Source organism: Leopardus geoffroyi, chromosome C1 (assembly GCF_018350155.1).
Source record: "Leopardus geoffroyi isolate Oge1 chromosome C1, O.geoffroyi_Oge1_pat1.0, whole genome shotgun sequence".
In the NCBI taxonomy this organism is placed as follows: domain Eukaryota; kingdom Metazoa; phylum Chordata; class Mammalia; order Carnivora; family Felidae; genus Leopardus; species Leopardus geoffroyi.
The window spans coordinates 81,008,025-81,296,382 of record NC_059328.1 but is presented as its reverse complement, the minus strand read 5'-3'; the positions used below and the strand labels follow the sequence as shown (position 1 = coordinate 81,296,382).

Below are 288,358 nucleotides of genomic sequence, written 5' to 3'. Positions count from 1 at the left end.
TGAGCCCTACATCCACAGTAATAACTCTTTCTTCACTTTTCTGTCTTGCCTCATAGCATGTCCTAGGATTACCTCCGAAATGAAATACTTGACTTAAACCATCGTCTCCATTATCTGCATTTAGGGGAACACCATCCAAGAGCCATGGCATTATAGCTATGCTCTACCCAAACCAGAGCTTCTTCTGACCCCAAAGAATCATCTCTGACCTCCCAGAGAAGCAAAAGATGCTCCTTTATTAATCACGTTGCTCCTTCCCCCAGGACAAACCAGTTGTTCCACCAGACCAGACACGGGGAGCTGCAGCCAGCAGGGGGGGGGAGTGAACACCTCCAAAGTCTCCTCCTAGAGAGCAGTGTCTTTGGACCCTTTTCCTCGGGCTGCCATTTCACTCCTGAGGGATATAATCCAAACTTCACTACACTCCGATGTGAGCCACAGATGCTACCGGCTGACTTACGGTGTGCTGCACTAGATTTCACTGCATTGTGAAATCTGGGAAAAGAGTCACTTTACACCTGAATATAGGATATGAATGATGGGCCTGCAGTTTACCATAACTCTGTGACTATGCTACAGCAACACTCAAAAAACAAATGGAACTCAGTACAGTCCAGTTTCCCATTCAGGTCCCTGTTTCTTTATTAGTAAAATCCAAATGGAAAGTTTCTCAGAATAAGCATGTTACAGGAGCTGAATTGAATGGATGGCCACGGGTCTTTGTCTGACGAAGGTATGTAGTGAAATGGAGATAGACTGGTGCTAGACTCAGGTGGGATGTTTCGGGGTCCTGACCGCCAGGCTAGACCACTGGCTGGAAGTTCTGCCTGCAGGAAATGTAAGAGTCTAAGAGGATGTGTGGCAGGAGCAGAGGCACCAGGGCGAGCAGCCAAAACAAGGAGCAGAGGTGTACAATGGGGTCGGGGGGGGGGGCGGTGCAATTCAGGAACTAGACCCAGGGCAGCCAATAGAACCTCTATTCTAGGGGTCTGGGAGAACTTAAGGGGGCCATACCGGGCTGCACCGCACATTAATCAGGTTGAGAGTGGAGGTACCCTCTTCCAAGCTTCATTTTCTGTCTTAGAAACAGGAAAGATCTTATCTTCCATCTCACTAAACCCCTGATGGGAGCAGGGACCAAACAGTAGACTTGGGAATTACTAGAATCATAACCATTCTGAGGCTGCCATTAACGAGGATCCCCTGTGAGTCTGGGAATTGGGTGAGTTTTGTCCTCAGCTTCCACAACTATTCTTGTCCAAGGCCCCTTCCTCAAGCCTTGGCTCACTCAGTGCCCCTGTACCTCAGCCCTATTCCCAAGCTCCTGGATTAGGATTATAAAACTTCAGTTATTTACTAGGAACCTATGAAGCTCCATTTCAACTAAAATATACAGTCCCTGACTCCATAAAACTTCTGTCTATTGGGAAAGATGACATCAATCAAAGGCTCACACTAATAAATGTTACATGGCACCTGTGGGACACGTTGTGAAAAGCACACTGTCATGAGGGATACAGTGGGATGTCATGAGGGATACATGAGGGATAACTGCTTAACAGGAAGGTCAGAAAATGAACTGGACAGGTGATGGGTGAACTGAATTCTAAAAGAAAAGTAGATATTAAGCAGTAAAGGGGTAGTGGCAGGATGGGGCATCAGGGTGAGAAGAGCATCCCAGGCAGGGGAAACTACATGTACCAAGGTCCTATGGCTAGAAAGATAGTGGTGGGAAGTCACCAAAGTTTTAAGAAGTAACCAGACATAGGAGAGAGTTGGATGGAGAAGGAACCTAATCAGATCTGTGTTTATAGGACCATGCTGGCTAAGTATGAAAAATGGCTCAAAAGAGCAAGGGTGGATGCAGACAAACAATGGGCAGGCTACTGCAGTGGCCTGGAAGAGATGTTAGTGGCAAGATATAGGAGTAACAATAGGAACAGAGCAAAAGGATCCCTTCTGATGTGGGAAACAAGAAAGAGGGAACTGTGGGAAACAGAACACCACAATGACCATAGGTGCATATTCATTCAGGCTCTAAGATCTCCGAGAAAATGAGATCGTAAGGTTAAAAATAACCTGAAAGGACTTGAGTGAATGGCCCTTGGAAAATGTGGTCTGTTCTTTAGTACGCAGATAGGGATGTTTTGCTTAAAGGAAGCCAGCTGTATATAGCACAGTGCATTCACTCCCTTCTTTGTCTTGTTTTCTATCGTAAAGATTCTTATCAGAACATATGTATCTGCAAGACTGCTCTCGTAAACAAGATACGTACATAGCTGAATCAGATGTACATTGTTGACATGCTTTGCTAAGCTTCTGTTGTTAATCATTGCTGACCCGTTTTTCCTGAAAATGTATATAAGAAGATGTACAATAAACCTCGGTGCCTCAGGCTGTTGGCTCGGGGTCCCCTGTGACTCACTTTACCATCCTCTTTTTCTCAGTTCCTTAGCCGTCCCAGGTCCACGGCCCTTTGAGGTCGACATTCTGAGATAGATTAACGAGGTAAATCAATGGGACTTGGTGATGGGTCAGAAATGAGGATTGGAGGAGAGACAATAGACAGGTTGCTGGCATACATAACTGAGTGGATAGTGGTGCCATGCATTAAGACAAAAACTAGAATGAAAAGATGCTCAACATCACTCATCATCAGGGAAATTCAAATCAAAACCACAATGAGATATCACCTCATGGCAGTCAGAATGGCTAAAATCAACAACACAGGAAATAACAGGTGTTGGCAAGGATGTGGAGAAAAAGGAACCCTCGTGCACTGTTGGTGGGAATGCAAACTGGTGCAGCCACTGCGGAAAACAGTACGGAGCTTCCTCAAAAAGTTGAAAATAGAATTACCACAGGATCCACTAATTTCATTGCTGAATATTTACCCAAAGAATATGAAAACACTAATTTCAAAAGATATATGCACTCCTATGTTTACTGCTGCATTATTTACAATAGTCATGATATGGAAACGGCCCAAGAGTCTATTGATAGATTAATGGATACAGAAGATGTGATATAGATAGATAGATATAGACACAGATATAGATCTATGTACCTTTGAGCATGGAATATTATTCAGCTGTAAAAAAGAATGAAATCTTGCATTTGCACCAGTCAGGGAAAAACAAATACCATAAGATATCACTCATATGTGGAATTTAGGAAACCAAACAAATGAACAAAGAAAAAAAGAGACAAAGCAATAAAAGACTCTTAACTATAGAAAACAAACTGATCATTGCCAGAGGGGAGGTGGTTAGGGGGCATGGGTGAAAGAGATGAAGGGGATTAAGAGTACCTTTATCGTGATGAGCACTGAATTATGTATACAATTGTTTAATCACTATATTGTACACCTGAAAATAATATAATAACACTGTATGTTAACTATACTGGAATTAATTACAATTCAAATTTTTAAAATTAAAAAAAAACAAAAACACAACAAAAATATCTTCATAAAATGAAAAAAGGAGAACTAGAGAAGGTCAGGTTTGAAGAGGAAATGCATGAGTTTGATGCAATATAATGAACTTAAGGTGACTTCTGGACATCCAGGTAGAGATGATGACTTGGCAGTGAACTAATGAATCTGGAAATCATCCAGTCCAAGTCTTCTGAATGCAAGAGTCCCTTCTAACACATTCCCTGAGGATAACTGCCCAGGCTGGTCGCGCACACTCACTCCCACAGGGCATCTCAGTTAAATGGTTCTACCAGGAGAGCTTTCTTATGCTAATGTCAAACCTACAAATCCCACTCTTGCCTGGATTCTGCCCCTCTTAGACCCCCAGAATAAAAACAGTCCAGCTTCTCTTCGGAAAGACATTTGAAGATGGCTATCACGTTTCCCCTCTCTCAGGCAAAGCTTTCTGGTCTCTAAATGTTCTCTGCTCTGTTGTGTTTATCCTGTTCTATAATTTCTAGACCCTCTACCACCCTAATTGTTATTCTCTGACTGGATTCCATTTTGCTGACCTTCCACATGAATTTTCTGTCTTCCTACCTAACTTTGCTCCCCTGAATGTCTGTCCCTTTAAGACTATGTTCGTGACAGTCATGATCTCAGCACCACTCTGAGTATGACTATACACAAAGGCCGTGATATTACCTATTTTCCAGATTAATCAAAATATCCACATGGAGTGTGTTACAATTATCCATAAGGAACCCTAGGAGCATTACTGCTGAGACTTGTCAAACCACTAGAATGTCTCCACTAAGCTGAGTCCCTTGAATTAGCAGTTCTAATTCTTTGGGGAGCATTCTCTTTGAGAATCTGATAAAAACCATGCATCCATCTAAAAAAAAATTATATGTGCACATCCACAAATAACTCTGCATAAGCTATAGATGGATTCAATGTTCACCTGAAGTCCATCTCCAGACCCAGCTGAGAGTCCACATTTCCATTTCAATGCCTAAAGCATCCTCCTCCCAACCCATAGTATATTTTCTCCATTACTCTCAAGCTAAAGATCCAGGCATAAAATTAAATTCATGACTATTATACAACTGGGACTTGGAAAGACAATTTCATTAGCTCTAAGAAAAGACTCTGCCTTGTTGAGCACTGTGTGACTGAATCCTAAATCTTCTTGGAAGAGGATACTAAGCAAAAATCACCACCTATTGCCTTTCTGTTTCTCACTGCGCAAAAAGAACCCACATACCTTAAACGACTTGCTATATAAGGTGACCTTCTCACAGCACCTCAAGGTGTTTGAATTTCTTTTGAGAACTTTCCAAAGTTCTGGTTGGAGTATAGGAGGTTTTAATTACTGAGAACTGGGTAAACATGCCTTCAAAAAAAGCTGTCTCTCTGGATAGGATCATTCAGCTGGAATGAAAGCTTATTAAGGCTGTGGCTACAGCTCAATTTCTTTTACAGCACTAAGAAATCAGCTGATTTCAATCTCTAATGCCTAGATCAGATATTCAAATAATCTAAGTGACAAAGGAGGTTGAAAAGCATTTTGGCTCTGTGAAGCAAGTGTGCTATGCACAATTACATAATGTTTTAGCAACCTACATTCACAGTTACTCATACACTCCAGGTGAAGGACATTGAAAAGCTATGATTAGGGCTAGCACCTTGTCTTTTGTGTTTGTTTTCTGCAGAACTTTACAAGTACATGCATGAGTGCATGTTCTTTGCTTTTTAAAATATTAATAAAGGCCTACTGTGTGCACTGTGAGGTATGTAAAGATGAAAGGGATCTGCCATTATCAATGATTTTTTATATTTCAGTAGGGGAGATAAGACTCACAGTATAATCGTTTCAAATCAAATGCTATAGGTATCTAGAAAAGGAGAAGGGCTCCTTCACATGAGATTTACCTTACATTTAAAAAGTAGTTATTGGGGCGCCTGGGTGGCGCAGTCGGTTAAGCGTCCGACTTCAGCCAGGTCACTATCTTGCGGTCCGTGAGTTCGAGCCCCGCGTCAGGCTCTGGGCTGATGGCTCAGAGCCTGGAGCCTGTTTCTGATTCTGTGTCTCCCTCTCTCTCTGCCCCTCCCCCGTTCATGCTCTGTCTCTCTCTGTCCCAAAAATAAATAAACGTTGAAAAAAAAAAGAAATAAAAAGTAGATATTAGGGGCGCCTGGGTGGCTCAGTCGGTTAAGCGTCCGACTTAGGCTCAGGTCATGATCTCGCGGTCCGTGAGTTTGAGCCCCGCGTCGGGCTCTGGGCTGACAGCTCAGAGCCTGGAGCCTGTTTCAGATTCCGTGTCTCCCTCTCTCTCTGACCCTCCCCTGTTCATGCTCTGTCTCTCCCTGTCTCAAAAATAAATAAACATTAAAAAAAAATAAAAAAATAAAAAGTAGATATTATTTCATCTGTGGTCATCAAATGAATTGACCTTAATTCCCTTTCTTACCAATCAAAGCTGGAGGGGGGTGTTTCAAACAGTTAATTCTGGGGACCAAACAAAAATTTGATAAAATACCAACTGCGTGTCCTAATGAAGGTAACATTCCTCAGCTAAAGAAATAACCAAAATATAAAAATAAGTAAAATCAACACATTTAATAATCATCCATAGGCAGGAGCTGAAAATATATGGGAACTAAAATCTAGAACTGCTCATGTAAGTGTAGGGTGCAGTTTTTGTTAAGTTCATTCCTGATGATACTCCATTGAGAATAACAAAATTGCAGCAAAACCCCACATGAACAGGCCCAGCAATAACAAAAATGTGGATAATTGACTCCTCTCTGCCTAATCCTATCCTCAGATCTAGTGGGCTATGTTTTTTTTTAAATGTTTTATTTATTCTTGAGAGAGAGAGAGAGAGAGAGAGAGACAGAGCATGAGTGGGGGAGGAGCAGAGCAAGAGAGAGACACAGAATCTGAAGCAGGGTCCAGGCTCTGAGCTGTCAGCACAGAGCCCGACACGGGGCTCGAACTCATGGACCACGAGATCATGACCTGAGGTTCAGTCAGACACTCAACCGACTGAGCCATCCAGGCACCCTGTGCTACAGGGAAAGATGGAGCAGGAATGTAAAGAGGAAGGGGAAGTTTGTCGACAGTGGCAGGCAGCCTCTTCTCGGGAGGTTGGGAAGACGAGGGTGGGTCCCTGGTCCCGGCTTCTCCTGGCTCAGCCTCCACAGATGAGGCCAATGATACGGGCACAACTTAACCATGAGATTCCTGGAATCGCCGCTGCTGTCCTAGTATTCCAGGATGCTGGATCAGTGCCAATGATACTTAAGTCAGAGGACAGCCATTGCTAGGTGGCATGACACTGCCACTGGGACGCAGACAGATTTGAATTCCGCGGCCCAAAGCCCCAAGAACTTCCTGGCAGCCAGCTGAACAGGCTCGCCCCCCTCATTTCATTAACCTCACAATATCTTGAACCTTCATTTTATAGGATTGGATTTTTTGAACCCCACTTATCAGGTTTTGGCAGGGTTTTCCTTGGTGAAATATCTCCTAAGTCATCATTTTTATCCAAAATCAAATTTATGAAAAGGTCAGCTATGTAGTTTGTAGGAATGATGAACAACTCAAACAGAAATTGAAATCTGAAAGACTTTTTGGAGGAGACTTGGAGGCAAGAAACAATATTGAATGAGAAGTGTACAAATATGAAAGTTTTCTCGGTTTATTTTTATTCAGTTTTTTAAACCGTATCTAAGCCCTTCAAAAGTCTGCCATTATAAGCTCAGAGGAATGCAGAGCAACCACTATCTAAAAACACAGCTTAAGAAAAAAACGACATTGGAATCATGGGGCAAATTTTAATCCAATAAAACCAGGATCCCAGATGTCCTCAAGAGATTGCACTGAGGGGACACACACACATGCAGGCACACACGCTTACACGCATGCACGCACACGCACACACACACACACACACACACGCAAGTCAAAATCCATGTGACCATGAAGTGTGATTTCCTGATCTTTGAAATTTCAAAGTGTGTATTTTGGTGATACAACTAGTTAATTCAATAAATATTTAGGGAGCATCGATCAAACCATTTAAACATAGTAACCTGGGATTTTTACATAAACATGAAAAAAACAGTACATGAAAATGAAAGATCATCACCAACGTTAATTCCACTTTGACTACTGGCTGCACTACATTTTATATACAAACTACCTTTCTCACCACCCCCATACACACAACATCACTTAGTGCTATAGGCAAAGAAATAAAGCAGTATCAGAGAATAGGTACGAAATGTGACTAGAATTCTTTATAAAGTTTTACCCCTGGTTTATTTAAAAAAAAAAAATCTGTCATCAAACAATAGGGTATCAGAAGTATAAAGAAAGGCCCTGCGAGGGTACCATGAAGGATTCTGTTAATGTACTTAGTTAACGAAGATGCCAACGTTTTAAGAAATAGAAACATTTCTTATCAGAGTTTAAAATGAGTGCTGTTAGCAACTGACAAACATGTCCCTCCCTACTAGTTTCCGTGGCTTTTGCGACTATGTCACTCAGTCAAACGCACTGCAAAAAGTCTGTGGCCACCCTTTTTGCACCATCTGGTATACTGCAGTTCTGAGGAAGGGGAGTTAATTGGCTATATCTGAGCAGCCACAAGATTTATAGGTTTGATTATCCAAAATAGATGCTTTTAGCCTGATATATAGAGAGTTTTCACCGTTGTATTAATAATAATAAAAGCATGCCAAATGAATGAAAAAGCATCATTATAAACGGGATTTGTGTGTGCAATGAAACAGTATGGGTGCTTCGTGGTTCCCACAATGAAGATGTAACTATTTTCATATACAAGTTATTAGCTCAAGTTGTTCTTTATTACACCATAACTTTGCTCCTATGGCAACATGGCTCCAGCAGAAAAATAATTGTGCCTGGGTGTTATATGCCAGATGTTTTTAAAGCAAAGGTGGCAGTTTAATTCTAAGCTAGTTTAAATGGTAGATACAAGCAGTCCCAGTGGGGAAAAAAGAGTGTCATGCTTAATTAGAAGCACATATTTCTAGATATCTTTCTTCTAGACCAGAACTGTCCAATAGAAATATATGCAAGCACATAGGTAATTTTAAATTTTCTGGGGGCCACATTTTTAAAAAAGTAAAAAGAAACAAGCAGGTTTAATTTTAATAATATATTTCAACCCAGTGTATCCAAAATATCATTTCAACATGAAATTAATATAAGAATTTATTAATGAAATATCTTACATTCACTTTCTATATCTGGTATTTCATACTTAGTGTACATCTCAATTCAGACTAGAAAAATTTCAAGTACTCAATAGCCACATATGGCTAGTGGTTACCATAATCAACAGCACAGTTCTAGACTTTTCCCTTGCTTACGTTTAGGACTCTAGTTAACCTCTGCTAGTAGCTTATAAAAATATTCAGAGAAGATGACCCTGGGAAGGCTCTCCATGATTCATTAATCACTTGGAAATATCTGCATGTGTCCTCTTCACAGAGGGCAGCTGAGTACTTTGATTCAATCAAGATGAACACAGTTCTAAATTCAACCCAGAAAACATATTTTTTAAAAAACTTCTTTAAAAATCCTGGGGTCCAATAACTAAACCTGAGTTACTATATCTGGCAGTAAGAAGGAAGAAAACCCAGAGACCATAGTGACAAAGCTAAAGTATTCCATGTTCTCACCCAGCTGTGGGAGGCAGGTGCTGCATGGAGTTGTAGTGAAAATTAAAGGAACTAATGTGTGAAAAGCATCAGGGCCGGCAAATATTGGCCTAACAAGGAACTACTAAAGAAAGAGAAGGCTCTGCCTCTGCCCCAAAGTTCTAGGTCTCACTGGGTCCAGAATAACAAGACAGAAGACATGATGCTGGAGGAACATAAATGGAATGCAAGGGAGTGATTGTGCATGGGTGAAATCAGAGGCTGTTTCTGAGTGTGGATATGTGTGGTGTAGTTCACAACCAACCCCTGCAAGAACTCCTAATCTGTCTGTCCTACCCCTCCCCCCAGAACATTGGCAAGTAGATAAATTTAAGTATATGTTTGTGTTTTGGTTTTACATGGATACCAGCCTTGAAAGAGCAAATCACAAAAGAGAAACTTGCAGTCTTAGATGGAAGGAGAAGTAGTATGGAAAAGGAAAGAATAGTCCCTTTTGGGGGCAGGGGGGCAGGAAATGGTACCTAAGTTCACCAATTGTGTGGGTGTGTTTTTTTTCTTTTTACTTTACCTTAAAGTCATCTCTTACTCCATGTCTAGCCAGAGCAATTAAACAAGAAAAAGAAATAAAAGGCATCCAAATTGGAAAGGAAGAAGTAAAACTGTCACTATTTGTAGATAACACGACATCATGTATAAAAAACCCTGAAAAAAATAAAATAAAATAAAAAACCCTGAAGACTCCATCAAAACACTGTTACAACTAATAAATGAATTCAGTAAAGTTACAGGACGCAAACTCAATACACAAAAATCTGTTTCATTTCTATACACAAATAGGAATCTACAGAAAGAGAAATGAAGAAACCAGTCCCATTTACAACCGCAAGAATAAAATACCTAAAAAAATTTAGTCCAGGAGGTGAAACACTATATTTTGGAAACCATAAGACATTAATGAAAGAAATCAAAGAAGGCATAATTAAATTAAAAGATATTCTGAACTCATGGATTTGAAGAAATAATATTGTTAAAATGTCTGTACTATTCAAAGCAATATACAGATTCAATGCAATCCCTATCAAAATTTCAATGGCATTTTTTTCTCACAGAAATAGAACAAACAATCCTAAAATTTGTATGGAGCCACAAAAGACCCTGAATAGCCAAAGTGATCTTGAGAAAGAAGAACAAAGCTGGAGGCATTACACTCCCTGATTTCAAACTATATTACAAAGCTATCGTAATCAAAACAGTATGGTATTGGTATAAAAACAGACACATAGATTAATGGAACACAATAGAGAGCCCAGAAATAAACCCAAACGCATGCAGTCAATTAATTTGTGACCAAGAAGCCAAGAATATACAATGATGAAAGGACAGTTTCATTAATAAACAGTGCTGGGAAAACTGGACAGCCACATGCAAAAGAACAAAACTGGACCACTATCTTACAACAGACACAAAAATTAACTCAAAAGGGATTAAAGACCTGGGCATAAGACCTGAAAACATAAAACTCCTAGAAGATAACATAGGCAGTGAACTCCTTGACACGGGTCTTGGTGATGATTTTTTTATTCTGACATCGAAACCAAAACCAGCAAAAGCAAACAAATGGGACTCTATCAAACTAAAAAGTTTCTGCACAGCAAAGGACACCAGGAACAAAATGAAAAGGGAACCTACTAAATGGGAGAAAATAACTGCAAATCACACATCTGGTAAGGGGCTTATATTCAAAATATACAAAGAACTCATACAACTTAATAGCAAAAAAAACCCAAATAATTCAATTAAAACCTAAGAGATCTGAACAGAAATTTTTCTGAAGAAGACATACAGATGGCCAACAAGTACATGAAAAGATGCTAAACATCTTTAATCTTCAAGGAAATATAAATCAAAACCACCTCACACCTGTTGGATTAGCTAGCATCAAAAAGACAAGAAATAACAAGTTCTGGCAAGAATGTGGAGAAAAGGGAATCCTATGCACTATAGTTGGTAATGTAAATTGGTGCAACCACTGTGGAAATAAAAAATAAAACTACTCTATGATCCAGAAATTTCACTTCTGGGTATTTACCTAGTAAAAACAAAAACACTAATTCGGAGAGATGTATGCATCCCCATGTTCATTGCAGCATTATTTATGATAGCCAAGATATGGAACCAGCCTAAGTGTCTATGGATGGATGAATGGATAAAGAAATTGTAGTATATATACATTGGAATATTATTCATCCATAAAAGGGATGAAATCTTACTATTTGCAGCAACATGGATGGACCTCAAGGGCATTATGCTAAGTGAAATAAGCCAGATAAAGAAAGACAAATACCATTTGATTTCTACTATATGTGAACTCTTAAAAAGAAAATTCGAGCTAATACATACAGAGAATAGATTGGTGGTTGCAATAGGTGGGGGGTGAGGGGAGATGCAAATGTGTAAACAGATTTGTTTTTGTTATTGTTGTTGTTTTGTTTAAATAAATTGAATTCTTAAAAAAAAGAAATAGAAAGAAAGGAAGTTTGGGCCAAGGCGCATATATCATTGTATCATAGTGGTGTTTCTCCCTGCCACCTGTCTTTGTAGGGTTTGCTCACAGCCAAGAGCTATTGTGCTCTCTCCATGTAAAAGAGATGGAGAAAAAAAATTCAACCACTTCCAGCTAGAAACATGGCAAGTGGAATATCATCAGTGTCTTAGCTGAGGCAGCTATAGCAAAAATCTCATGGCCTGGACACCTCAAAAAACATAGTTCTTACTATGCTGGAGGCTGGAAGTCCAAGATCAATGCACCAGTAGATTTGGTATTTGGTGAAAGCCTGCTTCCTGGATGAAGACTGCCAACTTCTCACTGTGTCCTCATATGGCAGGCATAAAGAGGGCTGGAGAACTGTCCGAGGTCTTTATTTTTTAATGTTCATTAATTTTTGAGAGAGAGAGCATGAGCAGGGGGAGTGGCAGAGAGAGAGGAAGACAGAAGATTTGAAGCAGGCTCTGGGCTGACAGCAATGAGCCTGACACAGAGCTCAAACTCACAAACCATGAGATCATGACCTGAGCTGAAATCGGACTACTCAACCAACTGAGCCACCCAGGCGCCCCAACCTGGAATCTTTTACATAAGGGCACTAATCCCATTCATGAGGGCTCTGTCCTTATGAGCTCATCCTAAAGGCCCCATGCCTTAATATCATCACTTTGGGGATTAGGATTTTAACATATGCACTTTGGGGAGACAAAAACATTCAGTCCATAATAACCAGTAATCCTCTAGGATACAAGCTCTCTCAAGACAGAGCCTCTTTCTTGTTACCTAGTGTCTGGACTTACAATAAATGCTTAATAAGTATTTATTGAAGGAAGGAAGAAAAGGACACCAGCAACTGTGGGTTTGGAAAATCAAGGCTGCCTGTCATTTGACATCCCCAAAGATATGACAAAGGACAACTGATAATTTGCCAAGGCCAAGCATGAGAGCAGATGGGAGAAAGGGCCAGGTAGGTACTAAAGAAAGAAATGGACACTAGAGGAAATGTGGGAGCTCTCGTTCCCAACTTTCAAATAAAAGTGAGATCAACTCATTTGCAGATCAATTTTTCTTCACATTTATCTCTATTGATTTATCATTTTTGTTAAGTGTCTACCCTAAAAGCTAATCACTTTGCTTCCATAAAGCTAATCCTAGATTCAGCCCAGGGGTCATTTTTAGTTACTCTTAACCATACTGTCTTCTAACAAGCTAAGTAATTTCTCTCCATCTTTGATGTTTATGCCATTCAAATATTTGTAGAGCATTATCACATCTCCCATTAGTTGTTGCTGAGCTAGGCTTTAAGGATTAGACACATTTAGACCCTTTAAACCTGGTAAATGCCTCAAATCAATCCTTCCAGTACTCTAACCATTTCTGATGTTCTTCTTGACTGTCTTCAGTATCTTTGTATATTTCTATACCACTGAGAATCTGATATTCAAAAAAAAAAAAAAAGCCTTACCAAAGTCATATAATGACATAGTTTTCTCGGATCACCTACATCAAAATGCCCTAATGAATCAGAACCTCTAGGAGGCCAGTGCAGAAATTTAAAATGTTAAATTAACAGCAAAGTCCGAGGTTTTTCTTAGGCACACTAAAGCTTGAGGACTACCCACAAAAAGTCATTTTGACAAATCCTCAACATAAAACTTAAATATCTTTACTTTTTCTTTAAAGATTTTATTTTTAAGTAATCTCTACACTCAACATGGAACTTGAACTCAAGACTCTGACAACAAGAGTCTCACGCTCTACCAACTGAGCCAGTGAGGCGTCCCCTTGAATATCTTTTCTCCGTACATACCTACACATAAAAATTTAAGAAAATATATTATCTTCTATTATTTGTGACTGTTTCACAAGTGAAGGTGGCAGAGAGAAAGCAGAAAGAGTCTCAGACATGCAGGAGAGGGAACAAGAGGCTTTAGGTATGTTACTTATAGTCTTCTTCCCCATTACTCTGCAAATAGCAGCTACCCTTCTGTTTATTTCAAGTTCATGGAATTAGATTCATCATACCCTTGATTCTTATGGCACACTTTCATCATTGGTCTATGCAGCTTTGCTTATTTATTTGTTCATTTTGCTTGCTTATTTAAAACACAATAAACACCAGTGATTCCCATTGCTTAACACAGAAATTGGAACATTCACAATGACTTACATTCTCCTGTGTGATCTTTTGTTTTCCTATCCCTTTGTCCCACCTCCTTTTACTATAACAACTGCAAGGGCTAATTCTGAAGCTGGCAGGGAATGTGCCGGGATATTTTATAAAGTTCTTCCTTTGCACTGCAAAGAACCATTACGAAAAAAAAGAAAAAGAAAAACTACTCAAGCTATCCAATTTGGGTGGAACAAAAGTGTTTTAAAGTAAGAGGAGATCTAAAAAATAATTTAAAGTCACATTATCAGGAATCCTGAATGCTATGCTGATGAATTTGGACTCTCATTTTAATACACAGTGTGGAACCACTGTGTATTTTTGTTGTTCTTCTTCTTCAGGAATATTCCCCAGGCAGTGGTATGGGGGCATGGAAATGGGGAGAGACGATAAGCAGGAACAATGGCTAATAAGTTGTTTATTCAACAAGTGTGCACTAAATGCCTACTGTGTACCAGGTGCAGTGCTAGGCTCCAAAGATACAAAGAGAGTTTCCACCCTCAAAAAAGTCACAGTCAGTGGAGAGACAGACAAAGAAATTTAGTGTCATAGATGAAATGAGAGAATTATATTCGAAGAAGAAGTGAGACCCATAGGAGAGTCAACTCCATTAGGGAAATGAAGAGTACCAGGAAACGCTTTCACAAAGAAGGTCATGTTTGAGCTAAGTCTTGAAAGATGGCTTTGAAACAACTGTAAATAAAACACAACTTTGAGTCTCAGAAATAGGAATCGAAAAGGACTAGTGCTTTTAATCCAAATTCCACCTAATGTCCACTTAGTTTCCAGAACGTCACTATCATTCATGTACGCCTATTGAAGACAGGAGCCATGTGATTCAGTCTCAACAGTGCACATTCAGCAAAACACTGTTGAGCAACAGAGTAATTCTGAAATCACTCAACCCCTTTGGATTACATTTGAAGAATTACATTTCACAGCTATATGTTTTTTGAAACTTTAACTTCTTCTCCCATATATTTTTTTCATACCCTGGAACACCTCTCATGCCACTCCCCTCAAGACTCTCTAAAAATACCTCCTCCTCCACATCTAGTCTGAACACTCTGATTGTTCTACCTTTTCCACCTATCTTTCTCATTTTGCATCACGAATCCTCCAAAATCTGGCCTGGCAATAGCAGAACACTCTTCAGGAGGTAAGAAAGGCAAAGAAACTGCAGGTAAAGCCAAAACACTTTTTTGCAGATGAGTGAAAGAGAAAGGCTCAGAATATTCTTAGGTTATCTCTGTATTCAAATACCTAGTTTTTTAAAAAACAGTGGATTTATCAAAAATATGTATAACCTGTGTCTTCTAGCCTGATAGTCTTCTCTATCATCTGAGAAGTTGGAAGACTAAAAAATACAGGGGTGGAAAGGCAGGTAAGAACCAGATTGTGGGAGGCCTTGAATCCAAGCCAGGAAGCTTGAATTTTACACTCCTGTCAATGGAAAGTCAGTCATCAAAAGGTTTTGAGAACATCTTAAGAAAATAATACATCAAATGATTAGAGGAGAGAAAGTTATGAGGCCACTAACAGTCCATTATTATCTTCCTCAGTGTCAAGCATAATTCCACATATTTAAGGGTAAGATTATTGTTTCTTTTCCCAAGAACCTGCATTTACCATTAGCTACAAGAAAGGGCTGGACTCTATTGTTTCCTTTGTTTCCCTAGCCTCCAAAGCCATTCTCTATTCAACACTTACTTTGCCTCCTCCCTGAACCTGGAATATTTTTTTTCCTCCCCACCAAGTCAACAAACCAGGCTCTCTTTCATCAAACACAACCTCAAAACCCATTCTCCCTACATTCTAAGTGAATAACTGGTATGCACAGATGCTGAATTCTTTCTTTCTTCTTAATGTTTCTATAAATGTCAAAATGCCAAATATTCCTTTTCACGAAATCTCCATTGACTCAGATGCAAATCCTAACCTTGTTGTTGCCATGTTTTAGAACTACTCGTTGGTAGTTAGTGGTAAAAAAAAAAAAAACCTCTTTTCCCTTTTCTTTTTATTTATCATTATTATTATTATTATTATTATTATTATTATTAAATAGAGAGAGTGTGAGAGAGCAAGCCAGAGAAGAGGCAGAGGGAGAGAGTATCCCAAGCAGGGCTCAATCCCATGACTCTGGGAACATGAACTAAGCTGAAATTAAGAGCCAGATTCTCAACCAACTGAGCCACGCAGGTTCTCACCTTTCTTTTGAAAAAACTCATTCCAAATTCAGTGCCCAAATATATGAGATAGCCATTTGTCAAAATACAAAGATAGAATTATTAATTTTTTTAAGTTTTAAATAAAGATGTAAGTGATAATCTTGAATAAATTACAATGTAATCATTGACACCAATATCTCCCTTCTGAATGGGCTGGAGATGCTCTAGAGATGGACCTTCTATACATGTTCTACATGTGCAGCTCACTTCTGAATGTGCTCTAGATGCACACCTCACTACTACCTTTTGTTGTAGGCAGAATATAGATGAACAACTTCTTAATCTATTTTGGTGGTCTGTTTTTTAATTGGTACATTTAAACCATTTACATTAACATAATTACTGAGAAGAAAGGAAGGCCTACTTCTGCCATTTTGCCATTTGTTTTCTTTATGTATTATATCTTTTTGTTCAATTCCTCTGACACTGCCTTCTCTTGTTTTCATTTTTTCTAGTGTACTATTTAGATTCCCTATTCATTTCCTTTCCTGTATATTTCTTCAGTTACTTTTGTTAGTGATTATCATGGAGATTACAATTAACATACTATGTCTCTAACAATCTAAATTGATACCAACTAAGCTTTAATAGCATACAAAATCTGTGCTCCTGTACTTCTCTCTCCCCGTATGCCCTTATCATCACAAATTAGATATGTATATACTGTGTGCCCATTAACCTAGAATTATAATTAATCTTATGCATGTCTTTTAAATCATACAAGAAAATCAAAAGTTACAAACCAAAAATACAATAATATGGCTTTTATATTTACCTATGTAAGTTACTTATACCAAAGTTGTTCATTTCTTCATATGGCTTCAAGTCACTATCTAGTTTCCTTTCATTTCAACTTGAAAGACTACCATTTCTTGCAAAGCATGTCTATTAGCAATGAGCTCTTTCAGCTTTTGTTTATTGAGAAATGTCTTAATTTCTCTTTCATTTTTGAAAAGTAGTTTTTCTAGATGTAGAATTTTGAGTTGGGTTTTTTGTGCTTTTTTTGTTTTTGTTTTTTGCTTTTTTTTTTTTTGCTATCAGCACTTTCAACATGTCACTCACTGCCTTCTGCCCTCCATGCTTTCTGCTGTGAAGTCAGTTGTTAACTTTATTAAGAATCACTTGTCAGTGATGAATTGCTTTTAACTGCTGTTCTCAATATTCTCTGTATTTAGCTTTTAGTAGTTTGATAATAAGATGTCTTCCTGTGGGTTTCTTTGGAGTTTACCCTATTTAAGGTTTGTTGCAATTCTTGGATGTGTAGATTCATGTCTTTCATCTATTTTGGGAAATTCTCAGCCATTATTTCTTCAGTATGACTTCTTTCCCTTTTCTCTCTTCACCTTCTGCAATTCTCATAATTATATGTTGGTATAGCTGATAGAGTCCCACAAATCCTTTAGTTTTTCTTTTTTCTCCATTCTTTTTTTCTCTTTCTGCTCCTAGACTCAATTTCAATATTCCTGTCCTTAAGTCTACTGTTTCTTTATTTTGCCTTCTCAAATTTACTGCTGAATCTCTCGAGCAAATTTTTCATTTCAGCTATTGTACTTTTCACCTTCAAAATGTCTATTTCATTTTTTTCTTATAATATCTATGGCTTCATTGATGTTCTTTATTTATTCATTCATTTGTTCTGCTGGTTTCCTTTAGTTCTTTATCCAACAGTTTCATTTAGATCTTTAGATTTAAAGTCTTTTTCTAGTAAACCTAATGTCTGAGCTGGCTCAGGACTCATTTCTGTCAATTTATTTTTTCCTGTGAATAGCCATACTATCCTGTGTCTTTGTATGCCTTATAATTTTTGTTGAAAATTTTGTTGACATTTGACATTAAAATGTGGTAACTCTGAAAATCAGAGTCTCTCTTCCTCCATGGTTTGCTGTTATTGTTTGTTGAGGGCTTCAGTCATCCATTTGTTAAGTGACTTTTTCCAACTATTTCTTGCAGACTGTATTCTTTGTTATGTGTGATCCCTAAGGTCTGCTTCAATCTCAGCACACACTCAATGACCTGAGAGAGATTTCCCTAAATGCTGAAATTTAGCAATCACTTTCTTCATTAATCTCTCTCTCCATTATCTTAAGATTTTTTCTTAATTAGATTCTAGAGTTCTGAAAAACATGAGTCTATCTGTTTTTACTGGTTTAATGGCTACCTCACTGGAAGAACCAGTTCTTAGAGCTTCCGACTTCATCGTTTCTGAGACATCAATCATGCATATCACTCTGAATGTGGTCTACATGCAGATCTCACTTCTGTAAATGTTCTAGATGCACTCCTTACTTCTGAATGTACTCTACATGTGCACCTCACTTCTTTCTGTATATGTTCTAGATGCACACATCACTTTTGAATGTGGATCTAGATACTTGCTTCCATGTGCCCAATTAGATTTGAGTTTATCTCCAATTAGAAGACAAAGGGTTATAAGGGGAATGACTTTTCTTAGCTTATTTATCATTTATTATGTGGCAAAGGGAAATTTCTTTCATATTTACATATATTTATTCCTTTCTATCTTTTTCTCAGAATGGGCTTTAATGGTTGCCCTTTACTAGTTTTGCTTTTGACCTATAGAGTAGGGTTTGTAATAAGGTATGCAAAAAATCAGTGTTGACAAAAAAGCACTATGATTCCTTTTTGTTTCAGCCTTCCAGTAGTCCCCTATGAGGAATAATGAGTTAATGCTCGCAAGCCCCTCTGAAGTATTAGGATATTACATATTACTGAGAAGAGGCAAGAGCCGTATGTTAAAAATTAATTGGAGGAAACCACTTGCAGATTGTAATAATGAAACATCCCAAGTTCCAAGGGCACTGGGGACTTCAAGTAAACAAGCCCTCATTAATTTGGCTAATTAGTCACTTGCTGTATTTGCTGGTTTATAAGAGGCACCCTTTTAAGCAGAAAATTGAGCTGTAAAGTGCTAAGAGCCATATGTGTGGTAAAGATGGCATTAGTACCCTATACCTAGGATTTCGAAACATATCTCCAACATTCAGAAATGCATTTAGGAGACTGGGACATTTCAGGTTCATCCATGTAACCTGAATGGACACAGAGAAGATGAGAAAATAGGCTCTGCTCTACTAGATGGAGGAAAGAGAAAAGGTTAGGGAGACACTGATGGAAATCACTGTTAATTTTTTTTTTCCAAAAGGGAAGCCAATAGGCTTTTTCAGACTAAACTTCACACACAAGGGTAGTGCCTCATTATTGTCAACATTGAGGCAAGAGAAAGGGAAGAGGCAAGTTTGATTCCTATGACTGGCAAATACAAAACCCCATATACTCCAGCTCTTGAGAGTCTCATAATGAAAGAAAATTAGATATCTCATGTAAACTGTGGCAAAGCCTGGTGAACTATTCTGCCACAGAGAGTCCCCATCCATTGAACTGAATGCTTGTGTCTACCAGATACAGTGCTGGACTTTCCTGGGCTAAAAGTTACTGGGAAAGTCTTACCTTCCATTTCCTTCTTACGTCAACATATGTCATATGTTCAATTACAGAAAAATTTTCTTGATCTTATTCTCAAACCCTCATGACCTATTAATCCAAATTCAATTAAAATTTTTTGTATGTATTATGTACAAAAGCCCTAACTTGTAGAGAGTACAAAGATGATTAAGATTTTCTCCTATCGTAAAGGACTTCAAATTTGCCTCTGCAAGCAATGATTGTCATCTACAGGATAAAGAGCATGTTACTTGTAGTGGAATACAATGGCTGGCTTCCTGTCATCTGAAACTGAAATAGTTTCCAAATTCAATTCACTTAGAAATCCATGATTCCAAACGCATTAATTTAAATGAATTCTCATGTAGCGCATGCACTTTTCACCACTGCGTTTGTCCCAGAATGGCTCTCTGCCTGCTTTCCAAATACAGTTCAAGTGGACCAAAACTGCAGAGAAACTGTGGGAATAACCAGGGCTTCTGTGGTTGGTGCAAAGAGGAAATGTAAATATCCTTTTAGCAGGCAAGAAGCTAGAATATATTTTTGAGTGTTGCTAATGAGTGGAAGAAGCAAGCTGCTTTTATCATGCAGTGGTGCAAATTAGATATTTATGGGTTTCCTGTGGTGTTCAAGGTGTTGCTCCTTTCCAGTATTTTAGGAAGGAAAGCTTTGTGTTCTAAGAATAGTTTCATTGATGATTCTCCCTTGGGCACAAAGATATTCTGATGAGACTAGTAAATTTTATCTGAAAAGCCTGAAAATCTTAGTGAGTGTGAGGCCTACCTTCAGGCTTTGGGGTGTGTTTGGGTTGTTTTTTTTTTAGTGGTTTTTAACAGCTTTATTGAGATGTAATTCATAAACCATACAATTCACCCATTTCAAGTGTACATAATTTGATGGTTTTTAGTATCTTCACAGATTAAGTGCAACCATCTCCACAGTCAGTTTTAGAACATTTTCATCACCTCAGAAAGAAACCCTATACCCTTTAGCTATCACTCCTCTATCTTCCCATGATCTCATCCTCTAAGCAACTGATACGTTTTCTGTCTCTACAGATTTCTCCATTCTGGAAATTTCATATGAATGGGACCATATACTATGTGGTCTTTTGTGACTGTCTTCTCTCACTTAGCATAATTTCAAGGTTCATCCATGTTGTGGCACGTATCAGTGCTTCATTCTTTTTTATGGCGAAATAAAATTCCATTGTAGGAATATGATGAGGGACCATAAGGCAAGCTGAGGGCAAAGCGCAAGCCAGCACAACTCCTTCCCCAAGTGGGATATGTGTGATATTCCTCAGGCTCTCCAGGCTGCCCAAGAACAAAGGAAAGGACAGAAAGCAGATGGTTAAACTGTTAAGAATCTCCATCAGTTTACAACTATCTTAGTACAATTACAAAGAAAAAGGCAATCTTATCAATAGCCTAATCTCCAGAAACCTATAGACTCAGTTTCCTGGAGCCCCAACATCACCCTTCCTTCCAGAGTGATGTGGGGAACAAAGAAAAGAAGGAAATGGCAGATAAAATTGACTTTCCTTATACCCTGCAGCCCAGTGACAAATACTTGAGGCAGGAAGAGTAGAACGTTTTTCCAGGAACTCCTTACTGTCTTAACGTTAATGCTTTGCCAGAGGGAAAAACAACTTTAGCTTGACAACACCTAGGCCTCCAGTAATCCAGTCTTTAGCATATGGAAAATCCCTTTAAGAAACCTCCTCTTGATTTTACCTCCCCCAGCCCCATAGCATATGAGTCACTCTTCACAACCCCAGTACAGCTCTTTTGCCCACAGGTCGTGTCCCCATGCTTTATAGTCTTCAAGACGTCTTCAAGAATTCTTTCTTGGCCATTGGCTCCGAACCCCACCATAACCCCAAAACCCCATCCAATATACCAGATATTGTTTACTCATTTTTCAGTTGGACAAACTGGACATTTGAATTGTTTCTACCTATTGGCTACTATGAATAATGCCACTATAAACATTTGGCTGTACACGTTTTCATGTGTCCAGAGGCTTTCATTTCTTTTGAACACATACCTAGGAATAAAATTGTTAGGATATGTGGTAACTCCATGTTTCATCATTAGAGGAACTGCCAGACTGTTTCCTAAAGTGGCTGTACCACTTAATGTTCCCATTTACATTCCCAGTTTATGAAGATTCTGATTTCTCCATATTTTTGCCAACACTTGTTATCATCTTTTTTATTATAGCCATCCTAATAGGTATGAAGGGCTATTTCATGATTCTGACTTACATTTCTCAGACAATTAATGATGCCAACCATCTTTTCATTTGCTTATTAGTCATTTGTATCTTTTCCTTGGAGAAATGCCTATTCAGATTCTTTGCCTATTTTTAATTGGATTATTTGTCTTTTTATTATTAAGTTATGAGAGTTCTTTATATATTCTGGACATAAGTCCCTTTTCGGATATCTGATTTGCCAATATTTTTTCCCATTGGCCTATCTCTTCACTTTCTTGATGGTGTCCTTTGGAGCACAAACATTTTTAATTTTGATGAAATTTTAAAGAAATTCTCTAGCATGGTGTTTTCAACACTCCAGCAGCATGGATCAGCTTTTGACGTCACCTCTCACCCCACTCTTTGACACGACCACCTCTAAACCCCTCCCATTCATCCTCACATCCCTTCTCTCTTCTTGTGCATTCAGCCTCGAGCCGCACTGCCTTCCTTCCATCTTTGATACACTCCAAGCTTTTTCCTACATTTGAATCTTCACATTCACATATCAGTTCAAATATTATTTCCTCAAAGAGGACCCCCCTGCCACCCATCTGAATCACGTCTAGTCATTATCACAATCCCTGTTTGATTTTCCTCATAACACATCTTGGTTGTTTATTTACTTGTATAAATACTAAATTATTCCACCAGAATATAAGCTCTATGGGTGTATCTTTTAGGTTATCCATTTTGTTCACTGCTGTATCCTAAGTTCCCAGAATAATGCCCACCACTTAGAAGGTGCTCAATAAATATTTGTTGAATGAATGAATGAATCCTCTAGCCCAGACATTATGCTAGGGACTAGTGGCAAAAGAGTAAATAAGACAGATCCCTGAACATGGGTAGTGTCCCATTAGAAACATGCCTTGTGATCAGTGTTCTTAGAGGAGAATGTTTGTTTGTTTACAGGAAATCCATTGGCAGGACGAATTCATTTTTTTATTAAGTTCTTAATTTTAATTCCAGTATAGGTAACATACAGTGTTATATTAGTTTCGGGTGTACAATGTAGTGATTCAACAATTCTCTACATTACTCAGTGCTCACCAGGATAAGTGTACAGTTATTTTTTAACTCTTTATTTGTAAATAAACTTAAAGATATGAATACTCAGCACTCCTTCAATCAACTTTATTCTCTTCACAAATACGTTTTTCATTGCATTTCACTCCTGCTAACTCACCCTGAAAAAATTTTTATATTTTCACTAGTAGCCAAGAGAAGTGAATGGACCTGATTATACTCTCTTCCTCCATATCTACTGACTGATAAATCGTAATCACAATCATAACAATGCTTTGTAGAAAAAGTTTGCTGCCCTATCCTAAGGAGGGAGGAAAAAGCTACCCTCCTCTTCTGATCTAGTTGGAAGATGCAGGCTGGCCACTGGGGGGCTGGGTTTCAGTCCCAGCTTACCTAGAATTAGCTGTGTAACCTTAAGTGTTGTGTACTTTTTTAGGCTCCAATTTCCTCCCCAGTGATTTTCACTTGATAAGATCTTTGCTACTTAATTTATGGAATTTGTGTGAAGATCAAATAGGGTAGATGTCAAAATACTTCTAGCTCCTCCGGGGCAGGGAATGTGCTATAATCAACTCAGTATCTCCAGGGACACCCAGATTTAATCAGGTGCAAAAACACTTCCTAAAAGACTCCATTCTCTTAATGCACCTCCACACCCTTACCTAACTCATTTCCTCTGCCTGGAATGACATTTGCTTTCCCTTTTCCCCCTAACTCCCTTCCATGCCTCAGTGTTTGTATAAACATCCTTTCCCAGTAAGGAATGCTGGTTTTGAATATTCTGGGCTTCAGAATCTTCAATGTAACAGTCATATGGGGATTAACAGCTTCAAGATTAAATAGGAATGATCGAAGATATACTCTATAACGGGAACCACACATACATACGCTATAACAAACTAGAAAGGACATTCAGTGTATTTCCAAGTTTCCAAGTCCTAAGAAACTGGTGATAATTCTTAACCAGCATGGCCAAGAAGTGTCTACTACGAGCTGGTCTACAACATTCTTTTTGCAGTCTCTGTGATGCTTCCGTCTGCCTATACTGCTCACCTTCTTTGCCACTGGCATTAATATATTCACTCCTTGCTTCAGAATTTGTTTCAGGAGTTATTAGCTTTAGCTTATGCATGTTTTCAAGCCATGTACAGTTGTGCAGATTGCACACTGCAAAGAAGCACCCACTTGGTGGGTGTGGGGGAGTGGTAGGAGTAGGGGCTGAAATCCAGCCTGTCCCGTGCTAGCCGTGCCAGGAGGAAGAGGTGTCTTTTCCAATCTGTCCACCAACAGGCATCAACATTTGGTGATTTATAGCATATATAAGCTTGCAGAAGCTCTCTTTCAAAATACCAAGCGAACAAGTCAGTCTTTATCAATTAATTTCTACAGAAGACTGCATCCCTCCAAAACTCTGGGTAAAGGGGACAGCTCCAGGATGCTGCCTCTCCCAAACCTTGATGGTTCTGGTCCAGGGTCTGTGGTCTCTCTCCTCTTGATCCATGTTCACCATCCTGAAAGAGGAGGAGGCATTTTGAAGCCTTTTGGTGAAATGTTCATTTCTTGATCGGGATCTGAACTGCGAACTAGTCTCTCTCTGGGATAACACTTCCCCTCTTTCAGAAGTCATTCATCCCAGTGGTAGCGATGGGGGTTGACGACAGTTAAATTATGTGATGCTCAATATCCTGGGGGCTACACATGCATTACAGCGAAAATGTACCTCTAATGAGGAGGGCCACTCAATCTGTGCATTCTACCCCTGTTGTCTTTGCTCTGAAATGTTTACAAGGCATTTCACAATATTGGGGTGAGGAGTAAAATAACTGTAGAGTGTCTGACCGAGTACCAAAGAGGAATGAAACCATTTGCAATATTTTTTCAATATTTCTCTAAGACCTTAATGAAATGTGAAGTTTAAAGGCGCTCCACGCAATTGAAATACACATGATGTTCTTTAAGGAAATTTTCATAGAAGCCAAAAACTCCATCATCATTAAAATTAAATATGTTGTCATTAAAAGAAGTGGGCTTCTTGTAAATGCACTGAAATGTAAAAATATTACTTCAAACTTAAGTCCAACGCACCACAAAAGGAGGAGGAGATAGCTGTTGAAAGGATTAATAATGAGAAATGACAGAACTGTTTTATATCTATTTCTTTGTGTTTCCCCCCTTCTCCTTAAAAGCAAAGATACTATAACAAAAAAATTTAATAAGTAAAAAATACATTTTAAATGAAAAACCATGATTAACTTATTAAGAACCATTAAGTATATAATTACAATGATTCTATTACATTAAGATACCAATTTCTTTAAAGCCAGAAATAATACCTACTGAAACTTTAATTATTTAAATGAGAAGAGAAAGAGGCATGTTATCTTCTCTGACAAAGATTAAAATCAATTTAATTGCTTCTCTGCTGCCTTGACATGATTCTTGCTGTGAGTCAAGCAACCAAAAAGGGAAATTAATACCGCAGCTGTTAATCAAGTGATATCCGTGCACTCCGTTTGATTACATCAGGGAGAAAACCATTGCTACTCGACTGACTCGGGCGTCCACACCACTCTGTGTTGTTGGTAGGAGCTGGGTGAGCTCTGAGAGGTGCTGAGTCTGGACTTCATTTTTAGAGCCTGTGAGAGCCCCGGCTGAGTTACGGCCTCAGGAAATTGCAGGTTGCTGTGTTTGAGCCTGAGTAAAGGCAGTTCTATCAAGACAGGGGGGTCTGTTCCAAATTAAATTCACCCTCTGGCTCCTGATTCTACTGTCCACAGTGTGAAGTACAAAGAAACACAAGGGCATAGCAGGGCTGGAAAACGAAAAAGAATATGAGAATGTGGCTAAGAGGGATGCTTTTTTGCCTGTAGAGCATAACAATATATTTTTCAAGGTAGACAGCAGCAGTTTCTAGAGGTCAGACAGCAACTCTCTCACCCGAATTAGAACATGCATTTGAAAGCAAGGTACAGTGGCAAGTGATGTGCACCTCAAGGCCCTAAATGTGCCGGTTTAAAAGCAGGGCTTTTGTGAAACACCAGCACCAAGCGAGCATCCAGCAGCATCCACACTTGGCAAACTAATGTATCTGATTGTAAGAAAATGGTATTGTGAAATATTTATGAGGCTGGAAATACAAACCAGTACCCTGCCTCATCATGTCTTATCAGCCCTTGTTAACTTTACAGATGATGAGAGGCACCGGAATAACTGAGGTTGTCGAAATGAATGGATCTCAGGCCCTCTGCACCCGTGGAGCTCAGTCTCATCAAGAGCCCTTTTTTCAGGAACTTTTAACCCTCCTCTTCCTGTTTGCCTTCTCTTGTCAGAGACAGAGGTGGATAATAACAAGCCTCAAGTAAATACATTCTGGGGGAGAAAATTCTCCTGAGGACCTCACCTTTTCTCCTGGATAGGAGAAAACCTCCAGTTAGGGAGCGAGAAATTCAGTTCACAGGAAAAAGTTTTCTATCTGGGCTGTTTAATATCCCTGCCAGTGACATGAAAGGATCCTGAGGAAAGTGGCCAGCTGGAGGAGAAGCCTGCCTCTAGCAGGATATGCAGAAAGGCAGAAACAACACAAAACAAAAATCCCATACTGCCCCCAAAAGATTACTCAACATTTTTTACATTACAGAAAACCCATCATCGGCTCAGGTCAGCCCATAAGATGAATTAAGATGCCCATCAGCTCTTATTGTAGCTGAGCCCAGTTCACCTGTCCCCAGGATCTGTAGATGACTCTGCCTGGCTCTTTTTCATCAAATACAACTCATCGTACTATATTGGATCACCTTGCTGTTAGCCTGGCACTGTCCCTCCCCATTTCAATTTGACCAAATTGAAACAGATGCCCAGAGGCCACAGAGATCAAGACTGGTATAACAAAATTTGGAGCCAGTTTCCAAGCTTAAATCAATATTTAACGGTAAGCCCGCTTTTATTTATTTATTTTTTGGCAGGCTTTTACTGGCAAATATCACTTTAAACCGAAAGCCAGAAGCCTTAATTATAACGGATGCCGTTCAGGCTATATTTTGAAAAACAATAACTCATTTGACAAGCCAACCTGGTAGTTTAAGGAATTGTGCTCCCCCAGAATCAGGCAAGGAGAGGAGTGTTATTGCTTTCTGTATCCTTCAAGGATGTATTTAATTACCTCATCTTCAAGCACACACAGACAATTCAAATAGGGGAGAGAGAAGGGGGGGGAGTGAGAGCTGTTCACTGTCTCAGTCAAACCCGGCGGAAGCCCCGGGCCCACCAGCGACATCAGAGGTACAGCATCCCCAAGCCGGCGCAGGAGAAGGATCCGTGGAGAAGCGCGCAGTGGCAATCACTTGCCAAGGCGGAGGAAGATCACCCACAGAACTTACACGCACGGACCTCTGGCTAGCATGAAGACCGGTATGTGTGCTATCCCAGGCGACCTTTGTCTCACCTCTCTGCTCCCCAACACGTGTGGCAAACCTTCTGATGGGTCCACATCTCGACAGCTGGGAAGGAAGTGGTATTAGGTCAGAAACATAAACCCCAATGGGCTTGTCAGTCTCAGCAAGCCCAGGCTAGGAATTTTATTTCTTCAGTACAATTTTCGGAATGAGTTGCAGATACCAAAATTCTGTTTTCATCTTACCTACTTTGAACAGCGATAGCAAAATAGAAACAGATGGTCCACATAAGTTATTATTAAAGATAAAAAAAAAAAAACTATGCACGTGCAGGTATACAAAACAAATCCACACCCAACTTAGCAACCAAAACACAGCTCACCAAGAAACAGAAGGGACTCAAAGCCATCATGAAAGGAGAAAAAAAAAAAAAAAAAAAACAGTCCCCACATGGGCACCAAGCCTGTTTCTCCCCCGTCTGCCAGAACAGAGTCAGGAGGGGCGCCTGGGTGGCGCAGTCGGTTAAGCGTCCGACTTCAGCCAGGTCACGATCTCGCGGTCCGTGAGTTCGAGCCCCGCGTCGGGCTCTGGGCTGATGGCTCAGAGCCTGGAGCCTGCTTCCGATTCTGTGTCTCTCTCTCTCTCTGCCCCTCCCCCGTTCATGCTGTGTCTCTCTCTGTCCCAAAAATAAATAAACGTTGAAAAAAAAAAAAAAAAAAAAAAAAAAAAAAAAAAAAAAAAAAGAACAGAGTCAGGAATGGTAGTCTTGCTATGTTGTTTTACAAATGCAGACCAGCCTCCAGCCACCGTTCTCTTCCCTCTAGAAAGTAAAAATTCCACGAAGCTTGTCCCCCTTGAAATGCCACCCCCAGCCCCCACCCCCCTCCGCTATCTCCCCACCAGGGCCTTCCAGAGACTTGATACTTGCCTTTTGCTTCTCCTCCAGCTCTGGGCAAAATGACTTCCGCAGGATCTCTTCCAGACACTCCTATAGGTTCTCACACCCACCTCTGCGAGCAAACCGAGGAGGGGGGACCCCCATCTACATTGACACAAACACAGTTGTAGGGCTTTAATTTCATTTCATCGACTTCCCTTTGCAGCTTGTCTGTCTCTCCCATGTCTGCCGCCACCGCAGGAGATTAAAAGAACAGAGGAGGTAGAGGCTCTTGCGAGAACCACAGGGATTTTGGCAGAACCTTTACAGGAACCATATGGCAGCAACTTTGCAATACAGGAAGCACTTCTAAGGGAGAAGATATTATTATTCCCAAGGAATTTTTCTCACCCGCACAAGGGAATGGAGCACTCCTGCCACAGGATGGGAGTAATATTTTCTGGAAAGACTGTGTGAATACAGATGATATCTAACTTCCATGTAGCTAGTCATAACAGGTCATCATTATAATGCACAATATATTTTACTAAGCCCCAAACAGAGAAGACAATACATGGTATTTCTGATATTCCTAGCTATTAAAGCCTGCTTAGAGCACGTTTTACTCATGTGTGTAATGAAGGGACTGAACAAGATAAATGGTTTTTAATTTTTTTCATCTTTGTCGTAGACTCCTTTTTCAATCAAAATCTGATTCAGAAGAACTTCAGTACAGGAAACGAGATAATGACAGAGCACGGGTGGCTGAAGCAAGGGTCAAAGGTCTGGGTCTGCTTTCTTAGGCTCCGCCTCACTTTTTTTCTTCTTTCCTTCCTAGTTCTTCTTTTTCTTTTTCTTTTTCTTTCTTTTTATTTTCAAGGGTCTTCCCTAGATTATTATTCTTTGTTAATTTTCAACAGGTAGAACAAAGAGAGAAACACGCTTTACTCTCCGGGTAAAGAAAGATGAGCTATGTGTTACATTGCCTCAGTGGGTCCATGACTTTGCAACCAGCCCTGCAGTCCACGTGGACCCCGGACTTCTCTCTTAACAATCCAGTGGGCAGAACTCAGCTAACAGCCAGGACCAGCACTCCTAGAGGACGTCCCCAGGACACTGCCTCCAGCCCCGGCAGCCATGGAGTCTGTTGTGAATGAGACACAGACACGGAGGAGAGATTAAAAAGTGGCTGAAGAAGGGCATCACCGACCCCAAACCACCTCCAGTCTAGAGCTCCCAGAATGCATCAGAACTCTCATACCACAGGGATGCCTGTATATGGTTTGAATTTTAAAAATATATTTAAATTTGAGTTCACTCTTGATGTAATGTGTAGCGTTTACTTCTTAGGTCATCTTGAGTTCCTTCCCCCTCAGTCATTTAGCCCTAAACAAAAGAACCCTTCAGACACTTTAATGGAAATGCTCCTCAACCAAGGGAACCCAACGTTACTCTTGGTCAGATGGAAGCAATTGAGAAAGAATATAAAAATGTCCTTTAAGTGTCATTACTATAGATACATATGTGCTTATTATTATTCATTGAGAACATATTCTAGAACAAGCAGTAATATAACTCACTTTCTCTCAGCATAAGTTAGGATGCTTTTAAGAAATAAGCATTCCAAGGGGTGCCTCGGTGGCTTAGTCGGTTAAGTGTCCAACTCTTGATCTCAGCTCAGGTCTGGATCTTAGGGTCATGTGTTCAAGCCTCACGCTGGGCTCCACATTGGGCATGGAGCCTACTTTAAAACAACGGGAAACAAAAGATAGAAAGAAGCATTCCAAACATACTAGGAAGAGATACAGAGGCAGTTCATTTCACAGGAAATATGGAAGACCAGTTCTAGTCTCCTATGACCACTGTTAGATTTTTGGAATAGTGTTAGTTTCCCTTTCAAGGTGTAGTTTTAGAAGCCATCACTTTTTCCTGGATGAAAAACCTTGAGTATTTTATAGGTAAGATACTTTCAGAATTCCTCATCTGAAAACGTGATGATGACGATGATGATGGTGATGTCTATAACTAGTCTAAATATGCTTCACAGGAGGAGGAACTGGTACTTGAGTACTAGCCAAGGAACCTAATTCTAACACCTAGATTCTGGAACTGTTGGAGTTAGCATTAGACCGAGATGTACTGGATGCCTGGCAAGCTAACAATTTGGTGGTCCTTAATCGGGTATTATTTTTTAAAAAAAATAGCTGTTTGACACTATCTATGGAAGATGTTGAGGGCTGAGATGAGAAAGAACAACTGCTGTCTATCAAATTCTATCTCCCCTTTTTTCTTAGCAGTTGGGCTCTTTCTAAACTACTCAAGAATTTACCTTCAGTGTCTCATCACCGCCCCTCCAAAGCAGCTTCTCTGTGGTTTCCTAACCCTGAGAGGAGTTCCAGAAATATCATTTCTCTCTATCTTTTCATATTTCCACGGATAGTTTAGAGCCCAGGAATATTCTAGTGCTCTGAATTACTGACACCCTAGGAAATGACCCAGCTGACCTCCCAATTTAAGCTGAGTCTGGGTAGGGCTTCCTCCCTGACAGCTTCCCAGCTGACCTGACCTTCCAATTTAATTTGATTCTGGGTGGGCTGTCCTACCAGATCAGTCAAATAATACCAGAGTGAGTGGCAACCAAAGTCTTTGGTGTTGGGGGTCCAGCAGAGACAAACAATAGCAGCTAATATATCAAAAAGACAAAAGCAGGGTTGAAAGTGAAAAGGGATATTCTTTGGAGAATATCCAAAGAATAGACTGGGGGGGGGGGGGGCTAGAACCAAACAGAAGCAGGGCAGGCATGAAGGAGGAGTATCCTGGAACCCGGGTCTTGGGCAATGGCAGTAGATGACTGTGCCGTGTCTTGGCACTTACTAAGGACTCCAAGGTGTATCACTGTGTTAGGGCAACTTAAAGGTCGAGGAAGACAGGCTCTATAGTTGGGAGAACTCAGTAAGATAATGCATGTAACGGTTCCTGCGTTTAGTGGGCCACTGCTCTGTAATTAATAAGCAAATGCTGTGATTAGTACCTCTGCTGCCCTAATTACCAATGTCTCTCAAGTATAATTTGCTTGACATTCTTAGTCCTCTCAGAGAATGCAATTCATGCTGGAGAAAGACATCAGTAAAGATCATGAGACTGGGATTCAGAGAGAGCCAAGTTCAAATTCCAACCCCATCACTCAGCAGCTACGTGAACTTAATCAATTCACGTAAACTGGAGCCTTGATTTTTCTATTTTTCAAAAATGGGGATGACAATAATGATTTGAAGGGATGTTGTGGGATTGAAGGCAGCATTCATAAAGGGTCTGGCCCAGAAGAGTGGTCAGTAAATGACATTCATTAGTGTTATTATTTTCATATATTAAGTTGAAACTGTCAGTCTGGGGGTCTTCTTTCTGGGTTTGAAAGAAACGAATGAAGTTTTCCCACTTATATAATAATTAAAAAAAAAAAAAAAAAAGGACAGTTCCTTGGGCACTCCTGCCAGGAGAGGAGGTTATCAATGCAAACCCATTAACATACGCATTTTTTAAGTATTCAGATGATAGCAAGAAAACGCCAGGGTCAGCACAAAGTAGCTTCAGTTTACTCTTGCAGTGTCCTTTCTTAAGGGGTGGAGGGAAGTGGGGAGGCCTAAATGTCCAGCGGGTTTGATTAATGGTTTGTTGTTGTTGTTTTTAGAAGAAAAACTTTTTTCTTGACTTGAGATTTTGGGATTTTCAAGCTCTAAATTGACTATCAGTGTCTTCAAAGATTAGAGAAGAATATTTGAACTTCCCAGATTGTGTGAAAAACTGTGGGAGTATTTCACATGTCTGTAGAATGATTAAAAAAAAAAAAAATCTCAGCAAACACTCACTCCTGAGAGACTGACAGAAACATGCTGAAAAGTCGGGTGGAAATCAACACACCCGACACCATCCAGAGACAAACACGGCTTCCAGGAGAAACGCTGGGACAGCAGCGGGTTCTGAGGGAGTCGCTTTTCTTGTGGGTGGAACCAGCGTGCTTTGTGGACAGGCTGCAGAGTACGTGAGCCAAAGCCTTGGAAAATTCACACACAAGCCAGCAATGCAACAGGTTTTGGCTGCGCACAGATCCAGCCTCCACGAGGAGTCAAGCACCAAGAGCTGGCACAGAGACACAGCACAGATGTTGGTTGGCGTGGTTTCCCGTTGTGCCCACCCACCCGATCCTTCAGCACCCTCCTCCGCCCCAGGTGATGCCAGCCGCCTTCCCATCCTCTCCCCGCTCACTCACCCTGTCTCCATGAGGTGTCTCTGTGAGCCCCACAGACGCCTCCCTACTCTCAGACTCCTCTTGCAGAAAGAATGTTTGAAAAAAAAAATTATGTATGATTTCCCTGCCCCATGCAGCCCTGTATGCTTCATGTACGATAATTTGAAAAACATGATTCTCAGAGACTTCACTTCTCTGGAAAAAGAGAGCGTAGTGTGCTAAGGAAGGTAACTGAGGTCCCACAGGGGCTCCTCATCATGCTCCCTTGCACATGGGAAACTTGAGTTCACCATTCGATTTTCCACTTGCAGCAGCGAACAGATGTCTCCCCAGCCCCCTCTGCTAAAAACCTAGAGCGCTGCATCCCAGGAACAGATTAAAGTAGTAGCTGGAAGCATACCCAAGCTGAGGATTTACAGATGTTCAATAAAACCTGCAAACAGCCCACCAAAATCCCCACGCAGAGCTGGAAAGGGCACACATCCAGCTCGGTTGGAAATGGGTCCACGGTGAGGGAAGGAAACAAGAATCATAGCTGTTCCAGATATGCATGTCACAAAGGATGCTGAGGAACTCAAGCGCATCCTTCAAGAATAGCAACTTTTCAATCCATCACAGTCTGTTTCTGAACTTCAGAATTCTCATTTCGCCATTAAAAATGTTCAGTTTAGTCAGAGGATATTCCAGATATCGTACTGCCAAGGAACAGTAAGATGCACAAGCCGAGGCAAGCTTGGCGTGAGGCAGAGAACGCAAATACCCTGAGAAGTCGCCGGGTAGCCGATCGGAGGGCTCGGCACTAAACAGGCAACCCCGTCTTATTATCCTTCTCTCGATTGCCCTATTTGGACACATTTGTAAAAGCATTGCTCACCCCCACGCCTTTATTCCCCAAATACAGCAGATGGCTTCAGTGCAGTGTTTCAAATCAGATGTTAGGCAGAGACGAAGCCAGAGCCCAGAGCATCTGGGTTTTCCAGAAGCAGAACACGGAGCATGTGAGAGGATTCAGAGATAACAGAGGGGAGAGATTGTTCAGGGTATTTACCAGGCCATTTTAGCCAGCGGGAGAATAACCCCCCAGACTTGTGTGATTATTCTTTCTTTAACCTCAGTGGGAAGAAAAGGTGTGGGTTCACAAATCACCGTGAGGGTGGAAATTTTAGGTAGATTTCTTTCTTCACTACACACAAATACACACACACACACACAGACAAGATGCCATCACCATTTTTCTATCTACATTATTTTAAATGGGGTATTAAAAAGAGATATACATGAGGATCAAGATAGGGGGAAAAAAAGAAATAATTCAGCTCAATGCAATGTTCATGTTTTTCAAAAACCTGAGTGTGTTGGGTTCAAAAGGACACACTACTGTCTCTGAAAATTATACTTTGTCTTTTTAAAGATTGTCAGGTACAGAGTTAGTTAAATTGTGAGAAGACACAAGGTGTAGAAATCACTTGATTTTATCAATATCTGAAAAAAGATTGAGGAATCGGAATGACGTCATAGTGTCCAGTTGGTTCCTCGTCAGCCTTGTTAGACTGCCAGCTTGTTAGTAACAATAACAGGCTGTGAGATCTTATGCATTCTATGAAATCTCCGTGACTCCACTTCGCTCATTTGTACAGTGAGGGGGTAAGCCCCATCTTGCACTGATATTCACTTACTTAGCATACTTAATACGATATCTTGCGCATGAGTGCTGAGGAAGTGATAGTTAATCATTATTCATAACAATACAAACTTCCCGTATCTGTCACTACTGTTCTATCAGTTATCTCTAAACACTGGCTGCTTTAACTTAGAAAAACAGAGACTAGGCAGCTCAGACCTAGATCATGACCCTGGCTGGGCCCATGGAGAAATGGGGAAATGGGGAGAAATGGGGAAAGCAGGTGCTGACGTCATACCTCACTTCTAGGAAGTAGAGCGAGCCCACCATTATCCTATCCTCATCTGGTGCATTTTCTCATTTCACCAATGGTTTCTCTTGGGGACTGTTTAGAATGGGAATATGGGCCTTAAACCTTTACTTCTTCCTATTTTTGAAATCTTTTTCGAACCTACCTAAAGATATGCGCTTCTTGGTCCTTAAAGTTATTTCAAAATAATATATACATTTGTGTGTTCCCCAATTTGAGAAGTAATGGCTAGTTGAAAAGGCCTAAGAATAAACCAATGGAAATTATAAATAAAGCTCGAGCACATAGGGTTCTACTCCCCGCTATTCTTTCTGTGTTTCCCTAGTGAACAGTATCCATTTCACTGAGTGTCTGTGCAAGCCAGAAAAATGAGAATTATCCTAGACATTTTTTCCCACTTTCACCTTCTCCTTCCCCCTTTTCTTCCTCATACCTTATCCGATAAGGTTATATAATGCCTTGCCCATTGTATATATTTGATGAATATTTGTTGATTCAATACCACTAATACCTAAAAGTTATATAGGGCTTACTACGTGCCAGACCCTCTTTTAAACATCTTGTATGTATTCGCTTATGTAATTCTCACAACTCCATCATCCCCATTTAACGGATGAGGAAAACTGAGTCACAGAGGGTTTAAGTGGCTTGCTCAGAGTTACATGGCTAGTAAATGGTAGAACTGCTTCTCAAATCCGGTCAGTTTAGTTTCAGAGTCCATGTGCTCAACCACTGTTCTTTACTGTCTATTTCAATCTTGAGACATTTATTTTAATCCTGCCACCAGAGTCACATATATTCATTCCAAGTTGAATAAAACAGTATATTGAGTATACTGCGTGTGTTTAGCTATTGTGTTTCTCTAGTCTGTCCTACAGATACTATTTTTTAAGTTTGTCTCACCTTCCCAATTAAGTAGGTGCAACCTGGGCCTCTAGAGTGGCATGGACACCAGTGTGGAGAAATACAGGGTAGACCCATCGCCCCTCCCTTGCAGGCTTATGGCAGCCCAGTTTCTCATACGCACACAAGTCAGCAGGATAGGGAGCAGCAGGAGAGAAGCATCAAAGGTAAACTGAGAGCAGCATATGAAGGGAAAGGAATACAGACTTGGTTCAGTAACCTATTATGATGAATTTGAAGTCCACAGCAGGGTGTGAGGTGACCCAAGCTGTGTTTTAGGAAGGTCAGTTTGATAGCGGTGCAAGGGACAGAGTGGCGTGGGGATAGGCTGGAAGCAGGGATACCAATTTGTCAACTCATCCCCCAGCCAACTCTGCTGAGCCATCATGAGAGCTCCAAGCTGCGCAGCGCAAATGGGAATGTACAGATCAAGTTGAGAGATAACTTGGAGGTAGAATTGGCCTCCGTGCCTCGTTAGATGAGAGGGTGAGGGAGAGGAGACAAACGCATTCTCAGAGACAAGGAGAAAGGTAGTATCAGTGGGTTGCAGTGGTGAACAAGATGCACATGGCCTTGCCTTCCTGCAGCTTATGGTCTAGTGCAGACACACACTACACAAGTAAGTTAATAAATGATGTCAAGTCCTACAAAAGGAACCAATAGAGTATGAGGTGGCAAGGAGGATAGGAGGTCCACATAGAGGCAGGGAAATAAGCAGCGAAGCCTTGCATCATAGAATCCAAGGAAGTAGCAAATCTCAGCAAGAAAGAGATGGTAACCAATATCAGACGTTAGGAGGTTATATGATTTAACGTTAGATGACCATAATGGCTTTGGAGAGCAGAACTGTAGAGTGGACAGGCTGAAACATCATGGTCAATCAGTTTGAGAGTGACAGAGGCATGAGAAAGCAGGGAAAATCAACCCATACCATGCTTTGTGGAAATTCGGCAGAGGAAGAGTAATAGGGGTAGCTGGAAAAGGCAGCAGGTTTGCAAGGACTTTCCTAAGATGAGGGCAAATGTCAGTGCTTTGTGGCCTAAGGGAGAGGTGAAAACTGCAGAAGAAGAAAGGGCACAGAGGAAAGAGAAGAGAGGATTAAGAACAGAGTTGCACACATGAGTCTTGAGATGAGTAAGAACGTTTCACCCAGAAGACAGCGTGTCATCGGGGGGCTAAGAAGGTAAAAGAGCCAGGTGCTCTTATCTGAATACTGAAGGAGATCAGGAAGCAGCCTAGGAAATGCTGGCCTCTCCAGGTGGCTGCGTCTGAGAGACAACACCACCATCTTACAGAGACAGCTGCATACTAGGAGAGAATCCTGAAGTAGTCTGTTATTACAAATTCAATACACAAACGACACTTGCAAAGTCACACCAGCATTTATCTCAAGAAATCAATAAAAAGTATTAAGTGGTTCTGATTTTCCTTTTACTATCAGAAACAGGAAAAATCTAGTAAGGTGTTTGGATAGACATTATTTAAATCAATTCCTTACAAATAATTAAATTTATTTTCAAGTACAACAAAATAGGAAAATCATTTCAATTGCCTGTTTTAGATGGATGTATTTCCACAGTGGGCAATGCATAAGCAGGAGGAAAAGAAAAGAGAAGGCGATAAAATTTACTGAGCACCTACTGGGTGCCAAGTGTCTTGTTCAGATATACGATGCTTGTCCTCACCTAATCCGAATACCCTGTGAGGTAGACACTCTTAGAGATGAAACTGAGGCTCACACATGTTAAAGAGCTGTTCTCCTGAATGATAATCTTTTGATGTAACCCTGCTGACATGTTTACGTCTAGAGAGTGGCTTGGTATCAACCTCTAGAACACCATGTTTGGCACCCCCACCAGCATGGTAACCCCGGAGCACTAAACATTCCCATCCTTAGGATTTATAACAGGAAGGACCTTCATTTCACTCATAACCGTTTGTAGTATACATGGCCTCAGACATCTTTCTTGCCCACAGTCCTCTCTCTGGCAATTGCCTGGACCTTAGCCCTCGCTGAGGGGACAGGCCCAGGTGGTTTTATTCAACACCTCTGCACTTTGATCATAGCTCATGGGATATCCCAGAATGGAACATTTTATCCAAAGCCAAGGGCTGGTCAGCTGTTCTCTAACAAGACTCTAACTGACACTGAGAATGTACCAAATTGTGATGGGCTCTGGAACTAAAAACTATGTAGGTCTGAGGGCAAAACCAAAAACATGAGTAGGTTCTAGCATGGGCCATGAGAGCAGCAAGCAAGAATAGAGAAGAAGCTGATCTGAGAAGAGAATGGAAAAGCAACCTAGAGAATGAGGGGTAAGAAACCACATAGCCTCGGGGAAAGAGAGATTATATCCATTCCTGACTCCTGTCTATTTGGGGTTTTCCTATACTTAATCCCTATACTTAACCTTTTGCCCATGACATCGTCTAATGTAGCTTTATAATAAACTCTACTTTTTAAATTTGTAAATAAAATTATTGACTAAAAAGTTGCTCATTTAACACAAAATATGGCATTAACAATATAGCAACACTAGCTAACATTTAGTGCTATACATTCAAAGTGCCGTCCATTCATTAATTCATTTGATCCACACAGCAAGGTGTTAATTCTATTCTCACTTTACAGGTAAAGAAACAGTGATGCAGAAAAGTGAACTCCACTGTAAATTCATTCCCTAGCACAAGTGGGACCCTACTTCCACCCCAAAATAAACTCTACTTTGCCTGTGTTTCTACTCAAAGTTAATTCAGGTCTTAAGTCCAAGAGGGTTTTCCAGCCAGTTTAATTGGTAGAGTGGGAGTAATTCATTTCTTTTTCAACTGTAGCAACAAGTTGAAAATAGCTACAGAAAACAAAATTTATTCCTGAACCAAAAATTAAAACTTAATAATGCACAAGCAAATTGCATTGAGCTTTTATCACATTTTGCCCTTGCTGAACATTTTTGGCTTCAGCAGCTGCTCCATGAAATGTAACTGTCACTACAGTGAATAAATAAGCAACTATTGCTGTGATACAGCTGCCCCTTCTAACAACATTAGGGTAAAGCATTTAGTGAAACCACAGGCCAGAAGAGAGCTGCATTTTTGCTGAATACGGATGGGATTTCATGGTCTGTAGCAATCCCCTGAGATTACAGTGTATCTAGAAGGACGAATGAGCTTCATAGTGGACATTTACTATGTGGCCTGCCTAGGAGACTTTCCTTCCGGGAATTTTTCCAAACTTAACTCCATTTTAACTGTGTGATTCCTATAGAAGAACTGCCATTTTTCTCCAAGACCTTGCCTACCTGGCCACAGCCAGTTGGCCCAAGCCAGGCCAACCAGAGCCTTCCCTTGGGATTCTGCACATTGGACCCAAGACAGAGAATCAGTGTCTAGGAATGAAAGACTTAAAATGTAAAACTTGGGAGCTATCAGTGGGCCATGTTTTCTACCACACAGAGGAAGGCAGCCTGCAGAGAGAATGAAGCTGACATTCAGAGACAAAAAAAAAAAAAAAAAAAAAATTATAAAAGCATTTGAATCTCTAGTTACAGTAGTTCCTGGTTCTAACTGTATCACTCTTCTCTCCACATTTCACTGATCAATCCTTTCTTGGATTACATAGGCCAGTAAACTCCCCTTTTATTTCATTGGCTTGATTTAAGTTTCTGTTATTCTGTCTAAGAGTCCTAATGCAATCTTATCACTTATTTTCAAATTTTTGGTCATTTGTAAGGGAAAACACACTTTCTTTTGCACAAAAACTTGAGTAGCCTCAATATGTTTCTTTTCTTCCCCATGTTGTTTCCTCTAACCAATATCCCCCTACTACACAGACTAGCCTCCCAATTTCATGATTTTTGCAAGTGTGTTAGTATTAGGGCCACCACGTTGCAGAACCTCAGGAGGGCCATTTGCAAATGTGAATCACATCCTCTGGAGTTTCACAACACATAGTCATATTCAGCAGCCCTACTGATACCCAGTATGGATTTTTTTTATTCTAAAGAGAGCATGACTGGCTTGTTTACTTACCAACGTTAGCATACAGTTTATGGAGAGCAAATGGCGGATGTGGCCTACAAACAAACCAATGTGCTGTATAAGAACAGAAACTTATATTCCACAACTATAGACTTACTAAGCCATATCAAATGTGGGGTGCCAGTAGGAAAACAGTGCTGGCAAGGCCTGTGGGAGAATGAAGGACGTTGTAGGCTGGAAGAGGCCATAGCAGAGAGTTTCATGGGTCATTCAGGTTCTCATTCTTGTGGTCAGAAGTGAAGGTGAAAAGGGAAACTTAGTCTTCATTCAGTAATTCTGCTTATTAGAAGTCATCTATACAATACTTTAGTCAAATCCCAATGGCAGGAGCTCTCTAACCACACTGTACTTACCATACCAGCTCAGTCTGTCCAGAAGAAAAGGACATGGGCACCAGAACTTCCACCATAGATATTCACAGATATCCTATGAAGAAGTCTTTTGTATTTTGCAAGCCTCAGATTACACATCAATAAAAGAGCTTTGGCGAAGTCCATCACACCAGGAGTCATGGCTGGGTCCCAGGAAGGGCTTGGAAGAGGCTATTCCTACAGCCCTTGCCCTTGTCAAAACTTGCTCAGGAATCAGGGTGAATTAAACCACAATGAATAGGTTTAAGTTGAATAGGTTAAAGTTGATGAAGCAGAAAAAAAGAGGAGCAGGGGCATGGTTCCACATTCAACACAGGGGAATGAACATTCTTAAGGCTTTTTTTCACAGAGAAAGCCTTCTTTCTATCTTTAGCACCCCACTCCAGGTAGTTCAGTGGTTCTCACATTTAGGGAGCAAAAAAGTATCTATAGCCTTGCTACTCAAGGTGTTGCCAGAACAGCTGCATCACTGCCAGTGGAGAGCTGGTTAGAAATGCAGAATCACAGCTCTCCCCCAACCCTGCTGACTCAGAATCTGCATTGTAACACAAGGTCCATGTGATTTACATGCACAGTACAGACAAAGAAGCACTGACTTGAGGTATTTATTGAAGATGCAGATTTCTAGGCATTGCATCTGAAAATTCTGATTCTGCAGGTGTGAGGATGGGCTCAGGGATCTATATTTTATTAAGTATCTCTGGTAATTTTTTTTCTGGATTTTCCTGGACCATACTTTGCAAAATACCATACCCCAAATTTCCCTTCATACTGGTTAAAATGATTTCTTATTCTTTCAACATATTTGAAGGAGCAAGGAAAGGAGTAAGGAAGGAGTAAGGAAAGGAAATACAGAAAGGAACATTTTCATTCTTTCATAAGTAGTCAATGGTCAAAGAAAAACAAACTATCAAAGTCTATTTCTGTCCGTTGCATATATCCTCCTGAGCTAAACAAGCAATAGAAAGAGCAGGTGGGAAGACCAAAAAACAGGGAGCCAGAAGTGTGGGGAAAGTGGAACACCAGAGAGGCAACCAAGTGGAGAACACAGGGGAGAGAAGGGAAACAAAATGGATCATTGCCACAAGATCCATTTCATGACTGTCATTGAGAATTAGAATTCACATGATATGAAATAAACAGGACCTATTTGAAGCAACTTAAAAGAGTCCTCAGAAACTTAAAAGAATATTTGAATAAATAGAAAGTATATATTATTCTTGGATAGGAAAAGGGTATTATAAACTAATCAGTACTCCTTAAATTAACCTAGAAATATTTTTTTCAAGTTGACAAAGTGACAGAAGTTCATGTGCAAAAATAAACATTGTAAGAACAGTCAGAGGAAAATGAGGAGTTATAGCTTTAACAAATATGAAAATACATTAGAAAGCTATGCTAATTAGAAAGTTTGCCATTGACACTAGTATAATCAGACCTAACAAATGTAGATATTCGGTATATTATAAGGTAAGTAATAATGTAATATAGTATATTTATTGAATAAATTTAATAAAAATTGTGGAATTATTTAATAATATTCAGCCAGTTGACTAGCCATTTGCAAAATTAAATTGCTGCTTATACAAAAATAAATTGCAGGGGCCTCTAGGTGGCTCAGTCAGCTGACTGTCTGGATTCGGCTCAGGTGATGATCTCATGGTTCTGTGAGTTCGAGCCTTACATCAGGCTCACTGATGTCACAGAGCCCACTTTGGATCCTCTGTCCCCCTCTCCCTCTGCCCCTCCCCCACTCACTCTCTCTTTCTCTCTCAAAAATAAACAAACATTAAAAAAATTTAATGGTCAACTAATCTTTGACAAAGCAGGAAAGAATACCCAAAGGAATAAAGACAGTCTCTTCAGCAAGTGGTGTTGGGAAAACTAGACAGCAACATGCAGAAAAATGAACCTGGACTACTTTCTTACACCAACCATACATAAAAATAAACTCAAAATGGATGAAACACCTAAACATGAGTCAGGAAGTCATCAAAACCCTAGAGGGAAAAGCAAGCAAAAACCTCTTTGGCCTCGGCCGCAGCAACTTCTTATTCAACTCCTCTCCAGAGGCAAGGGAAACAAAAGCAAAAATGAACTATTGGGACCTTATCAAAATAAAAAGCTTCTGCACAATGAAGGAAACAATCAGCAAAACTAAAAGGCAACCAACGGAATGGGGAAAGATATTTGCAAATGACATATCAGACAAAGGGTTAGTATCCAAAATCTATAAAGAACTGATCAAACGCAACACCCAAAAAACAAATAATCCAGTGAAGACATGGGCAAAAGACATGAATAGACACTTCTCCAAAGAAGATATGCAGATGACTAACAGACACATGAAAAAATGCTCAACATCACTCATCAACAGGGAAATACAAAACACAATGAGATACCACCTCACACTTGTCAGAATGGCTAACATGAACAACTCAGGCAACAACAGGTGTTAGCGAGGATGCAGAGAAAGAGCATCTCTTTTGCACTACTGGTAGGAATGCAAACTGGTGCAGCCACTCTGGAGAACACTATGGAGGTTCCTCAAAAAACTAAAAATAGAACTACCCCACGACTCAGCAATTGCACTACTAGGTATTTATCCAAAGGATACAGATGTGCTATCTCGAAGGGGCACATGCACCCCAATGTTTATAGCAGTGCTATTGACAATAGCCAAAGTATGGAAAGAGCCCAAATGATCATCAACAGATGAATGGATAAAGAAGGTGTGGTGTGTGTGTATATATACACACATATATACATATATATACACATACACACACACACACACACACACACACACACACACACACATATATGTAATGTGGTATTACCCAGCGAACAAAAAGAATGAAATCTTGCCACTTGCAACTATGTGGATAGAACTAGCAAGTATTATGCTATGCAAAATTAGACCATCAGAGAAAGATAAATATCATATGACTTTACTCCTATGAGGAATTTAAGAAACAAAACAGATGAACATAAGGGAAAGGAAGGAAACTCTTTAATATAGAGAGCAAACAGAGGGTTGCTCGAGGGATTGTGGGAGGGGGGTGGACTAAATGGGTAAGGAGTAGTAAGGAATCTACTCCTGAAATCATCGTTGGACTATATGTTAACTTACTTGGATGTAAATTATAAATAAATAAATAAATAAATAAATAAATAAATAGAATTTTAAAATAATAAATTGCAAATGGAACAAAAATTCAAATATATAAATAAGAAAGCACAAAAATACTAATATAACACCTAGATGAATAATCTTTATTATTACTCAAGAATGGGAAAAGCTGGGGTGCCTGGGTGGCGCAGTCGGTTAAGCGTCCGACTTCAGCCAGGTCACGATCTCGCGGTCCGTGAGTTCGAGCCCCGCGTCAGGCTCTGGGCTGATGGCTCAGAGCCTGGAGCCTGTTTCTGATTCTGTGTCTCCCTCTCTCTCTGCCCCTCCCCCGTTCATGCTCTGTCTCTCTCTGTCCCAAAAATAAATAAACGTTGAAAAAAAAAATTAAAAAAAAAAAAAAAAGAATGGGAAAAGCCATAAAAAAATTGCTAAATTTGAATGCATAAATCCTAAAAAGTTCTTTGTGACAAAAGTCAAAATAAAAACTGTAAACTTAGAAAAAAATTACAAAACATACAAGAGACTAATTATATGAAAAACAAAATAATCTAACAGAAAAATTGGGAAAACACATAAACCAGCCACTTATATTAAAAGAAATATAAATGGTCAGTAAATATATGAAAAGATATTCAATATCACTCATAACTGTGGATCCTGAGAAAGTTAACAGAAACCCATGGGGGACGGGAAGGAAAAAAAAAAAAGAGGTTAGAGTGGAAGACAGCCAAAGCATGAGAGACTCTTAAAAACAGAACAAATTGAGGGTTGATGGGGCGTGGGAGGGAGGGGAGGATGGGTGATGGGTATTGTGGAGGGCACCTTTTGGGATGAGCACTGGGTGTTGTATGGAAACCAATTTGACAATAAATTTCATTAAAAAACATTACATTAAAAAACATATCACTCATAATTAATAAATGCAAATTAAAACAAAAAAGAGATACCATATTTTACAGACTACCAATGATTTTCATAGTTTTCTAATACTTAATCTTGAATCTTATACATCATTGGCAAGATTATAAATTAGTACCAATTTTGGGGAGGGGGCACTATGGCAATATTAATCCAAGTTGGAAATGTTATACTCTTTGACCAATGAATTTCACCTGTAGGGATTTATCCTACAAAAATAGTTGATATATGTGTAAAATTATCTGTAGGATATTTGTAATAGCAAAAAACTAAAAACAACCTTCAATAGAGAATTTGATAAATGCATGATAGTACATCTATACCATAGACTTTCATGCAAATATGAGAAAAAACAGGGTGTATCTACGTCTACCTCTGTGGAAGGATGACGAAGAAATACTGGCTGAATGGTCAGAGGCAGTTCATTTCAGAGCGGGATACGTAATGCCACCCTTTATTAAAGGCATGACATCCGAAAATAGACTGCCTACTTTGCAACCAGGTCTCCTACTAATGAACTCAATGACCTTAAAGGAACTACTCAACCACACTGCCGCATGGTCCGTATATTTAAAATGGGAATAACACTATGCGCTTTAAGGGTTGTTGTGAGGCCTATATGAAATAGCTATGTAAATAATTTAGCACCGCGCTGAACATATAGTTAGCACCCTGCACAAGAAACTACTCACAGCGGTTCTCTCTGGGAAGTGTGGCTGAGCTTAGAGTTTGCATGAGACTTTTATTTTATACTTTTCTATTCTGCTTGATTTTCTTCAATTTAAACATATTACCTCTACAATAAAAACTTCTCAATTTAAATTTAAAGAATCCTATCAGAAATTGATTTTAAAAGACTGTTCCATGAGTATTTCAGTATTTGTCATATTATCAAGTTAAATTCCCCTCAAAATAAATGTCTATACTCTTTCCTCAAATAATAAAACCAAATGGCAGCTCTCTAGCATCTGTAAATCTCACACTACCCATCCAGACAGGAGGGCTGAATTTGCTTGGTGAAGGATAATAGCAGTGAGTCATAAGGCTTAAGTTGACTTATTTGTTGTTATAATAAACCATTATTCATTCATTCTCCAAAGTATATAAGGCAGACTGACCTTGGCGGCATTCTTTAGAAGTGCGAAGACTATAAGCCAAATATCTAATCATCAGAATCAAAATCTGATTTCTGGATCATCAGAAAAATCGGCCTCTTCTGCTGCCAAATGATCCTCCTGCTGACCACATTTTCAGTCAATCAGAATATAATCCTATCACGGGCAGTGAGCGAGCATGAGGATTGCATTTTGTTTCATAGCTGGTCTAAACATGATTACTGCTTTCATCACACAGCCATATCATCAAGTCAATAAGGGTTTTCTATACTGACTTTTCATGTTGCACAGACTGTATAGAGGAACTTAGGTAATTCCAATTTGCTGCACAAAACCCAGCTCTTCAGAGAATAGATTAGTCCCTGTTCACCTTGGCTTGTTCAGGATAAACCACAGTACTACCCACCAGTCCAGAAGTATATTTCTCTTATTCCAAACATATGAAAAGCTCACCAACTCTAAGTCCTCTTAAAAATAGGTTCCTCTTTTAAAAACAGACTTTCCTCTTACTCAAGCCATGATGCTGTGAAAATTGCAATATTGCATTTCATTCTTTGCACATCCCTATATTTAAAAAAAAAATCACAAAACCGTCTCCCCTTTTGAAACCCAGAGTTGCAGAGCACAGCAACTACTAGCCCAACAGGATTTTATGGACAGGAACCAACTGTCAAAATATTCTTCCAGCCTCGAATGTAAGCTCAGTCCCAACAGGACACAGAATCACATCTTTCTGCCCAAAGCTCCATGGCCCCAGAGCTGACTATGAAGAAATGAGCCAACAGTGCAGGAAAATATTTCCTTGAAAAGTCTTGTGGCGGGGCGCCTGGGTGGCGCAGTCGGTTAAGCGTCCGACTTCAGCCAGGTCACGATCTCGCGGTCCGTGAGTTCGAGCCCCGCATCGGGCTCTGGACTGATGGCTCAGAGCCTGGAGCCTGTTTCCGATTCTGTGTCTCCCTCTCTCTCTGCCCCTCCCCCGTTCATGCTCTGTCTCTCTCTGTCCCAAAAATAAATAAACGTTGAAAAAAAAAAATTAAAAAAAAAAAAAAAAGTCTTGTGGCTTGTCATGAGAAGCAGAAAAAGTCCTAAGGATTTGTAAAAAGAGAAGAAACATGTGTCATAGTTATCTTTGTAAAATAGGTAACTATTTACAAGGTGTAAGAAATATCTAGAAGAAAAATAAATAGATCAGGAATCATCACAACTACTTTTCTCTTACCACCAATTTATCTCTTGCTCCAAAAAGCATACAAATTTTACCAGGAACACTGCAAATCTTCTATACTGAATAACAAAAATTTCCTGTTGATTCCATGTGTCTGTTCACCTGTTACAACCATTTCAAAGAAAAACATCCAGAAAGCTATTAATAGTCACCATCTTTACTTCCTTACCCCCCAATCTCTCTTCATCCCATTCTAATGAGACTTCTGTTCCCATGATGGCACAGTAACTGCTTTTTTTCAAGTCACCAGTGAACTTTACATTACCAAATATAATGGTCATTTTTCTGATCTTATTCAACTCAACTTCCCAACCACCACCTCAGTGTAAAATTCTCTTCTTTTCTCAGTTATGACATTATGGTATCTTTGTTTTCCTACTAAACACAGGTGTCTCCTTCTTGGTCTCAGTTGCCATTCATCATCCTTTGCTTCCCTCTGAACCCTCACATGTCCAACACTGGGGCAAGGCCTCTCTTTTCTGTCTTCCCTTACCCCGTTGGGATCTCATCCAGTCCTATGGCTTCAAATACCACCCATATATTGATGACTTCCATGAGAGATCCCCGTACAAGTATCTCCCTTAAACTCTAGCCAGATATTCAAACGTCTAGGTGACATTTCCACATCAATGCCGAGGAGAGATCTCAAACTTAATGTGTCTAAGCAAAACTCCTAATTTTCTCCCCCAAACCTGCTCCTCTTCCAGACTTCCCTGTTTCAGTAATGTCTTTATCATGAACCCAGTCTGTAAGTCAAAATCTACAATCATCCTTAACCTCTTTCCCTCATCACCCCTTATATCAAGTCCAATAATCTAACTCCATAGAATATCTCAAATGCATCCATTTATCTTCATTACCCCTCCCTCTACCCTAGCCCAAGACACAATTTATTTCCCTCACCCGACCTTATGCAATAGCCTCCTAATTGTTCTCTCTGGCTACCAAGGAAATCTTTTAAAATATTAATCAGATTGGGTCTGGGTGGCTCAGTCGGTTAAGTGTCCGACTTTGGTGCAGGTCATGATCTCGCGGTTTATGAGTTTGAGCCCCGCATCAGGTTCCGTGCTCACAGCTTGGAGCCTGGAGCCTGCTTTGGATTCTGTGTCTCCCTCTCTCTCTGCTCCTCCTCTGCTTGCACTCTGTCTCTGTCTCTCTCTCAAAAAAATAAACATTAAAAAAACTTTTAAAATATTAATCAGTTCATGTTTCTCCCTTGTCTAAAATTTTCCAGTGGTTCTCTACCATTCTTAGAGAAATATCCAAACTTCTTATGCTGCCTTCAATGCCCTGTATGATTTGGCCCCTGACTTGAATGAGCTTATCTCTCTCTCACTCATTGCAATCCAGGCATGCTGGCTCTTTTTCTAATCCTTGAACATACTGAGCTTTATCTCACTTCAAATGTTTGCACAAATAATGTACTCTACCTAGAAGCTTCTTCCTCTGAATCTGCCATGGCTGGTTTCTTCTGGTCATAATAGATCTTGGGTTAAATGGAATCACTCCAGATTAACTTCTCTGACCACATACCTAAATAGTCCACCGATCCTATCTCCTTTTGTCACTCTCTATAAAAACCTCCTACTTTATTCCTCCATAACACTTATAACTGTCTGAAATCACTATTTTTAGAAATTGTCTATTTTCTACCCCACCCCCATTAGAATATACACTCCATGAAAACAAGAACCATAGCCATTCTGGATCCCTACTACACAGAAGAATATTTGGCACATAGTAAGAACCCAATAAAATGTGAGAAGAGTTAACAAATAAATGAATACCAAAGACAGTGCAAATGTAAGCTTTGCTTCCATTTATTCAACCATTCCAAATATTTATCAGGTGCTTTGTTGTGATGTCCAAGCTGGATACAACAATAAGCAAATGTTCCTCTGCCTTTGAGAAGGAGCATCCCCAAAACCAAATTCATCAAGAACTACCAAAGAAGAGCCACAGGAAGTAGATAAACTAGAAGGAAAGTGTATAGATCTTGGTTTTTGTGACATTAATCACTATCTGTGGGTATCTACAAAACTGAAAAAGTAGGCAGCTTTCAAAGAATGTGGAGGATGAAAGTCAGCCTGGAATAATCAAGAGATAATTATTATAGAAAATAAAATTGTTGTAGGAACAAAGTAACCCATCTGTTTAGAAACTGAAAAGGAAGAATTAAGAAGGAAAAATATAATAAAAATAACAGAGGTATTTTTGAGCTTGGTAATGACATAAACTGGACAGGTATGAAAGAAGGAAAGGCAAGAAAAGAGGAGAAAAGGCAGGGAGAAAGAAAAGGATGGAAAATAAAATGAAAGACAAAAGAAAGGAGAAAACAAGAGTAGCACAGAGAAAAAGATGTAAGGGAAAGCAAAATGAATGTGAGTCAGTAATCAAAGACAGAGGCTGGGGAGACCATAAAGTCTGATAAGAGTCAGACAGAAATTGGGTATGAGTTGGAAGTTCCACTCAACTTGGAGCATTCCAAAGGCATGGACTGAAGCTTACTTTGTATTCCCAGTTCCTAGTGTACCTGATTGTTAAGTTGGAAGTTGTCACTGAGGTTCCATGATATGATGGAAAATTCCAAACTGAGATAACAACTCACAGAAATTTCAAAGTGGTGCTATATTAATCAGCTCAAGCTGCCAGAACAAAATATCACAGACTGCGTATTTGAACAACAGGAATTTATTTTCTCACAGTTCTGGGGATAGAGGTTCAAGATCAAGGTGCTATTAGTGTTAGTTTCTGGTGAGACCTCTCCTCCTGTCTTGGAGATGAGCACCTTCTCACTGTGTCCTCACAAAGCCTTTTCCCTGTGTACATGAGGAAAGAGTCACATTCAACATGAATTTGGGACAGGGGGAGGACACAGTTCAGTCCACAACAGGCACCAAGAACCAGTTAGATAGCTCTAAAACTCTCAAGGAGAAAATCAATGCATTAAGAAAATGGAGATAAAAAGATGTATGAGACGGTATTCTTTGGGAAAACTCTGGAGATGATATACTCTCTGCCTCCAAGGGTGGTAGAGGAGCTGCCTGACCTCTCAGCTCAAGCCTAGCAGGAGGGGCTTCAACTTGACCATTGAAAGATGGAGGTGGGGTGCTTAGGTACCTCATTCAGAGCATCTGACTTAGGCTCAAGTCATGATCTCGCTGTTCGTGGGTTCAAGCCCCGCACTGGGCTCTGTGCTGACAGCTCAGAGCCTGGAGCCCGCTTCGGATTCTGTGTCTCCTCTCTCTGGCCCTCCCCCATTAATGCTCTGTCTCTCTCTGTCTCTCAAAAATAAATAAACATTAAAAAAATTAAAATAAAGAAAGATGGAGCCTTGTCGTGTGTACCCTATATTTCAAATTAAAAAATAATGTTTTTAAGAGAGAGAGAGAGAGAGAGAGAAGGCATGTGTGTGTGTGTGTGTCAGTGTGTCTGTGCACACGCGCATGTGCACATGTGTGCAGGGGAGGGGCAGAAGGAGAAGGAGAATCTTAAGCAGGCTCCACATCCAGCTCAGCACTGAGCCTGATACAGGGCTTGATCCCACAACCAGGAGATCATGATCTGAGCTGAAATCAAGAGTAGGATATTTAAGCTACTGAGCCACCCAGGGACCCCTGTGTCCCCTATATTTCTGGTGCAAAGCCTAGGAGAATGGTCTTTTTTTAATTTTTAAAAATATTTATTTATTTTTGAGAGAGAGAGAGAGAGAGAGACACGAAGTGCAAGCAGGGGAGGGAAAGAAAGACAGGAAGACACAGAATCTGAAACAGGCTTCAGGCTCCAAGCTATCAGCACAGAGCCCGATGTGGGGCTAGAACGCACGAACTGTGAAATCATGACCTGAGCTGAAGTTGGACACTTAACTGACTGACCCACCCAGGTGCCCCTCTAGGAGAATGGTCTTGATGCATATCTGAAGAATCTGGAAATGAGAGGTTGTGCTCATCAGCCTGAGGTGGTGCTAAGGTATTATAGAGGGCTTTCTTTGAGAAGTAACTGTACCGCCACCAACATCAGGGCAAAGAATACATAAATGTTTTCCACATGGGGGGAATACAGCCCAGAGCTAGTTTATGTGCTGCCCAAGAGGACCACATGGAAGGGTAAAGAATGCCAACAGAGACAGTAGTATCTACATTGAACCCCTGGAAAGCTAGGGGCTAAAGGAGATATTGGCTACCAGGAGAAAATGTACTCCTCCAGCTTTTAATTCCAGGGTCCCAGCAAAGAGGCTCCTAAGAATCCATGGAAACCAGTGCAAGGAACTCAGCTTTGAATAGCTGAGTCAGAAAATGAGCCCTGAAAATGCAAAACTATCTTATGATAGTACCATCCATTCTCACTCTTCCCACCTGCCCCTTTGTGCTCCAAGAGTAAGTGGCCAGAACCTACAACTAGCAACCTAGGAAAGAAAGCACAAAAGAAAAAGAAGGAAGTATACTGTAGCTCTTAACAAGGCAGGTCAATACCCACCAGAAGCTTGGGGAAAGGAGAATGTTGAATTCGAAGTCAAGTTAGGTTTTATATTGGACCAAGCATTCTAGTTATGGAACTAAGATTACAAAAGTCATGGAGTTTGCCAGAGTTTTTATTCTGTGCAGGAAAACAACATCCATATCTAAAAAATTCCAAGGAACAGTAGTAGGAAACCTAGAGGTGCCTACTGATTACATCTCATAAGTCATGCTTGTTCAGCATATTGGTTATGCTAACATAGGGCCGGCCACATAGGACATTCAATACACTTTTTGATCAATGTAAATAAAATCATTTTAAAATACTGGCTAACTCATATAGTATTTAATCTGCTTCACTTATGTACTTTAATGTTTCACTGAATGTTTACAATAGCTCTATGATTGATGTAGGCACTATTATTATCTGTATGAATGGGGAAATTGAGGCACAGACAAGTACCCTGAAAACAGGATCTGTGTATTGGAAGCTCCACTAGACATTGAGCTTCCAGAAGGAACAGAACACAGCTAGGAAGGAGAAGAGCCAGGATTCATACCCAGGCAACATGTCTCTGGAGGCACTCTCTTTACCTCCATCCTGGTCTGCCCTCTCAAATTAGCAAACATTTTGTTGGCTGTCTGCTATGTACCTTATGTTGTATATTCAACAATGGTAAGCCAGATACAGCCCTGTCCTCAAGGAATTTACATTCTAGAAAGGAAAACCAAATAACAAACATGTAAATACATAAATACAAGAGCAATGCAAGCAATAAACAGGGTGCTATGGTGGAAGGTACGCACAGGACCACTTTTAGGTGTGTAGCCAGAGAAGATCTCTCAGAAAAGGTGACATTTCCGAGTAAGTGTGGGAAGGAGCAAGCCAGCCATAGCAAGAGGGGGATTTTTAAAATCAAGTAAAAGAGCAGATTTGCCATTGATCTTGTAAAATGTGCCTTAACTGGAACGTGATCTGACAGAGGTTAAAATGTGATATGCTTTGTGTCATATTTTAAGAAATGATATCAACATTTACTTAAGAAGCTGGACGAACAAACTTCCATGTGCGCAAACCCCTCCTCCACCCCCAGGCAGAGGCTGAGATGGGAAATGACTTGGGCTAAGCATTTAATGAGCCCTTAGGAGGCTCCTGATGGGTCCTTGCTCTACCTGCAGCTAGGTGAGCATCTACATGACATATGTGGCTCAGGGGTAGCTCTTTTTCTATTCCTTTTGGACCAAAAGAAACACAATTTAGGGGCACCTGGGCGGCTCAGTCGGTTGAGTGTCCGACTTCGGCTCAGGTCATGATCTCACAGCTTGTGAGTTCAACCCCCGTGTCGGGCTCTGTGCTGACAGCTCAGAGCCTGGAGCCTGCTTCAAATTCTGTGTCTCCCTCTCTCTCTGCACCTCCCCTGCTCACACGCTGTCTCTCTCTCTCTCAAACATTTAAAAAAAAATTAAAAAATATTTTTAAAAAGAATTTAAATGTGGGAGAAGAGAAGAAGGAAGATGAGTTAAACTCTTCTTATGCTACATAAAACAGTGAGGGGTACTATCATCCGAACACCTCAACTGGTGGATACAAACAAGTGGGGCAGGTACGAAAGTGTTTCTTGCTGAGTTGCAACCATACTGTCTCAGAGAATTAACAGTTGACCTTGAGAAGTGTGCATGTGTGTATATCTGTCTGTCTTTCTGTCTGTATATATGCATGTTCCAACAGCTTGAATTTTGAGAAAAATAAAGAAGTATGTTTCCATCTCTACCCATTGGACAACCTCCTCGGTGACCAGGTTGGGCGTTCAGGTAGACTCTGGACTGTCTACACAGACTCAGAGTTTCGTATATATGAGGCTACAGGGGGGAGCTATTAGTCCAGACTGAGTTACTCACATTTAAGAACTGGGGATGGGGATTAAGATCCTCTGTGGATGGCAGGTGCATAGAGAGTCATGTGGTGAAGATTAGAAAAAAGGACACACTCCTGCTGAAAAGCCTGACTTAGAAACAGTGCAAAATTAATAACTAGGGAATTGACAAGAGAATTCCCATCTAAAGATGGGTCTGCCATGAAATACGGTATGGGAAATGTCATATATAGGCACAGCTTTAAACATCCTTGTAGTTAATCATATACCTGGCAACCCTGTGAGACAGTCCTGCAGAAACAAGAGATGGGCAGGCAAAGGAAGCTTGGTAGGCCACATTCTCACTCCTCTGTCGCTGCACCAAGGGAGCTGCTTCCTGCAGAGGAAGGTACAGTGGAGACGCTAGGAGCAGGGATTTCAGGCAGGGGCGACTGCAGGGGTGGGAGGGGTTGGAGACGTGCGGGGAATGGAAGGAATACATGACGATAGGGTGGGCAATGTGGCAGCAGGTATGAAATGGCCCCTCTTCCTTCCTCTGTCTTCACAGGAGGGAACTCTACGGGGGAAGGAAAAGTGGACTCTCAAGTAACAGAACCCCTGACCATGTTGGAAACCTAAAATTCTATGTGCTGTCCACTTTGGCCCCCTCAGGCCAATGTAGCTATTCCTTTTGTATATAGTTCTTCTCTGGTAAGAAGCCAAGTATTGAAACCCACTTCTTCCCAGGGAGACAAAAGCCCACTCAGGCCTCCAGCATCAGCTGGCCACTGCCAGATCAACGAGCCCACCCAGGGGAGAGTGGGAAGGTTGCCTGAGGAGGCTTTGCTTTTTAAATGCGCCTTTTCTTTGTATCCAGGCAGGAAGGAAGCCAATAATTTATGGCTCTCCATGCTATGGTATGTTCATGCCTGTGCATGTGTGTGTGTGATAGAGTATTTCTTCTGTTGTTTGTTCTTCTCCTGTTAAGAATGTAATGGACTGAGTCCAGGGACTTCTGAGAGTTGTCATGCTGACCCTGGGTTTTCTCTAATGTGGTTTTCTCAAATAATTTCATTATTTGCCAATGGTGCCATAGCTACTGCCGTGACTAACAAGTTCATATTTCTCATGAATGGGCCCATCTTCCATAAAAGTATATTAACAAAGGGAAAGTACCCATTCATTAGTCCTATTAGCATGATTTGAAAAACCTGGAAGGTAAACAAATGGAGACTTCTGTACATTAATATTATTCTTTGTTCCACAAAGGATTTATACTTATGTTCTGGCATCTTGCAGGTCTGTTCTCAGCCTCCCTGTTTCAAATCAAATGCTGTCAAATTCTACCTAAAGCTGTCTACACTCCTCAGCCTCAGGGCCTCTGAGTCCTCACACATCCCCTATGGTGCCAAGTACTCTGGTGGCACTCAGCAAAAAACATCACAGTCTTAACCGCGGTTAGATTTTAATTTCATTACTTTGGACTTTAACCTGCCCTCTAATTAGACAATGAACTGAGGAAAATCTAATTACTTTTCCAATATTCCTTCATGTGGCATTCTTGATTATTGCCATGTCACATTGGGCAACGCACAGAGACTTCCTGAATGTGAATAACAGTCATCCTTTTCTAAACAAAAGCTGAAGTAATGCCCTGCATCAAAGGGTGGAAAGGTTTTGTATTTGCTTTGTCTGCTTGTTTATTTTGTTATTAGAATTGGCTCTGTAGGTCTCACCCCTACCATGAGATTAGTCAAGTTTAGGCTGCTTGAGTAGCCAAAGGCATTTGAAACATACTACAATTGGCCTCAACCTGTAACAATTCTCTTTTGCTTTACAAGACAGACATACGACCTTTCCTTCAGCCAGGACTGACTGGGTAAATGGATTACTTGATTGACTGGGTATGACAGTGCTGTTGAGAAATGTACTTTAAATATATTTGGCAAGTTGAAAGTGGCGTGCTCCATTAGGATACAATTATGCTAACCGGGGTTGTCATGCAGTAGGGAAGCAGTGCTGCTATAATGATATGTTGTAAAGAACTGCTTGGGTCCTCCAGGTGGAAATGGCCTTTCAGTGCTGAGGCTAGCGGGACGTGTAGAAGGCGTGGGCAACGTGTAAGCTCTTCTACTTACCCATCTCCTGTGACTGCTTTTATGAGGAAGGCAAGAAAAGTAACTGGGACCCCTTCTTGTTGCTTGATTGACTACCACTGGCCTTATGAATAACAGACAAATGGGAGAAACAAGGAAATCAATGGCTTAGGTCTGAGCTTTCACCCTTTGCCTCATCATTTAAGTCTTCTCTACTCAAACTCACTGCTGTCACAATTGCTGGAGTGAAAAAGGGGGTCCTTGTGCGCCTTTGTATCAGATTTCTGAAACAGATTTCATAAAGAGCCAAAGAGATAGTATCGATAAAGATGAAAAACAAACACTATTGGCCCAAAAAGGAATTTTAATAGCTGGAGCAACAACCACCACAACAAAAAGAACACAATTTCTCACCAAATGTTAACAGACATTTCACAGCCCCTCTACCTCATTTTTATTAAACTATTAAAAGCGCTACATTTACTTTGAGAGAGATCCCATGCATTTGAAGTCTGTGATCCACCAACAAAAACTGTAGTGAGAGGATTTTTTGTGCAGAATGGGAAAAATGTTGAGCAAGAGACCCGATCCTACCTGGTACTTCAAAAATCCTTTTCCTTCTCTGCTTTTTCTGAGATGGGGAGGGCAAAACACAGAAAGGAAACAAGTCCAGAGGAAGGATTATCTTGGATACAAACCCTTTTTCTGGGATACTAGATAATCCAGAGCGCAAGCTGGTGCAAGACAGCTACACATTAGTCAAGCTTCTCTTTGTGCCTATAAATGTAGCCCTCTGCAAGTGGCACGGAAGAATTAAACCACAAAATCCCAACAAGACAAAGTGCAGACAATTTATGAACCAGATATTGCAGCTAGGGAGAGATCTCTGATAGTCTTACCTAAGAAGCAATTACAAATAAAAGGGTTTCTCACTAGTGGAAAAATTTTTTTTCAGGAGGCACATCAATCAGAATGTTTTTCACCAAAAAGCAGAGAGATGTATAAACCTCTTCTTTCAGCACATCATTGATAGCCAAAGCAGGCATATTTGCAAAATTGGATGAGCGCACATCTCCAAAGCCACAAAGATCGTTGCAATAGGAAAAAGGGGATAAATAGCTAGAGCTAAAAATACATAGTTGATGAAGTCTCTGTGCTCTGAAGTCCTTAGCCAGGGGGCAGCCTAGTGAGAACAAAGACTGTCAGTTTCAGAGCCAGATGAATAAGAATTCAAAATAGGCTTCTAGGATTTGGGGCAAGTTTTTTAACATCACTGAGGCTCAGCTTCCTCAGTTGGACGAAGAGGATGGTATCTGCATCCCAGAATTATTACAGAGCCAGTATATAACAGATGCTCAACAAATATTATGCCTCTAATCCCTTTTTTTCCACAATTAGAGACTAAAAATAGAATAGCCAAATTTCCCACTTTCTATACAAGGTAATGTGTGATAAAAACCAAGAAAAGACAACATGACATCATTGAAAAGACTATTTTCCCTGGGAGGCAAAAGACCTGAATTCACCACCTGTCTCTATCCATTTCTACTTCTGTGCTTCTGCTCTTCCGACTCTCTGGGCCTCCAATTTGTCATCTTAAAACCGAAGATATTGGACTAGATAATTGGCCCCTATTGTTTTATTTTCCTGGAGGTTGTTATTAGTAATGTCTGAGCCACTGAAGAGGTATTAACTTAAAGTCCAACACTTTTGTGTTAAAAGCAGCAATATATAAATGATATAGATGCAAAAATCCTCAACAAAATATTAGCAAACCAAATCCAACAATACATTAAAAAAATCATTTACCATAATCAAGTGGGATTTATCCCTGGGATGCAAGGGTGGTTAAATATTTGCAAATCAATCAATGTGATACACCACATCAATAAGAGAAAGATAAAAAAAACCATATAATCATCTTGATAGAAATGCAGAAAAAGCATTTGACAACTCCAACGTCCATTCATGATAAAAGCTCAACAATTAGGTTTAGAGGGACTATATCTCAACATAGTTTTTTATTTATGAAAATCCCACAGCTAACATCATAATCAATGGGAAAAACTTTTCTCCTAAAGTTAAGAATAAGACAAGAGTGTCCACTCTCATAAATTTTCTTCAACATAGTACAGGAAGTCCTAGCCACAGCAATCAGACAAGAAAAAGAAGTAAAAATGCATCCAAATTGGTAAGGAAGAAGTAAAACTTACATTATTTGCAGATGACATGATACTAAATACAGAAAACTCTGAAGATGTGACCAAAAAATTCTAGAACCAATAAATTACTTCAGTAAGTTCACAGGATACAAAATCAAAATACAGAAATCTGTTGCATTTCTATACACCAACAACGAAGAGGCAGAAAGAGAAATTAACAAAATGATCTCACTATAACTGCACCCAAAATAATAAAACACATAGGAATAAACTTATCCAAGGAGGTGAAAGACCTATACTCTGAAAATTATAAAATATTAATGAAAGAAATTGAAGATGACATAAACAAATGGAAAGATATTCTATGTTAACAGATTGGGAGAACTAATATTGTTAAAATGTCCATAGTACCCAAGCAATCTATAGATTTAATCCAATCCCTATCAAAATACCACCAGCATTTTTCACAGAACTAGAACAAATGACCCTAAAATTTGTATAGAACCACAAAATACCCCAGATGGCCAAAGCAATCTTAAACAAGAAAAACAAAACTGTAGGTATCATCATCCCAGATCTCAAGATATACTACAAAGCTGTAGTAATCAGAACAGTATGGTACTGGCCCAAAAATAAACACAAAGATCAATGAAATCGAATAGAAAACCCAGAAATGAACCCATGCTTATATGCTCAATTAATCTTTGACAAGGGAGGCAAGAATATGCAATGGGAAAAAGATAGTCTCTTCAACTAATGGTGTTGGTAAAACTGGTCAGCTACATGTAAAAGAATGAAACTGAACCACTTTCTTATACACTACATAAAAACAAACCTGAAATAGATTAAAGACCTAAATGTAAGACCTGAAACCATAAAAATACTCAAAAAAGAATAGGTAATAATTTCTCTGACATCAATCATAGCAACATTTTTCTAGATATGTCTTCTGAGACAAAGGACACAAAAGCAAAAATAAACTATTGGGACTACATCAAAATAAAAAAGCTTCTGCACAGCAAAGGAAACAATCAATAAAACTAAATGACAGCCGACTGAATAGGAGAAGACATTTGCAAATGACATATCCAATAAAGGGTTAGTATCCGAAATATATAAAGAATTTATACAACTTGACACCAAGATAACAAATAATCCAATTAAAAAATGGGCAGAAGACATGAACAGACATTTCTTTAAAGAAGACATCCAGATGGCTAACAGACACATTAAAAGATACTCAACATCACTAACATCAAGAAAATGCAAATCAAAACACAATCAGATACCACCTCACACCTGTCAGAATGGCCAAAATCAAAAAGACAAGAAACCAGTGTTGATGAGGATGTGAAGAAAAAGGAACCCTGTGCACTGTTGGTGGGAATGCAAACTAGTGCAGCCTCTCTGAAAAACAGTATGGAGATTCTTCAAAAAATTATAGAACTACCATATGATCCAGTAATTCCACTAATGAGTATATACCCAAAGAAAACAAAAACACTAATTCAAGAAGATATATGCATCCCTATGTTTACTACAGCATTATTTACAATACCCAATATATGGGAGCAGCCCAAGTGTCCATCAATAGACTCATGGATAGAGAAGAGGTGAGATAGATAGATAGATAGATAGATAGATAGATAGATAGAGGAATGTTAGTCTGCCAGAAAAAAAAGAATGAAATCTTGACATTTGCAACAACACAAATAGATCTAGGGGGCATAGTGTTATGTGAAATGTCCATCAGAAAAGACAAATACCATATGATTTCACTCATATATGGAATTTAAGAAACAAAGCAAATGAACAAAGAAAAAAACATAAACAAACCAAAAAACAGACTCTTAACTACAGAGAACAAACTGATGGTTATCAGAGGGGAGGTGGGTGGGGAATGGGTGAAATAGGTGAAGAGGATTAAGAATACACTCGTGATGAGCACTGAGTAATATATAAAATTGTTTAAGATTTTTTTAATGTTTATTTATTTTTGAGAGAGAGAGATAAAGAGAGACCAGAGCGTGAGTGGGGGAAGGGCAGAGAAAGAGGGAGACAGAATCCAAAGCAGGCTCCAGACCCTGAGCTGTCAGCACAGAGCCTGATGCCGGGCTTGAACTCGTGAATTGTGAGATCATGATCTGAGCCAAAGTCAGGCACTGAACCAACCGAGCCACCCAGGCACCTATAGAATTGTTTAATCACTATATTGTATACCTGAAGCTAATATAACACTGTATGTCAACTATAGTGGAATAAAATAAAATTAAATTAATAGTTTTCTCTGAGATACAGAAAAAAAGCAATATGTAATAGCAACATTTGAGGACTACAAAGGTGTACTGCTTGGGATCTGAATTCCACAGGTGTCACTCACTAGTTCAGAAATCTGGGAAATTTGATCTCTGTGTATTAGTTCTCTTATCTGCAAAATGGGGAAAGTAATAGTTACTCTGTCATACCATGCCTGTGAAGATTTAATGACTCAGTCCATGGAAAGGGCTAAGAACAGTATCTGATGCAGAGTAAGTACTTGATAAGTAATAACTACCATTTTGTTGTTATTGTTGTGTTGTTGCTATTATAAATTATTATTATTATTATTAATGAAAAAAGATGCAATAATCACTAAATACAATGGTTTCACCCACTATGGATTTTTTAAAGTTTATTTTTATTTATTTTGAGAGACAGAAAGAGAGCACGCACAAGAGCAGGGGAGGATCAGAGAGAGAGGAAGAGAGAATCCCAAGCAGGCCTACACACTGCCAGTGCCGAGCCCAATAGTGGGCTCAAACTCAGACCGTGAGATCACGACCCGAGCCAATAACAAGAGTTGGACACTTAATCAACTGACCCACTCAGGTGCCCCCACTATGTATTTTTAAATATCATGCTGTATCTTCATATAAACAAACTTGCAATAAATTATCTTTTTATGTGCTTATGGTGTATTCACTCAGCACTTGGTACGTTGTAAACACCCAGAGCAATGACTGCCCCTACTTCTGTAGCCCAAGCAGGCAGATCCAGGAAGCACTCTGAATGTGATACAGATATCTATGCACTGAGAGGAGACCAAGCCCAGAAAAGTACACTGTTAAGTACTTCCATAATTTGTGAAAAGGCCAGACACAAGCATTTTGCTGAGACCAGAGAAAGCCAAACAAAGGAATATACAAGTGCAAGAGGCATATAATTTCAAAGTACGGGACACTTTGAAAACTTTAAAGACTCACTTTCAGAAAGTCTGCTTCAGCATATATATAACAGGGCGGCAATATTTCCCAAACAGTTCAAACGGGTGATTGATCGAAAACAGATTTGTATGCCAACTCATCTAAGTTACATTAGAAACAGATGCCTTCTACAAGTTTTATTTACTTTTATTTATTTTTTTAATGTTTTTTATTTTTTATTTTTTAAAATTTACATCCAAATTAGTTAGCATATAGTGCAACAATGATTTCAGGAGTGGATTCCTTAGTGCCCCTTACCCATTTAGCCCATCCCCCTCCCACAACCCCTCCTGTAACCCTCAGTTTGTTCTCCATAGTTATGAGTCTCTTATGTTTTGTTCCCCCTCCCTGTTTTTATATTATTTTTGTTTCTCTTCCCTTATGTTCATCTGTTTTGTCTCTTAAAGTCCTCATATGAGTGAAGTCATGGTATTTGTCTTTCTCTGACTAATTTCACTTAGCATAATACCCTCCAGTTCTATCCATGTAGTTGCAAATGGCAAGATTTCATTCTTTTTTTTTTTAATTTTTTTTTTAATTTTTTTTTTCAACGTTTATTTATTTTTGGGACAGAGAGAGACAGAGTATGAATGGGGGAGGGGCAGAGAGAGAGGGAGACAAAGAATCGGAAACAGGCTCCAGGCTCTGAGCCATCAGCCCAGAGCCTACGCGGGGCTCGAACTCACGGACCGCGAGATTGTGACCTGGCTGAAGTCGGACGCTTAACCGACTGCGCCACCCAGGCGCCCCTTTTTTAATTTTTTTTAACGTTTATTTATTTTTGAGACAGAGAGAGACAGAGCATGAACGGGGGAGGGGCAGAGAGAGAGGGAGACACAGAATCGGAAACAGGCTCCAGGCTCTGAGCCATCAGCCCAGAGCCTGACGCGGGGCTCGAACTCACGGAGCATGAGATCGTGACCTGAGCTGAAGTCGGACGCTTAACCGACTAAGCCACCCAGGCGCCCCGATTTCATTCTTTTTGATTGCTTAGTAATACTGCATTGTATACTTCTTCTTTATCCATTCATCTATTTATGGACATTTGGGCTCTTTCCATACTTTGGCTATTGTCAATAGTGCTGCTATAAACACTGGGGTGCATGTGCCCCTTCGAAACAGCACACCTGTATCCCTTGGATAAATGCCTAGTAGTGCAATTGCTGGGTCATAGGGTGGTTCTATTTTTAGTTTTTTGAGGAACCTCCATACTGTTTTCCAGAGTGGCTGCACCAGCTTGCATTCCCAAGGTTTTATTTACTTTTAAAATACACTTAATGGTATTTCAATGGTTTCGTGAAACTTTGGTCTCACCAGCCATGATCAGCCACAGCACAATGAAGTCAAGTGAACAGCAGGGATTATTACTGCAATGGACAGTCTCTGGCCTCCAGGAATTTGCAGGGTAATGCATGAGCAGTGACAATCCAGCCCAAGATGTAGTCAAGAGCTGCACTGTGTGGGTCAGTGGGACATTAAGAAATCACTAAGGGCTTAAGGAAATGGGATAAGTGCTCTTTCATGAAGGTGATTCAAATGCTGACACGTCAGCCAGGTTTTGCTTTTTAGTTTTCACTAAACTTGCCCTCTACTTCTTCCTTTAATTGTCAATTCTTCCAGCCTTAGCTGGCTCTAAGTCCACACATAAAGGCAGTTTGCTACTGGTGTAGAGAAATCACTTCAACTCTTTCACACATTTTCATAGACTCTCATCACTAAGAACTTAATTTTCATAAGTTCAATGACTTAGAATATTATCAGTTAAAACAATTCCCTTATGTTGCCTTTCCCAATCTTTTAATAAAGTATCCTTAACGATGCAAGGGGGAAATCCAAACAGAAACTCAAGAAAATCTAGAAAATAATCACAATAAAAATACAACACATGGTAATCTATGGAAAATAGCTAAAACGGAATTCAGAGGGAAAATAATAGCCTCAAATACTTCACAGAAGACAAAAAGGAAAAAGGGAAATGTGAAAATTATGCATTCAACTTTAAAAATACAATTTAAGCCTTTTAAAAGCAGAACAATGCAAATAATAAAAACAAGGAAAATGAACACATTTAAAGAGAAAAAAATTTAATTCTTTGTACTTAAAAAAATTTTTTTAGGGGGCCTAGGTGGCTCAGTCGGTTAAATGTCCAACTTCGGCTCAGGTCATGATCTCGCGATTTGTAAGTTCGAGTCCCGCGACAGGCTCTGTGCTGACTGACGGCTGGGAGCCTGAAGCCTGCTTCGGATTCTGTGTCTCCCTCTCTCTCTGCCCCTCCCCTGCTCACGCTTTGCCTCTCTCTGTCTCTGTTTACTTATTTTTTGAGAGAGAGAGAGACAGACAGACAGAACGTGAGCAGGGGAGGGGCAGAGAGAGAGGAAGATACAGAATCTGAAGCAGTTCCAGGCTCCCAGCCGTCAGCACAGAGCCCAATGTGGGGCTCAAACTCACAAACCATGAGATCATGACCTGAGCCAATGTTGGACGCTTAACCAACTGAACCACCCAGGCGCCCCTAAAGAGAAAAAAATTTTTTACTGGTTAAAAACACCAAAAGCAGACAAACCATTATGAATTCTAACAAAACAGAGTAAAAGCAAATAAATATACATAGTAAGAAATAAAAGAAGAAAAATATCTCAGATCCAAAGACAATTTGAAGAATCAGAACAGACTATCTTTCCCAATTTCACATAATGCATAATTTTCTAGAAAAAAAATAACCTATATACCCTTGCTACAGATCACCTCTGTGGCATATTAATAAATAGTGGCACCAAATTCACCCAAAGCTAGAAGGTCCCTTGATTCATGTCTATCTCCAGTACGCAAACAAAAGCAGCTCCAGATGTCAAACTTTCTCAAAATATATGGGAACCACAGATGAGCTTCAACAATATAGAACTACTGCTCTATTTTTCATTTGCCCTGCCAGACCCCTCTCTGCCCTTCTTCAGCCTAGTCTCTGCCCTGGGAGATCATGTGGATAGACCATATCAGCTGGTTCCCATGCCCTGTGGCTTGCACCCTGGTTGAGCTAATGTGGAGCACTTGTAAGAGATGGAAAGGAGGAGAGTGGTGGCTTTTTCCCGAAGGAGTCTCTGATGGATGGTTTTGTCTGTCCACCATTCTAGGAGGCCAACTACCAAAACTTCCCTCCCTTCCTGGTACCTTTGGGTCTCAGCATTGTAACAGCTCAGATGCTGCCAAGATACTGAGTTATTACATCATTTCTTTTGGTTTCTTCATACCCATATCATTGTATAAAATCCCTTGGTAAGTAAACCTCCTTTAATTATTTCATACTGAAGGTGCCATCTGTTTCCCATGAACACGGACAAACACATTGTCTTGATTGGGGAGCTTCTAAAACCATGTACAAGACAAATTCTATCCATAAAAATGCAAGTTATCACCTCCCCGGCCAAGGCAGAGACCATTTACTCCTGGATCAAAAGCCACTAGATCTTCTCTAAAGAAACTGAACAGATGGGAATAGCAAATACTTACACCATGTTTTCTGATTTTCTTTTCTGAGAAAAGACCTTCTTATCTGGCATCCTGAAGCCAGGGGCTGTGAGGTGCTTCCCTCTGGCTCATCATAAAGTAAATACTGACATGCCCTGCCATGCTGGGTTCCCCTGAGAATTCTCATCCAGAGAAGAGACTTCAAGGAAAACATTCCTACTGCTATAATGGGAGAAGAAATCCAATCCTACTTTCTTTTTTTTTTTAATTTTTTTTAACGTTTTTATTTATTTTTGAGACAGGGAGAGACAGAGCATGAAAAGGGGAGGGTCAGAGAGAGGGAGACACAGAATCTGAAACAGGCTCCAGGCTCTGAGCTGTCAGCACAGAGCCCGACGCGGGGCTCGAACTCACGGACCGCGAGATCATGACCTGAGCCGAAGTCGGCCGCTTAACCGACTGAGCCACCCAGGCGCCCCTAATCCTACTTTCTTATACATGAAGGGATAGCCATGGATGACCAGAAACTGAGGAGAACCAGAATTATGAAGGAAAAATAGAAAAACTGACTTCAAAAGTAAGTCAGGGAGGAGAAGCAATTTTTAAAAGTCTAACTCATGTAGACAAAAAAAGTAAAAAAGCTATCACACTCATAAAACAAAATCAGGGTGCTATGACAAAGGAATAAGTAGTGCAAACTACATATTAAGATACTGGACATTTAAAATCATTCCCAAAATAAAATTATTAGGAGGAAACTAAAAAATAAAGTCAAAGAAATTTCCTAAACTTGAAGCAATAGACAAAGACACCAAAAATATTTCTCAAAAAGTTCAGAGTACCAACATCCAATTAATAAACATTCCATAAAGAGAAAATGAAAAAATTAAAAGGTAAGAAATTAATGAAGAAATAATATAAAAAAATTTCCCAGTGCTAAAGAAAGACATGTGTCTCTAGATTAAAAGTACAAACAAAATGCCTAGCATGATGAATTAAAGAAAAGAAAAGGGGGGAAAAAAAAGAAACCTCTATCTAAACACATCATTGTGAAATATCAAAACCCTGAATATAACAAAAAGACTTTAAAAGCTTCTACAGAGAAAAACAAGCTACCTGCAAGTTACCCAGGATGCCTTTTCATCAACACAGCAGATACTAGAAGCCAATAGACCAATGCCTTCAAGATTCTCAGGGAAAATCATCTTAGACTGAGAGTTCTGTACCTAGCCAAATTATCAATTAAGTTTGAGGGCAAGTGAAGATATTTTAGTCATGTAAAGACTCAAAATTTTATCTTTCTTCAATATAATTTCACCTCAAAATGTCAGTTTGGGTTTTTATGAGGAACTTGATAGATACACTCTAACATTTTATAAGAAAGAATACACACCCATGAATAACTAAGTCGGCCTTAACAAAAGGAGATAAGAGGAGGTGAGAGTTTCCCTAAGGGAAACTATGAAACCATAGTAATCAAAATCATGTTGTATTCATGCAAGAAGAGACTAATAGGTGAATTGAACAGAACAGAAAGCATGGAGACATCTATTGCCTTCATTAGATGATGCTAGGGCAATTACTTCATTATACAGAAAACAATTGTTGATCCCTACTGAAAACTCCATACAAAAATATGCTCCAGATGAATTAAAGGCTTAAAAATGAAAGAATAAACTGTAAACTTTTAAGGTAAAAATGTGGGAGAATATCTTCACTGTTTAAAGACTAGAAAGGAATTTTGGGGAGTTTTATTTAAAACTAAAGCATAAACTAGGGCCCCTGGGTGGCTCAGTCAGTTGAGCATCTGACTTCAGCTCAGGTCATGATCTCACAGTTCATGAGTTCAAGCCCCACATCAGGTTCACTGCTGTCAGGACAGAGCCTGCTTTATATCCTCTGTCCTCCTCCTTCTTTCTCTGCCCCTCCCCCACTTACACGCTTGCTCTCTCTCTCTCAAAAATAAACATTAAAAAAGACTAAAAAAAAAACTAAAGCATAAAATACCAAACTAAAAAGAAATTCATAATTTGTTACATTCAAATTTTAAACTTAAGCTCCACTTAGCATTTGAAACCACTGACAAAATCAACAGACACATGTAAGACTGAGATATATCTATGTCTAAACCAGTCACTATTTAGAATATTTAAGGAACATCTGCAAAATAACAAGAAAAAGAACAACAACCTCACTAAGCAAAATGGGAATATAAGAATAGGCAACTTGCAAAAGGGGAAACCCAAAAGACCAACAAATATATGAAGAGTTATTTTTTTAAAAAACAGTAAACAGAGAAATTCAAATTAAAGTATATAGGAGATATCATTTCTATCAGGCTGACAAAAATTATGAAGTTGGTGAGAATGTAAAATGATGCCGACTTTCTGGCATACAAGCTGGCAGTCAAAACGATGTTACACCTGACTCAGCAATTCCCCTCCTGCATCTATATCTCCAAGTAATTCTCACTGGTCATCAGGGGTTCATATAGGAGGATGCTGGATGTAGATTTTCTGTAGAGTAAGAAACTGGAGGCAATCTAACTATCTATAACGAGAGAGAGGTTTTATGTTAACTATGCCAAAAGTGCAAAACAAAATACCGTACAGCAGCCAGAAGCAATGGGTTAGATATACACAGCAACAAAGATTGCTCTACCAAATATAATGCTTAGTGGGGGGAAATGTAAGGAACAAAATTAAATATATAATTATGTCAGTAAGGATCTTCCCAGAAAGCAGTACTTAGGCCAAATAGTTAAATAGAGGAAAATTAAGAATACGGAAAATTAAGAATATTTTTAGAAGAGCTGAAAGAAAAGACAGAGGAGTATTAAGGCAAAGCACAAGTCAACAACTGCTGGTGTGTGTTTTTTTCATTATCATTCCTCTGAGACTTTTTAGATAGATTTCCCCTAATCATCCCCTACCGTGATGCACCATGCATCTCTTTGTGCACGATACGTAAAAAAGTGAGATTCCCCTCTGCCAAGAACCACTGTAGCTTCCATGGAGGCAAAATTTCCCCCACTGAGATGCATGTGTTAGAGGAATAAAGGGAAAAGATGTTACTGGAGCTTAGAAGCCGGGGCCACCTGGTTGGTGCTGGCAGCGCAGCAGTGATACAGCCACTGTCCAAGTCACCATGAGGCCTAGGCCATGAGGCCAGGGTGGTATATTCCCTCCCTGTCCCTTCCTCCTTTCCTCTAATCTCACACCGGTGCCTTCCGTTAGTCAAACCCAGCCAGAAGCCAGTGACGTCAGGGAAATGCACGTTGCAGGGGTCATGCCCCGGTGTGTGATATAGAACCCAGCAAGAAAAATCAGGAAATGGATCTGAAGGGAAACAGACAAATGACCAGCACAGTAATACAATGCCATTTACTTAAAATGGGAAAAAAAAAGTACGCAAACAAAAAAACACACATTTTTGCAAGAACACATACATGCAAAAACATGCACATTGAGCACATTAAAATTGTTGCCTGAGTAGAAGAAGGGAAGTGCAAAGGGATTGGAGATAAAGATTGAAGGGATGTGAAAAACAAGAGAAAGATTATTTGGAGGAGAATTTCCTTAAGGAGAGGCTCCAGTGAAACAAGGAAACAAAAAGAACAGATGACTAGGAACCAGGAAACAACTGGACAATGCAAGAGAGCGGTATCTACGGCTCCCAAGATGGCGGCCGTGCAGCAAACCCAGGAAGCTACCATTCAGACTCCAGCAGAAGAACAGAGGGGGGCAGGAGGGAGGATTCCAGAAAAATTAGAATGAGCCCTCAATAGGATTGAAGGCAGCATTAATAATTTAAAAAAGAAACTAAAGCTATCTTAAGAGAAAACCATGCAAGAACAACAGAAAGGCAATAGAGCTCTAGGAAAACAACAGAAGGTGCACACGGAAGTGAGGTTCCAACTACAAAGTAAAATGAATCATTTTTGAGCAATTCATGGAATGAAAGAAAGAAGAATCCATTTGCCTTTGATCTTACCGCTATGAAGAGTCTGCATTGCATGGCGTGGACTACAACACTGGGCTCACAGAGATCAAAGTATTATCCTAGCACACAGTGACCTGTCATCGTTGACTAATGCTGACCAACATTCACATGTATTCACAGTACAAGATGTAAACCTTGACTACCTTGACAAAGCAAACTTAAAAGAGGAGCAGCTAACAAAGGTGGACTGAGCAGGGCTGGGGAGGGGAAGAAGCGGGGAAGAAAGCACAAGGGAAAGTTATCTGTTGTATGAAGTGGCGAATCAAAAGCCACTACCAAATCTGACTGAACAGGAGCTGAAGGTGTAAGCATGTTGTTAACAGTTATGATGGTAATTAGTGGAAGAAATAAAAATAACGACCACATTGAGAATCTAACTCTGAGAACAGAAGAGAAGGAGTAAGGGGCAGAAAAAAAGTGAATTAAATCATCGTCCTTTACTTCTGACATCACTAGGTGTCACCTAAAATTGACCAAACAAGAAATAAAAGCGAAAGGCCTTATCTAAAATATGGCAAAAACCACGCACAGGGAGGAGGAGGAAGAGGAAGGGGAGGATGAGGAGAAGAGGAAGAGTTTGCCTCTGGAGAGTGATACCTTATTGGGGTAGGAAGGAATAGAATTGCAGGCTTGTTTTCACGATAAAACAATCAACTATAGTTCAGTTGTTACCATGTGCACATAACAGTTTTGCAAGACAAATAAAAATTTTGAAAATCTTCAATGCAATTCAGTTTTGCTCAATAAACTTTTATTGAGAGTCTATTCCTGACAAAGAAGAATAAAACTCCTCTTGCAGCAAAAAGCCCAAACTTTCTACTTGCATAAAAGGCCCCGTGTGATGTGACCCAAAGAACCTATCCAACATCATTTCTGTTCTCAGAGCATCTTCTCCCCCTGCATCAAGGTACTGGTAAGACTCCAAACCTGAGATGCCTTTTCCTTCCTGCTCACCTTCATACATACACGCTCCCTCTGCCTTGAATGACTTCCTGCCTGTGTCTTTCTGGCCACCCCAAGACCCTAGCTAGCAATTCCATCCTTGTCAGGCCTTCACCCCTCAGGGAGGAGTGATCCTGCTTCTCCAATCCATCAGCTATAGGACTTCCCACAAAGCCTACAATGATTTACTTTATCATGCCTCCTTTTCTTTTTTTTTTCATTTTTTAAAGTTTTTTTTAAAATATTGATTTATTTTTGAGAGAGAGAGAGACAGAGTGCGAGTGGGGGAGGAACAGAGAGACAGGGACAACAGAATCTGAAGCAGGCTCCAGGCTGTCAGCACAGAGCCTAACGCGAGCTCGAACTCACAAACTGTGAGATCATGACCTGAGCCGAAGTCAGACGCCCAACTGACTGAGCCACCCAGGCGCCCTTTCTTTTCTTTTTTAATGTTCATTTATTTATTTAGAGAGAGCATGAAAAAGCGCAAGTGAGGGGATGGGAAGAGAGGGAGGGAGAGAGAGAGAATCCCAAGCAGGTTCCGTACTAACGCAGGGCTCGACCCCACGAACTGTGAGGTCATGATCTGAGCCAAAATCAAGAGTCAGATGCCCAAACAACTAAGCCACCCAGGTGGCCCCTATCATGTCTCCTTCTCTAAACATTGAGATTTTATTCATCTTTGTATCCACAGCAGCAATTAAAATGCCTGGCACATAATAGATGTTCAGCAAATGCTGATTTAGTGACCACTTCCATAAATGAATAATGAATGCAAACAATGAAATATTTTGGATAAATTAATTGTGTGGCATTTTATATTGATTCTGTATTACATATATGTTACTAGGCATGAATAGTCCCCAGACAAAAATTTTTATGATATATATTTACTTTTTATATTCATGTATATTTATTTATAGCCCTCCTCTTCCCAAAAGAAGATTTGAGAGAGGCCAAACTAAATAAATAACCTTTCTATTCATACCCATTTTAAATCAACTTAACATTTCATCAATTTAATCATTTACCCATTTAGCTGGATGTTTTCAAGTTAAGATTTTCCATATCTTCCTTAGCAAGAAAACCCTGTATTGCCAGGTTTCAATTTGTTTCAGAAGCAAATAGTCAGAATTTTTTTTTAAGCCTGTGATACTGAAATTTCCTTTTATGCTAATTCTTTTAGGGCAAAGGTCTAAATAGGAACCAAAATACTAGACAGCTCTATCTGCCCTCTTGCTGGACAAGGGAGGGACACCTTCTCCTCTGGACTCTAATTCTCTCTCTGCGTGGCGCATCTTTTTCACAGCACTGAGCAGCTTGAAATGATGGCTTCAGGAGGGGGATGGGGAACAGATGTCATTCATTGACTCTGGTAATGAGATTTCATATTCCGTCAAAATCCTGAATAGGACAGGAGAGGCCTCATTAGTGGTTTCATGACTGAACAGGTGTAGAGGTCCTATGCACACAGCAGGTAGAGAGAGGCCATTTCAATTCCATGTGTGGATGTATCCGGGAAATTGGAAAGAGAAAAAGTCCTCTACCACAACTGCCACCTCAGGAAAATTACAGCTTTCAGAAGCCAAAACAATACCCTTTCAGACCACTGGTTACAGACCTCATCCAGGGGCCAGAGAAATGGCTGAAGGCAGGAGGTGGGTGATAATTAGAATTAATAATTCCACACAAAGGAGGTCACCTCCTTAATTCTTTAGTTCCATATGGCATGTCATAAAATTTTAGTGCTCTTTAGCCAACAAAGTAATAACCCTCGTAAGGCCACCAGTCAAAAAATGGGACTGCAGGGTAGACTGAAATCCTCTCTCCAAAACTAATGACAGAAACCCCTTTAGAAGACAGGCTACCTTGGAAGCAGTGTGTGGATAAAATGTTCCAGGTACAGAGAAGCTTGTCTGGCAATCTGGCAGCTGCATCCTGGACAAGTATCTTGCTTTCACTGGGGGTAATCAATGACTGACCCCACCGCCTATTTGCTGAAAGGCAACCACACCATCCAAGAATCCTGTGATCCACAGGCGACATCCCGACTGGGACCTGCTAGGGGGCGGCCTCTCAGCACCTAAGATGTTGACAATAGCTCAGCCTGGGGAACACGAAGTCATGAGTCATCTGAGACCTTCAAACTGTGGCAAATTCCGAAGGCCTTTCTACCTAAATGCCCAAGGTCTTTCCTCAGTGGCCACATACCCCGCAATGCTGCCAGGTGCTGCCCTGTCCAGTTTATTGCTCTTCTATCCACTGCACTGAAGTCAGCTCCATAGTGAACTCTCACTTCTCAGAAGAGCTTAAGGGTAGGCCGACTTCAATTATAATATGTGTATGTTTAAAATCATTTTGGGGCGCCTGGGTGGCGCAGTCGGTTAAGCGTCCGACTTCAGCCAGGTCACGATCTCGCGGTCCGTGAGTTCGAGCCCCGCGTCAGGCTCTGGGCTGATGGCTCAGAGCCTGGAGCCTGTTTCCGATTCTGTGTCTCCCTCTCTCTCTGCCCCTCCCCCCGTTCATGCTCTGTCTCTCTCTGTCCCAAAAATAAATAAATGTTGAAAAAAAAAAAATTAAAAAAAAAAAATTAAAAAAAAATCATTTTGTTATGTTCCCTGTTGGTTAAAATTCAGCAGTCTTGCTCTATTAAAGAGATCTGGTTTCTCCAACTTTTTGAACAAATAGGTTATATATTTATGCTGAAACTACCATGTGCTGGTCACCACGTGGGACACTCGATAGGAGTTGTCTCATCCATCCTCATATCAACCTTATAAAGTGCTGAAGCGTTAAAAAGTGAAGTCATGGGATCAGGGTCACAGGCTAGTAAGTGGTTAAGGTACAAAAAAAGAAAGAAAATGCCAGTCTCTGGCACCCAAGTCTACGTTCTTTTCACAGTATCATGTTGCCTCTTGTGGTCACAGAGAAGTGGCTCAAAAAATGTTGAATAAAGACCAAATATTGTCAAGTAAAGCTCTCATTGGACCTGTTTTAATAAATGACTAAGAACCATTTATAGTAATTACTAACACATGGTTGCCATTTAAGTGGCTTGGTAAATACTAGAAAATGATTCACTGCCTTAAACAGACTCAGTGTGACCTCCATAAACTGATTTACACCCTCGGTGCTACCTTTTACCTGAAGTGGTATAGAAGGTAAATTTCTACCCAAACCATGCTCACATGATCTCAAGGTCTATATTGCTTAAGTAGTAATTGTGTCTTTCATGGGGGTATTACTTTGCACTTGTTAGTGTATTATTTCTCAGGAAATGAATTCTCTGGTCAGTTTATGTATGTGGTCCGATTTCCCAAATTTCTGAAAGCACGCACCACTATATATTTTTTTTTCCTTTAGGACCTCTGTTCACCCTCTCCTCACTCACTACTGCACCGAGACTACATGGAGCCCTGAGCAAACCAGATGCCCTCAATATACTGTCAACTAAATGTAAGTCTTGTTTTGGAGTTAGCATATTACAAAAGCAAACAAGACAGTATAATTTAACGTAAGAATGTACCACTGTGGTGTGGGATATTGAGAGTGGGGGCTATGCATATGTGGGGAAAGAGGGTCTATAGAAACTCTCTATACATTCTGCTCAATGTTTTCTGTGAAACTAAAACTTCTCTAAAAAATAGATTTATATATAGAGAGAGAGTCTGATATATATACATATATATGTATATACACACACATACACACACCTTATATATATATATATCTTATTATAATATATATACCTTTTATACATATACCTTATATATATAACATGTGTGTATGTGTGTATATATACATAAATATACATATATACATATATATGTATATATTTTACTATAGATATATCAACTATCTATCTTACTATAATACATGGACATACAGAGAAACCAAGAAAGTCCATACCTATCTCATTTACATTTAATTTCTGAGCAGAGCATTTCCAACTCATTGTTCCTCACCCATGCTAGATGGAGGTAGTCTTAGCCTCCTTGGAGGAACCAGTTTATGTGTTGTAAGGTAATCCTATGTGGACTGGACATTAGGAGGAGCAGCCACTTTCTAGAAGGCTGGCATTAACTCTTTCCATTTTTGAATGTGCTTAAACCACCCAACCAAGGTGGCTGCTCTATAGAGTTTAACAGTTCAAAGACGGTCATGAAAGGTGGAGTGAGTAGGGAGTTAAGGGTCAGGCTCTACAAGATACAGACAAGCATGCACAGTCTAGGGTATGTAAATGCTTCAATTTATATTTTATAACATGAGGGAATATATACTCATAGCTGTTCATACGTGCATTAAGAAAACTCCAAGTGATTAGAAAGAACCTAGTAAGAGGACTTAAACGGTTTGGAGGGGTTGGGAGTGGCAGATAGATAAAGGATGGAAAAATGATCTTCATGTTCAGGTTTTTGAGCCAGTGAATACAATTTTAATCATTTAAAAATCTATATGAGGGGCGCCTGGGTGGCACAGTCGGTTGAGCGTCCGACTTCAGCCAGGTCACGATCTCGCGGTCCGTGAGTTCGAGCCCCGCGTCGGGCTCTGGGCTGATGGCTCAGAGCCTGGAGCCTGTTTCCGATTCTGTGTCTCCCTCTCTCTCTGCCCCTCCCCCGTTCATGCTGTCTCTCTCTGTCCCAAAAATAAACGTTGAAAAAAAAAATTTAAATAAAAAAAAAAAATCTATATGAATCCAACACACAACATGGTCCAAGGTCTGGATTCAATCTATCTGGAGTCCCCACTTAAAAACAGTGTGACCGTGGACAATTATTTAACTTCACCAAGTCACCATTTCATCTATAAAATGAAGGTAATATACCTAATTTATAGAGCCACTTTGAAGGCTTGATTACATAATCCCTGTATCATGTGTACCACCTAGGAACTTCTCAATAAATGTTACCTATTAACATTTTATCACTGTTATTGATATTAGTATCTAAGAAACTTACTGAGGGGCACCTGGGTGACTCAGTCGGTTGAGCATCCGATTTCGGCTCAGGTCATGATCTCACGGTCTGTGAGTTCGAGCCCCACGTCGGGCTCTGTGCTGACAGCTCAGAGCCTAGAGCCTGCTTCGGATTCTGTGTCTCCCACTCTCTCTGCCCCTCCCCCGCTCATGCTCTGTCTCTCTCTCTGTCCAAAATAAATAAACATTAAAAAAAAAATTTTTTTTTTAACTTACTGAATATTACAGAGTCCAGGAAAATTGAAAATTGATGAAAGAATTTTCTTTTAGACTCAAATTATTGATATATCCTTCCAGGAATCCTCCTCTATTGAGGAAATAATTGAGTGTTTTCCTTGTAATCTCCAGAATCTGACCAGTGGGACAGATACACTCTCTGAAAAAGCCATAAGGGGCGCCTGGGTGGCTCAGTCGGTTAAGCATCTGACTTCGGCTCAGGTCACGATCTCACGGTCCGTGAGTTCAAGCCCCGCATCGGGCTCTGTGCTGACTGCTCAGAGCCTGGAGCCTGTTTCAGATTCTGTGTCTCCCTCTGTCTCTGACCCTCCCCCGTCATGCTCTGTCTCTCTCTGTCTCAAAAATAAATAAACGTTAAAAAAAAAATTTTAAAAAAAGGAAAAAGCCATAATATTACACATTCTAGTAACGATATTAATAATACCAATTTCTTAAGAATAATAATTTATAAAATTTCCAAAATTTCATTTTACATCTGTGAAAAAATATCTACTTCGTTGTCTTCTCCTTAAGAGATATTATGGCAAAAAATAACAAAAGAAACAAAACATGGTTTTTGAGAGGTGAAGGAAACCTATCAGGTTTTGCCAAGAGAGAATTGAGGCAATAGAAAAATATCTCTCTGAACATTAGATTAATAGGGCTCTTTATCTGAGATAAAATGTTTGTTTATGCGAACTAACCAATCAAACAAACAGAAACACAATACAGTAGAGAATAAGCAAAATTGGCTAACTCTGTGAAATTCTGTAAGGATATTGAACATAGCATATTAGATCAAGTGCTCAAATGAACTATTCGTAGTTAGAAGTTTCTTCATTATTTTTTTTAAAACTCCATATGGTATTCTTCTTTTACTTAATAACATGTATTATGTACTTAAATGTCCCCAAATTAGTCATATTTTGTGAAAAGGTAAATTCACAATCATGTCACTTCAACATGGAGATGTCCAGTTATAAGTGACTAAGGCAACCAAACCTGCTGGCCAGTGCTAGCTGCCATCCTTTTGCCTTTTCTCACCTGGTCAAGTCAGACCGAGGTGAGTCAAATGTGTCAGGAAACTATTTTAAATCTTCCTAACAGATGCCTGCAATGCCATTTCCTCTCAACACACTTTAAATAAATGGCATCGACCCTAACCTACAATCTGATGTACGGTAGCACCCACACAAGAAGGAAAGAAACGGATGATCGGGTTGCCCAAATATTACCAGATAAATGATTCAATTTTGCGTAATAGATTATGTTCCAGAAAACCTTTCAGGTGTGATACTGTTTATCTCACCTGAAGAATCACCCCAAATAAATAAAGGTATGTACATACACGTAAGTAAATGAATAATATCACCGAATGAGTCAAAACAATGGTGGTTACGCCTAGACTTTATTTTACTAAATATCACGAATAAATTTTCAATCCATGCAATGATAAACTTGTAGCCACTGTATTATTAAAACCATCTGAGCCACAAGAGGTCAGCCCATAGAACTGTTAGGAAGATTTTCAACAGCTCTCAGTTCCCTGGAGGCACACTTTGAGAACAAGCTTAGGCTGGCTTTTCTGGCTGTTTTCCAATTCGTTTATAAGATTAGTCTTATTATTTGATGACAATTTTTTCTAACCACCTGATTGGCATTCTAATAATCTTTTCTTGGAACAATCAAGTTTTATAATTTTTTTAATATAAAATGATTTAATTCCAGAGGTTCTGATCAAATTAAACAGAATTCTAATTAACTAGTAATCAAATTGTACAGTAGGCAATGTTGAAGTTACAGTATGGAATATTAGTAATACTTTGTAGTAAGAGCCCCTCTCTAGGGACTTAGCAAGCCTTGTTGGGCTTGCTCAAAGTTCTCACAACAGGATCCAAAGTTACTGAAAAGAAATGAAAGCACCAGTCTGGGTAAAGGATGTAGCATATGAGGCCAAAGATAAATATTATTTGCTTTGATGTAGGCAGGAATTTTTTAGGAAAAAAAATGTGACGCTAAGAAATAAGACTATTTACTCCTGGGCTTGTCCTCACCTCCTTCCTAACCCAAAACACCAAAAAGTAAAACACTTTGTTTGCAAGCAGGAGTTAAAATTATTTGGGGTCATGTCTCTATAGGTCGCATTCAGTTCAGGTCAACTAAATGCACTGAATACCATGTATTTGCTAGGCACTTATAAATAAATAAATAAATAAATAAATAAATAAATAAAGTGACCCTTCGACGTTGATTCATTAAGAAATTGTCCAAGGGCATACTTTCCAGTCTTCTCTCTTCTCTAGCCCCCTCTTAGGCTCTATTTCATTAAGACCTTGCTGTGACACAGCTACCATCACCCATACCTCACTGTCCAGATTTATGTTATCTCTAGGCTTAAAATGAAGGTTAAACTTTTTAAAGGGTCGATGGAAATTTATGAGGAAATATCTAGTTTCTCAGGAAAAATGTTGTAAATTACAACAGGAAAAATGTTGTAATTCATCGAAATCTGTACAAATCAAATGAAGTCATTACAAATGACCCTGATCTTCCTCAAATGCTGCCATATTAACAGCAACTAGCACATAAATTTTGATAAATCCAATCTCACAGCTCATCTTTCACCAAAACTGCGACCAATTAAAACCAGTCTGTGTTCTTACAATAATGGTCAGAACTAGACCTAATTTAGGCACCTGAGCACTCTTTATAGAGTATGAAGACATTTGCCTTCCTACACTGATGGAACTCAACACTCCAGTGCCTCAACTTCACTCTCTGGGCTTAAGGAGGGTTTCCACAGTCTCCTGAGGGAACTTTTAAACTCCAAACACCTTTCCAAAGTCTGCCCAAATCTGACCTCACTTAGGAGACCACATTGTGAATGACAGCTATACCCCTTAGTGGGAGTTCAACTCTGGTTATCAAAGAGGGGGGAAAATGCCATACTTCTCTTCTTCCAAAGAGTAAACAAATAAAACACCAAATGATCCCTTAACCTTATGCTCACGGTAGAAAACATGGGAAAAAAATAAAACCTCAAACTCAGAGACCCATAGCTGTAAACCTTCTTCCAACTCTCATCGGTGAGGTGAAGAACTCAGAAATGAGCAGCACTTCACAAGAGCATATTGATTTTCAATAAAGCCATTTACACCTTTTTGCTTGGACCACAAGTAGCATGCTGTTTTCCCAAAGTCTCTGCCACTGAATTAAAAAGTGTGGACAATGTCCTCACTGGCTATACAAAGTTGTCTTTGGAAATACTCTTGATGAGAAGAATGTTCCAACCTTGACCAGAGAGGAAAAGGGAAACAAAACCGGGGAAAATGACTTTTGATATTTTTCCCTGACTGGGTTAATTACTTGGAAAAGAAAAAAGAATACCCAGTCCTCCAGAACAAAAAGGCATTTGTTTGAAATATAGCATAGCTCATATTGGCTTTGCACCAGCGAGCCTTCCAACAGACAGAACACAGGAAATTAAGAAGAGACTGCCTTGGGAAAATATTTTACATCCTAGGTGAATGGTGATATTTCTTATTGCAGTCCTCCAGAGTAACACCTCAGTGTCCATTGAAAAATGAGAGATTTTTTTATGAAGAAATTAAACTGAAGACAGAGCTAATATGATTCCCTGTGTTGCTGGCTTACCTTCTGTCTTACTGTGGTTTTGACGCCAGAAGCCATTGACCCTCCAATATAAAAAATAATAATAATGATGACTGGAAGGAGGAAAATATTACAATACAAAGATAGAAAGAAAAAAGAAGAAACACAATACTGATCTGCTGATGGTTGTCCACTAAGATCCACTATGTCCCTCCCTTTATGTGGGACAGTTGGAGGAACTGAGAAGAAGAGGGGCCAGGAGTATCATAAACCAGTCACGGCACACTCATCGCCCTTAATAGTGACTGGTTTAGAAACCAAAGCTAGTCCATCAGTGGATAGACAAATAAATAAAACACAATGTATCCATACTCCAGAATGCCATTCAGCAACAAACAGAAATGAAATACCAATACGTGCTACAACATGGGTGAAACTTGAAAACATGCTAAGTGAAAGACGTATTGTCTGATTCCACTTCTATGAAACATCCAGAAAAAGCAAATCTATAGGGACAGAGGGTAGATTAGTGGTTACCCAGGGTTGAGAGGAATGTAAGAGATGAGGTATAATGTTTAAATGATGGGGAGTTTCTTTGGGGGGTAATGAAAATGTTCTAAAAGTGATTGTTGTAGCAGAGACACAACTATGTGAATGTACTAAACCATTGAATTGTACACTTCAGATGAGCGAATTGTATGGTATGGGAATCGTATTTCAATAAAGCTGTTAAAAAGAAAAAAAAAAAGGCCAAAGCCAACAGTCCCATGAAATCCCTGGCCACATTGATTCACTAATTCAATCAATAAATATTTATTAGATGGCTTCTAAGTCATGTACTGTTCTAGACAAAGAAGATACCACAGGTAATAGCACTTATAAAATCTCTACCCTTATGGAGACTACGAACAATAAGCAAACAAAGGAAAAGCTAAGTAAAAGGTATAGCTAGTTAGATGATAGTAAGTGAATTAGACAGAAATGAAGCTACAAAGTTGGGTTGTGATTTTAGAGTGAATGGTCAAGGAAGGACTGAAGGAGATGATTTCTTTCTTTTTTTTTTTAATGTTTATTTATTTTTGAGAGAGAGAGAGAAAGTGCAAGTTGGAGAGGGACAGAGAGAAGGGGGACAGAGGATCTGTACTGACAGGAGCGAGCACAATGTGGGGCTCAAACTCAAGAACTGCGAGATCATGACCTGAGGCGAAGTTGGACTCTTGACCAACTGAGCCACCCAGGTGCCCCAGGAGGTGATTTCTTTTTTTTTTTTTTTTTTTTTTTTTTATTTTTTTTTTTTCAACTTTTATTTATTTTTGGGACAGAGAGAGACAGAGCATGAACGGGGGAGGGGCAGAGAGAGAGGGAGACACAGAATCGGAAACAGGCTCCAGGCTCTGAGCCATCAGCCCAGAGCCCGACGCGGGGCTCGAACTCACGGACCGCGAGATCGTGACCTGGCTGAAGTCGGACGCCCAACCGACTGCGCCACCCAGGCGCCCCAGGAGGTGATTTCTTTTAAAAAAAATTTTTTTTTCAACGTTTATTTATTTTTGGGACAGAGAGAGACAGAGCATGAACGGGGGGAGGGGCAGAGAGAGAGGGAGACACAGAATCCGAAACAGGCTCCAGGCTCTGAGCCATCAGCCCAGAGCCTGACGCGGGGCCCGAACTCACGGACCGCGAGATCGTGACCTGGCTGAAGTCGGACGCTTAACCGACTGCGCCACCCAGGCGCCCCTGGGAGGTGATTTCTGAATAAAGCTTGGAGGGAATTATTGGTTCAGACATGGGCATGTGACCCAATTTGGTCCAATCCACCCAAAAGGAAAGAAAAAGTCTTTTGTTAAGTGGCTGGGGAAGAGGTTCTCTCTCTCTCTCTCTGTCTCTCTCTGTCTCTCTCTCTCTCTCTCTCTCACACACACACACACACACACACAGAGTCAGATGTGAAAGACGAAGCATGTAGCACCAGTACTGCGTGTTACAACCACAAGGAGTTCCTGCCCCAGTGTGAAGCCAGCCCAGGACAACAGAACAGAGATGCAGAGAGAATCTGGGCTTTTATCAGGTCATGGATTAATAACATTGAAATCCCCCACCTTTCCCCTTCCAGGTGTATGACCTAATCAATTTTCTCATTGTTTAGACCACATGCCACGTACACACATATTTTCCCCAGGAGAGATATCGAGATTCCATTTTAAGAGATTTTTCACTGCTTTCTCAGGCTCCCAGTGGGAAAATTACCATGGGGCTGACCACCAGCAATGGTGCCTACGTGAACTCCCTGCCTCTGTAGGCTGCAGCTTCTACAGGTGATGAGCATGGTCACAGGGAGGAAACCGTACACAGAGTTTGCATGACCATGACTCCTCTTTCTTTCATTACTTAAACCAAACATTATTCAGTGTCTCCTCTTGCAAAGCACTGTGCTATATGCCAAGAATACAATAGCGTCCACCTTTAGGGAGTGTCAGGTCCAGAAGGAGTGACAGACAAACAAGTAAGCAAATAATGAAGTAAAATAACTACTAACTCATAAACAGCTTGAAGGCAAGAAACTGGGAGGTGAGAAACAGAATAATAAGGAAAACTACTCTGCAGGACATAATTAGAAAAGAATGCTCTAAGGAGGTGACATTAGCAGCTCTGTTAGGGTCCCCACTCCAGTAGACTTACCCTAGATCTTTGTGAGCAAAGATGAACATCGCTCAAGTGGGGAGAGAGAGAAAGGGAGGGAGGGACGGAGTGAGGGAGGAAGACAAAGGGATAGAGAGAGATGCAGTGTTTCAGTAATCTATCTTCAGGTTCTCTTTAAGAAAATACAAAAGAGAATCAAATTGTCCCTTTCAGAATGTTTTCAGTTCTAGTCTTGCTGAAGAGACAAATCTCTGACTGCAAAAGCAGGGCCAATTTCTTATAAGGCCCCTTGCCAAATATTGGGGGCCAGAAAGGGGTAACACCAGTGTGGGAGGTTGGGCGTTAAGACAGGAGGGAGGATGGAGATTATGTGGTTCACCGAAAGATATGAAAATTCAAATAATGTTTAAAAATACTCTGTGGGCCAAATAAAATATGCCTGTGACCAAACTGCCTAAGGAGACTGTTTTGACTCCTTTCCTAAGAGTTCAATTCAACACCTGAGAACATTTTATATCTTTTGGAAACATTTAAAATATTAAAAATTACCATTTTCAAAAGTGAAGGTAAAGATGCAGAGCGATACCAATGAAAATCCTGTGAGAATAAGTCAGAAGAATGAAATCTTTGTCAGAAGTTGTAAAGACAAAAGAAAGTCATAACAATAATAATTCAGTCTGCCTTTATTAAAAATAGTACCTTAACAGTGAAGGATGGGCTAGGACAGCAGAGACCAGGGGGACCAGGTATCATAATTGAGACAGGGGGCCCCACAGTGGTGGTGATGGTGATAGTGCCAATGGCCTCCATATTTTCTCCCCTGCTGCTCAGCATTGAGGAGACGTAGGCTGAGAACATTCCAGCATGCACTGAGAGGGCAGAACTGCCTCTCATGAGCTCCATGCCTGTTTTAGATTTTTACTGTGTTATCAATATCGGCATTCTTTTTTACCATTTTGGTGAAAATTTTTGGAGTTTTAAGCACAAGAGAAGAATGACACAGGAGGATGGGGTGCAAGACAGGAAATATTTGATAGTAGATATATTTCACACAATGCACCCTTGCAATCTCTAGAGTAACCAATAAAAGACTAAGAAAGGAATGTATTAATATTACTATCAAGTGAGTAGAGAGAGAAAAGGAATAATAAACATAATAAATCTGAAAGAAGGAAGAAAACAACAACAACAACAAAAACAAACAAAACAAAGGAAGATAAGACAAGAAAAAAATATATACAAGAGGAAGACAAAAAAATTTTGCATGATTGATTTAAATTTAGTATATTAGAAATTACATCATATGTTAAGGGACTAAATGTTCCAATTGAAGAACAAAAGTGATCAGACTACACTTTTTTTTTTCAAGTATATGCTATTTATAACAGATATATAAAATGTAATTAACCAAATTAATGAAATAAAGGAGAAAATCATAAGATTACTTGATAGATACAGATAAAATATTTGATAAAATTCAACATCTATTCACACTTATTTTTAAAAGTTTTTAGACAAAAAATGAACTATTGGGACCTCATCGAAATAAGAACCTTCTGCACAGCGAAGGAAACAATCAGCAAAACCAAAAGGCAACCAACGGAATGGGAGAAGATATTTGCAAATGACACATCAGATAAAGGGTTAGTATCCAAAATCTATGAAGAACTTATCAAACTCAACACCCAAAAAACAAAGAATCCAGTGAAGAAATGGGCCAAGGACATGAATAGACACTTCTCCAAAGAAGACACCCAGATGGCTAACAGACACATTGAAAAATTCTCATCATTACTCATCACCAGGGAAATACAAATCAAAACCACAATGAGATACCACCTCACACCTGTCAGAATGGCTAACATTAACAACTGAGGCAACAACAGGTGTTGGCGAGGATGCAGAGAAAGAGGCTCTCTTTTGCACTGCTGGTGGGAATGCAAACTGGTGCAGCCACTCTAGAAAACACTATGGAGGTTCCTCAAAAAATTAAAAATAGAACTACCCTATGACCCAGAAATTGCACTACTAGGTATTTATCCAAGGGATACAGGTATGCTGTTTTGGAGGGGCACATGCACCCCTATGTTTATAGCAGCACTATCAACAATAGCCAAAGTATGGAAAGAGCCCAAATATCCATCGACAGATGAATGGATAAAGAAGGTGTGGTATGTATATACAATGGAGTATTAGTCAGCAATCACAAAGAATGAAATCTTGCCATGTGCAACTATGTGGATGGCACTAGAGGGTATTATGCTAAGCGAAATTAGTCAGAGAAAGACAAATATCATATGACTTCACTCATATGAGGACTTTAAGACTCAAAACAGATGAACACAAGGGAAGGAAAGCAAAAATAATATAAAAACAGGAAGGGGGACAAAACATAAGAGACTCTTAAATATGGAGAACAAGCAGAGAGTTGCTGGAGGGGTTGTGGGTGGGAGGATGGGCTAAGTGGGTAAGGGGAATTAAGGAATTTACTCCTGAGATCATTGTTGCACTATACTAATTAACTTGGATGTAAATTTTAAAAAATTAATTAATTTAAAAGTTTTTAGATAAACTAAGAAGGGAACTTCCTTAATCTTATAAAATTTCACAGTGAACAAATACCAAGCATGATACTTAAATATTAAATGTTGAAAAATTTCTCCCTGATATTAGGAATAAGATATGAAAACCTCTAACATTATTTCCATTCTAATTGATTGGAGGACTATACAGTCCATTAAGGCAAAAAACAGAAATAAAATATACCAGGATTGGAAAAAAAAAATAAAATTCTCACTGTCTTGCAGATGCTATTATTTTTTGTGTTTTAAAAAAATGCAAGTAAATTATTAGAATTAATAAATGGATGTATCAGGTTTTCTGGATAAGGTTTAATATTTTAAAATCAATTTTATTTATATATGTTAGTCACAAACAGTTTGAAAAGGCATATTAAAATATGACTTATAATACTATAAAAATTTGATAAATATAAGTAAATCTAACAAAAGATCTGTAAGACTACTACACAGAAAATTATAAAACACAACTTAGAAAATTTTAAGAAAACCTAAACAAATGGAACCATTTACCATGTTGATGAACTAATGAACCTAACATTGTGATGATAATTCTCCTCAAATTGATGTATGGATTCAATGCAAATTCAATAAAATTACCAAAAGACATATTTTGTGGAAATTGACAGAGAATTTCAACTTTGACATGAATGGACCAAGCGCAATGGACCAAGACCAGCAAAGACAATCAGAGAAAGAGAAGAAAAGTTAGGAGTACCTGTTCTCCCAGATAACAAGACTTATTCTTTAGGCTCCATTATGACAGTGTGGTAGTGGGGCAAAAATAGAAAAACAGACTATGGAACAGAATAAAGAGCCCAGGAATATAACCACATATATAGGGACACCTAATTTACAACCAAGTTTGGCACCACAATCATGGTAGGATAAGGATATTCTTTTTAAGAAATGACACTGGGCCAACTAAATATCCACTAAAAAAAAAAAACAAAAAAACAAAAAAACAAAAAAACCTTAACCCTTACTATGTACCATACACAAAAAAATTAATTCTAGATTTATCATAGATGAAAATATGAAAGGCAAATTAATAAACCTTCCAGAAGGAAAAAGTAAAGAATATCTCCATGACCTGCAGGTAGATAAAAATACTCCTTTAGCAGGATACAAAAGGCATTAACCATAAGAAATGATAATAAATTTCACATTAAAATTAAGAACTCTTTATCAAATACACCATCACAAATGTAAATAGGCAAGTAACAAATAGAAGATTTTGCAACACGTGTAACCAAAAAAGCTTCATATCCACAGTACCCAAAGAGATTCTATTACTCAATTTTTTTTTTTTTAATGAGACAATGCTAAGAAGCTTAACTCCTACGTTTTCTTTACGAGATCTATTGTTTCAGGTCTTATATTCAAATCTTTAAACAATTTTGAGTTGATTTTTGTACATGGTATAAGATAGTGGTCCAGTTTCATACTTTTGCATGTGAGTGTCCAGTTTTCCCAACACCACTTATTGAAAAGACTATCCATTTCCCATTGTATATTCTTGGCCCCTTGGTCATAAATTAATTGACCGTACACATGTGGGTTTGCTTCTGGTTCTCTATTCTGTTCGATTGATCTAAGTGTCTATTTTTATGTCAGTACCATACTGTTTTGATGACTAATTTTGTAATATACTTTGAAATCTGGAAACGGGATGCCTCTAGCTTTGTTCATTCTCAAGATTGCTTTGGCTATGTGGGGTCTTCTGTGGTTCCACAAAGATTTTAGAATTGCTTATTCTATCTCTGTGAAAAATGCCATTGGAATTTTAATAGGGATTGTGTTGAATCTGTGGATTGTTTTAAGTAGTATGGACATTTTAACAATATTAATTATTCCAATCCATAAGCATACATTATCTTTCCATTTATTCATGTCTTCTTCAATTTCGTTCATCAGTGTCTTACAGTTTTCACTATACAGGTTTTTCACTTCTTGGTTAAATTTATTCTTAGGTATTTTATTCTTTTTGACACAATTGTAAATGAGTTTACTTAATTTCTCTTTTTGATAGTTTGTTATTAGTGTATGGAAATGCAACTGATTTTTATATACTGATTTTGTATCCTTCAACTGTACTGCATTTGTTTATTCTTATACTTTTTTGGGTGGAGTCCTTCAGGTTTTCTATATTTAATATTGTGCCATCTGCAAATAGAGTCAACTTTACTTCTTCCTTTCCAACTTGGATTCTCTATTTCTTGTCTAATAGCTCTGGTTAGCATTTTCAATTCTATGTTAAATAAAAGTGGCAAGAGTTGACATCTTTATCTTGTTCCTGACCTTAGAAGAAAAGCTTTTACTTTTTCACCACTGAGTATGACGTTAGCTGTGGGCTTGTCATATATGGCCTTTATTATGTTGAAGTATGATCTCTTTAAACCCACTCTGTTGAGAGGTTTTATCAAGATGAGAATTTTTATCATGAAAGGGTGTTGAATTTTGTCCAATGGTTTTTCTTCATGTATTGAGATGATCATATGATTTTTGTGCCTCATTTTACTAATGTTTATTAGAGCAACTGATTTGTGGATATTGGACCATCTTTCCAGCCCTGGAATAAATTCCACGTATCATAATGCGTGATGCTTTTAATGTATTGTTGAGTTCAGTTTGCTAATATTTTGTTGAGGATTCTGCATCCACGTTCATCAGGGATATTTCCCTGTTTTTTTGTTTTGTTTTGGTTTTGGTTTTTTTTTTTTTGTCTTTTGTTTTTCATTTTTTGTTTGTTTTTTTGTTCGTTTTGTTTTGTTTTTGTAGTGCCCTTGTCTGGTTTTGATATTAAGGTAGTGCTGGCCTTATAAATTGAGTTTGGGAGTGTTCCCTCCTCTCAATTTTTCAAGAGTTTGAGAAGTATTGCAATTAATTCTTCTTTAAATGTTTTATAAGATTAACCAGTGAAGCCATCTGGTCCTGGACTTTGTCAGAACAGTTTGGATTACTCATTTAATCTCCTTCCAAGTAGTTGGTTTGTTCAGATTTTGTATTTATTCGTAATTCAGTCTTGGTAGGTCGTGTTTCTAGGAATCTATCCATTTATTACAGGCTGCCCAGTTTGTTGGTGTATAACTACTCGTGGTAGTCTCTCACAATCCTTTGTATTTCTGTTGTACCGGTTGCCATGTCATCTCTCATTTCTGATTTTATTTTAGTTATTTCATCAGTTATTTCTAGAAGTTGCTAGTTATTCTATAAAACACATTTGCCCTATAGCTTCCCTGTCTAGGAACCACTTGGGCAGCAGTCTTGGTAATTTATTCAAGAGTACAAGCCTGTTTGCCAGATCATTTCATGTGAAAGTCCCTGAACAAGAAATTTAAATGTATCATCACAATGACAGAGAACTTTTCAGAAATGCCCTCAGGTACATGCACAGCTATATGGACAGAGATGTTATGTGAGATTCGGTCAAGCATTACATGCAAATATGCTTCGACAAGTGAGGCCCACTGCATTAAATGTAAGAATTTGTTAATTAAAATAACCTGGAAATTTATTGATAGAAATAGAACAAGAACCATTTCTCAAATAACATTCAACTTATAGTTAGCAAATCAATATGCTATAGCACAGCATGATTTAGAACAATTAAATTTACAGTACTCTGCTAAACACAAATGAAAGGTTCTCATTACTCATCCCTGTTTGCCCTAGGCCCCAGGGCAAACATCTCTGCTAATAACTGGGCACTGACTCAGAAAAAGAGAAAGGAAACAGGAGCCTTCAGGCTGTACTAAAACATAGCTGAGACTGTTCCAAGGACAAGCAATCAAGCCCCAGGTCCACCAACAGCTTCACATAAAGGTTAGAAAACCATCCTGACTCCTTAGGTTACTATTTTACATCTCTTTTCTCTAGGTCTATTCTTGATAAATCTGCTGCTTTCTTTTACCCACAGACTATTCCAGAGTATCTTTGGTATCCAAAGATTTGGTGACCAAAGGGAATTTAAAGATTCATAGACATCTAAGTGATTCATCTGAATATATTTAATTGAAGTAAATCAATTAAAAATGGTATCACTTTCACAAAAACAAATCTACCGTCTACATAATCCATGGCATTCGTTGTGTGCTTGCTGCATTGATTTAAAAATAACAGCACTGATAACAATGAAACAGTATCAATTTGCAGATTACTGTGCAAGTTAAGTACCTGGCTTTTGGTTTTATCTATCTTGAGATAAATAACATAATTGTTCAGTGTGTCAGTTTACCCCACTGTGAAAGACATTATTTTGTTTATCTTCTATGCCCCTCATAGAAAAGGCCATTTTTTGACCAAAATCTTTAACTATGGAGGAAAATAACACATTTATCAAAGGGTATTGACCCATCCATGGCATACACAGCTGTGAATGCTAAAAGAACCAGGCTGTGAGAACAGTCTGTGACATCCATATGTGACATCTGTTTCTCGTACTGATTGCCAAGGTCGATTCCCTTATTCTGGCCAACTAGGTAGGTGCTCCTTTCCTCTCATACAATTCCTGGAGCTAGAAGTTAGAACCAGGAAGACTTTCCCAAAAGAGCAGGAGTGCCTCTCTGATAAATATTTGAGAGTAGCTGCATTTTCCTTCTCTAGGAGAAGAAAATCAATACTATATAACCACTGTGTGTTACAAATACATACTGATATCTCACACTAAAACAAATTAAAATAAAAAGTATAAAGGGGTCAAAGAGCTTTCTTCCATTTTTACTAAAAAATAAATTTAGAATCACTCTAAATCACTCCATTCAACACTCTTATCCTTTCCATCGTCCAACTTATTCTTCATCTTCTCTCAAAATGGAAAAATTTGTCAAAAAAGAAAAATTAATTACAAAAGTCTCACTCCAAAGCATCCTTCTTGTTCTCAGGGACTGATTTTCCAGGCTGATTGACCCAGTGTCTAGGACACCAAGGCAGAGACTCAACAAACACTATTTGGTAAGTTAGCTGACTCCCCATCCCTCCACAAGAAGCAGTGACGAGGCAGGACAGCGCTGGTTAAATGAGAGAAGGGAAGAGTATTTGCTAAATGGAGATCCAAACAATGACACTAGCAAAAGTCCCAGCACTACACAGTAATGAAAGCTATTTCTAGATCTGAGAGGAGTCAACTGGCCAAGTCAAGAGTGTTAAGTACAATAACAACAGCAACCACTATTCATTGAATATTTAACTCTGTGCCATTTATATATACTATGTCACTTAGTACATTGGCAGGTACTAATACTACTATTATTCTCACTTTGCCAGTAAGAAAATTGTATTAGTTATCTACTAGCGCATAACAAATTATTCCCAAAACATAGCAAACTTAAAAACAGCAAATGTATTATTTCATACAGTTTTTGAGGGTCATAAATCTAGTTGGAAGCTGGCTATCACCAAATTGATGCACAAAGTGTAAAGGCTGTACTAGAGAAATCAAGATTTATACCCAGAGGTCGTTACTCTATTTGGACCCCTAAGTCCTTAGAACCACTAAGCTATTATGGAGCCAATCTGGAGGACAACATGCAGACTTAGCAGACCTCCTTCTTATTTGAAAGCCACCCCATATTGGCTACAACCTGAGAGTTTCCCCTCCATTTGACTCCAGCATGGCTGACGTCTTATCAGCACCGGGCATACTTTAGTGCAGGACCCTCAGCCTGTTCGCTTATTCTTCCTCCCCCCCCCCCCCCCCACAGTGAGATATTAGAAGTTCTGTCCAAAACAAAGTCTTCGTCCAAAAACAAAGACTTGGGATCGGGCATAGGACACAACTCAGAGGTTGTAGTAATTTGACAGGTTTAAATTGTAAAACAGAATGCGGTTTTAAGTTCTCTTGCAATTCCCCTCCTCGAAAATAAATTCACATGCTCACTTCAGCTAAACACACAGGGAAGAAATAAGTTTCCAGTGACTTTTTAAAAGATTGCTAGCCATATTTCTTTAACAGACATTCATTTCCTGGATTAGACACTAAGGAACTTACGTTATCACTCTATTTTATTTATTCTGTGCATCTGTGGATTATAGAGTAGATCATGTTAAGTATCATGCTTTGAAAGGACCCTTCAGAGAAAGAACTAAATGAATTTTCCCATTTATTCTTAATATTCCCCCTACTGAATGCAGACAGCAACAGGAAAATTCAAAGCTATTATTTTTAATGTCAAATGCCTTACTAGTCCAATAAAAGGGGGAAAGATATTAAACTTTTTATACAACAAGAACCAGATAGCACATATCTTCAAGAAACACATCTTAATCAAATTGAACATAGGAAATTAAAAAGAGGGTGGGTGACTGACGGTATCCATCCTCATTTAATTAAAAAAAAAAAAAAAGAGCACTGGCAATTCTTGTGAACAAGAGAGCCTGTATTCTTTGCCTGTGTTTCTTTCAGAGGAATAGTGTGGATTAATGTGGGTTCAGAAGGTTCTGAAAAACCTGAGAAATTGCTGTACTCATTGTCCTCAGATGAAAAAGAAATATCCCTTGTTTTAGACAAGCCCGCGTTATGTTAGGAAGCAATACCAGTGAGTGGGAGATACGGACTCCAGACTCACCTCTGTAGCCTTGACCAAGGGGATTGAAATGCCTTTCCGCTGACCTTACAGAGTGGCCATCAACTTCAGATGAGATACCTCATTTAAGGCCTGTTGAGAAACAAAAGCCCTATGTAAGTATAAGGTGGAAAAAGGAGTGGTGTGCTTGTTAAAGTTATCTATGTAAAATACTCCAAAATCGGGCTTAAAACTAATTGAGTCACCTATCATACCAGGAGAAAAATGATAATAGCAATGTATGGAGTACTCACTGTCAACAAGGCACTGTGCGTTAGTACATTTATTCCTCCCAACAAACCCGAAAACTATGTTCTGTCCCGCTCCACAGATGAGCCAACAGGTTCCAAAAGTTAAGCAACTTCCCCCAAGATCATGCAGTTCTGGATCACGCAGCAGGGCCAGGATCTGAGTCTGAATGCATGGTGTTAGCTTGCAGGCCCTCTGCTCTCTGGAGCTAAGAATTACCCTGCTCATCTTCAGGACTTGGAGGACAAAAGGAGCCTCATTGTGTGAGCACACACACAGACACACACCACACCCTCACATACATGCAGAGATTTCACATTACGTTCTGCAAGTCAGAAACACTCCTCAACATGAACTGTGGTTTAAAAACATTATTATAAAGCTGAGCCAGGTTTGGAAATATACAGAGACATACATCCAGCTCTCACTTCACACTGGAGCATCAGCAGAGAAGAATTAAAATAAAAATGTTACTGGTTTGACATATGTCTTAGCTTATTTGGGCTGCTATAACAAAAATATCATAAACTAGGGGCTTATAAACAACAGACATTTATTTCTTTTTTTTTTAATTTCTTTTAATTTTTTTTTTAATTTATTTTTGAGACAGAGAGAGACAGAGCATGAGTAGGGAAGGGGCAGAGAGAGACGGAGAGACACAATCGGAAGCAGGCTCCAGGCTGTGACCTATCAGCACAGAGCCTGACACAGGGTTCGAACTCACAGACTGTGAGATCATGACCTGAGCTGAAGTTGGACACTTAACCGACTGAGCCACCCAGGCGCCCCTTAAATTTTTTTTACTGTTTATTTATTTTTGAAAGAAAAAGAGAGAGTGCGAGTGGGGGAGGGGTAGAGACAGGGGAAGACACAGATTCTGAAGCAGGCTCCAGGCTGTGAGCTGTCAGCACAGAGCCCAATGCAAGGCTTAAACTCACAAACTGGGAGATCATGACCTGAGCTCAAGTTGGACGCTTAAGACTGAGCCACCCAGGCACCCCGAGATTTATATCTCACATATCTGGAGGCCAGAAAGTCAAGACACCAGCAGATTCAATATCTGGTGGGAAGCCACTTCCTGGTTCATAGATTGCCATCTTCTCGCTGTGACCTCACATGGCTTAAGGGTGAAGAAGTTCTGCAAACTCTTATAAGGATGGGTCTTGCCTAGAGATTAGCTTCAGCCTGGTCCCACCGGGAGTTCTGGCCCATTCACCGCACCACAGTGTTTGGGGGCCCTCTGGGACAAGGGGTTGACCAGTCACCCTGGTTTGCCTTGGACTGCGGGGTTTCCAGGCACATGGGACAGTCAGCATTAAAACTAAGACAGTCCTGGCCAAACCAGGATTTTAGTCGTTTGTGAGACACTCAGGATTGGCCCCAACCTGGAGATGAGGGAGAGACTTCCAGGTGAGGCAGACACATCCCTTCTCCTGAGGAGGGAACATTGTAAGCATTAGAGGCCCATTCTGAAAAGTGGGGGATGGGCTCACCAGCCTCAAGGGGGACCTCCACAGGACACCTCAGCAGTCGCCTAGACCCCTCAACCGGCACGGTCCCTTTCAATTCCACATCCTGGCTGTTATATGTGTATATTTGTCCACTATGTTTACAGATCAAAAGCCACAGCCAAGCTCTTCATTAAAACTAAAAGATTAAATTATCATCAGCAATTCAACCCTTGATTTGTTTTCTCCTTCCCTTTTGTAGAAGACAAAAAGAAGTGACAGACTATAAAGAGTGAAAGTTAAATCAGATGTTTTGCAATATTTCCGAGTTTCTAGGTAACGTAAACTCTCTAGACAAAAATCTCAAACAGCATTTGTCAGCCCCACAAGCTAGTGGGAGATGCAGGCTGTGGGGTCAGTGCAAATGCACTCCTCCTTGGTTGCTTCATCTCTCCGAGCCGCAGTTTCTTCTTCTGAAAACGAGGCACAAATCCTAGCCTCACAGAAGAGTTCAGAGGATTCAACACAAAGTAAAATAAATGTGCCACGAGCAGTGGCTTTTACTGATCAATGCTGAACAGAATCTGAAAGCTGGATTTCTAAATCAGTGTTGAAAGTGCGATGAGAGACTTTCACTAATTAAAATCTAGGTGGTGGCCAAAACAGAGTTCTCCATCTGCAGAAAATGCAGAGCTTCACATTCATCCTGGAGTGCTCTTGAATGGCCACTCAAAAAGATTTATATCTTGGACTTTTATCAAGTGATTCTAAAATATTAACTACAGTTATTACTTTAGAGAAAGTCAAAGGCCATTGAAAAATTTTTAAACCTAAAGTGAACACTGACTCATGTGAGTTTATTATCAGCATGTGTTCGTATGTGTGGTGGGGGGTGTGTTTCAATGAAGCCACGGTAGCAGGTTTACTGGGGAGCAGGAACGAGGGAGCTAACGTGATTCCAGCTGCATTTCAACCAGGCTCTTTACACTGGGAGCACAGTTCAGTAACTGCACTTACACGTAAATGGGTTTATCCTTGTAATTCAAGTAATTGCTTTAGGATTTTCAGTACCAACCGTGTATGAAAGCTCTATATAAAAGCTGGAGAAAATTCCCAGGGGAAGGAAAGTATCTATAGATAGGCCTATGAAACTGTATACCATTCCCACTTTCCTTCACCTCGTAAGGGAAAATAACAGATATGCTAAATAATACCTATTTCATGGTTTGTCAGAATAAAATGAGATCATTATGTCCAAACCTTTGGTAAACTGTAGAGGCTCTTATCAATGAAGGTGTGACTATCCTAAGTATTATGAAATTCAGAGTACTATTACACACACACACACACACACACACACACACACACACACACATGCTCGCAAGTGCACACACAAACACGAGTTATAGACAAATGTGCAAACCGTAGGAGTAGGAGGGGGAGGCTGGTTCTTCTCAGCTTTTTGACAGGAAGGCAAATCTCCTCCCCTAAAATAAAGCAGTTTGAGATGAAACTGCAAAGATTTGGCAAACGTAAATACCCACTGGTTAACTAGAAGTGAATTATAAACAATACCTACTCAGGGTTATAAGCATTAATGGGGTTAAGTAGAATTTCACACTTGAGGAATTTCATATGCTCAATCTTGACCCAGCTTCAGAAAATATGTGGCTTTACTGTAAAATGCCCTAGAGACTCAAGAGGCATGCTGTTAGTTTGTGGGCAAGAAGCAGCAGAATTTAAATCAGGATGGAAAATTAAACACATGGCACTCTCCCCTGGCCTTCTGTTTCTCTCTAGGTGGGAAAGAATCTTACATGACTTCTCCTTCCCTCTAACCCTCATGTCTAACAAGTCTCCAGCCTGAGTCAACCTCAGAGTGTTTTTTTCTGACCACTCCTTCCTCTCTACCCCACACCACTGCCTCAGTGGCTCAACACCTGGACATTCTGCTGCCCCCCTTCTTGCCAGACTCAGGTCCTGGAGAATTCCCCAGCCACAGTCTTTCCCAAATGAACTCATCTTTCTGTCTGCCACCAGATCAATTCTCCTAAAAGAGAAGTTCCAGAGGCCCACGAAAGGCTCCAAGAAAATCAGAAGTTCAATGGTCAAGCCAGTTTGGGAAACACCACTTATATCTCCTTCTTGGAGCATCACTTTTGCACATTAAAGGTTCTGATAAGTCCTGCAGTAAGGATACAAGCTTTACTTTATTTAACCCAGATTCTTCCAACTAAGTAATGTAACCAACAACCCCTATGAAATAAGCACTATTATGAGGTTTCTGTTTTACAGATGATGGGACCAAGACCATACAAGGTTAGATAACTCACAAAGGTCACACAGTACTGAATGCCAGTGCTAAAGTTCAGACCAGACTGACTCCAAAGCTACACACTTCTGGTATCCTAGAGCACTACAAGTTGAGAAACAATCTCTTGGACGTTTCTGCCATCCCAGGCTTCTGATCAAAGATTTCCACCAAGTCTCCCTACATACAATTTATATTCTTTAACTTAGAGAGCCTTGCTACTCAAAGTGAGGCCCCAGGACCAGCAGCTCATCAGATGCAGCATTATAATACCCCGGCCCCAAACAACACCAGCTCTACTGAGTCAGAATCCACATTTAACTCAGAATCCCACTTGCAGAGCACCGCCCTGAAAAGATTCAAGTCAATAATGTAACCTGCGCTTACTATTCTTCCACTGGTAATTTCGCCTTCCACAAACCATGTTCCCTGGACTCATCAGCCAGGCGATACAATTGGGTGGTATCAGTCAGCAAACGGTATCCCTCTGACTTGGCCCCCGCCCACTCTTACTTACTCCTCAAAGTCCCCCCAGATAGTTCTGGGACTTCCCTGCAGGCGTCTCACATGTGTCTTAAAGTCTGCCATCCATTCTTTCCCTCCTTTCTCATTCCGTCGCCATCTTTATTCTCTGCCAACCCCAAGCTCTCAAGCATGCCACCGTCAGCTGCCGGCGACGGTGCCTGTCCTGATGCGTCTGATGCTGGGCCAAGCTTACCGATGCAGGTGTGCAGGATATGGAGGGACTGCCCTGCAGAAGCCAGCATGAGACCCTCGGCTTCTTGTGGACACAGACCATGAATGTTTCTTCCACACAGCCCAGCGTGGGGCACAGAGCCTTCACACTCAAGACGGAGGAAGAGGCAGGGCAGAGTGGGAAATCCAGCGATTAGGACAGAAGGATTATTCGTTTTACAAAATGATTCCTTACAAGGATACTTCAGAAACATATATTTCTAAAAGATTTGATTGACAAGAGTGTTTTTCACACTACTTTGCAGAGAAAGGCCATGACTGTGGCCTGATGTGAGATACAAGCATACGCTCTTTTGGAGGCAAGACGTGTCCCTGTGGGGAGGACATAGACAAAGGGGAGGAAGGAAATCTAAGGGCCTGACTCAAAGACGCATGTGTGACCCCTGGAAGATTCATAACTTAAATGACCCAAATTAAGGAGCTAAGTAACAGATGCCTCCAGGCTGAAGAAGGGGACACAGAGGGAAAAGGCTGGTAGAGGAGAAAGGAAGTGACAGAGGAGCTGATGCCAAGGAAGCTGACCAGTGATGACTTGAAACCCCAGATGAAGAGGCCGCGATGGCATCTGTCCCCTCTCTGTGAAAGCAAGGAAGGTGGCCAGGACAGAGAGTTGTCTGAAGACCTGCAAGGCACCCCACTCCTTACTTCCACAAAGAGGAAGGCAGGTAAAACCTAAGACGATGAAAGGGATGTTCGCTGCGCTCATTCCGGTCCAAAGACAGGACGCTGGACAAAGGCTGGAGTCGTCCTGGGCGGCCACTTGGCCTCACCCACCCACCTGAGCAATCACAGGGCCCAGCCGGATTTTGAATACAGTCACCCACTTTTTATCCACCTCCACCACTGCCCGTCTCGGCCAGTTACCTCTCACCCTCTGCAGTTAAAGAGCCTCCTGTCTGGTACCCTAAATCTTCTCCTGCCCATCCCCTAATTCATTCTCCACACGGAAGCAGTTCCAGCCCTGAAGAGCAGCACGCTGGTGCCATCACTGTTGCATGAGACTCCCCAGCGCTCCTGAGATCCTCTAGGCCTGCACAGCACGGGGGCAGAGAGCTGCCGTGATGGGGCGCATCCGACCACCCAGTCCAAACAGCCACTCCTCTCCCGCTCGCCGTCTTCATGCCATTGCCATTCCTTGGACGAGCCAAGCTTTCCCCCACCTCAGAGACTGAGTATGCCAGCCATCCTTTATCCCTGGACCGCTCTTCCTTGCACACAACCTGTCAGGCCACCAGGCCCAGCCCCTCACCCGGGTTCCCCTAAGACCCGAATTAAATGTCACTTCCTTTGTGACATCATAAATCTCTCAGGACTCCCCAAGACCAGAGAGGAGGCCCCTGCTCTGCTGTCTTATATTCCCCCCAGCACCCCAAACTTTCCTGATAACATGTATCATAATTCCATTCAACTAATCACTTATGCACTTAAAATAATTAATTTCTGCAAATGCCAGGGTGGCAGAAACCGTATTTATCTTATTTATGACTGCATCAGCAGTGCATAGTACATATGTTTGGCATTTAGTAGGTACTTAACAAATGTCTGTGGAAAGAAGGAATGGAAGGAGGGAGGGGACAGAGGATGGGAAGAAGACAGAGCTATTTTCTAGGCATTTTAGACAATCAGGAATTTGTTGGTTTTCTCATCAAACTCCTCCAAACAGTATTGTCAAACAACTAAAACGGTTAACTAACTTCGTTTGGCATCATCTGTCCATGGAAAATGATAAAAGCAGGCAAGACTTTACCGAAGTCAAGATCAGCAGGTATCTCCAGTTCTACAAGGAAAAATATTGTTCATCTAATTCTTGACTGCCGTCTAAGTTTTAATTAGGGAGAAAAGCAGTGCTGGGCAGTGATGGCCAAAACTGAAGTCTTAACACCAATTTATCCAAACAAAACACTACATGGATCACATCTCCATCTGTTCCCATAAATCACCAAAAATATATTCAGAGAACATGTTACAAGTGTGTGCATATACACGCACTAGAACATTTGCCAAGATAAAACAATATTACTATGTCTGTTTAAAACATTTTGCTTTTTTCTTTGCAATGTGAATTCAGTGTTCCAGTGGAAAATATTTTTAAGCAGAAAAGAGACACCTCATCTTTGTCTGACTTACATTTCAACTCAGCTCTGCTACACTTCCAGAGGCCTTGTCTGAACAACTTGATGGATGGCACCAGGGACGGGAGGAGGGACACAGAACAACAAATAACTCCCACACCTTGTTTTACCCTCCTTCCTCCAGTCCCCTTAAGAACTGTAATTAGAGGGGCGCCTGGATGGCGCAGTCGGTTAAGCGTCCGACTTCAGCCAGGTCACGATCTCGCGGTCCGTGAGTTCGAGCCCCGCGTCAGGCTCTGGGCTGATGGCTCAGAGCCTGGAGCCTGTTTCCGATTCTGTGTCTCCCTCTCTCTCTGCCCCTCCCCCGTTCATGCTCTGTCTCTCTCTGTCCTAAAAATAAATAAACGTTGAAAAAAAAAATTTAAAAAAAAGAACTGTAATTAGAGGTTTAACCCATGACCCATACTGATTCCCACCTATCTTCCCTCTCTGCCCTGTGGTGAGGTGTAAATGAACAGAGAAATATCAAAAAGCAACATCAGCAGTAGAGAGAGGAGGCTGGTTGAAGAGAGAGAAGAGAGAGGAGATATTCCGTTCACCAGAAACAGAAATCTCGATGAACCAGCTGTTCAAAATTTGCCAAACTGACATGTACCTTCCTTTCACTGAGGATACATCTTGCTGAATGTTCTCTTTCTGGATTTCTTGCCTAAACTCAATACCATAAATGTATCTTAAAGTCTTTCAGGAGCATTTACTGGTTAACTAAAGACAGGTAGGGCACCTGGGTGGCTCAGGTGATTAAGTGTCCGACTTCCGCTCAGGTCATGATCTCATGGTTCGTGGGTTCCAGCCCCGCATCGGGCTCTGTGCTGATAGCTCAGAGCCTGGAGACTGCTTTGGATTCTGTGTCTCCCTCTCTCTCTCTCTCTGCCCCTGTCCTGCTCATGCTCTGTCTCTCTCTCTCTCTCTCAAAAATAAACATTAAAAAAATTTTTTTTAATTAAAAAAGACAGGTAAAGCCACTTTTCTGCTATGGTTTAAAGATGCTAACTCATGGATATTCACTGCTAAAGTTCTGATGTGCTCACTGTTAGAAAATGTTATTTGGATTATCTCCCTTTCCCTGTCTAGGGTTCTACTAGTCTCAAACTTACAATAGGATCTTGAGCAGGCTAATTATCAGTTCTTCAATTTCTTCACCTGTAAAATGGGATAATTCAGTACAACCACACTATTTCAAATGGAACTGTGTAAATATTTTCCCAAACATACGGTTTTAATATAGTTCAAAATGCAGTCTTGTAACTACATTAACAAAAATTGGCAAGTACTGGCCCTTTAAGGACTAACTTTAAAGAGCTAAGCATAATTGTCAATAGTCGTTGTATAGCGATTATTCAAATGTTAACAGGTGGTTCACACCTGAAAGCAATTTCTTATGTTAAATAAGTTAAACAGTCCCTTGGACTTCCGTATAGGTGATCGCTTTGCTCTTCTAACAAATAGTGTTCTACCAACTGGGCTACCAACATTAGCCTAATCTGAGTGCACACACCTATACGGTTTTCTTGCACTTTTCCGTTCTTATCCATTCTGCCACAGTGATGTCCAGTATTCATCATCTGTAGGGTTGACTGCAGGAATGAAGAGAAGGGGTGAGGCGGGGGGGATACCATCTGCCGCCAGGGGTTTCACTTTGCTCCCATCCCCCGACACAATCTGAGCTCCCCACCCTTCTTCAGCAGGCACATGTATTTACTTCATTATACAGAAACTCTCTTCAGGGGAATTTTTCATCACTAAGTTAATAAAATGGGGACTCCGCTGGAATCAAGAAACAGAAGCTCCTCTACCTGGTCACAGGTTAGTGCTGAAAATCTTATTCCTAAATCCACGTATTCATAAACACAGAGGAACACTCTGCTTCCCAACTTTGTAGTGCCTATGTGTGACCGGTAAAATCACCTGACTGGCAAAGCTGGCCATCTTTCCTTCTGACATAAATTGTGTTTTCACTTCTCCGAAAGGTCCTAACATTCTCTACAAGTTTATAAGTAGAGGAGTTTCTGAACCCAGAGTCCTATTTTATCAAATTTCCTTGCTTCCAATATTTTGACAGGTGGAATTTTCCATTATTTCCACATGTGTGTTCTAACAAGTGGTCTCTCCTAAGGGCTCCTCAATCTCTGTTGCATTTGATGTTTTGCCTCTGCTGTTTCTACATCCTCTGCTTTAGACTGATCATTACCTCCGGGCCCACAAAGTGCTAGAAAACAGCATCTGTAGAACCAAAGAGGAACATGTCCTGAGGAATGGCTTATAAATTTAAAAGCAAGATGGGCTGACTCTGTGTTCAGAGGGGCCTCTTCCTGGTTTTGTTGTTGTTGTTGTTGTTGTTTTTCTGTTTTCCATAGAACTTTGGATAAGGTTGTAACAGACGAATAACCCACAGATAGTCTGCATTCATTTTAGAATTAAATTGAGCATTTTACTAAGAAATAACATCCGTCCTTTAGATATAATGATACTTCCAACAATAGTCATTATTCATGAGTGCTTACTATTTGCCAGGCACTGAGCCGAGTGCTTTTCTGACACATATTTAATCCTCAAATCCACCATATAAGAGTTATTATTTCCATTTTCAGGTAAAGAAATTGAGACTTAAAAAATGAAGTAACTTGCCACAGTGACAGGTGTGATAGAACTAGATCTAAGTCCATCATCGCATTTGCACCTAATGGACATACTATACTGTGTCCCAGAGGTTTGTTTGGAAAGGTTTTTGTTAATCATTAACAACGTATTCACCCTCTACTGTGTGCTACTGCATTAGTCTATCCACAGGTCTTGCTGTCCTTTTCCTCTCTAGTCTGTTATCCATCCATACATCAGAATAGCGTCTCCCAAGGAGTAATTCTGAAACCATTTGCATCAGAATCATCTGGATGCCTGTTCAGACTGCAGCTCCCAGACTCACCCCAGAGATACTGAATGAGAACCACCTGCACTTTTAATAAACACCCCAGTTGATTCTCCTGCACGCTAAAATTTGAGAACCACTTCTATCAGTACATCATCTGTTCATAATCTTCAAATGGTTTTCCCAAAATGATACAATGCTCGTGGCAGGCTGAGTAGTGACCTCACAAAGATGTCTGCATCCCAATCTCTGAAACCTGTGAATATGTAACTTCACAAGGCAAAAGGGACTTTACAGATGTGATTAAGTTAAGGATCTTGAGATGGGAAGATTATTATCCTGAATTACCCAGTTGGGCCCAAGGGAATCACAAGGGTTATTAGAAGAGGGAAGCAGGAGGGTCAGAGTCAGAGAAGGTAACTTGACAACAGAACCAGGCATTGGAATGATGGGGGTGGAGGGTAGCACACCAGCTCAGGGATGCAGGCAGCCTCTAGAAGCTGGAAAAGGCAAGGAGACAGATTCTTCCCTCGAGCCTCCAGAAGGAACGAGGTGGTCTGCCAGCAGAGTTTAGAGTTCTTACCCCCAGGCTGTAAGAGAATATATTTAGTGCTTTAAGCCACTAAATTCATGGAGATTTGTTACAACAACAACAGGGGGCAATACATTGTGTAAAGCCCTCCACAGGTCCTCAGTAGGCCAACTCCTTCTCACTCTATGCCTCTTCTCTCTCATCTCTCCACACTGAACTTGAAGCTCCGGTCATGCTAAACCACATCCAATTCCAAAAATGCCAAGCTCCTTAATACTGTACTTGAACATTTGCTTCCCCCAAACATGTCAGCTTGAGGAACACCAGTTTATCCTGGAAAGAAATCCAAACGTCACTCCTTAATACCTAGAGATGGAACCAATTCTCTCCTCTGTAATGGAACTTGGATATATATATATACACTGTTGTTCTCATCACGTTCTGCTATAAATATGTGAAGCCCACAGCTACAACCCATTCATCTTTATACCCCAGGGCCCATTCACAGTGCCTGGTCCAGAGTAAATGCCCAATAAAAGTTAGTTGAATTGAACTAAACCCTGAGTAGTTGGCTGGAAAGCTGTAGATGTATTCCCAAATGCCACCTTTAAAGAAAAGCATTTAAGATAGTCCTATTTTATAACTTCCAGCAGATCCTATATCACTGCTGTTTTCCCATGTATCCTCAGTGATAACAAATTCCCACCCATCCTTTTGAAAGGTTTGGATTTAGGAGGTAAAAAAAAAATAAACGAATACTATACAAAGATATCTACTAACCAAGGAGGACGATCCAGCCATAAAGTATGATTTTAGATCGAAATGAGTCAAAGCTATCATGTGAAATGACTCGTAAACCAGCTCTGATGGCATTGACAATATACAAGTTCTGGTATCTTAGTCTTTTAAAGCCTATAAAGTATTTATGATTATATTATCAAAGTATACTATTTGCCCAAAAAGCTGAAAACATGACTCTCCTACAAAACAGAATGAATGCACGTGAAAGGATGTATCGAGCTCATGAGTGAATGAGGAAAACAGTAAGTTGGTAAACTGACTCAAAGAGCATTGGAAATTTAATAAAAGGCTGTTAAAACAGTTTGTTAAATTAGATACGGAACTGGTTAGTGCCCTGTAAGGCACCAAACCAAAACCTTTCCGGTTACCTTATCTGCTTAACAAAGATGATTTCTAGCAAACCATCTACCTACAAACCCACAAGTCAATGTATAACTTCACATAGTTCGAGCCCTTAATTATTGATAGACAACAAAGTCAATGAACAGTACCCTCTCCCAGAAAAGGAAATAAACCGAGAGAGGACCTGTGGTTATCCTTATAGTCTAATATACAGGTTTTTGATAACTTTTTCAACAGTATTTTAAAAAATAGATTACAAAGATGGCATCTGACTAGTACCACAAAACTTCAGAGGAAGTAAAACACACTGGGAAAATGTGGAGATTCACACAGAACTGGGCCTTGAAGAAGAAAAGGACAAGTAGACATCAATAGGCTTTAAGTATCATTTTACAATACATTAAGACCAAATTTTTCTCCAAAGAAAGGACTCTAATAATTTTAATACGAAAACAATTTAAAGAGATTTAGAAATTCACTTTACTTTTCCAGAGCTATGACTACTCTGAAAATCAAGGTACAGCTGTAGCTCCTGTTGCCAAACTCTGAATCCAGAATTCTCTTCCACCTGCAGGCCAGTGCACCTGTGTCACCACCACCAGCGCTAGCCCCTGGCAATCCCCCACCCTTTTCTCCCCCTACTGCGCCTGCACTTCAACCACACCAAACAACTTTTCACTGGCCACATAGGACACGGCCTCTCTTTACCTCTTTACCGTTGTGCAACTACGTATGTGTGTGTGAGAGCGCATGCGCATGTGTGCTCTACGAGAATCTCAGAAGAGATGCTACTTGAACGTTAGAGGAGTAATGAGGGAACTACAACACTAAAAGGAAGCTCCAGGGAGATGAAGATGAACAGAAAAAAGAAAACAATGATTGAAAGCTTGGGGCAAGACGCTGGAGGGTAATCATTCAGATACATGAGATGTGAATAACTGTAGGGCTGTAATCAACGTGGAGGAACACAGTGAAGGAAAAAGGTGCTGCTCAGCCCTGAACTTGTACGCCGGCCTCCTACTCCACATGCCCTTTGTTCTGTGTGGCCTAACTTTTAAAATCGTAATTATGATTAACATAGTCTTCTATTTGGTTGCCTCTCAGTAACCACCAAGTCACAGAGCCTTTTGACAGTATCTGCTTATGGTTTCTGAAAGCTATAGGAGTGTGCACAGCTGTTCATTGTCCTCTTATGGATTCATTCAAGTTAGATTCATTAAGTGTGAACTCTGAGAAAATATTAACTGTGTATATAATTAACTATGTAAATAAAGTACATTAATATTTTATGAAGTACTATTAAGATCTGCTAGAATGGCAGAAACTATACTTCGTTTAGTTAGGAATATTACAGTATTCTGCATTCATATCTTCTATCTCTCCAGGTTGGTTATAATGTAGTTAGATATATTTGAAGATAAGGAGATTTCTCACTCACTTTTGTATTCCCACGGTGGACCACAATGTCTGAGAAGAACATGGCAGGAACATGCAGTAATTGACAATTTAAGGAATGTTAAATAAATGAGCTGAGGGATGAACAGAAAGTAGTGTTCTTTGATTTTTAAACTTTTTTTGAAAAGTGGAGCTTCTTTAAAAATGTATACAAAATCCCGATACATGGAAGAGATCAAAGTGGATGGCTCGGAGAGAAGCTGAACAATGGCGTGGGCAGAGCTCTCTTCCCATTCTCTCCACCTCCCACCAACATAGCTCAGGAAAAAAGTGGCATCAGAAATATCATCCTGACAGACCAAGGTAGAAAGTGACTTTTAAAAAACATTAGCTCTGGTGCAGGGGTGCCTGAGTGGCTCAGTTGGGTAAGCGTCCAATTTCGGCTCAGGTCATGATCTCATGGTTCCTAAGTTTGAGCCACGTGTCGGGCTCTGTGCCCACAGCTCAGAGCCTGGAGCCTGCTTCGGATTCTGTGTCTTCCTCTCTCTCTGCCCCTCCCACCCCCCCCCCCCCCACTCTGTCTCTCTTGCTCTCAAGAATGAATAAACTTAAAAAAGAAATTAGCTCTGGTGCCTTTTCATACTTTTCCCCCCTATCTCCATAACAACTTTTAATAGAGTAAAACAAGACTGTATACCATCTCAAATTTTGTTTGCCAGGTCTGTGATGTCTCATGAAAATGTGCAGAAATTGTCAATCACTTTGGAAGTGAAAAGTTCAACCAGATAACATATTGCCAGGTTCTTTCTCCTTTTTTTCTTTTTCATTCATTGGAATGCTCTAAAAATCATTCTTCTATTTCACAGGCATCTGTGACGAGCAAAAAGTACTGAGTTCTGTCAAGTTCACACGAAACGGAAATTCACAGAAGTCAACACTTCCAATCAATGCAAATGATCTTGATGGAGAAATTGACAAGATTTACTGAGGGATGTATCCAGGCGCCTTCTCTTGTCAGGCCATAGAATCCCCAAGCTCTGTGATCTGTCATTAAACTAACTGGGGGACCCAGGAATTGGTGCTGGGGCAAGGTCAGGAACAGAAAAAAAAAAGTTTAAGACAGGATAAAAGAGCAATTTTAAAATCATTACTTTTTAACAATGAACACAGCTATTATGCTGAACCCCAAATCATGGATGTGATTGTCAAAAAGACAAAAGAATAGCAGGATAAACTGTTGAAACCAATCTCTTTATAGTAGATAGTAAAAATCGCATTGCAATTCAAAAGATAAATGGCAATTAAGTAGTTTCTGTTAAGTGTTTATTGTTCACCTTTTATGTGGGTGGCCTTTTAAGTGATTTTCTTTTTAAAGGAAAAGAAAGTTTGTTCTCTCCACCATTTGAACCAAACATGATGCAAATGCATGCAACCATCAATTTTTAAATAATAATCGTCTTGATTTTCTAAGCCGATAAACCAACCACCATGCACCACTTCCTTTTCAGGCGGTTGTTTGCTTGGCTTATCACGGTTAACTATTGCACTGTGCCTCTGCATGAAGACGGTAATGTAATTAAATCCTATTAACACATCAGGAATAAAGCCCTTTAATGGGCACACAAGGCTTTGAGAGGCAGCTCGTTCCTGAGCAGATTTAATATCCTTAAATTAAGCAAGTGTGAATGGGAAGATGAATCTTATTAAAAACTTAAATCTGATTATATTTGAAAATTATTGGTTTCTTAATGTAATAAATTATCCAATACAGACTAGAACAAATAATATGTCCTAGCTTCACATAACTCCACTCTATAACAAGTGACAAAAGAAATTATGTGTGACTGTGGGGCAAAAAGAAAGGTCTTTTTATAAAAGTCATTTTGCATAATGAAATACCTAAATCATTTTAATAAACATTTGGGGGGGGGGAGTGCAAATGACACAGTTGGAGAGGGAATCATTTACCCTATTCAGAAAGGGAATGTGGAAATAGTGATGCTAATGTTTTTTTTTTAAATTGCCATTCTGGCCAATTTGTTGTAAATTCTGAAAAGAAAAGCTGCAGCTTCTGTTGTTGGTAGCGAATTCCTTCTCCAGAAGGCTAATGCAAATGTAAGCCATCTGCCACGCATTCTGCTGAGAAAGCTGGAGTCGCAAACAATGGGCCAACAGTCTCTGAATACTAACACACACACTCCGCGGGCAAGAAAAGTTTGCATTTTCCCCAAAGGTATACTTTGCCTTGCCTCCTTTCCCATCATCACCAGGACCACCAGGCACCCACTCTCTCTCCCCCAATCCAACTGGCACCAGGCAGGCTTCCACATGATTAGTCTGATGATGTTCACAAGGAGAAGCCCCAAGAGAAGCATTTCTGTTCAAACTGACTGAAGCAGGAAGGCGAGACCTGTTAAATTATTTAACCAGACAAATGCTTCACAGTGTGCGTGTTTTAACTTATTCCTATTTTAGCAGAATCTGGCATCGCCCACTGCACTACACATCCGAGCCTTTGCTTGGGCTTTATCCTTTCATGACTGGTCCCTTTCCGAGGGCTCAGGAACACTGACCTCAGCTCATCTGATAGCCACCGCCTCACCAGCAGATGGGTGCATTAAACAGAATGCACCGGGCAAGGGTGCCGGCGCGTGAAACCAGGGTCTGCTCGCACACTTTCAAGTAATTCTTTCCACTCCATTCGAGGAAACTGGAATGCTCAGTTGTTTGGCAAGTGTGCCCAAATGGCTCATTCGACGACGTGATGAAACATTTTAAGTATTGTTTGGAGTTTGGTGACGGGGCGGAGGGAGAGGCGACCCCCAGTGAAAAGCCATCGCACAAATGCTAGCTTCCCTTCTCCCCAGATCTGGCCCCTGCCAGCTTTCCTCTCCAATCTCTTCTTGCTCTGATTACCATGTACCCTCGGGCCTCTTGCTGGAGGTTTCCCAAACTTGCTAGACTGTATCCTATCTTCCTGCCTACGTACAGCTGCGTTCACTGCCTAGAATGCCTTCGCAAGACCCTCCCGCTACACACCTCCTAGGCAGGGGTCTAGAGTTTGCTCTAGAGTCGGTTTTCCTGGGTTCAAATCCCAGCTTCCTCACTTGGTAGTTGTGTGGCTGTGGACACGTTAGTTAACTTCCCCATGCCACAGTGGACTCCTAGAAGGAGCATAGTAAGAATATAACCTACCCCGGAGACTAACTAGGGGAAGACACAGAAAGCACTTGGCACAGTATCTAGAATACTGCGTGTTCAATAACAGCTAGGACTAGCCTTTCTTTTCTGGAACCTCAGGCTCTCATTTGCCATCCCCTCTCTCTCACTCCTTGATATTAGTTAATTTTTCTCTGCATGACCACATGCTTCTGTGCAAGTACATGCTTATGCTATGCCATTCATCATCTATTTAATTAGGTGCTTATATCTGTCTTTTCTGTTAGGCTATACATTTCTTAAGAGCTTATTCTTACTTGTTGTATCCACAAGGCTTAATACAGTACCAGATATATAAAAATTGCTTCATAAATATTTATTAGCTAAATATGAGAATTAATGAATGAGTTTAGTTAAGAGCTGGATTAAGCGTATAAACCAAGATAGAGAGGAGATAAATGCTTCCCATCATATATTTAACGGCGATGGCCAGAGAAGACCAGAAAAGGACTTTCAGGTACTGAGGAGGATGGAGAGCAACTAGAACGTTTAATACATTGCTGATGAGAATGTAAATTGCCTCAATAACTATAAAAAACTATTTAGCAGTAGCTCTAATAAAGCTGACGGCCCAGCAATTCCACTATTTAATATACACCCAGTAGAAATGAATGAATATATTCACAAAAAAGATATGTAAAGCATATTCACCACAACTTCTCAAAATAGCCTCAAACTTGAAACAACACAAATACCCATCAGCAGGAGAATGGATTAAAAATGTTTACAGTACCATTATATAGTGAAATATACCTAGAATTTTTTTTAAAAGAGGGAATGCAAGAATCCCCCTTATCCTAAGTTTTACTTTCCACAGTTTCAGTTATGCTGGGTAAACCATGGTCTGGAAGCAGGTGATGTTCCTCCTGACATATTTTCAGAAGGTCAATAGTAGCCTAACAGGGAGTCACAAAGCCTGCACAATTCACCTCACTTCATCTTGCAGGCATTTTATCATCTCAGATCATCACAAGAAGAGTAAATACTATACAATAAGATATCTTGAAGCAGACCACATTCACATAACTTTTATTATAGTATGTTATTATAATTGTTCTATTATGTTATTGGTTCTTGTTGATAATCTCTTACAGTACCTAATTTAGAAATTAAACTTTATCATATGTATGTATATATAAGAAAAAACACAGAATATATAGGGGTTTAGTACTACCTGTGGTTTCAGGCATCCACTAAAAGTCTCCTATGAATAAAGGGTGCTACTACACTGATATAAACAAAAATAGAAATAAATCTCCAAAATATTATGTTTAGCAAAAGAATCCAGATACACAAAAGTATGTATTATAGAATTCCATTTATATCAAGTTCAAGAACAAAGCTAACTAGGATAGCAAAACTCAGAATAGTGATTATTTCAAGGGGGAACTTTCTAGGGTAATGGGGATGTTCTATATCTTGGTCTGAATGGTAGTTAACACAAATGCATACATTTGTAAAAATCCATTGAGCAATACATTTCAGGTCTGTGCACTTTACTCTGTATAAATTATGCCTCAAAACAATTGTCATAACGCTGCTGGCAGGCATGTACATTGGTACAACCTTTCTGGAATGCTGTCTGTTAATAGATATCAAAAGCATCCCCAAACCATTGACTCAGAAAGCCCACTTGTAGGAATTTATCCAAAGAAAATAATTAAACAAATGCACAGATGTATATGTATAAGGATATCTACTGAACTGAAGTTTACAATAACAAAAACTGAGAATACTATAAGCATTTAATGGTGTGGAATGTTGCACAATGAAATACTAGGGAAACAAAAAAATTTATAGGTCTATAATTATTGAAATGGGAAGATAATCGCAAAAGATTATTTAGTGAAAAAAAGGCAGGTGACAGAAGAGTACTTTGGTATGATCTTATTTTGTTAACACATAAATATACATATACACACATACATATATATGTACATATATATTTGCCCAGGAAAAAAGTCTCCAAGAATGCACAACAAAGCGCCACAATGGTTTTCTCTGGATGGGATTTCAAATGATTTGGTTATTTTTGTCTGTTGCTTTCCATTAAATTTTTTTTTTATTATGACCATTTTTCAGTTGGGAAATTTAAATAAATACATAGATACACGATAGCTGAATACACATAAATGTGCATGTGCAGACATCCATTCAGCAGAAATGCGCCAACATGACCTAAGGCCGTATATGATACAAGAAGGCTGCACTCTATTTTTAAGTAAAAAGTTGTCTTGAGAAGGCAAGGAGGCTACAGGCCACCCTCTATAAAACAAAACATGACGGATGAGAACTGGAGCAGTCCCTGGGGAGGTGCCATTTTGAAAGACTTGCTATGCTGGACAAGGTCAGATGGGAGACTGTCTTTTTTGGGGCCCCCTTAGGGGACATGTTTAAGTGACTCACGACCTGCTAAAATCCAAAAAGAAGAATATCCTCTTAGACACCTAAACTGTAATTGGATGACCAGCCAAATCTTCAAGTTCAAGAATGTGGTTTTACATACACACTAAAGAGTCTTTTTAACATCAGGTTTCATCAAATAATAAAAAGCTGGGGGAGAAGAAATAGAGAGAGATACGGATAGATACAGAGAGGAGACAGAGATAGAGATGCCCATTTCTAGTCATTGCCAGTGAAAAGTAAATTCTCATTTCTGGCATTCTCGTGTGATCATGCTTTGTCTGAGTTTCTTTCTTTTCTTTCTCTTTGATTTTCTGTTGATTCTCAATGGTTGGGTGTAAGGTCACTGAGATTCCTTCAGTATTTTTCTCAGTGTATAATTATTACAACTCAAGGACTTGGAATCTGTCCGAGATTACAGTCCGTTTAAGCAACCTTGCCCCATCCTATATGCCCCACACTACTCATCAACCTCTTCTACTCTGTTTTTAGACCTAGATGCCCTGATCCAAACCACAGGTTATAATTTTTATATAATTATTTTTAATTTGGAAAAAGCCCAGAAACTTATAGAGATGTTGCAAATATAAAGAACTTTTGCCTTGAAAGATTTTAGAGTAAGTTGCGGGCCTGATGCTCCATCATCCCAGAAAACCTTACTATGTGTATCTGACAAACACATTCCCCTGTATAACCAGAAAAAATCGGGACATCAACACTGATACATCACTAATAATCCTCAGAATCCCCTTCAAGTTCTGCCAACTGTCCTCATAATGTCCTATAGATCAGATGAATGCAGTTCAGAATCACACAGGGCATTTAGCTGTCATGTCTCACCTATCTCTTTCAGTCTGGAAAAGTTACTCAGTCTTTCCTTGATTCTTTAGGACCTCAATATTTCTGAAGATTATAAGCCATTTATTTCATAAACAATCCTCAATTTAGATTTTTCTGATGTTTCTCATGAAACGGGTTATACATCTTTGACATGAATGTCACAGGAGATGCTGTGTTCTTCTCATTGTTTCCTCTCAAGGGGCACAGAATCTTGATTTGTCTCATTACTGATGTTCACTTTGATCACTTAATTAAGTTGGTATTGCTAGGCTTCTCCACTGAAGTTATTCATTCTCCCTTGTAATTAATAAATTGCTGAATATACTGATATTTAAAGGCAGTCCAAGGAAGAAAAAAAATGAAAAAAGATTAATCAAAAGTAATAGGTAAGTGAATTCAAAGAAAATAGTTCCATGAAATCCAACACAAAAAAGACCTTCTGAAAATGAGAATACGATCAATCATGTGAAAAGTTACAAAAATAAAAGATCTAAAGAATAGCCATTGGCTTTTGCAACTACAAGATCAGTGGTGACAGTGGCTAGTCAGTTTCAGGAGAGTGGATGTCGTAGTTTGAGGACTGCAGGGAGAGCAGATCAAGAGGACATGGGTAGGGTGGCCTTAGTCTTTCCAACCCGAGTCAAGAGGGAAGATGAAGATGAACAGAGTCAGAACAAAGAACAAAGAAACTATGGGAGTTTGTACCTGATGGCTTCTATTTTCTCCACAAACTTGTGTCAACTATTAATGGAAACAGGGCATGGATGAGGTGGAGGTTTGGGGAAGATAGTCAAGGTGACAGCTGCTAACCATGGAGGTTGATAAAGGGAGTTTCCTAGGAAATCAGGAAGCACATTCGCTCTAAGAGAACTTTTCTCTTTAGTCATTTGCCTTATGTCTCCAAGACCTCTAGGCAATGTTTCCTGACTGGAATTCTACTGCTGATGACTGAAATCTCAGCATTCTATATCTCAGACCTGAAATGAAAAGAAGACAGAGGAAAGAAATGCGTTACAACCATAATCACTGGAAAGATGGTCAAAGGAGAGTCATATAGCAGGTGATTATTTTGAAATTGGCCCTCTAACATATGGTTTTAAAGAACACCATGTTGGCCACATCTCCCCTGGTCACATATGCCTTTCGGGCCTTACTGACTTCTCCAGTCACTCTTGTCTCTATGTGCAGACCCACCTCAGGCCAGCACTAGCCTCATACCAACTATGGAACCAGGAGTCCATACCCTCTTCAAGGTCTCCCACATAGTGCAGATCTTGGGCTCTGATCTCTCAGCTGCTTATCTTGCTCTGTTGTTCTGAGCAAGAAAAAGCAGCTCTAGTGTTTCCTGTATTCAAACTTCAAATACCTCTTTCTTTCCACTGAATCATCTTTTTTCCCTTTAAAAAAAAAAAAGTTTATTTATTTATTTGGAGAGAGAGAAAGAGAGTGTGAGTGGGGGGAGGGGCAGAGAAGGAGAGAGAGAGAGAGAGAGGGAGGGAGAATCCCAAGCAGGCTCCATGCTGTCAGCACAGAGCCTGATGTGGGGCTTGAATTCACAAACTGTGACATCATGATCTGAGCCAAAATCAAGAGTCGGATTCTTTTTTTTTTTTAACGTTTTATTTATTTTTGAGACAGGGAGAGACAGAGCATGAACAGGGGAAGGTCAGAGAGAGGGAGACACAGAATCTGAAACAGGCTCCAGGCTCTGAGCCGTCAGCACAGAGCCCGACGCGGGGCTCGAACTCACGGACCGCAAGATCATGACCTGAGCAGAAGTCGGATGCCCAACCGACTGAGCCACCTAGGCGCCCCAAGAGTCGGATTCTAAACCAACTGAGCCACCCAGGCGCCTGGTTGGACCTTAATCTTATGTCCATACATAATGATAGGCTTTGCTATTCCTAGCCAGAGAATATCCTCACAATTTTTAAATCCACTGGCATCTCTTCCTCCCACCCCTACCTACCTCCATGTATACTTACATACACACCTGCATGCATACATACGTATGTGTACATGTCCCATCATTTCTCCCAGACCTGCTGAGGGGTTTGTGCTGTTCCTGTCATACTTACCAACCCTATGCATTTGTGAGCAGTTAACTAGCCAGTAGGATTAACTGGAACAATTGATGATTAAACATATACAGTCTTAAGCTAGTTACTCTTGTGCTCTAAACACCTGAGTTCTTGGCCACAGTGTCTGAGCACATTAGTCACACACATTCAGCCCCATTAAAGCCAAATTCCCTTGTGGCCTTTAAGTGGAGTCTGAAATGGTTATTAAACCTTGTCCTTACAAAAATATTTTTATATCCAGTGTCATGGTAGGACCCCTTAGAACATATTTGCATACACTGGATACCGTTGGCCAACCATAGCTTCTCACTCTCAGCAACACTGCACGCTGTAGGAGCCATCCATCCTTTATTTGTGGCAGAAACTAAAAACCTCTATAGGACAACAACAGGCCAGAAAATGAGTTTGGAGCATAGTAATTTACACATGTATCACCAGGGCAGGCCACGAACATAATCTATGGGACTCTTTAGGTCTCCAGTCTTTAATAAGACAAGCAGCAAGTCAAGTTGTATTTGGGAAATATTCAGTCTTAAAATGTTGATAGGAGACGCTGTTCTCTATAGTGAGCACCCCACAAAAATACTCTGTGCACACACAAACACAGTTTCCCAGCAAGCAGTGCTTGTACCTGCAAGTTTTCTCTTAGCTGTGTGGCCATAAAACTTGCTCCTGTCACAGCAACCACAACTGTTCTGGCTTGTGGATTCTAGACACAAGTATCCAGACACACAATTGGCCCAGTTTCCCCATCTGGTTCTGCAAAACACAATGCTTTGTCCTTCTACGATGATAAGACGAGGCAAGTGCACACGCACACATGCACACACCACTTACTTGGAAGGAGGGATACATATTTTTTCACATTAGTAAAATATACCGAGAACTTCTCTTCAGTTTTATAGCAACCGGACTCTAAGAAAATAGCAAATAAAGCACAAATTCCAAATGAATAGAGGAAAGCGGCCATTCTCGTTAGGATCACTAAAGCATACGATGTTTTAGCCATCTCAGTGAGTCTGTTTCATGATGTCATATGGAGGAGCCATTTGAACAAATTTAAAGAAAGAGTGATATGTGTCCTCAATGTGTATTCCTTAACCACACTAATCTCAAAGACCACATCCCATCGCCAAGCCCAAACCCTACCTCTGTGCTTCCCTTCTCACACTCACTACCTTATGCAGAGCTATCACTGGGAGCTGGTACAATGGTGTGATTCCCCAGGTCCTGCATTTTGAAGGGATTCATAGCCACAGCAGAAAGAGGTAGAGATGAAGAACTGATGTCTGGTAGGTCAGGTTTCAGCATGAAAAAAGAACCTAACTCTCACTGTCTTCCATTTTAAAGAAGACCTATTCCTGGCCCCTTGGGACCCACCAAGTGCTTTCCTTGAGCCTCTTACACCTGTTGATCAAGAATGACCTTTGTGCTCATTTCAACCCAAATTTCTCTTCCATTAAAAGGTAGGAGGGTGATGGAAATACAATTTGCTTAGTCCCAAGCTCCACAGCTCCTAAACGTGAACACGAGTCTCCGCACTGTCCCCTTCCAACCTCCACTCTGTGGGGCTGACAGCTGGGCTGTCTCAAATGTGTCTCCAATACTGTAAGCTCCCACACTCATCTGCCTGTAAGTCCAAAATCTAAAAATTAAAAAGTAATAAAAAAATGCCAGCTTTACTTAACACTTAAATTAATAAATTATCTTTCTCTTTATCAAACATATTTTAACCATTTAATTATATGTCTGTTCTTAGATGATATCGAAAGCACAGTTCCTCTTGGGTAGACACATAATAAATGTTAAGCGGGAAAAAATACATAAAGTAAATGAATAGCTGGCTATCTTAGCTATAGTACACCTGTCAGGGTTAACAGCTTCCACTGCTGGTGAGTGCATTTCTCTTTGCACTTCACATTTCATTCTTTCTTCCTGAATTTTTCCCCCAAGTCCCCACCCTCATCCACTAACATTTAACAACTGAAATTTTCAAAATTCTTAAAATTCCCTTTCTCACTTGTCTATCACTTGATCAACATGTTTTAGTCATGTTGATTTTCTATCAACTCCCTTAACACACATTTGTATACATTTTCTTCTACACCTGAAACGCAATTTCTCTACTCCAAGGTCATTTCTTCTGTCCAACTGCTATTCACCCTTTGGGTCTCCTCTTAAAAGTCCTCTCTTTAGAGACTTCCAAGCCTAGATTAGGAAACTCTCCTGCCATAATATCTCCATGGTACACATCATAATTGTATTCAATAACTATAATTATGTTTATTATTTGTTTCTCCCATTAGAGTCTAAGCTCTTGAGACTGTCGTTCCCCACTGACTAGAAACTACAGAACTGCTAGATTAAATTTTAAATATCTATTCTAACACACACACACAAACAACTCTAGGTGCATAAGAAAAACTGAGATGTTGAAGAGAAAAAGAGCAGTAAGCAAGAGTTAACCCCTCCATGCAGAAGTAAAATTATGACAACAAAAGCACAATGTCTGGGAGGGAAGAAATGGAAGTCTACTGCTGTAAACTTCTTAGGTTATACGTGATTAGCATATCTCTGAAGGTAGGCTATGATAAGTTAAAGGTGTACAGTATAAACACTAAATTGACCACTTAAAAAAAAATAAAAAGTTGCAACTCTAAGCATGTTTTTTTATGCCAATAAAACTGACAGCTTAGATAAAATGCATATATTTCTGAAGAGATACAGACTACCAAAATTTATTCAAGAAAAAAAATGGATAATCTGAACAACCTTATATCTGGTAAAGATATGTATTTATTTATTTTTAAGTTTATTTATTTATTTTGAGGGAGGAAAGGGCAGAGAGAGAGAGGGAAAGAGAAAGAATCCCAAGCAGGCTCTGCACTGTCAGCCCAGAGCCCGACACAGGGTTCGATCTCAGGAACTGTGAGATCATGACCTAAAGCTGAAATCAAGAGTCAGTCGCTTAACTGACAGAGTCATCCAGACACCCCTAAAGAGATTTAATTTGTAGTTAAAAACCTTCCCACAGTGAAAACTCCAGGCCCAGAAGGCTTCATTGGTAAATTATACCAAGCATTTAAGGAGGACATAATACCAATTCTATACATACTCATCCAGAAAATTGAAGATGAGACAATACTTCCTACTTCATTTTATCAGCATAATCCTGGTAATAAACCAGATAAAAGTACTATGAAAAGAAGAAGAAAAAAACCTGCTCATTCACTCACGAATATAGATGCAATTCTTAACAAAACTTTATAAAAGCCAACCTAATAATATATTTAAAGGGTAATATGTGGTGACCAATGGGATTTATCCTGGCATGCAAGGGTGGTTAACATGGGAAAATCAATCAATGTAATTTGTCGTGTCAACAGACTAAAGAAAAAAAGCGTATGTTTATCTAAAAAGATACAGAAAACGCATTTGACAAAATCCAGCGGTCATTTCTAATTCGTTTTTATCTCCCAATAAATTAGGAAGAAAAGGGACTTCCTCAACCTAATAAAGGGGTATCTATGAAAAAAGTAATGCACATCATACTTCATAGTGAAAGACCAAATGCTTTCCTCCTAAGATCAGGAGCAAAGCAGGGACGTCCTTTCTTACCACTTCTGTTCAACATAGTACTAAAGGTTATAAGAACTTCAAAAAGGCAAGGGGAAAAAAGACATTGAGAGTGAAACGGAAAAAGTAAAACTGTCTCTACTCTTAGAGAACATGATTGTCTATGTAGAAAATCCAAAGCACTATTTAAAAAGCTATTAAAACTAATAATGGAATTTTATAAGGTTGTAGGGTACAAGATCAATTTAACAAAATCATTTGTATTTATATATATTAATGGTGAACTATTAAAAATTAATATTTTAAAGTAATATAAGTTCAAGCCCTTAAAAAATAAAATACTTAGGAATAAATGGGACAAAAGATATGTAAAATCTGTACACTGAAAACATTAGAACATTGCTTAGAGAAATTAAAGATCTAATAAATGGAGAGATAGGTCATGTTCATGGGTCATATAACTAAATATTGTTAAATGTCAGTTTCCCCAAAATGATCTAGAGATTCAGTATAAACTCAATAAACTTAAGCAAGATTTTTTTTTAGAAACTAAAGAGCTAAATCTAAAATTCATGTGGAAATGAGAAGGAAATATAATACCAAACAATTCTGAAAATAAATAATAAAACTGGAAGACTTACACTAAGTGACTCCAAAACCTTTTTTTTATAAAACTGTAGTAATCAAGACAGTCTGGCACTAGCATCAAGACGACAAATAAATTGATAGGACAGAATTGAGAGTCCAGAAACAAACCCACATGCATATGGCCACTTGAGGCTTTCAAAAATTTTATTTTGAAATTATTAAATTATTATGGTTCCCAGAAAGTTGAACAAAATGTACAGGGAGATCCTATAAACCTTTCACTCAGCCTCCTGCTATGGTAACAACTTGCATACTACGTATAGTACAATATCACAACCCGGAAACTGACATCCTCAGATACGGTTAGTTTTACCATCTCATCTGTGTGTGTATATAGTTCTATGCAATCTGGTCACACGCGTATCTTCATGAAATCACACCGCAATTAAGTGACAGCTCTGTTCTATCAGCAAGGCTCCCTCTTGCTACCCCTTTATAGCCACACCCACTCTCTCCACCTTTTACTTTCTAACCTCTGGGAACCGCTAATGTTTCCTCCATTTCTATAATCCTTTTATTTCAAAGATGTTATACAAATGTAATCATGCAGTGTACAAGATTGTGAGCTTTTTTCACTGAGCACAAATTTTCCTTAAAATCCATCCATGTTGTTCCAGGTAGGATCAATTTATTTTTGACAAAGGAACAAAAGCAAAAGAAAAATAAGTCTTTTTAATAAATGTTGTTGGAATTAACATTCCATTTTTTTGCATTAACATTCCAAATAATAGAAAATAATTTCAACTTATATAATATGCAAAAGTTCATTCAAAATGAATTATATATCTAAATGTAAACCCCAAACCATAAAATTTCTAGAAGACAACACATATTTGTAATCTTAAGTTAGGCAAAGATTGCATTGATAGGACACAAAGAGAATGATCCATAAAAGAATATGTTAATAAATTGATTTCATCAAAATTAAGAACATCTGCTTTTCAAAAGACACTGTTAAATGAATGAAAACACAAGACAAAGACAGGGAGAAAATATTTGCAAAGCATACATGTTTAAGTACTTGTGTCCAGAATACATAAAGAACCCTTTAAAGAAATAATAAGAAAATAAACAAACATTTTAAAAATGGACAAAAGTCTGACCAGAGAAATAACAACAGCCAATAAGCACATGAAAAAATGTTTATCGTCATTAGTCGTTAAGAAAATGCAAATTAAAACCCAGTGAGGTACCACTACATATCTATTAGAATGTCCAAAATTAAAATGACCTACCTCCAATACAAAGTTAAGTGCTGGTGAGAATTTTGAAGAACTGGAACCATCATACACTTCTGGTTGGTAAGAAAAGTGATACTTTTCCTTTAGTTGGAAAGTAACTAAGCAGTTTCTTAAAATATTAAACACACCTACCATATAACTCACAAATTCCATTCGCAGGGAAATGCAATCATATTTCCATATAAAGACTAGCACATGAATGCCATAGCAGTTTTGTTTGTAACAGCCAAAAATTGGAAACAGCATAGATGTTCTCAACAGGTGAATGGATAAATAAATTGTAGTATCTACATTTGTTCTAGTTAGGATTCTCCAGAGCAACAGAAACCAATAGACTATAAAAAGAGATTAATGAGGCTCCTGGGTGGCTCAGTCAGTTAAGTGTCAAACTTCGGCTCAAGTCATAATTTCATGGTTCATGGGTTCAAGCCCCGTGTCAGGCTCTGTGCTGACAGCTCAGAGCCTGGAGCCTGCTTCAGAGGGAGCCAGCTTCTCCCTCTCTGTCTGCCCCTCCCCAGCTCATGCTCTCTTTCTCTCTCTCAATCTCTCTCAAAAATAAACGAACAATTAAAAAAAATTTTTTTAAAAGAGAGATTTATTATGAAGAAATTGCCCTCACAATTGTGGAGATGGAGAAATCCCACAATCTGCAAGCTGAAGACCCAGGAAAACCAGTGGTGTAATTCGATCTGGGTCCAAAGATATGAAAGCCAAAGGAGCCCCAGTCTGAGGGCAGGAGAATGGGAGAGGAGATGTCCCAGCTCAAATAATGAGTCAATGAAGAAAAGGAGCAAATACCTGCTTCCTCCACATGTTTGCTCTACTTAAGCGCTCAAAAGATCGTATGATACAACTCACATTGGGGAGAGCATCCTACTTTGTGAGTCCACCAGTTCAAATCGAATCTCCTCTGAAACACCCTGACAGACACACCCAGAAATAATGTTCCACCAACTTTGGGGTAATCCTTTATGCAGTCAAGTTAATACATAACATTACCTATCACACCACACAGTGGAATACACTCAGAGGCAAAAATTAATAAGCTATTGACATACTCAAAAACATGGATGGATCTCCAAATTATTTTGCTGAATGAAAGAAGTCAGACAAAAAGAGTATGTATTGGATGACTGTATTTATGTAAAACTGTAGGGGAAACAACTGTAAAATATTCTTTAGCAACAGAAAGCAGAACAGTAGTTGCCTTGGGTTGGTGGTGGGGCAGCGCAGGGAGATAAGTTAGGAGGGTGTAATATATGGCATGGTGACTATAGTTAGCCATACTGTATTTTATATATGGAAGTTGCTAAGAAAGTACATTTTAAACTTCCTCACCACACACACACACACACACACACACACACACACACACACACACACAAATTGTACCTACATGAGCAATAGGTGTGTTAACTAATTTAATTGTGGTAATGGTTTCATAGTATATATGTATATTGAAGCATCACTTCATACACCTTAAACTTACACAATGTTAGGGGCACCTGGGTAGCTCAGTTAGTTAAGCATCTGACTTCGGCTCACGTTATGATCTCACAGGTAGTGAGTTGGAGCCCTGAGTCAGGCTCTGTGCTGTCAGCCTACAGCCTGGAGCCCGCTTTGGATTCTGTCTCTGTCTCTGTCTCTGTCTCTGTCTCTCTCTCTCTCTGCCCCTCTTCCACTTGTGCTCTGTCTCTCAAAAATAAATAAACGTTAAAAAAATTTTTTTAAACTTGTACAATGTTATATGGCAATTATATCTCCATAAAGATGGGGGGAAAAAGTACTGAGAGAAAAATGACTATCAATTTAGAAAATTTATAACCAGCTAAATAATCATTACAAATTAAGATCAAAGGAAGCATTTCAGACCAAGATCAAGAAAGGGTTTTGGGTGAAAGAATGGCGAACAGATGTCCTTCCATAAGAAGGAAATCAAACCTGGGGGAAATGAGTATGTTGCAAGAAACAAGGGTGAGCAAAGGAATGGGCCAATGTTTCAGGAATTCTAAATAACCATTGACTGAAATAAAATTAAAAAGGCAAAACAATGACTAATATTGGGCAGTTAAAAACATGATAGAATTAAAATACTAAGTAACAATCACATGGAAACAAGGAGGGCTTAATAAAGGCAATCAGTAAATTGTTTTAAGTCCGTCCATATGCTCTTCAGGAGGCTCACAAGATGATCAATTTTGAATTTTTAAGGCAAGGCTTCACATTAAAATCTAAAAATAACTACCAAAGGGATAAGCAGGCAGAAATTCTGTTTCACACAGAACCAACACAGAGAAGGTGCTTGCTAAAATGGCTAAATAAATAACGTGCATGTTTTCTATATTTCACATAGCATGTGCACCAGTACTTTTTAATGTGATGGGATATCTATTATTGAGCTTCATAACTCAATATAAGGATTCTCCCCAGAAACAGAACCACTAGGACACACAGTTGGATTCCATAGTCTTGGGACAGAATCCACTGGAGGCAATGAGGCAGGAAAGCACAGTGCATACAAGTTTGACCTCCTGAGTAGAAATCCCAGCTCTGTCATTGATGACTCAAATGATCTTGAGCCAGAGACTTAATCTCTGATTGTCTCAGTCTCCTTACCTTTAATGCTATTGAACTTTATGTGGTGCAATCAATTACTGACATAATTCATAAACAAATGAAATGTTTAACACAGTGTCTGGCACATGGTAAGCATTCAATAAATGGTAGTTTCTATTATTTCTTCGTCTCTAGGTCTTTCCCAGAACATGCTGGTAAGTTATGAAGACAAGGCCTTGGTCAGCTGGTCAGAGGTAAGTATTAAATTGCTCATGAATAATCCCCTTCTTTCTGGCCTCCTAGGATTCTGGCTCCTGCAATTCCATGGAGGCGACCTATGGCCTAGTGCTTAGGATGACCAATCCTGGTCAACCCCAAGCTTGGATGCCACACACAACATGCCAAGGGAGAAGCTAGTACCAGAGAAATGGATGTGGTGAACCCTTCCCCTAGATTGCCCTGGTAGACATTTTCAACCGCGAGGCTTAGAGCTCTGTTCCCTAATCCCACAGGTGAGGGCCTGGTTCTCCCTTTACCACTAACGCTGAGCTGGCAAGAGAGGGCTGGAGCCAAGGCTCTGCCACGTCATATTACTCTTATATCCACACCACTGATTTTGTTAAAGGAGGGCCCAGTGCTTCCCTACCCAAGCAGCTGGTACATCTCCCAGTCTCATGTGGCCCTGCCAGACCGCCATGTGTTGCCCTGGAATGCAATGGACAGTGGCAGACCTCACACCATTGCTGTTCCAGCTCAGAATGTTTCCCCAACGAACACTGCTCCAAAAGTCTCTGTGTGAACACTGCTTGGCTATTTGCCCTTGTGTATATGACAACCAGCTAACTAGAAATAAGATACAGCAACAGATATCCAACCATATGGATCCTGCTCTCCTGGCTGTAACTTACCTTCCCTGACACACTGCAGGCATCCACAGCCCTTGAGATCCTCTTGAGGATAAGCACTGATGTCATTTTTGTTCTGCCTTATCTTAAGCATCAAGTCTTTGACCACTTTTCCTCCATCTGTTCTGCCTCTGCCTAGTCTGTCCCTTGTCCACGGCTCTTCTCCCCTGGCTGATGTCACTGGTAACTTTATACTACACCTAAGATCTCATGTAGTATTAAGTAAAGAAATGGATGGGGCGCCTGGGTGGCGCAGTCGGTTAAGCGTCCGACTTCAGCCAGGTCACGATCTTGCGGTCCGTGAGTTCGAGCCCCGCGTCAGGCTCTGGGCTGATGGCTCAGAGCCTGGAGCCTGTTTCCGATTCTGTGTCTCCCTCTCTCTCTGCCCCTCCCCCGTTCATGCTCTGTCTCTCTCTGTCCCAAAAATAAATAAACGTTGAAAAAAAAAAAAATTTTAAGAAATGGAGATCCTCCTCTCTCCATGGGGAAGTTGGGAAGCAGGGATCAGGGTAGGTAAAGAGACGGAGGTTCCTAGAAGCACTCCCTAACACTGCTGGCCTGGGACTGTTTACTGCGTGATCACTATGCAACTGTTTGAGGAAACTGCTATGGAAAGCAGGAAAAGATCCATCAACCTCAACCTGCCAGTCTCTGCACACCCACTAGAGCTAGATGGTGACCCAATTAATGAGTGGTCAACAAATATAAAGTGGTAGTTGAAAAAAATGAAATAGGAAATTGCTAAAAATGCAACATTCATATTTGCAACAACCTAGATGATTTAAATAACAGGCTAACCAATCTTTTTTTTTTAAACCGTGCATGGCATAGATTTTTTTTTTAATTAAGAGGCTAAAGATACATAGCCAATTGGGACTTTTTCTAATGCAGATGTATAGAAACATCATAGAAAGACACTTTCTACCTCCATCTTCCATTCATTCAACAAACATGTATCGGGAAGTAAGGCTACATTACTCATATGCGTAGAGTGGAAATTCTAGGATACTACTTGAATCTTTGTCTCTTCCATATAAGAAACAATAAACAATATCTGTTAGAGAGACTAGGTCTGGAAATACTGACTTCAGAAAAGAATTTAGCATAAGGCATGTCTAAGGGGATTTCATTAGTGGTCGAGCAGAAGGTACCCAAGCTGAAGGGATCTCGGCCTGGGGCAGCTCGGTGATATACACCCCAAAGGCAGTGTTACAGCAGGACTCTGCTGCAGAATCACCTGGAAGGTCGCCTCTCTTCCTACCAAACTTGAATGCAAAGAAACCTGGTGGCTATTTACTTCTTCAACTTGAACAGACCTCTGACCTGATGGCTAAGGGGGGCTCTCTTTGTAAATCTTCACACCCAAACAAAATCTATCTGTCAACTTTCAGGGAAGCAAATACAAAAACAAAATGTGCTTTTTAAAGACTCGACTAATTCATATCTTGAGAAGAATCTCACCTTAATTCCTTTGAGGGCTCATCTCTTAAACTCCCCAACTCACTCTATGCTCCTTATTAATTATCAAAAATTTCATATGCCCTGGTTATTTGGATAGTCTGCTAAGTTTTTATGGCAACAAGCAAACACATTTTTTTTTTTTAATTTGCCAAAATCTGCTGTTCTCTTTCCCTTGGAAGCACAGAGAATGAGTTCTTGTGGTTTCTTAGATGGATGACAGATTTCAATCTAATTAATCCAGAGCCCTGTGTATAGAAATGACTGCAAAGCAAACATGTCTATTAACAAAAAGCAGTGATTACTGGTTGGCACTGGGCCAGTATCTCTACATAAGCAATGAACTGATGCCTACAACTGTCTCTGTGCCATATGGGTTCTGCTGTAGCAATGAATTTGATCCAATGCAAGGTTAAGGAATGTCAAATTTAACTGGGGTTTAATTGATACTGGTAAGAGGTTCTAAATAAAGAAACAGGGAATGCACTATCAGAAACAGGCAACATGTCAGGCCCCATCCTCCCCACTTGTTGTCAATGCAGTCACAGCTAGACATTCAAAGTAGTTTTCAAACTCAACTTTGCAGATATGGTTTTTTTTTGGGGGAGGGGGGGTGGGGAGTTAGATTAACAAGTTTATCAGCAGCTAATTGAAGCAGAACACCCTCTCATTAATCAGTCTGGTTACTTCTCTTAAAGTTCTTGCTTACACAAACCATGCAGATAACACAAATTCAACATGGCCAGCACGACCTCCTTCTATTCCCCAAACTCACTCTTCCTTCTGTATTTCCTGCTCAGATTATGGTCCCACTGAATACCAAAGTGAAAGACCTTCAAGTCATCTTGACTCCAACTTTCTCATCTGCCACATCCAGTAAGTCACCGAGACCCATAACTGCAACTTCCTAGACATCTCGCTCAGGTGCCCACTTGCCTCCCCTGCCGCCTGCAACGAAAGCCCTCATCATCTCTCACCTGAATTAAACAGCCTCTTAGCTGGAAGGCCTCCCACCTTCCTCCAAGCTGCTGGACACTTTCCTGCTTAAAACCCCCGAGGGTTTGTTTTCTGTATCTCCTAAGACAGAATTCAGACCTTGCTCCAGCCACCCTGGGTCCTTGTCCTTCCCCGGGCATGGGCATTCATCTTTGCCCGCACTTCTCCCTCTGCTGAAAACATCCTCGCCATCCCCTTAAATTTTTACTTGAAAATTAAGAGGGAAGGGGCGCCTGGGTGGCGCAGTCGGTTAAGCGTCCGACTTCAGCCAGGTCACGATCTCGCGGTCCGTGAGTTCGCGGTCCGTGAGTTCGAGCCCCGCGTCGGGCTCTGGGCTGATGGCTCAGAGCCTGGAGCCTGTTTCCGATTCTGTGTCTCCCTCTCTCTCTGCCCCTCCCCCGTTCATGCTCTGTCTCTCTCTGTCCCAAAAATAAATAAACTTAAAAAAAAAAAAAAAAGTAAATAAACATCAAAAAAAATTAAAAAAAAAAAAAAAAAAAAAAAGAAAATTAAGAGGGAAAAGCTCCAATCTTACTTTTCTGAGAAGTCTTTCCCACCCTGAAGCAGAGCTGGTCTCTTTTTCCTGTGCTCCCACAGCTCTTTGTTCATAACTTTATTATAGCCCTGATCTGATGCATTAGAGCTGTGTTTATGTCTATCTATCCATCTCGATTATGAGGCCCTATGATTCCTATCCATCTCAGTTATGGAAAATCATGCCATTTATCTTGATACAGCCTCATTCCCCACAGAGCTGGGCCTGACTCTCCGGGTGGAGGGAAGAATACACAGAAGGGCATATTCAAGCATGTGGATAGGCTTATGAAACCACATTAACAACAGAATCCAGCATCTCGCTCATAATGTGACAGAGCAGATAGCTCCTCTACATCCAGGAGTTGGACTCAAGTTCAACCAGGTGTGTCTTGTACCAATTAGCAATGACAACAACTAATGTTTGTTGAGCACTGCATTTTGCTAAGCACTTTATTTGATTTGTTATTCACAACAGTTCTATAGGATAAGGATTTTACTCTGCTTTTTTGAGTCTCCACTCTAGGATTTGGCACATGTTGGGTACACAATCAATATTGTTAATAAATGTATGGTATACACACTGCATTATTACCCTCATTTTACTGATAAATTGAGATGTAGAAAAGTTAAATAACTTATTTAAGAGTTATAGACTGAATTATAGTTCTCTAAAATTCATATATTGAAGCCCTAACATCTAATATGACTGAATTTGAAGATAGGGCTCTTAGGAGGTTATTAAGGTTAAATGAGGTCATAAGAGTCCAATAGGATTAGTGGCCTTATAAAAAGAGGGGTGGAGAGAGAAAGATCTCTCTCTCCATGCACATGCACAAGAAAAGGCCATGTAAGAACACAGCAATAAAGCAGCCATTTGTAAGCCAGGAAGAAAGTCCCCACCAGAACTCAACCATACTAGTGCCCTGATCTCAGATTTCCCCCAGAAAGTTGAGAAAATAATTTATTTTAATGCTTATTCACTTTTGAGAAAGAGAGAGAGACAGAGAGAGAGAAAGAGACATAACGAAAAGGGGAAGGGCAGAGAGAAGGGGGGATAGAGGATCCAAAGCAGGCTATTCACTGACAGCACAGAGCCCATCGCAGGGCTCGAACTCATGAACTGCGAGATCATGATCTGAGCCAAAGTCAGACACTTAATGGACTGAGCCACTCAGGTGCCTCCCACCTCCTTTTTTTTTTTCTTTTTTTTCCTTTTTCTTTCTTTCTTTCTTTCTTTCTTTCTTTCTTTCTTTTTTCTTTTGAGAAAATAAATTTCTATTGTTTAAATTTCTATTGTTTCTATTGTTAACCTGGTCTATCGCAGCCTGAATTGACAATACATCAAGTTACTCAGGGCAATTAGGAAATTCAAGAATCAAGCTTTGAACCTGGGTGAACAGATTCCAAAACTTTTACTCAGCTGTTCTGCAATATTTATCACACTATATGTGATCCTTTAGTTGGCCCTGAATTCAGTCTAATGGTTCATAATCAGCCATTTTTTTTAGGAAATTGAGTGGGCCAGTACAGAATAGAGTATGATTGAATAGAATAGAAAAATACCAGAGTGTATCACATGTAGGAAGAATAAGTATTATTCTTCTAAAACTTTTGTTCTTAGAGTATGTGGGTGTGGAGAGGTATATGTATCCCAGTGTAAAATGTATTTCTTACTGTGAGCCATAGTCAAAAAAATATTTTTAAAACACCATAGTTTCTCCTATGCTGCTTCAAAAACAGCCCATTCATCCTATCTCTAGCCAAACCTTATCTGATATAAGCACCGTTGGCAAACCCCAATATTTGTATTATTTATACAATGTCATATTCACAGTTCATCCCAGCACAGCATGGCTTATCACTTAAGATCTACATATCACATATACATGTACCTTACTCATTTTATGCCACCATTTTCCCTTAAAGAGGGCATGGAAGCTGGGCTACAAGCCTGACTGCCCATCCTTACTCCCTGTTGCCCATGACCCTTAACTCTGTATCCCTGTGGTGCTCAGCTCAGGGCATATCCATTATACATGCACATTCAATATATATATAATAAATTCAATCAACTGAACAAATCAAGTGGATTATATCTACTGCAGAGTCTTCATAGACCCCCATAAAAATCTGGAGATTACAAACAGGAAATTCAGTCCCTAAGGAGTCTAGATCCAGTTACAGAAAGATCAAGCAGGCACTAGCTTTGTTCCTAGAAAACTTGGCTTTTCAAGCCTAGAATCACTCCATCAGTGAATTTTTTAATGCTAAGACAGTGTAAACATCCAAAATTTTCTTTCTGTCTCTGTCTTGATTTCCACAAGGTAGTCAGGCTTATCAACAGTGGTGGGGGAAGGTGGGGGATGTCCACCCCAGTGAGGCAGGCTTGGAGCACAGGTCACAGTCACCTCAGAGACCAGATGGAGAGAAGAGGACCTTCCCCAAAGGAAGCGACCTAGGGAGACAGGCACAGGTACCCAGGGAGCAGGACACAGGCCTGCTACTCTCTATTCATGGAATTTGTAAATCAGCATGAAGGCCTATTGACTGAAGATGTGTGACTTTGTTCCCCCTGTACGCTGAGGGAAATGCAGTGCCAATGCACAGTGCAACGACACACTGGGGATTCTTTAACCAGGAGGCCCAGAAAAATGGGAGATCCCACATGCTATCGGCTAGCAGATGCTGAAAGGACCAGCCCCAGGTGACACTCAAACCACATGGAGGTGTACAGGGCTGGCCCTAGGTACGATGGGCCATCTAGCTGTGCATTCACAGCTCAGTGTCTACACTAGGGGGACATCACTACTGGGCTGCCTTCATCAGCACAACCTTACTCTCCCAGAAGACTCTCATAAAGAGTGTTATTGTTCATTCCAAGTAACTTCTGGAAAGACCCATCAACTCCTCAATAGGAAGCAGGAAACAACAGTTTATACAGTAAAACTCTTTGAACCTTTGGGAAAAAAAAAAACTGGGTCATATGGGTAGCTATCGCCACAGAATGATCTGTCTGGATCCTGAGTATGGAAGCCAGACATGCTCCAGAAGGACAGATGTAGGGTGTGCTGTCCATTGGTCAGCACTATGGACTGTTCTGAAGTGTACCTGTCTGACTTTCGAATAGTGGAAATCCCTTTGATCTGGGATCAGTCCCCAGACACCTGGCTTGTTGGCTCTCTACTATACAGCCACTTCACAAAGGGTGCCTCAAACTGAGAGTATGCATTCTAGTGTCAGAGCCGATCTAACTCTCCACCAAGGAGTCCCCTCTTCCAATTGCTGAGATAATCCCTCTTCTTCTTCTGGATGGATAAGGTCTCTCATGGGGATAGGGGTGAGGGAGTAGAAGAGATAGGTTCAGCTTTCCCCCCACTCCTCAACTCACCATCATCCTTTTCCAAGGTCCTATACATTCTGTGACCCAGATCAGAACCTAACACAGGTGGGAGTCAGTGGAGAGAATCTCTGCTCCACCTTATTCTAATGTAAAGTGTTTTTGTTAGTTTTCTGACTGCTCAGCATCTATTCCATTTTAATTTAGTAATAGATCCCAATTTTTGACAAGCTACTTCTCTCCCTGTATGTCTAATAACCAAGAGACCCCATCATCCCCAGCCAAAGGGGCAGCCATATGACCCTAATTGACCAATCAAGTGCTCCCTTCCTAGAATTTGAATCATGAGAATAACAGTAAAATAGAACTCTTTTATTGCTAGGGCAGCCCTCCACCCTGACAAGACAGTTGGGTAGAACTTCTGGAGATGCATATTTCCTGTGTATTCCAAACCCAGTTCTTTGATCTCATGAGCAACTTCCAAAGCTTTTGATAAATATCTCTTTTGCATAAATTAGCCAGCATTTGTTTCTATTACTTATAACCAAAAATTCCTAACAGTTTCCTGTAGTGAGAACAAAGATCAAGCCTGGAAGTCTTGGGATCAGGAGACAGAGGGTAAGGAGGGTAATAAACCTACAATTGTCAGGTAACCACACCCAACCAAGAGACCATGAGCCCAGACTCTATATTACTTACGTCTAAAATTTTTAATGTTTATTTATATGAGAGAGAGAGAGAGAGAGAGAGAGAGAGAGAGAGAGAAAGAAAGCATGAGCAAGGGAAAGGCAGAGAGAGAGGGAGACACAGAATCTGAAACAGGCTCCAAGCTCTGAACTGTCAGCACAGAGCCCGATGTGGGGCTCAAATCCACGAACCATGAGATCATGACCTGGGCCAAAGTCAGACGCTTAACCGACTGAGTCACCCCAGGTGCCCCTATATTACTTGTGTCTAAATCCTTACACATTTAGCACACACCTTATGCAGAGCTGACACTCAAGATATATTTATTGAATTGAAGCACAGATAAAACTTACTAGGAGAATATGACTAGGAGAGAGGAATAAATGGTGCTAAAACATTGTGAACAGTAGACCTTTTGGAGGAAAGAAACAGCTCTCAAAAAAGTCACTGTTACCTCTTTGCCTCTCTCTCCCTCTATCTTGCTTCCACTCCACACCGTCCCTCCCCCCCCCCCTGCCCACTTTCAACAACAAATAAAAATTTCAAAGCTTCATCCTGGCCCTCTCATTTGTTAGGGCAGAAAATGCAGCGTCTGTTATACCATGGAGTAAAGCATCGAAGCAATGTAAAATAAAACCAATGTAAAATAAAGGCTTTTCAAAGAATTCCTAAATTTTGATCCTTTCTGATATTCCCCTGACTCCAGTTAATAAAAATAGCTACAGTTAATAAAACATTCTATCCACTCCTTTTCAATGCTGCCTATTATTCTTGAATGCTCAAAAGCCCCAGGCTCCCAGCCAGGTCAAAAGGTTTCACAAAACATCCACGAATTATTTCGAAGCAGAGAGACTCCCACAGCATGTCTCCCCGGAAGCTGTAAGGCAAGAAAATCCATCCTCTCTTTCTGATCGAAAGCCAGAATTCACTGGAGGAGACATAAAGAAACCACCAGATAAAGGTTTCTTCTCATTTTGCACCTTCAACCGTAATCCCAGGTACACCCCTCACCTAAGTAGGCGCATTCTCTCCCAGAAGAATCCCAGTGTACTTTCTATGACAATATATTTTCAACTTCTTTTTATAACAACTACAAATTCAGTTAAAAAAAAAAAAAAAAAAAACAATTCCATTCTCCAGTGTGCTGGAGGGCACGAGTAGTTTTTTTCTCCCAAGCATGAAGGGAGAAAATGCTCCCACCTTAGCCCTATTGCCTTTTCTCTTTCAATAAGACTTTAGCGGGTTCAAGTTGAGCCTGCTAAAGAGGAATCTCTGTTCACTCCCCTGTCAAACCAGACCTTTATGTTCAGCCCTTTGGCTTTGCTGGATGTTGTCATAAATACTGCAGACCCTGCAAGAAACGCAGTATTTACAGCCCAAGAGCCATCTGCATCTCATTCCTTATCCCAAACCCCATTTCTTCATGTGTGGATTGTGACGTTAGGGTGAGACCCTTAAACCCCAAATTCCTGTAGCTGCTAATATATATAATTCTACCCTCATTCAGGCCTGATCCATCGCCAAACAATTGATCTAGGGCGGGACCTTACATATCCTACTAACATTGTCAGCAGCGAAAAGGCTTTGAAACTCGGAAAGGTAATACAGGTTCCAGAAAAGGCCAACAGTGAGGTACAAATCACTCTGCTGTAATTTTTGCATTTTTGAAATCAAATCGAGCTATCTGGTAACCAGAATCCACACTCTCCAATGCACTCAAAATGTTCAGTTATCAGTTAATATCTTGCCTTTGTCTCTTGTTATGATGGCTTCAACAAATTTATGATAAGTCTGCCAGAATCAAGTGTCCGGAATCTATTTGCTTTATGGATTCTTCAGTCAAATCATTCCTCATCTTGGTCTGGCGAACCTTAAAATTTGGAGGACATGGTGGGTATTTTTTTTTTTTTTGCTTTGTTTTTACTGCATAGTCTCTGTACATGACCACTGAAAAATAATTTTAAGCCAAGTGAATATTGCAAGTACCACTTCCCGAGCCCATAACATTTCACATTCATTCATTCAAAAGTCATTCCTCGAGCACTTATGTTCTGTCAGGCTTGGTACTAGGCACAATACAGGAAATAGCAAAGCGGATGGTGCATTTTTATATTTTAGCATTTTTTTGAGAGAGAGAGAGAAAGAGAGAGCAAAAGCGTGTGAGCAGGGGAGAGAGGCAGAGCAAGAAAAAGAAAGGGAGAGAGAATCTTAAGCAGGCTCCAAGCTCAACACAGAGCCTAATGTGGGGCTTGATCCCATGATCTTGGGATCATGACCTGAGCCGAAGTCAAGAGTCAGACACTAAACCAACTGAGCCACCCAGATGCCCTATTTTAGCATTTTGAATGTGCCACTGGCCATCTTCACCCCAGGGAACAATCTCCTTCATTAGCAAAAAAGGCTTTTTTGTAGAGATTGCTTTGCTGTCCTATTTCTGGGCAAAATTACAACTTCTGTTAGAGTCTGCATTTCCGCTTAGCCTTCTATCAGACTTAGGGTTTTAAAAATTATGACATTTTATTGCAGCAAAATTGAGTCCTCAGGCCAGATCCTTCTACAGCAATTACAACAAAAAAGTTCATTATAACTCAAAAAATATTCCGAAGACCTGCTGATGGCGAACAGAGGCAGTGTTCTATTGACTTCTAAGTGTCTTCCCACTGGCAGTAAGAGCCACATTAGCTGGTAGGTCTCTGTGGCAGCTTTTGTTAACTGTTGTGCCCTCTCCCCACCATTACTATTTGCAGGATTCTCTTCCAGGAGAGGGTTTTGCTGTAACTACCCTCCTCTATAAACCTTGCCTCTCTTCCTTCCTCACAGTGATCTAAAACATCCAAAAACTAAAAATTAGCTCCTTCTTACCAAAAACAAAGGAGGGGAGTGCTACTCAACTCTCTAAATCCAGCCCGTCTCTTCCACTGAGCAATCAGGGTTCAACTAAATCATGCCCTAACCCAGCTTTCTACTTCATCTTCATTAACAGGAAATTCTGGTCAGCTGCTCAGCTCAGCACCTTCCAAATGGGCCCTATTTTCCTCATTATGATTCCTTCACTCAAAACATCTGCCCCACCTAGAGTAGCCTTCAAAATTCTAACTATTCCTGAATACTAATTCAAATCCCCACCTCACAAAAGCCTTCACTTACAACTGATCCAGACTGAAGTCATCATACCCACCTTGTTCCCAGTTACAGTAATTAGACAACTGAAAGACACTGAGGGCCTGAGTTAGGACACTGGTAGCAAGAATCCACAAAGAAAATAGATTCAAAATCCATAATGGTGGTCAAATGGTCACGGCTACATGGCTGATGGTGGATAAAATTATGGATGCTTCTTTGCCAGAAAATTGATTAGGAATGAGGCTAAGGCCATGGAAAGGCCATGAAAGATCCCATACAATTTCTACTAAGGTACAATATTTAGAATCTGAGGCAGAAATGACCAGTGGTCTGAGCTAATGGGAAAAATTCTCAAGATTTTGTATTTCCTCAAAGGAAGTAGGAAGTAAAGAATCATCTCCATACCACAGAGATCTGCTGCTGATTCTAACTACAATAATCTCTCATTCTGAAATTGCTTCCCTTCCCCCCCCCAACTGGTTCTTTCATCAAAGACACCCAACTTGAATGAAAGATAACTGACGTCACTTCTGAGATTTTATTACTTGAAGTATGGAAAGTGAAGGTTATAGCTCTCACGGCCCTTGAGCTATACATGTGCATGTCTCAGTCTGTCTTGCCTGAAATAAATTTCCTACAATCACTGTTTTACAATATGCTAAAGATATATTACCAAAATAAGCTTGCTTCTCCACAGACTAAGTGAGCCAAAGGCATTGTGTTCCATCTTTACAATGAAATGCAGATTTCTCATTGAAAGACTAATCTTCAGTTTCAAAAGATTGAACAAAATGGTGCTTAAAAAGAATTATAGCTGGTTAAATATAAGCTGCTAAAAACATCTAAGACAAGAATATTCTTTGAGTATCAAAGCATTTTTATCTGCTTATGAGTTAAACAATTTTTTTTCAACAGAAGACCATGTCCTAGTATTTTCTTCTGAGATCAGCAAACGAAAGTCAGTAAATATGCTAACCCAGAGCTTTCTTCACCTAAATGATCTTATTTCTCCCTAATTGTGTCAATGAGATTACTTCGTACTGGGAAGATTGGCCCCTCCACTAGCCTTGACATCTTACTAGCAAGACTGAAGAGTTAAAATTCCCCTCCCCTGGCCTGGACCCACTTACAGCAGGTTTGAAGTGAGTACTGGTGGCACATTCATGCACCACTTCTCCAGATCACTGCTCACTGGCAGGCCAGTTCAAGAACACTCTGCTTAGGGGCACCTGGGTGGCTCAGTCGGTTAAGCATCTGACTTCAGCCCAGGTCATGATCCTGCTCTTTGTAGTTTGAGCCCCATGTTGGGCTCTGTGCTGACAGCTCGGAGCCTGAAGGCTGCTTTGGATTCTGTGTCTCCCTCTCTCTCTGCCCCTCCCCTGCTTGCACTCTCTCTCTCTGTCTCCCCAAAATAAATAAACATTTAAACAAAATTTTTTAAAAAAGAACACTCTGCTTAAAATTATCCACCCTTGGGGCGCCTGGGTGGCGCAGTCGGTTAAGCGTCCGACTTCAGCCAGGTCACGATCTCGCGGTCCGTGAGTTCGAGCCCCGCGTCAGGCTCTGGGCTGATGGCTCAGAGCCTGGAGCCTGTTTCCGATTCTGTGTCTCCCTCTCTCTCTGCCCCTCCCCCGTTCATGCTCTGTCTCTCTCTGTCCCAAAAATAAAAATAAACGTTGAAAAAAAAAAAAATTTAAAATTATCCACCCTTTCCTTAGAAGATTTGGGAATGAATTTCAATGTTTTTTTTTTTTTTTTTTTATCTCTGTCACCTTCTGGGCACCAAATAGTAGTCTCTATCCCTCCATATAACCCACTCTCCTTTCCCCTCACCATCCTCCAGACCCTTCCCTTGGGTCTTCTAGAACTCATGGTCTGTCAGGACTAAAAACACCCATATATTCAACTTCTCTGAATACATACGTTACTTTCTCACTCCAGCTGATAGCTCAACTAGATCCTACAGGTACTGCTTTCTCTGCAGCTCCCTCAAGTGGTGGTTATCTGTTCTCTGATCCCATCTGTCTCAATCGAAGGGGTAGATCTCATTTCTCATTGCCACATCCAGATGAATACTCCTGATTCTGCCCTGCAAACCTCATCTTTACCACCTACACTTTTCAATGCAATGATCTACTTTCCTCTCTGCCAACCGAAAGAATTTTCCCCTTGCTCACTCTCTTTCTTTCCACTTCTATGCCTGTAATATTTTTTGGTGGGTTCAACAGCCACAAGAATCCTTGATTTTTTTTCACCTGCCATTGGAATCATCCTGTATCCCATCTCAGCCACTTGCTTTCAGGATCACACCCTCTCTCTTTTCATCACCAATAATTTTACTTCAAATTTTCAGTTTCAAGTATCCCTTTCTCTAATTATCATAACCCATGATCTTTTTAACTCATTTCTCTTTTTACCTCAAGTCTAAAAATGCTTTGGCTCCCTCAGGATATCCAAATCATTGGCTTCACCACTCTTCTGTCCATCAGGCTCTCACTTCCCCCATGCAACAGCTTAAATTCCATGGTCCATGTCTAAAATCACTGCCTCATATCCATTCCTGGTTCTCCTGCTCATCTCTCCTCCCAGGTACTCAGCTGTCAATACTGCAATCCTGGCTAAATTCGGCTTTCTGCCTACCCCATGCCTACACCCAAACTAACACAAAGTGTCAGAGACAAATCTACAACCCTTCTAAATAATTCCACTTTAAGTCCATGACCACAAATGTCGACTCTGCCCTCAAGAGTCACCAGGAATGGCAGTGTACTGTCCTAGTCAATTCATTCTCCTACCCTTGCCCACTCCTTTCTTCACTTAGAACTCCAACCCATCCTATACATTCTTCTCTCAGGTGATAACTTCATTTCTTATTTTACTAAGAAAAACAAAACACTCAGAAGAGAACATTCTCATCCTGCAGGCAATTTTACATCCTATCTCCTGCTGTGCCCACATTTCACCTGTCCTTCCTATAACAGTGATGGAACCATATGTCCTTTCGGAGGCCTCCCCCTCCCCTTATGTAGTGAATCCATCCCCTCTCGATGGCTCAAGAACTTTGGCACGGCAATTATCTCCAGTCTCTCCTGAGTAAGCATGTTTGGCTGCCTACCAGGTCACACACATCAGCAAACATATTGTAATATTTTCGTTTTGATAAAACCAAGCCCTCCCTTGGCCCCACATCTTCCTCCAGGCTCTGTTAATGCCACTCTCCATTTCTTGGCTCCCATTCACAGCAAAACTATTTAAAAGAGTGTGTATGCTCTCTACACCCAATGTCTCCCTTCCTATTCTTTCTTGAACCCCTTCCATTCGGTTTAATATCCCCTCCGTGTCACTGAAGCCACTCCTTTTAAGGTCTCTAATGAGCTGTGTGTTGTCAAACTTGAAAATCTTTTCTTAGACTTCACTAATTTGGCTTTCCACTATCATTTGATAATTTATCACTCCCTCTTTTTTGGAACACTTTGCTCCCTTAAACTTGGAACATGTTGTGTTTCTAGTTTATTTCTTACCTTGATGTCTGTTACTTCCCACTTTTATTTACTGGATTCCTCATTCCTACCTGAGGCTCAATCCTCAGATCTCTTCTCTATCAACACTCATATCCCTCAAATGATTTGATCTCTTCCACTGCTTTCAGTTCTACCTATGTGCTACGGCCCCAAATTCACATCTGCCTCCTCTGGCTTCTCCCATAAACTCCACATATATCCAACTGTCTACATGACATCACCACTTAGATGTCTAGCAGGAATCTCTGCAGGTGTACTTCAGAACAGTCAAAGAATCCATGCCACTGATGACCAATAACCACGAGGTGTTTAGCTTCACTCGTAATCAAGATGTGGCAAACAAAAAGCAAAATGCGTTTTTCCCATCGCATCATTATTACCAATTATGCTGCCACAAATATTTATGTGCAGGTTATCAGTGCACATGCACATGCAATTCTGTTGGGAATGCAGTTCTGTTGGGTCCTAAGGGCTTGCAGAAGTTCAACTCAAGATAAAGTCAAATGTTTCTCTTTTTTTTATTAAAAAAATTTTAATGTTTATTTTTGAAGGAGAGAGAGACAGAGTGTGAGTGGGGGAGAGGCAGAGGGAGAGAGAGACACAGAATCTGAAGCAGGCTCCGGGCTCTGAGCTGTCAGCACAGAGCTCTACACAGAGCTCCAATTCACAAGCAGTGAGGCCATGACCTGAGCCGAAGTCAGATGCTTAACCAGCTGAGCCACGCAGGTGCCCCAAAGCCAAACTTTTCAAAAGTGTTTATACACTTTTGTTTAATTTCCTTGGCTATGTTTCAATTTCCTGTCTTAAACCAACCTGTCTCCACTACCAGTCATGTTAATTTTCATCATTCTGCTGTAGGGGTAGTGTTATGATACCATGTTTTTAATTTGCGTCTTCTTGATTCCTAGTCAGGTTCAACCCCTTTTCACTACAGGCCAAACAAACTAAACTCTGGTATTTAGGGATGCAAGCTCAGATGGTTAAACTAGAAAGAAAACCAATGGAGCGATGATCAAAAATCAGAGCAATGGTTACCCTTGAGGGCAATGGAAGTGGGGCAGGGACCTTCAAAATGCTGCCGGTACCATAGTTTTTGCCCTGTGCCGTAGGGACACAGTGCTCACTCTGTGATCACACACTGGGCTGTAAAGCCTTCTTTTGTACATTTTTCTGTATTCATTTTATTTCACAGTAAAAGTTTCAAATAAAAGGGTAAGTCACAAAATCAGTATTATTTGAGTACCTACTGTGTGCAGGGTCATATGACAGATATTGGGGATGCAACGATTAATGAAGGAGGTTCTTTCCCTCAAGGTTATTGTGAATTACATGATTAGTAGGTGGGCAGCATGAACTGCTCCTGGAGAACTGAGAGAACCTGTAAGAGATGTCAAGGAGGAGGGGGATTTGTGATGGGCTGTCAAACATGGGTAGCATTACATAAGCAAAGAATAGGAGGAGGCATTATGCACACCTTGTAATTTGTGACTGGAGACAACTCTCAGTCTCTACACAGGCGCTCAGACACACACACACTGACACTCAGGTGCCCATAGTCATACACATACTCATTATATCCGTGTGCTAGGGCTGCCATAACAAAGTACCACAGGCTGGGTGGCTTAACCAACAGAAGCATATTGTCTCAAAGTTCTGGAAGCTAGAAGTTGGAAATCAAGACATGGGAAGAGTTGGTTCTTTCTGAGGTCTATGAGGAAGAATCTGCTCCTGGCCTGGAGATGGCCATCTTCCCCTTGGATCTCTTCACGTTATCTTCCTTCTTTGAGTGTCACTGTGTCAAAAGGTTTCATTTTATAAGGATACTGGTCATATTGGATTAGGGCCCACCCTAATGACCTCATTTTAATTTGATGATCTCTGTAAAGACCCTGTCTCCAAATATGGTCACATTCTCAGGTACTGGGAGTTAGGACCTCAACATATGAATTTGAGGGGGTTCGAGGGGGTTGGGGGGGGGCAAAATTCATCCCAGAACACTCACACATACATATATACTCACAAATACATATATACATGTACTCCCATACACCTACACAATCACACATACACACATTCCCATTCACACGTAGACTCATTCACATACCCTCACATACATCCAAGCACATGAATTGCTCCTGGAGAGCAAACTCTCCCACATACTCATACACACACCCACATATTCTCAAAATACACTTACACATCCAGATTATACTTTCTTACACTACCCATACACACATGTGAGCATCACACACACACACACACACACACACACACACATACACACAAGTCACATCGGTAGGGGAGATGCTCTTTCTCCCATTCTGCCTCTCAGGGCACCCTGTCTCCTTGGAGGAATGTGACCTAAGCCAAGGAAAGCAGAACTTTAGGCAAGGGTGAGTCAGACTGGAACTAAGGGAAGATGGCCCCCTCCCACTCTGGTGGCAAATCTGGGAAGATGTGCACCAGGCTGCAACTGGAAACACTATTTCCCAGACATCTGTGGGATAAGCCTGTCTGCTAGAGAGAAATGAAGGAGAGTCAAGTGAGAGAAGAAGAAAAAGCCTCAATGACCCTTACCCCCCGTTCCAGCTATCCATGCAGTCAGCTGCACCCTGACTGGCTAACAATTTAGTAACTTCCCTTCACTGCCCCTGTTAGTTTGGGTTGGGTTTCTGTCACTTGTAATTTAAAGAATCCAGGTTCCTTAAAAGGGCTTTCTAATGGAAGCCTAGAGAGCATGAAGGGTACTATGATAATAGAAGGGAGTGACCAAAATGGAACTTGTGGCCACGGCTGATTTTTCCTTTCCTTTTGGTTCCATTTTGTTTTATTGTTCCAGAGGCATACTGTTCTCCAACCACACCCTTCTTTCAACACTTCACCAACCTCTCCCCCTGCAAACTTTGCAATCCTCCCTCCTCCTCACAGCACAACTGTTTGTAGGTCAGTCTCTCCAAAAGCACAGCCTACCCACTCTATGAAAGCTCTGTACCCTCATGGGATCCCCTAACTCAGAATTTTGATTGTTTCCTCCATAGCACTTAATTCCACTTTGGAATCATTTGGGGTGCTATTTCCTTGAGCTTCTCTCTCTTCTCCCTTGGACTATAAGCCCCCTAAGGAGAGGAACTGGGGTGTGTTGTTCCCCATTTTATTTCTGGAACCCAGCACCCAGTGTGGTGCTGCTGGGTGATCCAAGGTCAGGGGGAGAGACAAGGACGAGGCTGATGGCTTCTCCATTTCTGCAGTCACTTCCCAGCTGCGGCCCCCAACCCAGGCCTCCTGCAAAGACTGTTTTCAACTGGCAGTTTCATCTGGCATCTCTTCACCTCTAGCTCACTGAAAGTTGTGCCGCTTTCAACTCCTCCGCAACCCCTTCCCTCAGCCTCCCGGGCTTTACCCTGCAGAAATCTCCCGAGGCACTACCTGTGTGCTTAAGGGACGTGATGTCTGGGCTCCTTATTTTTAGCACAGCCACAGGCCGGTCACTTTGTTTTGGTTTCGACCAATGAGAAAATAAATGTGTTGAGAATTTTAAAGCGACCAAACGAGTTTTAATTCAGTGTCCCCTCCCCTCTCCCTCCCTGTTTGGAATTTCTTAACCCCTAAGGCTTTTTCAGAGGGCATGCCACAGGCAATGCTGGACTTTTTGGGACAGAGTGGTGAACAGCAAGGTCTTGCTCAGAAACATGCATGGTGACACGCATGCCACTTTCTGTTTGGAGAACCCTCTTTGGGGCTAAGGAGAGAGGATGGCTCTGAAGTCCCTATTCACAAAATCCTGTCTGAGGGAAAACAACTGTTTTTCAAAGTAACCCGCGTGGGAGAAATGACCATGGTTTATTAACATTAGATACGAGAGCTCTCATTTACCACAAAGAGTGCTCCAGGGGAAAAACTAGTTAACTGTGGTGTATTTAACACACCTGAAAACCACATTTCCTCCTCCCTTTCCTTTCAGATACTCCATCTCTGGAAGGCCAAACGTACAAGTTACTGATAACTCAGTACCGTGTAGTATCGCGTGTCAGAAAGCAGTGTGGAATGTTACACTCGTTTTGCCTGTAACTTCTTACAGCCTTTAAATTGCCATCTCTCTAACTACATGTCTTCAAACAATATTGCCATTTGAGCGGTATCAATCAGACAGGATTGCCCTTGGACGTCAAAACTCTGAGTCAGCCCTCGTGAATAAATTCTGATGACTCCTGTATTTCAGAGAGAAAATGTATTTTTTTCAGATGGTCATGAGTTGTGAGCGAGCATTTAAGAAAAAATAATATCGACTTCTCATTTGTAGGTGTCTGATGCTAAAATTAGTGTATTTTGCTACCAGAACCACCCCAGGCCTAGCTCCTTCTTAGCCGTGGCCTTAACACTCCATTGCTTTGCCTAATTCCCAATTCTAAGCAACTCTCATGACCTAGTTTGTTTTGTTGATTAAAAAAACGCACCGGTTTAAACTTCACATTTCAAGTTTGATTGCTGTGGGACAGACTGGCTCATAAATCTTCGCTAGGCTACTAGTAACTAGGGAGAAGTCGCTCTCTTCAGTAAACATCCCCTGCTTCTCAGTAATAGGGTGCCTTCCATCACCCAGAGGTTTTTTCCTTTTAATTGAGTGTTTGTTGAAGCATGACTCTGAGATAGGAGGCCTATTCAGGAATAGAAATTGCAGCCCAAAGTGCCCATTACTTACCTGAGACAGGGCCCGAGACCAGCTGCACCTTACAGAGCTGGGATGCCTGGGCATGTGATTCGGGCTGCCTGGCCAAATAGCAACACTGCCGAAAATCATGGAGGCACAGGGAGATCAGGGGAGCCTGGGTCTGGGTAGCCTCTCTACCTCCTGCAAAGAGGACAGCTAAAGAAGAAAAAAATGCACCCTCTCTGTCTTTGCTTCCTCCCCACCCCCACCCCCCCACCCCCGGGCAAAATTCCTCCCCAGAATGGAAAAATTCAACTTCTCTGCACACCAGAACAACAGATCTGTGTTTTCCCAATCCATTTTTCCTCTCTAGAAGTCAGGGAGTCTGCTTCTAAAGCTCCCCCTACTCTTTGAAAGGAGAAGAGAACGTTTTCTGAATCTCCATTTTGAGCTAGGCATTGTATTAGCTGCTTTCAGTACAGCATTGTCTTAATTCTTCCAACAAGGCAATTCGCTTGGTCCACGTGTTGTGAACAGCTACTGGGAAGACGTTTGCTCTGTCTTAGCTTTCCAAGTGCTGATCTCGTGGGCCCCATTTTTCCTAACCTGGAGTTCTTCGTACACATCAATATGGATAAGGTTTTACTTTGAACTGTTCATTCTTCCAGGAATGACAGATGTCAGATTAAACTGCAAAACTCCCCAACTTTACATTCACTGCATTCACCTCCAATCAATAAACGCATCCTGGTGCTTCTCAGCAGGAAGACACTCCTCATTATGGCCTTCCTCAGCAATGCCAGGGAACTGCTCCTCCCAGCCCTTCAGAGCTTACACTATTTTGCACATACACTTCTCACCCCTGATGGGAAGCAGTATAGTGTCTTCAAATGTGATTATTTGAATTCTAGCAGAAACAGTTGAGGTATATCTGAGTGGCCCCCTGTCCTGAACTGAACCTCCCCGTGCTACAGAAATGGGTTATTATGGATACCTAAGAATAGCTATAGCTTTTCTCTTTGCTGGGATAAATTACAGTGTGACCCCTCCCTGGCATCCAGCATGTTGTGAGCCCTTTGCCTTCAGACAAAATGGCGCCAAAATCACAAATATGTGCCTCGCAGAAATACTCGAAGGTTGTTCCTCCCTCTATTCTCCAACACAGCAAAATCTCTGCTTTGATCCTGGTCCTCACTACTCTATTCCTTTGCCCCAACGTCTTCTCTGTCAATGGGCTCCTGAAAGTCTCTGTTCTCCCTCCTATCACCTATCTACTTCTCAGTAACAGCTTAAAACCCTCCCCAAGAAGGGGACTGGCTGCTGAGCTGGGTTTTCAAAGCACTGTAACATGCAGAGAACTGCAGGTGGGAGAAATACATGCCCGAGAATGAAACATGTGTTTGGGGATATCATGATCAGGGATTATTAGCCTATAAAAAGCAGACACCAACTCTGTTTCAAGGTCAAATAAAAAGGAAGGTTATTATTAGGACTTAAAGGAAGAGTAAGGAAACCAATTTCAGGCAGTAATGCCAAGAACTAGTGCCACACAACCTCTTCTCTCCACTTTAACCCGAACATCTGACCCATTCTCCTCTCTGGCAATCAGCTCCCTCTGCCTCCTATTTTATGCCTATTCTCCTAATTTTGGTATCTGTATGGGAAGGGCTACCTGGGAACATTAGCCTTAATTCCAAAGGTCTCAAAGCTGCAACATCTCACTGTTCAAAATATATACAGAAAAGTAATCTGATTGGTCCAGCTTGGGTCAGGTAATCACCCCCAGTCCAATCGGCTGTGGCTGGTGTGTTCTACTGTGAAGGTGGCTACTTAGATCTATTTCTTCAGCCCCTAAGTGGGGTGGAAGTCACCTCCAAATGGAGGAAGTAGGCAAACTAATTGTGTCTAGGCAAAGGGAACTCTCAGGGGCTCAGTATTCCTGAAACTTAAAAAACAAGAGAATGGTGTAAATGTTTTTTTTGCTAGCTGATGAGTACTCCTAGACATGACGCGTATAAATTGTTGCTTATTGGTTAAATGAACTAAAAATATTTTTATGTATTTCCCACCTTTTTAAAAGTAGATTTGATGAGTCCTTTTTCCCCCATGTTAAAACATTATCAACTGGTCAATGTCTCAGGAGAAAAGAAAGAAATACTCCAATCAAACCTTTCTTCTCTAGCATTTTCCATCAACTCTAGCAGGACTTCGGTCCCTTCTAGTGAGAGTGATTTTCATCAGTATTCTCCATGCCAGATACCTAACCATTTCTCTGTAGTCTTTTCCTACTTCTCTGTGCCATGGAGTCTGGCATTGGTTTATACAGTATCTAATTCCCAAGCTAGATTATAAGCTTTTAAACATCAAAACCTGTTTTTATTTTCTTGCTTCTGTATTTCCTTTAGTGTTACATTAGGTACTTAAATACTCATTGGAGATTGATTCTTTGGGCATCTATTATAATAAACTTTAACACTTTATTACAGTTCAAGAAGCAACCATCTATGACATGTATTGGCCACTATAGTTTTGGTCACAAATTGCAGAAACCAACCTAAACTCACTTAGGCAAGAAATCAGAATGTATTGGAAAAATATCAGAGAATACCACATCTAAGTTATGGAAAGGACAGAGGTGTAGGGTGGACAAAGATTAAGGGGGCTCACAGATTCAAAAAGAAGTCTCTCTCTTTTTCTCTCCACCTCCCTCTCTGTCCATCTCTCCCACACCCTCTCTCCTTCTCTCTGGCTTTCTCTGTGTTCATTTTCCCTCCCAGTTACTTCTGATGGTTTTTTTCACATCTTACATCTTTCACCACTGGAGAAGGCCTGACTATCTTTCTTGGTATGAGTTCTTAAATCCTGAGATAGGATACTAGTTGGCTCAGTTTAGATCAGATGCCACCTTTGAATCAATAAAGTGTATCTGGGGATGGGGCTGAGCTGTGGACTTTAAGAACGTGGCTTTGCCTACATGCATGGAGAAGAAAAGCACTTCCACAAAAAGAAGATGTTTGAGCTGGGGTAATACTAATTACTGGTGATCGGTAAGCCCCTATGTCTCTGTGGTTTCACATGATGAAAGTTTATTTCTTGCTCATGGCATAGTTCTGGTCAGATGACTCTTCTCCACAGGGTGCCAAGGAGGAAGATGCAATGGGTTTTGGTGAAATCATCCGGTGTCTACTATAAGAGGTGTACTGTTCCCTCCTGAAGGGAATCAAGGAAAGGGCATTCCTGTTCTCTCAAACAATAGGTGTCCATTGTGCTGGACATAATACATCAGTGTGTAACACGGTCACCAAGGAACAGTTATTTATGAAAAAACTACAAACAGATAAAAAAAAGATACAAATAATCAACAAAACTGAACACTAACTTATGAAAAAAACAAGAAAAATAAGAAAAATGGGGATTTTCAGAAAACGTCTCATATGTTCAGATGCACCATCCTGAGTAATACTCTTGTTTGACTACATGATGGTCTTACGAAGTACCAGGTTTTTGTTTTCTCCTCCACTGCCCCAGAAAATGATAAAGTCATTTTATTTGTATAGCTGTCCCCACCAGAGATCTTTATTAGTGCCAGAGATTGCAATGAGCTAACACAGTAAAAGCTAGAATCAAGACCTTTCCTCGTTCCAATTCCTTCATCCCAGGCTTAACTGCATTTCCTCACAGGATCTTTATTTGCCACAAAGAGACCGCAGCTGATTCCTTCCTTTTTCCGGCCCTGACCTCATCATTTCAATTAAGCAGCCTTTTGGAACAAAGCATATTGCAGTCTTTATCAGTCTCTTTTACTTATCTCCAGGTCAAAGAGCTGCCTCAGACTCTCACCTGCACTTTCCTATGACGCCTTTGGGCCCTGCTCTCCTACATGTTCCTCTTTTCCTTCTCTCCCTCCTAACAGAACATCCACCAGCTCTATCATTTCCCTATGTCACTGGTGAGAATGCCTCCATACCCCATCCAGGCAGGTGCCTCCGGCCACCCTTGTCACCTTGTTTTCTCTTATACCTTATGCCAAAGTGATTGCTGGGACAGTCCTTAGGGAGGGGGCAGAGCACACACGGCAATCTTGGAAGAAGCTAAAAACTGCAGGACGGAAAGAAAATCTACCTATGCACAATGACAGCTCCAAAGAAGCCTCCAAGACTGGCGAATGGGTACAAACATTTGTAATTTAGGGAGAAGCTCAAGTCAAACCTTTACATTCACAAAAGCATCCCAAATGACTGCCTCTGAGTCACAGTTCATTTTTAGGACTCAGGACTTAAGTCCAACCTGAAATAGGACCCAATAAGCATCACACAGTGTTCCTCCCCAAATCACCCACATTCCCACAATGCCTTTACAAAAGACCCTGCCCAATATGTCATCCACTTGCCTCTCTTCGATTGGAAACATCGAAGCATGGTAAAAAGCAGAGTGAACCACCCACCACATAACAGAGTAGCAGAGATAGTTCGGGAAATAAAACTCAGGATTTCATCCCTGGAGCCTACCTTAGCATGCAGTCATTCTGCTGCACGTGTTTTTCATAATGTACCTCCGGGGTTTGAATTATTGCTGGGTTTTGCTTTTTTAGGTGGGCAGGGAGAATTCAGGTGGAGAACACTAGTAAAATGCAAGAAGTTAAAGCATTATTGGTATAACAAATAGAGAATGTTTTGTTCCAGTTGAAAGAGCTCCAATATTTCATCCCAAAGTCATCTTCTGGGAAAACCGAAATGTAAGGAGTCTGACACACACTGAATAAGATTTAGTAGGCACATTTCCAGGGTATGCACAGAGCCCGTGTTTTGCTGATTTTACACTTCCTCTTTAACCTTAGGTCTACCTGGCCAAATATCTATAGTGCCTCATGCGAGCAAACTTTCAGGGCAATGTAGTCAATAGAGCACAACATTTTTATTATATATTAGTTTCTCTTTTCACATGCTCGCATTTGCAAGACATAATTCCTGATCATAGTTGACTTTTCCCCCAAATTACACAAAAACAGTTTGAATGGCATTTAGTTCCATAGGAAAAAGGATTGGAAGAAAAAAATTGCCCAGATATTAATAATGATTGCTAGATGAAGGTATTATTATGTGTGATTTTTTTTTTTTTCTACTTCTATTTTCTATTATTTCTGCAATCTCTGCCTGGAGTTCCAGATTGCTTTTTTTTTTTTTTTTTTTTATCATAAATGAGAAATAAAGTTAAAACCTATGAAGGAAATGTCCAGTTCCAAGTTTGCCCATGTCACCTCTAGAGGCAGATAGGGAGCTCCTTGAGGCTGTCGTACAGAGGTGGTGTGATATTCGCTCCACCGGAGCGCCTGGGTTTAAACCCTAGCACAGCTCCTGGCTGGATACTTGTTTGACCTTGGGCTCACTGCATCATACCTCAGTGCTTCGGGTTTCTCATTGCTCATCTGTAAATCTATTAGACTAGGCAGTTAGTTAGGTTCTAACAGCATACCTGGAGGTGGGCAACCAGGAAATCATGGCCAGCATTCGGGAAGGTCAGAGGTCTGTCCTGGCAGCAGTCTATAAGAAGCCTGGATCAAACCAGACCGGACCAAGATGGTGGATACCATGACCGGAAACCCCTGACCAAATTAGGAAGAAAAAGCGCGGAAACCCTGCTTCCCGCCCAAGCAATGAATCTTCCGCCCAGTAGTTAGCAACTGTCAGTAAAGGAAAGAAACCCAACCCCCAAGGCGCGGGGCTCTCTGGAGCTCACCTGGCCTGTGTGCTATTCGCTTTAATAAACTTTCCCGCTGGTGTCATTTGTCCAGTGTGATGCGTGTCTGTCCTTGTATTCATTCTCCTAACAAGACCAAGAACCTTCCCTGGCTCCTTCGGGTCTGGCTGGGTCTAGACTCCAGGGCCAGGCATCTGCCCAGTTCACCCCGGAACAATCAGACAAATAATCGTAATACCTATGAGAAAGGGAAACCGAAGGTACCTCGTGAGAATAAAGGTTGGGTTTGGGGTTTTTTTTCCCCTTTGCTTCTTATCCGGCTTCTCTTCTTACTAGGACCTGCACCCCCGCCCCCACTCCACTCTATATACGCCTCAGAATGCAAACACTGTATGTCCTTCTTGTTTTTGTTTTTGTTTCTTTCAGCAGGCTCCATGCTAGGCGTTCACGCAGAACTTGAACTTGGGACACTGAGACTGATAATGTGAGCTGAGATTAAGAATTGGATGCTTAAATGAAATTAGTCAGAGAAAGACAAATATCATATGACTTCACTCCTATGAGGAACTTAAGATACAAAACAAATGAACATAAGGGAAGGGAAGCAAAAAGAATATAAAACAGGGAGGGGGAAAAACATAAGAGACTCCTAAATATAGAAACAAACAGGGTTGCTGAAGGGGTTGTGGGAGGAGGGATGGGCTAAACGGGTAAGGAACATTAATGAAGATACTTGTTGGGATGAGCACTGGGTGTTATACATAGGGGATGAATCACTGGAATCTACTCCTGAAATCATTGTTGCACTATATGCTAACTAACTTGGATGTAAAGTAAAAAATGAATGAATGAATGAATGAATGAATTTTTAATAAAAGGATTGGATGCTTAACCACATGAGCCATGCAGGTGCCCTGTGTATGTCTTCCTTGGGACAAAGGGACAAAGACTTAATGGTTTCTCTAGAATAGATAACATCTGAGTAAGGACCAGGTGAGAATGACCTGGTGAAGGTACCATAGGCATATTCTATACCACTGGTGCTAAACATCTTAATGCCAAGATTCCTGGTTTCAGGGAGTAAGTGACTTATGATGGACTCGTCCAAAAGGACGTAAGCACCAGACCACAGTCCTCAATAAAAACCCCCAGACCCAGAACAAATACGAGACCCACGCTCCTTTCCTTTCCAAATCTCCTGGATGGTTCATCTATATCTGCTTTCTCTCTCTCTCTTTAATAAACTGCTTTCACCTCCTGCTGGCTCACGTTTGATTTCCATCCTGTGTGAAGTCAAGGACCCTCTTGGCTGGTCCTGCGGGACCCCCTCTGGGTCCTTGGACCTGGCCCGCCTACATCAAAACCTCTTTACAAGCTAAAAGGCACAGGAGTCAGGAAATTATAGTTTCCTCCAATATAGGTCAGGGTTTATAAAGGTAGGGAATAAAGTTGAAAGTAAATGGGCAAATGATTGGCATAGCCATTATCCTTATTTGCCAAGAAATAGCTCTTTAAAAGCATTTCATATTTGCTTAAAACTGCATTAGGTAGTATTCCATTCTGTTACCTTTTTTTAGCTTCCTCCTAAGCAAATTTTGGGAATACACCAACCCCCAGGGTCAGGTCCAGTGACTATCCTTAAAGAATATTGTCTTCCACCCCCACACCCTAATAATTCTCTTGAAGTGTTGTAAAGTACACTGACTCCCTTCCAGGACCATGTACATAACAGGGGCCTGATTTCCTCATGTGCTCCTGAAGACACGCACAACACATTCTTATGCATAGTGAGACTTATGTACTTCAGTTTTCCATATCTGTGGCATGGAATGCTATTACCTATCATACCTTGAAGCCCAGTTTTTGCAAAAATACCTTAAAAACTGTGAAGTACTTTTACATACATGACTTGTCATTATCTTTTGATTATTGTTCTTTATTGCTACCCCATGCCACTCCTCTCATCAAGGACAACTTGGTCACTCTGATGTGTTAAAAAACATCATGAATATGTGTCAAAAAAAAAGTAGTCAACAAACAGAATAGCCTTTGCTAAATTTCCATGTGATCCCAAGCCAAATCAGCCTTAAGACGTCCTGATACAGAAAATGAATTTAGGGGATGCCTGGGTGGCTCAATCAGTTAAGTGTCCTGTTGAGGGAGCAGAAGGCAAGCTGACAGGCCGCAAACCCCAGCCCCCTCCCAGGTAGGAAACGCGTGATATTCCTCAGGCACTCCTGGCTGCCCAAGAACAAAGGAAAGGGGGAAAACAAATGGTAAACTGATAGAGATCAGAGTCCTGCCGGACCTAAGTCTCCATCACCCCTCCATAATGATGTGGGGAAACAAGGCAGAAGGAAATGGCAGATAGAACTAAGTTTCCTTATACCCTGCAGCCCATTGACAAACTTGAGGCAGGCAGAGTAAAATGTCTCTCCAGGAACTCCCTACTGTCTTAATGCTAATGCTTTTGCTGGAGGGAAAAACAACCTTAGGTTGACAATAGCCAGGCCTCTAGTGTCTTGTAAGTCTTTAGCATATGAAAATCTCACTGGAAACTTCCCTTGGACTTTACCTCCCCCAACTCCATGGTTTGTATTCAGTCTCTCCTCTTGGTCCTGGAGCAGCTCTTCCTGCCCACGGGTCCTGTCCCCATGCTTCAATAAAATCACCTTTTTGCACCAAAGATGTATTCAAGAATTCTTTCTTAGTGGGTGATGGGCATTGAGGAGGGCACTTGTTGTGATGAGCACTGGGTGTTGTATGTAAGCCAATTTGACAATAAATTATATTTTAAAAAATAAAGTGAGGAAGGCTAAAAAGAAAAGAATTATTTCTTGGCTGTCAGCTCTGGACCCCACGAACCCCATTATCACCCCCCAAAAAACCTCATCAGGACCGACTGATGATTTCAGCTCAGATCATGAATCCAGGGTTGGGGAGTCGAGCCCCTTGTTGGGCTCCGCACTGAGTTTGGAGCCTGCTTAAGATTCTCCCCCTACCCCTAGCTTGCATGCCCTTATTGTCTTTCCCTCTCTGTCTCTCTCTACAAAAAAAATAAAATAAAATAAATTAAAAAAATTAAATTAAATGAACCTGGCCATGATATACCCCGATTCGAGAGACCCCCGAAAACAAGCCACCAGAGTCCAGAATCAAAGCCAAGCGGCAAGGGTCGTTTATTGCAGGTTCCAACCCGGTCCTCCGCGCACCCGTTGCCGGTGGCGCTAGGAGGCCCCTAGTAAGGATCTTACAGCTTCTTTTATAGCCCCGCACAAACAAGTTAGGGACCTTTTTTAGAGGTTACAGAGCTGTTGTTGGTTAACATTTAAATTTGAACGCTCAGCAGAACTCGATTGGTTCCCGCCTTTATTTTAAACCATTCAGCAGAACTTGATTGGTTCCTGCCTTTATGTCAGACTACAACCGGGCGCGCCCTGGCTGGTTTCGGGAACGGTGCGGGGGGGGGGGGGGGGGGGGGGGTCTTTTCTTTGCAGTTGTGAGTACACCTGGTAATTTTTCTCTTAGCCTCTCAGTCACATGTTAGAGTTCTCAGCCAGCCTGACCACACAGATGCATACAAGTTGGAGTCATCTGCCAAAATATGACAATTGAGGGGTCTACAAGTATGCTTTTGTTATCTCAAAAGCATTCTTAAGCACATTTTATTTTTTTTTCAATGTATGAAATTTATTGTCAAATTGATCTTAAGCACATTTTAAAACACACACCATTGAGCGAACAGAAAATCTAAGTCAACCCTAAAACAGAATCACAAGCACTGTCCCCCTATGGAATGTACATAGTACAGACATCATCTCATTTTATCCTCAGTCTCCTCTGAGATGAGTATTATTATCCCCACTTTACTGATGGGGAAACTGAGGTTCAGAGATCTATAGTATCTTTCTCAAGACCATGCAGCCAGTAAGCAGCAGAGCTAAAAGTTGGACCAATTATAATGCTCTGGCATTCTATCCATTCATGACACTGCATCCTACAATAGAATGTGTCCCCTCATGTCCCCCCATAAATATTTCTTCTCATCAATCTCTAATTTGTCCAATCCAGCCTGACATCTGCTCCTTAGAGGACCCAGACTAAACAGCATCTCTTATTTAGTTCTCGTTCTTTCTCTCGCCTTCCGGTCTCAGGTTCCAGCACTCAGGACCCCAGCACCCAACTTCAGCATCAGCGCACCTGGGCAATGCACCCATCCCACCCACACCACTACTCCTGGGCCCCCAAATCGGGGAGGGACTAAATGTTTTCCCCATTTGCAATACCTCTCACTGCAAAGCATCAATTCAATCCTCCTTTGCTGCTTGAATGGTCCCTCATCAGAGAAGAAAAAGAATGTTATAAATCTACTGCTGCTAAGGTGTAAATATTAACAGCTTAATGTGCTCTCTCTCCAGGGAGCCTGCATTTTAAAGAGGCCAAATCGAGAGGGCAATCACTTAACCCAAAGAAATGAATAAATCTACAGATATTTCTTGAGCACGCAAGTCAGGGAGCTCAAGAGAAGCTGAATTCAAAGTTAAAGAGTGTAGCTCCCAGATGGAATTTAAATAATGGTGCCCCTTGGCTAGGAGAGCTTTTCCTCTCCGAGCAACTTACCCTGCTCAACAACACTTTGAGGCCTTCTAGATAAAACCTTCTCTCCCCACAAAAGTTGCATTTTGTTTAAAGGTTGACCCAGACAAGATCTTGTTCCTGCAGGGGATAGAGGAGTTTCAATTCAGCCCGAGACCATCCAAGCTCCAGCAGGCGAGGACTGTCGGCATGATTCTCTACTCTTGTCTTCCCCTGGTTCCTTCAAGTTACAGCCTTCAGTTACAACAAGCTGGAGAACTCTACCGTGCCATGTTTTTATCAGAGGGGACTCCATCCTCGGTCTTACAAAGCACTAGTCAGGCTCTTCACTGAGCACCTAGGGCAGGCTGTTTCATTTACATAGGCTTGCTCCCCTGAACAGAAGAAAACAAGCAATACCGTCAGCTTCCTGAAAGCTGAGTGAAGAATAAGTTAATACTTTCTAAGTACTTTAAAATATACGACAGGGTAACTGACCTCCTATTGTTGGCTGGAAGGTGTCATGGGTGCTTGAATATTAAAACAAAATAAATACCTCAAAGCACTTAACAGGGTGAATAACCATGCAGTCATTCAAATGAATGCCCTCAGTGTAGAGTCTCCAAAGTCAAGCAGATTACATGCACACAGACCTCTTTTTTCACTCCGAAAAAAAGAGAACAAAAATGCTCTCACCCATGCACATACATATAAAAGCAACAACAAAATCATGTAATACGTGGGGCACCTGGGTGGCTCAATTCGTTCAGCATCCGACTTCAGCTTAGGTCATTGATAAAGTTTTGGGGGGATGCTGGGGTTCATGGGGTCTGGAGCCAACAGCCGAAAAAGAATTCTTGAAGACGTCTTTGGTGCAAAAAGGTGATTTTATTAAAGCACAGGGACAGCACCTTGGGCAGGAAGAGCTGCACGGCAAGCGTAGGGGGTGACCATTTTATGGAGTTAGGAGAAATAAAGTCAAGAGGGAGTTTCCAAAGACACTTTCACACGCTAGAGACTTACTGGAGGCCTAGCTATTGTCACATTAAGGTTGTTTTTCCCTCTAGCAAAGTTTAACATTAAAACAGTAGAGAATTCCTGGACTTTAGGCCATTGATGGGATGGCCTTTTTCCTGTAAAATGGGGGAGACTCTTGTTTTTTGTCCTCTCCTGTTTTGGGGTAGCCAGGAATGTGAAAGGAATACCATACATGTCCCACCTGGGATGGGGGTGGGGGGTGCTGTTAGCCTGTACTTTCCCTCAGTTTGCCTCACACTCCCTCATCAGTGATGATCTCAAGGTTTGTGGGTTCCAGCTCAACATCAGGCTCTGCATTGACAGTTCAGAGCCTGCTTAGGATTCTCTCTCCCCCCCCTCCTCTGCCCCTCCCCCACTTGTGTGCATGTGCTTTCCCTCTCTCAAAATAAATGAGTGAATTTTTAAAAAAAAATCCATGTAATGCAAAGTTAATGCATCATTATTTTTCTGCATTTTAAACACGAAAGTCTAGAAACTTGCAGTTATTATACGTCAAGGTCTCTGGCTCCAGGCCAGCTAGCAGCTGATGGACAATGGCCCCCAAGTTATTAATCTGCAGACCTGCTTCCACTTCAGTCATCAGCTTACCATGGGACACTAACAAAGGCATTCATCCAACCCGTGTCTGCATTTTCCCATCTATAAAAGTAAAGCAATGCATTCAAATGATTTTGTGTTGGCCATTAGCTTCACAGGAAGGTTGTGAATATTCATGGGATGTGCCTCAAAATTCTTTCTTACTCTTAGAGGAAAAATCTCACTGTGAATCAAAGACATTCCAAAAACAGAGGGATGTCATGTCTCCTGAAATAACTCGCCCTGAGTTATCAGAGTGAGACTGCTGAAGAACATTGGTGGATCAGAAAGGACATTCCAACCAAGAGAGAAGGAACTGAACCAAGAAAAGGCTGAAGCTGGTGACTATGTCCCTTCCACTGATGGGATCCAGGGCTGCAGCAGCCTGGGCATCAGACAGTTTTAAGTAGCCTTATTCAAAAGCAAATAGGCTGCACCTTCCCTCCCCCACCCCTTCTACTCTACAGGAGAGTTACTTCAAAACACAATCTCCTCAATACCAGAAAGTTCCTCCAGAGGGCTATAGGTGCAGATCAATCATCACCTCCTCCTGAGAGTCTTCTCTGATCACAACTGTCCCTTCTCTAGTTCCCCCATTAGATGCCCCTGTCTATGATCCAGTGAGACCTTTTATATTGCACTGTAAATACTGCCCTACTCCTATGTCTTCCTGTAAACCATGTGTTCCTTGAGGGTAGAAGTTATAGGGAAGGAAAAATAATTCTCCCTCTACCTCTCTGAGTTTTTTGTCTGAAACTCTTCCAACAAAAAAACAGGTTAATGGGGCACCAGGGTGGCTCAGTCAGTAGAGTGTCCAATTCTTGATTTTGGCTCAGGTCATGATCTCAAAGTCTGTGGGATTAAGTCCCACAACAGGTTCCATGCTGACAGTGTAGAGCCTTCTTGGGATTCTCTCTCTCTCCCTCTCTTCTGCTCCTCTCCCAACTATTTCTCTTTCTCTCTCTTTCAAAATAAATAAACAAACTTAAGAGAAGATTAATAACAGAAAACAAATAGACATTGATTAAAATGTATATCCCATATTTACATGACAGATACACATAGGGAAAAATGAGTAACTCAAAGGGGAGGCTTAGAGTTCAAGTTTAAAAAAAAAAATCTTAATAAGAAAAGGGGAGGGGCACCTGGGTGGCTCAGTTGGTTAAACATCTGACTTCAGTTCAGGTCATGATCTCATGATTCATGTATTCAAACCCTGCATCAGGCTCTCTGTTGTCAGCACAGAGCCCGCTTTGGATCCTGTCTCCCTCTCTCTCTCTCTCTCTCTCTCTCTCTGCCCCTCCCCCTCCCCCACTCTCTCTCTCAAAAATAAATAAACATTTTAAAAAATAAGAAACGGGGAGAGGGTATATATAGGCAACTTAGAGGAGAGTGAATGGTTTTTAGGAAAGATGAATGGGCCCTCAGAAAAGTAGATAGGAGGTGTGATAGTTTGTGACAAAGTTTGTCTGGCTGCGGTGTTCATTTCCAGTCTCCTCTCCTGTGATAAGAGACAATCTTCCCTGGTTGATAAAACTCAGTATGACAACTGAGTTCTTTTTTGGAGGATCTGTCTTGGGGCAGATAAGGGATGTTCATAGAAAGTCTCTTCCTGCATTTGCCACTTTTCAAGTACCTACAGCTTAACATACATAATCGATATGCCAAAGTAACATATTTTGGAGTGGCATATTTTGTGGTAACATAACCTTCAAGGTTATGTTATGTCTTTAACAGGGGCCTAGCACAATCCCTGGCACATAGTAAGTGCTCAGTAAATGTCTAATGGATAAGTGAATGAATGAAATTACAAAGGGAGATAAATTACAGTTATGCCCTTAAACTGCTCAAAACCTAGAAAGGTGGACAAGACTAGAAACCAAAGATTTAGGACAAAGCAGAATATTAAAAGGTGCAATTAAAACTCTATATGAATTTAAAAGAAGACGGGCACCTGGGTGGCTCAGTCAGTTAAGCATCCGACTGACTCAGGTCATGACCTCACAGTTAGTGAGTGAGTTCGGGCCCCACGTCAGGCTCTGTGCTGACAGCTCAGAGCCTGGAGCCTGCTTTGGATTCTGTTTCTCCCTCTCTCGCTGCCCCTCCCTCACTCATGCTCTATCTCTCAAAGATAAATAAACATTAAAAAAAATTTTTTTAAAGAAGAAACCATTCCAGGAGGAAAGGAAAAACATGAGGCTTTAAACAGGATCTTAAACAAGGAATGACATCCAAGAAGAGACAGGACCTCTGCAGTCTTTACTGGGCTCCCAAGGCCCCCAACCATATCTCCTACAAGCCCCTCACTCCCTTCACACCAGCCATACTGACCTCTCACTTTTCTCTCAAGCTCACCAGCAATTCTCTACCTCAGGGCATTTGCGCCTATAATTCCTTCTGTTTGGAGTGTTCTTCCTGCAGATACTTGACTGGTGAACTTCCTCACTTCCTTCACATCTTTGCTTCAGTGTTACTTCTCTAACCGCTCTGCTCCAAACTGGAACCCACCATACCCCATCCCTGCTACCAATGCTTTTATCCTTCCCTGCTTCGATTTGTCTTTTTTTTTTTTTTAATGATAGGTCTTATTAAACATATGCTAAAGCAACTTTTTAAACTGACTAATTGTAAACTCGGGCCCAAGTTTTATTTCAACTCACCACAGGGAAAAGACTCCTGAGAAAGCCAATTCCCAGATTTTTTTCTTGTTAGACACGTTTCTAGCATGGGGAAAGTGGTTAGATAATATTGTTAGACTAGCTACAACAAAAGATGTCTGGTTAAAAGTTATTAGGACTGTCACAAGACAGATGATTAGCTGAGCTGAAAAATCTAACTTCCCAAAAGGGAACCTTAATCTCATTCAAGTGTAGTGACATAAGTAGCATATTTAACACTCAGAGCAGACCATTTTTTCTCTCTCCTCCTTACAGTAGAATTCGTTTTAGGAATAATCATGAAATTAGCAATAATAATGGCCAGAGGAGAATCAGAAACTGTGGACATTTTCTATCATTGATCCTTCTACACACATGCATGCCAGTAATAAAATTTAACAATGAACAAAGAAAAAAAATAAATATCACAGTACAAAAAAGGAATAAAAGCAATGGGTTGATAATTTTCATCGCATTTATTCTCTTTTTTGGAAAAAAAGAGAAATAGTATGCCTACATAATGTTTGCCTCAGAAATGAATACATTTCGTTTTAGTAACAAATAATAGTTTTCTAAGAATGAGACAGGTGTTGGAAATCACCCTGAATGCAGTGATGGCCAATCTGCAGGTGAGAAGCATGGCCATCAACCCTCCCCTTCTGCATGTCTGCCGGGGACAGACCTGGGCTTTCCGTCAGTCAGTGACTAAGACCAAAGCACAGGACTCTTCCCTCCACACTTTGGGTCACCACACAATAAAGATGAAAGACGGGGGGAAAAATAAGAATTTTCTAAAAACAAATTTCTATTTTAAAGATATTATTCAAATGCAGTAGAATATCTCATGTATGAACTGAAATTTTCACTTACCAAGCAAAAATATGCCACTTCACTATTCACACTCTGTTTCATTGTTTTAAATTGCAAACACAGATAAAATCTTCAAGTGGTCATAAGGAATGACAGAATTGATACAACCTGAGTTGTTCTATTTCTTTGCCTCAACAATCACTCAGCTATTGTTGTTTACATCAAATCTACTGTTTACATGCAAACACGGATACTAAGCTCAGATAGAGGACATGTACTGAAGCAAACCCTAATAATACTGCATTTACTTTGCCAGGGGCAGGGGAGAACACTTTATTAGTAGGAATTATCTACATGGATTTTCCTGTACAACGCAGTATTTATTAAATAGGCAATGCACAGGTGCTACTTGGTGTTTACATGTATATTAAAATTGAACAGTAACCATAACAATTGTTTAGAAATTAGATCAACAAAAGGTTTTCTCAAAGAAGAATACTCTATTACTGGCATTGTTTAAAAGTACCAGTCTATGGTGACAATTACAGGAAGACCAACTTTGTGTCAGTTTCATCACTATTTTGTTACTCTTAAGCCCTTTTGCTGGCACTGGGGTGGATATTCCCATTGTCTTCCCCTTGCTAGGCCTCAGCTCTCATCTAACAAAGTATTCTGGAAGCATTTTATCAGAAATCCAAAAAGTTGGGTTTCGGATAATTCTCTTTCTCATGTAATAGGTAATTTACTTAATTATTTTGTTTATTGCTTATCTCCTCCATAAGGGCAGGGATACATGTCTGTTTTACTCATTGTTATATTCCAAACATCTAGAACAGCATCTGGCACATGGGAAGTACCCGACATTTATTTGACTAAATTGAAAAATCTTCACTAATTCTCAGCTATCATTAATTTATGGATAGATTCTCATCTGTGTTGAATGAACTGTCTTTCTCTCCAAAGGGCAATGTCCACGACCCAACAAGCTGCTCCCTCAGTTTTTGCAGTATCACAATTAAGAATTCTTGTTCCCAATCACATAAGCCCCATGTCCCTTCCCAGAACTGTGGAGCTGTGCCTGCTAATTCTCCAAGTTCGTTCTGAGGACACTAATTCTGGGAGGTAGTAATGCTGGTCTGCAGGAGGAGACAGGAGAAAAAGACCCTGGGATCAAATCAGTTTAGGAAGTTTTTTATTAAACAAAATTAAGGAAACATCATTTTGTTTTTGTTTTTTTCCACTGCAACACATTTCAGGGCTTATGCTATATTGTCATTATGACTCTCCAGTATTATAAGCAGGATTTCCAAAACTTATGCAATCATAATTGTGAAAATTCCTGAAAAATTCTGTACTTTAGTAAAGTGATCTCCTGACCTCCTAGCACTGTGGACTCTTACTCCAAACATGAATATGATCAAAGTGGCTGCCCCACGGGACAGCTGTGAGAAGAAACGAATCCACAGGCAGTACATTGAACCATTGAACACTGACTGATGCATGATCAACATGCAGTGAATGTTAGCTATTGGTCATATAATTTTGTGTGCAGTTACCTTAATCTGAGGAACTCAGTATTTTTCTTACTCCATTTTATAAATGGACAAACCAAGGCAGAGACAGAAAAAAATTGGCTTGGAAAAAAACAAAAACAAAACCACCAAAAAACCATTGCCAGTAAGATGACTTTAAGCAATAGTAAGGCAATGAAAATCACAAACAATGACAATATAGTTTGTCCTCAAATTTAACATAGTACTTTATAGTCATGTTTATCGTCCTAATATTCCCGTCAAACCCAGGGAAATATGACAGAATGCCAGGGTAAACAGGGTCATCTTCTTTGGAGTATCCATTTTGCGTCAGGATTTGGGGATAAAGAAGTGAACTACTTTAACTAATAATTTTAAATATATGTACCTTTTATTTTTTTATTTTTTTAATGTTTATTTATTTTTGAGAGAGACACAGAGCATCAGTGGGGGAGGAGCAGAGAGAGAGGGAGACACAGAATGCAAAGCAGGCTCCAGGCTCTGAGCTATCAGCACAGAGCCCTACTCAGGGCTCGAACCCACGAACGGTGAGATCATGACCTGAGCCGAAGTTGGACGCTTAACCGACTGAGCCACCCAGGCGCCCCAAATATATGTACCTTTTAAATGGAACTATTTCAGAATTGAATGCAATTTAATTTAAAGAAAAGAAATTTTTAAAAAACATGAACATTCAAAGAAATATTTCCTGCCTGCAGGAGGCAGCACTGAGCAAAACCTCAGCGCCCTTGAGCCCTCTTTCTCCTTCCTCTGACAGGAGGGGTACTTTGACAGCCGCCCTCAGATGCACTGCCCAGTACTGAGCCCTATGTGTAAACGAAGCAAAGAGAAAAGAACATATGCTATCAAATGTGATTCACAATTCAAATACGTTTTGGTGTCTTATTCTTTTCACACTCTGAGAAACCATCTGATAATGTGCTTGTTTTGTAAAAGAGTAAAACTCTTCAGATAATATAAAGATTTTATAGCTGCTGCACAGATTTAATAAGCAAAAGACTTGCTAGCATGAACCAAGTTCAAGCCAAACCACTGTACAATTTAATTCAACACAATATTCCTCTGTTTAAAGTGCATGTAATTGCCAATTTATATAGTCACCAAGACCAAAGGTTTGCTAAATAGAGTTCTGCAAACAAACACAGTATGGAAAGCTTTATCCCCAAGTACCTTACACCAAGAATGAATGAAGCTAATCATTAATCAATCATGCATCTAATTCATTCCCAGGACTTCTTTGAACTGTACAAGTATATCAATGAATAAAATCAAACCCACCTATGTTAGTATTCCTCTAGACCTTATCACCATAAAGTTTTAAAAAATCTTCACAAACTCAACACAACATGTAAAATGAAAATGACATTATCTTAAATGGTATGAGATCATTGTTTCCCTCCTTTGTAAAGATTTCCTTTATGAAGAGTTATTCTTAAATAGCACTGACCTTTCTGAAACTTTATCCAAGTGCTCTCTTATACTTAAAGAAGTTTTAATTTAATGCCTGAACAATATAACACTTTTTTTGTGGGTGGGTGTGTATCTCAATTAAGTACATCATACTATAAAAATCCATCTGGCAACTTTCCTTTTGCATCTAGTTGTGATTTTTGAGATGCACAATGCTGTATACCGATAAATCTATTGGCACTGACTGGAAGAGAATATTCAGCGTTCATGACAGAGGTTTTTTCTGGGGAACTGGGGAGAAGAATGAGACAACAGGCATGTGAACTTTGTAATTTTATTTACTGTATTAAATATTGAAGTAAATCTGACAAAATGGCAACAATTGCTAATTGTGTATGAGGTATACCTGGGTGATTTCCTTGTGCTTTTCTGCCACTTTTCAATCTCTCAAAACTAAGTAAATATATTAAGGGTTTGAAAATATATTCCTATTCTCTCACTTAAATAAACAAAAACAAATCTTATTTTTATAAGAAAATCTCGGTTTATTGCTAAAAAAAAAAAAGAAAAAAAGAAAATCTGGGTTTAAAAGATGACAGAGTCCTTGATTTTGCTCCTTCCTTCCCTCCTTCCTGCCATTCCTTCAGAAACTACTTTTTTTTAAGGGCTTGCTCTATGGCAGACACTGTCCTAGATGCTGGGGATATAATGGTGAAAAAAAGAAGATCCATCCTCAGCATTGACACTCATAAAAGAGTGGGTAGACAGACAATGAAGAAATTAAAGAAATAATTGCCTGGTACCTTACAGAGTGATAAATACTATGGAAAGTAATAGATACAGAGGATTAGGAGTGGGAGTAGTCAGGAAAGTGTCACTACAAAGGTAACATCTGAGTAGGCTGAAGGAAGAGATGGTGTGAGTCAGGTGGCTATCTAGGGTTAAAAACATTGCAGGCAGAAGAGAAAGCAAGTGCAAAGTCCCTGAGGTAGGATCACGCATGGAGTGCTCAAAAACTGGTGAGGAGGCCAGCATGGCTGGAGTACAGTACGCAAGGGGTGTGTAGCAGGAAATAATATCAAATGTGTAATACAAGGGATGGGGAGAGGTGGCTAGAAGGAAGCCCAGGTGGATAGGAAATTATAAAGTTGGCTCTAATGTCTATGTCCATGCTACTCAAAGTGTGATCAGCAGATCAGCAACAGCATCCTCACCTGGAAGCTTATAAGAAATGCAAATTCTTGGAGCGCCTGGGTGGCTCTGTCGGATAAGCATCCGACTTCAGCTCAGGTCATGATCTCACGGTCCGTGAGTTCGAGCCCCGCATCGGGCTCTGTGCTGTCAGTTCAGAGCCTGGAGCCTGCTTCGGATTCTGTGTTTCCCTCTCTCTCTGCCCCTCCCCCACTCACGCTCTATCTCCATCAAAAAATGAATAAATGTTAAAAAAAAGAAAGAAATGCAAATCTTGGAAGTCACCCAGATCTACTGAATCAAATCTGTGGGGGTATTTGAACTCTCCATGTGATTCTCATTTACTCTAAACCTTGAGAAACATTCTGCAATAAAAAGAAGAACCCGCCAATCTTAGCTTCAAAACTCCTGAAAATTCAATTCTGTCCCTTAGGAATCATCTAACAATAGACTAATTGCACAGTCTGTCCAGGCTTCAGCTTCCTCATCTGTAAAGCAGACAAATTCATGTCTGCCTCCCCTTTAATCAAGAGACTTCCTTTAAATTTTTTTTAATCAAATTTGATGGTGAATGTTAAAGAAATGTGACTGCAAATCTTTTGACAGATGTGAGTCTTTATTATTATGAACATGAGCCCCCAAGCCCATCTGCCCTCAGGGGTTTGCTCTTTCCTGTGCCCCCATCCCCATGTTGTTGAGCTAGTTAAGATGTGTGTGTGAAAGGCCTACAGTGAATCTGGCCTGGTTTTGTTCAACTTGGCATGGAACCTCAACATTTGAGACTGCAGCTGGTGTGGTGCCATTATGATGTATACGGTACCTGGCCTCACTTTGGCAGGCAAGACCAACTCAGCCAAGCATTTCAGACTAGGATAATGGGACGACAGAGATGCTGTGGGATGCTTAGCTCAAAATGCTTCCATCACTCTCTCTACCCCAAAGTATTTGTTACATTTTATGCAAACAACACTTGTTTGCTGAGAGTTGGTATATGCAGTGGGGAAAACCCTGGGATTTGGAGTCAAAAGATAAGGGCTCAAGCCCCCAGTTTGACTATGCATAAGCTAGATGACCCCGAGAGCGTACATCACCATGCTAGCCTGCCTTCCTTCTCTGCCCTCCAAGTTGGTGGGAGGTTAAGCAGGATGTCGTGCATGAAAGCTCTCTGTAAAAAATAAAGCAGCACTTAGGAGAACAGGACATTGTTATCACATCCAGTTTCCCAGTCAGCAAGTTGATAAACATTCAATGAATATGTACTGAGACCGGAACAAGCCTGGATCTGTGCTAGGCTCCAGGACACAATGAGTAAGACAGAATAAAATCACACCCCATGTGGCACTTACATCCTAGTATGGGAACAGAGAGAAGACAGGGCACCACAAATAAAAAAAATATAGTTTGTCAAATGGTGGTAAGTGCATTAGAGAAAAATGAAGAAAAATGAGCAGAGGGAACATTGAGGGGAGGGGGTTACAATCCAGAGACAGGGTGACTGGGAAGTCTTCCTCAGCAAGAAGGACAATTTGACCAAAACCCAAAGGAGGGGATGAAGTCCATCTGCCAACTTGTTGATACCAATTTCAGATATACTTGGTCGTTACACAACTGTGATCCAGAATATTTGCAGAATTTTCCTTATTTGTTAATATTTCTACCCTCTTATATCACTTTTGGGGCAGTTAGCCAAGTGCCACCCGTGCCACGGGTAACACAAAGGCACAAACTCAAGCCACATGAGCACCTTATCTGAGAACACGTTGTGTACTGGGGTGTCTGGGGACAGTGCCCAGTTGTTGAATGAGCTCCTCTTCGGTCAACCCCAGGATCCAGCAACCTTCCCTCAATGTTAGCATAGGAATCACATACTCCATAGACTAGAGATAAACTCCATGTCTGCCTTGTTTTTATTGTTAATATCATTGTTTTCATTCTATCATTAGCTTTCATTTGCATCTTGCACAGGCTTAATATTTTGCAGTTTTAATGAGTAGAGGAACAATTATTGTTTCACAGAAGAAAGGACTACAGCACTTTCATGTAGTAAAGGAGGGACAGACATTCCTTACAGAATAGAGGGATTCTTAGGTGCACTTTTAGATTCAACAACAGTGGACTCCAGAAACCTCATGTGAAATGGCAATATTAAATGCACTACATAATCAAGTGAGAAAATGCTTCTGCTTTCCAGTGGCAGATGTGGAGATGGGGATTAGGAGACCTGGAAATATGAGCATCTGAAAAAAGGTGGAAGGGAGTGTGGGAGTGGATCCCAAGAGATGAGAGGCTGCCAAAGTTGAAGAGGCAAGACAGCAAATGGGAATTCCCTGGGCCAGAATGGGCAGGGAGTTTAAGACCAGTGAAAATAAACATTTCATTTTATTTCTTTTAAATGTTTATTTATTTTGAGAGAGAGAGAGAGAGAATGAGCAGGGGAGGGGCAGAGAGAGAGGGAGAGAGAACCCTAAGCAGGATTCTTGTTGTCAGTGCAGAGCCTGACATAGGGCTCAATCTCACAAACCAAGAGATCATGACCTGAGCCAAAATCAAAGTCAGATGCCCGACAGACTGAGCCATGCAGGTGGCCTCCTTTTTAAAAATATTTCATTTTAAATATATTTCCTATCTCATGCTCTAGCTCTGCTCCATTATTTAAACCTTCAGTAAAATCTGAAGGCATGTGGTATTATCTTTAGGGGAAGAAGGAGAAAGGACCACATCTGCAACAGCAACTATGGAAAGCGAGATGGCAACCAAAGTCTTAGCAGGGACCAGAGTTGAAAGCCAGAGACAACCAGGCAAATGTGAGCTCCCAGTAACCACACCCAAGAGAATCCTAGGAAATGTGAGAAAGGAGTTGGTCTTGCCTCAACCGAAAAGATGGTGGCTTAAGTCATTTTGTGTTTACCTTAAAGTTAAGGTAGGTCTCAGATAACTAGAGGTTATGGGGACTAGAATCTCACTGCACACCTCTAGAGGGCATCATTCACATCACAGTCTGCGTCCAAGATGGCAGCCTTGTTGGGGACACTCAGACATCACACATCATCTCATCTAATCTTCACAACACTCCTGGAAGAAAGGCATTATTATCCCTGCCTTAGAGATGAGGAAACTGACACCCTGAAGAAACATCATTTGTCCAAGTTATCATGTGTCTAATAATTGGGTGAAATCAGTAATGACATTCAGCTTATTCCAACCTCCAAATCCTGTCTGATTCCACATATCCCCTGCTTCCATGAAATGATGACTACCAGAGGGTCCTTTCCATACAGTGCCTCGCTGCCACTTTAGAACCACACTCCTCCACCTAAAGTAGAGCAGCAAAGACAAAAAAAAAACAAAAAAAAAAACCACTAATTTTTAAGCACAGCACCCTGGGTAATGCAAATTTGTGCAAATGTGTGCACATAGATCTGAATAAATAACAGAAGTGCAGAAGAGTTAATACGTAAAAGGAAATGGTAGCATATGAAACACCTCACTTGCTTCTTTTGCCTTATTCCTAAATCTAAACATCATTCCACTTTAAATACATAAAGCAGTTTCCTAAGACAACTCTAAAGGATCAGCATATTCTCCTCTTTTCCTCTCCCCAGCAAATGCAACTTATTTTAAAAGTCACTGAAGTGTTAGACTGACCTTAGCCAATCAACTTCCAGCACCAGAGGAGTTCTGAAAGCAAGTCAAGTCTTATTTCCCTGGAGATTTCCCCCTTTTCCACTATCTTCCTCTCTCACCAATAACATCCTGATATCTTCCATTTCACTCACAATCAGAACATCTGGCTCTGCCCACCTCCATACCAAGCCTTCTCTGCATTTCCATTTTCTTGGTTATATCTTCATTTTCATGCAGTCGTTAGACCCTTCTCTATGTGACTCAACCTTCAATCAGACAAACTTTTCTCTGCTTCTTTGATGTCGTGACTCCAGGGGAAATCAAGTGGCTACAGAGAAGTATTCTACAGTTTGTTGCTCTAATTAACCAACAAGAATTTAGGTTTGTGACAAGTTGATTTCTTAGGATAAATCATATCATGTCACTCTGCTGGACACTGTGACCCTGTTCCTGGAGAAGCTTGTCAGGAGTGAGGAGACTTCACCAAAGAAAGACAAGGGGCACTATTAGTGGTAACTGAAAAGGGGGCATCCCTTCTCCTTCCTAGGCTAGCTCCTGGTTATTCCTAGCCACTCAAATAAAAGTATGAGATCTTCCAGAAACTCTGATGCCTGTTTTTTGGGGGCGCAGTGGGGGGAATCTGTTTTTGATGGTGTAAGCTTCTCCAGTTCATATTTACAACAACAAAAATTTTTAAGGAAGTAACTGGACAAGGATAAAAAAAGATGTTTTTCTTTCCTTTCATACAACTGTTTTTGACAATCCAGGTATTTCTCTGCTGTAATAATCCAACCCATGAAACTCCACCTACACCATGGGGACATTTCTGCAGGGGCTGTCACCTTGATCACCTGCACAGATCTTTTCTACTTTAGCTCAAGTTGACAGAGGAGTTATTATATCCCTTCTCTGGCTATTCTTCAATGGAACTGCATAGAGAAAGATACAAGAAGCACTTTGGAGGCTGAAAGAGTTCCTGTCTCCCAAATTTACTAGCTTTCCATTCTGTGAGATGCAATGATCTTGAAGCTAAGCAGGCGTCCTGGTAGGTGGATCTGTTAGGAACCAAAATCCTTGAGACAAAAAGGAAACGTATGGGTTCATGTCGGTCAAAAGCTACAACAAATGGCAAGGCTGAATTCAGGTGCTCCAAAACTGGAGCCTCTTGAGGCACCTGAGTGGTTCAGTCAGTTAAGCGTCTAACTCTTGATCTCAGCTCAGGTCATAATCTCATGGTTCTTGAGATCAAGCCCTCCATTGGGTGCCGCACTGACAGCGTGGAGCCTGCTTGGGATTCTCTCTCTCTCTCTCTCTCTCTCTCTCTCTCTCTCTCAAAAGAAAGAAATAAAAACTTTAAACAAAAAGAAAAAGAAAGAAAGAAAAGAAAGCTGCCTCTTTCAATGCCATCCCCCTGCACTGCATGGCAAGCAGGCTGCCAGCAGCTCCACATCCATTTTCTATTGTCCCGTAAAGCCTACTGGAAGGCGGGATTCCTCCAAGAAGCTCACAAGCAAATCTTAGGATTGTACGTCATTGCCATGACCCTAGGGGGTAAAATAGATAGAGCACAAGCCCACTCAGGAGCTGACAGTGAGGGTATAGACAGAACCGCATAAATTGTGAGTCACGGGAGAAATGGTCGCAAATGAGATCAAGGTGTTGTTAGCGGAAAAAAAGCGAGCAAGTACTGGACAAAGACAATAATTCCCTATAGGGAGATGAACGAAGGTGGACCCTCAGCCCATCCACAAGCATTTTACTCATTTCCAGCTGACCCTAGAATTTGTCAAGTTTCCCACACTCAGTGTTTTGGAGGATCTGCACAATCAGATGGTAAAGAGAGGAAGGAAACAGTGTACGCTAACCCAGCTGTGCTAGAAAAGGATGGATTTTCCTTGTTGAGGGGTATGATCACACACCCTGGACCAAAGCCCACCGCCATCCCTAGAAAACTGAGTGAACGACTATTCTTCCTCTTCCAGCCCACCTTCCTCACCCTAAGGCTGCAGAATAGGACCTTTTTTGCTCCTTTCTTTTCCCTCCCAAGTGGTCCTTGATGATCACCTAAATCTAACATTCTTTTAATGTAAATCCCCTCTTTACTGATGGTAGGTCAACAAGACCACAGGTAAGCTCAGCTACACCAATAGCTAACTGAATTTTAAACTCAGAACTCTACAATAAACATCCGAAACCAGTCATGTCAAAACAAATTCTTAAATACAGCACCACCAGAGCAAAGATCAAAATTCAACTGATAAGCCAGAAGTCTCTCTGCATACAACTGGGGGAAGCAGAAAGAAACACTTCAGTTTGCTCCAGATGTTATGCCTCCTTATAGATGATTTTATGTTCCACACTCTGTGGGGGACGGCCCCAATGTCCACCACTTACTCAGTAAAAAAGAATCAAAATATAATTCCAACTATATACTTGTTGAATAGTTATTAAGAGACCCAAAGCCTAGATTGACAGAAAATAGATTTGGCAATTATGGTGAATGCTTCAGGTACCTTCGACAGTCATGAAGGAAGAGATATTTTGGGGGTGCTCAAGGTGATCCAGGAAGTTCTGTCACACAATATGGGATGGATGTCAGTGTTATTAGTTATATCTGATAGGATCCATTGGTTACAAACTATTGAAATTCACTCTGGCTAGCTCAACCAAAATGGGGATTTATCGCAAAGCTACAGCGTGGCTCACAGAATTGAAAGAGTAGCTTAAAAATGGATGCAGAAGGGGCAAAAGTAAAGGTTGCTCCAGGGATCAAGGCAGCAGCAGCAAATTGATATCCTGACAGGGTACAGCTCGGATAAATCATCTCCAGCTGCTTTTCCATCCAGGTACCATTCTGCCATAGTTTAGTGTCTCAAGAGAAAAACTGGCCCAGATTGGGTCACACATCATTGCCTGGCTAGAGCAGGTGGCAGTACAGAGAAGGGGTAGAAGTCACCCTGATTGACTATTTCACCAAGGCTGCACCCAATGTGGGGAAGGTAATTCCGCATGCCATCACGGAGCTAACTATTTAGCTACAGAAAAGGGCCATGGTGCTTAGTAGACAAAGAAGAGAGAGAGAAGAGGAGGGAGGGAGAAAGAGAAAGAGAGGAGAAAGGGAAGAAGGGAGGAGAAAAGGAGAAAATGAAAAGGGAGGGAGGGGCAGAAAGAAAAGGGACAGAGGAGAGAAGAGAGGAGAAAACAAACTCTCCACCATACTGTAGTCATTATTCCTGCATATCATCTCTCTGTGTTTTTTACACCTCTGTAACATAGTCATAATACCAACTTCCCAAAGTATTGCAGAATTAAATGAGATCATGTCTGGCATGTAGTAAGAACTCTATGAATGCTGGCTCTTTTTAGATTGTTATTATTATCTCTGCCGCATGAAGTTCAATCCCCAAGTGAGCAAAGCCTTGGAGGAGGAGGGAATTGGGGAAGGCATGTGGAAGGGAGGCACTCTGAGCAGGAGCACTGAGGCAGGAATGCACACAGAGTATATGGGGAAGCAGGGGGATGGTGAGCTGGCTTCAGGAAAGGGGTGACCAGGGGGCCAGAATCCTTTGCCCTTCAAAGTGATGGATGCTGTTGAGCATTTTGGCCTACATCTAAACTCTCTGGGTGATCTTATGGGCTTCCAGAGCCATCAGGCCACGCATGATGAAAACGCTAGCTGAATCAGCCTTTGCCTAAACTGGCTCCATTGTGTCACGGTCAACAGAATGACTTGGGAGTCAAAGTTCCGCTTGAATCCCAGCCCCACCTCTAAATGGCTGTGCATCCTCGGGGAAATTGCCAAATCTCCTTTGTCCTCAGTTTCCTCAACTGTCAAATGGAACAGTAGGAGTACCCTTCTCATGGGTTATTGAGACAATTAAATGGGATAATGCAGATGTTCCATTAGCCATAATGACTAGATCATCCCTCGTTATGAAGAAGCTAGGAAGCCCTGGCCAACCCTTAGAATGGAGCAGGGATAGATGAATGACACACATCTAACACCCACCCCTAGGAACTCTAAGTGCCACTGAATTTGCTGTGCTTCCACTTGTGACCCTTCAATTTGCCTTCAGGTCAGTTCACCACACATTTATTACCTTCCATAAGTCAGACGCAGGCTGGGTACTGGGGATACAAGCATGAGCAAGACATACTCTTTGCCCTCAGGTAGCTCTTATTCTTATAGAGTAGTATGTAAAGGAAGAATTATAAAAGCATTCTAAGTATTCAGACAGAAATCCGGGGAAATCCAGAGGAGGGGCAAACATTAGGCCCAATTTGAGAAGCTCCACCAGAGGCAATGACCCCTGAGCTGAGTGTCAAGGTAAGAATGAAAGTTGGCCAGGAACAAACGTGGGGAAAAGATGTTCCAGGCAAGAGAAGCAAAGGTCAAGGCACAGAGGAGTGAAACTGCATGGGGTCTAGGGAATCACAAGCAGTTAAGCATTGTGTCAAGTGCAAAGCACTGCGTACGGAGCCTGGGGAGATGGGATACTCATTCCTGAAGTCACTTTTATGCCACAAAGAGATATGTCTCTTAGCATCTCTGGCTCACATTTCTCATTGCTTTCCCTCCATTCAGTACACTCAGTGACCTGCTTCATGGCATTTAAACACAGCACATGTGTTCCCACCACATGGCCTTCGCCTTTGCCATCAGCTCCTTCTTCCCACAAAATAGGCATGTCTGGCCCCTTCTCATTAAGGTCCAAGTTCAAGTGCCATCTCCTAAGAGAGACCTTCTCTAACTACCCTGTCTACTCCTTCTCTTTTCCACCAGTCACTCAAGTACCTGATCCTGGGTTTTCATACTTCCTTATTCCTATTTAAAATGATCTTACTTGTTTGTTTGACATCTGACCTCCCCCGTATCACTAGAATGAAAGCTCCATGAGATATTTGACCTATTTTAGGTACAACTCTAGCACCTACATCAGAATCTAGTACACTGGAAGCATTCACTAAATACTTGTTGTGCCTGACAGATGCCATGCCAAGGAACATCAGGTAGGGCTTAAGGGCCCAGACCCCAAGATCGAAATGCTTGGATTTAAATCCCTCTCTACCATTCACAGCCATGTGACTTTAGACAAGTCACTGAACCTCTCTACAGCTTAGTTTCCTTTCTGTAAATGGCCGTAATTATTGCATCTACTTTATAAGAGTGCTAGGAGGACCACGTAAAATGCTCAGCCCGGCACGATGTCTGAAACATAGTAAATGCTCAATAAAGTTTGGGCATGTATTTTATATGAAAAGCCACTTAAGGAGCTATTATCAAAAAGAAATGGGAAACCATCTGCTCCTCCCAAGTAACCACTAAATTCTAGATAACCTTAACTTACTTAAAATAATCAAGCAATCAATCATCCAAGATGACAGTGAAGCAACGGAAGGAGATGCAAATGCAGTGTCTTCAAAATGGAAAAACTCAGGAGTGCCAAGGCACAGATGGGACGTAAGGTGACAGGATGCTGCCTAACCTGGAAGTGGGGTATTTATCCACAAGGTCTGAATCTGCATTTTCGGCAGGCATTGTAATGCATAGGTGAAGACTCAGGCCAGGTGCCAGATGACCGACATCCCGGATACATCCAATGAGCAGGTACACACTTCATCAGAGAGGTACAGCCTCTGTACTGTCCATTAATATACCTTCCCCCTGCCACACCAGCACAAGCTCCCAGGTCTGTCACGCTTGGCTTCTGCCTAAGTCTGCTCCAAATGATGCCAATCACAGTCCCACACTGCCCGGCAATCCCTTCCGCCCAGGTGACCTAAAGGAAACCTCCAGCAGAGTAGAGGTATTATCAGAGTCGAAATGAGCTCTCAATTTGCTCTGTTCTTAGACACCAATTACTCACAACTCAGAGTCAATTTTGACCAGGGGGGAAAGAAGGGATATTTGAGGGAAGAACCCTGAAATAAATACAGCTTCCAACGAAGCAAGCTGTCCTAGTAGACACTATGTCCCTATTCTGGTCCATCAGCTACACAGACTGCCAACTAGCTAGCCTATTCTACACACAAACATATGCATATACATAATAACAGTGCATTTCTGATGGGCATTTCTCGGCAAGCAAGTGTATTATTAAAAAATAGAGATTTGGGTTGCGGTGAAATGGGAAGGGGGAGGCATCCCCATCAGCCTGCTACGTTTTCATTGCTAGTATCAGCTGCTCTGTTCCATCCTAAAAGGGAACTGCTCTCTTCCCCATCATCATGTCATTTTTATTATGCCAACAAATGATAAGGCAAAAACCCATCATCACAAACCAACCTGTGAAAAACCAACTAACAATATGAAGTTGAAAATGAAGAAGAAAGTCTTGCATTTCCTTTTACCTATAGGGGGAAAAATGATGAAGCCCAAGGAAAGCCCCCATCACCATTCAGCAGTCCATCTTACTTTAAAATATACAGCACACAGACTGAACAGGAAGATTTCTGCTATGCACGGCAATTGTTCCATTTTCTGTATTTCATAACCTGCAATTTTGAAGCCATGCTTGGTACACACGCTTGTAAAATAGTCATATCAGATAAAAGCAGAGGGATGCTAAACTATTGGAAAATAAATCAAATTCTCAGCAAGCAGTTATATCCATCATGTTGCAGCAAGCACACGTATAGTTTAAGCTCTGCGCGCACAGTCTATCCATTGTAATGATTTGGGGTCAGGATCCTGCCACATGCATTTAGCATTCACTAAGAAGTAAGCCCAGGAGTGTAGCAGGAAAGAGTGCGGAGCTATAGCTCATGGTCCTAGAAGTTGCCCTCAGTGCATTTGTTTGAGTACAGCCATTGTATCTAAGTAGCAAGGCAGAGAAGAATTAACACATGCATAGAACTTGACCATTTACAAGGTGCTTACATGAGCAGTATCTCACTTGATCCTTAAAAGAACCTCAGGAGACAAATGGAAAAAAGCATTCATGTGTTATAGCAGCAAAAGACATTTGGAAACCTCTATAAAATGTTGAGAAAAAATTCTGAAAACCCATCCACATCCACTCCCCTTCAAAATTGGGAGGGAGGTGTGGGAAGGATATATTTCAGCAACATCTTGCCATGGATTCAACATATTCACGTGTGACATCGATGAATATTTCATGACTTTGACTTTTCTCCTTGTAGTACAAATAGCTAGTTTATTAAATTAATTAAATAAGGCTAGTTTATTAGACAATCACACAAGAATCTGTGATGCCTCATTTAAGCACCAAATATGAAAATTACTCAGGGAGAGGAACCAAAGCTTAGAAAATACCATTAAACAAAAGAACTGCACATCACACAGTGCCCTATTATGAGGTATTGAAAACTATTTCATAGTGTTCTAGTGTAAAAAGTAGAGACATTGAAAAGCCATAGGTTTACTTGTATAAAAAATGAAACATAAAGCTTCAAATTCCAAATATGAATATCACAGTAAAGCCTCATGACCTCATCTAAACCTAAGTATTGCCCAAAGGCCCTATCTCTAAATACCATCATATTGGAGGTTAGGGCTTCAACATACAGATGGGGCGGGGGAAGGCAGGGGACACATTGAGTCCATAGCAGCCCTATTTCCAATTCTTGATGTGCATCCTCTTCAGGACCTTCAGGGCTTAACAGGAATTCTTTTACTGATACCTATCATACCTCATCTCTTAAATTTATATATAAAGCCGAAGAGTTGACCTGGTCATAGCTGAGGCTATGTAAGAATAATGCTGCTAGTACCCTCATATAAAAGGATCAAAAAACAAAAGCTGACATATTAAAGAGCCCATATAATAAACCCTTTTAATGATCCTGAAAACCCCTTTCAGGTGTTCTTCTAAAGGTTTAAAAATTCTTTGCTACTTAAAATCATTTTTCCCAATATGTAGCAATTAATATAAATAAATATTGGTTTATTTATCTTTCAACCTTTATATTTTTAGTCTTATTTGCTATTTTAGTAATTGTTTTCTTCTCTACTTTTCAATATAAATGTACGGTATTTCAGCTGCATTATAGATGAAAAGAGTTGTATGGAAAACTCACCATATTTATGTGGGAAAAGTGCTTTCAGAGTTCCAAATATGCATTTAGAAAATAAATAAATAAATTTATGGGGAAGAAATAATCGGTAAATTGAAGACTATCCCATAGATGACATCCCATTTACCAACATAATATGTAAGATTTGAGGCAATATAATAACATTCAGAAACATGTATTTTCAAATTTAATGAAACAGAGGAAGATAAAGCCAAGAATCAGATGATAGCAAGTACCAATGTATAATTACTGATTATCTATGAAAGTGGAAAACTTTATTGCAATACCAGGGTTGCCAAATATGAATTGAAGAATAAATCTACTACCTTATTAGAAAAGTTGGCACTTGCTCCAAACAACTTAAAAAAAAAAAAAAGTGTTCTAGAGCCAACAGTATTTCTGTGGCATTTAGAAACCAAGAAGAACAATCAACCAAAATGAAATTAACCAGAGATATCTAGAGATGACTTTCCCCTAAAGAGTAGATGTCATCTGCTCGGAATCCCCCAGTTCTCAGTCTGAAACTGTAAGGAAATTCCAATCTCTTACAGTCCTGAGCAGAAGTTCCCCTGCCCAGAGTTAGCCAAGATATGTCATATATATCAGGTCCTGATGAAGAGGATGTTCAAATCTATTACTGTTTCCACACCCTACTCCTTCCAACCCCACCTTCAACTTCTAAAAAACTAGCGGATCTAAGGTTATCTTTGGTGGAAGTGCCCAGCACTGTTCAACAAATGCTACAGGACCTACATGATCACTACTCACCATGTCTTCTATTTCTACAAAGTTCAACTCCAACCTCTCCAAAGAAGCAGACCCAGGGCATGGGCACCATGAACTGAATCTTTCCGGGATTCTGATGAATTTTTGTCTCCCATTTTGAAATCCTCTTTCCCAAAAACCTCAAGTATAAATCAAACAAGATCACTGAACTGGGAAGAAAACAAGTTGAAGGGAAACTCCTGGATATAGGACAGACAGGAGATACCTAAATCATTTGAAAGCCCCCCTGCACTTCCACCTTCCTGGAACTTTTGATCCATTATTTAAGAGGGTGAGAATCACTCATCACTGCCCTTTTTAAAAAGACATGAGAAGATGGTAAGGTTAATGACATTAATAAGGTAGTTTATATAGCAACTTTAGTCTAATGAGTTCTAGATTCATATTACAAGTGCTTGGATTTTAGAATTTTTGCTTTATTAAATGTACCCTCTTTGTAGTTTTTTTTTCCTATTCAAATGTGAGGTATTATGCCTACACACTTAAAAATACACCATATAAATTATGTTAAAACTCATAGTAAGTATCTGTACTGGAAGGAAAAATCTGTTCTCCGAGAATCTAATGCCTGAAACTTAGTAGAGACTCAGTATATACATCTCAAAGAAATGAATGAAACGTTACTCATTGTGAATGTACTAAACTAATGCCATGTCCATGTCCATTATTCCATCACCTAGGTATTGTTCTTATTTTATGAATGAGGAAAGAGTTACTTGCCCAAGGACACAGAGCTGATAAATGGTTATAGGGAGACACTATGAGTGGCTGGGAAGTTGGCACAGGGTCAGTGTCCACGAACCTAGGTTCTCGTTCTGGCCATGCCAACAATATTCTGTGACCTTGTGTATGGTTCTTAACTCATCTTGTCCTCAGTTTCCCTAGCTACAGTTCTCTTCCAGTTCTCAAATACTACAATTCTATAAATGCATGCCATCCTGCACCTGCATTTCAGTTAAAGATCCTTTCAGACAAGTGGCTGGATGAAATTCTCCCAGATGTGATGTAAAACCACGCGGTTCTTCTATCGTGCAACACTCTTCATATTAGTCATGCCTTGAGTGCACTACCTCGATTTTCTAATCCATGCAAGTGCTTAATTTGTTGTATGTAATTTGTTCCCTTTCAAGTTAATATCCCTGTATTATAAAAATCAATAAACACACATTGAAAATAATTACAAAGATATAAACCTCTTACTTTGCAAAAATACGTGGTAATGCATGCATTTTTCTACTCAGCAACATTTACTACGTGTTAAAATGATGCTCTATGCAATCTTAGGCAGAAGAAAATGTTTCCTAGGGAAATTTCAAACATCTACACGAAAAAAGAGAATACACATAATCAACATAACGATCTTAAGAATGGAATCAACAGAAATAAAATCACCTCCTTTGGTTCTTCTGGGAGAATAGCTAGTTAAAGATAAAAATCAATGCTAGCAAGAGGGGTGGCTTCGTTAGCCAGCGTCAACTTACTGCTGTTCAGTGGGCACATTTGTTTATGGCTTTGCTACAAAAGCATTGCAGGATCAATGAAGTTGTTTGGGGGCCCTGGATTTCTTACTCTGTAGGATTACTAGCGCCAACCCCATGCAGGCTAGCAAGGTAGGCAGCTGGGCAACACAGGCCCACATGGTGGAAGCTTGTGTCCTGGGCTCTGACCACCGTGTCCAAAGAAACTTTGAAGTCAGACTTCAGTGGATTCAGGCATTGGGATTCAGCTTTTTACAAAGTGTGCTTCATAAGACACTCATTCAGGTCAATTAAATTTCAGGAATATTGCATCTCTATTCTCTTTTTGAAGGGTCACGAGGCACATTAGCATATTAAAGTTTCTAAGAAGTTGTAAAGATATATGTTTAAATTGGCTTAGGTCACAATCTCCGAGTTTATTTGCCAATAGAAGTCCCTCCACCTCAATATCTATGAACACCTTACAGAGCATTCTAGGGAGCACATTCTCTTTAGCCACTTCTCGAGCTGCTGATTCTCTAACGTGAAGACTCAACAAGAGAAGAAAGAGGGACCCCATTCGTAGATCACCTACAGTGGGCCTAGCTTTGCTCGCTGGGCTTTGCACGCACGATTTCCTTTAATCTTCACACAATCCTATGAAATAATACCTTATTATCCCCACCTGACAAATAAGGGAACTGAAAATTATAGGTAAAACTAAGAAAGATGCTCACAAATAAGGTTAAAAAATCAGGTTATAAATACATATTTATAAATATATGCATATGTTCCATATATCTAATGTAAAGATTGTTATTTAGTACTTTATAGGGATTTATTTTTAGTTAAAAAAAACATTAGGGGCACCTGGGTGTCTCAGCCAGCTAAGCATACGACTCTTAACTTCGGCTCAGGTCATGATCTGGCATTTGTGAGTTCAGCCCTGCATCAGACTTTGTGCTGATGGTGGAAGCCTGCGTGGGATTCTGTCTCCCTCTCTCTCTGCCCCTCCCCTGTTTGCTCTCTGTCTCTTTCTCTCAAAACAAATAAAAATAAACTTAAAAAAAATTAAAAATAACATTAGCTGCCAACATTTAAAACCCAAGGATATTTCAAATTTAAGAAAAAAATCAGAACTTTTAGCAATGAGAGGCTACTTCCTCTGTGTAATGTTCTGTTGATGTAAAGTAGTAGCTGCCCCTTTAGGCTGATGTAAAGAGGCCCCAATTTCCACTTTCCTCAAATCCCACCTGCTGACTCGACTCACATATATGAGCTGTCGCACCTATACAAACATTCAAGTATGTGACACTTGGTCTAGAATGATCTACACCAAAATGTTCTTTAGTAAAAAGTATTGTGACTGGTCCTAGGTTACAACCAATCACAATAGCCCTCACCTTCTCAAAACATACTCCAGCAGGAAAGACAGACAATTAAACAAGGAATTTCATAATTGCTTGGAAAGTATTAAAAGATAAGAAAATGAAGGGGGACCTTAGGAGCTCAAGATAGGAGCACACAGAGGAAGTGGTTTTTAAGCAGAGAACTGAAAGATTAATAGGCATTGTCTAGGAAAACAAAAAGGAGGTAAAGACAATTACAGGAAGACCTCATCAGTAAACACCTGCTGAGCAACTTCTATGAGCTGATAATCATGTGGGGAGATAAGGCCACCAGACCATCAAGAAAGATGAGCACATGGTTCATACAGGTTAATAATTTGAGCTAGGTCCTGAGGCAAGGAGGTGTTCTTTTTTTCTTTTTTTTAGTGTTTATTTATTTTTGAGAGAGAGAGAGTGAGACAGAGTGCGAACAGAGGAGGGGCAGAGAGAGAGAGAGAGAGAGAGAGAGAGAGAAAGAGACAGAATCTGAAGAAGGCTCCAGGCTCTGAGCTGTCAGCACAGAGCCAGATGTGGGGCTTGAACCCACAAAACATGAGATCATGACCTGAGCCAGAGTCGGGTGCTTAACCGACTGAGCCACCCAGGTGCTCCAGGAAGGTGTTCTTTTTAACAAAGTCACTGAAACTGGCAGGAAGAAGACTGAGAAAACAACATGACATGGTCATAAGAGCAGAGTATCCTCAGGCACTGCAAACTCTGGTGCCCAACATGCATGGGATCCCTGTATACAAGCCCCACATCCACAGGGAGCTGGCACGAGCTGAACTTGGAATGTGTTAACTGAGCATATATGGGGGAGGTCAATGGCCATGGGAACAGGTAGACCAGGGAGGTTTGATATGTCAGCAACGGATATGTCTGTCCCACCACAGTCCTGAAAAGTTGGATCATCAGATCTGTTAGTCTTGACAGGACTTATCTTCTCAACCAAAAATAAGGTTTGGGTCTTATGACCACTTGAAATGTTTCAGGAAATATGCCCAGCAATTTAAATTTATATATATACACACATATACATAATTTTACTTGTATATTTATATATCTATTCAAATGCTTATATATTTGTATGTGTTCTCATTTAATCCAATTTAATTACAAAATAAGTAATTAGGTAGAAATTAGTATCTCATTTTATAGAAGACATAACTGAGACTCACTGGTTATACATTTTTTTTCCTTTTTTTTTTTTTTTTTTTTTTTTTGAGAGAGAGAGAGAAGAGCGGGAGACGGGGCAGAGGGAGACAGAATCTTAAGCATGCTCCACACTCAGCGTGGAGCCTGATGCAGGGCTCAATCCCACATCCCTGGGATCCTGACCAGAGCCAAAATCAACAGTCAGGAGCTCAACCGAGTAAGCCACCCAGGTGCCCCTCACTGGTAACATACATCTTACTGAATGTTACACAACAGTAGTAGTAAATGGAGGAGCCAGGACTGAACTTAGACACTCCAACCCCAAAGCTCACATCCTAAGTTGGGGTTTTGCAAACTATAGGTTAAGACCCATTACTGGGTCATAACATCTACTTAGGCGTTTGCAATAAGTGTTTTTAAGTGAAATAAAATAGAATAAACGATCATGCTTCACACTAAGTATTATTTCATGAAGTTTTTATTTCTGATTGATGTGCCTACTAGGTCCCAATGTAAAATTATTTCTTACTATATATCATGGTTGAAAGAGTTTTAAAGCCATTGTTCTAAGATCTTATAAAGGTATATAAGAAGCAAGTCAAATCTACTTTTACATTTAGTAATTGACCCTTTTTGAAAGGATAAAATTACCCAAAATGAGGTCTGCTCTGAAAAATTCGTGGATTTATGATCACTCAGTAGAGGAGGGGGGTGGAGATAAAGATTTAGGAATTATATTCATTGGAATAGGAGGTTATGGTGTGGTAACAAACACCTAGCTTAAAATCACAAAGGTTTGCTTCTCAAAATCATGACATGCCCAGGTGCTCTGTGTCATACTCACCAGGGCCTTTAGCTGAAGGAGGCTATGCCTAAAAAAGGACTTTCACAATCCCATTGTGACTGAGGAGGAAATGTGGACAATAAGGTATTGGGTTTCAAGCTTCCACACTGAAGTTACACATGTCACTTCTTGCATTTTATTAGCATACAAAGCGCTGTCATCACAGCTAATTTCAAAAGGGCAGCAAGTACATCCTGCCATATATCTGGGAAGCAGAAACCCAAAATATTGGATGACCAACACTGATGACTGCCATAGGAATCACAGTCATGTAGACAACAGGTGAAGCTATGAGGATCAATGAGATCTTCTACTCCCAGGAAGGAAGAAAATGATAAAACACATTTTAATAATATCACCCCTATACTCATATTTCCAAAGCGCCTACTGGTAGCTTAAACTCACGATGTCCTGGGGCTCCTGGGTGGCTCAGTCAGTTGAGCATCCGACTTTGGCTCAGGTCATGATCTCGCAGTCTGTGAGTTCGAGCCCCGCATCGGGCTCTGTGATGACAGCTCAGAGCCTGGAGCCTGCTTCGGATTCTGTGTCTCCCTCTCTCTGTGCCCCTCCCCCGCTCATGCTCTGTCTCTCTGTCAAAAATAAATAAAACATTAAAAAAATTTTTTTAAATAAATAAACTCACGATGTCCCAAATCAAACTCATTATCCTCCCTACAAAGTGAGTTCCTTTGACTGTGCTTCCATTTTGATTAATATCACTACTATTCACTTAGTTGCCCAAGTGAGTCACCTTGGAGTCACCTTCAACTCCTCCTTCACCTTCACTGGCATAGCAAATCAATCACAGCCCTGCCTCCAATAAATATCTCACAAATCCACCCTTGCTTCTCTATTCCCTATTTTTCTTTTCTTTTTTTTTTTCTTTTTGGAATTTTCCAAATATCTTTTCTTGAAAATTCTCCCTATTGTGGAAAAACCCAGGTAAAGACACAATTAAAGAAGAAAACATTTAGAGAAACCTTAAGAGAAGAAAAATGGGGAAAGAGGAACAAGTGTCAGGGATATGTATATAGCTACCCTGCCTCAAAAGAAAGTCACCCTTTAGAGTTCTTCTCCCTGCCTCTAACTTGGAAGGTTTATACTTTTTGTTTTATTTTGTTTTTTATAAATTTATTTCTTTTTGAGAGAGAGAGCACACAAGTGGGTAGGGGCAGAGACAGGAGAACAGAAAATCTGAAGTAGGCTCTGCACTGTCAGCAGAGAGCCCGATGAAAGGCTCAAACTCACACACTGTGAGATCATGACCTGAGCTGAAGTTGGACGCTTAAACGACTGAGCCACACACCCCAGAAGGGTTATAGTTTTAGAGAGAGAGCCTGATTCCTTGCACAGAATAGTTTATAGTGTTCCAGGAGTTGAAATTGTGAGACTGCATAAAATCTCCAAGGGAAAAAATGGTGAAAAAGAACAGAAAGATAAAGAGTAAACTTTGGGATGTGCATATACTGATGAGTAAGGAATGAAAAGAAAGCAAAGTCAGAGAAAGACAGTAAAGAAATGGGCAGAAGAGTGGGAGAAGTAGGAGAATGAAGTGTGCACCAAAAGAAAGATAATCAACTGCTAAATGCAGGTACAGTCCAGGAAGAAGACCACCCCCAAGAATTTTTGACTTTGTCATTGAGTGGTTGTATCCTTAGAGTCAACAGATGCAGTGGGAGTGTGAAAAGAGGAGCTCGAACCCAGGCAGCAAGAAGTAAGGGGATGGTCCTGTGGCAGCAAAGGTGGCATCCTCCACCAAAAATTTGCTAGTGAGGTCAGAGAGAAAGTTCCATGAGACAATGAAACCAAAGGAAGATGTTGTCCAAGGTAAGGAAGACATGAACATTATGATTTTTTTTGACCAAGTGGAAAGAGAGAAGAGGATAGATCGAAAAAGGTAGAGAGAAAGGATAACTAAAGGAAAAGTATCCATTTCCTCTAGTCTACCCAACCCCAACCTAACCCCATTGCTAGAATAGCAGCTAAGGAGGGATAAAGGAGTATTTTTATCACTCCATTTTTTTTTCTGCCATTACCCTTTAAATGTACCCATTACTTCATATAAATTTTTTCACATAATAACTTTAAAAAAAGACTCGTCCATATTGATGAGAGAATTTTCTAAGTGGTATTTTTGGTAAGGTTTCCAACCTTGCCCTCCTCCCTCCAAAAAACTCCACTCTTTTATGAAGATATAGTTTGAAGTAATATTATTATTATTAGCTAGCATTTATTTCATCCTTATCATGTGTCAAAACTCTTGCTGATTGTCAATACAAATTTATGAAGTAGTTACCACTTCCATTTCCTGAATGAGAACACTGAGGTCAGAGTAGTTAAGTAATTTGCGAGGGTAATATTTACTCCACTATCTAGGGCTTTCATCCACTCTGGTACAATGACTAAGCTAGCGATTCATCATCATACAGAAGAGCTAATAAAAACTTTGGAATTCTACCGCCTTTAAAATACTAAAAAAATCAAGAGGAAGGTATATAGTTTATTTTCTTCTTTTCCTAGCCATTGAGATGAGAATCAAATACAAGTTACAATGTTTGTATTCATCTTCCACCAGCAATCAATGAGATTCCCTACAACTTCCTCAACATTGTGTGTCATCAAACATATGGATTTTTGCCAGTCTGTAGGTTAAAATATGTCATCTCAGAGCAGACTTAATTTGCATTTTTCTGTGCATGAAGTCTAGGATTTTTTTTTTTCATTGAAAAGCCACTGGGATTTCTTTTTCTGTAATCTACATGTATCTTTTTTTCCATTTTCTGCTATATTATTGGCCTGCTTCTTATCCATTTCTTACCCGTATAAATTAGAGTGATTAACCCTTTAGAAGTTGAAAATTTTGGGGACGCCTGGGTGGCTCAGTCAGTTAAAACTCTGACTCTTGATTTCACCTCAGGTCATGATCTCACAGTTCCTGAGATCGAGCCTCCGGTCATGCTCTGCGCTGACAGTGTGGAGCCTGCTTGAGATTCTATCTCTGTCCCTCTCTCTGCCTCTCCCCCACTCCCTCTCTTTCTCTCTCTCTCTCTTTCTCTGAAAATAAATTAAAAAAAAAAGAAGTTGAAAATGTTTGCAATTTATATTGTCTTTTGACTTTGATTATGGTGTTTTTTACGTGCAAAAGTTTTTTTTGTTTTTGTTTTTTTTTTTTTAGTGTAGTTGTATTTATCATGCTCTTCTTTTAGATTTTACATTATTGTCAGAAAGATTTCCCACTCTAAGGACTTAAGGGAATTTCCTTCACCTCCATGTTTTCTCCCAGTACTATCAAGACTTCATTCCTTAACTTAAATCTTTGATCCATTTGGAATATATTCTACCATAATGGTTGAGAAGATCTTTTTTTTTCAGATGTTTATAGAGTTGGCCCAACACTAATTTTTGAATAATCTACTTTCACCATGTACTAAATTCCAATACATATTGAGGTCTATTTTTGTGTAAATATTCTAGATTCTCTACTTTGTTTCATTAATCTGTTTCTATTCATTTACCTGGCACATGGTTTCATATTCATTTACCTGGCACATGGTTTCATCTACTTAAGCTTTAAAATATGATTTGATATATGGCATTACCTGTCTCGTTTCCCTCCCACCAGGTCCACCACCATACCCTTCCTTCTCAGCATTTTGTTGGCTATTCTTAATTTTCAGTGCAAATTTTGTAATTGAACTATCTAGTTTCAAAAAACCAAATTCTTATTTTTATTAGAATTAGCTCAGAAAAAAAATGACATCTTTATGATGTTAAGCATTTCTATTGATTTGTTCAAGGTTTGCCAGTAGAATTCTTTTGTGTTCCTAGGGAGTGTTTTAAAGTTTGTTGTCATACAGGGCGCCTGGGTGGCGCAGTCGGCTAAGCGTCCGACTTCAGCCAGGTCACGATCTCGCGGTCCGTGAGTTCGAGCCCCGCGTCGGGCTCTGGGTTGATGGCTCAGAGCCTGGAGCCTGTTTCCGATTCTGTGTCTCCCTCTCTCTCTGCCCCTCCCCCGTTCATGCTCTGTCTCTCTCTGTCCCAAAAATAAATAAACGTTGAAAAAAAAATTAAAAAAAAAATAAATAAAGTTTGTTGTTATTCTTACTGTTGTTTAAATAGGTCATTTAAACATGTATTCTTAGGTATTTAATATTATGAGTCACTACTATATCTGGGGTATTTTTCCCCATCCTATCTTCTGTTCGTATATGAAAGCTATCAATTTCTTTGTACTAATTTTGTTCCCACTAATTACCAAATTCTCTATTTGTAGCATTTTTTTCAACTAATTCTCTTGAGAATTTCAGGTAAAAGATTACATATTATCTACAAATAATGGTGTTTTATTTCCTTCTTTTCAGGTACCTGCTTTGGCTAGTACTTCTCAAGCAATGGTTAGTAATATTAGCAATAGCAGACATCCTTAACTTTTACTTGTCTTTAAAAGGAATGCCTGTTTTTGCCAGTCAACTTGATTCTGGCATTTCCATTGAGCCAAATACATTTTATCACATTAAGAAAATATTCATCTATCCCTATATTATTGGGATAAATATTTATAACGACTCTATTAGACTAAAATTTGAATCCTTTAACACTGTGGCAGATTTGAAACATGGGCACAAATTCTTTGACACTCCTTCCTCTAGAGAAGTGGGGTGTCTCTGCTTCCTGCCTTGAGTCTGTGTGGACTGGTACTTCAGCCAGTAGACCACAGCAGAAGTGATGCTACATGACTCTAGGGCTACTTCATAAAGGGCCATGCAGCTTTCTCCTTTTTTCTGGGAACACTTGCTCTTAGATTGCCAGTGTAAGAAGTCTGGTGATCCCGAAGCCACCATGCTGCGAGGAAGCCCAGGCAATATGGAGATATCACACTTTGGGGCTCTGGTTGAGTTCCAGCTGAACCCAGGCTTTAGTCATCTCAGCCCATGCACCAACCATGTGAGTGAAGAATCTCCCAGATGTGTCTAGCCCCCAGCCATTCAGATGAGGCCCCAGATACTATGCAGCAAAGTCACCTGTGCTGTTTTCTTACTCTCCCTCTCTTTCTTTTTCCTACTCATTTCTCTCTCCCCTTCATCACCCACTGGTATATTATTAATTTTCTGTTATCTTTGTACTGATAAATAAACTTTTCACTTTTATTACTTTATCTCTCAGCTTTAAATAAAATAATTTGTCAGTTATTCCCCATGAGGACTCAGCAAACTTTTTCTGCATTTCAGTACATCTTTCATATTTTCCTTTGACTCCCACCTCTCTTCTGTGTTCTTCTATTTCTGCTTTGTGGTCTTCATTCATCAAGGTAATTGCTTCATTGAGTATATTTTTATTTTAATTCATGGAAAATTGTGAGGACAAGATTTTTATCTACTTAGGAGTGTTCTCCATCTGCTGGTTAGTTTTGTTGCTTTTTCCCACATTTGTTCATCACAGGATCTTTCTAGCAATGCATTAAAAAAAAAAACAACTTTTCATCAGTGAATGAGTTACAATTTCCCAAATCAGCCATTTTCAAGAAGTTCTTTTACTAGGGAGGGGCCAGGGTAGCCTTCCAGGCTCCATTCTCCTTCACTGCTGCCCTAGAATTAGGCTGTTCCCTGCCAATACAGCTCATCTTCAGATTCTTTATTAAGCCCTTTACTGTATTTCTCAAAGCAGGAGAGGAGCACTCCCACACCAGCCCTGCTAACCTGAATTCCTGTGCAATTTTGTTAACATTAGCACTTCGAGTGAGCCCTGCCCCTTCAGGAAGAGTACTTTTTGCTGGCACCCCCTGTGTTCCACCATCCCCGGGATGTCTCACCATCTGGGCTGCTTCTTTTTGTTTCCTCCTCTACAGCTACTACACAGTGTCAGCTTCTCTTGGCAGCTCTAACAGGTGTTGCCGAGTCTGTGGTTTATATTTGTCTCCTGGTTGAAAATGACAGGGGCTCTTCCTTTTCTGTTTTTTTTTCTTTCTTTTCCTTTTGTATGATCCCTAAGACAAGAAGGGGGGAAGTGCTGTCATGCAGCCTCATGCATACCAGGAGTCTGACAACATTATTAGGGATATACTCTTCTCTTGAGAAGCTTTATGCTTCCCATTTTATCATGGTTGACTTTAGTTTTGTTACTCTGATTTTAATGAATTTACCCTCGATAAAAATAGTTCACTTTCTTCTCACTCAGTGTGTGTATAAAACTTGTTTAGTCCATCAGAGGCTTTCTTAGCTAGAGTAAACCATCTCATCTGGGAAAGCATAAAAATAATGTAAAGGGAATGATAAGCCCAGATGCAATAGAATTCTTCCACTCAGTCAATCCTGAAATGGAAGCAGGATTACTGCAAACCAACTTATGATGCCTTACCAGATGCTGAATTGGATCCCGCTTTAACTCTGCAAGATGACAGGATGAACTTATTTTCTTTCATGTAATGAAACCAGGATCTTTCATGGTCAGTAAGAGTGTGGAAGCATCTGGATTCATTGACTGCAACAGACCTTAATAGTGTGTAACTCGCTGGGGGAAAATTGTGTGTATCATATTGTCATTTTGCATCTGTTACTCTGATTAGCATCATTGTAATACATTCAAATTCATTAATGGTGGCTACTTTGGATCCCTAAATAATTAATGGAATCATAGGTGTCTCCCTGAGCAACAACCCAATGGCACTGAGTATTAGGCAGTGCTGTGAGCTCTGAATAAACAGCTCTGACATGGCTGCATCTGTTTCACCAGGCACCTCCTCTTGCACCAGCTTTCTTAGCCAAGCCTGCAAAAAGGTGCAGAGCCAAGAGTAGAAACCAAAGGACAGAGTAAAGCAGTCCTCGTGCATCATTGTGGTTTTAAATGTAGGATACCAGCGGTGGCTGGTGAAGCATGTCTTGGTTTCGGCTCAAGTCATGATCTCATGGTTCATGAGTTCAAGCCCCGCGTCAGGCTCTGTGCTGACAGTGCAGAGCCTGCTTGGGATTCTCTGTCTTCCTCTGTCTCTGCCCCTCCCCCACTCACTTTCTCTCACTCTCTCTCAAAATAAAGAAATAAACATTTAAAAAATAAAAGATAAGTGCATGATGCCAGGACCCAAGTCATCCGGTGACTCAGAATCTCTGGATGGTGGTGCCTGGGAATCAGCATTTTAATAGCCACCCGAGTGATTCTTGTGTGCCCTAAAGACTAAGAAGCTCTGGATAGAGACCTCTTGCTCAGGGAAAAAAAAAGGTTAGCAAGATGGGTAAAATATGAATTTTCCTTACCCCAATGCCTAATAGCATTTCAAGGCTTGAAGGAATTTCTCCTACTTCCTACTTACAAAAAATCTCTGCCTACTCTGCCTGATTTTGTTTGCTCTGCCCAGTTCAGCATGTACTCTGAGGATGAACATTTGACCACATGTGAAGCAAAAATGCTAATATTCTGAGATATTTCTGAGAGCAAATTTAAAGGCATAAAAAGGAAAAGCCAATTTATTAGACCATGATTAAAAACGCGCACGCAATTAACTATGAAAGTGCTTGTTTCCCAATATCCCGAGGACAACGATTCTTGGCAGATTTTTCAATTTATCTGCATTTCATCAAAGTAGAAGACTATACACATAAACGGCAGTGGCATATCCTGGGGCATTGCAGAGGTCATGAAAGATCTATAATCCACACAAATTGCAAACATTAATAAAGATAATACCCTAGTCAGGAACTGTGCAGCTAATGTGTGTTTGTAAATGTCTCAGAGACTAGATGGAAAGAGGAGGAAGAGAGAGAGAAATGAAAGTAGAAAGTGAAGGGTACCTGGATGGCTCAGTTGGTTAAGCCTCCGACTTTGATTTTGGCTCAGGTCATGATCTCATGGTTCCTGAGTCCGAGTGTCACATTGGGCTCTCTGCTGTCAGTGCAGAGTCCGCTTCTGATCCTCTGTCCCTGTCTCTGTGCCCCTGCCCCTGCTTGCGTGCTCTTGCTCTCCCTCTCAAAAATAAACATTAAAAAATTAAAAAAAAAAAAAGAAAAAGAAAGAAAGAAAGAGAGTAGAAAGCAAAGGTGGGGGAGGGGAGGAGAAGAACAAATCAAGGAACTCTGAAGCAATTTACACACCAGAAATCACAGTCATCCTGTGGAAGGAAGCCAGCATAGGTCGGCCTTCTTCAAGGCTGCACTTCCGGACGCCCTCTAGAAAGTATCCACAGATGAGCTCAGTGGCCCCACTCAAGGTGACCACTAGAAAATTAAACAATTAGCAGTATATCAAAGTAGCCAAAAGGAGCCAGAAAAATTCTTGCAAACTCCAGATGTCTAAGTCACTACTCACACAGCAAAATGTCATGAGCACATGAAGCTAATACATGGCAGGCAAGAGACATCATTTGCAAACGGAAATGAGTATTGAGAGAAGAACAAATTTTAGCAAAATGGTACTCGTTAGCCACCATTTGTCAGGCCTTATTAAGTGTCATGCATTAATTTATTTAAATTTAATCCTCTCCGCAACCTTTCCAGAGTACACTCATTTTACTGAGGAGAAAACTAAATATGTGGTAAGGACATTCATCTTGTGACTAGTGGAGCCAGCCGTACAATCTAACTCCAAAGTCCATGCTTTTACCCACAATCCTACAGAAGAGGCTGGATCCCTTCAGTGAGTTACGCTTGAAAATTGCCCTTCTGGTAAGATACACAGGAGGGAGAGGCTCCATCTTTGGGTCTACATTCATTTTGGCTAGATGAGAGATGCCGAGAGATCTAGCGACACTAACCTGGCTTTGGACATAGGTAGCACAGCTGACATTATGGATGAGAGCTGAGACCGGAAATGAAGAACTTCTGGGTCCATCAGACTGTTAACTTACACGTAGTTAGTAGATATTCATTAAATAAATTGCTTAATTTTTACTTTGCCAACCTGTATTCCCACTGTTAAACATAATATTGCCTGTCACATAGTAAATGCCCCATAAATTCACGATGAATGAATCAGTAAATACATGAACTGCTAAATGAATGAATAGGTTTATAAAGAACTAAGCATAGCCATACTTATCTGTAGGAAATCCTGGCACACAGACCAAAGCACCAGCCCTATTATCACCAGTTGTATTTGTAGACATTGGCCCCTAAGCTCTACACGAGTATAGTCACTGTCCGAGCTGCTTATGTAACAGACTGTGCCAAAAGCAGTAATAAATGAGGCTTAGGCCATTAGCATTCCCAGGCTATGACACACACCACCAGGGTTTTTGTCCATGGACATTCTTTTTTAGCATTTCCTTGCGCTGCCCTTTTACAGAAGAATCAATCTGGACTTTTAATCATTTGCTCTTTGACCTAAAGCGTATGGATTTACAGCATCCTTTTCAGGGCCATGGGATCTTTATCTTGGATTTTCCCAGTTTAAAAATCAATCTTAACTAATCAGAGCTAATTAGAGATCAACAAAAGCTTCCAATCTCTATCTAGGACCTGTGAATGTATTTTAAAACCTATACAATTTCTAACTGAGTTGAAGTTCATTTTATGGGCAAGTATAGGAAGGACCCATATTTAGCAAATAGATTCTTTAGTTGTACAAATTTCAATTAACAGATGCCTTAATGACGGAAAGAAATGGAGGAAAAGAAGTTAGACCTCCAAAGTTTGAAGCACGTTTTCACCACTATTAGGCGTGACCTTGAACAAATCACTAGGCCACACTAGATCTATTTGCCCCACTGAGACATGAAGTGTTGAGCTCTCTGCTAGTTCTACAAACACCCAAGTGTCATTTATTATAGTGCCTTGTTTATCAACAAGATGGTGAATTATTTAAGGATGTGAAGTAAACTTTCTTCTTCCATCTCTCCCATTGCTTCCAGAACAGTTCAACACAAAAAGCTAATTATTTGGTCAACTGGATTGTAGTAAATCAAGGTCCCACATGTTTGCCTAGCAAGAATATGAAAACTTTGCCAAATTTATATAAAGAAGGCACTTCAGTAATCAGAATATACTGCAGTTGGGGGTATTTTTCTTTTTTATTTCTCACACATGTGTCATCGTGTGTGTGTGTGTGTGTGTGTGTGTGTGTGTGTGTGTGTGTGTGTGTGTTTAAGACAATTTATGCTTCTTTCACTCTTGGTTAAAAATTTTAAGGGTATTCATGATTTCCCCAAGTGAAATTTCCATTGAAAATGGAAAATACTCAATTTCTGTTTGCACTAAATGGTTTAAAATGCATGACAATTAACAAATGAGTCACAAGCAGCCTCTTCCTGTATCTAATGCACTGCAAGCCAGATTCATCAATTACAGCAAGGATACAATATTCACTTTACCAAACATCCAGGTTTCTTAGGCTTCGTGCCTGTTTGTTTGTTTGCCTTCTATTCTCTTTCTACGTGCTCTATTCATAAATTGTCTCCAGCAAATTATAGCAAAGGTGTCTCTCTTCTCTATTGCCACTTTGCAATCTATACTTAACTGCAGGGTAACAGCAATGGAAGCCATAACTAACAGCACCAACTCCAGCCTTCTAAATCTGCAACTACAGCTTGGGAAGAATCTTGTATCGGGGTGTTACATGCTAGATTTGATGTGGATGTTGTAGTCTGAAGCGAAAATTATTTCTACAGCTGGAATATAACATTTGCATAAGTTACAATTAAAAGGGAAAATATAATTACAAATTTTCAACTTAATTTGAATGGTTTGTAAAATGCTCATTTGGCATAGGCAACAGCTTGCAGGCAAACAGAACACAGTCTCAGAGTTGTGTCCTTTTGTCTGAGTAGCAGTGGTGAACTCATTCTGAAGGGTTTGCTTTAACCCCTGAATCCCAACATAACCAGCAGTGAGAACCTAAGGTACAGGGCACTGTTTGCTTTCAAAACAGGATTGCAACATACACAGCAATTCACAAATATTTGCATCTTTTAATTGTTTCTAAAACAGAAGTGGCAAGTGGCATCGAACAGGAATGTTATTTCTCTTGTGGAGTGAATGAGCAGTGGAATTTTAACTAGTTTCATTTCCTTTCAGCTCTCAGATCTGAAATCTGTGGTCACATCTCCTGTACAATGTGTTCTTCATATCACAGTCTCTTTAATGGCTCCTGTTTCTGATTTTCTCCCCTCCTTAATTACATGTCTTTTTCTTGTAGCTACTTCATGCTGAAGGCATGTCATTCTTCCCAGACGCAGACTCGGCTAGGTGTCCGTGCACTGAGTCCGTCTGTTCGTTTGTTTTCAGGGTTTCTTTCTAAGAGGCAAAGGAATCCTTTTATTATCCTCAAACGTGAGAATCAAAATTTTCATAAAATACTTTGTACAGCATGTGCACTTGAAATCCTGCGTCCCCAAAGTCATGATAACTGTGATTATTATGGAACATGCATTGTGTCGCATCAATAGTTTTGAAAAACGAGAGAAAAAGGAGAAAATTATTCCATTCAGTCTTTCTCAGGAAAAAAAAATGCATCCAAAAAGACATATGAACAGGAAAAATTGCTATTATTATGAATTACACAATTAAGTATGCTTTTCTATGTTTTTGATCCTTCTTTTCATAGCAATCTTCCAAATAATGAGACACCAGGACATACTCTTGGAAAAAAACAAATTATAAAAACCTATCCTTTGTTCTATTTGCCCTGGAAACTGAAAAAGAAATTCTATGGCAAAAGGAAAATATAAAGTAATAACATAACCTTATTTTATCTTTTTCCTGAGAAACCACAAAGGCGCCGGGTTGATTCAGAGTATTGTTAAGTAGCATGATTTTTTTTTAAATCGCAGAAACCCTGTCTATTTATGGGATAACAAATACAGGACAGTGAGAGGGCCACCACACCACCTTCAGGACAATGCGCCGCTACTTGGAATGACTGGCTGAAACTAACAAGCAAATTACCTAAATGATGTTCTGGTGCATCGTCATCTTCTGTGCCCCAGACTTGGAATAATTTTATCACTCCAAACTAGGGTACAAAATGAAAAATACATATGCATATATATTTTATTTATGTTGATTACACATATATTTTATTTATATTGAAAAAAATTCTAGGATTTTAATAAATTTTATACTGGGACCTGTAGGCTCCTGGCAATCTAGTCCAATAGCTTTCCCATTTCTTTTCTTCTTGGTGCATAAACCCTAAGTTTATATCCAAAGTCATAAGCCAGAAGCAGACCATTTACCATAATGAATGGTATTTCCCAAATGGTAGAACATTTACTGCTGGGAGGATAATTTTAGTTGCCACATATCCAAATATTTTCATTGTTACCTATTTTTTAAAAAATATAACATCACATTATACTTTTGATTTCACCAATTTTATTACTTAGAATTGCTCCCTTTTAAATTGATTTAAAGATGGGGTGCCTAAGTGGCTAAGTCGGTTAAGAGCCCGACTTCAGCTCAAATCATAATCTCATGATTCATGAGTTCCAGCCCCAGTCAAGCTCTTTGCTGACAGCTTGCAGCCTGGAGCCTGCTTTGGATTCTGTGTCTCCCTCTCTCTCCCCTGACCTCTCCTGCTCGTGCTTTGTCTCTCTCTCTGTCTCTCTCTCTGTCTCTCAAAAATAAATAAACATTGAAAAAAATTAAGTTGATTTAAAGAAAAATGTGGAGAAAAATATCACAGATGGTATGCAGGCATAGCAAAGTCATGAAAGAGTTATAGAAATGACTTATGTTTAAGAAACAGTATTCTAGAAAATCACTTCTCTATCAGGGCTGAGTTCTTAATTAAAAAAAATTAATCTTTATTTATTTTTGACAAAGAGAGAGTATGAGCAGGAGAGAGGCAGAGAGAGAGGGAGACCACAGAATCTGAAGGAGGCTCCAGGCTCCGAGCTGTCAACACAGAGCTCAACATGGGGCTTGAACTCACAAGTCTCAAAATCATGACCTGAACTGCAGTTGGACTCTTAACTGACTGAGCCACCCAGGTGCCCCTGAATTCTTAAATTTTTTTTAAATTAAAAGGGCATTTCTCAAAAAAATTTTCAAGGAAAATGAACACCTCAAGAAAGAATAAACTATTTTAATGTTTACTTTTCTCCTGGATTCATGGAAAACACTTCTCAAAAAGAGTAAAACCACTACAGCATAGTGATTTGCCTTGAACACGGAGAGTAGATTGGGAGCAAGCACTCTCAGGAAGATTCAGGAATTTTTCCAGAAGGCATCTCACAAGAAGCCAAGAGAGGCAGGGATTAAGAAGAGTGTTGGCCAGGGGCACCTGGGTGGCTCAGTCGGTTGAGCGTCAGACTTCGGCTCAGGTCATGATCTCACAGTTCGTGAGTTCGGCCAGCACTGGGCTCTGTGCTGACAGTTCAGAGCCTGCAGCCTGCTTCCTATTCTGTGTTTTCCTCTCTCTCTGCCCCTCCCCTACACGTGCTCTGTTTCTCTCTGCCTCTAAAAAATAAAGAAAACTAATAAAAAAAAAATTTTTTTTAAAGAGTGTTGGCCAAGTTGCAGACAAGGTACAGGTTATTCCTAGTAGCTCAGCAGGTGACATCAGGGCAGGATTGGGGTGATGCCACCCATGAAGGAGACCCCGGGTGGAGTCCCAGAGGCGGAAGCAAATGAAAGTGCCTGAATTGCCAGCCATCCTTCTCTCCCCATGCTCCATGCCACTCCACATCTTATGCTTTCCCTCCGGCCCTCTCCCTCCTCCTGTCTTTCATCAACTGAAATGACAATGGGGGCATAGAAATCTAGTTTTTCATTATTTACAGTCTTTCTATAAAGTTTTTCATTTTTTCTTCTGAATTTTAAATGTAGATGACTTTAAAGTTTTATATTTCCAGTTCTCCAAAAAGACTAGAATTAGTCTAAAAATGGTCCTAAGTTGGTTTTCACTTATAAATGGTTCTAGGATATATATTTTGTATGATTCAGTGCTCCTCCCACCCCCAACATTGAAAATAGAGCAATAATTACAGCTGAAGCAAATGGACCCTTTTCCTCCTCTTGGTGGGAAGAGTATACATGTAATATAAGAATAATTAATGGACTGGAAGAAGACAAAGACCTTCAGACGGATTCTTCTGAGAACCACTGTATTTTGGTGTTCTTTGTAGTAATTTGAAGAAGTCATGCCATTTCAAATGGTAATCAAGGGAAATCTAGAGTAATTCACTATGAAGAGAAAACAGACCATTCTTAAAATGTTTCTTTACACTGTTTTCCATGAGCTGTACCTCCTAGAGTAAATGTTAGAATGAATGGATGGGATAGAGCTGGTCTTTTCCCATCAAATTCTTCAGAGCACTGCAGTAGTTGGAGGCTGGGGTGAGGAGCTGTAGGGTAAGGAGAAAGACACTATTTGACAAGCTCTTGGGACTGCACTATCCCCTCTGACCACTGTAACTCCACTGTTACCTGTCTGATAGATGGGAATCAAAAAAAATGTTCCTTTTTTTTCTTTAAATAAAAGGGTGCCCCTGTTTTTAAAACTTGGAAAATCATGGGAATAGAAAAATTCATGTTCCCGGATTGACCCTGGAAAAACAGAACCAATTATAAGGATGGTGAATGTTTCTTCAGACTGATCATTTCTTTTTAATTCCTCAAAGGCTCATTAAGTTAGATCCTGCTCCTCTGTGACCTTAGAAATCATTTCCCACTCTCCATACCCCCTACTCTTTGTGGGGTGGAAGGGACACATAGATTAGATTGATGGGGTTATTCTCCCTACCGTTTTATGTAAATTTGCCAAAGAAATAAGATACCTGTTCTTACAAGAGTCAGGCAAGTCTAAATATTTCTTACAGACAGAGCTGACAAAATTCAAAAGTAGTTTGGTTACAAGAGACTCACTAATTTCAAATGGGTATTTGATTCCCAAAGGGAAGACAAACTTCATCAGTTGGAGCATTGTGATGTCACAGAGGAACTTCATTAGTGCACCACTTAGAAGGGAGCCATGAGAGTAAGTAAAATGATATGTAAATAAATGCCTAATTAGGTGTCCGTGAAAAACTGAAGAGTCTCCAAAGTTGTTAGAGATGACTGTACTTGGAAGGCAGCTTCTTAGACTAAGAATTAGTGCTTTCATAACCTTCACAGAGGAGGCTGGAAGATTCCGCAGAGGTCTCCAGAAGACTGGTTAACTTGGATGAAGCCATTGAAGACAATCAGGTATGACATCATTCCCATGGTTGAGGTCCTCTGGAACAGAAGTTCTAGAACTTCTTAGGGCCATTCTAGTAGAATAGAATACTCAGAAATCACCCCCACTTCTGCTGAGGGTGGGGTGGGAAGAGGCACAAGGAGAGGAAACTTTATCACAAGGAATGAGTAAAATGGAACTGATTTTGATAAAGGCATTGTAAGTATTCAGTTAACATTAGAACCATGAAGATACGATCTTGTCTCAACCAATATTATAAAAGTTAGTCCACAGACCAAGCAGACATCAAGTAGACTTTAAACCATAAATTGAAACCTTCTACTCAACAGGAACACTAGAGAGCTCTTTTCTCTAGCACTCAGGCATTAAAGCTGTTGCTACTTCTCCCGTCTTTCCACCCCATACTTGCCTACAAAATAACGTCCAAATTTCTTAGCATGCATCAAGGCCCTTTAAGATCCACCCCATTCTCCTTTCCCCAGCTTACCTCTCACCATGTCTTAACCTGTTCCCTTATACATCATGCAGTCTGTACTCGGTCTAGTTATACCCTTTTATCCAAAGTCTCTGAATGGCAAAATCATATTCATCTTTCAGAATCCAGTTCAAATTACACTCCCTTCCCTAAAAAGTTCATGATTTCTCCTTTGTGTGTTACAGACACATTTCAAGCGTCTACTTTAGCATTTATCTGATCAAGGGTATCAGGAGGGCAGTTCTCCCTTGGCTTATGGTTAGATACATCTGCACAGATCTAGAAGACAATGGTTTGCACGCAGGAATTGTGCGCATAGGGCACTGAGAGGGCTAACTGAGTAGGTAACAAGCCCCAGGATGACAGGGGAAGGGAGAATTGGAGTACAGTGTGGTGTTGGTCTCCTGTATCTGTCCCTAGCCTACCCCCACAGACATATGCCTGGGTCATATAGACTGGGATTGAGAGTGTGAATTCTAAAGCTCTGTGTCTGGATTCAAATTTCACTTCTGTTACATACTAGTTGCCTTGAATGAGTCAGTTAACCTCTCTAGCTTCAGGGGAGATGGTAATAATAGCGCTCCTGCCTCATGGTTCTGTCATGAGAATTATACAAGTTAATGAATACAAAGCTCCCCAGCAGTGCTTGTCACACAATAAGCATCATATAATAAGCATCAGCTATTATACTTAGGAAGAGAGATGACAGTTAAGTAAAAAACTGAAAATCCTATAAGGCCTTAGGGCACATGCAGCACTAACTTGGAACCACTAAGTTGAAAGAAAACAAAAATAGGTGTTCTTCCCAACTCCACCATTGGCCAGAAGCAGCACGGCGCTTTGAAGTGGTGGCATCTATTGGGACTGGAAATAGAGGGCTCCAATGCTTGACAGGGGCAGCTGTGCTCAGAGGGGTCAATTCTCAGCAGAGACAGAAGCAGTGCCCATCAGGAGCAATGGCCATCATTGTGTGGCCTTTGTCATACCCAGAGGTGATGTTGCAAGACATCCAAGGTGTCGGGTGAGTGCAGAGCAATGTAAGTGATAGAGGAGCCTGGTTCAAGTGAAGCCACCCAGTGGACACGACAACTGTCAACAAAGACAGGGATGGCAGCATAAGAAGGGTCAGTACTCCGTGGACCCCATGAGGTGAGACATCAGACTTACCCACATGGAAATATTTTCTGGGTCACCCAAAAATACTTGGGAGGAGGGCTTTTGCCAGGGTGCAGAGGTCCTCTAGGGTGCAATGTGATCAATTCCTCAAATTATCATCGGTGTGGCTTTATTTTTACAGAAAGGGAATACTGAGACACCATTAAAAGCACAAGCTTTGGTTTCAGACAGACTTGTGCTTCAACTGAAAGTATTTACTAAGTATCTATTCTATGCCCCAGGCTCTGCTCTGGTCGGTGGAAATACCACAGTGAACAAGGCAAATAGGATTCCTCCTCACATAGAGCTACCTTAGAGAGGGGACACAGACAAATAACAAGAAAACAAATTAATGGGATCTTTCCTGTTTAAGAGCCATGAAGGCAATAAAATAGATGATATGGTGTACAGATTGCGTGGAGAGAGCTGCTTACATATGGCAGCCAAGTAAAGTCTCTCCATCACAGTGAGGGCTAATAGCCAGGAAGAGGCAGCTCAGGGAAGATCTGGGGACAGAGTGTGGGACCCTAAGATAGGGAGACTTGGCATATTAGAGGAACATAAAGAGGGATAGTAAGTCCGAGGGCGCCTGGGTGGCTCAGTCGGTTAAGCATCCGACTTTAGCTCAGGTCATGATCTCACTGCTCCTGAGTTCGAGCCCCACATGGGGCTCGGTTGCTGACAGCTCAGAGCCTGGAACCTGTTTCAGATTCTAGGTCTCCCTCTCTCTCCATCTCTCCCTGACTCATTCTCTCTCTCTCTCTCAAAAAGTAACAAACATTAAAAAATTAAAAAAAAAAAAAAAAAAAAAGGATAGTAAGTCCAAAACAAGGGTCAGCAAACTATGGTGTGGGGGCCAAATCCAGCCCGCTACTTGTTTATGTAAATAAAGTTTTATTAGAACACAGCCCACACTCATTTGTTGTCTCTAGCTGCTTTCGTGCTATAATAGCAGAGTTGAGTGCTATAATAGTAGAAATGAATAGTTGCCACAGAGGCTGAATGGCCTGCAAAACCTGTAAGATTTAATATCTGTCCCTTTACACAATGTGTGCCAATCTCTGGACTAAAGCCTAGTGAGCAAGCTGGGTGAAAGCCGTAGGAACTGAAGTTTAAGGGGTGTCGGGAGGCAGCAAACTGCAGGGTACTACAGACCATGGCAGAGAAGTCAGCTTATATTCCACACATGACGGAAAGCCCCTGAAAGGGTCCAAGCAAGGGAGACACGTGATCTGATTCACGTTCTCCACTGTGGGAGCTGCATAGAGAGGGACTGCAGGGGCAAAGTGGCAGCAGGGAAGCCAGTTATGAGGATGCTATCCATGCAGATGGGGACTAGTAGTCAAGATGTATTGGCTCAGGTATAGAACAAGCATGAGAATCCCAACTCGGCTGTATAACCACACACAAGTTATTCCAACGCTTTCAGCCTCAGTTTCTTGTCAGTAAAACCCTCAGACCACTATTGTGTGGGTTAAATTACAAACGCACCTGAGGTATCTGTCAAAAAGTAAGTGTTCAGTGGATGTTAGCCATCATTGTTCTGTTGTTGAGTCATTGTTGTTGACTGGTGAGGCCCACGGAGCACTGGGTCCCAGCATGGGCCTCTCCGTGCTGGGTAGTGTGGCACGCTTCTCTCCCTGACTAGACCTGTAAGTACCCTGGAAACCAGGAAGCTTTTATTCATCTTTATATCCCCCAAACTGTGCCTGGCACATGGTAGATGTTTAATAAATATTTATTGATTAAACTATCAAGGCGTTTTTGGTTTTTTGAAAAAAGGAAAGGTATTATTCATTCTGCCATTTTCACCAGACATGTTTTGTTTTCAGGGTTGAGGTGGTATATTTTGATGGCACAGACCATTCTGAAGATACAGAGGTAGTTGTCTCTATGGAGAGCTAGTACCTAGTGCCCCCTCTGGTGCAAAGGGAAACTCAGATACTGCTCCCCACGAACCTCTAACACGACAAAATATGTCAATGACGGTAATTATATATGAAATCTGGACTAAAAAGTCACCATACCCAAGAAATTCACACATATCAGACACCATCTACGTATCAAAAATCTCAGTCACAAAGTGGACCCAATAAGAGTCAAAAAATATTGTTCTTAGTGTCAGGTTGTTTTCAGACTTTTGCTTCAAAACAGTTGGACATTGTGATGCTTTGTCCAGCCACATCAAAGGGAGTCTCTACTTTATATCATTATCTCATTTCTTTCATTGATTCATTATCCTGCCTAGAAAACTAAAAGGATCGCTCCCCAAATTGAAATTTCAGAATTTTTTGTCAATTTTCTTATTCTGTGACACACCATGACCAAGAAAGACTGGAAATCTACCCTTCACAAGGAGTTAATTTTCTCATCATAAAATGATCCATACTGTCTAAACAACTGTTTCAAATGAAATTAAGTATGATAGACACATTTGCAAATGGCATATGATATCCATAAAGTAGTTGCATACTTTGTGACATTTTTATTTTTCAAAAAAGAGGTTTTAATGCCAGAAGGGTTGTACAATACAGAATTATAAAACCCTGGAAGGGCCAACTCAAATGACATGTTACTAGGTGTATATCATCTGTGTATTCACAGTGCTATATGTGTCCTTCCTGTGCATTTATCACTATATCAAAAACATTAATTAAATTTTTTTTTAAATCAAAGTAAGACTGAGAAAAATGTCTCAGTAGTAGTCACCAAATCTAGCAGTCCTATGCAAACTTAGTAATTTAGCCAACAAACTCCAAAAGTACAGGAAACTTAAAAGAAGAAGATTTAAAACAACACAATATTAAAGATGAGAATCCCCTACAATAGTGAAGGAAAAGGTGGAAATCCTTGAAACATCAGTGAGCAGCCATGAGGAGGTAGTTGTGTGTGTGTGTATGTGTGTGTGTGTGTGTGTGTGTGTGTGTGTTTAACAGGAAGCCTGGCATCTCACAAATAACGTATGTTGCATATTATGTGGCAGTTGCTATAGTAACAACCTTTATTTTCTGAAACAGTACACAGATGTGTACAACATACTAACTTGCTGGTTATAAATTACGGCTTTTCCCATAGTTCAATAACTTAAGAATTCTACGTTTTTGAAATCTCAAAAGTTCTGTTGTTATTCAATTTCTTTTATGAGATAATTTTCCTTGTACTTTCAAAATGAGAGCATTCCGAGACAGGCTGAGAGAAAGGAGGGATGAGAAAATGGGGGATATCAGAGAGTAACAAACAGACTGAAGACTGTTTCCTACGGAGTCTGGATGGAACCCACTGACTGAAATGAGAACATTATTTTAATGAATTAGGCATCATGTACAATAGTGATGAGAAAGAAGTTGCTAGCAAAATGATGTTACAAATAAAGTTATGAATTGATTTTTTATTACAAGGTGCCATATTTACAGTTTTAAAATAAACGGAGATTATTTCTTAGAAATGTCACAAACATTAATATAATTTTATAAGCTACAACAGTGTGGGGGAGTGAATTAGCCTGGTTACCTGACTTCAAATGAAGTTTTTTTGAATCTTCATTCAAGGCCTGAGTCTGGGAAAAAATGTATATTCCTATTTTCATAGGAGATTAGCATCCCTTTGTCAGGTTACAAAACAGAAGACAGATTTTTACTGAGTGGGATATTTTTCTTTTCATATTTTAACCTTAATCAACAAATATTTATCACGTGCTTTGTACATGCAGGGAGCTAACTATCTGTGCCTAGATGTGCATAGATACGTGTAGAAACACAAATTATAGAAAAATTGAGTTCTGTAGATGGTTCTTTTCTGATTCTAAATATTTACATATGTTTTCCATGTGCTGGATCTGAACTTTTTTTTTTAATTTTTTTGATATTTATTTATTTTTGAGACAGAGGGAGAGCATGAACAGGGGAAGGTCAGAGACAGAGGGAGACACAGAATCCAAAACAGGCTCCAGGCTCTGAGCTGTCAGCATAGAGCCCGACGCGGGGCTCGAACTCATGGACCGTGAGATCATGACCTGAGCCGAAGTCGGATGCTTAACCAACTGAGCCACCCAGGCACCCCTGAACATTTTCTTTAATAGACAGTTCACACTGTAAAGTTTTAAACCTTGTCAAAAAGAGCAATCTCTGCAGGATTTGTCAGGCTAAAGTTTATTACCTGGGAAACACATTTGAAAATAAGGTTATATAGTTAACATTTATAGTTAAAAGCCAACTTTCTACAATTTTAGATAGGTAAGTAGGTAGGTAGGTAGGTAGGTAGATAAATAGACAGATATAGATATAAGGAAGGGTGCAAGGATCCTCATATAGAAAGTAAAAAAAGACCCCTGATTGAGAAAGTCCAGACCTTACAATGCTACTAAATTTACCTAACAAACACCAAACACTCAGAAATGCTATTTCAAGTGACAATACAGTCACATTCAAATGAAAAATTGTCTTATAGCTGCAATGGCACAGGATGAGAAACATTGAACACAGTGCAGATAAGAACAAATCATTTTGAAAAGCTTGCACCATTAAGTGGTTGTTAAAATTTTTGCTAATGCTTTCCACACACACACACACACACACACACACACACACTCCTTTCCGTATCATTCTGAGATATATTAAAAACAGGACCATGACTAATCCATTCAAGTCCTTACGTTATCAGAGAGAAAAGAGAGAGAGAGGGAGAGTTAAGTTATCACCTGATGGGGGCTTAGAGCCTAGAACTGGGAACCCAAAAGAAAAAGAGTACTTCACTGGTAGATGCATTTTAAAAGTATTACTTAAATTACATTTAAGTCATCAGACAATTATGAACTTTCTTCTCTTTTATATTTATATGGCATATTTATTGAATTGCACAGTATGCTTTTACAATAAAGTGCTTTTTACGTTGCCGCCTTTGTTCATCCAAAATAAAACTGACAGTTATCCTTTTATAAGCTATTCCGAGAACATTTTCTCTTCTTTGAAGCTGATTGATGCACTACTTTAAATGTTCCTGCAAATATCTTTTCAATTCAAGTTTTTGCATAATGTAATAAGAAGATAAAAGAATTCTATACTTCAACGAGAGACATTACAAAGCAAGTAGAGACATTATCAAGGGCATTAACATGCTCCTAATAGCAATAAAACCTTTTAACTGTCTGATGTAGAACACGCTCCCACCAAACCACCACATATTATGGTAATTGGCTCCAATTTCTGAATCTTACATTGTAAAGTTACAAAGAGTTAGGTGGAACTGAAAAACAAATCCAGAACGCTCATCTTGTTAGCGTTCCCATTATGAAATGTTTGCTTGCTACCTTGAAGGAGAACTGGTCTGGTCTGTGGAGCTGTTCTTTCCTGTGCTATCATATTTTTGCATCCTGTCTCATTGTTATTCCTACTGACTCTGATATAAATACATATTTTTCCCCCAAATAACCCTTTTCTAACTCCAAAACACCATAGTAATATAAATAGCATTTTTCTCGGAATTTCAGTGTAACAAATGGGTTCTCTGTTCATGCCTGTGTCACATCTCATTCACTTTATGTGTTCTTTCATCACAGGAAGATATAATAGGGGAAAATATTCCATGAGGACGCTTTGATTTTTCTTTACAACACACCACTAAATTACGTGAGTAGCCTTTCCATCGTGGTGGAGAGGAAATATAATTTCAAACTAAAGTTGAGCCCAGTTTCTGTTAAATTAAATAGCAAAGAAAAAAATAGTTCTTGGCTTTATTCTTCTTAGATGGGGAGCAGGGCAGTAGGGAATTGACACAAGTCGGTCCTTGGTGATTAACCTGCAGTTTATGGTTGTGTTTCCCGGTGACGTGCCCATCACGCAGGAAGCTTCTCGGAGGCTGTGGAGAGCAGCCTGTCTGCTTTGAGAAGTGCAGATCTATCAGGATCCAGAATCGGGCTCTGAAAAAGCTGTCATTTCATGTCTCTAAAACAGCCTCTGATTTAATGTACAAGATGTCAAGAAGTAAAGGACAATAAAATAAAAGCCAAAAAGGAGAACTATTTCAATTAAGAAGCATTTCTATACCAATTCTTGGAAATCACGTAAAATAAAAACTGTCAGAATCAATCTGTGTTTAAAAGGTTGATTTTTGTGGCGCTTACATAGAAACTGCAAGCAGGAAAAAAATACAAATTATTAACAGAGCAATTGAACCTTAAAAAATTCCTTTCTCACTAGATAGATATTTGGTTATTAAATTTTCCTAAGGGACCTAGGGGAAGCGTTTGTATAGCAGATGCTGGGAGTTGGGAGAGAGAAGGAAAGCAATAAATCCTCATACGGAAAAAAGTAACAAATGTAAGCTGCAGTCCTGTAAGAAGAAGGAGTTTTGTGTATTTCCAAGAATTTAATATTTTGATTGCCAATAATTAGAACCCTCATATAAGACTTTAGGAGTTTACCTTTCATTGCCATGATTTTCCAATGGTGTTTGAATGTCCTTTTCAGAGAAAGATAAATATTTCTTCAAGGACTGCCCTATCACCCCAGTAATCAAATATCTTAAAGGTGAACTGAGAAAAAAATCTTTGTGAAATTTGAAGCAACCTTTTAGCTAAGAGTATAATAATAAAAAATAAAGAGATAAGCATTGTCAAAAATAAATAAATAAAATTCTTCCTTTGGAAGACATAAATTTTATTTTCATTTCTTTTTAAAAATATGCTATTTAAGAAACATACGTTATAACTCCAACCTACTCCTGTCCTTAGAATTTTTATGATGCTATGCTTTTTATTCCATATTTTCTGTTAGGAGAGAGATTGGGCAGGGAAAGAAGAGGTGAATTTACTTGCTGTCCCCCATTGATTTGTACATTTCAGGGATATGCCCCTTTCCATGGTCTATTTCTGGCTCCTTTATTTAAAAAAAAAAAAAGTTTCTCTGAAGGGAATACTTTACAGAAGAAAATTCACTCCCTTATCATCAAATCAAGAACTTTTCTTAAAGTAACTCTAAGCACAAGCAATAAGAGGAGCAGCCTAAGAACTGCCTCCAATCACAAGAAGAAAAATAACAAAATCAGCTCACTCGTGATTTCCTTAATATACTTAAAAGAGATACAATCCCACTGATGCCTCTAAAAATAAAATGAGGAAAGGGCAACTTTATTGATTCCCTGCAAACCCACGAACGTGTAACTTATTGATAATACTAAACACTGTCTAAGCCTTTAGTGATTTCCAACCAAAAGTCTGCCTCTGAATGAAGGTTTAAATCATCGTATTAATATATTAAGGGGGGAAATTATCATGGGAGACACTTGGAAATTAATTAAAAACTCTGCACTCAGTTTGTTTGTGAGAGGAGATAAATATCACACATGGGAAATGATGCCTGACAACCGCCATAGTTTTCAGATCCAAAATTAGACCCTGACAGCTATGTCTTTGTATGACTCTCCTTGGGGTATAATATGCAGAGATATAGAATGGGAAGATTTCTGATAGAAGTATTTATTACTGACACTTCTGAAACACTCCACGTGTGGCATCAGCAAAGCATGCTCCACCTTAGACAGAAATGTCAGGTTTTCTTCCAAGATTTTCCTTCTATTCCTCTTCCCCCCTTCCCATCCCTCCCTCCCCATCCACCACCACCCCCCCTTCTTCTCCAAAATATGATTTTTTTTTAGAAGTTCAACAGCAGCCCCTGGTGGAACTCAGCAGTTGTTTCAGCCTGAGCACAGTTGTTCAAGAAACTCCATCACTGCTGTCAATAGACAGAAAAGTATGTCCATGTGGCTATCACCACACCTGCATGCTGTTCCTACAGGTCAGAGATCAGGATAAAACCCTGAATGTACAAAAGCTGTGCTTTGTGATGGTAATTGTAGCCAATTTCAGTAGCTGGAGTTTTGAAAAAAATATATATGTAACAATCAATAAACATCTGTCTCAAATGTCACATTCATTTTATGCATGAAGACCAATAATTAACTGCTCGTGAATAATGCTTACCACAGAGTGCGCCGAAACGAGGAGATCCCTCACACATGAGCCAGCGATCACCATTTTGTTTGGCTTATGTTGTGACAGAATCAGCTTTGTCACTTAGCAAAATGAGCTATACAAAACGACAATTCTATGCAAAGAAGGGATTTCTCTGGGTCACAGCTCCCAAAGTACCACAGAATGCCACTATCTGGCCCCCTCAAAATGGCAAGCTAGACTTAGAAGAAAGCCCACCAAAATGCTCTTCAGAAAGATCATGACTATTCATTTTCCTGCTTAGTTGGCAGCCACGGATTATCATTTGGGGACAAGGAGGAGATGGGAACATCTTTGGGGACGAAGATGGCTCTTTGCCTTAGGTAGGATAAGTCTGTGCACTTCATAAAGGTGCCTGGTAGAGGCGCTCAAATCCAGCTTCCCTTCCTAGGGAGCCATCTGCCTAGAAGACAGGCACCTGTGTCTTAACACAAAGTCATGGTTCTGTTGCTGAGCCCTGGGCCTTTGGAGCTGCAGAGAGGTTGCCTTTTCCTCATTCACACAAAGGTGTGAGCCATATAGGCTAGAGGTAGCCTTGGTCCTAGACAAGGAAAGAAGAGAATTATATACTGACGAAGTTCGCTTTCCTGATTCTCAGGTGTAACAGGGTTGGGGGACATGGTAGGCATTCACCTCCATGAGGCTCATGTGAGGACAAAGGAACAATGGGTGATTTGCTCAAAATACCCAAAGGTTTACTTGAGTAAATTTACTCACCATCTTTCACTTGTGTGTTTTGACTTTTCACTTCTTACATGATGCAGTTTATTAAAAGGAAATGCAAAGAGAACTTCTAAAGCTTTCAATAGCTTTATGATAAATACTAGAATAGGGGCGCCTGGGTGGCTCAGTCAGTTAAGCGGCTGACTTCGGCTCAGGTCATGATCTCGCGGTCCGTGAGTTCAAGCCCTGCGTCGGGCTCTGTGCTGACAGCTCAGAGCCTGGAGCCTGTTTCAGATTCTGTGTCTCCCTCTCTCTGACCCTGCCCCATTCATGCTCTGTCTCTCTCTGTCTCAAAAATAAATAAACGTTAAAAAAAATTTTTAAAAATACTAGAATAATATTCCTATCAAAAAGTGGTTTTTAAATTTTGAAAGCATTGTACTTTACATTAGCCCTTCCCTTGCCCCTGAGGCCGCTTACATCTCTTGATTAATCTCATGTGAAACCAAATCAGCGAGCTGATATGTTGAGACCAGAGATAATCCCATGACAGGCTGCCTCCTGAGAACCTCATGGGCACTGTATTTGACACTAGGGAATAAGAGGTATAAAAAGAAATAATACCAGTCTCCAATGAATTACAATCTAGTGGAGGAACTATATCTATCTAGATCATTTTAATATAATGTGGTAGCAGCATGCAGAGTCTTAACAGACAAAGTGAGACCTTTATCTTGCTTTCTATAGGGATGACACTTACACAAATTCTTGAAGAAAGATTATAAATGAGCTACAGAAAAGACAGGTAGAGGGCAAGATAGGAGGAGAATCACTAGGACCCAAGGGTAAGGGTGTAAAACTACACAGTAGATCTAAAGAACTTCGGGCAGTTTGATACTGCTAGAACACCAAGTACAAGATGGTAAATAGGAATAGAATGTAGGGAAATGGGTAAGGCCAGTCATGAAGGGCCTGCCTGCCTTCCAAGGGAATTGGGATTGTCCTTTAGGCCATGGAAAGCAATGAAAAGACTTAAGGAGTTGCTCTTCTGAGAGTGGACTGAGACTGGAGGTTGGAAGACTGGTCAGGGCTTTTTATGATTGTCCAAGAGAAAGAGGATAGAGACCTGAATCCTGGGGGTGGTAACGGGGTTGGAGAAGAAATGGTAGGTTTCAGAAATAGTCACAGGTGAAAACCGAGAGCAGTTAGTGACTTAGTGGTTATGGGCACCGAGGGGGCTGTCTTGGATAACTCCCAGGGTTTGGGTGTAAGAGACAAAGTAGATTGTGATGTCGTCAAGTGACTTAGAGACTACAGGGGCCAGAATAGGTTTGAGGGGAGAAGATGACACTCTAAAGTAATACTTCTCAAAATATGTCCTCAAGTACCCTCTACTGACCTCCAGACAGCTGCTTGTAACACTGGTATTAACACTGCCCACAAATGCCATGGCCAGAGAGGACCTCACAGATGAAGTCCAACTGCTTTCAAACTGTGTACCGTGGGGGTGACGGGGGAGGTAGAGCCGGCCGGGATACAGTCTGCCTTCCCTGATTCAACCCAAGAGAGTCTACTCTTCCTATTGTATATATTAGAATTCTTCAGAAGATTTGGTTTGAAAAAGGAAAACCACAGTTTGGAAACCACTTCCTTTTACAGAGAGGAAACTGAGGCCCACAGAGGTTAGAATAACTTGTCTGCAGACACAAGTTTATAGCAGAGGCTGAGCTACACCTCGGGCACCTAGTGTACCCATGTCAATCCTGCTATGCTGTGGTCTCCTGCATGAAGTAATTGTTTACTTTTGCTATGTCTTAGAAAATGGGCAGAAACCTCCTCATCTCCACCATGCAGTGAGCAGTTTCCTTGGGTTTATTCTTTCAATAAACGTTTATTGGACATCTTCTGCATGCCAAGACCTCTTTTACCGAGACTACCTGAACGTTTCTGTTTGGACCCCTGGCTGTAGTTGTTGACTCTTTGGTAGAGTTCTAATGATGCCCCATTAATATTCCACCATGACCGGATACAGTAAGATCCAGGATTAGGGATACTGGGGACTATTTTAGTCCCAAGTAAACAGTATTATTATCAAAGGCATGAGTTTCCTAATTCACTGGGGGATATAGCTAACTTATATTTTTTTAATTTAATTTTTGAAAATACATTTTTTAAAAAATCCACGAAGCTCCTAACATACAATAAAGTGCTATTCATAATTTTTTTAAGGAATTGCTTCTCAGATGTCACATTCATCTTTCCATACACAGTCCAGGGCTCACTGGAAATAATGCCCCAACATTCAATAAGCTTAACTTTATGAAACTTAGAACTGATATCTGAAGTAATTACAGGATAAATTGCTTTCAAAAAGTGAGAATTCAGACCAATAAACTTGGTAACCCTTCTTCCCCATCATATAACTCAACAGCTGCTTGTCCCAATAAGGTAGTTCCTAAAACAAGGAAAAGCACATCCTTATTCAACCTAGAGAAACAAATAGAGACACATGTTAGCTGAGGGACGATGGTAGCCTATTGATATCTCGAGACCATTCCATCTTGGGAATCTTGTCCCAAATTCCTAGAAGGGAGGAGCAGGCTGCTTCTCTGTCAGGTGTGTGAGTGAGGGTAGGAAACGGGACGCAGGTGGGGGAAGACCTCCTGCTTGAGAACTTCCAGCGTTGAGATTCGCACAGGTCTTTCTAGAAAGATTATATAACATCTGAACTACAGAAAGGAATCCATTGCTCTGTCTCTCCTGTTGGGGAATCCATTCGTCATATTTTTTTTTAATGTTTTATTTTATATTTGAAAGAGAGACACAGAGCATGAGCAGGGGAGGGGCAGAAAGACAAGACAGAATATGAAGCAGGCTCCAGGCTCCAAGCTGTCAGCACAGAGGCCAACGCGAGACTCAAACCCACAAACCACGAGATCATGACCTGAGTCCAAGTTAGATGCTTAACCAACTGAGCCACCAAGGTGCCCCCATTCTTCATCTTTTTAAATTCCTTAAAAGAAGGGACCAGGGAATTGGTCTTTCTTCAACTGTCCCTATGTACATCACTACCACACCCCAATCAATCCTTCATTTTCTTTCTGTGCTCTATTTGCAGGTAATTTTTAAAACCAGAAACTCTATGTATACCAACATATAGACAACCCAGTTAGTTCATAAAGGGCATTAAGAGTACACTTATCTTAATGAGCACTGAAAAATGTATACAATTGTTGAATCATTATATTGCACACCCAAAACTAATATAACACTATATGTTAATTATATTTGAATAAAAGATAAAAACAAAGAGCAGTTGAGGAATTGGGGTTTACAGGCAATCTGATAAAGGAATGATAGATTAAAACTGTCACATTAGGTACAAAACTGGTTAATGTCCTCAGGGTAATTAATTAAATCTTTGAAATTTTTTTTTTCCATCAGACAGAAATTTACAAGTTAATGGTGTGGCCTCACAGTGCCTGGGCTCTACTCAAATAGTAAACGGCAAAGACAAGCATAAGTATATTCTCCTGGAGATTTTCAATATGGGGGTGAGCCTCTAAAATATAAATAAAAAATAGGGGCGCGTGGGTGGCTCAGTCGGTTGGGCGTCCAACTTCAGCTCAGGTCATGATCTCACGGTTCATGGGTTCAAGCCCCACTTCGGCTCTGTGCTGACAGCTTAGAGCCTGAAGCCTGCTTCGGATTCTGTATCTCACTCTCTCTCTGCCCCTCCCCCACCAATGCTCCGTCTTTCTGTCTCTCAAAAATGAATAAACATTAAAAAATATTTTTTTAATAAATAAAAAATAAAACCAAGTGAGTGGAGGTAAGTTGCAAGTAAGATAGAAAGGGAAAGAAAGAAAAAAATCCAAGATAATAGATCAAAAAAAAAATTCAAGTCTCACCTGTTCAACCCCATTTCCTTAAAGATGAAAAACTCAAAGTCAAGTGACTCATCTAAGATGATCTCACCCCACTGCTTTTACATAGCAGTACGGTTGAAGGTAGGAGGCAAATAAGCAAAAACAGTTTAAAAATTCAAACAAAAGCTTAATTGGCTCCACAGGTCCCCATTTATACCAGCCTCCTTTACACTGTAAAGTGTGCTGGTGAATGGGCACACTGACTCTTGAGGGAGCAAGCATTTTTTATCACTTGTCCCCATTGCCCTGGCACTGTCCCTCTCCTTTGCACAAGTAAATCCAGAGTTAATGTTCTTTTGAGATGATCATGTTTTTGGTATTTTGTTCTAATGTCCTAAAAAAATCTTTCTTTAGAGCAAGTTCTTTCATCCACTCACCAAAAGTTAATTGGATGCTTACTATGCACCAGCCTCAGACAGTAGTGAGAGAGAAGTGACTACTTCTGCTCTCTTGTTTATCTGCCCACAGCTTTGTCACTGTGTGTCACGATGTAGGAGCCGCATGTCTTTGCCAAATCCAATAAATTTATTTATCCATGAGCTTTTTTATACTAATAGGTTTAAAATGGTTTGAAAATTCTTTGAAGCTCATCTTCTGTGTGGTAAATAGCAATATTGGCATATTACCTCTATGTTCTTCCTTTGGGTATTCTAGTATCCTCCTTTCTGTGAAATCCTTCCTCTGAAATCCTGCCCTCTAGACTGGCCTTGTCTGAATGCAATGACATTGAGTTCCTAATTAATGAAATTCCACATACCACATGGAGGCTCACTGGGAGCATTTAACAAAATGAAGTACCTCAGTGAGCTCTCCAAATTCCTCAGAGTCCAATGACTAAAGATGTCCCAGAATGAAGAACTGAATGTGGTTTAGAGACACAAGGTAAATGGGGCACAGAATTTTTTGTCAGGTCCTTACAAGCATTTGATGAAATGCTATTAAAAGATTCAAAACCTTTAACATAACTATGAAAATTACCATAGCCTTACATACCTAGGACTAAAAGAAATTAAGCGGGGCCTAAAATACAGTTGGCCACCTTATTAAATTTAAAAAAAGGAAAATGTGACCCATCTCTGGAAGGCACTACTCCTAAAGGTTAAGAACGTGGTTCATCTAAGTATTCAACAAATTTAGCTATTAATACTATTTCTTCTCTGAGCATTTCAACTTACTGCTTATTACTATGATTAAAAGTATTACACAAAGCCTCCAACAAGTCTGTGGAAATTTGCTTTAATTACAATGTTAGATATAATTTTCTTTTTGGAAATAATAATGTATTATATGTAAAAAAAGATTTTTTTAATCCTATTTCTGCCTTGCATGCTTTCCAGCCCTTTTATTAAATTTGGTTATGATGGGGTCAAAAGCCAGAGCAAACATCCTATTAGTTAGCGATATTCTACTGACACCAGGCAAGTCCAACTGGCATGAGAGGTCAACTACAAGTAAAACACTCTAAAGATTTACTTGCAACACATCTTGAAACAATCCATCTCTTTCAAAATGATCCAGCTGCTCTAGAATACCTAAGTGATAAGTATTTTTCCAAGCAATATAAATCAGTAGATTTAATCACACATTTATTGAATATAAATTTTGCACAAAATTTTGTGCATGGTATTCCAAGAAAAGTTAGGATACACCATACATATCCCTGTCCTCAAGGAGCCTACTGTTATGAAGTTCATTTCCTCAGAAGATTTTGATTCCATACTTCTCCCCAGCCTAATCCGAATAAAGATGAGGAAAATCAATTTTTTTTTCTAAACTATAAGAAGCATTTGATTCAATCACTATGTCTCATACCATAGCTTAAAGACTATATTTTCCTTTGTGCATTTGATATTTGAGAATAATGAATTCAAAAATTATTGGGGAAAATAGGTCTGTAATTGATCTCCTAAGGAAACTACATGAAATCCCTTCAAAATTCCCACCAGGAGTAGAAGAGAAGTGGATTCAGTTACACCATTCTGAAACCTTCCCAAGCTTTCTCCACTGGAATTCTAATTAGTAGACCCCTGCAAGCAATTTTAAATATGCTTCATTTAAACACAGGAAGTATTTCCTTGGGCTTTATAATACTTTGGCAGAGCTGATCCTATTTCCTGAGATTAAATAGGAGAAAATTCTTTCCTCTGGAGACTAAACTACATACAGTAAGATCATTCATTACAATTTTCATATAAATTCAAAATATACCACGGGAAGAGTAAATGTCTTCTTCCTAAAAGAGAACACCCTACAAATGCTAAGTGGAGCCATGATTGGTTTTACTCTTGAGTTTTGGCCTTTGTGGGATTAAAGTTCTCCAGGAAGAATTACTGAGGTGATAACTCATTTTGACAATGAAACCAAGTACAAGATGACTAAAACAAAAAACTTAATCCTTTTTCCTAAATAAAAAAAATCTGTCAATATTATTTGCTTCTTCAGAGTTTTGCTTCCATTCATAAAAATAAAGCTGTACCTTTTGTAATCTAATTCTTACTCTGTATCACTTAACACGTAGCAGTAGGGAAATTTAGGAAGCTTAGTACCAAAACCTGTTACTCAAATGGCTGATTGGTAAGGGGAGTGGAAAAGGATATGCTTCTAATACTTTTTTATTGTCCAAGAAAACAAAGGGGAGCACTTTTCAATCTCTTGCCATCCTCTTGCAAATTTACATCACCACACTAAATTTGATAGCTAAATAGTGTTCTGACAGTGTTGTTGAGAGTTGTATGTCAGATTTAGAAATGTTATTGTGGAGACTTACTTTGATGGTGAGATTTTAGAAGCTTATTTTCCTCCTAAACAAATGTATTATAGAGTGATGGATAACAGAGATTCAAAGGATTACAATGAGAGATCAAGGAGTTCACCTGTAATATCTATTGCATTGACAGCCGACTTTATTGAAGTTTCACAATATTAACTGCCTCTCTGTGGACTGGCTTATCCGGCTAGGTGATTATCAATTTATCACCAGTCGAAACACAGATTGCTTCATGTACAGTGTCTGTGGCATAATCATGTACCTTGAATCCGATCAAACTGGAATGATCCAACTCGGATGATTCTTGTAAAAGTGAAGAAGAAACATTAGTTGGGAACTTCTCTAATGAAATGATATCTAATTCAAGGTTTGATAGAACATCTTTCCTGGAGCCTACATCAAGAATGCAGCACTCCAAAAGGAAGTAAAACAAAGCCCAAGTGATAGAATGGAGAGAATGTTAGAAACGATTTACTCCTTTTTGCTGAGCCTTGTTTCTCTAACCACCCCTCAGTCCCACTTCATGGATACTGAGAAGGACTTGACCAGTCTTTAAAATCACCTCCATAGTGGAAGACTTGCACCTTGAAACTCCACTTAGTATTATGAGAACTAACTGAATTACATGTAGGAAATTACCTGGAATAACAAAGGACCAGCACTGAGATGCTTACATTACATCTTTGACTTGTCAATATAGCAAAAGCTTTTAAGAGGTTTACATTTCCACCCTATTTCCTGATCCTATCCTCTAACAAGATCTAATCTTTCTCCACATATTGAGCTCCATCAGTAGCCACTCCAATTAATCTATTTGTTAAATGCAGGAATGGAGAGAGATTTTGGCCTTAGATGTCTGTCTGATCAGGGCAAGAATTAATAGGTACACTAGCAAACACTTATTGACCACTTACTATGTATCAGGTACTAATCTAAGTACTTTGCACATATGAATTCATTTAATTTTCTTAACCACCCTGCGAGGAAAGTACTACTATCTTCCCTGTACTATCAATGAAAAAAGTGATGAATAGAAGTATTAAATAACTTGCCCAAGACGACCGAGCCTACAAGTTGAACCCAGGCAGATGACTCTAGAGCCTTTCAAATTCTGAAACCCAGATTCTATTCAGTCATACCCTGATTGGATTGAGTTGCTCTGCTCCTATTCCAGCTGCCTACCATTGTATAAAGTTAACCACCTCTAGAGGAAAATAGCATCATCCAGAGCCTTTACAATTTTTTAAGTGTCTGGCATTCAATAAAAAATTAGCCGATATACCAAAAAGTCAGAAAAAAAGAAAAAGAAAGAAAATAGAAACAGGGCCACGGATAATTCAGATGTTAAAGTTATCAAATACAGATAAATACATTCAAAAGTAGATGACAACATATCTTCACTAGAGAAATGGAATCTACTAAAAAATAAGTGGAAATTCTAGAAGCGAAAGGTACAATAATTAAAATTAAGAAGTCAACAGAAGGGTTTACGAGCAGATTAAACACAGGTAAAATGAGTATCAGTACTGTAAGATAGCTCAATAGAAAATATTCAGACCAAATAAGAAAGAAAAAAAAAATGGAAATATAGAAAAAAGTGCAAGAGATACTTGGGAGATGACAAAAGTGCAATAGAAGGGCAACTGGAGCTCCAGAAGTACATTAGAGAGGAAATGGGGCCAAATCAATGTTTGAAGACATGATGTCTGAGAATTTTCTAAAATACACGAAAGATATCAAACTCCAAGTATGATAAATAGAGTATTAGTCACATCATAGTAAAACTGCCAAAAGGCAAAGACAAAGAGTAAACCATAAGAATAGCCAGATGAAAAAGCATATTACCTTCAAAGGAGCTACAACAATGACAACTAAGTTCTGAACAGAAACCATGGAAGCCAGAAGAAAACAGAATAACATCTTGAAGTGCTGAAAGAAATTTTGACAACTTAGTAGTCTATATACAGTAAAAACATCCTTCAAAGACAAAGGCATCAAAAAAATAAATAAAAATAAGAGCACTTGTTGTCAGCAGACCCACATTAAAAGAAATACTGAAGGGGTTTTTAGACAGGAGGAAAATGACCCCAGATGGAAAGACAGAAGTGCAGGAAGAAATGAAGAGCAACAGAAAGGTAAATATGAGTATAAATATAAGTGACTATTAGCTACAAAGCAATATTAATATACCTTGGAGTTTAAAATACATACATGATTAAATGCATGACAGCAGTAATTCTAGTGAACTTTATTTTTTTTTATTTTTTTTTCCAACGTTTATTTATTTTTGGGACAGAGACAGACAGAGCATGAACGGGGGAGGGGCAGAGAGAGAGGGAGACACAGAATCGGAAACAGGCTCCAGGCTCTGAGCCATCAGCCCAGAGCCATGACAGCAGTAATTCTAATAGCCAAAGGGGATAAATGGAATTAATGTGTTATTAAATCTTAGCATTGTCTGGGAAGCGGTAATTCATATTAGACTCTATTAAGTAAAGGATGCATGTTGTTATACCCAGTAAATATACTCCAAAATATATCCTTACATTAATTACATTAAATGTAAATGGACTAAATACTTCAACTGAATGATAAAGTTTGTTAAAATAAATTAAAAAATCAAAATTCAACTCTACATTGCTAAATAAGTACTCCGAAATTACAGAGAAAGAATGGAGAGATATGTAAATACTATCATTAAACATAAAAAGGGGCATTTCATAAGAATATTTAAAAGCTAATCTGCCAGATATGAAGATGAAAAAATGATAAAACTAAACAATAATTTAGGGATACTAATACTCATGATAAAACTCTTTAATTTAATTTTTTAATATACATCCAAATTAGTTAGCATATACTGCAACAATGATTTCAGGAGTAGATTCCTTAATGCCCCTTACCCATTTAGCTCATCACCCCTCCCACAACCCCTCCAGTAACCCTCTGTTTGTTCTCCATATTTAAGAGTCTCTTATGTTTTGTCCCCCTCCCTGTTTTTATATTATTTTTGTTTCCCTTCCCTTGTGTTCATCTGTTCTGTCTCTTAAAGTCCTCATATGAGTGAAGTCATATGATATTTGTCCTTCTCTGACTAATTTCGCTTAGCATAATAGCTGCTAGTTCCATCCACATAGTTGCAAATGGCAAGATTTCATTCTTTTTGATTACTGACTAATACCCCATTGTATATATATATATATATATATATATATATATATATATATATATATATACCATACCTTCTTTATCCATTCATCCGTCGATGGACATTTGGGCTCTTTCCATACTTTGGCTATTGTTGATAGTGCTACTATAAACATAGGGGTGCATGTGTCCCTTCGAAACAGCATACCCACATCCCTTGGATAAATAGTAGTGCAATTGCTGGGTCATAGGGTAGTTCTATTTTTAATTTTTTGAGGAAACTCCATAGTGTTTTCCAGAGTGGCTGCACCAGTTTGCATTCCCACCAGCAGTGCAAAAGAGAGCCTCTCTCTCTGCATCCTTGCCAACATCTGTTGTTGCTTGAGTTGTTCATGTTAGCCATTCTGCCAGGTGCGAGGTGGTATCTCATTGTGGTTTTGATTTGTATTTCCCTGATGATGAGTTATGTTGAGCATTTTTTCATGTGTCAGTTGGCCATTGATAAGACTCTTTAAAAGCACAGGCAATTAAAAAATTCAGGACAGTAGCGTAAGAGAGAACTAGGCAAGAACATAAATGAGGAGAACAAGGGTATCTTTAAGTCGTGTTGTGGATTCACAGACTCTTATTTTTCTATTATTCTTTAAACTATATATTTGAGACATTATTTCTCCTTTGTGTGTATGATTTATCTGACAATAAGAAAACTCTTTAAATAGTAAAAAAAACTTAATCTACTAGAAAGATGTGACCATTTTAAATTCATAGTCTTTCAAATTAACAGAACTAAATATAGAAAGAGATAAGTCCACAATTATAGTAGGAGACTTCAACAAACTTTCAAAAATTACTCACTGAACAATCAGACTAAATGATGTATTAATTGACTTAACTGATATATGTAAAATTATCTAATAAGGGAACATGAGACATTTACCAAAACTGACCATATTCTGGGACACAGAATGAGTCCCCAAGTCCCCCCATATTTCAAAATATTGAAACCATTAATGTATTCTCAGACTCAGTGGAATTAAGCAAGAAATCAGTAACCAAATGGAAACTAGAATATCGCTCAAATATTTGGAAATCAGTCAAAGAAGAAGTCAAAATAGAAGTCAGAAAATACTTTGAACTAAGAGATTATGAAAACATGACATCAAAACTTGGGAACACAGGATAAGCTTCACTTAGTGGGAAAAATCAGTGACAATGGTTACTTTGAGGAGGGAAGATGACTGAGAAATAGTAGAGTAGAGCCTGGTAATATTCTATGTCTTGCTGGAGGAGGTAATTACATGAATGTTGTCCCTTTGAGAAAAGTTCACCATGCTCTACACTTATGATTTGGGCATTTTTCTGTATGCATGATTATACTGCAAAATAAGATTTACTTTAAAAATATCAGAAATTATTCCTGACTCTTCTTTTTCTCACACCTCACATTCAGATCATCAACATTTCCTGTCAGTTTCAATTCAAAATTTATCCAGAATCTGGTCATTTCTCACTACCTCCAGCTGCTAATCTTGTATAAACCAACATCTCTTTCTTGATTCATCTCCATTTCATGTCTAGTCTTCCTGCTTCTGCCCTTGCTCCCTATTGCCACTTACCAACACAGTCATTAGGGTGAGCCGTTAAAGCCGAATCAAATACGTTACCACTCTCCACAAAATTGTCCAATTGGCTTCTCATTTCACTCACAATAAAAGCCAAATATTTGTCACGACTATGTGCCTACATCATCTGGACTGCCATCCCATCACTTACTTCATCTCCTACCCCCACATCTTGACCACTCTGTTCTACCCTTACTGCCTCCTTGCTCTTTGCACAACTGCCAGGCACATTCCTGCTCTGTGAGATTTGTACTCATTTCTCCATCTCGCCTGGATGTTTCTTCACCTAGATCCACACAGCTTTGCACAACTCTTTGCACAACTGCCAGGCACATTCCTGCTCTGCGAGATTTGTACTCATTTCTCCATCTCGCCTGGATGTTTCTTCACCTAGATCCACACAGCTTTGCACAACTCTTTGCACAACTCTTTGCACAACTGCCAGGCACATTCCTGCTCTGCGAGATTTGTACTCATTTCTCCATCTCGCCTGGATGTTTCTTCACCTAGATTCACACAGCTCATTCCCTTACTTCTTCAGATCTCTGTATAAATATAACTTTCACCCCTGACCATTATCATTGCAATTCTTCCCATAAACAACAACTTCCAATCCCTTTTCAGTTAAATTCACCAGATATTTATCCAGTGCCAATATAAGCCAGGTACTTAGGTGCTCATGACAAATAGGTAAACAAAACAAAGATCCCTGCCTTCATGGGGCCTACATTCAAGAAGGAGGAGACAAGGAATAAACATAGATACACCAATTATACAGTGAGTTGAAGGTAAATAAATACTCTGGAAATAATACTGGGACAGGTTAAGCAATGTTTCTCAGACTGTTAAGAGGGGGTGAGAAAGGAGTCTAAATTATAAATAAGGTGTTCTGAGCAAGCTTTATTGAAAGCAATAACATCTGAGCAAAACTTTGGAAGTAGAAGGGAATTAGCTACATGGATATAGGGAGAAGATTGTTGAAAATGGAGAGTAAGTGCAGAAGCCTGAAGCAGGAATGTGCCTGGCAGGTTGGCAGGACAGTAAAAAGGCACATATGGTTAGAACAGTGGGTAGGGTGAGCAACTGTCCAAGTCTGCCAGGAACTCAGAAGTTTCCTGAGATGTGTGACTTTCAGGGCATCCAGGACAAATTGAGACAGTTGGTTGGTCACCCTAAAGAGAAAGAGTTGAAAGAGGTGAGGTCAAAGAAGTAATGGGGCCAGATCATGAAGATCTATGAGGGTCATTTTAGGGACCCTGATTTTTAAAATGAGGAAAACAGCAGAGCACGTGGGTGGTTCAGTCAGATGACTGATTAAGATGACTCTTGATTTTCGCTCAGATCATGATCTCTGTGTTCATGGGTTCAAGCCCCGTGCTGGGCTCTTTCCTGACAGTGTGGAGCCTGCTTGGGATTCTCTCTCTCCCTCTCTCTCTGACCCTCTCCTGCTCACACACTCTCTCTCTTTCTCTCAAAATAAATAAATAAATAGATATTTAGGGGTGCCTGGGTGGCTCAGTCAGTTAAGCACCTGACTTTTGATTTCGGCTTAGGTCACAATCTCGCAGTTCATGTGTTCAAGCACTGCGTGGGGCTCTGTGATGACATCACAGACCCTGCTTGAGACTGTGTCTCCCTCTTTCTTTGCCCCTCCCCCACTTGCTCTATCTCTCTCTAAATAAATAAAAATAAAAATAAACTTTAAAAACAATTTAAAAAATAAATAAATAGGGGTGCCTGGGTGGCTCAGTCGGTTGAATGTCCAACTTCAGCTCAGGTCACAACCTCACAGTTCATGGGTTTGAGCTCCATATTGGGCTTTGCACTGACAGCTCAGAGCCTACTTCAGCTTCTCCGTCTCTCTATCTCTCTGTCTGTCTCTCTCTGCCTCTCTCTGCCCCTCCCTGCTCATGCTTACTCTCTCTCTCTCAGAAATAAAAATGTTAAAAAAAATTTTAATAAGTAAATAAATGAGGAAAACAGGGAGCCAGTGGAATGTTTAAAAAACTCTTTTTATGGTTGTGTTGAAAATGGGGCATAGAAGGACAAGTGTGAAAGAAGGAAAACCATCATGCATGCTATTGCAATAATCCAGGTGAGAGTTGATGGTGGCTTGCACCAATGATTTTTTAGTAGAGATGATAACAAGTGGTCAATTCTGGATGTACTCTGAAGGTAGAACAAGTAAAATTTCCTAAAAGATTGGATGAGGAGTGTAACAGAAAGAGGAAGGATAACTTTCCAGGGGTTTGATCCAACCAACTATAAGAACAGAGTCGCTATCAGCTGAAATGAGAAAGAATGAACATAGAGCAAGTTTGAAGAGAAAAAAAAAACAGCTCTATGTTAGACATGTTATAAACCCTTTTCTGCCTCATTTTCTTCCATAGCTTTTATCCACACTGACATGCTATGTACTTTATTTACTTACTTATTTATTATTTGTATTTGCCCACTAGAATATAATCTCCAAGAAGGCAAAGACTTTTGTTTGTTTTGTTCACTGCTCTATCACCAGCTTCTCGAATAAATTCATCTACTACATAAGCATTTATGGAGTGCCTCCTGTATGATTGGAACTATGCTAGGCTCTAGGAATGCATCAAAACATATGACATGTTCTTAGGATTGCCAGATAAAATACAGGATGGAAGGCCACATTTGAATGGCATATAAATAATGAATCATTCTTAGTATATATATGTCCCACATTCAAATATGTATGCTCCATAGACAAAAATTCAATTATGGGAAATAGTTATACTAAAATTTATTTGCTGTTTATCTGAAAATAAGTTTAACTGGGCATCCTGTATTTTTATTTGCTAAATCTGACAACCCTTATGCTTTCTGAGTATAAGGAACCTAAACAATAATGGGATATATAGAAAAATAAGCAGTCTGTATATAATAACTTTAGGAATCCAGGACACCATGGGAGCATACAGGAAGGGTATCACACATAGACTGTGCATATTGTAACTGAGAGTAGAGTTATCTAGTTGAAAAGTGGAAAAGCATCCCAGGAAGATGGAATAATGTAGGTCAAGCTTAGAGGACAAAGAGACCTTGGGACATTTGTGAAGCTGCATGGTTGACCTGGTGTCTTAGATATACCTAGAGAACATAATTGTGTGAGACGGGAATCGGAAGAGTTAACATCTCCAAAAAGCACACGTGGCTGAGCAATTACTCTACCAGAGACCTAGGCAAAGGCCAGCAAACACAGGCACCTGCCACCAGAAGCAAGAGCAGCAAGGGAGACCATCTTCCCATCCACCAAGCAGTTGTGGCAGCAACAATACAGGGTTCTTTTTGTTTGTTTTTTTTTTTTAATTTGAAAGAGAGAAAGAGAGTGCAAGTCAGAGAGGAGTAGAGCGGGGGAAAGAGAGAATCTTAAGCAGGCTTCATGCTCAGCACAGAGCTCAATGCCAGGCTCAATCCCACGATGCTGAGATCATGGCCTGAGCCAAAATCAAGAGTCAGAGGCTCAACAGACTGAGCCACCCAGGCCCCCAACAATAGAGGGCTCTGACATTCACTGCCCACCAGCTGCATTTCACTGGGCTTGACCATCATGACCAAGGACAAAATGGAGGACAATTCTTTTCCAGTCCATCCTTGAGAGACTGACTGTGTTCCCAGTTTCCCCACAGGTAGAAACAGGCAGACAGAACAAAACTTACTTTCATATAAAACAGGTAAACACTCCTGAAAATCTGGAGCAGGGAAGAAATCCCATAGAAAAGGCTGGAATTTCTGTTAGCAAAATGGGCAGAGGTTGGTACCCTTCGTAATCTCTTCTGAATCCACAATCTGGCAACATTTGAGTTCTACGAGAGCATGCATTCTCAGCAGGAGCGATCCAACTCCTAGAGAGGTGAAATTAATTCTTGGAGGTAGGAATATCTTAGATATTATAATGGTATGTTACCCTGCAAAAGGCTATCGTACATAAACAGATCTATAGTATATCTGTGATTCTAAAATTACACCAGAGGATAGGGGAAGAGAGGATGAGAAGACCTTTTAAAAATATCTAAAAAGGCTACTTAGGGATGGCAAGAATGAGAAACAAATTGATAAACACAGAAGTAGAGCAAAGTTCTACCTGAGGGATGGAGACCAGGTTGGTGTGACAGATGTGTTCTTCTGGAAGAAGGGGTAGAGATAGAAAGGAGCAGGAAAGGAAGGTATTCTGGGTGGTGCAAACACCATATGCATAGACTTCCAGAAAAAGTAAAAGGTAAACAACATAAATGCAATAGCATGGTCAAGTAAGATAAGGTCTGGAAAGGCTTTATTGGATTTAGCAATTAGGAGGTCACTGATCATTTAACCTCTTTGTGCTTCAGTTTCAATACTTGTTAAATTAAATTGAAAAATAATCTCCCAGGCAACTTAAAGCTCTAAAGACTCTCATGTGGACTGGGTCTCTTTACACACAGAGACACACACAAAAGACACATCCACACACTTATACACACTCCCAACACACATGCTAATCTCTTTCCTTAATCTAATTTTCTTATCTCTCTGCAGCTATATTTGCTTTTGAAGAATTCCAGTTCTCTTTGTTTAATGATAACAATACTTTTTAAAAATCAGTTACAAGAGTCTACAGTTCCCTGATAAGCTGAGTTGCTGGACAATAAACAGGTTAATATTAGTTCCTATAAGCATTCCTAATGCTTTATAAATACCTTTTATAATGCAATAAATTCTTTAGAATGTGGATGCTAGATTTTTATTTCATTTTAAAAAATGATTTGAAAACCCAGATTCATTCCAATGGGGGGAAAAAATGATTTCCACCTAAACTATCATTCATTCATTAAATATTTTCTAAGTGCCTACTATGTGTCAAACAGTACAATATGTGTGTGAGAAATCATCAGCGAATAAAGACAAACAGTCCATAGCTTCCAGGAACCCAGAAGGAGGAAAGTAAGGGAATAACTGAGAAGTTGGTAATGTTAGCACCATGTACTCATTGCTACCATGTGGCCACATGGGTAACACATCCGGACCTTGGACCTGCTCCTGAAAAGAGCTCTGGGGAGAGGTAAAGTATCAATTTACCAAAGAGAAAAATGGCAGCAAAGACAACAGCCACTCTAGAAAGAGGAGTTCATCACCATTTGGAGGCCATAGACCCCTTCTCAGAATCATGTATTTAAATTTTTTTTTTCAACGTTTATTTATTTTTGGGACAGAGAGAGACAGAGCATGAACGGGGGAGGGGCAGAGAGAGAGGGAGACACAGAATCGGAAACAGGCTCCAGGCTCTGAGCCATCAGCCCAGAGCGTGACGCGGGGCTCGAACTCACGGACCGCGAGATCGTGACCTGGCTGAAGTCGGACGCTTAACCGACTGCGCCACCCAGGTGCCCCAGAATCATGTATTTAAATGTCTAACATAAGAGTACAAATGCAGCCAATTACACTGAAGTATGGTTATCATTTTTACAATTTGTGGTATGTGCATTTCTTTCCTAACACATTAAATAACCAGATCCAGCAGCTGTCCCAAGAACAACTATCATTTTGAAGCAGTGATGAGCACAAATGGCCTGCTGAGCTACTTGTAACCCTGTGTTATAAAAATATCTGTGATGTTTATTGATGACAAAGTCACAGACACTATTAATAATTCTGCAGTCTGGTGCCTACATTTATAATTGAACAGAATGTGAAATTTCAGTTAGAGCTTAAGGAAAGTAAAGAATTGTTTTACTATCTAAATCCACAGGCTCTCCTAAATTCCACCCAGGGAACCCTTAGGCTGCAGCCCCCTGTTCTAAGACATGAAGCTCAGTCAGGATTTTCTCCTTCAATAACATAGTTCTGTAGTCACTTGTAGAGCTATCATTCCCTCATTGGGATTTCCCAAAGATGTAGCTTGTCCATTATTTGGGGCACACTGCCATCCCATGGCTCCTCCTGAGGAGTTTAGCATTAATAACATTCACAACAAAGCAGCCTTTTAGGGCATTAGACCAAACCTGCAAATTAATGCACTGGCTCATCACAATTCATTAATCAAACTCAGACCGGATTTAACAACAGATTATTAAAGACTCAAAATTATACCCACAGAAGAAGAAGGGAAAAAAAAAAAAAAAAACCAGGCAGCTCCCAGAGGGTCAAATGTAATGTGAATGGTTTTGCATAAAACCATAAACCTGCTATTAAATTAAAAACAGGAAAAATTATGTCCACTGCTTATCTCCAGTCATTTTTTTTTTTAAAGGAACGTTACGCTAATTTATTTCTTTGCTCTTCCTGGTTACACAGTAAAAGACTAAAAGGTTACAATGCACTGGTTCTTTTGATGTTTGGTTAAGCAACTTACACTAACATGTACTGACTGAGGTAAAGAAATTAATGAAATTACTCCCATAATTCATTACTAATGGAACACGGTCAATGCTTTCAACTGACAGTTCACACACATCTTCAGCAGACAGCGAGACACCTCTTGGAAACTGTAGGGCTCACTTCTTCTGATAATGACCAACAAAGCAGAACTTGGCTGCTTTGTCCTACAATTTCACTGATCTCTCACCTCCATGTGTTTGCTCTTGATGAACAGGTCTGTTCTCTCTGGGAACAAAAGCAGGAAGGGGGGAACAATGATTGGAATTTTTCTTTCCATTCAGGGAAGTTAGGTAGACCAGCTGGGGATTCCCAAAGATGTATAAACATTCAGAATGCTGTAATTGGGCAGGACACAGAGCTACAACTGACTTTGCAATGAACTTTTTTAAAGGTTAATATTTTAGAGCAGCAATCATGGATAAAGAGCATAATCCTAATAAGAAGTATGAAAAAAAACTAAAGAACTGTGTGATTTTGTGACATCTTTGCTCTTTCCCCATTAGGACTGAATCATTAGTTCTTTCTGTTTTTGCAGAAACAGAAGCAAAAATTACTAGCACACATGCTGATTAAAGTAGGTAAGTGACATTTCTGGAAATACAAAATGTTTTATTCAATGTAGATACCTGTTTGATATTTATAGAGTGTTTTGGTCTTACTACTGTCTGGTTTAAACTCTAAACTGCTCAAGAGAAGTGTCCGTGTCTTTGTTATATACGTGAAAATAATTAATAACGTCTCTCTGAAGATAAGCTCCTATACACTGATCATACCAAGTTAGTATAAAATGACACTATGGGTGAGGCAAAATATACCAATGACCATATAATATATGCATAATACAAATTATGTATAATAGAAAAAGGTCCAAAATAGTCAACACATTCAAAACCCTTTATAAATACAGGAAGATTCTTTTTTTTTTTAAGTTTATTTATTTTGAGAGAGACAGAACTATGCAAGTGGGGGGTGGGCAGACAGAGATGCGGAGAGAGAATCCCAAGCAGGCTCCCCACAGTCAGCATGGAGCCTAATGTCGGGGCTCAAACCCATGAAACCGAGACATCATGACCTTACTGAAACCAAGAGGTAGACATTTAACCGATGGAGCCACCCATGCATCCCAATATAGGAAGATTCTAATACAACATGATTTGGGTTGGGATTCTGCTCATATTGTTGTAGTTACATTATATGCAGTAAATACATAGGCCAATTTTGTCATCCCCCTCCTTCAACCCCTGGCACTCTTTCCTGTCTGCTAGGGATCACAATCCACCTCAACACAGCTGTAATTGTGTTACACTGCAAACAGCTTCCATCAATTGCTTAATGACTTCTTAAAAAAAAATGTATTCACTCTACCCAGACACAGTATCTGGCACATGGTAGGTATTCTCTAAATATTTCTTGAAGTGAAAAAACAATACTTCCTCTCCTCTTTCCAAATGAAAACCTACTATGTTAGGACTGTCCTTCCAAAATCAACATAAACAGTACTAATTCCCACCAAGTGTTATCTTAGAGATTAACTGCAAATAAGTGCCTCATATAAATATCTTGGCATTTTTCATTGAACCTCCAGTCTCACGCAGATGCTTATTACCCTGTCATGTGGTCAAATAGATGCACCAGAAGAGAAAGTTATATCTATTTGAAAACACAATTGTAAAATCCATATCATAGAAACAAGGGCCATCGTAAGCCACCAAGATTAACAAAAATAAAGCCAACCTTAACTTTTGAACAGGAACACTTTGGGCAAAAGGGTACAGCTGAGATCCCTTATTTCTCTAAGGTGTGATAAGTGGGTAAATTCTAACAACAGCTACTGTGGATAAAGCCCCTGCTCTGGACCAGGCATCTGCTGCGTGGGTGACATGGAACGACAAGCCCATCAAGTGGACATTAGCATCACTACTTTACTAAGCACTAAGCAGGAAATTCTGAGAGCTTCAGTAGCTCATCCGGAGGTCAAGCTAGGGTGTTGCACAGCCAATGTGTAAAGTCACATCTCCTGCTTCCAGAGTCCTATGACACAACTACTCTATTGCACCGCTCTTCTCTCAGACCCTTTCCCATGTATGCCCTCCACTAGAGCTACTTCCAACCTAAAACAATCACTGAAGGAAAGATCTGGTCTTCAGACATACCTTTATACCAATTCTAGATAACCCACAGATTATAAGTGGCAGAAGAGCAAGGTATTTAGCTGTTGGACTATGGTATCAGATTGCCTAGATTAGCTTCCCAGTCCTCTGACTTCCTTGTGTGGACAATTTTCTTTTCTTCATTGTGCCTTACTTTTCTCATAAGTAAAATGGGAGTGCAAATAATGCCAACCTTATGAGGCTGTAGTGATAATTAAATAGGTTAGTAAATGTGAAATGCTTTGTGCCTGAGATAGAAAGTGCTGAATGGTGTCAGATGCTATCTCCAGCTCTTAACAGCTACAACAGAGTGGAGAGTTGGTCACTCACAATTCACTATCTTCACTGACCAGCTTCCAATCACTAGGCTTTACTGAGCGTTGAATACAATGCAACCTAGATAACGAAATAGCCTGAAAGTGGTTTTAATGTTAGACCTCAGGCTGTAGATTCTTTGCCATGAAGGACAATTGGGCAATTCCTCCGAAGTCCCAGTGGTAAAATTCAGCGCTCCATCCCCCGAGGGAACATTTGGTTCAACCCGAGGACTGAGTGACTTGGATGAGTCTATCTGCATCCACTACTCATTTTCATTTTTAAATTATTTAGTGTTTTACCTCAATCAATCATTTCATCTTTCCGGGCTTTAATTTTTCCAACTTGTGAATACTGAGGGGTAGAGATGAGCAAGTGGTGGTGCAAACAGGAATTAGAAGGGACCTTCACCACAATGTTGTCAATGAAACCACCAGAGCTTTCAAATCAATATAACTTTTGAAAGTTAAGGAAAGTGGGAGCTGCAACTGAACAAAATTCATACATCCCAATGTACAAATGTAGAACTTCAGACCCAAGATCACCCAGCCAGTAATTACAATTTTGAGATTTGAACTCACAGCCTACTGTCCTCAGGTGCCTATTTCCACAACTTTAACCTGCTCTTCTAAGGAAAGGAAGAATTCAAACATCCTCTTTCATTACTATTATTTCTTAGGTATAACTAATTTTAACATATTACCACTATTAGACTCTCTTAGCTAATTATATAATGATGATGATGATGATGATGATGATGATGATGATATATATGAACAGCATAGAAATATGTAAATTATGAAAGCAGCTTGAAACATCATCTTCCATACTGGCTCTGATATACAATAAAACTAAGAATCTGAATATTTTATAATTATTGTTAGAATTGATGCAGTGCTGAGTTAAAAATCAGGAGCCATAGTGTCCACACCCACGTAACCTGAATTAGTCCTTTGATAGAAGACATTCACTGAGTGAATGCTGAATAAACATTTGCATTCCCTGCCAAGAGGAAATTTTTAAAAATTACTGTAAGCTTGAGCCAATGAACTCTGTAGATACTGGTGACAAAGACCCTCTACATCCTTTCCTCCTGGTTGGAAAAACAAAAGGAAGTGAGGTGGTTCACAAGAGAAGATAACGAGAGGGAAGAATACACAGCAGTCTAAGGTAAACAGAATAAGGTATAAAATCCTTCTTCTCCGAGGAACATATCCTTTCATATCCTAAGGTAATCTCCAGGCAAAAATGTCTAAGTGACAGAGACTTTCACCACAAGTCAAAAATCCATATGACCACAGGTGAACTGGGCTGCTGAACCTTATCCTAAACTATATTTTATAAAATCATTCTCTCTGGATCAATAAAATACAAATGCTGAAGTTATCTTGTTAACCATCAAAATAAAAGGAACCTTGAGAATAACGTTGTCATTCTTAATTAAAACGGGCTTTTTAATTCCTTTAACTAAAGTAGATATTAATACTGGAAACACTTTGCTAACTAAAGAAAGACTCTACCCATACCCCCAATTAGAGAACACTTCATTTATATATGATGCAGTTTATAACTACTTAGCGGTATGGTTGGGTTAAGTCTCTTTGGCCTACTTTTTAAATGATTAAATACTCTCCATCCAAGTAAATAGATGTCTTCAGAGCCGCATTTTGCATGATAAAACATTCTTTAAATGCATAAACCTTCGCTCAAGATTTAAGAGGGCAAAAAATCTTAGTGACAGTACATTCATTATGTCTTTATTAAGGCCAGACTTTTCCATAGGGTTATGCGTAGCTGAAAATAAGGCTCAGTTTAATAACAAAGCAAGCTTTCCTAGGACTACAAAAATTGTAAAATTTTAATGTTTAATGCATTCCTTAATTATAGAAAACTCTGCAAAGAATAACATCCTTGAAATTTACTATGCAAATGCTCTTAATTTATGACAAATTGCTCTTTGAAATACAAGTATTAAATCTCTATGAGATTGTTGAGGTAATGTACTAATATGCATCACTAAGATCTTAAATTTCTAAGTGGCAATGCTGTTTGTTAGATGCAAACAAGGATTACCTTAATTAAAATATACTATCCCCAGCCTCTCAGCAGATTTAGCTCAGTTTTTATACAGGACAGATTCATTATCTACCTCAAGTTAATAAAAGTCTGACCTACTGTGGTTATTTCCTTTAAAATTTAATTTTAATTACTATTTTGTTAATGGAAATAAAGCACTAAAGAATTGTGAAGATGATCCAAAAGCAATTTTGAAAACTTAATTAAAATACCTCTTGAAAGCTTCAAAAGGAATTTAACACTTACGTGGTTTGATAACTGATGGCCTTACAAATACCGCATTAGATACCAACTCTGTAAAAACATCATCAGATGAAACATGCTTTAGAACTATAGCACTTCCTTAGTCTGTATCTTGAACTAATGGTCCAACTAAATAGATATAAACATCAACCTTTCATTCAAAATTTTAACATTAGACAAAGGTTCTTAACAAAGAAATAAAATGAGTAACCATTACACAGCGCCTTCACAATACATAAACCTTAAATGCATTCAGAGTTTTTACATAAAACCATCCGGGCTAAATCCAGATAATTTCAGAAGTGTTCAGTTTGTCTTCTGATCCTTCGGGACCCGAATATAAAATTAAAAAGGCTGGTAAGAAGTTGTATAAAATTCGGTACCAGAGTTTTATTAGGCAGCTTCCTCTCCAATCTAAATTTCAAAGGTTTACACATATATTATTGATCTTATCTGTGAAAATATTGGTTCAGTAAATAGCCTTTAAACATAACACAATCCATAGATTTTATTGAGATTCACTCCTCATGAAAAAGATAAGAATATGAGAAGCAGGGTATAACAAAGAGCATGCTCCAGGGAAGAAGCACAGACTTTGTGATATTTAAAATATATTTAGCAGCTCTTATATTACAAACCTCACAATGTTATGGTTCATAATGCAATGTGCATTTTTGTACCAGACTATTTGACTACTTCCAGTAAGTAAAATCCCTGCATTCATTAGCAATAATGAATTTTTCTTCTCATAGATCTATTTAATGAAAAAGGCATTTTGCCAGAAACCACCCCTACCATGTCCCAAAAAAAAAAAAAAATCAGTATACCATTTCATTTAACATAAAGTCAGGGATCTATTCTTCTAAACATTAGAATTCCAACTCCAGAAATTAAAGAAATTTTACTAAAAATTAAAAATAAATATATGACTAAAATAATTGGATAACAAGCTAAGGTAACACTGAATTTCTGTAATTCTATATTAACCTTGAAATGTGATTTAAATTCAGACCCCAGGGATGCCTGGGTGGCTCAGTTGGTTCAGAGTCTGACTTCAGCTCAGGTCATGATCTCGGGGTTTGTTGAGTTTGAGCCTCACGTTGGGCTCTGTGCTGAGCCTGGAGCCTGCTTCAGATTCTGTATCTCCCTCTCTCTCTTCCCCTCCCCCACTTGCACTCTGTCTGTCTCTCTCTCTCTCTCTTAAAAATAAATAAACATGAAAAAACTTTTTAAAAGAATAAATAAATAAATAAATTCATACCCACAAAAATGGCCTAATTGAACAAAATAAAAAAATTCTGTAAAAATACAAACCCATCCTTTGTTATTTTTTTATTTGCCACACAGAAAATCACCAATTTTTGAGTGAGTTATTTTCTAAGAGTTTACTTACATGTCAGTTTTTTAAAACTTAAGATGAATATTACCCTAGAAGCAATAAATAAGGATCAGGTTCATCCTAAAAAAAAATCTATAAAAGCCTTAATTTAGCTTTATAGCATAGCTGCAAGACTTGCAATGAAATATAGCAGAAAGCAAAACTGTTTCAATACTAGTAATTAAAGCAAATGGAAAGTTAAATTGAATAAAAGATAGTTTATTATTCTTAAATGCTCTGGGAATAATAGACTTAATTGGAAGAGAAAGCAAATGTAGATGAGACATTTGTGAGAATTCTGAACAGGACTTCAGAGCTTTTTCAAGGTCTTTGGAGGTTATTGTCACCAATCCGGTATTAGGTCTTAATTTCATGTGAAAACATAACATGTATTACTTTACGTGGTAAAGGTAAGTTTAAAAACAAGTGTTCCTCCCTTTTCTTGTTGCAAGTAATCTCTAATATTCACTTGATTTTCATCAACAATGATAACAGTAATTTTTAACTGATAATTGCAACGGCAAAAGAGGGATGGTGGAAATTTTCCTGGAGACTCATGCATGCTCATGCATAAGCACACACACATACACATGTACACACACACATGCTCGCGCATGTTGGGACAAAGGTAAGGAGGCAAGAAGGAACAACAGAAAAGTATTAGGAAGAAGGGACGCAGGGTTAATAAGGAAAACTGTACAGAAGAACCTAGGTGGCTCAGTCCATTAAGTGTCTGACTCTTGATTTCAGCAAAAGTCATGATCTCAGGGTCGTGAGACCAAGTCCCACACTTGGCTCTGTGCTGACATTGCAAAGGATGCTTGGGATTCTCTCTCTTCCTCTCTCCCTGCTCCTCCTCTGTTTGCCCATGCACATGAATGCTCTCTCTCTCTCTCTCTCTCTCTCTCTCTCAAAATAAATAAACTTAAAAAAAAATAAGGAAGCCTGTAATGAAAGAAAACGGTAACTTATGGTCTGTTGGTTGGAATGTTTTATTTGTTCGGTTTGTTGGTTGTGTGTGTGTGTGTGTGCATAAAACAGCGAAGGAAGAGAGGGAGAGAGGCCAGAGTGATTTCCTGATACCCATCTTTCCATTTAGTTTTTTAATCTCGGTAGTTTCTTTTGAGAGTAAAATGTACCAAAGTGGCCAATGATGCATATGATTCCTTACATTCAAAATACAATGGTTTATAGTTTCTACACTAATAAGCATTGAGAAGCCTTAAATAAATTAAATAAGGCTTAGAAGAATTCAGAGTTTTTGCATAAAACCACAGTGCTATATTACTACAAAACATTTTGTTTGTATTTTGATCCTCTAGGACCTACTCAAATTACCAAGCTGATAATGTACTACATAAAATTCTGTACCAGAGCTATATTAGGCAAAGACCAAAAAACAAACAAACAAAAACCCAACAACAACAACAACTTAGAGCTTTTAACATGCTCATGTGCATTGGGACTGTCTAAGAATATGTAGTCTGAACTTTTCTCAAGGGGTATCTGCCAGTGTTTGCATTCTGTGAAACATAGTCTGGGAAAAGCAGAGTTAGAGTCAGTAATAAGACAAAGATTCCCACGGACACCCCTGTTGTCCAAGACTGTTTTGGAGAATCTAGCCAGTAAAATGGGTTAGTAAAATGGGTTAAAGAAATGTGGCATGCATTAGAATGGGAGAGAGAGCATTATCATTCTTTGCAAATGATATTAGAAAATCTGAGAGAATCAATTAACATCTATTAAAACTAACAAAGAATTTAGAGGAATAACAAGATATGAAAGCAATAATTTTCACTTTTACTAACAATCAGTTGGAAAATATAATGGGAAAAAATATTTTACTCATAATATGAATTTAACAGAAAGAAAGAGAGATCACCCAAAAGAAAAATGGGCAAAGAATATTAACAAGCAATTAAGAGAAATATGCAAATAGTCAATTAACATAGGAACAGATGTTCAAACTCAATAATAATCAAAAAATATAAATTAAAACCAGATACCATTTTCCCCTTATGAGCATTGAAATGATTAAAAATGTGGGCAATACCCCATGTTGACATGAAATGTGGAGGGAAAACATACCCTTCTGTGAGTGGTATTACTCAGAGTCCTGACAGGAAATTAAGAGTACACTCAAATTGGGTAATTTGAAGAGCATTTAATAAAAGGGTTATTTATTCATAAGGGTGTCAGGCTGGGTGGAAGGAACCCACAAGAAATAGGGCAGTCTCTAGGGCTAGAAGGAGAAAAACAGAGCTGAGCAGAGAAAACTGTGACCTTAGGTCTGAGAAGACAGCCAGCCCCCAGTAATCCCACAGGAGGAGCCAGGAGAAGTAGTTCCTCCTAATTCTCCTCCTTCCTTCTCATCTCCTGCCAGTGCCCCCATCCCAGACAATGAAGCCCAACCAGAAGCCCAAAGGCTAGGGACCTACACATCCAGATCAGCCTCTCAGAGCTCAATACAGGATAGAAAAGGGTAGAGGGTACACCCCAAGGTGCAACAGAAGATATCTAGCATGTAAGGGTTAGGAAAAGTATAAATTAGGAAAGCCAAATTGAACGATGGTTTGGCAACATTTACACTTACCATAATATTTGTGCAATCATGAAAAAAAAAAGACAACAAAAACAGAAAAATATCAAGCCATTAGAAGAGGTTGTCTCTGAGGAAGGTTGGGAAGGAAGCTCAGGGTTGCAGGGTCAGACAGATCTGCATTTGCATCCTGAGTCTAGCTGCTCAATTAGTATTTTTTTTTTTGACTACAAAAAAAAAGGACAGAAAATCAAACTGACCTGATGAAGACAGTTCAGTCTTCATCAAGGCTCACACTGCCAAACCATGGAGAAGCTTGGGATAGGTCTGCCTTCAGAAATACCTGGATCCAGGGACTCAGACCTTATCAAATTTTTCTCTCTCTCTCTGCCTTCCATCCACTGTCCCTTTCCTCCCATAGGCTACGAGCTCTGCTCCCTCTAGTTGGCTTCATTCTCTCAGGCCAGCTGTTCCCACAAGTTCAATCCATAGCCAAATGCAGTGATAAAAGTATATTCTTCAAGCCTCAAGGCTAGAGAGAAAAGAGTTTCCCAGGTACTTCAGTTGAGATTCTTCTACAAAATGCCACTGCGTGGACAAGCGTAGATCACATGGCCAACCATGACTGAATCATATGGTAGGCCACAGGATGAGGGCATGGCGACTGGCCCTTTCTGGAACAAATGCCCCACTCTGTGACTAAAGGACATGAGAATTTTGGGGTGCCTAGTAGTTTAAATGTCTGACTCTTGATTTCGACTCAGGTCATGATCTCACGGCCATGAGGTCAGCCCAAAGGTTCCATGATAATTGTAGAGCCTGGAATTGTCTCTCTCCCTCTCTCTCTCTGCTCCTTCCCCACTTGTGCTCTCTCTCCCTCTCTATTTCTGTCCCCCTACTCTCAAAGTAAATAAGGAAACATTAATTAAAAAAAAAAAGGACATGAGAATTTTGATTATCTTTCACCACAACCACATGTTTGGGATAGAAGAACCACAATCTCCCTAAATAAGAAATTTTCTTCCGGACACTAGAAAAGCAAATAAATACTATATAAATGGCAACCTCAGATCCTCAGTTTCCTCATATGTAAAATAAAGGAGATGATGGTGTTCATCTTATTCTTATTCTCTTATTATTCTTTTTATCTCTGTATTTCTATATTATTTCATGTTTTAAAAGAACATGTTGCTTTTAATCATGAATAAGAAATCTGTTTCCATTTCGAGAAAAAAAGGAGAGGCCAACAACATTAATTCAGGAAGAGCTATCAGGTTAAGTTAATTACTAATTACTTAAAATTTGTATTACTTTTATATTGACTCTTCACAAAATACCTACTACTAATAATTACTTGTCTATACCTAATCAAATTTAAACCTCACAAAGACTTCATAAAATTGGTGCAGTCCCCATTTTACTGACAAAATTTAAACTCAGAGAATTAAACTAATTTACCCAAGGACACAAAGCCAACAGCTAATAAAACTGCTATGTAAACTCAGATCTGTCTAAAGAAGAGGTCTGCAAACTATAACCTGTGGGCCAAATCCCACCTGCCCCGTTTTTTTATTGCCCACAAGCTAAGAATGGTTTTTTCACTTCTGAATTGTGGAAACAAAGGAAGAGAACACTTTATGACACATACAAATTATGTGAAATTCAAATCTCAGTGTCCATCAGAAATGTTTTATTGGAACACAATCCTGCCCATTTATGCCAGAGAAGATAGATTTACATCTTCTTGGTGGCTGCTTTGGCACTACGATGGCAGAGTAGAGTTGGGAGAGTGATCATGTGGCCCAAGAAGACTAAAATATTCACTATCTGGTTCTTTACAGAAAAAGGTTTGCCAACTCTGGTCTAAATCCCAAACACATTGTCTGTCAAGGACCTCTTACTACCTATCCAGATACTGTCTAAAACTTATTGGATGATGCCGCTAGAAGGTCTCTTGCGGCCCAAGCAAGTGTATTTCAATGCAAGAAAATAGGAGAGCATCTGCCAAATTCATCTTGAGGGATGGAGAACAACAAAGGAGGTAAAAAATGTCTGCTGCCATACCACCCTGACTGACCTGATCTCAGAAGCTATGTAGGGTTGGGCCTGGTTAGTACTTGTATGGGAGGTGAGGTAAAAAAATGCACCAAATAATGACATCTGCTTAGGACAGAGGAGGGGAAGGAAATAAGGTTATTGGTTCCCAATGGTAAGTGACCATTCACTTACATAAAATGTTAAGTTGAATTCCTGAACACAGTATCACACATCATTCACAACACCTAGTAGGGTCAGAAAAAAAATTTTTTTGAGAGAGAGAGCATGAGTGGGGAAGGGCAGAGAGAGAGGGGGACAGGGGATGCAAAGCAGGATACGTGCCAACAGCAGTGAGCCCGACATGGGGCTTGAACGCACTGTGAGATCATGACCTAAGCCAAAGTTGAGCACTCAACCAACTGAGCCAGCAAGGCACTCTAGAAAACTTTTTTGGTGTTAATAAATTTAGAAGTAAATTCTGCATGACATTTTAAGTTTATAAAACTATTCTAAAGCAAAAAAAAAAAAAAAAAAAAAAAAGGAGGGCATGGAGTAAAGAATGACCTATTCAAATTCTTAAAATGGAAACTAAAAAACTTTGAATCAGTTTGTAAATATCAGAAGCTAGTCTGCTAGTCTGCCTTTCACTATACATAAGCAGTATGGACTGCCAGATTCACAGCAGCCCTAAGGTGTATTCCCTGCTTCATTATACCAGTACTAGATTTATACCATCCTCGGAAAATAGTTATCTACTATTTTCTCAAAAATCTCTGAAGACTATACAATCACTGGTGTTCAGAAAATAATTTCTCATAACCTTTATACTTAAGCTATGTTTCTAATATAATCAAAATATCAACATTAAGAATAATTTCAATCAGGGGCGCCTGGGTGGCGCAGTCGGTTAAGCGTCCGACTTCAGCCAGGTCACGATCTCGCAGTCCGTGAGTTCGAGCCCCGCGTCGGGCTCTGGGCTGATGGCTCAGAGCCTGGAGCCTGTTTCTGATTCTGTGTCTCCCTCTCTCTCTGCCCCTCCCCCGTTCATGCTGTGTCTCTCTCTGTCCCAAAAATAAATAAACGTTGAAAAAAAAAAAAAATTAAAAAAAAAAAAAAAAAAAAGAATAATTTCAATCAGAGACATGGGACAGTAAATCCATGACTTCCTTTTATTTCATCACTGACTTATTGTGTAGCTTAGATGTATATGAATCTTATCTAGGCTCTGGGTTTCTTAATTTATGAATCTAAGCTAATATAGAATGTTTTAAGAATTGGACTTAGAAATTGTATTGGGGTGCCTAGGTGGCTCAGTCAGCTAAGCGTCCAACTCTTGATTTCGGCTCAGGTTATGATCTCACCTGAGAGGAGTTTGAGCCCTGCGTTGGGCTCTGAGCTGACAGCATGGAGCCTGTTTGGGATTCTCTCCTTCTTTCTCTCTTCCTCTCCCTCCTCCCACCCTCTAAAAATCAATAAACTTTAAAAAAAAAAGAAACTGTATGAATTCCCTTATGGTCTCTGACAATAGATATCAAGTAAGTACAGGAGATTCTCATCATGGAATCACTAGACTCTATTTCTCAAAGTGAAAAACATGAGTCCCCCTAAGAGAACTAACGAGCCACTAGGCCACAGAAGAGAGAGTCGTAGGCAAGACAGAATGTGAATGCTAACCACCACTTAATCTCCTAGCGTCTGCCTTCTCTACTTCTGAGCAGTTGTGTATATTAGGTATACTGAAGCCCTTTATGAACTGCTAAGCACTGTAAGATGTGAGTTTCTACTACTGTCCTTGATAATCACCCTTAGGATCATAAATGCAACTGATTTAGAAACACAATACATTGCGTGGACAGAGCCAGATTATCTTTAAGCAAGTTTCTGATGTCTGCTTAGGGTTAAGTAATCATGGCATATATTTCACATGCAGCATTACCGGTAGGAATTCAATAGGAAAAAGTTGATGGGTTGCAGGAAATAGAGAACATGTTGTTCTAACTAACTCACAGTTTCTTTGTCTCATCGGGTTGATAAAACTATGGTGAAGTCTTGATTGGAGGTTGCATATTACCTGGCAGGTTAACCTTTCTTTCAACACGACGGGATTTGGGTTCAAAAGCTGATGACAAAACCACCATGTGTCTAAAAACTGATCTTTTCATTTCTACTGTGTAAGCAGGTTGAAACGGCTGTGCCTGTTAATTAACCCCTGAATCCCGTCAAGATAATTGAAGCGTAAACTTAAGATAAGGTTTACATGGCAAAGTAAAGCACTGCGGAGCACCAGCGCTCTTGCGTCTCTCCACCCTGCGCCCTCTTCCGATCTCAGTCTGACAAAAAGCAGACTCGACAAGGCTTCACCCTGATCCACTTCAAAGGAGTGAAGTGTATGCTCCAAAATCGAGTAAAGACGTTAATGCCTCACACCGTATTGTCTAACATATATTTTTATAGATAGCTGGTCTTACAGAATTTTCTTGCCCTCTTTGCGTGTATTTTTTGCATGGAGAAAGGATAAGCAGATTCCATTGTTGTCTTTTCTCGTTTGGTTAAATGTTGTAGTATTAGGCAAATGATAAGATATCAACCACTTTTATTTAGAAATTATTTTAGTTAGAGACAATGATCTGTTTGGCTTTGTTCAAAAATAGCTCCAGGATGATCCTTCTTACATTTCCATTAACTATGAAATTAAAGAGAGGAGGCAATTTTTAAAAGAGAAATATTGCTTTTAGCCTGAAACCCTAAGTGTTGAGTTTCTGCCTGCAGTGGGTTTTTTCAATTAAATTATAAACCATGGGTAATAGAGATTTATAATGGGAGTGCTGATACAATCTTAACTATAGGGAAACCATCCGACACGCTCTGTGCTGTATATGGCTGGATTATTTGCATTAAATTATCTTTAGGAAATGCAAACAAAACAAAGAAAAATGTAAAGCTTGTCGCATTATTAGCATAAAATCAAAGTCCTTGAATGCATAATTGTTCCATACCCAAAGCATTAACAGATTTTATTCTTCAAGTTCAAAGACCTCCTAATTAATATGCAAAATGGCCTCATTTTATAAGCAAGCTTTTTTTTTTTTTTCCTTCTCAGCCAAGTGACAGTTCTTTGCTGGAGGAAAATACTATGAAGTGTAGATAACACTAATATTGATATAAAAGCCCATATATCAGTATAGCCAAAAACAATAATAACTATATGTTATTAGAATATTTATATTTCTTCAGTCTATGTATAGGTATAAATTGTATGTTTAACCAAATAATACCTAGATTTGGAACACTAAGCGTACAAAATATAAACAGAACACGATCTTTCTCTACAAAGGTTTACCTATTTGTATAGTTTTTTTAATTATTAAAAAGAAAGAAAATCCAATAGAAAGAAATTATGGACCTAGTAATATAAATGTAAATGATGTGACTCCAATCCAAGTTTACAAAGCAGTCCCACTCCAATTTACATAGCCCCACTAACCAGGATTTGACACAAGAAAAAAGAAGTTTATACAATTTTTTTTTAAGTGTACCAACATATGGATGATTTTCCAGAATTCTGATTTCTCCCTTATTTTTCTAAATAAACATCAGAAAACTAAAATCCTTGGAAGTGATTTACTGGGTTATTTTCTTTAATAAATTTCATTCCACTTTGGACTGTACAGAGTAACGGATTTTTAATCTGAGTATTTATGTAGTTTTAAATAATTTATGCTCTTTTTAGAGTACGTGACATATGTTGCAAATCAAACTATAACCACCACAACATTGTCATGTTTTAGAAAATGTAGTAATTTCTCTTAACCAAGAAATAATGTTCCTACAAAAGAGATATGAAGTCTTAAAATACAGTGTAGTCTCTAATGTGTCTCACTCATTTGAGCAATGGGACATCAATCTACAGGACTCAACCTCCAGCTGTCACACCAGGCTCACTACCAGATTAGGAGTAATTCTTCCCTAATAGTCAGTATTAGGCCAATACTGATTAGGCCAATACTGATTAGGCCAATACATGAGGCCAATAATGATTAAGAATGCATGTGCCAGGAAGTGTGTTGGGCCCCCCATCAATAACTTTATCCCATTTGGGTTTCACATTTATATTTTGCATTTACATTTATACACATTTTTATGTACCAACTGTAACTGCTCCAGCTAGTTTTGAGATTATTCCACTTAGCAGCACATTAAACCCTTGGTCAGAATGTTCAAGATATAAATTCATGCCAAGCACTGTAGGTAAAAAGTTATTTTTCCAAAACTCTGGTAGAGTTAGTGAAGAAAGAAGGATAAACAATTTATTGTCTTTTTCAAGTCCTTAACACATAATCAACACTCAATAAGCAATTGAGAATGAATGGTCAGATGACAATATTAAACCATATTCCCACTTTACTCAAAATTAAAATAAGAAATGTTTAGAATTAAAGTTTAAAATTTATATTTTAAAATGGAAGAAATACAGATTACATATTTGCAACTGCACTTTAAATGTGAAAATGGTTCTACTTACTAAATGCCTCATCAATAGGAGATTCTGCCTTTTTCTTATTAAATAAGTATGCATGGGTTAAAAATGGCATTTATCATACGCTTTTAATGCATTTATCACATGTTCCAAAAAGACTTCATTATTTAAAACTTGTTTAACCAGTACTACAACATAATGGCTGAGTTTTTAAAATTGCTTTTACACTTTTGCCAAGGAAAAAATACCAGCCTTTTTTCTAACTCTATAGACCCAAAGGTTGAAATCAATGTTGTTAATGGCAGGGAAAAATTCCTTGATTATTTTTTGTATTTTTAAATGGAATGTACCAAAGCTTTTCATTTATAAAGCACTTTACAGTTTACCAAGTGTTTTCATACAAGCCACCTTCCTTTAAGGAACTTAGGAGGCTTCCATGAGAAATTACTACCCACAGATCACTACCCATGACAGTTCTATTGGATTTCTAGCTAGTTAAACCACATCTATAATATAGAATTCAATTCCGGGTGCCACATTTTAAGAGGGACTTTGACCAATTAGAATGTAATGAAAGGCAAATGTCCAGGTGAATAGGAGAAGCTGTAATTTTTGATAAATTATTCAAGCAACTTGGGAAGGAAAGAATAAGAAAAGGTATAATATCTGCTTTCAAATATTTGAAGGGCTGTCATGGAGAGAATCGTATACTAATTCTGTGTTGCTCCAGAGGCCAGAACTAGGATAAAAAGCTGGAAGTTAAGGAAGGCAGACTCTGATGCAATGCAAGAAGGAACTTTTTATCTACTTGTGCCGTCCAGTAACAATAACAGCTGCCTCTTAAGGATGATACCAGTCTCTGGAGGTTTTCAAGCAGAAGTTGGATATCTGTCAGAGTTACAACTTTTAAAAATTCCTGCACTGGGTGGGGAGTTGAAATAAAACTACGTTTCTGTTCAAGTCTCAGAATTTTCTTTTCTAGAGAAGGTGAAATACCCAAATTCAATGTAAAAGATTTTTATTATATGCCCATTATTGTGTGTAAGATGTTTTTAAGGTTTTTAAAAAAATAAATATAAGACTCTGTGATATTCAGAGTGCTTACCCCTGACTAAAAAGAATCATTTAGCTGTTTAAAACATATAGTATGTATGAAGCAAGTTTCAGGCATTGGGTCATGTATGTTCTATCCATACATAAACAATTGCAATCATAGGAAAACAGCTTTCATTTGTGAAGAAACTCTGTGAAGTAACTATGAGTATACATTTAGGGATAATTTTACAAATCAAGAATAAAGGAGATTCTCTCTCCTCTTGAAAGTGCCAGAACAGAATGGAGCAGATATTTCCCTGGAGACTGTAGTTACTGGACAACAATTGTTTGCTTGGCTCCTTGAGGTCTCCTTGCATTATATATTGGACTAAGGAGCTAATATAATTCTCTTCCAAATGAAGATTTACAGATCTATGTCTTAGTCCTGGTTTTGCTACCAGATGTATGAACGCTCTAAGATAAATTACTTACTTCAGTATTCTGCTTTTAAAAAGGTGTGGGGGGGGGGGCAATTGGATTAAACCATCTTTGTAGGGGGAGAGGCCAAGATGGAGGAATAGCATGGAAGTTTTCTTTGCATCTCTTGTCCATGAAATACAGACAGATCAACACTAAACCTTCCTGCACACCTAGAAAACTGATTTGGGGATTAACACAATCTGCACAACCTGAACCACAGAACTCAGCAGGTACGCGGTGAGGAGAGGTGAAGTGGAAGAGAGAGAGAAGCCACGGAGGACAGGGAGCTGTTTTTACTTGCAGAGAGAGGATGGAGACAGGGGGAGTGTATGGGACCCCCCAAAAAGCAGCTGAAGAGAAAGTGGAAAAGTGTAAACAGCCACAGGGACTGGGGGAAAAAAAGGGAGAAAGGAGAAAGGAGAGGGTTTAAATTCCATTATGACTCTATAAACAGGGGGAGTGCAGAGTCTGAAATTCCGCAGCTCAATACCTGGCAGTGCTCTGGTGGGAAGGCAAATTCCCAGGAGCAGAGAGCAAGGTCTGAGAGGTCCTCGGGCCAAACAAGGAGAGGCAGTTTTCCTGTTGGGAGGACATTTGGTAGAGGCTGTGCGGTCACCCCACAGGCAAAGGTCCCAGTGGACTCGAGAACAACCACATTCACTGGTGCCGGAACAAAGACGTTAAGGGGGAAGCCTGGTGCCAGATGTGTGTTGTGACTTACTATAATCCCTGAAACGTTGCTACTACATGACTGCATGAACACTTTCTGGGGCGGGCTGGCACCTAGCTGCAGTCTCTGGGCAACAGCAGCAGCACGGTCCCATGAATGTCCCTGGGGGTGGGTGGGCACCCAGCCATTGCTCAGTGAGACCCTCCCCCAGAGGATCTGAGTGGGCCAAAGCTGCAGTCCCTCAGAAGTGAGGGGTTGGGAAACACAGCTGCATCTGAGATAAAACACAGGAGGGAAGTGCTGCCCAGCAACCTGACTGCTTAGTCACGGACAGTGTAAAAGTGGGGAATGAACAAAAGCCAGAGACAAAGGAGAGGTGCACAATTGCTGGTCAGGGAGGACAGAATTCTGATACTAGAGTCTGGGTAGCTGGGTGATGCCATTTTTACCCCTCCCGCACATGCGCATACGCACCTACAAGTGCCACAACAATCGACACCAGTAAGCTAAGCAGCACCATCTAGTGAGAACAGAGCTGTTACACTAAGCCCTGCCCAACTGGGCCAAGCTCGCTCTTCAGGAACACCGCAAGTCTCTCCGCCTGCTTAATTTATGGACTATAAAGTGCTTCATAGTTTCACTTCTAGGGGAAACCGATATAATTTCAATTGTATTTCAGTTTGTTTGCTGGTCCATCTATTCAATTTTTTTTCTTTTTCTTTTCTTTTTCTTGATTATAGGATGAGAAAAAAATATTTGTATTTCCAATTTTTATTACAAATAGTTTTCTTTAATGTTTTTTCTACTATATTTTTATTTTTTTGTAAATTTTTCAAACGCTATTTTACTTATATCATTTCATTGTATTCTATTTCATTGTATTCATTTTTTCAAATTTTCAAACATTTTCCTTTTTTTTCCTTTTCTTATCTTTCCCTTTTTTCTCTGATCTACCAAGCTCCTTTCAACAACCAGACCAAAACACACTTAGGATCTAGAATCATCTTTTGATTTTTTTTGTGTGTATATATGTAGTTTTTAATTTTTTAATTTTACTTTTTTACCTTACTAATTCATTTTTTTCCTTCAGAATGAGGAAACAAAAGAAATCACCCCAAAAGAAAGAGCAGGGGGAAATGACAGCCAGGGAATTAATCAACACAGATACAAGCAAGATATCTGAACCAGAATTTAGAATCATGATAATAAGAATACTAGCTGGGTTGAAAATAGATTAGAATCCCTTTCTGCAGAGATAAAAGTAAAAGCTAGTCAGGATGAATTAAAAAATGCTATAACTGAGCTGCAATCTCAAATGGATGCAACAGCAACAAGGATGGATAAGGCAGAGCAGCAAATCAGCGATATAGAGGTCAAACTTATGAAGAATAATGAAGCAGACAAAAAGAGGGAGACTAAGGCAAAAGAGGACGATTTAAGAATTAGAGAAATCAGTGACTCATTAAAAATGAACAACATCAGAATCATAGGGGTCCCAGAAGATGAAGAGAGAGAAAAAGGAGTAGAAGGGTTATGGGAGGAAATCATAGTGGAAAACTTAGTCCTAACATGGGGAAAGATACAGACATCAAATTCCAGGCAGCACAGAGTATTCCCATTAGATTCAACAAAAACTGACCATCAAGAAGGCATATCATAGTCAAATTCACAAAATACTCAGGAAAGGAAAGAATCATGAAAGCAGCAAGGGAAAAAAAGTCCTTAACCTACAAGGGAAGATAGATCAGGTTTGCAGCAGACCTATCCACAGAAACTTGGCAGGCCAGGAAAGAGTAGCAGGATATATTCAATATGCTGAATCAGAAAAATATGCAGCCAAGAATTCATTATCCAGCAGTGCTGTCATTCAAAATAGAAGGAGAGATTAAAAGTTCCCCAGACAAACAAAAATTAAAGGAGTTCATGAACACTAAACCACCCCTGTAACAAATTTTAAAGGGGACTCTCTGAGGGGAGAAAAGATTGGGGGAAAAAAAAGACCAAAAGCAACAAAGACTAGAAAGGACCAGAGAACACCACCAGAAACTCCAGGTCTACAGGCGACATAATGGCAACAAATTCATATCTTTCAATACTCACTCTAAATGTCAATGGACTAAACGCTCCAATCAAAAGACACAGGGTAACAGAATGGATATGAAAACAAGATCCATCTATATGCTGTTTACAAGAGACCCACTTTAGGCCTAAAGACACCTTCACTTTGAAGGTAAGGGGATGGAAAACCATCTATAATGCTAATGGTAGACAAGAAAGCCAGAGTAGCCATACTTATATCAGACAATCTAGACTTTAAAATAAAGACTGTAGTAAGAGATGAAGAAGGGTATTATACCATAATTAAGGGGTCTATCCACCAAGAAGACCTAACAATTGTAAATATTTATGCTCCAAATGTGGAGAAACCCAAATATATAAATCAATTAATCTCAAACATAAAGAAACTCGTTGATAATAATACCATAATAGTAGGGGACTTCAACACCCCACTTACAACAATGGACAGATCATCTAAACAGAAAATCAACACGGAAACAATGGCTATGAATGACACATGGGACCAGATGGGCTTAACAGATATATTCAGAACATTTCATCCTAAAGCAGCGGAATACACATTCTTCTCCAGTGCACATGGAAAGTTCTCCAGAATAGATCACATACTGGGACACAAATCAGCCCTAAACAAGTACAAACAGGTCAAAATCATATTATGCATATTTCCAGACCACAATGCTATGAAACTCAAAATCAACCACAAGAAAAAATGTGGAAAGATAACAAATACTTGGAGACTAAAGACCTTCCTACTAAAGAACGAATGGGCTAACCAAGAAGTTAAAGAGGAAATTAAAAAGTACAGGGAAGCCAATGAAATGATAACACCACAGCCTAAAACTTCTGGGATGCAGCAAAGGCAGTCATAACAGGGAAATATATAGCAATCCAGGCCTTCCTAAAGAAGGAAGAAAGGTCTCAAATACACAACCTAACCTTACACCTTAAAGAACTGAACAAAAAACAGCAAATAAAACCAAAACCAGAAGACAGAAAATAATAAAGATTAGAGCAGAAATCAATGCTACTGAAACCAAAAAACAAAACAAAACAAAACAAAAAGAAAACAAAACCAGGAGAACAGATCAATAAAACCAGAAGCTGGTTGTTTGAAAGAATTAACAAAATTGATAAACCACTGCCAGTTTGATCAAAAAGAAAAAGGAAAGGACTCAAATAAATAAAATCAAGAATGAAAGTGGAGAGATCACAATCAACACAGTAGAAATAAAAACAATGATAAGAGAATATTATGAGCAATTATGTGCCAATAAAATGGGAAGTCTGGAAGAAATGGACAAATTCCTAGAAACATATAAATTGCCAAAACTGAAACAGGAAGAAATAGAAAATGTGAACAGACCCATAACCAGTAAAGAAATTGAATGTGTAATAAAAAATCTCCCCAAAAAACAAGAGTCCAAGGCCGGAGGGCTTTCCAGGGGAATTCTACCAAATATTTAAGGAAGAGTTAACACTTATTCTTTCAAAGCTGTTTCAAAAAATAGAAATTGAAGGAAAACTTCCAACTCATTTTATGAGGCCAGCATTACCTTGATTCCAAAACCAGACAAAGAACCCACTAAAAAAGAGAACTACAGACCAATATCCCTGATGAACATGAATGCAACAATTCTCAACAAGATACTAGCCAACCAGATCCAACAATATATTAAAAGAATCCTTCACCACGACCAAGTGGGATTTATACCTGGGATGCAGGGCTGGTTCAATACCCACGAAACAATCAATGTGATACATCACATCAATAAAAGAAAGGACAAGAACCACATGATCCTCTCAGTAGATGCAGAGTAAGCATTTGACAAAATATAGCATCCTTTCTTGATAAAAACCCTCAAGAAAGTAGGGATAGAAGGATCATACCTCAAGATCATAAAAGCTATAAATGAAAGACCCACTGCTAATATCATCCTCAATTGGGAAAAACTGAGAGCTTTCCCCCAAAGGTCAGGAACACTACAGGGATTTGCACTCTTGCCACTGTTTTCAACATAGTACTGGAAGTCCTAACCTCAGCAATCAGACAACACAAAGGAATAAAAGGCATCCAAATCGGCAAGGAGGAAGTCAAACTTTCAGTCTTTGCAGAAGACATGATACCCTATATGGAAAACCCAAAAAATTCCACCAAAAAACTGCTAGAACTGATCCATGAATTCAGCAATGTGGTAGGATATAAAATCAATACACAGAAATTGGTTGCATTTCTATACACCAATAATGAAGCAACAGAAAGAAAAATCAAGGAATTGCACCATTTATGTTGCACCAAACATGATAAAATACCTAGGATTAAACCTAACCAAGGGGGTGAAAAATCTATACACTGAAAACTATAGAAAGCTTATGAAAGAAATTGAAGAAGACACACAAAAAATGGAAAAGTGTTCCATGCTTACGAATTAGAAGAATTAATATTGTTAAAATGTTGATACTACCCAAAACAATCTACATATTCAATGCAATTCCTATCAAAATAACACCAGCAGTCTTCACAGAACTAGGAAAAACAATCCTAAAATTTGTATGGAACCAGAAAAGACCCTGAATAGCCAAAGCAATCTTGAAAAAGAAAACCAAAGCAGTAGGCATCACAATCCCAGACTTCAAGGCTGTATTACAAAGCTGTAATCATCAAGACAGTATGGTACTGGTATAAAAACAGACACTCAGATCAATGGAACAGAATACAGAACCTAGAAATGGACCCACAAACTTATGGCCAACTAATCTTTGACAAAGCAGGGAAGAATATCCATCCGATGGAATAAAGAGTCTCTTCAGCAAGTGGTGCTGGGAAAACTGGACAGCGACATGCAGAAGAATGAGCCTGGACCACTTTCTTACACCATACACAAAAATCAACCCAAAATGGATGAAAGACCTAAACTTAACACAAGAAGCCATCAAAATCCTTGAGGAGAAACCAGGCAAAAACCTCTTTGATCTTGGCCACAGCAACTTCTTACTCAACATGTCTCCAGAGGCAAGAGAAACAAAAGCAAAAATGAACTACAGGGACCTCATTGAGATAAACAAAACTTCTGCACAGCGACGGAAACACTCAGCAAAACTAAAAGGCAACTGACAGAATGGGAGAAGATATTTGCAAATGATATATCAGATAAAGGGTTAGTATCCAAAACCTATAAAGAACTTATCAAACACAACACCCAAAAAACAAATAATCCAGTGAAGAAATGGGCAAAAGGCATGAATACACACTTCTCCAAAGAAGACATCCAGATAGCAAACTGACACAAGAAAAAAATGCTCAACATCATTCATCATCAGGGAAATACAAATCCAAACCACAATGAGATACCACCTTACACCTGTCAGAATAGCTAACATTAACAACTCAGGCAACAACAGATGTTGGCGAGGATGCAGAGAAAGAGGATCTCTTTTGCACTGCTGGTGGGAATGCAAACTGGTCCAGCCACCCTGGCAAACAGTATGGAGGTTCCTCAAAAAATTAAAAATAGAGCTACCCTATGACCCAGAAATTGCACTACTAGGTATCTATCCAAGGGATACAGGTATGCTGTTTTGAAGGGGCACATGCACCCCTATGTTTATAGAAGCACTATCAACAATAGCTAAAGTATGGAAAGAGCCCAAATGTCCACTGACGGATGAATGGATAAAGAAGGTGTGGTATATATACAAAGGAGTATTACTCAGCAATCAAAAAGAGTGAAATCTTGCCATTTACAACTGTGTGGATGGAACTAGAGGGTATTATGCTAAGCGAAATAGTCAGAGAAAGACAAATATCATATGACTTCACTCATATGAGGGCGTTAAGACTTGGAACAGATGAACAAAAGGGAAGGGAAACAAAAATAACAGAAAAACAGGGAGGGGGACAAAACATAAGAGACTCTTAAATATGGAGAACAAACAGAGGGTTACTGGAGGGGTTGTGGGAGGGGTGACGGGCTAAATGGGTAAGGGGCATTAAGGAATCTACTCCTGAAATCATTGTTGCACTATATGCTAACTAATTTGGATGTAAATTTAAAAAATGACATTAGAATTTTAAAAAAGAAAGAAATTACTTAGAAAATTACTAAGAAAATTTACTAAGAAAGAAGGTTAGAATGGAAATTAGGAAAACACCTAGTGATCTCTACCAACACTAGCTTTTCTCTCTTTCCAGAGGATATACTACTCTTGGAGGCTAGGGATGAAAGGGGCTTTGGAGGAGGTGTTTCGGGAGAGAGACAGCAGAGCCTGGAGATAAGAAGAACCAACCTAAAAGGAGCAGTGCATGAAAGCCAAGGTCATGTTCAGACCTCCTGCTCCCAGAGGGGGCCCAGGGCTACTCCAGGGAGCCCCAGAAAATGGCACAGGAACAGAATCTGTGTTCTCCCATGCAAGTGAGCACCACATCTCACCAATGTGGAAGAACTGTGTTAGTCGCCCCGCCCACTGGTTTCTGGCAAGGCCGCCCAGTGGTTGGCTATTAGTGTACGTGAAAGAATGTGCCCCTCTGGGCCGTGAGGCTTGCCAAGATCCTGGGTGGGCAGTCTCCATTATAAGGCCTCTGGACATTCAGAATTCCACTGAAACAGAAATTATGACACTAAACATCAAGATGGGTCTTGTGATCATAGGTTTGATTTGGTTTTGAGTTTTTGAATGTACATTCATAGGCACAGAAATCAGGCTGTCCAGAATCCAAAGGAGGAGTTGAAATGTCTCTAGTAACACCATTCATATTCGTTTCACATAACTCAGTAAGTGCTTCTAATAAGCTTCTAATAAGCAAAGTTCTACCCTCAAAAATCTTCTGATACAGTGGGGCACCTGGGTGGCTCAGTAGTTAAGCATCCAGCTCTTAGTTTCAGCTTAGGCCATGATCTCACAGTTTCATGGGTTCAAGCCCCGCATAGAGCTCTGCACTGGCAGTGTGGAACCTCCTCGGGTTTCTCTCTCTCCCATTCTCTCTGACCCTCCCCCACACACTCTGTCTCTATCTCTCTCAAAATAAATAAATGAACTTAAGAAAAAAAAAAACTTCTGATCTAGTAGTGGGGAAATTAAAAGTATATTTAAAACAATAACATAAACTACAGAGTATTCTAAGTAAAAGCAAGGAAGGAGGAAAAGAAGAAAAAGGACTAGCCCCAGTTGAGTTCTACAATGGGTCTCACACTGTGCTAGGTGCATTTGTGCAGGATTTAATCCAGTGACAAGTCTGAGAGGTAAGACAGTGATATTATTCTCATTTTGCATACAGGAAAACTGAAGCTTGCTACAAGAATTCAGACCAAAGATCAATTATTGATCCCAGAATGGGGATCAAACTGTTTATGGAGGGAAACATTCTGAAAACAGAGAAAAATGTCAATAGATAGTTAGTTGGCAGAAGAATGGACAAGAGGCAAGGACATTACAGGAAAAAGGATGAACCTGAGTATATGTAGAAGAAAAAATAAGAAGTATTTAACCAGTTGAGGTAGATCAAAACAATATGTAGAAGATGAGTGGAAGATAAAAGCAGAAAATAATGGCTTGTGGCCAAATCGAGAAGGCATTTGAAATGGCAGAGTGTAGAGTTTACAACGAACCCAGCAGGAAATAGGAGTGATATGGTTACATGAGGAAGATTTACCTAGTCCAGATCTACCATGTCTTCCCCACAGTTCCAAAACCAAAAGCCCTAAAGATCAAAATGATGGGATGTTATTTTGGTTCTTTTTTGCTAGTTTACTTGGAGACAAAAGCCAGTCTTATCTAAACTCCTTTGGCATTAAAGTTTAACACGAACAATACAAAACCAGTGATACTTTTTATTTATCTTCCTTAAAGTGAATACTCATACATTTCACTGCAGAAAAACAAGGTTTGACTATAGGATGCTTCTCCAGACTCCATTAGGGAGATTTTGTAATATAAAGTATCTTCTCTATATTACCTTTCTTTTTTTAAAAAAATTTTAATGTTTGTTTATTTTTGAGAGAAAGACAGAGCATGAGCAGGGGAGAGGGAGAGAGAGGGAGACACAGAATCCAAGGCAGACCCCAGGTTCTGAGCTGTCGGCACAGAGCCCTATGCAGGGCTCGAACCCACAAACAGCAAGATCATGACCTGAGTCGAAGTCAGATGCTTAACCGACTGAGCCACCCAGACACCCCTCTGTGTTACCTTTCTAAAACTTCAACAATCCAAAAGAAAAATCTGTGGTTCTGAAACACATCTGACCCCAAGTTTTATATGAGGGAATATTAACTGTAGCAATGGATAGGATGGGACAGAGGGAGAACAGAGATGAGAATACTAGATTGGAGACTTCCAATAGTCCTGGCCAGAAAAAAATAAGAACTTGGCATACGGTGTACCCACGACAATGGAAAAGATGGGAGAATATAAGAATCAGTAGAAACTAGACATGACAGCTAATTGGATGCAAGAAAGTGAGGAAGAAGTCAATGCAAACATCCAAGGTTAATCCTAGGAGCCCAGTGACAGTTTCGGTAACAATATCAACAACAAGAAAAATGCAATCGTTTGTTTTAATCATACTAGACTTGATGTGTACAGTTGTGTAGATTGTACAATCCAAAATCTAGATTGTAATGTCAGGCAGAATTAGAAATGGGTGTGTAGAGCTCAGGAAAGAGGTCAGGACCTGAGAGGTGTAAACTTGAGCCTGGGCTACACGGAGGGGATAATGAAAGCTCTGCAAATGGATGAAATTCTCAAGTAATAAAGAAGTGAAAAACTCCATGCATAGAAATTTGGAAACCACTAGCACTTTACAACATAGCTTTCCTGGTTGCATGAAAGGTCTACTGCTGAAGATTAGCAGAGACTAACTGTCCCCCAGTGATGGAGAAGCAGGATTGTCAGACACATCAGAAAAGAACTAGGCTGGAGTTCACACAGAAGGAGCACAATTCTGGAATTTTCTCCTAATAACACTTCAGGGTGTCTGTTGCCAGCAATGTACTAAGCAAACACAAGTTTAGAACTTTAGAAAGTTGTCCCAAAGCAAGTGAGTTCACTTTTTAAAAAAAAATCAATACATGTCTTTGAGTCTACGTTTTTTATACTCCTGGGCTAGTAGAAATGCAACTTTTTGTGGAATTTATTATTGTGGCCAGTTCTGACTCAAAAGGAGCCAGTCAGGCCAAAGAAAACTATAGTTTGTCAGGCTGTTAACTTGTTTTGTAAACAGTATCTTTCTTACCAGTACGACTGCAGATTCATATCAGTATCTAATGTTTTGTAGCCAATGGACACAGATACAGTAAGAGACAGCAATGAGTGAAGCAGCTAGGAACTGAAAACCACATTCCTCCCCTCTAAAAGCAAAGCTACGGATGGCAACTTCCTGAGAGGTGTGAGGGCTAACTGTGTATGTCAACTTGGCCGTGCCACTTTGCCCACATATTTGGTCAAACATCATTCTGGATGGTCCTGTGAGGGTGTTTCACGGTGAGGTTTGCATTTTAATCGGTAGACCCTGAGAAAGCAGATTGCCCACCAAAATGTGGGTGGACCTCACCCAATGAGTTGAAAACACAAATAGAACAAAAGCCTGACCTCCCCCAAGCAAGAGGGTATTCTACCAGCAGACTGACCGCCTTCACTGGCTTTTTCCCCGGGGCTCGACACAGGCAGCCTTGGACCTAAACTACAACATCGGCTCTTACTGAACCTCCAGCCTGCAGGCCCACTCTGTAAATGTTTGGTTTACCAGCCTCCATAATCACTTGAGCCAATTCCGTAAAATAAATAAATAATACCCTGTTGGTTCTGTTTCTCTGAAGAACCCTAACTAATACAAGAGGGTATAGAAAAAATAAAGCAACATCACTTCAGATGATCTGAAGCAATTGAAACCTATGATCCAGCTTGTTTGGGGGAAAAAAAAATCTAGTCAAAAACCAAATGGTGGAAAGCAAACTGAGGCATTAGAGTAGCTGAAATGACAAAGTGATCAGAGAAGAAGATTCCATTCCCCAGCTTTTCTCATCTCTTGAGAATTTTTATACATCAATGGCAGGTTTGCAATCCTCAGACATTTTTGTCTATTTTTCATAATACGGGGGCATTGCCCCGGTTTTTAGTCTCCTTATTTCAAACTCATTTTTGCGCCCTCTGAAATCTATAGTAGTGAAACTTTAAATGTAGTTTTTCATTTATCAAATCCAGACTTGGGTGCATCAACTGACAGACAAATTAAGCTATTGTGCGACAATGCCAGAACTGTTAACATCTTCATCTTCTATCGCTGTATTTGTACAATTATTTGAATGCTACATTTTCCCTTTTGTATAAAAATAAGTGGAAAACAGCAAATTGAAGGGTCAAAAATAGTGCTGACAAGCAAAAGTCTCATAAAGCTAGCATCACTGAGGGAAGACGGAGACCATTTGGCATGCTAAGAGAGGCGGAGGTACAGCTTCTGGCACAGAAACCTCAGCCAGTTGAGTCTACTTCAAACAGGCTATCTTCCTTCAGGTTCGTGTCTGCTACACTTATAGGGCCTGCTGCCTGGAACTCTCCACTGCCTACTTTTCTCTGGTTGGTCTCTTTCATTCAGGCACTGGTTCAAATGTCGCCCCCTTAGAGAAGATTTCCCTAACCACTCTACTTCAAATAGCCTATTCTTCTGTGCCTCCCTTCCAATTTTTTTTTTTAATGTTTATTTATTTTTGAGACAGAGAGAGACAGAGCATGAACGGGGGAGGGGCAGAGAGAGAGGGAGACACAGAACCTGAAGCAGGCTCCAGGCTCCGAGCCATCAGCCCAGAGCCCGATGTGGGGCTCGAACTCACGGACCGCGAGATCGTGACCTGAGCTGAAGTCGGACGCTTAACCGACTGAGCCACCCAGGCGCCCCTCCCTTCCAATTTTTGAATGTGGCTGAGCCTTTATGATGGGAGAAGTTGCCATTAATTACAAAGATTTAAGAATCACCTTCAATATTTTTCTTATTTACTAAATATATTGTAATAACCGGCATTTTTAAAAGCCAGGCCTACTTTCACAAGAGAAAAAACAAGTAGAAATAACACATTAAATATCTAGCTTAATGAAGTACTACAACTGAAATGTCTGAGAAACCAGCACCTGGTCAGGAAGTAGAGCATAGCCATCGCTCTCCCTCCTCCACCCTCATCCCCACCCCCCAAAAATAATCGTCACGTGCAACACCAACCACAACCCCATCCTTTCCCCCCACAGGTAACTGTAAGCCATATAATAAAAGCCAAGAATGCATCTGTAATTTAGTGCCACTGTGCCTGCTTTTGAACATTTAGAATCATATGGTACGTATTCTTTTGTGTTCACTTCATTTGTTCAGTATTGCCTTTTTAAGATGAATCCATGTTGCTCTATGTGGCCATACTTCAGTCACTTAGTTTGCTTATAGGATTCCATTGCATGACTATACCACAATTTACTTGTCCGTTCCGTGTTGGTGGAGGTTTTGGATTGCCACATTTGGGCTATGAAAAATAATACTGTTATGGACATTCTTGTATAGGTAACCTCACACATTTATGCACATGTTTCTGGAGGGTACATACCTAGCAGCAGAAATGCTGGGTTATAGGGTATGCAATTGTCAGTTTTTCTAGATTAGATCAAACTGTTCGCTCAAAGTACCTGGGTGGATTTATACTCCCGCCAAGGGTGCATCAGTATGGACCTTGCTCCACTTCTTAGTCATCTCTTATTATTAATCATCTTGTAAATTCTTCTAGTGGGGGGCACCTGGGTGGCTCTGTCGGTTAGGTGGCAGACTCTTGATTTCAGCTCAGGTCATGATCTCAGCTCAGGTCATGATCTCACATTTCGTGGGATAGAGCCCTGCTACGGGTTCTGCACTGGCACAGGGAACCCTGCTTGGGATTTTCTCTCTCTCCCTCTCATTCTGCCCCTCCCCTGCTTGGGTTTTCTCCCTCTCCCTCTCTGTCTCTCTCAAAATAAATAAAACACATTTTAAATGTCTTTCAATATGAAACAAATAAATAAATTCTTCCAGTGGGTGGCCGGTAGTATCATCGTGGTTTTATTTGCATTCCCTCCCCGATTATCAATGGCATTGAGTTCCTTTGCATACTGTTTTTGGCCATTTGGATAGTTTCAGTTGTGAAGTACCTATTCAAGATTCCTTTGCCCATTTTTCTATATGGTTGTCTATTTCTTATTAATATTCTGGAAATGAGACCTGTATCAATAAAATGTTAAATGCCTTTCCCCATTCTGTGGCATGCCTTTCCATTATCTTTAATGGTATCTTTTGATGGACATACATTTTTAATTTTAGTGGAGTCCAATTTACTAATTTTTCCCGTCAAGATTTTGCTTTTGTGTCCTGTTTAACACCAGGATCTGAAGGTGAAGAAAATATGCTACTGTATTTTCTTCTATTTTTGCCTTTCACATTGTGGCCTCTAATACATCTGGAATTCATCTTGGTTGTGAAGTAGGGGCAAAATTTAATTTTTTTTTTTCCAATGCAGACACTCAGTTGTTCCAGGACCTTGTTCTGTCCTTTCCAAGCATGATTCCTAGAACATCCTCATTTAACTCAACAATTGGGCTTGGCGGAAGCAGATGGGTCGCAGAGAATGGCTGCAGAATATCAAATTTGGGTAGGTAATGACTCCAATTATAACTGCTATTCCAGATGTAGTCTTATCCTGCAGCAAATCAACATAGCCCTGGGTACGTGGTATCTAGCTCTGGATCTGGCAAATACTTTTCCTTGGTATCAATTTGTAAAGACCACTAGAAGTAGTTTGTTTTTACCTGGCAAGTACAGCCTGACACTTTCACTTCAGGACTATATCTTACTTTAGGACTATGTCAGCTCTCTGGCTCTGTGTCATAATTCAGTATTCAAGGACTTCTTCATTCATTTTAACATCCCTCTGAACATGATGCTGATTGGACCTGGCAAACAGAAAGTAGCAAGTACTCTAAATGCCTTACCAAAAAGAGGGAGTTAAAAGCCCATGAAAATTCAGAAGCTCACCAGCAATGGTGAAGTTTTTAGGGGTCCAGTGTTCTGAGGCATATCCCAGAATATCCCAAGTTGCTTCACCTTATACTCCTACCGCTAACATACAATGCTTCCTAGGCATGTTTGGATTCTGGAGGCAATATATTTTATATTTTAATGTGATTTTCTGCCCCATTTGATGATTAACCCTTGGAGTTGCCTGTTTTGAGTGGGGCCCAGAGCAAGAAAAGGCTGCAGATCCAAACTGAGTATAAGCTGTCTTGCTACGTGGGCCTTGCAGCCCAGATGACACAATGGAGCCCAATGTAGTTAGAGTACAATAGAACTTAAGGTTTTATATCAAAGCCATGCTCTTTTACATATAGTTATCCTTCTCTTGAAAAAGAGCTCCTAGCTTGCTCCTGGTTCTTCATTGACACTGAACACTTGACTGTGGGACACCAACTGACTATGTGACCTGAGCTACCTGTCATGAACTGGGTATTATTTCATCCATGAAGTCATAAATATGGGTATGTACAATGAAGTGATGTGTCCAAGATCAGGCTCCAGCAGGTCCTGAAGGCACAGGCAAGTTGCATGACCAAGTGACTCAGATGACCACAGAAACTACTACATAGCTGCTTCTTCCAGGATCATGCCTCCAGCATCACAGGGAGTACCCATAACTTGTTAGCCAAGGAAGAACGAACTCAGGCTTTCTGAGGATGGTTCTTCAGCAATTACCATTCCAGTCTAAAGTGTCTTGGAGAGGTGAAAGTGAAGAGAAAAAACCTTTTCAGTGGGTAAATCTCTGAGTTGTACTTCTGGTTATATACTTTACCTAGGTAAAGAAATGTCCATGCTGGGGCGCCTGGGTGGCTCAATTGGTTAAGCGACCGACTTCGGGTCAGGTCATGATCTCACAGTTTGTGGTTTTGAGCCCCGCGTCAGGATCTATGCTGACAGCTCAGAGCCTGGAGCCTGCTTCTGATTCTGTGTCTTCCTCTCTCTCTGCTCCTCCCCCTGCTTGCAGCCTGTCTCTCTCTCTCTCTCTCTTTCTCTCTCTCAAAAATAAATAAGCATTAAAAAAAAAAAAAAGAAATGTCCATGGTGTAGATCTATAGTATATCATGGGCAATGGCTAATGGATTGGCCAGGGAAATCAGTCACTTTGAAAGAACTAGATCAGAAGACTAATGACAGAGATCTGAGGCAGATATATGTGAATGGACCCCTCAGGATGAGCATAAAATATGAGAATATTTATGTCCTATGTGATGTTTATAAAAGGGCAACCACTGCAGAGAAAGCCTTCACTGATTAAATGGACAGGCTAACTCATTCTGTAGACTTCAGTCATCCTCTTTCCCTAGCACCCCCGTGCTTGCTCAGTGGGCTGTAATACAAAGCAAATATGGCAGCAGGGATAAAAGTTATACATGGGCTCAGCAACATAAAATTTCTCTCCCCAATATTGATCTTGCTGTTATCACTGCTGAGTGCCTAACCTGCTATGAACAGAGATCAATGCAGAGCCACCAGTAGGGCCTCATATCCTGGGAGACACTACTGCCTCATGACTAGTTAATTACATTGGATCTCTTCTCTAGTGGAAGGGCCAGCAATTTGTCCTCAGAGAAATACTTATTTCAGTTATAAATCAGAAGTTCCTTTCTATAATACTACCAACCACAATATTATAGACATTGTGAGAGCACAATATAATTTCGAAGTGAAAAATTCATTTCACAACAAAAGAAATGTAGCAATGGGCTCATGACTATGAAATGTATAGGCCTTCCATGTGCCAAATTGTCCAGAAGTGGCTAGCTTGATAGAATAATATAATGACCTACAAGAGTCAGTTATCTGGCTAGCTAGAAGACAAGACTCTGAAAGTTGAGGTGCTATCATACAATATAAAGATGTACTTTGAATCCGTGATCAATATAAGATATTATTTCTCCCACTGCCAGAATACATGGGTCCAGAAATCAAGGAATTAAAATAAGATGGATTTCTGTATTATACTTATAATCCACTCACAAAATTTTTATTCCCAACTCTGTAAACTTGGGCTATGCTGGTTTGGAGTCTTAGTTCTTATGGAGGGAATGTTTCTACCAGCACACAAAACGGCTCAAATGAATTAGAAGGTGAGACTGACACCTGAATATATTAGGCTCCTTAGAACACTAAATGAACAAGCAAAGAAAGAGGTTCGCAAAACGGCAGGGGTGATTGATCCAGATTACTATGGGGAAACTGGGTTACTGCTACACCATGGGGTTGACAAGAACTATGTCAAGAGCCCAGGGAACACCTCTTAATATTTTTTGTTCAATAGTCAAAGTTAATAAGCAACCCAACTCCTGAAAACGTAGATCCTTCCAAAATGAAGATTTGGCTACCCTACTAGATAGAGAGCCTTAACTAGAGAAAGTGCTGACCAAGAGCAAAGAAAAATGGAGTAGAAGGAGAAGTTATAAATATCAGCTACAGCTTCAAGATCAGTTATAGAAACAAGTATCAAAGTACTCATGCAAATTTGCTTCATTGCTTGTTCTGTGTATCTTTGTATATATTAATTGTCTTTCCTTTCCACTTCCCTCAAGTTTTTCCCTTTCCTTCTCTCAAGTTATATAAGAAAGGTTGGTGGTGGTGAACTTTACAGTTTATCTTCAGGTTACAGAACATCCAGGTGGGATTGTGATTGAACAAGAATTAACACCAGGGGCGCCTGGGTGGCTCAGTCGGTTAAGCATCTGACTTCGGCTCAAGTCATGATCTCACGGTTTGTGAGTTCAAGCCCCACATCTCTCTCCCTCTGCCCCTCCCCCATGCTCTCTCAAAATATAGAATTAAACTTCAAAAAAAAAAAGAAAAAGAATCAACACCAGTGAGTCTAATAGTAACTGATGGGACCTTATTTCTCCACTTTTGGGGGGAAGGTTAAAAGTCTTCATTTGTACAGAAAAAAATAGTTAAATCTGATAGAAGCATAAACCTGTACTTGAACAGAAATTTAAATATGGGTAGGGAGTAGGTGTGAATGCTTAAAAGCTAAAAGGCAAGGTTGTGCTGGTTACTTACTATAGGCACACAGGTTTCTCCCCTCTCACTTCACACACACACACACACACACACACACACACACACACACACATCCATCCTCCTACATTTTGTGGTTCTCCTGGGGTTGGGTTATTCAAACTACATTTCCCAGACTTCTTTACCAGGTGGATTCCTGTTGAGTTTGCTCAATAGGAGGCACTGCTGGGAACTCTGCAAGTGGTACAGGTTCCAGCACTGTGACGGCTGTTGGCATTTGTTGCAGTGGCAGCAAGTGGCAACTCCAATAGACCAGAGATAGTACCTATCAGCAGCGGTAGCTCTGAGACCAACTACAATAGTCTTTAAAGTGCAGCAGCAGGTATATGTTTCATAATTTTTAAACGCTGAGTAGATCGCCCTCCCCTCTTTTTTTTCTTCTCTGTCACCTAGCTCCACTCCCTCTCCTTTTTGCTCTTTTGGTCTTCTAACCAATTCCTGTTTTAGATTCACTGTTTGAAATACCTAGGCTATGGGGCGCCTGGGTGGCGCAGTCGGTTAAGCGTCCGACTTCAGCCAGGTCACGATCTCGCGGTCCGTGAGTTCGAGCCCCGCGTCAGGCTCTGGGCTGATGGCTCAGAGCCTGGAGCCTGTTTCCGATTCTGTGTCTCCCTCTCTCTCTGACCCTCCCCCGTTCATGCTCTATCTCTCTCTGTCCCAAAAATAAATAAACGGGGGCGCCTGGGTGGCGCAGTCGGTTAAGCGTCCGACTTCAGCCAGGTCACGATCTCGCGGTCCGTGAGTTCGAGCCCCGCGTCGGGCTCTGGGCTGATGGCTCGGAGCCTGGAGCCTGTTTCCGATTCTGTGTCTCCTTCTCTCTCTGCCCCTCCCCCGTTCATGCTCTGTCTCTCTCTGTCCTCCCAAAAAAATAAATAAACGTTGAAAAAAAAAAAAAATTAAAAAAAAAAAATAATAAATAAATAAACGTTGGAAAAAAAAAAAAAAAAAAAAAAAGAAATACCTAGGCTGGTTTCTGGGTTCCTAACTGCACTTTAACTAATGAACCATTCTTGAATTCTTAATATTTTTCAGTTCTAGAATTTCTATTTGTTTTTTGTTTTGTTGTTTTTCAAATATAAATGTCACCTTGTCACCATGTCACCTTTTACATTTTCTAGTTCCAGTTCCAAGTTTGGCTTTTATCTCCTGGAACATATTAAGCCTGTTTCGTGATCTATGTCTAATAATTCTAGCATGTAGAGTCCCTGTGGTTCTATTTCTATTGTCTATTATTTCTGTTGTTTCTCATTAACAGTATCTTGTCTCTTCATGAGTCCAATTATCTCTGATTATTTGCTGAATACTGAATTTTAAAATTACTTATAAATTTGACACCTAGGATAATGTTATCTTATTCCAAAGAAGACTTAGAGGATATGGGGCATTAGAATCATGGACTACCCTAATCCAAATTCAAAGCTTAAGACATTCTGGACCTAACAGAATCCACAAACTTTAGCTATAGTACTAGGACAACTAGTACTTACTCTTACAGTGCAGTCCTTCAGGGGTCCCAGCCCTTGGCCCCCCATCTTCTATCTTCTGGAAGTCCTAATTAGCTTTTCAGAAGTACCTCAAGCTGAAAAGAAAGCATCAGGGTTTTAGTAAAATCTTCCTCTAGTTAAGAAAATAAAAATATAAGAAGATAAAAAAATATCTTCCTCCAGTTAAGAAAATACCAGAGACTCTTACAGACTTTTTGCACATGATTTTAAATTTTCTTTTATTCAGAGATCATCAAATTAAATTCATATAAATCTCTAACACCGTCAAGGTTAGTTTTGCATTCCAATGTGTATACATTTGTGAAAGACTTAGATGTAAACATCCACAAAAAAAAAAAAAATCAAAACCAATACTTTTAAAACATTTTAGCAAATAGAAATGTAATTAATTTGGAGAAAGTCATTACCAACATTCAATTTTGCCTGATTCAAGCTCTTCTCTAGGGGTGGAAGGTCAAATCTGAAGATGAGAGTTTGAAGGAGAACCATAAATTAAATCATGGTGTGGCAAACACTTGAGCACAGAAGAGTCAAGGCAAAATGAAGCACTCGCAGTTCTCTTGTGATAAAATTCAGACCCAGCCTCCTACTACTGCTACTGCTACAACCTTGATGGCAGTAACTTTTAATCCCCTCGTTTAGTTAAGTCAAAGAAAGTGGTAATAACGTCCAGTCCCAAATTTTCAAGCCTATTTTCAGTTTAGCATATCAGTAGCCTAGTGTCTCCTTGCCATACCGTTCCCATAGAACAACCTAACAACATTTACCAGTTCTCCAGGAAAAAAAATCACAAATATCCTTGAATGAGATAAAATGAACCGAAAATCCCCCCTCGTTGGAACCCCATAAAATGATCATTATGTAGGAATAACTTAATTGTAAGGGTGCCTGAAAAGTGAGACAATCAGACTGAACCACCATGATGCCAGAGCAATGCTGTCAAGGAATACTACCGGCATGCTCGAACGTACCCTCGCTTATGCCTCACATCGGTTAGGATTTTATAATTACATCACTGTACTTCATAGATCGCAGGGAGAGGGATTTGTGTGGCCTTTCCTCCATCACTTGGCCCCTTATTTCAGAAGTACAGTTGGCTTTGTGAACACAAATATCCTTTCTAAAATGTAAATGGCTCCTTACACTTGTTAGAGATTTTAATGCAAGCTTTTATTTTCTGGTTTCTTCTCTTCTTGGGTCATAGTAAATATATTTTAAGGTTATCATACTTTAACAGATTTCCTAAGAAATAAAATAATGGTATCTTGGGGCGCAGTCGGTGGTTCAGTCAGTTAAGCGTCTGACTTCAGCTCAGGTCATGATCTCGCTGTTTGTGAGTTCAAGCCCCGCGTACGGCTCTGTGCTGACAGCTCAGAGCCTGGAGCCTGCTTCAGATTCTCTGTCTCCCTCTCTCTCTGCCCCTTCTCTGCTCACATTCTCTCTCTCTCCCTCTAAAATGAATAAACATTAAAAAATATTTTTTTAATGGTATCTCTATATCATTTCCTCCATCCAACAAGTCAAGTTCATTTTGTGTGAAACAGTTTTCCCCTTGTAAAACCAGAAGGTGAATTTTTCAAAAAAGAATTTTAATTTAAATAGACTCTCTAGGGGGCGCCTGGGTGGCGCAGTCGGTTAAGCGTCTGACTTCAGCCAGGTCACGATCTCGCGGTCCGTGAGTTCGAGCCCCGCGTCAGGCTCTGGGCTGATGGCTCAGAGCCTGGAGCCTGTTTCCGATTCTGTGTCTCCCTCTCTCTCTGCTCCTCCCCCGTTCATGCTCTGTCTCTCTCTCTCCCAAAAATAAATAAACGTTGAAAAAAAAAAATTAAAAAATAAATAAAAAATAAATAAATAGACTCTCTAGTCCTGTAACTGGCAGGTACTGTGCTATCTGGGACCTCAAAGAAAGCGATCATAAATCAAGTTCTACAGAACTTCTTTGATTTTATTTAAGCTGACAATTCATGCACTTCCACAAAGAAATCAGTGTTATATTTTTCTTAACATTCAACTTAAAACATTAGATATAATAAGCTGAATAGGGGAAAATCGTGATCAAATGCTAAAAATGTAAACATGAAAAAAGTAAACACGAAAACAAACCTTTAAAAAAATTCATTTAATTACAAGAAAATTAGCCAGAAAATTGCACAGTTCCAAACAAATCTGCTATACAAACACAAGGGCTCATTTACCATCATCATCTTATATTTATCTTGCAAATAACATTCCATCTATTGAACCTAGTCTTTGCTGGCAAAAATTAGAATACATGGATGGTTTTACTGTTTAATATTCCATAAACAAAATTGGGTTTTGTTCCTGAAGTTAGAATGGTAGCTATCATTTTGCTTCAGAGAAACTTTAAAATTGTTCCCTTGTGAGGATTTCAATTAGCCATTCCCAAAACCCAATGTGAAACACAAAACAAAACAAAACAAAAAACTATTGCTATCTTACTAAAAGATTCCTGTCTTCCATTTCATTTTACCAGCCCAAGCACAAATTCGGAGAAAAGCTTCTTAAGTCCTGCAGTTTCAAATTCCTTTTGTAACTCATCCAACGATGAATACTCTTTGACTTCAAATGCCAGAAACCTGCATTATACAAGAGAAACTCATGAATATGCCTAGATTTGTCAGAGTATAATTATCGATTCAGTTACTTTTCGTTCTGCAATAGTACTAAATTATACCTTTTGTGTTCTGTCTGTACTTTTGTTTCAAACAGTACACTAATCATTTTCTCTTTGCATTTCTTTCCACTTGAGTCCACATCTACTTTGGAGGTTTTCTGAAGAATCAGGTATTCCTAAATGATAAATCAGTACATTAAAAACAGATGCTACTCTGAATCTCAAAGTCCTAGTTTCAAAGGAGCCATAAATCTGCAGGCTTATTTTCCTACGTAAAGAGTACCCCCTTTCTGAATCAAGCAATAAGAGGGCTATGGTGTCTTTCTACACTAGGCAGCATAATGTGCTGGTGGAAGGATGCAAACTACACAGGTTTAAATCTGGACCATGCAGCCTCCTAGATCAGATTCCAGTCTGGCCGCCTACACCCTCTGTGCCTCAGAGCCTGCTCCATGACATGGTACTCATAACAGCACCTACCTCAAGGGAAGCTGTGATGGTTAAATGAGTTAATACATGCAAAGCACTCAGAGAGGCTGCCACACACAGCTATGGCACAATTAATAGTACCAACTACTGCCATTAATGTCACTACTTCCATGTCTGGAGGAGGTTAACAGGCACACAGCACTTGCCATTCCAAATGGCATGGCATCTATAAATATGTACCTGTAATTCTCCACCCTGATACACAATCTTAGAAAATCGAATAGAGATATTTACATGAAGTGGCATTTTAGGGAAAGCTAATAATAATAATAATAATAATAATAATAATAATAATAATAAAAGAACTCTTTAAAAAGTGTAATTTCTCTACATTAGCAAAGTTCGAGTCAAATGAATAAATACTTGCTAATTGATTGATGGATCCAATCTGCGGAACATCTGCAGAACAGCTGCGCTTAGACTAACGTTCCTGAGCTGGCTTAAAGAAAAATCTGAGACTTTCAGGGAAATACGAACACGGATATTAATTTGTATTCATTTTGTCAGTCAGTAGTTTACTTGAAATATCAAGTTTTGTAGATATACTATAAATCACCTTAAAACACCTGGCTCTTTGGTCAGACCTCAAACCAAGATTTAGATTAAGCTTTAATTATTTGTGGTATCTGTATGGTATAAACCCAGCACTCATCCGGTTAACCAAATACCAATTACGTATTGTGATAAGCGCCCACCCTAAAAAAAGCTAGGTAGTTATTTTACAAATCTTTCAGATTATGGGTTGTGCAAGCTTAATAGGTTCTGAATAAATCCAATTGTAAGTATTCTTGACCCAACCTATCTGAAAGCACAAAACCTATTAAGTGATTTGTAGCGCTTTCAAGATATAAAATATAATAAGCAGCTTTCCTTGTCTGGTACCACATAAAACAGGTGAGATGAGTTGAGAATTCGAACTTGGAAAATCTGAAGATGATGATTTTGAAAGCAGCTGCTGAGACAAGTCAGGTGGAAAGCAAAAGTTAGGTGGGTGGTGACAAGCTGACAGCCCTAACGATTCTACTTCCACTAACACTAAATCCTCCTTAGGAAGGACCAGCGCCTCTTTCCAGGTATTAGAGGAGCCAAATTAAAGTGTCAGAATGTGTTTTTAACTGCCAAAAAGTTTAACCTTTCACAGACTACCCACAAATAGACACCGTGCTGTGCCAAAGAATGAAATACAAACACGCACAAACTTTTCGTGCACATTTATAAAGTTAAGGCTCAAAGCTAATTACAAACATTCATGCACCACAGAGATCTTTTTTATAACCCCTTACTTTTGTTATGCGGAATGATTTTTTTTAAGTTTATTTATTTTTTTGGGGGGGGAGAGAGAGTAGGAGAGGGGCAGAAATAAAGGGGGACAGAGGACCCAAAGCGGGCTCTGTGCTGACAGCAGACAGCCTGATGCAGGGCTTGAACCCAGGAACTGTGAGATCAAGACCAGAGCCAAAGTCAGACGCTTAACTGACTGAGCTACCCAGGCGCCCCTGGAATGATTTTTCAAATATCATCTACTTATTCAAGCTTTACAAGTTTGTAGATATAATTAGAAGTTAACGACACTCTTAAGAAGATAGAGATCCATTAACACCATTTTGGCAGAAAATAGCCAAATTCATATTCAACATTAAACTTTCTGGCACCTTGATATTGCTTCGGTCTCCTTGTAGTAAAATCAGTATTATTTTACCCATGAACATCAGTCTTCCTGTCAGTTGTAAATCAGAAGCCCACTTTTCAACAGTTTGGACATATTTGGTCTTTGCTCTCATGTGATCTAAATGCAAAAGAGTCATCCACAGTCCATCATCCACAGTCGTGCCTGTTGCAAAGGTACACTTTTCACGGCCACTTCCAGTTTCTGGTTGGTTGAGGACGTGCCTGAGATTGTGCTGAATCCAGAGAACCAGCTCATGAACCATAGGTTCCGACAAAAGGTTCTCTGCTTGCTTAAGTAACTTCTCTTTCACGGTCATGGACTGGGCCCGGGTCAAGTGTTCCGAGTGAACCGAGATGGCAGGTAGACACGATGGGTAATTTACCGGTAAGTGGAACAGCAATTCTAAAGGTACATCCTCACCCATAAGTCCTTCAGCTTTTGTGAGAATTCTGAACACGGTCCCATCTGTCTCTGGAAAGCACCCAAAAATAATTATTAGCTATACATAATGTGATTTGAATGGAACACTAAGAAGTCAAAATTTGTGTTTCCAGATCTACTTATTTTTCATGAGAAAACTTGAGTTATTTTGCAAAGAGACACATAATACTAAGAGAGCTGTGAATTACAGATGATCTCCTTCAGCCATACATATATACTCATGGATTCATGCATACCAGCACCCAGGACTTCTCTGGCATTTACACCGGCTATTGCCCCATTTTTATTCAGATTTCCCAGAGGGTTTCTCATCACAAATTTTTTTCCCACCCAGACCTAGTTATAATTCTGGAAACTCGTAATAAACTCATATGAACATTCAGAGAAACAGTATTGTGTATATATAAAATCAGTAATTAATTAAAAAGTGATACAGTACGCTCAAGGAAGGTCACTTTGGGGCAAATTCAAGTCAAAGCAAACACTGGGATGCTGTGTGGTTGCAGGGGCAGAGAAACTGATGACTGTGCATGATACAGTAACTGCCCGGCCCTGCTCTTTTCTTACTTCAAATATATTAGTATCAGTGCAACATGAAGGTAGCAAGATGAACTAAAATGGGGCGGACATCAATTCAGCCCTTTCTGGCTCCAGAAGGAGGAGGGGGGAAGCACACACAGGATAGGAGATGAAACACTCTGCTCTCTTTCAGATTTGCTCCACTTCACCCCTCTGATGTGTTCCACACCACTTCACCCCACTTTTCAAAAAGTTGATAAAACGTCAGGCTGATTCATTCTGCAGGGGGCAAGCAGCACACAGATCAGAAGAGCAGAGTAGAAGAGAACTGGGTGCAGACGGTTCTCTTTGAAGCTGACTTGCCTCTCTCTACCCCTACTTCTTTCTCCACACGCCCCCGTTCCATTCTCCTTCACAAGAGAGGCAGGCAAACCTTTCTCATTTTCATACCTGGATTGCTGCCCCACAGCCTCAACAACTGGAACCTGAATGTGTCTCCCTTAAGAGAACCAAACGGAACATTAAAACGGCTTTCTAGCCATCTGATCCCATTAATACAGAAGCTGTTGGGACAGACATTGATTCATACAGGACCAAACATATCTGCGGCACAGAGGTTTTTGTCGTGTTTTGTTTTTTGTTTTTAATAGACTCTTCAGTATCAGCTGCAAAGCACTACTATTTTAAGACACCACCCAGAAACACGAATGGTAACCATTATAAAGATCGTATTAAAGTGATACAGCCAAAATTTGTTGACATGAGAAAAATGTGTACTGTATAAAGAAAAATTCTCTAAATTTTAGTACATTCCTCTATGATCCATCACATTTCTCAAAACCCTTGTTTCTTCCAGCCAGTTCCTCATTTTTTAAATATTTTATTATTAAATAGGGTCCGTATATGTCAGATCAGTACACTTCACTATGTGAAATGGGCATTATAAATACACCTACAGGCAACGTATAACCATCAGGCTGAATAAACTCTCCAGAAAACCTCTAGGGAGCCCAATTTCTCTCTCGAGGGGAAGCTTAACTTTTGAAGATCTTCATACATTCATCAGTCAACAAATATTCACCTAAAATCTGTCTTATGATTCCCATGGTACTTTGAACTTATTTTGTGGTACTTTCATACCAGAATTACTACAGTTGAACCAAATGAATTATTTTCTTCACACTGGAATATCTCAATTTTCTTTTTAGACAACAACCAAGAAGTAATTTTACAAGTTATAAGAAACTTTTTCATTTTACAGCTACACAGCTCTAAGCATTATGTGGCTAGCTCGTCACCACGGGTCTCACAGGTGCAGAAGTCACTGCTACCTGTGCGAGACTGAACAATGGTCCAACGATGCATGTGTTCTGATCCCCAGAACATGGCAAAAGGGCCTTTGCAGATGTGATTAGGTTAACGACCCCGAGACGGGCGCAAAATATAACACAAGTGTCCTTACAAGAGTAAGGAAGAGGGAGATTGTACCACAGAAGGCAATATAGTCACTGAAGCCAGATGCCATGATGTCAGTTTTGAAGACAGAGGAGGACCATGAGCCAAGGGGTGCATGAAATGCAGCTATAGAAGCTGGAAGAGGCAAAGAAATGGATTCACCCTCAGAGTCCCCAGTGGGAACACAGCCCTGCTGACCACTTGATTTTAGCCCAGTGAAAGTGATTTCAGGCTTCTGATCTCTGGGACTATAAAAGCGAATATGTGTTTTAAGCCACCACATTTTCAGAAATTTGTTACAGTTGCCACAGGAAACTAATACTATACCTGTACCCACAAAGCAAGCTTTTCCGTTCTAGCCAGGATCTCTTTCTGACAAAACTCTGAAACCCACAGTGTTCTCCAATCCCTGTCGTGTAAGTACCCACCTGTTCCTCCCCAGTGCAGATAACCAATTGACAGAAACAAGCAGTCCAGGGAGAAAGTATGAAAAGGCTACTGAGCTGGCCATTCAAATCCTTACCAATTTTCATTTTCCTCTCCTAGTAATTTTCTGGTCCCAGTCAGCAAAAAGAAAAGCAATGGGAGAAATCCTGACTTTTGTCTTAGAAAATTGTAAAATTATTGGGTGTATGTTTAGAAGGAAAATTGCTTTGAGTCTTTCAAAAACCAGAAAGGATTAACATTCTTCCTAATTGGTCTTCTTGGTGACAGTGACTCCCTGCCCATTCCCCCCTGCCAACACACACACACACACACACACACACACACACACACTGGGGCTGCAAACTAAAATTACACAAAATGATATTATCGCTGCAGGAAAACGAAAAGCCCAATAACATACACCACTCTGCCGATATAATAAAAGTACATATTCTTTTAAAAACTCGTTTTCTTCCTGAAACTCTAGAAGTATGCATATTACCCCTCCATTTCATATCTGCCTTGGTTTGTACACGCAACTAAACAGGGTGTCTCTCAAGTCAGAATTTTTCATGTAACCACATGTACTGTCAATCTGATTTTTTCATTAAGAAAAGAGATTCAAAAAACAAAGTTGTCTCTATCTGCTTTAAGATTATTAACAGCTTAGAAACAGCGATTAACAGAAAAATAATCATGCTCTAAATCTAATGCTAAGCTCTGCCATTCCCTGGCCTCAAAAAACTCGTTATTAAGTTTAACTCACAAATTCATCATTGTCAATAAACACCTATGCCCTAGAAAACTTATGCTTGCCCTAGAAAACCAAAATTTTCCTAAGTCCCAAAACGATTTTAATCTAAAGACCCCACCAAAACATGTAGGTCTTGCCTCTGGTTGAGAATTAACAAATTCCCTAGTCTTTTTTTTTTTTTTTTTAAATAAGTCACTCTGCCTTATAATAAGTCTATCAATTTCATAAGTAAAACACAAACTAAAATAGGTTTCAAACCTTATTCTTCCTTACAAATACATGAAAGAAATTATATACCTAATCACACTCCAAACAACAGAAATTCAAACTAGAAAAGCTGAACACGAAATTCCACAGCAATGTCACTTTTAAGGCTTTCCCCTACTTCACAGTCACACAAGAGAAACTTAATAAATGCTGTCCAATAACAGAAGACATCGGAAAGTGTAAACAATCTAACAGAAGTTCTTCAAGATTCATTTAGACTCATTAAGAAACCATATACAACTGACTTTCCTTATACTTGCTTTTTATTTTTCAATTTTTAAATATCCTCAGAGTAAGACTTTGTTCAGAAAACCGATGAGGCCCCCAGTATCCTCTGATACTTCACTGCACAGGGTTTTCTTTCCTCTTGCTCCCAGGCAGCTCACCACAAGCATGCGTCCCCCTTGCGCTTGTTTTTAAGTTACAGCTGGGTTTTTAGGTGTTTAAAATGTGGTTAGAGAAAAATGGAAAAAGGGAAACTAAAAATAAGGGAAGCTAAAAGTGGCAATCCCATCCTTTAGAAGTAAAGTTCAAGGCTGAATTGGTTTTACAGAGGTGAGCTCAGTACTGACAAACAGCAGGAAACAGAGCTGAGCAGATTTAGAGGGGTCAGTGGGTGACAGTCATGATTCATTTTGCAAGAGGGCCCAATCCAATCTGAACATGAGTGTTAGCAGAATACAAAAATTCACTCTGAAGCTACCGTGCAAGCATATTATATGCTATTGAGTCTTACGTACCTCCCATTTTACAACTTTTTGATCCGCAAGATAATTTCTAGAAATACAACTTCACATATAATGAGCACCGACTACAGTAATACAATCTGTGACCCTCAAGTATCTCATCAGGAAAATGAGGATTTATAACAGTATCACTCTCCTCTGATCGGCGTGCACGCATATACATGCACAACACTCCCCTTCAGAATCATTCTGAATAAAAGTCGGGTCATACCCATCTCTTTTCTCTGGGTGCTCATTATTGCTCTTTCACAAATGTTATCCTTGCTAAGAATTATCTTCCTCACGCAGCAGCCCCATTACTATCAAGGAGTATGATACAGTGCAAGGGTCCATACACTCTGGTGCCAGGTGGTTACTGAACCAGTCTGAGCATCTGTTTGTTAACTTCTCAATGCACTTGAAGTATCAGGTACATGGTAGGTGACTCCATTAAATCTGGCACCTGGCCCGACTGCACTGTACAGGGAAGGGCAGAATATTCCTGATTTGATCTACCCACAGCCCTGCCTAGTAGACAGCAGTGTGAGGGTTTACATAATTCGTACCCGTAAGAGAACAGTTATACCTGATGCCTCTTATTATAAGCTTACTATAACCTTTGTAAAGAGGCCATGTGCTTAACTTCCCTGAAATTCCCAGCACAAATTAGGCCAACTTAACTGATTCCAGGGATTCAGCCTCTTCAATCTCAAGGCCTTTTAGTTGACCCTCGGGTTGACAGCCTAACCCTTCCTAGGCTACCTCATACAAGAAGTACAATCCCACCCACAATGTTCCATGATGTTCTCCTGATTCCAGTGGCAAACAAGAAGCAGCATATTTGCGGGGAGGCCAGAAAGGAAGTGATGGTGTTAAGAATATTCTGGTATCAAGCTTATATCCTCCAACCCAAGCTAACAGTGACTATGAGAATGGCAGCCAGCAGCCCACTGTATGTTTATTGTGGTCTGTTAAAGAAGTCCTTACCTTACCCTGAATTCCCAGTTGTGAACATCAAACATCCCTATTTGAGTCACTGAATTGTTCTATTCTCCAACGAACCTTTCAGCAACAAAATGTCCTAAGTTGTTACACTGAATTCTTTTATAATTCAATTACTTATTGATGCCAGAACACTGAATTAAATTAATTAGGAGGCATGGCTTGAAAGTCATGCTCAATTTAACAGCAGATAAAGGGCCCACAGTGTTCTATTAAGAAACTGCTTTCTTTCTATGCTGACTTTTTTGGGTTTTCTCTGACCTGTTAGCAGCGTCTTACGCTCAGCCCACTACCATTTCATCCTCTTGGAGGTGTGATGGGAAACCATATGTTCATTTTTCCAGGCTATTCCCAGCTGAGTCATAATGAAGGAACTTAGGAAAACTGATGATCTCTCAAATAGCCTGCCTCAGACAGAAGTAATTACCAATAAAAAGAGACATGGAGACAGTAAGATGATGAGAAATTATGAATGCTATCCAATAAGAAATGGGATGACAAGAAAACACTACAAGTAAATTCCTTCATATGGATTATAAAGCTCCGTTATCCGAATTGCTTCACAGTGTCTGGAACAGAGCAGTGGTCACACGACCACAGGTGATGCAAGGAAGAATAAACGAAAAGGCCCAGCTCTGGCTTCCTGTGTGAAGAGGCCACCGGACGATACCAGGAAACCTTAGTCCTAGATGGCTTTCTCACAACACCCAGACCATTTTTAGACTACCTACTTAAAGGTCAACCAAGTTATGGCCACAAAGGCAATTTTAGTAGTTGCTGAAACATAACAGAAGGCTGAATCCCATGCCAAAATAGGTACATAATGTATTTAAAATCTAAATGAGGGGCGCCTGGGTGGCGCAGTCGGTTAAGCGTCCGACTTCAGCCAGGTCACGATCTCGCGGCCCGTGAGTTCGAGCCCCGCGTCGGGCTCTGGGCTGATGGCTCGGAGCCTGGAGCCTGTTTCCGATTCTGTGTCTCCCTCTCTCTCTGCCCCTCCCCCGTTCATGCTCTGTCTCTCTCTGTCCCAAAAATAAATAAACGTTGAAAAAAAAAATTTAAAAATAAAAAAAATAAAATCTAAATGAAAACTGAAAATTATCTGCATCACTGCACTTTTTCATAATCTGCAGTTTTGGTTTTTACTTAACAGAAGTCACAGACAGGGACAGAATTAGCTTTAACTATCATCAAAAAATAGCCACAAGAACCTTTCTAGACTGTAAGCTCCTAGAGGGCACGGGCGGTGTCTTTGAAACCTTGTCAGTGTTTACAGGGAATAAGCACACGTGAGCTGATGGTTCGAGTCCCCAAGAGCAACAGCCAGCCACCTTTCAGTGGACTAGAAAAAAGCAAAAAAGCAATCAACTTGGAAACATGACCGAGAAAACGTTTGGATAGAGCACTGGGCGAATTCAAAAATTCATTTCACATTTACTGACTACCGTATGCCTGACACTGTCCTGGGGCCGTGGAGTTTTGTGATTACGTAACACACAGGGTGCCTGCCATCCCGTAAGCTGGGACATTGAATGCCCAGATGGAGTTAAAACCATGGCGAATGCCCTGAAGGAAATAATGCAGAGCTTACAAAGCACAAAATGCAATTTGGGGCGGCTGGGTTTAAGCAGAGGGTGTCAGGGTAGGCCTCTTTCCAAGGTGAGATCTAAAGTCGATACGGGCGGCCGGGGAAGCGCAGGGGAGCGCGCTCCGGGAGCAGGGCCCGGCGCTTGGCCGGTGCCAGTGGGGCGGGGCGGGGCGGGCCGGCGAGCGCTTCGCGCCACTGTTCACGTCGGAGGGGGGGGGCTCCTCACTCTCCCGCCAGCTCCCACACATCTCCGGTCCCGAGGCGGGTCGTTCCGTCCTTCAACTAGCCGGGTCCCCCAGGGCGGGCCCCGGGGCAGGGAGCCCAGTCGCGGTGGTGGGGAGGAAGGGCGCCCGGCCCCTCGGGCGCGGGGTAGTCACCTGAGTGGCTCAGCACTTCCCACTCGCCGGGCCCGCAGAAAATCGCGGCCAGGGCCGAGAGCTCTTCCCGCGCCGACTCCGCCATGGCCACCCCGCCGCTGCTGCCGCCGCCGCCGCCCCTCCCCTTCCGCCGCCGCCGCCGTCCCTCCCTCCATCGGCCCCGAGCGGTGCGGCTGGGCAGCCACTGGGGGGCGCGCCGCGCCTCTCCCGCGCGCTGGACCGCGAGGGGACGGCGGCGGTAGGAGTCCCGCCCACAAGCTCCTGCTGGTTGACTCCGGACGCGAGGCTCGGTCGTTCTGGGGGTACTTTTCCCGGAGGCCTGCGGCGATCGTGCAGCTCACCCGTTGCTTTCCTGACAGAGGGAGGAGGCCTCCCGGCAAAACCCAAGATCCCCTAGCTTTAGCCCAGGCTAAAGCTTTGAACGCCCACCATTCCCTCCCAGACTTGGCCTTAGGCTGCCTGGGTAGAGAACAGTCTGGGCGAAAGGAACTTTGGCGATTAGGGAGACAAAAACAAGCAGGAAAAGTGACCAGCGGGGAGGTGAGCCCTCGTCCGGCTCAGAATTGAAGTAGGTGTTGGGGACATGAGAGGTAACAGAGCAGGTGAGACTCTGTCCGATGAAGCTTGCAGTGACCCTGGCAGCGTGGGACTCCCGGAAAAGGCCCCGGGGCAGTAACAACCCCAGATGCTGAGCTGTAACTGGCGCTGGGACTCTGGAACAGGGCTGGATTCCTGGGACCTCTTTCTCTCAACGCGGCAAAAGCAGAGGGCTGGACCTGCCGGTCCTGCCATTCTACGGATGTTACTGGGGTGGTCCTGGATAGGCCTCTTAACGTCTTCACCTTCCCCATTTGTCTCCTGCCTTTACAGGGGATAGCCCAGACTCCTTGGTCTTTGGGGTACAATCAAGTGTGTAAATGTAGCAATCGCTGGCTTTTCAGTATTATTCATTTTGTGATATTCGATGCTTACAAAACATGTGACTCTTAAAGCTTAATAATGTAATGATCATCCTTGAATCCAGCACCTCAGTTTAAGAATTTGAGCAATACCAATAGGGTTTTAGAATTATTAATCCCTTTTGTACCAGTTTTGATTTAGTGAACAAGAAGATTACAGTGATCCTCTGTGATAGTTCTATCAGTCAGCATGTTTGGTTTGTCCTTTTGTTTTTCCAAATAACAATTTAAAATTTTGCAACGCCAAGAAGTAGCTGGTCTAGCTCTTGGAAGTTCCACAATTTTTGTTTGTAGCAGAAATAACATTTTGTAAGATAAATCAGAGAATTTAGATGGCTACACAGTGACTCCTGTCACTGACCTACAGAAGTCACAACAAAAGGGACTGGTTTTAAGATTCTGAATCCATGTTACCATCGTCAACATCATTACCACTGTTGCTAAAGAGGGATTTTAAAAAGGAAAGATGCTGACTTCCAAAAACAGAAAGGAAATCTAACCAGATAGACTGCGGGAGAAATGCATTTCACAGGATGCCCTGCCATGGGATTTCCGTGACCCCAAGTAATTAAGAGCACTGCCATGCACATAGTTGGAAAGACAAAGATTTATTTAAACTCACAATTATCTCTGAGGTGGCCAATTTGTTTAATAATAATTCTTTAAATTTCTTTGAGTTATTTCCAAAATAGCAGCAGTGCAGTAGGCTCATAACTAGTTTCTAAGGAGTTCGGTGAACAAAAGAATAAATTGTTAATTTAAAATATCACTAAGTTATTTAATTTTAAAGTCTAATGTCAGTATTAAAATACAAATATTAGTTATTTGACTTATTAAAAGTGGTCTATAAAAAAATCAAATAGTTCGTATCTTTTTTTTTAATTTCCCAAATTCAACGTAAGTGATATGAGTGAAGTAATGTGAACAGCAAGACTCCAGTTGTCAGAAATATTAGGAGACAATCAGGAAGGCTGCTGTCAGCTAGGATTCCATGAAATTTATGTAAGACTACATCAATCTATTCAAAATTTTCTTGTCAATAGGTTTCTTCTTTGCTCTTCCTTTCTCTGTTGATTTCTTAACCTGCTTTTCATCCTCCATTTAGCATGTTTAAATAAAAAAGAAGTCGATGTGAATGTCTTTTAAATTGACACTATCCTAAGGCCCTGAAATCCCATGAATAAGTTTCTACTCTCTGACATTTGGAAGTAATCATCGCAGAGAAAGTATAATGTCAGCTTGATATTTCTCACACTATGAAAATATCAGCTACATGTCAAATATCTAAAGCCTACCTTAATGTAATAAATTTTCTTGTATTCACAGGCTACTGAAAATTCAAAATATTTAAATGTGGAATGAATGTCTAGACATGTGGATGAATGTCTAGTTAGATCACTGTCTCTTTCTCTGCCTCTCTCTCTGCCACTTCCTCTCCCTCAAACAGTGTATGGGTGGCTAGAATATTATTTATACATACAACTCTTCTAAATAGTTGTTTTCCCAAGACCATAAGGGGGAGAAGTTTTCAATCTTTCATCTCCAGTTAAAACCACTAGCCCAGGAGATAGTTCCTTTAACTTCTCTTGGAAAACACTTCTATTCACTTTATCTTGAGTAGTGTGTAGATCTAAATACTCACTCTGTATCTGAAATTTTAAGTCAAACCCCACTTGGGCATAGAAGTGGAACACACAATTTTAAGAGTATTAGGAGAGGGGCGCCTGGGCGGTTCAGTCAGTTGAACGTCCAACTTCGGCCCAAGTCATGATCTTGTGGTTTGTGAGTTTGAGCTTTGCATCCGTCCCTCTGCTGTCCTTGTGGAATCTGCCTTGGATCCTGTCTCCCTCTCTCTCTGCCTCTCCCCACCTCTCAAAAATAAACATTAAAAAAAAAAAAGAGTATTAGGAATGGTTGGTTAAACGTTAGTATCATGTCAAAAAAGCTAAATACTGAAGTAATGAGACGTGGTAAGGAAAATGATCATAACTATAAGACAAGTAAAAATGCTTTTAAGAACCACCCAGAGGATTGTACACTTGAAACTAATATAACACTGTTAAGTTAACTAACTGGAATTAAAATAAAAACTTAAAAAAAGAGAGAGAGAGAGAGAACCACTTAAAGAACAAAAGAGGCATTAAATGCCAACATGCTAAATGAACCTGAACTTCAGTTAAGTTGTGCTACTGGTTTTGTCTAAAGAATTTCTGTATTTTTCTGTATTTACTTATTTCACAAAACGTTCTTGGGCACACCTGGACTGTTGACTGGTCTGGCCCTACGAGCTGAGTGTTTTGAAATATAGAGATGAAAGCAACGAACCTTGTTCTCAAAGACTTAAGTCTTCGGTTAGCTGGGTAAACACAATGAGCAACAATTACAGGTTCTTTCACCACTTTTCCATATTGGTGCGAAGTTTAGTATCAATAGGTGAAAGCAATGGGTGTACCTCCCACAAGTTCCCAGAGGAGAAATATGTTTGTAACGCTTGGGAACACCGTAGGTTTCCAAAAGTACACAAAGTCAGTTGTGTTGATTGGTCATAGCTCTTTTCGTTCTGTTACAGTGTGAAAGTCAACAAATTTATTTTTCACCAAGATAACAAAATAAGAGCGAATAAAATCCATGAGAATTTGACAGTGACTCTTATACCATTTTGTGGCAAGATCTGCCTCTACCATGTCCAGATAATCTGTACTTAACTCCAAAAGATTGGTTACACTCTGCCTATGAAAAACACGCTTGATTCTTATGCATGAGTGATAGCAAAACAGTTCCAGCTTGCTTTGTGGGAAAACATCCACATGGCCCAGGTCCACAATGCCTTATCAATTTATAAAAACAAGTCTTCAGTACCATTAGGGTTTTAGAGTTTGTATAGTTAAAATAACATCCAATACTTAACTTTGGCAACTATTGTAACTGGATTCCTCTTATTAATTATATTTTCTCACATTGTACTACAATGTAGCCAGTTTTTATTATGAGGAAAGGGGGGGGGTTAGTTTGGAGACTATGTGACTTTTTAAAAATCCTTCCTTTCAGACTCATAAAGGGACTATAAATGAGGAAACTCTGCCATTTTGGCAAAATAGATTCTCTGTGGTTGAAAATTGAAAGAGGGAGGTAGATCAAAGAACCACATCTATGGGAAAATTAGACCTGGATTTCCTTTTTTTTTAAAGTGGGGGACCTATAGGCAAAAGATGTATTAGATACAGAGAGAGGGAGGGAACAAGGGAATGAGGGAGAAAAAGAGGAGTGGGGGAGGAGCAACGAGCTGGGAAATAGGAACACTTCAGAAGATGATACAGAAAGGATGATTTTTTATGAAGTAAAGAAGAACATGAGTTAAAATTTGGCTTTATTTCTAAAAGAAGAATATTGCTTCATCTGCTTTTTAAGCAACAGAGAGACCTGAAAACTTCATTTGGAAATAATATGCGGTCTGAGATTTGCTTCAAAATAATGTAGGAAGATGGGGAGAAGCTAGAGTGCGGATGTGGCTGAGTTGACCATAGATTAATAATTGGTGAGGCAGAGTTTTGGTGCAGAAGGATTCGGTATTTTATTCTGTCTACTCTTGTGTATTTTATATTCTCTACAATAACAGTTAATTTCTAAAATGTATTCAATAGAAAATACGTCAGCTATTTGAGTTTTGCATACTGCTCATAAGGACAAAAAGAACAGAAAAGAAAGGGAGGAAATAGGAGGGAAGGGAAAAGAAAAGAAGATAACAGGTTCTAAAGTTCATACATGTGTTCACATACATGTGTTCAACAAATGTATGGCTTAGGATTCATTCCTAAGAAAAAGCATAAAACCTGAAACTTCAGTGCCCTTAACAAGAGACAAGTGGTTTTGTCTTAAAGGTTCAAGAGGAGGGAGGCAGGCAGTGCTCGGGTACCCCACAGCGTAGGGACCTACTGTCTTTCCCTTCGGTGGCCCTACCCTGCACAGCTTTGATCCCCTGTGCGTGCCGTGCTGTGCTGCAGGGCGGCCATCGGAACTCCAACCACCAAGTCTATATCTGGGCAGGAGAATAGGATTCTGTCCAATCTATTTGACTACAATCTAGTTCCATGACCACTCCCAGCAAAAAGAGAGGTTGGAAAATGTCATTTTTACTGAGAGGCCATGTATCAGGCGAAAAGTAGAGGAAGAAATGAACCATTATTATTATTATTCCTTTCTTATTATGGAGAAAGGGAAAATATTGGGAGGCAGCTGGCAGTCCCCACCACATCAAGTGGAGTTTTAGTCAAGAGATTAAGTCGTCACACACATAATTTACCCTTTTTCCATCCCTTGACCGCGACCACCCCTCACTGTCTGTCTCATTGTCTCGTTTTATTTTTCCCATAACACTTACCATTATATGAAATCAACTTGTTTATTTGTTTACATGTGTCTCGTGGTTGCTCCACAGAAAACAGGATCGGTGCCCCACCAGCACCACCAAAGTGGTTCAGATGTACAAAGTGATGAGGACACACATGCACCAGGAGGGTCTGAAAGAGTTTATTGCTCACATGCTGAGGCTTTCTGGAAAGAGCAGGGCAATTCAAAATGGCCTAACTGAAGGCAGGGACAAATGGCTCTGCTGTTCACTGTGGTTAGGGGGTGGGTCCGGGGTTAGAATTCTCCTGTGCCTCCCTGGGGTTTCTGTGGCCTGAACAAGGGAGGGAGTGCCCAGACTTTCTTACCCACTTGTCTGGAGGTGGAACAGAAGAGAAAAGGGAGGGCTGGGGCTTGAAAGCTGTCAGCAGCCAGACATCAAAAACAGAGTCCGACCCGCTGATTGTCTGTCTCCATGAGAATTTTTATTTCCATGAAGCTCGGGGCCTTATCAATCTTGTTCACCTCTGTACCCTCCATGCCTAAAAGAGTGCCTAGCAAATTAGGAATTCAGTGAGTATTCGTGATACAAATAAGCTCACTGCACAGTGTATTGTTAATACAATTTCTTATTCAACAGAGTTATGGAGCACCTACTATACGCTAGTGACTTTAGGAGCTCTCAGGCATTCCCTGACTGAATAAGACGCAGTCACTGTCCTCCAGAAGCTCCAAATGCAGTTTGGGAGAGGCACCAACCTTTCCTGGAACCAGGCGATAAGCGTCCTGCCAGGTAAACTGAGAGCTTCCAGAGAAGGCCGAGGAGTCCTGGTTTGGCCATCATGTTAGACATTTTCCAACAGAGGCTACAAGGAGGAAAGTTGGAGTACAAAATGGCTGGAAGATAAAACTTTACTTTCATTCAGTAAGCATTTATTGAGCTCATTACGATGTGCCTAGTATTATGCCAGGTCCCACGGAAACGGTTTTTGACACAAACCTCAGACCTCTCAGAAGTTGTAGTGGAGTACAGGTGATAGGTTTTGAGAGGTAAGTCATTTGGTAATCTGCAGTCTGTTGAAATCATGGGAGTAGGTGAGATTCTCTGCCTGCATCTCAAGAATTTCATAATGACAGTGATGTATCTCCCAGCAATTGGAACAGAGAAGCATTGGTTTGCTAGTGTTTCTAACACAATCTGGATCAAGACAATAGTCCCTTTGTGGTAGGGTTTCTGTATTTCCCTACTGTTTTCACTTTTCTGTTTTGTTCTATTTTCTATGGAGAGACAAACCAAGTCAAGAAAGCAGGGAAAAAAAATTCCTTTGTGGCACCTTTATCACTTTATCACTTGGAAGGGACCCTTTTAAGGGTCTCCCTTAGAAATACACAAACGATCTTAGAATAGGAAGGTTGAGCTGGAATACTTGGTCTATTGTTTCAGATAAAAATCGTGCTCTATTTATGTGATTCTCATTGCTGTTTGAAACCTTAATTGGCCAGTAATTTCTTCACTGATAGCTTCTTTAGTTTTAAAAGGAACTTTATACTTTAAGGAGAAGCATAGCCAGGGTTCCTACTATTGGGATCATATTACCAAATACTTCGTCCTGTCTCCTCTCTCTTTCTCATAAGATACTTTCCCACCTCTTTGCCTGGTAAATTCTTACTCATTCTTTACATCTGAATTGCACCCCTCCCTCTGAGTCTGAGTTGAGGGCCCACCACTTATTGTATTTACACACTTGTGAGACTGCATTGTAATTGCTCACGTGTCTGTAACTCCAGTAGAGTATGACTTTCATGAGATGAGTAATAGACACTGTGCTTGTCCTAGCTCTCTGGACAGTGATTGACTCTTTGCTGGGTGGACAACTTATGAGCCCTGACTGTCCAAAATTGTCTTTGGTTCTGGTCTGGCTATTCTATCTTTGGTTGTATCTCCAACATTGGCACAGTGGCTGGCATTAAAAGGCATGCAATATTTGTGGAATAAACCAAGAATGAGTGAACCCAGAGTTAGAGTGTCAAAGTAAATACACTGTAGTTCATTTTTTCTTATTCTACTCCGATTCCCACCAGATTTTATTAGCCCTTGAACATGTAAATACACATCAACAATTAGGCAAGCAGATTATTACCTGTGTCTTTACTGGGATCACATTCAGAGTGATGAGGTAACGGGCAATAAAGAGTGGATTATTCCTACTAATACCCAACAGTTTCATACAGGAAAGTGAACGGAAGAAGTATATTATCACCTTTATAGTAATTCTATGTTTGAGTAATAGTTTCCCACAGTTGCCACTTCACTTTATCATATGCAAAGAAAAAATAAATTTTAAAGAAATTATCACAGCTAATATACAATATAAAGCTTTGAGACTGCTGGGCTGTCTGGAATTCATAGGATAGGTAAAACTATATAGTGTTTATGTCCTGAACTGAAATGGGACACTACATGGTACCTGATCCAGCCTGGCTAAAAATATATCATATTTCCACCTGTGTGTGTGACTAGGGTATGTATTTTATTTACTACTCAGTTAATATTAATCATTTAAAAATAACAAAGTCACTTGAAGACAGGCTAGTTGTATATAACAACATAGATGTAGTAATTAAAATTAAGTTACTAAACAGATTTTTTACCCTATAACTCATGATCGCTTAAGAAATTTCTTTTTTTTTCTTTTCTTTTCTTTTCTTTTCTTTTCTTTTCTTTTCTTTCTTTTCTTTTCTTTTTCAACAATATTTTGTCGACCGTAATTTAAGTTAAAAGACCATATTACGTTGAAGGGGACCAGAGCTAATGATTGGGGAGGGGCCCAGGGAACTCTTCTGTCATGATAGAAATGTTCTCTTTTTTTTTCTTTTTCTTTTTTAAGTTTATTTATTTATCTTGAGAGAGACAGAAACAGCACAAGTGGAGGAGGGGCAGAGAGAGGAAGAGAGAGAGAATCCCAAGCAGCGCAGCACCCAATGTGGGGCTCAAACCCACAAAGCTGTGAGATCATGACCTGAGCTGAAACCAAGAGTAGGACACCCAACCGACTGAGCCACCCAGGTGCCCCAGAAATGTTCTATTTCTTGATTGGGGTGCTGGTTACATGAGTTTATGCCTTTTAACTGTACCTTTTTAGACCTACGCATTTTATTTTATATATAGTATATCTCAGTTTAAAAAAAAAAAAAAAGAGTACTGGGGGAAGAAGACAGGTTAGTAAGTTCATAATACTTTTATAAGATTCTTTTTTTTTCCTGAATTTGAGCTGAGTATGCCCTCAACTTGAAAACCGAACGAAATTGTTCTTTTAAAAATCTTTAAGCCTTGCTGCTGCTTGATCTTTGTAAGAACAAATCATGACAAGAAAAAGCTGCAGGTTTCGAGTGTCTTCAAATGGCACCAGCTTGTCTCCATGAGTAGGATGCTAATAGAACTGAAGAAAACCATTCCTGCACTTAGGGCAAGTTGTTTTTAGCCTAAAATTCAGCCTATCATTCCCTGTTGGTGTACAAAAAAGAAAATGTGATTGATAAAAGTACCCTTCATTTTATATGGACTAAAGAGGAATTATTCAAATATTTTTTAATGTGCTGAGCAAGCTCACTATTTCAAATAATTTTATAGAGACATTTTTTTCTAAGTGAGGGACCTGTAATGACATGGGCTATCTACCATTTGTACCTCATTTCTTAGATGCACATATTTTTCACATTTTAACAACTCTGAAGATGAGAATTTTAATACCACTGATGGCACTTTGCATTGGCTATTGGCCAGGCAGCCGACATCGATATGGCTTGCACATGCATTAATTTGGATATTTTCCTTGATCCCACGATTTCTGACGAGATCATGAAAGCAGCAGTCTCAGAACTTGCAGAATGGCAGGATGGTATTAACAATTTGGGAAAAACTCTAGAACACTAGTGTTAGTGGAAGTGACTTCTTTAAAAGAAATGCATCTCACTGATGCTCTTGATGGAATAAAGGATGATACATGTGGAAAAACACAAGCATGGATGCCTCTGACTTGATATGTTGATTCACAGTCATCAGACACAGAATGTGAAGGAGTTTCAGGAATATTTTAACTGTTTTTTTTGCTTATAGTTTCCTTTTTATGTATGCACAATAGTGGTATTTGATAATGTGTCTAAATAGGTCTAAAAAAGCTTTCTCAAGAAGTATAAAGAAAAATTCTAAGTGATTAGAAAGTGAGCTGTAGTATAGTTGGCAGCATATCTTATTTTTTAATGGTGCATAAAATAATGGCTTATCTTACAAGTGATGGCATCTTAGATGCCATTAAAGCTGATCTTTGCAACTTTTGTATGTTAGCTTTTCAGCCAGGGAGAGATGAAAGAGCAGGCAGGAAAGAATATTAAGTCTATAACAATAATACTATTTATTGAGTAGCTACTATAGGCCAGTGTTACGCTAAGTGCCTTATGTATATCAATACATGTAATTCTCCCCAAAAAGTCTGAGAGAGAGTTATTGCTGAACTGACTTCTGCCTGTTCAGAGCCATTAAATAGCTAAATTTGCAAAGCTGAATTTGAACTTAGTTTTGATTGACCCCCAAAGCTCTTGATCTTTGTATAGTAACTTCTTCGCCTACCTCTCCCCCATAACAGCACTCCAACTAGTCATTTTTTAAAAGTAATCTCTACACCCAGGAGCACCTGGGTGGTTCAGTCGGTTGAGCGTCCGACTTCAGCTCAGGTCATGATCTCTCTGTCTGTGAGTTCGAGCCCTGCGTTGGGCTTTGTGCTGACAGCTCAGAGCCTGGAGCCTGCTTCGGATTCTGTGTCTCCCTCTCTCTCTGCCCCTCCCCCGCTCGTGCTCTGTCTCTCTCTCTGTGTCAAAAATAAATAAACGTTAAAAAAAATTATTTTAATAAAAATTATCTCTACACCCAACATGGGGCTCAAACCTACAACCCTGAGATCAAGAGTCACATGCTCTATCAACTGAGCCGGCCAGGAGCCCCAGGACTCCAACTAGTCTTAAGGGTTAACTTGCTTCAAGTTTATGCACTCCTTGCTTGCTTGCACTCCTTGGTCTATAGCGGAACTAACTTCCCTTCCTTGAGATTTGCAGACCACTGGCCTTGAGGAGTGAAGGACCAGACTTTGCCAGAAAATAAGGCCTGACTACATTTGTCTGACAACAGCTGTCATGGCTGCCACCAACTCTGTTCAGGGTCAGGTCAACATACAACTCACTGCCTGGGCACCTGCTTCTCCCCCTCCCTTTTTCCATGCCTTCCCCCTTTAAAACCCTCTGGCTGGGGTGCTTGGGTGGCTTAGTCAGTTAAGCGCCTCCGACTCCTGATTTCAACTCAGGTCATGATCTCATGGTTCAGTTCATGAGTTCGAGCCCCACGTTGGGCTCTGCACTGACAGTGGGGAGCCTGCTTAGGATATTCTCTCTCTCTCCCCCGCCCCCTGCTCCCTCTCTCCCCTTTCTCAAAAATAAATAAATAAAACTTAAAAAAAAAAAAAAAAGCCTTCTGTCTTCCCCCAGACTGGGAATATTGTCTTGGTAACGTAAGTCCACTATCTTCTCAAGTTGCCAGCTTCCTGAATAAAACAACCTTTCCGTTTCCATCATCACTTCTCTCTCAAGTATTGATTTTGGAACCACAAGCACCCAAACCTGAGTTCAGAACCAGTTCTCTGTTCAGTTTGTAATTGTAGAGTAACACCCCTACTCCACCATCCCCAGAAGTTCCAAGTGGAAGCTTAAAGAAGAGAGAGAGAGAATGAGAGTCTAGCAGCATTCAGTTCTGTTCAGGCTGCTCTTGAAAACAACTTTATCTTGATTTGGCAATGCAGCTCTTCTTCGATTGTGTGAGATACCCCAGAATCCTAACATCCTTAACACCCTTTCTTTGCCTTAGCGGGTTCTTTTTGGAATTGTCTCCCCTGCAACAGAAAGCACACTACTGTAACAATTCACAGTTTTAATACATTTATACATTTTACTAGTGATAATAAAATATTCCTTCTAACACACCTTCAACCCAAAGTCTGAGCCTTACCGACTTACTTGAGCCCGCATAGGAATGTTTCAGTTACAGCCCGAGCCCCCAGAGGCACCTGATTCTTATTGGACTTAAACTAGAGTAGCGCTCCCTTATCTTCTTTCTGCAGTTTTGCTTCCCGCAGTTTTACTTACTTGGGTCAACCGCTGTGGACAAGCGATGATCCTCCTTCTGACGAATCATCAGGAGGTCAGTAGTCACCCCATCCCCCGTCTAGGTCACTCATCTCACCGCATGTCCTCACGCAGGCATCTGGTCATCTCACATCATCACAGGAAGGGTGAGTCCCACACAGCAAGGTATTTTGAGGGAGAGAGACCTCATTCACATAACTTTTATTACAGTTATAGCATTATAATTGTTCTAGCATTATTGGCTTGTTAAATTTTTTTGATGTTTATTTATTTTTGAGAGAGAGAGAGAGAGAGAGAGTGTGTGTGTGTGTGTGTGTGTGTGTGAGAGAGAGAGAGAGAGAGAGAGAGAGAGAGAGAGAGAGAGCTGGGGAGGGGCAGAGAGAGAGGGAGACACAGAATCCAAAGCAGGCTCCAGGCTCTGAGCTGTGATCACAGAGCCTGACTCAGGGCTCAAACTCAAGCACCGTGAGATCATGACTTGAGCTGAAGTCAAAAGCTTAACTGACTGAGCCACTCAGGTGCCCCATATCATTACTGTTTTTAATCTCTTCTTGTACCTAATTTATAAATTAATTTTTTAAATTTTATTCTTTATTTTTAAAATTTACATCCAAATTACTTAGCATATAGTGCAACAATGATTTCAGGAGTGGATTCCTTAGTGCCCCTTGCCCATTTAGCCCACCCCCCCCACAACCCCTCCAGTAACCCTCAGTTTATTCTCCGTATTTATGAGTCTCTTCTGTTTTGTCCCCCTCCCTGTTTTTATATTATTTTTGTTTCCCTTCCCTTATGTTCATCTGTTTTGTCTCTTAAAGTCCTCATATGAGTGAAGTCATATGATTTTTGTCTTTCTCTGACTAATTTCACTTAGCATAATACCCTCCAGTTCCATCCACGTAGTTGCAAATGGCAAGATTTCATTCTTTTTGATTGCTGAGTAATAGTCCACTGTGTGTGTGTGTGTGTGTGTATGTATACATATATATATATATATATATATATATATATATATATATATATCACATCTTCTTTATCCATTCATCCATTGATGGACACTTGGGGTCTTTCCATACTTTGGCTATTATTGATAGCGCTGCTATAAACATAGGGGTGCATGTGTCCCTTCGAAACAGCACACCCGTATCCCATGGATAAATGCCTAGTAGTGCAATTGCTGGGCCTAAATTAAATTTTATCATAGAAACGCCTGTGTGGGAAAAAACATGGTATATACAGGGTTCAGTGTTACCCACGTTTTCAGGTGTCTGCCCGCAGATAATGGGGGACCTCTGTATGCCCTAATCAGCACAGCGAGGGGTGGAGGAGGGAGCAGGGAAATCCAGCTCAAAGAACACAGGACCCCAAAAGGGCTCAGTTTCTCTCAGAGTAGCATTCTGTTTCACCACAAGCTCCTTAACTCTGAGAACTCAATTTCCCCAACTGTAAAAAGATGCAAATTACAAGATAATTTCTAAGAACTTCTCTGGTTTTTAAAATTCTTGGCTCCTGCACCAATTAAAGACATCCAGATATTGCATGAGTCACATTATATGTAAGTAAATCCAGTGGCTTTCATGGCCAGTTCCACCCCCAATTTCTTTGATAATATGTATTTTTTTTTAGTAGAATTCAGATTCAATATTTCAAGTGATATGCTTAACAAGATTAAACTAAGACAGTTATGCTCAGTGGTAAGAATTTTTTTAACTATAAAATATTAATGGATGATATAGAAGAATAAAATGATGTTAAAAACCTTATCTCCAGGAACTATCTGAAGATACTTTTTTTTACCACAAGACTCGTGACTCATGGAAGGAAAATCGCCAAGTTCTGGAATGGTGCACTGATTTCTCATTCTTACCCCAGAATAGTGGCATACATCCTTGAAACGGAAGTCAGATCTTTAACATCAGGCAATAAGAAGGAGGCTGAGTTGTCCTTGCTTTTCCATATGCACTATTGATTTCAAATTTTAATACCAAAACAGAGTAGATAATTACTTTTTTCCCCAAAATGATGACCCTTAAAAATATATATTAGTTAATGATTTACAATTATTAAAATGTGTGTATTCAATCTTAGGTAACCGATACAGTTTTACAAATAAAAAACTGAATGCTTTAGCCAAAATGTTGACTTGGAAAAACAAAACATGGAATGTGATTGGACAATTCTGATATTATTAAGTATTTCTTCCAAAAGCACTAGGAAATTTTTTTCAACAGAAGTGGAATTGATTCAATAAACTGCCTTCAATTTACAATGTATTTGAGGAGACACCCCTGTGATGTCTTGTAATCACCTGGCACAGCTATTTCCTAACTCAGTATTAAATATGGCTTGGAATTTTTCATGGCTTTCTATGATATCTAACTTGCTTATACTCGGGAAATTATTCAGGGACTGGTTTCCCTCCTGTGTTCATTGCTTGGGGTAACATTTTAACAAAAGGAAATCAAGGAAAAGAACAAAACTATCTTTACTGAATACTCATTACGTCCACTGCCCGCAATGTTCACACCAACAGACAGAACCTCAGGTGTGAGTACAGGCATGTGTGTCCACCTGTCTGTGCTCAAACTGGGAAGGGCTTCCCAGCATGCCTTGCTGATTTAGGCAAAGCAAGAATACCTTCCGCAAGAGCAAGGTTTCCCTTTCAAAATCCATCACGGTGAACCAATCCCTGGCTCCACACCTCCGGATCTCCGGGAATCAAGGCATCTTAATTATTTACATGTAGTGAGGGCAGGCCCAGATGACACTGCTAGTTCCAACAGTACATAAATTAATGGCTGTGAGGGCCAGCGGGAAGCTGACTCTGCGTGTCTCCCCAGTAGCTGACAGCAGAGATGTTCAACATACTTAACACTAATGCAGCCTGGGCCCTGACCAATCTAATGAACGTGAGGCATAAATATATATAAATATAGGTCACAAATACATCTTGAAATATATTATCTTCAGTCATCTGTGGAATTTAAGAAACAAAACAAATGAGAAAAGGGAAAAAGAGAGAGAGAAGCAAACCAAGAAACAGACTAACTATAGAGAGCAAACTGAGGGTTACCAGAGGGGATGTGGGTTGGGGCATGGGTGAAATAGGTGATGGGCATTAAGGAGTGCGCTTCTCTTAATGAGCACTGAGTGTTGTATGCAAGTGTTGAATTACCATATTGTATACCCGAAACGAATATTACACTGTATATTAACTAACTGGAATTTATTGTTTTTTAATTTTTTTTTGGAATGTTTACTTATTTTTGTTTTTTTAAAAAAAAATTTTTTTTTCAACGTTTATTTATTTTTGGGACAGAGAGAGACAGAGCATGAACGGGGGAGGGGCAGAGAGAGAGGGAGACACAGAATCGGAAACAGGCTCCAGGCTCTGAGCCATCAGCCCAGAGCCCGACGCGGGGCTCGAACTCACGGACCGCGAGATCGTGACCTGGCTGAAGTCGGTCGCCTTAACTGACTGCGCCACCCAGGCGCCCCAGGAATGTTTACTTATTTTTGAAAGAGAGAGAGAGAGTGTGAGTAGAGGAGGGGTAGAGGTGCCCCTAACTAACTGGAATTTAAATAAAAAATTAAATATATATATATATATATATATATATATATATATATTTCACGTGTGTGTGTGTATATATATATACACATATATTTCACATATGTGTGTGTGTGTGTATATATATATATATATATATATATATATATACAGAGAGAGAGAGACAGAAACTTAATCCTCAAAAATTTTGTTATGTAGGGATTATTCTTTTTCTAATTTATAGGTGAGGAAATGGAGGTTTGCTGACAGAAGCAGCGGGTCATAACTAGTAAGTGGTAGAGCCTAGATAAAGTACGGCTGCTTACTGTACCAGTTTTACTCTGTAGTTTCTCTCTCATTATCAATGCTAATTATCAGGACATGAAACTCAGTAACTTGAATTTTTTAAACAGTCTTATGTATGCAGAAACTAGAAAATTTTAAATGACAGAAGTGTTGATAACAGTATTTCAACTTCATGTTATTCAAATCACTCAGTTTTAAGTCAGTCCCATTAAATGACTTTTTTTCTTGGTCTGTGGAAATGTTAACGGCTAGCAGAAATATGTGAGTAAGACACTTTCAATATTATTTTTGTGAGGCTCTTCTTCAAAGCTCTCAATTTCTGCTATGTCAGTATGTTAATCTGTATTGAAAAATATGAATCAAATAGCTAACTTCCTGGATGAACTTTATCCCACGAGTTTAATCTCAGTAAGCAAGGCAAGAAGTCATCGAGTCTTTCACAGGGGGACTAAGAATTGACTTATCTGGGAGAGAAGAGACAAAGTTCTTATTCAGAAAAACTCCCAGTAATTTATGTAAATACTCCACCCTCAAGGAAGTGGAACCTGGCCCCTGACTCCTTAAGAGGGGGCTTTGCATAGTGACTTCCATCCAAACAGGACAGTATGGAAGGGGAGGGAGGGAAGTAACTTTACAGTGGAGAAATTTGACAAATATTACCTCGGCCAGGTGATCAAGCTTAACATCATTAGTGATGAGTCATGTCGATGGTATGTACCTTTGATATGATGTGATTAAAATGACATTCTGAGGTCTTCCTCTCAGAGACCCATAACCCCAGTCTAATTAGGAGAAAAGCACCAGACAAAACCCAGTCAAGGGACATTCCACAAAAAATACCTGGGCAGTACTCCTCAAAACTGTCAAGGTCATGGAGTGCCTGGCTAGCTCAGTCGGTAGAACATGAGACTCTGGATCTCAGGGGCATAAATTCAAGCCCCACGTTGGGTGTGGAGCCTAGTTTAAACAAACAAACAAACAAACAAAAAAAAAAAAAAAAACCACCTGTCAAGGTCATCTAAAACTAGGAAACTCTGAGACATTGTCAGAGCCAAGAGGAGCCCACAGGGATATGATGACTAAATGTTATGTATCCTGAATGGGATCCTGTAACAAGAAACACCAGGTCTTAGTTAACTCAAAATCCCTAAAGAAGCAGATAATAAAAGTGAGGCTGGAATGCCTTGAAGCTGCCTTTATTCTGAGAAAGGCTAGCTCCAATATCACCTCCGCACAGACGCACATACATACAAAATCATCCCTTCTCACTTCCTTTTCACAGCCAAGGTTCTTATAAGGAATGTGCAGACTTAGTCTCTTCACCCTCATTCATTTTTCAAACCAGTGCAATCATGTGTCCACCCAACAATGACTCAAAGACCAAATCCTTCTTAGTCTCCACTTACATAACCTGATAAAGACTGAAATTATTAATCACTCACCTCTATAAAACTCCTGATTTCCTTACCACAGTCTCTCTTGTTCTCCTCTTAAACTTTTCTTCTCCTTTGCTAATATAGCAGGATATCTATCCTCCACTATTTTTATTTTTGCCTTTTTAAACTTGATAGAACTTGAGCTTCTGGATCTGGAGAAGGATCACTTGAGTAACCCTCTTAGTTATGCAAATATAGGGTGAGTGGACACCCAACATTATGGAATAAGGGACTTTTTTTTTTTTTTTTTGGTCTTAACAAAACCTGTCTCTCCCATTGGTGTGCTGAGCTGGTCATTGGGGAGATGACTCAGTCCCTGTTAGAAACCTAGGGCCTTCTTGGAGAGAAGATATCAGGGCCCCATACTCCAATCTCCATGATTCAAGTGTAGAAAAACCTGTGAAGGGTCCATCAAGGAATTGTGACCAAAGTCTGCTAGAAGAATTGACCAAGGATTCCAAGAGCTGAACGCACCAGGAAAAGAAGATATATGTCAGCACAAAGACTCTGCTCTCTGCAGAGGCCTGGGGGTGGTAGCCTACTAAGAACTATCTCTGATTGCCACAGTTCTGTGGGATCTGGGAATGCAAGCCCCATAGCCACCAAAGCCAGGCAATCAGGTGGTGTCGCCTGGGTAGCAGTCACAAGAACCAGGGCACCAGACAAAAACCAGGGTACCAGATGCATGTAACCCTCCCCTCCAGGAGAGAGTTGCACTCTGGAGCACAGCACAGGGAGAGTGTGAAAATAGTGCTGACCCTCTGAAGTCTCTGGAAGGAATTACAGTCAGCCACTAGATGGGTGTTTAATTAGAAGCCTCCTTCCCCACAGGCTGCAGCCATGATGATTAGCTAAGAAGCCTCCTTCACAGAAAGACCAAGCTCCTGGGTCTGTTGAGTCTTGCTGTGCTCTGGGGGTAGTACTGTTTAAGAATCCTTTCTCCCTTTATTACAGTCTTGTGGGACCTGTGAGCACAAGCCCCCCAGGCCACCAGAGCCAGGTGATATAGAAGTGCCATGGTGGCAGCTGCAAAAATTGGGGTACCAGAAAGGGGTATGAGCTCCTTTCTGGGTGACACCAATAATTATAATCCCATGGGAGCAAGAACACAAGCTCCGCTGACTTCCAGAGCCGGGTAGCCAAGGCATCCCCCAGGCTGCAGCCACAAAAAAGCTCCCTTCCACAAGCTCTGGAGCATGGCAAAGGGATAGGGCAAAGGTGGTACCTGCTAGAGTCCATCCCAGAGGATGCTCCAGCAGGCTCCTACATGTGTGTGTTAAGTTAGGTGACTGACCTTCAAGCAGATGCTTTCATATGAGCCTTCTTCGCTTTAAGCCTGGGTGCAATCAGCTGCCTCTGAGCTGGGCCGGGCGGGGCTGGCCCTTTAAGAGCTGTTTCTTATATCACTTCAGTCTTGTAGGCATTGAGACATGAGTCCCACTGGTTTCCAAAGTTAGATGTTCTGGGGGCTCATTTCTCCAGTGCAGATCTTAAAAGTTAAATTGACTGATATGGGGTATAAACCCCTTGTTTTTTGGAGTGAAGAGGTTTTGAGTTTTCCAGGCTTTGAATTTTGTCCTGGTTGTGGGTCAACATGCTGAGGAGGGATTTATGGTGAGATTGTGTCCCAGCCTTTCTTATCTGCTTCAGTGTGGTTTTCTTCTCATTTGCCCAAAATGTAGTCATCACTCAGTCACACTTTAGGTTCTTTAAAGAGGAGTTGTTCCGGACAAAGGGGAAGAAGATGGCGGCATAAGAGGACGCTGGGCTCACCGCGCGTCCTGCTGATCACTTAGATTCCACCTACACCTGCCTAAATAACCCAGAAAACCACCAGAGGATTAGCAGAACGGAGTCTCTGGAGCCAAGCGCAGACGAGAGGCCCACGGAAGAGGGTAGGAAGGGCGGCGAGGCGGTGCGTGCTCCATGGACTGGCGGGAGGGAGCCGGGGCGGAGGGGCAGCTTGCCGGCCAAGCAGAGCCCCCAAGTCTGGCTTGCAAAAGCGGAGGGGCCGGACGGAGTGTGTTCCAACAGCAAGCGTGACTTAGCCTCTGGGAGGTCATAAGTTAACAGTTCTGCTCAGAAAGCGGGAAGGGTGGAGGACAAAGGGAGGGAGAGCTGCTGAGCCCCCGGATGACAGAGCTCAGTTTGGTGGGGAACAAAGGCGCTCGCCAGCGCCATCTCCCCCGCCCATCCCCCAGCCAAAATCCGAAAGAGAACCAGTTCCTGCCAGGGAACTTCCTCGCTCCCCGCAAACACCCAACTCTGTGCTTCTGCGGAGCCAAACCTCCGGCCCGCTGCCACAGGGCCCCTCCTGAAGTGGATCACCTAAGGAGAAGCGAGCTAAGCCTGCCCCTCCTGCCCCTCCTGCCCCCGTGCACCTTGCCTACCCACCCCAGCTAATACGCCAGATCCCCAGCACCACAAGCCTGGCAGTGTGCAAGTAGCCCAGACGGGCCACGCCACCCCACAGTGAATCCCGCCCCTAGAAGAGGGGAAGAGAAGGCACACACCAGTCTGACTGTGGCCCCAGCAGTGGGCTGGGGGCAGACATCAGGTCGGAGTGCGGCCCCGCCCACCACCTTCAGTTATACACCACAGCACAGGGGAAGTGCCCTGCAGGTCCTCACCACTCCAGGGACTATCCAAAATGACCAAACGGAAGAATTCCCCTCAGAAGAATCTCCAGGAAATAACAACAGCTAATGAGCTGATCAAAAAGGATTTAAATAATATAACAGAAAGTGAATTTAGAATAATAGTCATAAAATTAATCGCTGGGCTTGAAAACAGTATAGAGGACAGCAGAGAATCTCTTGCTACAGAGATCAAGGGACTAAGGAACCGTCACGAGGAGCTGAAAAGCGCTTTAAACGAAATGCAAAACAAAATGGAAACGACGACAGCTCAGATTGAAGAGTCAGAGGAGAGAATAGGTGAACTAGAAGATAAAGTTATGGAAAAAGAGGAAGCTGAGAGAAAGAGAGATAAAAAAATCCAGGAGTATGAGGGGAAAATTAGAGAACTAAGTGATACACTAAAAAGAAATAATATACGCATAATTGGTATCCCAGAGGAGGAAGAGATAGGGAAAGGTGCTGAAGGGGTACTTCAAGAAATTATAGTTGAGAACTTCCCTTAACTGGGGAAGGAAAAAGGCATTGAAATCCAAGAGGCACAGAGAACTCCCTTCAGACGGAACTTGAATCGATCTTCTGCACGACATATCCTAGTGAAACTGGCAAAATACAAGGATAAAGAGAAAATTCTGAAAGCAGCAAGGGATAAACGTGCCCTCACATATAAAGGGAGACCTATAAGCCTCGTGACTGATCTCTCTTTTGAAACTTGGCAGGCCAGAAAGGATTGGCACGATATTTTCAGTGTGCTAAACAGGAAAAATATGCAGCCGAGAATCCTTTATCCAGCAAGTCTGTCATTTAGAATAGAAGGAGAGATAAAGGTCTTCCCAAACAAACAAAAACTGAAGGAATTTGTCACCACTAAACCAGCCCTACAAGAGATCCTAAGGGGGATCCTGTGAGACAAAGTACAAGAGACATCACTACAAGCATAAAACATACAGACATCACAATGACTCTAAACCCGTATCTTTCTATAATAACACTGAATGTAAATGGATTAAATGCGCCAAACAAAAGACATAGGGTATCAGAATGGATAAAAAAACAAGACCCATCTATTTGCTGTCTACAAGAGACTCATTTTAGATCTGAGGACACCTTTAGATTGAGAGTGAGGGGATAGAGAACTATTTATCATGCTACTGGAAGCCAAAAGAAAGCTGGAGTAGCCATACTTATATCAGACAAACTAGACTTTAAGTTAAAGGCTGTAACAAGAGATGAAGAAGGGCATTATATAATAATTACAGGGTCCATCCATCAGGAAGAGCTAACAATTATAAATGTCTATGCGCAAATACCGGAGCCCCCAAATATATAAAACAATTACTCATAAACATAAGCAACCTTATTGATAAGAATGTGGTAATTGCAGGGGACTTTAACACCCCACTTACAGAAATGGATAGATCATCTAGACACACGGTCAGTAAAGAAACAAGGGCCCTGAATGATACATTGGATCAGATGGACTTGACAGATATATTTAGAACTCTGCATCCCAAAGCAACAGAATTTACTTTCTTCTTGAGTGCACATGGAACATTCTCCAAGATAGATCATATACTGGGTCACAAAACAGCCCTTCATAAGTATACAAAAATTGAGATCATACCATGCATACTTTCAGACCACAATGCTATGAAGCTTGAAATCAACCACAGGAAAAAGTCTGGAAAAACTCCAAAAGCATGGAGGTTAAAGAACACCCTACTAAAGAATGAATGGGTCAACCAGGCAATTAGAGAAGAAATTAAAAAATATATGGAAACAAATGAAGATGAAAATACAACAATCCAAACGCTTTGGGACGCAGCGAAGGCAGTCCTGAGAGGAAAATACATTGCAATCCAGGCCTATCTCAAGAAACAAGAAAAATCCCAAATACAAAATCTAACAGCACACCTAAAGGAAAAAGAAGCAGAACAGCAAAGGCAGCCTAAACCTAGCAGAAGAAGAGAAATAATAAAGATCAGAGCAGAAATAAACAATATAGAATCTAAAAAAAACTGTAGAGCAGATCAACGAAACCAAGAGTTGGTTTTTTGAAAAAATAAACAAAATTGACAAACCTCTAGCCAGGCTTCTCAAAAAGCAAAGAGAGATGACCCAAATAGATAAAATCATGAATGAAAATGGAATTATTACAACCAATCCCTCAGAGATACAAACAATTATCAGGGAATACTATGAAAAATTATATGCCAACAAATTGGACAACCTAGAAGAAATGGACAAATTCCTAAACACCCACACTCTTCCAAAACTCAATCAGGAGGAAATAGAAAGCTTGAACAGACCCATAACCAGCGAAGAAATTGAATCGGATATCAAAAATCTCCCAACAAATAAGAGTCCAGGACCAGATGGCTTCCCAGGGGAGTTCTACCAGACATTTAAAGCAGAGATAATACCTATCCTTCTCAAGCTATTCCAAGAAATAGAAAGGGAAGGAAAACTTCCAGACTCATTCTATGAAGCCAGTATTACTTTGATTCCTAAACCAGACAGAGACCCAGTAAAAAAAAGAGAACTACAGGCCAATATCCCTGATGAATATGGATGCAAAAATTCTCAATAAGATACTAGCAAATTGAATTCAATGGCATATAAAAAGAATTATTCACCATGATCAAATGGGATTCATTCCTGGGATGCAGGGCTGGTTCAACATTCGCAAATCAATCAACGTGATACATCACATTAACAAAAAAAAAAGAGAGAAGAACCATATGATCCTGTCAATCGATGCAGAAAAGGCCTTTGACAAAATCCAGCACGCTTTCTTAATAAAAACCCTTGAGAAAGTCGGGATAGAAGGAACATACTTAAAGATCATAAAAGCCATTTATGAAAAGCCCACAGCTAACATCACCCTCAACGGGGAAAAACTGAGAGCTTTTTCCCTGAGATCAGGAACACGACAGGGATGCCCACTCTCACCGCTGTTGTTTAACATAGTGCTGGAAGTTCTAGCATCAGCAATCAGACAACAAAAGGAAATCAAAGGCATCAAAATTGGCAAAGATGAAGTCAAGCTTTCACTTTTTGCAGATGACATGATATTATACATGGAAAATCCGATAGACTCCACCAAAAGTCTGCTAGAATTGATACATGAATTCAGCAAAGTTGCAGGATACAAAATCAATGTACAGAAATCAGTTGCATTCTTATACACTAACAATGAAGCAACAGAAAGACAAATAAAGAAACTGATCCCATTCACAATTGCACCAAGAAGCATAAAATACCTAGGGATAAATCTAACCAAAGATGTAAAAGATCTGTATGCTGAAAACTATAGAAAGCTTATGAAGGTAATTGAAGAAGATATAAAGAAATGGAAAGATATTCCCTGCTCATGGATTGGAAGAATAAATATTGTCAAAATGTCAATACTACCCAAAGCTATCTACACATTCAATGCAATCCCAATCGAAATTGCACCAGCATTCTTCTTGAAGCTAGAACAAGCAATCCTAAAATTCATATGGAACCACAAAAGGCCCCGAATAGCCAAAGGAATTTTGAAGAAGAAGACCAAAGCAGGAGGCATCACAATCCCAGACTTTAGCCTCTACTACAAAGCTGTCATCATCAAGACAGCATGGTATTGGCACAAAAACAGACACATAGACCAATGGAATAGAATAGAAACCCCAGAACTAGACCCACAAACGTATGGCCAACTCATCTTTGACAAAGCAGGAAAGAACATCCAATGGAAAAAAGACAGTCTCTTTAACAAATGGTGCTGGGAGAACTGGACAGCAACATGCAGAAGGTTGAAACTAGACCACTTTCTGACACCATTCACAAAAATAAACTCAAAATGGATAAAGGACCTGAATGTGAGACAGGAAACCATCAAAACCTTAGAGGAGAAAGCAGGAAAAGACCTCTCTGACCTCAGCCGTAGCAATCTCTTACTCGACACATCCCCAAAGGCAAGGGAATTAAAAGCAAAAGTGAATTACTGGGACCTTATGAAGATAAAAAGCTTCTGCACAGCAAAGGAAACAACCAACAAAACTAATCGGACAAAGGGCTAGTATCCAAAATCTATAAAGAGC

At 40.1% G+C, this 288,358-nt stretch overlaps 1 protein-coding gene and 4 long non-coding RNA genes across 17 annotated transcripts; 2 read left to right on the top strand and 3 right to left on the bottom strand.

Moving 5' to 3' along the window:
* Positions 1 to 22,900: 22,900 nt before the first annotated feature.
* Positions 22,901 to 27,690, bottom strand: LOC123598282. 2 transcript variants are annotated; one of them, XR_006712501.1, is made up of 2 exons: positions 27,582 to 27,690; positions 22,901 to 27,304 (listed from the first exon to the last, which is right to left on the bottom strand). It is a non-coding gene; the product is annotated as an uncharacterized LOC123598282 (long non-coding RNA). The 2 variants fall into 2 exon arrangements; XR_006712502.1 differs by lacking the exon at positions 27,582 to 27,690 and adding an exon at positions 27,445 to 27,573.
* A 443-nt stretch (positions 27,691 to 28,133) lies between these two features.
* On the bottom strand, positions 28,134 to 95,317 carry LOC123598283. Of its 2 annotated transcripts, XR_006712504.1 has the most exons (4): positions 93,487 to 94,678; positions 92,037 to 92,145; positions 88,764 to 88,853; positions 28,134 to 28,241 (listed from the first exon to the last, which is right to left on the bottom strand). It is a non-coding gene; the product is annotated as an uncharacterized LOC123598283 (long non-coding RNA). The 2 variants fall into 2 exon arrangements; XR_006712503.1 differs by lacking the exons at positions 92,037 to 92,145; positions 93,487 to 94,678 and adding an exon at positions 94,685 to 95,317.
* A 5,232-nt stretch (positions 95,318 to 100,549) lies between these two features.
* Positions 100,550 to 103,313, top strand: LOC123598285. Its single transcript, XR_006712508.1, has 2 exons — positions 100,550 to 101,104; positions 102,459 to 103,313. It is a non-coding gene; the product is annotated as an uncharacterized LOC123598285 (long non-coding RNA).
* Positions 103,314 to 127,709: 24,396 nt separating this feature from the next.
* Positions 127,710 to 276,672, bottom strand: RWDD3 (RWD domain containing 3). 9 transcript variants are annotated; one of them, XR_006712499.1, is made up of 8 exons: positions 264,854 to 264,986; positions 257,283 to 257,770; positions 255,202 to 255,317; positions 254,967 to 255,103; positions 252,489 to 252,580; positions 222,200 to 222,247; positions 141,877 to 141,988; positions 127,710 to 127,946 (listed from the first exon to the last, which is right to left on the bottom strand). XR_006712499.1 is itself a non-coding variant. In XM_045478372.1 (4 exons), exons 1-4 carry the CDS (start codon positions 276,392 to 276,394, stop codon positions 254,989 to 254,991), a joined length of 768 nt encoding a protein of 255 aa, XP_045334328.1. In that variant the 5' UTR covers positions 276,395 to 276,672; the 3' UTR covers positions 254,431 to 254,988. The 9 variants fall into 9 exon arrangements, 4 of the variants coding, with proteins under 4 accessions (XP_045334328.1, XP_045334326.1, XP_045334329.1 ...); XR_006712497.1 differs by lacking the exons at positions 127,710 to 127,946; positions 141,877 to 141,988 and adding exons at positions 185,038 to 185,382; positions 186,034 to 186,100; XR_006712496.1 differs by lacking the exons at positions 127,710 to 127,946; positions 141,877 to 141,988 and adding an exon at positions 185,038 to 185,382.
* On the top strand, positions 188,768 to 196,981 carry LOC123598284. Of its 3 annotated transcripts, none has more exons than XR_006712505.1 (2): positions 188,768 to 189,276; positions 196,453 to 196,981. It is a non-coding gene; the product is annotated as an uncharacterized LOC123598284 (long non-coding RNA). The 3 variants fall into 3 exon arrangements; XR_006712506.1 differs by having other exon boundaries at positions 188,768 to 189,466; XR_006712507.1 differs by lacking the exon at positions 188,768 to 189,276 and adding an exon at positions 190,431 to 190,892.
* Positions 276,673 to 288,358: the final 11,686 nt, after the last annotated feature.

What these genes read in the sequence shown, in the direction of transcription:
- RWDD3 (XM_045478370.1), bottom strand. Translation starts at nt 264,938, where the DNA reads ATGGCGGAGTCGGCGCGGGAAGAGCTCTCGGCCCTGGCCGCGATTTTC. An exon ending in GGAAGTGCTGAGCCACTCAG is followed by an intron (nt 257,771 to 264,853) that starts GTGACTACCCCG and finishes GGTGCTTTCCAG; the next exon opens with AGACAGATGGGACCGTGTTC. An exon ending in GAGACCGAAGCAATATCAAG is followed by an intron (nt 255,318 to 257,282) that starts GTGCCAGAAAGT and finishes TTTATCATTTAG; the next exon opens with GAATACCTGATTCTTCAGAA.